General features: G+C 37.6%; 2 protein-coding genes and 1 pseudogene across 6 annotated transcripts; 2 read left to right on the top strand and 1 right to left on the bottom strand.

The window, feature by feature from the left end:
• The first annotated feature begins 24,284 nt into the window (after positions 1-24,284).
• Positions 24,285-139,012, top strand: FBXO25 (F-box protein 25). 3 transcript variants are annotated; one of them, XM_036752631.1, is made up of 11 exons: positions 24,323-24,422; positions 35,441-35,581; positions 82,773-82,876; positions 84,320-84,369; positions 89,988-90,080; positions 109,723-109,816; positions 110,841-111,025; positions 120,864-121,046; positions 127,188-127,331; positions 136,538-136,564; positions 137,970-139,012. In XM_036752631.1, exons 2-11 carry the CDS (start codon positions 35,448-35,450, stop codon positions 138,057-138,059), a joined length of 1,104 nt encoding a protein of 367 aa, XP_036608526.1. In that variant the 5' UTR covers positions 24,323-24,422; positions 35,441-35,447; the 3' UTR covers positions 138,060-139,012. The 3 variants fall into 3 exon arrangements, with proteins under 3 accessions (XP_036608527.1, XP_036608526.1, XP_036608528.1); XM_036752632.1 differs by lacking the exon at positions 136,538-136,564 and having other exon boundaries at positions 24,285-24,422; positions 137,970-139,011; XM_036752633.1 differs by lacking the exons at positions 24,323-24,422; positions 35,441-35,581; positions 84,320-84,369; positions 136,538-136,564 and having other exon boundaries at positions 82,790-82,876.
• A 14,247-nt stretch (positions 139,013-153,259) lies between these two features.
• On the top strand, positions 153,260-155,230 carry LOC118842443 (annotated as a pseudogene).
• Positions 155,231-169,718: 14,488 nt separating this feature from the next.
• LOC118844749 (testis development related protein) lies at positions 169,719-234,656 on the bottom strand. Of its 3 annotated transcripts, XM_036752725.1 has the most exons (7): positions 234,330-234,559; positions 233,547-233,775; positions 199,673-199,732; positions 175,121-175,224; positions 172,502-172,812; positions 170,211-170,265; positions 169,776-170,103 (listed from the first exon to the last, which is right to left on the bottom strand). In XM_036752725.1, exons 2-6 carry the CDS (start codon positions 233,667-233,669, stop codon positions 170,252-170,254), a joined length of 612 nt encoding a protein of 203 aa, XP_036608620.1. In that variant the 5' UTR covers positions 233,670-233,775; positions 234,330-234,559; the 3' UTR covers positions 169,776-170,103; positions 170,211-170,251. The 3 variants fall into 3 exon arrangements, with proteins under 3 accessions (XP_036608617.1, XP_036608620.1, XP_036608619.1); XM_036752724.1 differs by having other exon boundaries at positions 169,776-170,265; XM_036752722.1 differs by having other exon boundaries at positions 169,719-172,812; positions 234,330-234,656.
• Positions 234,657-288,358: the final 53,702 nt, after the last annotated feature.

The raw sequence follows: 288,358 nt of genomic DNA on the forward strand, positions 1-288,358 counted from the left end.
CTTGCTCTTGCTACATGACCTGCTCACCTCCTTTACTAATCATATATTTCCTTGATATCTTTCCTACTACTTCTTTTACATAAGCCATCACTGTTAATATATGATATTCCACTTACACCCACATAGATTTTCCATTGTCCTCTGAGTCACTTGCAAATTTGAGTCTAGGGATATTGCAATGTTCTTTGATGCACAGCAATACGGTGTCACCTGGGGAATGATGTTGAAAAGATAAGTTTTTGTTTCAGGCAGCAGCTTAAGTGCTGTGAAATTTCTCAGAGTCCAGCTGTCTCTCTTCTCCTACTCAGTTCTAGGCCCCAGTGCATTGTTCTGTCTGTAATGCCTGCCCAAGAAAGAGGTGCTAATGGCACTGAACTTATTAAACAAAACAAAAAAAAAGTATTCACAAATTAATGTCCTGTTGAAGTAGGGGTTAAGGTTAAACAACCAACCAGCCACTACAGTCTGACACCAGTGTCCCCATCAGAGGTAGTCAGGTAGTCCAGAAACAGAGGTCATAAGCTAGGGTGGCAAAGCCATCAGTCAATCACCAAGCATTTGGTAAGCATTTATTATGTTCCAGGTACTGTGCTAGGTGCTGTAGTTACCAATAGTCTCTGTCCTCAAGGAGCCCTCAGATAAGTGTGCATGCATGTGGAGAGAGAGAGGGATGGGGGTGGGGGTGGGGGGTGGAATAAAGACAGAGAGAGGAGAGAAAGAGGGAGGGGAGAGAGAGAGGGAGAGAGGGAGAGAAAGAGAGAGAGAGAGAGAGAGAGAGAATTAAGAGGTGGGAAGGGAAAGGCATTAGCATTAGCAGCAGGGAGGATCAGCAAAGGCTTTATGTAGAAGGTGGTATTTGAGTTGATCTTTGAAGTAAAGAAGGGATTCTAAAGGTTAGAAATAAAGAAGGATAACATTTCATGGATGTAAACAGAAACATATCTGGTATTCAGAGCTGAAAGGAACCTTAGTTTGACCCATTCATTTTATAGCAGAAGTCTAGAAAAGAGAAAGGACTTTCCCACTTCAACACAGGCAGTAATCAGGAGAGCTGGGATTTGAATATGTTTTCTCACACTATTATCTTGAGTGCTTTCCAACACCATGCTGTCTAGGGAAAGGAGATTTCTACACAGTGGCATATGATTCTTCAGTTTCCTTTTAAAGGCAAATATGCCTGCCAAGCTCTTGTAAAGTGAATAAGGGACTATCTTATACAATATAAAATGCTAATCTGGGCCATTAAGAACCATTTTGAATATAAACTAGACTTCAGTGTTACCAAATAAATAAAAATCATTAAAATTTTGCTGAACTAATTTGATTTCTAGTTAAATCCTGCAATTCTAATGTTCCCTTAGACCTACCCCTGCTTATGTCATTTATCTTCATGATTTTGCTTATTTAATCTCTTTCATTGCTCTTCTGATTTTCTATTCTTTAAGCACTACTCAGTAGTTTTGATGATTAGGGCATTATAATATAGTTAGAGATCTGGAAAAGGTAGTCTTCCTTCATTCCTATTTTTTTCCATTATTTCTTTTGAGATGCTTGACCTTTTATTCCTCCAAATGAATTTTATTATTTTGTTTGGTTCTATAAAGTAACCCTTAGTAGTTTGATTGCTATAGCACAATCTTTGTAAATTTATTTAGATAGTATCATAACTTTGTGACATTAATTTTGACCAACCATGATCAATGAATATTTTTCCACCTATTTAATTTTTATTCTTGTAAAGTGTTTTGCAATTGTGTTTACACAAGTTTTGATTATATCTTGGTAAAAAAAAAATAGAACTTCCTCTAAACCAGGTATTCATGATCTGGAGTCCATGAACTTGGATTATGAAGCTCTGTGTGTGTCTGTGTGTGTGTGTGTTATGTTGAGAACCACATTATAGTATAATTCCTTTTCTTTGTAATCCTATGCATTTCATTTTATGCATTTAAAAGTATTATTCTGAAAGGGTCCATATGCTTCACTAATCTGCCAAAGGTGCCCCTAATGCAATAAAATTAAGCTCTACATCATAGGTTCCCAAAGTGTGCCATACCGCCCCCTGAGGGGCACTGGAACTGGGAGGGAGTAGTAGTAGCCTTGGGTGCAATTGTGGGGCATTGAATAAAAATAAGGGGGGTGGTGGTGGAAGTGATGGGGTGCTGGGTTGCTTGTGCTTGGACCCTAATTCTAACAGCCTCTGATGAGGTGCCCATGCCTGGACCCCAGTTCTAAAATCACATCTCTCCCTAGCTTCAAAGCATTGGCCCTAGCAGTCCCTCTCCAGTTCAAGGGCAGCATGCCTTAGCAAAACACTTATCTCTCCTCCCGATACTGTGGCCAGATGCACCTATAGAATTTATTAGTTTGGACTCCCTGTGTACGTGTTAATTGGCTGTGCACTGGGACATAACAATATTTACTACTTACTGACCTTCCTGATATGTATCCTAGATATAGTCAAATGTATACTCCCTTACATTCATCTTGTCTAACAAGACATTTGATGGAAGCAACCTGGATATCTTCAGCCAGCCCTGACCGATGGTTGACTTAGTGACATTTCATAGTCAAAACCACACCCCCAGGTAGCTCCCTCCTTTGGCTATTTCCCAGTGAACTCTGGGTAAGATACCTACACAGTAGATACAAAAAGTGCATGTTCCTTAACCACTCCCTAATCCCACCCCAAAACACCAAATTGACAGGTTTCACCCCTAAATCTCTTATAAAAACTTTCCTGCACCTGTATAAGGTTGCAGGTTCCCTAAGAACTCTTGCCCTCTGTAAAGTGTAATAAATCTTTGCCACCTTGACTTAAAGAATGTTTGAGATTGTGAATTCATTCCAGAGAGCCCCAACCCTCTTCAGTACTCCGGAGACCTTAAGCAGTTAGCGTCTGTAAAGGTGCTCCACTCTCAGGATCCCTTCCTAAGTGGTTAGAGTCCCTAAGGATGGGTAAAACCAATTTGATTCCTGAATCCCTGGGTTTTTCCCCCTTAACAGAATCATAAAAGAAGAAATTTTTGAAAAAAAACATTCATACATGTTTCATCTGTTTTGTAACAGACTTAAAGTCATAGTGATTACATTATTTTCCAAATAAAAACACAAAATGCAAGTTATAACCAATCAGTGGTCAAGTGTGCCCACAGGTCTTAACAAACAAGTATTAGCAAGTGGGTGTGTCAAGCATTGTTGAGAAATCCAGCATGCATTGGCAGGAATATGTGCCTGTAATGACTTGTTTACAATGTAATACTATATGGTTACATGATGCAATACCGTGTCACCAAAATTTCAATGCAGGAAAAAACTCACAAATTTACAATAAATTATTAAATTTAGGATGCATCGTTTTTTAAAAATTTTTTTATTTGTTTTTAAATGATACAAATAAAAAAACGTTAAAGGGTTAAAGAAAGTAGATTTCCAGGGGGCACTGAGTATTTTTTTTAAAGGGGGGTGGTAGGCCAAATAAGTTTGGGAACTTCTGCTCTAAATGTTGTTTTGCCCTTGAATCAGCTTATCCAGACTTAAATAGCCTATCTCTCTGCACCCGAGGCTAACCACAAGAGGGACAATGGTCATTCTCCTAATAGAATGAACAGCATGCCTCCAGTTTCTGCATCTGAAAGAACAGGCTGTTGGCTCATGCTACTTTTGCAGCAAATATTTGATGTAAAACCCTACTCTGTTTTCCTGTTTGTCAGATGCTCGTTACTTCTGATTAGAAATACCACAACATATGCAATGGTAGAAAGTGATAAAGATGACCAGCTCACTGACTTCCTTTTTCTAGCATTAGCAAGATTTTTGTGAGGCATTTCACTTTTTGTGTTAACTGTCTTGGGTTTTGTTTGTCTGTTGACCTCATGGGATCACTGTTGCAATCCACTCTAATAAAGTACACTTTGTCAGTGAATCACAGAGTGCCATAGTTGAAAGGGATCTCAGATGCCAGAATCTAGTTTGACCTATTCCTAAAAAAGAATTTTCTTCAGAGCAGTGATGTCATACTCAAATAGAAATGGGGCCAAGGATTCAAATATAAGGATCCCTATAAAGCCACATATTGACAGTTTTAAAATGTGATGTTATCTATATTATTTTTGTATTTATTTTGTTAAATATTTTCCAATTACATGTTAATCTGGGCCTGTAGGTCATATGTTTGACACCACTGCTCTACAACATACCTGGCAAGTAAGTGTTCATCTGGCCTTTACTTGAAGACTTCTATTGAGGAAGAGCCCACTCCTTCCTGAAGCAGCCCAATTCACTTTTAGACAGCTTTAATGGTTAGGAAGTTTTTCATTTGTGTGGACCTAAATCTGTCCTCTGTTGCTTCTACCCATCACTCCTCTTTCACAAACAGCCCATCAATACATAGAGACAGCTATTGTGTCCCTTCTCTGTCTTCACTGCACTAAACATCCCCAATTTCTTTATCTGATCCTTGTGTGTCATAGTCTTTAGCTGTCACACCATCAGAGCCTCCACCTTTGGTTTGTTAATATATTTCCCAAAGTGAAGTACCCAATATACATGATGACTATAACTATGTAACAAAGACCAAATTAAATAGGAAAAAAACAAACAAAATCCCAAACTCATTTTAGGTGAAATATGTTGCACATTACTATTAACTCATTAAAGTTAAAGCAAACATTCTTCCTTCTTTTAATAATTAGTAAACTACCAAAGCATAAGATTATATATACTATTTTCAGGAAATATACTTTGCATGTGGTTTGTGTCTGAGTTTTGAGGGGTGTGTCTGCTGTGTAAAAACAAAATTTATCAATAGAAAGTTAATCCTCAACTGCAAGTATGGTCTGACAAGGTGTAATGGTTCACTTTCAGATTCAAGGGGGAGAGAAAGAAAATTTAATGCTCAGGAAGCTTACCTAATTTATTGAGAGGTGACAGCCGGTTCCTCTCATGTGTTCCTGTAAGTCTTTTTCCTTCAGCAACCTGAAGTGTGATTGGCCTCTTCCATCTTCTCTCTTGAAGCAGAAGCCAATTGTATGCTAAGCTCAAATTAGACTCTGGCTTGGAGAGTCCTGGGGTACTCTTGCTTTAAGAGATCCAGAAGGGTCTGTGGAATTAGCTGTGGAAGAAATTATTATTTCAGAGAGGATTCTGGGAAGATGGCCGAGTAGGTCAGAAAATTTCAAGTTCTCAAGATTTTCCTCCACAAAAGGAGATAAAACAGTGCCTCCAGGAGAATATAGAGCCGAGAAAACAACTAAGAGAAGGGGCAGAACATGGGTCCTCTTGTGACAATCTGAGACCACCTAAAGAAAAATCCCAGGACTAGATTTCCTCCCTGTGAAGAGTAAACACCTGCAGACTAGGGTCTGCTTCAACAACAAGCAGCAAGCTGCTTAAACAATAAGCTGCAAGCCCTGGGGTTAGCTGGGTTGGGAGGCTGCCTAGGCCCCAGCCACAGGAACTTTTACCCTCAGGACAATGAGGGCAATTGGGCATCTGACCTGGGAAAGATCTAGGGAACCTCTGCTGACAAGGAACTCCAGACCCAGCTGTGCTGCAGGGAGCGGCGGGATGAGAAGGAACCAGTACATGCCTGGCAAGTATAGAAGCAGTAGAGCAAGGAAGCTGCTGACTATGGGCACTTACAGGAGGCTGGAGGTCTTGGTTTGAGTTCAAGGTCAGAGGGGAGAACTGAAGGGGATCAGAGACCAGAGGCACCATCCCCCATGCCCCCAAGACTAGAGGTGATTATAAAAAACAAATTATTAAAAGAAAATGCACAAGCAAAGGAGAAAGAGTCCAATCATGGAGAGTTACTATGGGGATAGAGAAGACCAGGGTTCATCTTCAGAGGAGGATATTGAATCAAGGAAAACTTCCACCCCAAAAAGTAATGTCAAATGGTCACCTGTCCAAAACAAAAATTCATTGAAGAACTTTAAAAAGGCTTTAAAAATCAAATGAGAGAGATTGAGGAAAAATTAAAAAGAAAAATAAGAATAATACAAGAAAAACAAGAAGATGATGACAGGAAAGTCAACCAGTTAGAAAAGGAGATCCAGAATCTTAAGGAAGAAAATGACTCCTTGAAAATTAGTATTGGGCATGGGGAAGCCAGCAAAGTTATAAGAGATGAAGAAATAAACAAAATATAAAGAATGAAAAATAGAGAGAAATTATTATGTCTCCCTCATATTGTGATACTTGAGGAAAGCCTGACCCTAACAGTCTCTTTGTTCTCTGAGTAAGCTCAGAGATGTCTCTATCTTATGTCAACAAACCCAGATGGAGCATTCCTTGGTCTGTCCATGGCCATTAAGGGTGAAAACCTTGGCCCCAGACATTATCTTGAATTATGTGACTTTTCCTCTTAATATTTTAGGGGCATATACCATGTTATGGAATGTTAATGGCAAATTAAACACCGAGATCCTGGGTTGTAATTTCAATTGACACTTTGACAGCTATCTAATTTGTTGTATTTACAATCTATTCCATTAAGGAAGTTCCTCTTCTTGTATCATGGTTAAACATACATGGGGGTCATAAAAAGTGAGGTAACACAGGTTTGCCAGGTTTGTATAAATGTGATCCTTTGAGCCCCGAGCAGAGCCGTTCTGATTTGGGCTGCTTATGCCCCGGGACGGACGCCGGCTAATAAATTCTCCATTTAAAACTTATACTCTGTGGCGTGTCTTACTCGTTCTCGGTACAACAATATTAATAATCAATTATTGAATTACGACCATGATTTTTTTCAGAAGCCTGTAGGTCGTTCAGTGTCTGAAGGGCATTGCTGATAATCATATTGAATAACTTTCTCCTCAATCTTGCTCAAACCATATCCAACCTTACAAGGAATTTAATCTAAGGTGGGAAAGCCCGCTGTGTTCTACACAGGTATGGGTGGGGATAAATTCTTTGATTTCATTGCCCAAGGCTGGCCAATTTAGCAGTGAATGAAATAATCAAAGTTACATTCCCCTAGAATTGGTCCACCTCTCATTGTAATATCCATTCTCTCTCATTAATTGTTACTAATCAGAGTTGATTGTTACCCTCAGGAACACCCATTCTTCCAAGGGGATGTAAAACGTGGGCCCACCACCTTGATTGGTCTTTGGCATTCCAGAATGTCACTACCCCATTTCATTGTTAATATGGTAGCATTATTAATAAAATGATTAATTACCCAGATGTCCCTAAAACATTTTAAATGTCACAGCTAAAAAGAGAAGCTCTCTCCCCTCTCCAACTCTGTTCAGTCCTGCCCCTCAGGGCATTCATTTCCACCAATAAGGAGAGTGTCCTGTACCAAGGGGCTTTGAAACAGGAGTTGCATTCATATAAAAGCAAAGATAGAAAAAAAAACCCACCTATGGTCTTCTGTTGTCACCCTCAAATAGATTTCACACTGAGCTATTTTGTCTTTTATATTCCAGAGGATTTTTTCTTCTTTAAACAAGACTATTCAAGGGTGGTATTGTTATTATTGATATTGGGTTTTTTTAGAAGTATACTGATCCAAGGGAATGAATTCTCATTAATCTATACAAAAATTGAGATTAAGACAGATGAGATGGATACTCAGGTTGTTATAACTGCTTTTGTTTAGTGGTTATAGCTATAAATTCATCGGTTACTCTGGTTATTTCTGCCAATGTCTTCCCACCCCAGTCTTCCACTGAGAAAAGGTCTTAATGTGACCCAGTCTATTTTGCCAGAGGCAGAGGGACGAATCACCTCAGTCTGGAACTTATGCCTCTCAAAACACAGCCTATAGTACTTTTGATTTTGGGGGGCAGTGAAGTCACTCTCTTGGCAGATAAAAGCAGAGGGAGGACCAGTAGCATTGAATATTAAGAAAATATATTTATGTGAGAAAAAATCTGAGAGCCAAAGGGGGAAGCATGATGTCCAGCTTTTGGACAAATAACACGGAGAAACAAAAGTGATGGTTTCATGGTAATAATTTATAAACCACCTGGACAGAAGGAAGAAATAGATCACAAACCTGGAATGGAAGGATGATATTAGTGATAGGGGAGTACAATCATCTAGAAATCTGCTGGGGGTCAGTCTTTGCCAAAAGAATATTCTTGTCTTAATGCTGATTTCATCCTTCAAAAAGTGAGGAAACCAATGAAAGGAGCTTCTTTTTTAGACCCGATTCTGAAATAGTTATACTGATTACTGCTTTGTAATACTGCTTAAAGACTGGCAATGCTCCCTTCAGTCATAGTTTTTCCCATTATTTCTTTCTAGACCTTTTGTTCCTTCAAATGAACTTTGTTATCATTTTGTCTATTTCTATAGAGTATCTGCTTAGAAATTTGATTGGCATTGTACTATATCTGTAAATTAATTTAGGTAGTATCATGTTTGTTAAATTGACTCAGCCCAACCATAAGCTCCAATTCATAAGCTCTCTATTCATCTCCATTTACATCTATTTTATAGTACTATGTATAAAATCTCCTATTGTGTCTTGATCAGTTAATTCAGATATTTTATTTCATATAATTTTGTAGTTATTTTGAATGAAATGTCTTTTACTGTTATTTCTTCCTGGCTTTTGGTAGTACTGTTTAGAAAAGCTGATGGTTTTTGTGTATTTATTTTGTATTCTGATGTTTTTTTCTATCAGGTCATAAATCATAAATGACAAGCACCATGCCATGTGCTGGGGATACAAAGGCAAAAGTAAAATAATCCCAGTCCTCAAGGAGTTTACATTCTAATCAGGAGACAAGTACCTATGTAGTCAAACCATCCAATGGATCAGTGATTTTCATTGATATGGGAGTTCCCTCCAACCACAGAGATCAGAAATCATCATCCAGAGGTTCCCAAATTTATTTGGTCTACTGCCCCCTTTTCAAAAGAAGAAATTACTCAGTGCCCCCCTAGGATTAGGTTAAATTAACCCTTAATTTTTATTCAATGCCCCCAATTGCACCCAAGGCTTCTACTACAAAGCTCCTCTTCTTTCTGTTCAACTATATACCTGACTCACTGTTCATTTGTACTGTCTTCACAGCTATACATACTGACTGACAAGTTCTAGCAGTTGTTTATCCAAGTACATGTTATATTTTGGGTAACAGAGTTTTTGAAGGATAAATCCCAAGTATTCATTTTTAGGAATAGGAATTTATTCAATATGCCATTTATAGCCTTGTACCATAACCGGCCTTCACCCGAGGGGTCTTTTGAGTCACATATACTGTTTAAATATAGGTAGGATTTGAAAGTGGACAGTGAAATAATACTAACTGGTGCTGTTATTATCCCCATTTTACAGTTGAGGAAACTGAGGCAAATAGAAGTCATACAGCTAATATGTCTGAGGATAGATTTGAACTCAAGTCATCTTGACTCCAGACCCAGTGCTCTATTCGTTGCACTGCCTAGCTGCCATGGATTGCTATTGATATGTTCTTCCTCTGAACCCTATGAAATACATTCCCCTAAGATCTTGGTTTCATGCTAGGCTATGTCCAGTTTTCGTCACCTCTTTCACAAAGTTTAATAGGGAGTGTTCACTTCCCCATCACATTTCCCATGATTCCCCCACCCACCCACTCAGCAAACAGTTTCTCCTTGCTAGTGAGAATCAGATCCAATAGAGAAGTTCCTTTTATTACTCTACCCTTTGAAGCTTGAAGTACATTTAGGGCAAAATAAGGAATTATCAGCTACTCTGCTTTGAGGAGAAGGGGGTGGGGGGAGATAGGGGAAAAGAAAGGGACAGAAGGCAAGAAGGAAAGGGAGAGAAGGAAGGAATGAAGGAGAGAAAGAGACAGGGGGGAGCTCTAGCAGTTATGAAGTTAACTGACATTTCTTATCCCTACTCTGTCATGCCCCCATACTGGCCCTTCCCAAGGTACTAATTTATTTCTTCTTTCTGACTATATGCTCTGTAGTATATTCTGATAACAAGATCACTTCTGTTTCTAAATCTATCAGTCTTTCCCAAATACTTTCCACTATGCTACTAGGTGGTGCAGTGAGTAGAGCACTGGCCCTGGAGTCAGGAGGACCTGAGTTCAAATCTGACCTCAGACACTTGACACTTCTACTAGCTGTGTGACCTTGGGCAAGTCACTTAACCCCAATTGCCCTGCCAAAAAGCAAAAAAAAAAAAAAAAAGAATAGTATGAGATAATTTATCAAAAGCTTTTCTAAAATGTAGCTAAACATTCACAGCAGTAACTTAATCTATCGGTTTAGTAATCCTGTCAAAAAAGACATGAGATTAGTCTGGTATGACTTGTTCTTGATGAAGACATACTGCATCTTTGTAAACACTGCTTCCTTTTCTAAATGTTTGCCACCTAGCTCCTTAATGATCAATTTGAGAATTTTCTAAGGAATTGAAGTCAAGCTTGCTGGTCTGTAACTTGCAGACTTTATTCTCTTCCTATCTTTCAAAAATAGGGGTGTGAGGTAAATAAAATGTGAAGACTTCACAGGGAAGATATGTATAAACATATATATATATACATATATACATATGTATATATGTATATATATATGTATATATATATATATATATACATACTAAGAAATGTTTAAAAATCAAGAAATAGGGAAGTGGAAAAATTCTAAGGCCGTGAGAGTTTGATGGCTCGGCCTCCGGAAAAGTTTACCCTGAAATTTTTTGTTCTTTCTTCTGGTTCTGGTTTAAAGATTTGCTCAGTAAGAACAGGGTCATAATGACCTGTTTTTCTCTACCATGAAGAATGGAGAGGGTCTCCCCCTCCCCTTATCCCATTCTCCTTCTTTAGATTTATAGATGTCACCTCAGTTGTAATCATTAACTAAGGGAATGGGAATTGGAGTTTCTGTGCCTCAATTTCCCAGTTCTTTGTCTAGCTTTTATGCTCAGATTGTAAGCCCACCTCCCAGCCAATGGTGAGAAGGGTAGGAATTCTCGTGTTAGGTATAATTATGGGTGCTTTGCTCCTTGTAAAGTGCCTCCCTTGCTGGATTTGTTCTAGCAGGAGATGCCCAATTCTCGAGAATTGAATAAAATTTATTTCTGTTCCCATCCTGAGATGGCTCCTTATTAACTTTTAATTGGTGAGGGTCTTTCATCCCACACAGGGGGAAAATTGGCCTTTCTCTAATACTGTGGTACCTCTCCCATTTTACACATTCCTTCAAATATTATTCAAAGTGGCTTCCAATCACACCTGCCAGTTCTTTCATTACCAAAGGATATTGTATTTCATCTTAGCCAAGTGATCGAATTCATCAAGGCAACTTGGTCTCTCTTGCTACCGCCTTACTTATGGATTTCCTCTTAGACATATTTATTCTATTATTTCCAGTACAAAGGTCATTTTCTGAGAGAGACAGGGGAGGGAGGTGGAGAAAGAAAGAGAGAGAGAGAGAGATAATTGAAAAACTGAATGGCTATATCTTCTTTTTTGTTGCCAATAATCATCATCTCATCCATTCAAAATAGCTATATTATATATATATATACATATATATATATATATATACACACACATACACATATATGTATATATACATACGTTTGTATATACATATATAAATGTATATATATTTCAATATGTCTTTTGTAAAAAATCATCTTGACTTTAACTTCTCTTACCAGCCTTTGCTTATTCTAGGCTTTAGCACTCTGGATGCTATTTTTATAGGATTATGCCATGCTCTTAAATTAATTATTTGGTGTCTGGCCTTGTACATGTCATCTTATGTGCATTTCCTTTTTGAATCTAAGTTAACTGGTGAGTTACCTGTGCATCAACATTGGTCATTTCAGACAAATTCCATGTTTTCATTTCATTAGTTTTCCCATGGGCTTTCAGAGTTTCATTCTTTTATTAAAATTCTGAACTTAAGAAATAAAACAAGCATTTCAATAACATAGGAAAGCTAAGAAAACATAGGAAAAAAAAAGATGATTTTATGTGAAATTGTAAATCTATTATGTACAACCTGCTACTGAATCAACAAACATTAGACCCTGGGGGCAGCACCTTTGGGAAGCAGACTAGACCTTAAGAATTTTCATCTCACAAACTTTCATCTAACAAACAGTGTGGAGTGGGGGAAGGTGGAAGGACATCTCCCCCTCCCCCTTTTCCAGATGCCAAGCCTAGTGGTGCTGATAAGATGTGATCCCAGGCTATAGCTGTGGGTGAGGAGTCAGCACACACCTGATTAGTGCAGTGCTACAGAGAGCAAGAGTATTTTGAGAATACAATGGCTAGGAGTGGAGAGGAATACCTGAGGTTGCCCCCCCACACACACCCCTGGACAGATTTCAGAAAATAACAGTGAAAAGGACCTGAGGCCTGAGGAACCATTACCATTAACTCAAGATTAAAACCTGATTATGATAATAATCTGCTAAAAATAATATTTAAAGATAAAAAAAGAGTAAGTAAAGAAAAAAAGAATCTGACCGTAGATAGCTATTATGGTATAAAAGGAGATCTGGGTCCATATTCAATGGAAGATAGTGAGGTTAAAAAAAGCCACTCCTACCCTAAAGAATAATGTCAAATGATCACAAGCCCAAAAAGAGTTCTTCGAAGAATTTAAAAAGGAATTCATAAATCAAATAAGAAAGATCAAGGAAAAATTAGAGGGGAAAAAGCAATCTAAGAAAATTATGAAAAGAAAGATAACCAATTGGAAAAAAAGATCCAAAATCTAAAGGAAGAAAATAATTCCTTGAAAACTAGAATTGGGCAAGAGGAATCAAATGATGCTATAATGCACCAAGAAATAATGAAACTAGAAAAAATAGAAGAGAATCTGAAACATCTCATTAAAAAAAAAACAACTGATCTGGTGAATAGATCAAGGAGAGACAATATAACAATTGTTGGACTATCTGAAAGTTATTATAAAAAAAGAATATTGATATATTACAAGAAATTATTAAGGAAAATTGCCCTGAAGTTTTAGAACAAGAGGGTAAAGTAGAAATAGAAAAAAAATCTACCATTCACCACCTAAAAGAGATCCCAGGAGGAAAACTTGCAGGAATCATATAGTTAAGTTTCAAAACTCCCAGATTAAGGAGAAAATATTGCAAGGAACAAGAAAAAAATTTTAATACTAAAGAAATACAATCATGATTTCATAAGACCTAGCAGCTTCTACACTAAAAGACCGTAGGTCTTGGAACATTATATTTTGAAGAGCAAAGGAGCTGGCATTGTGTCCAAGAATAACTTGTCTGGCAAAGTTGAGTATAATCCTGAATGAAAAAAAAAATGGGTATTTGAAGAACTAAAAGACTTTCAAGTATTTATGACAAAAAGACCAGAATTCAGTGGAAAGTCCAATATAACAGATCCAGAAGAAATATAAGGAAAACATTAAAGACTAATGTCAGACAGGAGGCACAGGAGACACTGGAGTGAGAGCTCTTCTAGCAGGTGTTCTAGCAGGTTCACTCTTGATCCAGGCAAACAGGAAGATAGGATCAAAGACATAATAAGGTGTTAAATAAGCTTATTTTATTCTAGTCTTCTCAAGAGGGTTGCTGGTAATGGGTGCACCAACTCCTACAGCATCTCCTAATTATTCTTCTCGCAGGAGCTGGCAAGAATATAGTAGGAGCTACAACTCCTACAAGTCCCCAAAGTCTCAGTCAGGGTGAGTTGAGACTAATACATATTAACAAATCCCTCCAAGCCTTGATGAGGGCTTATCGAGGCATGCACAATATTCCAGCTTTTGTATTCCCCCCTCAAGCCTCAATGGGAGCAGGTTGAGGCAAACACACATGCACATTCCCCTTGGGCATTCCTATTCCCCACTTACTGACCAATGCCTACTTGATTTATAGGGTAACAGACAAAGAAGGCAATTTGCCAGCAATAGCCTCACAGCTTTATGTTATCTCATCGTTATATCTCACTGTGCAGTCTCAGTGGATATTTACAATTTTATGCACAAATGTTTTTATTTATCATTGTTATTTTTATTTATTTATTTATTTATCATTTATATTATTTATCATTATATAACGCTGCACAAGCATGGTGGAGAGGAACTAGATGATTGTTATGGCCGTAGATCCTGGAAACTAGTACCTATGATCCGAGAAACTATCATCTAAAAAAGAATAACAAAAATCCACCTTATACGCACCAAAATCTACCTTACATACACTTTACATACAACTAATTATAAGGGACTCATCAAGGTCAAACTATTTTTTACACATGAAAATGTTATCAGTCTTCTTAAGACTGTCATTATTACTAGGGTAGTTTGAAAGAGGTTGGGGCTAAGTTGTGTACAATGAGGTAATTCTAAAACATAAAATTGGGTAGGAAAAGATTAAAAAAGAGAGAGAAATTATCTCATAAAATGGGACATAAAAGGAAGAACAGTTACAGAGGAAGCAGGTGGGGGTGGAGGACTGGTATTGTTGGACCCTTACTCTTATGTAATCTGGGCTAAAGAGGGAACAACATATTACATGTAAAAGGGTATTAACAGTTTTCTAAACTTATAAAGAAATAAGAGGATTAGGGGACCAGATAAGAAAGGTACTTTAAGAAGGGAGTATAGATTAAGATTTAGGAAGGTGGGGAAGAGGATAAGGGAAGGATTCTTAGAGGTGTGAATAGAAAAAGAAATAAAAGGGCAAGGGGAGAGGTTAAGATAATGGGGATAGTGTAAAAAGAGAGGTTGAGAAGGACAATAGTGAATAAAAATAAGAGGGAAATTCACAAATAGTAATTATAACTTTGAATGTGAATGACATGAACTCATCTAGAAATGAATAACAGAATAGATTAAAAATCAGAATCTGACAATATGTTATTTACAAGAAACATGTAAAAATGAAAGATACACACAGAGTCAATGGAGGGTTGAAGTAGAATTTATTATGCTTCAGCTAATGCAAAAAAGGCAGAGGTAGCAATCATGATCTCAGACAAAGTTAAGGCTCAGATAGATTTAATTAAAAGAGATAAATAGGCTAGCTACATTTTGATAAGGGGTACTATAGACAATGAAGCAATATCAATACTGAACCTATATGTACCCCATACTAAAGCATCTAAATTCTTAAAAGTTAAATGAACTATAGGTGGAGATAGATAGTAGTACTATAATTGTGGGGGACTTTAATCTTCCCCTCTCAGAACTAGATAAATCTAATCATAAAATAAATAAGAAAGAAATCAAGGAAGTGAATAGACTTTTAGATAAGCTAGATATGATAGATATCTGGAGAGAATTGAGTGAGAATAGAAAGGAATATATCTTTTTCTCAGCAGTTTGTGTTACCTTTACAAAGATTAACCATATATTAGGACATAAAAATCTTACAGTTAAAAGCAGAAAAATCAAAAGTATCCTTTTCAGATAACAGTGCAATAAGTTATTTTTAATGAGGGACGATGGAAAACTAGATTAAAAACTAATTGGAGATTAAACAACCTAATCTTAAAGAATGAATGGGTTGAAGAACAAACCATGGAAACAATTTCATTAAAGAGAATGACAATGATGAGACAACATATTAAAACCTATGGGATACAGCAGAAGCAGTAATCAAGGGAAAAATTATATCTCTAAATGCTTACATCAATAAAATAGAGAAAGAGGAGACAAATGAATAGGGTATACAATTTTAAAAAGCTAGAAAAAGAACAAACTAAAAATCCCCAATTAAACACTAAATTAGAAATCCTAAAAATTGAAGGTAAGATTAATAAAATTGAATGTAAAAAACCATGGAATTAATAAATAAAATTGAGTGTTGGTTTTATGGGAAAAAATAAAGTAGATAAACCATTGGTTAAGTTGATTTTAAAAAAGAGAGAAGAAAATCAAATCACCAATATTAAAAATTAAAAGGGTGAATATACCACTAACAAAGATGAAATTAAAACAATTATATGGAGTTATTTTGCCCAATTATATTCCAGGAAATTTAACAATTTAAGTGAAATGGAAGAATATATTGCCTAAATTAGCAGAAGAGAAAATAAAATATCTAAATAGACTTATTTTAGAAAAAGAAATTGAAAAGGCCATAAATGATCTTCCTAAGGGAAAAGAAAACACCAGTACTAGATGGATTTACAAGTGAATCCTATCAAACATTTAGAGATCAATTAATTTCTACATTAAATAAATTACTTGGAATAGGCAAAGAAGGGATCCTATTAAACCCCTTTTATGAAACAAATATACTTATACTTAAACCAGGAATAGAAAAAAAAACAAAGAAAATTATAGACCAGTTTTATTAATGAATGTGTATGCAAAAATCCTAAGTAAAATACTAGCTAAAAGATAACAACAATGTATTTATTATAAAGGTTATGCATTATGACCAAGTGGGACTTATAACCAAGAATGTAGAGATGATTTCACATAAGAAAATCTATGAACATAATTGATTATATCAATAATAAAAGTTTTAAAAATATGATTATTTCAATAGATGTAAAAAGAGCTTTTGATAAAGTACAACAATCATTTCTATAAAAAAAACACTTGAAAGTATAGGTATAAATGGATTTTTCCTTAAATTGATAAAAAGTATTTACCTAAAACCATCAGCAAACATTATTTCTAATGGGAATAAGCTAGAAGTTATCCCAGAAAGATCCAGTGTGAAACAAGCTATAAAGCTTTTCCCCCTTAACTCTCTTCTTTCTAATTCTAACTGAAGTTTTTTTGATGATGCAAAATTTTACATAATCAAAATTGTTCCTTTTTTATTTTATGGTCACTTCCACTTCTTATTTAGTTAAGAATCCTCCCTTGCCAGCCTTTGTTGTGAAAGGTATCATTTTACCTTTTTTCCAAAATTTTTTAAAAATGATTTGACCTTTTGGATCATGGATCCATTTGGAACTCATTGTGGCATATGAAGTGAGATGTTTATCTAGGACTACTTTTTGCCAGACTACTTTCCAGTTTTCTTAGTAGTTTTTGCTATCTAGGGAGTCTCTAAGAAGTACTCTATGCTGCTCTGTTCAATTGCTTTTAGGTCTCTTTTTTTCCTAATCAGTTCTATTCATTGATTTTTCTATTTCTTAAATCAGTGGTTTGATAGTACTTATATTTTAGTCAGTATTTATCTTAAAATAACCAGTAAATTTTTAAATAACTTTGATGATGCCTGCTGAATAGGATGGTATAGCATACATAGCATATTATATTATACTATGCTATAGTACAGTAAAGCATAGCATACCAATGTTGGGTCACTTTCACTCTGACTTTTTGTCTTTACAATTATCTTGTAATTCTTATCCTTTTGTCCTTCCAGATGAATTTGGTTATCATATTGTCTAGTTCTATATAGTAGTACTTAATAGTTTGATTGGTATGGAATTAAATCTATAATTAGTTGAAGGAGTATTATCATTTTTTATTATATGGGTACTGCCCAACCATCAACACTTAAAATCTCTCCAATTATCTGTCTTCCTTTATTTCTGTAAAAAATTTCATAGCTGTGATCATAAAAGTTCTAAATGTGACTTGATAGTTTAGGTCTCAGATATTTTGTGTGCATTTTACCACTTTTGAATAAAAATTTTTTTTCTACCTCTTACTATTGGAATTTGTTTTCAATAGTTAGAAATGCCGATAATTCCTCTGGATTTATTTTGATACTTTACTGACATTATTTCAAAATAATTTTGTTTGAAATTCTATGTTTCTCTAAGTATACCATTATATCATCTGAATATAGTGATAATTTTGTTATTTTCTTTGCCTATGTTTATTTTATGAATTTTCACACATTTTTTCACACCTCGAGATCATGTTGCAAGAGTTAACTGGTTGAAGGAACTAGGGATATCCTGAAGACATGGTATGGAGCAGTGAGGTCAAACTCAAAGAGAAACAGATAGCTGCAAGCCACATGTTGACTTAGAAAACCACAAATTAACATCATCTATATTGTCTTATATTTTTATTTATTTTGTCAAATATTTCCCATTTTAATCTGATTCTTGCCCCACTCAGGAATTTTGCAGGCAGAGTTTGATACCTCTAGACTGTGGGGGACAACATTCTCTAAGTATTCAAAGGGCTTCATGTGGAAAAGGGGTTACACTTGTTCTTTTTGTCTCTAGGAATAAGAACAATGGGAATTAGTTGCAGAGAGGCAGATTTTGTCTGGGTATAAAGTCATAGGATCATAGATTTAGAACTGGAGGGGAACATAGAGGCCATCAAGTCCAACTCCCTTGTTTTACAGATGAAAAAAATGAGACGTGGAAAGGTTAAGTAACTCACCCACGGCCACATTGATAATAAGTAGCCCAGGTGGGATTCAAACCAGACTTCTAACTCCAAATCCTGTACTCTTTCCACAGAGGCATACTTTCCCCTGGTAAAAAAAAAATACAATTAGAGCTGTCCAAAAGTGGTATGTATTTCCTTCCTCCTCAACCCTTTTCCCCTTATTTTTTTTAGTCTGGACCTGTGATTTCATTGGTGTAGGGAGGACCTGATGAGGAAACTTTCTCTGTAATTGTTCTGTAATTGATGCAGTCTTAGACTTGCCTGGGGCACTGAGGTGATAAGTGACTTGCCCATAGTCACACAACCGGTCCATATGAGCAGCAGGACTTGAACCTAGTTCTTTCTGACCCTAAGGCCAGATATCTACTATGCCATGGTGTCTTTTACTGGAGATACTTTAGGAGAATTCTTTCTTAGACTCAGGTTGGATTGTGTGACTTCAGAAGTCCCATGGAATTCTGAGATTCTGTGACTGTGATTTTGTGAACTTGCAAACAACTTTCTTGGACTTTTTATTCAGACAATGAGTAGGCACTAAGCTGCGATAGCACCTTGGGGGCAAATATAGACCAGTATCTACCTCAAGGTTATGGGAATATGGAAGATGTGGGAAACAAGAGCCTCTGCAATGACCAGGAAGATAGGAGAGCCTCCACTGTGGCAGAAAAGACAGACAAATACAAGTATCTGCCTGGTAAGCATACTATGATTATATGGCACGCATTGCAATAGGGGCAGAGTAGAGATAGGAAGTTTAACTAGCATAAATCAGTTATCACAAGGAGATGTAGAAGAAAGCACACATGATGATGAAATCACAGATCCTTGGAAGCATTGAAGTTATTCAGGTGAAGACTAATTTGAGAAGTCAGTATGTAACTGGATAAAGAATTGACTGGAGCTCTACTCTTCAGTGTGTTTTTGCCATTGTGGGTGAATGAAAGCAGGACCTTCAGAAATAACAGCATCATATGATAGACAGGTACCCAGTGGGCGACTTTTTAAAATTTTGTATTTTTCCTCAACTACATTAAAAACCATTTTTAACATTCTTTTTCTTTTTAAAAAAAATTCTCTCCCTCCCTCTCTCTCCTCATTGATTAAGGTAAGCAATTTGATATAGGTTATACATGTGTAGTCATGCAAAACACATTTCCATGTTAGTCGTGTCATGAAGGAAACCAAGAAAAGTAAACAAAGTAAAAGAAAGTATGCTTTGATCTGCATTTGGAATCTATCAGTTATTTCTCTGGAGATGGATAGTATTTTTCATCATAAGTCCTTCAGAATTGTCTTGGATCATTGTGTTAGCTAAGTCATTTATAGTTCATCATCATATAATATTTCTGTTACCATATATAATGTTCTCCTGGTTCTGCTCATTTTACTTTGCATCAGTTCATATAAGTCTTTCCAGGTTTTTCTGAGAGCATTTCCTTTTTAAAAAATTCATATATATAATATATATATATATTTATCTTTTTTCCCCAATTATATGTTAAAATAATTTTTAACATTTTTTTAAGTTTTGAATTCCAAATTCTATCTCTCCTTCGCTCCCCTCCCCGCTCCCTGAGATGATAAGCAATTAGATATGGGTTATACATATGCAATCATGTAAAACATTTCCATACTAGTCATTTTGTAAAAGAAGACTTGAATAAAAGAAAAAGAATGAAAGAAAGTGAAATATAGCACGCTTCAGTCTGTATTCAAATAGTATCATTTCTTTCTTTAGAGGTGGATAGTATGCTTTATCACTGGTCTTTTGAGATTGTCTTGGATCACTGTATTGCTGAAAATAGCTGTCATTCGCAATTCTTCATCATGCAATATTGCTGTTACTGTGTACAATATCCTGGTTCTGTTCACTTACCTTTGCATTACTTCATGTAAGTCTTTCTAGGTTTTTCTAAAAGCATCCTGCTTGTCATTTCTTACCTGTTCATCATTTCTTATAGCACAATACTATTCCATCACAATCATACACAACAACTTGTTCAGCTATTCCCCAGTTGATGGACATCCCCACCATTTCCAATTCTTTGCCACCACTAAAAGAATTGCCATAAATATTTTTGTACACACAGGGCCTTTTTTTTTTTATCTCTTTGGGATATAGAGCTGGTAGTGCTATTGCTTAGTCAAAGGATATACGTGCTTTTTTATAGCCCTTTGTACATAGTTCCAAATTGCTCTACGGAATGGTTGAATCTGTATACAACTTCACCAAAGATGCATTAGTGTCTCACATCCTCTCCAACTTTTGTCATTTTCCTTTTCCCAGCGGGAGACTGTTACCAGGAACATGAATAATAACTAATGGTGTGTGGATATATAGAAAGAGCAGTGAATAAAGGCCTAGGGTCAAGTTCTGGCACTTCCCTTCATTGACTCTTTGGCTTATAAAATGAAGGAATTGTGTATTATTAGGGAGGCATTGTGGTACTATGGAAAGAGCATTGGATTTGACATCAAAGGACCTATGTTTGAATGTTAGTTTTGCAACTTTGTCCATTGACATAAAATACCTCAAATATATTTGCAGCGGCATCATTTCTCCCTTCCTCTTCTTCCTACTGAGCCATTTTTTTTCTGCAAATGTCCTTCCATTTGCCTTCAGCTTTAATAAAATGATATTAATAGATAGCACTTGTATATTGCAGAGGTTTACAGAGTCCTTCAAAACTTCCTTGTTTGATGTTTTTAAATGCATAAAAATAAATATACAGGATTATAAAGAAAATCAATTGTTACTACAGTTATAAAAATACTCCATGTTAAGAAACCCAATAGATTAACCCCTTCATTTTTACAATAGTGCCCCTATTTTATAGTTAAGAAAACTTAGATTCCAACGGGGAAGTACCTTGTCCAAGGTCACATAGTTTATATCTGAGCCTAAGGTGGAATTCAGGTTTCCCAGCGTTAGTTCAAGTTTTCCCTCCAGTTCCTACACTGCCTCTAATTTCCTCTGAAAGGAGGAAGGGGAGTGTGCTTTAATGGAACTTCAACAGTTTTTTCTCAATCCTCATTCTCCTTGACCTCTTTGTAGTTTTTGACACTGTTGATTACCCTTTTCTCTTTGACACCTTATTTTCTCTAGGTTTTTGAGGAACCACTCTCTCCCATTCTTCTGTATATTTGACCACTCCTTCTCAGTCTCCTTTGCTGGATCGTCTTTCAATTCATGCTAAGTGTAGGTGTTCCATGTGGTGCTGCCCTGGACCATCTTTTCATCTCCCTCTATATTATTTCACTTAGTGATCTCAACTGATCCTATGGATTCAATTAGAATCTCTATGCAAATGATTCTCATATCTACCTATCCTGTTGTAACCTCTCTGCTAATGTCCAATCTCGCCATCTCCAACTGCCTTTCACACATCTTGAACTAGATATCTAATAGACATCTTAAATTCAAACATGTCCAAAACTAATCTCATACCCTCTCCCTTTCCTAACTTCTCTGTTACTATTGAGTGTGAGCCAATACCTCAGTCTCTTAAACCAGGTATCATCCATAATTCTTCATTTTATTTCACTACCATATTCAATCTATTGCCAAGGCCTGTAGATTTCCGCTTTGCAATATCTCTGGAATATATTCCTGTAAACTGAGGCAGATGCTTTCTTGAGGGAATTTAGCTCTCTTTCCCCCAAAGGGGAAGACACCTGGAGAACCCAAAGGCCAGTTCTAGAGATTTGAAACCCCCTTTGCCCTAAAGAGAAGAAAACCAGAGGAAGATGATGCCTGTGAAATTAAGGGTTTTTATTAAGCAGGGAAGAAAAAAAATATGCACATGGTAGGGTTAGGGTTAGAGGCAGATACATTTAACAGAACATCAGGTAATGGATGGGAAAAGTTTATATACCTTTTAAACAAAGGAAGGTGAGGAATTTGGAGGGAAAGTGGGCTTAGAAAGGAATGAGTCAGTGAGCCCTATCCCCCAGGGAAGGGGGAGTAAGGAATTCCAGGTGTCAGAGCTATGGCCTTTTGATACACAAATCAGAAGGCATCCTTGGTGATAAGTGGCCTATAGTTCAAGGCTTGATGAGACGTCTCCAAAAATAGGATATTTCGAAAGCCTCCTAATCAAAGTTAGGGTCTCTGAGATAAGGTTGTCACCAAAAACCACAAAACAGGATATGTCCATAGTCTTATAACCTGCAGTTAGGAAGGTCTTTGGAGATAGGGATGTTTCTTGAAGGTCCATTAACCACCAAATGGCTCAGGATTTGCTTCAAAGCTGGTGGTATAGGCTTTATTGGCTTCAGAGCTGCTGATTTTCTGCATGTCTAGCTGTGTTTAATCTTGGTCACCACAAAGGATTATTGGTATGTCTAGCCAATACAGCCAGTCCTCATACAGTTCTTATGATTATTTGGATAATTGGGGTGGGGGGGGGGAGGCTCAAGTAAATCAAGGTATCCATTTTCACATTCTCTTCTCTCTTCTGACACTGCCATCACCCTCCCCTCACATCTCACAACCGAACTATTGCAATAGCCTGCTGGTGGGTGTGCTTGACTCAAGTCTTTCTTCACTCAGATTTGTGACAGTTAAAAAGAGACATAATTTCCGGGTAATAAATCATTGCATTAATCATGCAATAATTAATAAAAGGGCTCACATGATACTCTCAAATGCCAAAGACCACCTCATGAAACCCACCCAATGTTTATAGGCTGTAGGAAGAATGGGTGTTCCTGAGAGTGACAATCAACTCTGATTGGTTAACAAGTAACAAAAGAAAATGAATATGATAATGAAAGTTGGACCCATTCTAATGAGGGGCTGGGGGATGTGACTTTGGTCAAGTCATTTACTTCCAAACATACCCCCAGCCTTGGGCAATCTAATCAAAGAATTTATTCGTACTCAAACCTGAGTAGAGCACAATGGGCTTCCCCACCTGGATGGGATCTGAACAAAACTTTGTTTGGCATTCAAAACGTTTCATAACCTAGCCCCCTTTTACCTGTTTAGTCTTCTAATACCTTACTCCGGGCTTCATACAATGATGCTGGCCTCCTGGATGTTTCTTGAACAAGACCCTTTATCTCTTGGCTCTGGTCATTTCCTTTGGCTGTCCCCTATGCCTGGAATGCTCTTCCTCTTCATCTCTATCTAATACCTTTCCTGGCTTCCTTTAAGTCCCAAATAAAATCTCATAGTCTCCTGGAAGCCTTTCCTCTTAATTCTAATGCCTTCCTTCTTTTAATTATTTCTTATTTATCCTATATGTAGCTTGTTTGTACATATTTGTTTGTTCGGCTCCCATTTGATGGTGAACTTCTTGAGGGCAGGGACTGTCTTTTGCCTCTTTTTTTTACCCATAGCCAAGCACATAATACAGTGTCTCACATTGACTGAACAAGGGCTGGATGTAGGGTTAGAGAACCTGAGTTCAAATCCAGATGCTGATATTTTTTAGCTTTGTGACTCTGGGCAAGTGCTTTCCTATATGAGTTTCAATTTCTTCCTCTGTAAAAATGAAGGGGTTAGCCTACTGGGTTCTTAACCTGGAGACTGACATTTCTGACAACTATCTTGGTAATTAATTATTTCAATATAATTGAATTCCCTTGTTGTCATGCATATTTTATCTCAAGTAATTAAGAACATTATTCTGATGAAGGATCCATAAGCTTCACTAGGTTACCAAAGGAATCCATGACACAAAAATACTTAAGAACCTCGGGCCTATATAATCTCTAAAGTCCTGTTTAGCCCTGACAGCCTAAGACTAATGTGAAGTACCTTGAACTCTATGGCTCCGCCCATCCCGTCTTAGCCCCGCCCACTCTCGTCTCAGTCCTCTGAGCAGAGCTTTTCACTACTCCAGGTCTACAGAATTTTAAGTGGGTGGGGCGAGAGAGGGGTGGAGCAGAAGCTTGGAGGCCCCTAAGGAGCGTGCGCAAACTGTGGAACAGAAGGGCATCGCGGACTCTACTGCCCAGGGTAGCAACATAGACACGCGGAGACCGCACCAGCCAATCAGCTCGCGGGAAGGGGGTGGGGCCTCCCCCCTTTGGCGTTCGGAGAAGAACATTTGGTGACTTCCGGCAATAACCAAGCGCTGCTCTCCTGGGCTGCAGAGCGAAGCACTTCACGGGATCGGGGTAGGAGCCAGGTAAGTGGGAGGACACCCCAGGACAGGCTCCCCTCTGCCCTCGGGCCTCCCCCGACTCCTTCAAGGCCCGCTCTCCCTCCTGCCATGTCCCCCTCGCCCCCCGCCCCCACCTCTGTGATCCTTCCGTCTCCCCCAGCCGGGCTCTCCATCTCCCCGTCTCCTCCTTTTGTGCTCCCCCGCTCCCTTTCCCGTGTTCTCCTTCCTCGCTGTCCCACCCGCCCCTTCATTTGATTCTTTTGCACTCCTACCCCTGCTCCTTGCTTCCCCTCCTCCGCAATCCCCTTCCCATCCTTTTCTGTGTCTGCTTCCATCTTCCCTTCCCTATCCCTTCCCTTCCTGCTCTCATTGGTGCCTATCCCCCCACTGCTTCTGCTAACCTCCCTTCCCCTGCATCCATTTCCCATCCTCCGTCCTTTCTTTGTCTCCCCTTCTCCTTTTCCTTCCTCCTCTCCTGGGCTTATTTAACACATCTTTTCCCTGTCATTTGTGCTCCTTGGCCTCCTCCTCCTCCATCCTGTGCTCACCCCTCTCCTGGCCGCCTCTCCTTGTTTTACCCTTCCTCTTGTCCTCGTTTGGCCTGCCTTAGCTGTCTACCTTACACCTTTACTGCTGTCTTCTTTGTTGCTTCTTCTCCGTAGCATCCTTCAAGTGCCAGCTAAAAATCCCACTTTTGCAATAACCCTTTTCCGTGTTGGTAATGCTAATAATCTGCCCTCAGAGATTATTTCTAGTTTATCCCGTATACATTTGTTTGAATGTAGTGTTTGCATGTTGTCTCCCGCGTTGGATTATAAGCATCTTGAGGGCAGGGACTGGATTTTGCCTTTCTCTGTATCCCAGTGCTTAGCACAGTGCCTTGTACATTGTAGGTGTTTAAATGCTTCTTGTCTTGATTGGACTCTCCGCTTTCGTGTATTCCCTCAACTCCTTATTAAATGGAATCTTATAACTTGGGTAACCTTTTTTCCTTATCCTTGATGATTGTCTTCTTCCTACTGTTACACTGTAATTCCAAACACCTTTCTCCATCAGATGCAGCCTCTTTTCTCCATCCTATTAAAACGCAATCACGAGTCACACAAAGATGTTGAATCTACATAAGATCGTAAAAAAGTGTCTGATCAGTCTTCTTTACACTATACCATGCTTCTCCCATTTGTAAAGACTACCAACCAACATGAGGCTTTCTTCCTGGCCAAAACACCTTGTCCTTCCTCCCTTTTTGAGTAGTTCTAAAACAAACCCTAAACAAACAAAAAAAAAAACCCGTTCATCTCCAGACATCATATTTATATTTATTTTCCTTTGGATTCTCTCTATTTTCAAGCAGTATCACTGATCATTTCCTCTGTTTTCTTTAACTTTATTCTTAACACTCTGCCCTAGATTCAATACTAAAAAAAAAAAAAATTATTCATTCTCTATTTCTTTCCTTAATAATACTCAGCCTTGATGTAAACAATCTGGGAATAGATGATCCTAAATTATTTGTATTAATTTATAGAAGAAAGAATTTGAGTGGGTATCTGTGATGAAGAAATATCCTATGTGATATGGATTCAGCCTTTTAGGAATGAGGCATGGTGTGACCTTGGACAAATCGCTTAACCTCCCTGGGCCCCAGTTTCCTCATCTGACAAAGGAGAGAGTTGAACTACATGGCTTCTGATGTTCTTTCCATCTCTAGATCTATGATCCTATGTTCCATTCAATCTCATTAGAAGACTATGAAGACTGTACCTTTGAAATATATAGTGAGAAATAATAAACACTCAAACATATATCCTTCAGTCTTGGAGATCCATTAACTATCCATAAAAACAACCTTGCCATTATAATCAGTTGTTAATGTTGTTTGTTATGCTGTTAAACTTAAACTATTTATAGCTCATACCTTGCACTTAGAGTTTTTATTATCTTGAAGACCAATTTAATAACTAGCTTAATGATTTTCAAAGAGTGTTTTAGTTGCTTACCTTCCACCTAACTGAGAAAGAGATGGCAAGACATTATAAAGGGTTCAGAAAGCTTTTTTTTTTGAGGATTAAAGTTACATTTTGTTTGAATCATGTTTTCTTTATCTTACTGTAAAAGACATTTCAATGTCAGCTTAATGTAGCTGAATCAGTAGACGGATTTAAATCCTGCCTCCAGTACTTTAAAATTGTGTAACTTTGAGGAAGTCACTTTCAGACTTACTTTTACTTTTTCTCATCTGTAAAATGAAAATAACAATATTTGTGCTATTGGATTGTTTTGAGGAAAGTGCTTTGTAAACCTTCAAGTATTACATAAATGCCAGTTATTATTTGTATTGTTTATAACTTTAGATCTTAAAGTAACATAGTACCATGATAATGTGGATTTTAAATTCTATTATGATTCTAATTGATTTGAAGAAAGCAAGTGAGAAGGAACATGGCTGTCCTATGATTGAAGGATCAGCTGTTTCTTTGCTACTCTTGCTTCTGAAATGGACAGGTTTTTCTACCTATACTAGAGCTCATCACTTTTACTTAGTACAATACCAGCTGTGGTTTTCCTCCTAGTGATATGAAAGCTCATCTCCACATTTAACCTGACATCATTTGTGATGAAATATGCAGTAGCCTCATTACAAGTAACTGTACAAGCTATTACATGAAAAGGCAGCTAGATAATTTACCCAGCAACTAGATACTTAAACATATAATATTCTCCAGCTATGATTTCTACATCTGCCACACCAAAGTTTGTCCAGTTGCCTCAAAGGGTGTTGTGAGACAAAATTGATTTTAATTCAATACATTTTCAGGTGCCAGGTAATGAAATTCTCATATTCTCAATTCTAAAAAAGGTTTTTAATCATTATGCCATAGTGCTTTGCCCATGGTAGGCACTTTATAAATATTTGTTATATTGGATTGTGAATATTCCAGTTTTGTTCCTAATACTTAGGCAGTTGAGCACAATGTCAGATCAATACCTTTTTCTCTTGAAGGAGCCAGCTTTTTAGTTAAGGGCTTAAAGTAAAATGAGGTTTTTATTCATGTATTATTTTTCCCTTAAGTCTGTCTCTTCTCCTAACTTTCTTCTTTCTTCCAGTCACCCAAAACTTTAGAATAATCATTCACTCTTTATTTTCTATTACTTTTGACATCCAAGTGTGTGTTCTTCTGCTGCCTCACCTCAGCCCTCTGTGTGCCAGGGGGCCCAGCAGATTGGATTCTTTGGGAAGCCCTTCCCAACCTTCTTGCTAATACTTCCTTCCCCTTTCTCTTTATTATTGAGATGCTTAGGCTGCTCACTCACCCCATCCTCATCCCTACCAGAAAGAACTCAGAGTCTAATCTACTGTGACCTTTGGACCCATTCTTCCCGTTCTACTAGTTGTGGACAGGGCCCTACCCTCACCACATGGGCATGTCGTAATTTCTCATACTAATTGAGCAGGAAGTCACCAACTCACAATGAACTCGTGGACCTTACTCTCTACCTACCTTTCCATTTTGCCCTAAAGTGCATCAGGTCTTTACATTTGTACTGCATTTGAACTCTCATATATTGTCTCCTTCAGTTAGGGTATGAATTCCTTTAGAGCAGGAGACAAATTTGAGGAAGGGGCCAGTCATAAAACTCATTGCCTCAAATGTCAATATAAATAAATATCCCATTGTCATAGGCAAAGAGGCAGATGTGCCCTCATAAGTATCATGGATTTGATGGGATGAAAATGTGACTAGACAATGACACTGCACAGGTATACTAAAAGATACAGGATAGGTAAAAGGTGGTGGGGGCATTGTTCATTAAGAAAGTATACTCCATGTGAGGAAATCCAGGACCCAGGGGAAGAGATGAATGACAGAGACGATTTGGGTCAAGGTCTATGTTTCAGAGAAACAGAAGTAATTTTGTCTTTGCAATATAATATATACTGATGGAATCCTACTAGAGCTGCCCTGAGCCCCGATGTTCTAACTTCCTTATGGGTCCCACTGAACAGCAGGAATATCCTGATTTGACCACGCAGTCCAACTTTAACCACATCACAGGCCCCTAAACTCTAAACCACTGCCCCCAGACTTAATATAGCCTCTGCTTCTAGCTAGCCATTGCCCCCAGACTCAATCCCCTAGCCAGCCCCTGCCCCCAGATCCAGTTCACGTATTTCCCACAGAAACAGGTATGTCCATGCACTCGACCTCAACCACATCACAAGACCACAATAGTTGCCCAATCAGAAGGCAGTACCACCAGGATGTAGAGCAGGATGCTTGACCACCAAACCATAGAATAGGCCCACGCTAAGATAACGCCTGCATAGTGATAGTAGAAAACTAACCTAGAGTGAACTCATGATATAGAGAAGCTTATGATAGTATCATTATTATACATACATACCCCGCCATGGGTTTTTCTGTATGCATTATGGGTAACCACATTCACAGTTCCACTAAGGCTAGGACCCCTCCCCTATACCTAATCCTTTAACAAACCCCTCCTGCCTTTTTAATATTAACCATATTCCTATACTTTATGTAAATTTTGATTGTGTAATCGGCATCATATTCTCTATAAAATTGTCTGTTTTGCCTTACTGAAGTTGCTAATTCCTCAAAGGAACTTAACTACTCAACTGAGTGCGAAACCTCAGAACCATAATAAATCTTTCTAACTGGCTTGGAGTTGGCCTGAGTCTTTGAAATTCTTTAGAGACATCCCACCGCAAGTCAATCTGACCGCCATCACATACTACCTAGATAGAGAGGAAATATGTGTATCAGATTTATGTTATGTGACCTCAATTAGGCCCTCATTGCTACTAGGCAGTCCTTCTATTCCTCCCTAAACAACTCAGTCTCACACTCATCTAAACTAAACCTTTTTGTTCCTCCTCAAACCTTCTATGACTTCCCCTTCCCCTTCACCTCTCAGTTGAGAATCTTGCCTCATACTTTACTGAAAAAAATTGAGGCCATTTACTCCTTTTTTCACCTCTTCATCTCACATCCCTTAGATGCCTCCTGCTATTATCTCTTCCTTCACCCGGTCTTGCATGAAGTGGCCCTCCATGGTAAGCTCTCCATACACAAGTGATTTCATTCCATCCCAACCCTTCCAGTAGATTGGCTCCTCTATTATCTGGACTCTCACTTATCTTCTATCCCTCCCTTTCTGCTGACTGTTTCCCTACTGCCTACAAACATGCCCATGTCTCCCCCTGCTAACTATTATGCCATATCTGTTCTGCCTCTTTTAACTCAACTCCTTAAAAAGACTGTCTACAATAGGTGCCTCCACTTCCTCTCCTTCTACTCTCTTCTTAACTCTACAGTCAAGTTTCCAGACTCCTCATTCAATTGAAACAGCCCTCCAAAGTTACTAGTGTTCTCTTAATTGCCAAATCCAATGGCGTTGTCTCAGTTCTCATCCTCCTTGACATCTAGCCATTGACACAGTTGATCATTCTCATTTCCTTGATACTCTCTTTTTTGGGCTTTGAGGAGACTACTGTCTCCTGGTTCTCCTCCAACTTACCTGACTGATTCTTCTCTGTCCCCTTTTCTGGTCTTCATCCAGGTCATGCCCACTAACTTCAAGTATCCCACAGGCATCTGTCCTGGGCTGCTTCTTTTCTTCCTCTATACTTGGTGATCACATCAGCTCTCCTGAATTCAACTATCTCTGTCCTGATGATTCTTAAATCTACTTATCCATCCTTAACATCTTTGCTGACTTTCAGTCTTGCATCTCCAAATGCCTATTAGACATCTTGAACTAGATATCATGTGGACATCATAAACTCAGCATGTCTGAAACTTTACCACTGAAACACTCCCCACTTCCAAACTTCACTATTGCTCTCAAGAGTACCATCATCCTAGTTACCCAGACTGTCATCTTTGACTCCTCACTTTCTTACCTCCCATATCCAATCTGTTGCTAAGCCCTGTTGATTTTACCTTTGCAACATTTCTCAAATACTTCCTCTTCTCTCCTTTGATACCATCACAACCCTAGTGCAGGCCCTCATTAGGTTATGCCCAGACAGTTGCAATAGTCTCCTGGTTGGTTGCCTGCCTCAGTTCTTTCCCCACTCCAGTCAGTCCTCCATTCAGCCACCAGAATGATCTTCCTAAAGCGCAGATCCAACAGTGTCACCCCTCCATTCAGTAAACTACAGTGGCTCCCTGTTTCCTCCAGGATCTAGTACAAAATCTCTTTGCACTCAGAGTTCTTCATATCTAGCCCCCACCTAACTTTCCAATCTCCTTATGCCTTAGTGCGCTGCACCACCTCCAATTCCCCCCCTCCCCACATACCCACCGGCCTCCTTGCTATTCTTCCAAAAAAAATTTACATTTCTTAGTTGCAGGCATTTTTTCTAAATGTGCCCCATTCCTGAATAGTCTCCCTCTTCTTCCCTGCCTTGTGGCTCCTCTGGATTCCTTTAAATCCCTCGGTCTGCAGAAAGTCTTTCTTAATGCCTCATAGTTTTAGAGCCTTCCCTCAATTTATTATTTCCTATTTATTCTGTATATAGCTTGTTTCTATATAATTGTTTGCATATTGTTTCCCCTAATAGATTACGAGCTTCTTGAGGGCAGGGACTGTCTTTTGCCTTTCTTTGAGTCCCCAGTGGTAGCACAATATCTGATACGTAGTAGTCACTTAATAAATGCTTATGGACCGACTGACTAAATGAAGAGTTTTGGAAATATCACAATCCTCGTACAAAGGCAAGCTCTAATAGCGATGGGAGTCTTCACCTATCCAAACATTCTGCCAGAACTGTCTCTTATAAAAGCAGAGCCTTAGTGATGATTTCATCCTTCAAAAGGTGGAGGAACCAAGAAGAGGAAATTCTCTTCTGAATCTCATTCTCATTAACCTGAAGGTTGCTGGGATAGAAAAATCAGAGTCCTAAGCCTAAAGTGAGCATTTCCTCACATTTTTTGATAGTGAAAGAGAGATAGAGAAGGAAGAGAAATCTGGGCATTTTCTGACATGCATTATAATTTTTGAGAAAGAAAATTTCCAGGGGTTCATAAGAAAGAAAGGTAGGGTTCTATGGAATAAAAGACCTATTCTGAAGACCCAGAGAAAAACAATTACAACAAAGTGTAAAAGTGAGATTTATCTGAAGAGGCCAATGTGGATTCACAAGGAACTTACTAAAAAAAAAGGCGGATTTTAAAAAGAAAGGTACAGAATAGAGAAGGTACAAGGTCAAATACCAGAGGATAATAACAGTGATAATAGCTAACATTTATATAGCATGAATGGAAATTCCTTGCCCAAGGTCACATAGCTAGTAAGGGTCTGAGGCCAAATTTGAACCCTGATTTTTCTGACTCCAGGCTCAGCACTCTATCCACTGGGCTACCTGTCAATATAAAAGCATGGCATAACCGTGTAAAAATAGTGCCAGAAGTGCTGTAGTTTAGAATGAGTCATGTCTGGTGATGGAAATGAAGGACAACAAAATGTTTTGGTTGGGTTTTTGGCTTCTGGGGTTTTTTGGGGGTTGGGGAGGAGGTTGTTACTGTTATTTTAAAACTATGTCAGAGGGAAAAGAGGCTCAAGAGTGATAACTGAAAAGAAAAAGGTGCCTATTTCTTTGGTTCTTTAAGTAGAATGACCTTTGCACTGTAATTGGCATGATAAAAGTGACTAACAGGGAGCTGATACCCAAGATATGGAAGAAGATAATAAGAGAACACATAGTGATCTTTGATGAATTAAAGTCACTTGGTGAAATAAATGGCAGATGTGATTTCTGAGCCACTGTCAGGGATACTTGAAAGATCTTGGAAGATGAAAGGAGTACTGTAAGGTTGGAGAAAAAGCAAATGTTTTCCTGGTTTCCAAAAATGTAAAGGGAGTAGTAGAGCTTGATTTGGATCCCTGCAAACACTCTGGAGTAGATTATTGAATGGATGGTTGGCAAACATCTAGAAAGGGAAGTGGTGATTACAGAGATTCAGCATGGCTTCATTAAGAATAGAGCATGCCAAGCTAATTATATTACCTCTTTGGGCAAGATTACCAAACTGGGAGGTATGGGTAGTGTATGGGCATAGTTTACCTAGATTTTAGCATAGCTTTTGATAAAATATCTCATGCTATTCTTGTGGAGAATTTGGAGAGAGGAGGGTTAGGGGATAACCTAATCTAGTGGATTCAGAGCTGGCTAGATGGCTAAATTAATAGGATAGTTTTGTTAACGATTCAGATTCAGTGTCAAAGTGGCAGGTCTCTGGTGGAATACCCCCAGGAATTCTGCTCTCAGCTCTGCGCTGTTTAACATTTTTGTCATTGAATTGGACAAAGGTATAGATCATATGCTCACCAGTTTTGCAAATGACACAAAGTTCTGATATTCAGGTAGCTAAAACTACCAGTTAATAGAATCAGAATCCAAAAAAGACAGCACTAAGTTCAGTCTAGTAAAATGAAACTCAATAAGGATAAATATAAGGATTTATACTGGGGTACCAAAAAGCCAACTTTGTACAAGATGGGAGAAGTATGGTTAGCTTTTGTTCTACAACCAGCTAAAGATTTTAATGGACCACAAGCTCAATATGAGTCAGCAAATATAGCAGCTCCCCAAGAGCTAACTCAGTCTTGGACTAGATTAAGAAAGACATAGCTTCCAGAATTAGGGAGGTGATAGTCTTACTCTACTCTGCCCTCTTCAGACTTCTTCTGAAGTACTATGGTCAGTTCTAGGTTCCATAATTTAAGAAGGATGTTGCTGAACCACTGAGTGCCCAGAGGAAGGTATTCAGGATAATTATAGACCTAGAGTCACTGTCATATGAGGATCATTTGAAGGAAATAGAAATGTTTTGTCTGGAGAAGAGAAGACTCAAGGAGGTCATGAGATCTGTCTTCAGGATATCAGGGATTGTCATGTGGAAGAACAGTTAAGATTTGTTCTATTTGACTGAGAGGGCAAGAACCAGGGGTGATGGGTGGAAGTTGAAAAGAGGCAAATTTCAGCTGGATGTAAACACCTTCCTAACAATTAAAGCTAGAATAGATTGCCTGGATAGGTGATGGATTTACCTTCCTTATTGGTTTTCAAGCACAAGTAAAGTAACCCATTTGTTGAAATGTTATAGTGGAGTTTGCTTTCTTATGTGGATTGGATGAGATGGTCACTGAGGTCCCTTCCAATTCTCAAATTCTGGTCTATGCAGATATTTTCCTCTCTTATACTTTGAGTTGTTGAAACTTAACAAGCATTAAGAAAAGAACTCAAAGTCTCTACCTTCAGAGACTTGACTTTATAATGGGTGTGGGAGGTGGAAGAAGATGAGTTGGTGTGCTGATAAATGTTAACAACCCTATGGGGGAAAATGCATGACACTTGTAAATTTAATCTGAATTATTAATACTTTCTTAAGTTTAGACAACAAATGATAACAGATAGTGACAATAAAAACAATAATGAACAGTAATGTAAACAGCAACAATAAATTAAGCCCTGATTTGCACTATTTGATGATTTCCAAGGTGTAAATACTCAATAAAAATTTAACAATCAATAGACTCTTGTGACCTCTTTGAGCTGTACTCTATAAAATACATACAGCACACATAGGGTAGGTAAAAGCCAACCCAAGAGAAGGTTTTTTTTATTTGTCTTATGTATTTAATATTTTTAGTTTTCAACATTGATTTCCACAAGATTTTGATTTACAAATTTTCTCCCCATTTCTACCCTCCCCCCCGCAACCCAAGATGGCATGTATTCTGATTGCCCCTTTCCCCAGTCTGCCCTCCCTTCTATCACCCCGCTTCCCCCCCTTATGTCTTTTCCCCTTACTTTCTTGTAGGGCAGGATAGATTTCCATACCCCATTGCCTGTATACTTTATTTTCCAGTTGCATGTAAAAACGATTTTTTTAAACATTTGTTTTTAGAACTTTGAGTTCCAAATTCCCTCCCTTCTTCCCTCCCCACCCACCCTCCTTAAGGAGGAGGAGGTTTTAGCAGTTGAAGGGCATGCTTGTGAAAAATTTTAAACCCCAAAGAGAGTTTATATTTGATTCAAGAGGTAATAGGGAGCCCCTGAATTCTATTGAGTAGAGTAATAGTCTGGTCAGACTTGCACTTTAGCAGCTGTGTGGAGGAGGTATTGGAGTGGTAAGAGACTTTAAGGAAGGAAATCAGTTAGAAGGCTGTTAAAATATGGAATTATGCCCAAAGAGTTATAAAACTGTATAACCTTTGACCTGATGACACCACTATTAGGTCCGTTTCCCTGATCAGGGAAAGAGGAAAAGAACTATATGTTCTAAAATATTTATAGCAACCCTGTTGTGATGGCAAAGAACTGGAAGTTGAGGGGATCCCCATCAATTTGGGGAATGACTGAACAAGTTGTGGTATATGATTGTTGTGGAATACTACTGTGCTGTAAGAAATGACGAGCTGGTTGATTTTAGAAGAACATGGGAAGATGCACATGAAATAATGAAGAGGGAAATGAGCAGAACCATGAGAACATTGTATATAGTACAGCAATATTGTTCAAAGAATAATTGTAAACAACCAAGTTATTCTGAGTATTATAAATACTCAAATCAACTACAGTGGACCTATGAAGGAAGATGCTATCCACCTCCAGAGAAAGAGCTGATAAATAGATGTATGCATGGTATGGTTTTACATATATTTATAAATATTACATACATTTATAAATATAAATATATATACAATTTACATATGTATAAATTTATAAATGTCAAATGGTGGCCTTCTCTAGTTCAGGGTGGGGAGGGAGACAGTTTGGAACTTAAATTGCAACAAAATAAAAAATAAAAATAAAAACATGAAAAAAGGGGGAAAAAAGAAGGCTACTGAAGCAGTACAAGGAGAGAGCTAAGCTAACATCATTCTACCAGCTCTGGTTTCTAGTGCTCATAATATGTTATAGAAAAAGGGTTAATGTAACTGTTGTAAATGTGAAGAGATTTTTAAAATTCTAAGTATTTTATTATATAAATGAAACATTTTTATAGGAAAAATATGCCATTTTTGGGTCAAGACTGGAGATCTCCTGGATGGAGTTGGATTAAAACAGAAGATGGCTGGAAAAGATGTGAATCCTGCAGTCAGGAACTTGAAAGAGAGAACAATCAATGTAACATCAATCATGGCATGTAAGTTAGAGCTTTTTACTTATTTATACTTTAACATAATATATTTTAATTTTAATGGCAGATGCATGAAATATGCATTTTGACTTTGTTAAAACATCTTTCTGATGAAGATACTCAGTGACTTTAAACGTGGGATTATACTTTGTACTATATAATTTACATTTTATAGGTTTCAAGGAGAATAAATTAATATGTATGTTGAACTTGCCATACAGTACTTCCTTGCTTTTTGAGATTAATCACATAAATATTGGTGTTCATTTATTTAAAAAGCAAATTATTGAAGTAAGGCTTTGGTGACTTTGTAGGGCCTGGGGTTTCATCAGAGTGGGTATTATACCCATCAATAAAGATTATAGCCACTCTTTTATGCCTTCTTATTCAATATAATTCCTATCCTTGTGGTTTTTTTTTTCATTAATTCTCCGTGAAAGATCTTCTCGAAGCGCTGGAGGACCAGTGTAGTACTCTGGCTGGCATTCTATCTCTCATTGTTGAAAAATGATTGTGCTGCTTACTTTTCTGGTTATCCATGTCCTAACTGTTGTTTTTCACGTTATGTCTCTTGTTCTGCTTTTTGGTAACACCTTGAAATCATAGTTATACCTCAAATCTGGATTACTTAAAATTCATTCTACTGAGATTCTGATTTCATGTTTCACAAGCATCTTGCATTCCCAGGGAGAATATTCATACAAGATAAGAGCTTTCTGTGGTGTTGGTGGTTTGAGGTGTTATTTTCCAAATGTTATTTGGCCTAATCTCTCCTCCTTTGGGGGCAGCTGGGTGACTCAGTGGATAGCGTTCCAGGCCTAGAGTCAGGAATACTCGTCTTCCTGATTTCAAATCCGGTCTCATTCACTTACTAGTTGCGTGACCCTGGGTAAGTCACTTAAGTCTTTTTGCCTCAGTTCCTCATCTGTAAAATGAGCTAGAGAAGGAAATGGCAAACCACTCCAGTATGTTTGTCATGAAAACCCCGAATGGAGTCACGAAGAGTCAGACACAACGGAAACAACTCAACAACAGCAACCCCTCCTTTAATTCTGCATTCAGCTTGATTTTTCCTTCTGTAGCTTCCATCCAGTACAAACAAAATGATGGAGTTCTCACTCCCCAGAGATGGTAAGAGCATTGAACACCTGGTCAGAAAGAGATTACAGGGGACTCCTGTGTGGGCGCTGGGCATAGGACTGGGCACCATTTGGCAACTCCATTACATATTCCCCACCCCCAGGTCATGATTACAGAGTGGAGAGGAGCACTTGTGGTCCCAAGGGAGCAGGGGCCTTAGTTCCAGGTTACAATTCCAGGGCAGAGAGGAGTGTTAGTGATTGCAGTTGCAAGAGAATTGTAGCCCTTCCTGGACAAGGACCGGAGAATAAACCAGTGACGACACCTCTCTACAGACCACACTACTTCAGAAGCATCAAAAACTTAAAGACTCCTGGAACTAGCTGGGAAAAACAGCAGCGTGAAAAAACCTGAAGAACAGCAAAGCTGAAGGTGAAGAGAGTTGTTTCAGTTGAGACATGATGTCTGAATCCAGAGTATTAGTGAGTGAAAAGTAAGTGGGAGGAAAGTAGAGGCAATCCAAGCATAAAGTGGTTTTTTTCTAGCAATTTGACCATGAAAAGGAATCACATAGAAATGCAAAACCAAATGCTATGAAATATATTCACGTATTTCTGTCTTTCTCTTCTGAAATGACACAATTAACTGACCATCAGAAGTCAATGGTTTTTATGACTTGCTTTTCTTTAAGTTAGTTGTTGCAATGGAAAGAGTGATGTCTGAGAGTCAGGAGATTGGGTTCAACTTGTAACTCTGGTATTTTTGTGACCTTGACCCATTTGGCCTTAATTGCATTATTGATAAAATAGAGAGATGATACTTCTGTTACCTATCACTCAAGGTTCTTGTAGGTAAAGGGCTTAGTGAACTATATAACACTATATAAGTAGAAGTTGGTATTATTATTACTGATCTTACACGCTGATCTTGTTTGGTGACTCATCAAGCCAATCCACATACTCCTGCCACTCATCAGCTTATAACTTTGGGCAAGTCTCTAAAGTTTTCTGAGCTCACTTTCCTTGTCTCCAAAAAATATCAGTCCATAGGGTTGGACTGGGTTATCTCTAACGTCTCTTTCAGTACTAAACTCTATGAAATATGAATGATGAGTATGTTGCATAATAAAAAGTCACATTTCTATACCATGTAAAAAGGAATCCAATATAATACTATGAGGTTGATATTATTAGTATTACATCTTCATTTTTTAGATAAAGAAACAGGCCAATTGAACCAGGCAATCAGTCAGTCATTCAGTAAACATTTATTAAGTGCCTTCTATGTACTAGGCTCTGTGCACTAGGGTTACAAAAAGATACCCTCAAGGAGCTTACAATCTAATGAAAAAAAAAAACAAGCAAGTGTGTGTATATGTGTGTGTGTGTGTGTGAATATATACACACATACATATAAATACACACATATACACACACATATATGCACACATGTAGTGTGTACATGTGTACGTGTGTAAAAGTAATCTACATATAGGATAAATGGAAGTAAATAAGAGAGGGAAGGCAGCTGAATTAAGAGGGATTTTAGTTGAGACTTGAAGGCAGGGAAGGCATTATGTAGAAATGAGCAGGGTAGAATTCCAGGCATTAGGGACAGCCAGAGAAAATGCCGAGAGCCAAGAACAGTGTCTTGTTCCTTTAACCAAAAGGCCAGTGTCACTGGATCAGAGAGCAGTAAGGTGAAAGAAGACTGTAAAGGTGAGAGGGAACTTGGTGGTGAAGGGCTTTGAATAGTAAACAGGATTTTTTTATTTGATCCCGGAGGATAGGAAGCTAGTGGAGTTTATTGAGTGTTGAGTATCACAGTCATACCTGCACTTTAGGAATTGAAGACTGAGTGGAAGCTGAATTGGAGTGGGAAAAGAGTTCAGTCAGTCAATCAAACATTTATTTAGCAAGAAAGAAACAAAAACAAAACAAAAAAAAGTGATGGATTAGCTTGAGAGGTTGCCTGTCTAGGTGCTTCTCATGGCACATTTGTGAAATTGAATTGAATTAGGCAGTTTGAATTTTTGATTCACCTTGTTTTTCCCCTCTTTGATTTGGACTCTGTACTAGACATTCTTCATGATGGTGATTAGCCTCCTACAAGTGTGTCTTCCTGTTTCATTCCTTGATTAATGTTAATAGCCAAAGTATGGTCAACCAATTTATCACTGTAGTTACCTTTTTTGTGTGTGATTTTAACATTCGCATGGGAGCTGTCTTGTTGGAAGGGTACCTTTAAAACAGCATTTAGCTCCATAATGATTCAAATATATACATTTTATAGTCAGATAACGAATTCAATGGAATGTTGTATTCTCTACAACTTTTTCATCAGCATTGTGATTGTGAAGATGTGGGATTCTACAGGATATTGAGAAAACCTGCCTCTTTCTCACAGCTTCAGCAGAGATATCCTCAGTGTATATATGCATTGATTACTGTCAGAAATATTTATAGAGTTGGTGAAGTAGGCATATAGCTCATTAATTATTTATTCTCTTATTATATTATGTTAATTGTACAATATTCTCTCAGTTGCCCTTTGTGATAAAAATGTCAGATGCTTTCTATGCCTTTTGAGTCTTTCCCCTGTTTTACAGACTGTGAGAACCTATCTCAGTACTAATTGGCCTCTAGTTCAGAAATCCTCTGTATACTTGTTCTAGTGCAGCTCCTTTCCACATCTTTGTTTTCTTCAGTGCCAACCCTCCTTCCTCATGTGGCACATTGGGATCTCCATGTTAGAACCCAGATGTGGTGTCTCCACTCTTCTCAGTGGTGAAAAGAATTTCTTATAAAAAATCCTTACAGACCTCCATTTTTCATGTTTGTTGTTCTTTTAGTTTTATCCTTAAATGCCCTCTTAATGACTTTGCTTATTAATTTTGTCCCTTACCAACCTTCTTTAAACTTGTCTTTCCCTCCATTGCTTCAAACATTTCAGTATCTCCTACATAAGATTTTTCAAATATGTTTGCCACCTTGTCTTTGTATTTGGCCTCAAATGCTCATGGACAAAATGACTTAGTTGTGTCTTATGCCAAAATTGTTGTAAACCCATTTTCCCACTTCACTTTCTTCTACTATTTTGTGAGACACGTAATTACAGTCCTTTATTTTTATTTTTCGACATTCACTTTTACAAGATTTTGAGTTACACATTTTTTTCTCCCTTCCTTCCTTCCTTCCTCCCCAAGACAGCATGCAATCTGATATAGGCTATACATGTACAATCATATCAAACGTATTTTCACATTAGTCACATTGTGAAAGAAGAATTAGAACAAAAGGGAAAAACCATGAGAAAGAAAATAAAAGAAAATAATGTGCTTCGATCTGTATTCAGACTCCATAGCTCTTTCTCTAGATGTGGATAGCATTTTCCATCATGAGTCTTCTGGAATTTTCTTGATCATTGTATTGCTGAGAAGAGCTAAGTCTATCAGAATTGGTCATTGAACATTGCTGCTGTTACTGTGTGCAGTGTTCTCCTGGTTCAGCCCTCTTCTTTCAAAAGCCAGTTCATGTAACTCTTTCCAGGTTTTCTGAAATCTGCTTGCTCATCAGCTCTTATTACACAATAGAATTCCATTACATTCATATACCATTACTTGTTCAACCATTCCCCAATTGATGGGCATCCCCTCAATTTCCAATTCTTTGCCACCATAAAAAGAGCTGCTATAAATATTTTTGTACATGTGGGTCCTTTTCCCTTTTTTATGATCTCTTTGGGATACAGATACAGGTTGGTATTACTAGTATTACATCTTCATTTTTTAGATAAAGAAACAGGCCAAGTGAACCAGGCAATCAGTCAGTCATTCATACAAACATTTATTAAGTGCCTTTTGTGTACCAGGCTCTGTATTAATTATGGTGTGCTAAGAATCATAGATCTTTTTATATTACGTATGAATATTAATTTGACTGTTGGTACTCTGCATATGAGATCCTTGGCCAATGAATGATCTAAGGAACTGAACCACGGCAATAACAGCATTCTTGCTATGAAGAAAGCCAGAAAATATAAAATTTCAATAAAGCTTTCTTGCTTTGAAGAACACAAGAAATATGAAGTTGCAATAAAATAGAAGAATAACTCAGTTTTATTTGAAGGCATTGGCTTCATCATCTTCCAAAAGGTGAATAAGAATGGCACATGTGGTCAACTTACCTCAACGTTCATGATTAGGATAACCCAAAAGACCACCATGAAGATAATTGCAGCTTATGCACTAACATCTGTTAGAAAGAATGAAGCAGAGAATTCTTAGCAAGATCATCCAGACCAAATTAATTTATACTTTGATACTTTGTAACTTAAATACAAAGAGGAGAAGGAAAGTGAAAAATATTGAAAATATGATTCAGTGTTAAGAATTTAAAGAAGCTTGTTTATAGCTAGGCTGAGCCAATATTTTAAAGAGACAGTACTACCTAAATTCCCTGGGAATAATAGTACTTGATTACCTATCTCACAAGTGTGTTGTGAAGGTCAGATAAAATTGTGCATTTAAATCAATTTGTAAACTGTAATATTCTGTACAAATGCCAGCTTTTTGTTGTTGTTGCTGCTGCTGCTGTTGCTGTTATTATATAAGCTTAGCACTTTAGAGATCCATGGTTTCATCAGTGTGGGCAGTCCTTCCACTCTATGTCAATGACATAGATGATTTATAAGTCAATCTTGATGAGCTTCTGTAATTATTTTGGTCTAGATCTGTGATTTCATTAGCATAGGTAAATCTGCTATGGCAACTCCCCCAGCAAATGCAAATTGGCAACTTGTATGTGATGTACATACAGTCCGTTATAACAAGTATGTATCACAGATAAGAAAAGTGCTTTTTCAAACTGTAGAGTTACAGAAGTGCATTGTTACCAAAAACTCACACAGTTTACTTGGCATTTCCAGCCCCTTCAGCGTGCCTGGGTCTTTCTGACCTTCAAACCAGTCCCCTATGCCACATTCTCTACTGCTATCATAACCTAAGATAATAGGGCCTTCCAACTCAAAAATCAAAGCAAATTATATAATCTTTTTAAAGTTAAAAACTTAGAACAAATTATATCACTTTTAACACATGGCGGGGGGCGGCTAGTAAAGATTTTGTTACACATGTCTAGAAAATGTCAGGTTTCTAAATTGTCCTCACTGTACCTGCCCAGTGCCCTCATAACAGTTACAGAGATTGTACCAGGATTTTAAATATCTATGTGTATATGTACACACACGCACACACACACACACACACACACACACATACACACTCACACATATGTTTGATGAAGTGCTTTAGTACTTGAGAGGAGATGTTACAACTAATTATACCCTGGTCTATTTTTCATATGATTTACTAGTTATTCGTGTATTCTTTCACCTCTACCGAAAACCCACAGCACGTATTTTGAGTGGCTGTGACTTTATGTATAACATACTTGTATATTTTCCACATTTACTTAAGAAAAAAGTACAGAAGAAAGGTTTATATGATTAAAAAAATTTTTTCTCTCCCCCCTTCCCAGCCTTTTTCTCCTTTGAAATAACAACTGAAATTAGGGGATCTAAGTGGAATAAAACTTGGAGTTAAATTAATAGTTCTTTGTGACACTGGGTCAGGAGAGGAGAGGAGGGAGGTTTCTACTCCTACTCGGCTACTCTTCCTTTTCCCTTTCTCCTTGCCTCTTTCTTCCTTTTGTAAAGGAAAGGACAGGGTAGGAGGAAACAAAGTTCTCAACTTTTTAATATAATTTCAGCCCTGTGAAAAGAGGTCATCATTGAGCAGGAGCTTAGTTTATAGGGGCTGCCTGATCCTTCTTTCCTTGGAATTAAAAGTAACTCAAACTCCAAACCTAAAATTTGAAAAGGAAAACAATCCTAATTGTAAGCAGTACTTTTTGGTCCACTCAAAAAATCTCCTCGCCATCTTATCTCTTTGCAAACTTGCAAATCCTGTCAAGGCATTTCTGAAAGTATTGGATGCAGACATGATTTAATTTCTACTTAATGTCCTGTTTCGTTTTTGCAAAGAATGGTGAAAATAGCCAAAATTAGTGAAGGCTGCCGCAGTTGACTGTAGATAAAGACCCACATGCACAAACAATTCTTTGAGGCCTCTTTTTATATTTTAGAGTAGAAATATCAGTAAAAGGAAAGGAGGACTTATTCTAGTAAATAAAGTGTAAGTTACTTCTTTCCACATTGCTGGTCTAGTAGCACCTAACTAGTACTTAGTTATCAAGGTTTTAGAGGTTTACTTTAAGGTTTTTTTCCAACAGCTTTCACTTTGATAAAATTAATCCTAATCAGTAAATATATATAACCATTTTATGCATGGTTCTAAATTAATATTTAATGCTATTCCTGTATTGGAGCTATCTAAAGTCCTTTGCTACTGAAGAGTAAAGAAAAGGGACCTCATCATAGGATTTGTGAGAGTGGAGGCAGTGAGGCCCCCGTGAAACACTTTTTTATGTTTGGGATGTTCTCCCTCTTCACATCTATCTTTTTGGTCTCCAAGCTCCTTTCAAGGCAGCTCAAGTGCTACCTCCTACACAGTGCCTTTCCTAATTATCCAGTTGTCAACATGCCTGTCTGTCCCCAAAATTTCTTTTGAGGACAGTAAGTTTTTTTGTTTTTGCTTTTTAATTACTATCACCAGTACCCCCAGTACCTAGCACTGTACCTGGTACATAATAAGCACTTAATGCTTTTTGAAATGAGTTGAATGGAGAGTGATGATGGACCTAGGTGAATTATAAGGTAAATAAATTTGAGAATCCTTATGGAATGAATAATAGTATTCTGTAAATCATCTATAATGTAGCAACAGAAGCCTTTTGAAGTAGACATGAAAGTTTTTTTTTTAAATGTGGGACAGAGTTTATTTATTCCGACAAAACTCACAAAGAACTTACATTCATAAACAGTAAAGACAACTCTCCTTCTGTCACTGATGAGTTTCTCCCTCCCAAACATCTACGCACTCTTCCACACGTAATATCATTCCAAGGGGAAAAACTTGGTATAGTAAGAAAGTCATGAGTCCCATTGGTGAGTCCCACTCCCTGGGGGTCTATACGGTTGCCTTGGCTTGTCTGCCTTGAGTTGAAAGGAAAGTACTGGAGTTACTAGAGATTTGATTGCCTTCTCTAGACCTGAATAATCCATATACCTCATGGAACCAATGAAAAGTTAGATCTGGGTTTGCCCTCTCTACATCACTGCTCTGACACTTACTGTGCCTCAGTTCTGTCTCCTCCTTGGTCAAGAAATTTCTCTACTTTGTCTAAGAGATGCTTTGTTAGTCTACCATTATCACCGAGATTGAATTCCTGCAGTTCCCAGCTTGGTCCAACAACTTTCTACCACTGCCTCTGTCCACTGCCATCTTTGGGATCACATGGATCCCTGAATTGCAAGGTTCTCTGATATACCTGGACAAATAGTCTCTGACTTCACATTCTTTCCTTGGGGTATGGTAGGAGAGGGGCTAAGTCTCTGCACAGGCTTCCATTCAGCGAAGTGTCTGCCTCCTAACTCTTGTCCTTTTACCTCCAGTTTCCAGTAAAAAGTCAAGCCCCAAGGTTGTAACTCAGATATCAGAATTAATTGTTAATCAGACATGAAAGTTTTTTATCCCTCAAACAGAGATAAATTTGGGGCACAGAACTTGAGATTAAATCACATAGTGAGAAATACAACCCACATTTCTTTGGTTTACCTGACAGGTGTAGGGAACCTGCAGCCTCAAGGGCACATGTGGCTTTCCAGGTCCTTGGGTTTGGTCTTTTGACTGAGTCCCAAGTTTTACAGAACAAATCCTTTTATTAAGGGGATTTGTTCTGTGAAGTTTGGATTCAGTCAAAGGGCCACACTTGAGGAGGGAACACGTGTGGCCTTAAGGCTACAGGTTCCCCACCCCAGATTTACCATTTGCTTCAAATTTTGCCCTATAAAGGAAATTTTAAAAATATTTATTTCTAATAGAAGGAAGTTATAACTTGAAAAGCCCTTGGTGATTGTCTATACCAATTCTCTTTCTATGTGTTTTCAATTTTGTGTCGTACCTTTTCTTTTTATTACTTGATATGCCAACATTTAAAATGGATTCTTAATCTGAAAAAATGTTAGTAACCATCCTTGTAACAACTTTTCTTTTTCGAAAGTGGTTTTCCTCTCCTTTTTCTTATTTCATTGCATTGATTAGGCTAATGGTATCCAATAAGCCTTTGCAGCTTGTTTATAATTTGGGAAACTCGTTCTTATAATGATCATTGATCATATGGTCTTGAATTCAGTTGTGAGGGAGAACTCTGTATACATAGCACTTATGCATGAAGAATCAAGGAAAGTAACCTGATGTTGCTGTTCTCTGGAAAGAGTATCTCAGAAATGTTGGCATCATGGTTAAGATAAAATCATTTGCTGACATCAATAGTTGTTTTTTTTTTTCTTCCTATGGAGCATGGTCAATATACATGGTGGAAGGCGAACTTATTCAGCAATCTAATGAAGCTTTCTTGAATACTCTGTTATTTTTTCACCCTCAAAAATATTTACATTTTCCTTTCCTTTTCCCACAGAATCATTTGACTAAACTTAAAAACAATTTTTTTAAACTAGCTACATCCAGAGAAAAACCTGTGGAGTCTGAATGCAGACTGAGGCAAACTATTTGCTCTCTCTTTTTTTTAATTTTCTTTTTTGGTTTTGTTTCTTCTCTCTCATGAGTCATTCCATTGGTCATAAATCTTCTTTGCAACTTGACTATTGTGTAAATAAGTTTAATGCGAAGGTTTATATAGAATCTATATCAGACTGCATGCCTTCTTGGGGGGGGAGGGGAGAGGGGAAGGAAGGGAAGAAAATTTGAAACTCAAAAACATGTAGAACTAAATGTTGTAAACTAAAAATAAAAAATCTAATTTAAAAAAAAATTTTTTTAGTCTTTGTTAATTGATTTCTCTGTAGTACCTTGGCCTTTTTAATTTGTCCAAGTTTGTAATCAGTCACTTCAACTAAAGTCCCATTAAAAGTCAGCATTATTATTTTTGTCTTTTAACCAAAATTCTACTCCATTTCTTCATTTTGTTGCAAATGTGAATATGAACTTTTTAGAGACTTTGGTGATGAAATACTAACCTTAAATACTACTAAGCTAGAAAGGTATGGTGTATGCTTCTAGTGGTAGACATTGTATTTGTAGTTAGAGAATTGGACTAGCTCATCACCAGTGAGTTGACAACTAGGTAATGCATATTTTTTTGGCCATAGCATTTCATTGAGCTAGGAAACATGGAAATATCTTGGTTTTTTTATATGCATTTTTATGCTGGTTCCAAAAATACAAACAGACCTTACCCCTAAACTCCATATAGAAGAATTGTGACCTGCCTGCATAAGTAGGGGGAATACATGTTCTGATTTAAAATGACAGATCCTTGGAATTCAAAAATATTTATTTGTACATTTAGCCAAAAATGTTTGTTTTAGATTTGACCTCATCATATTTCAAATATATATCTAGAATAGGAATTCAGTTAACTTGAGAAATAGTTGGTAAAAAACAAATCACTTCTTCACAACATTTTTTTAGTAAATTACTACTTTTACTTCCCTTGAGTATGAGCTGATGTTTTTATATGCCGCATACCTCAGCTTGTTAATGCATGTAAATCTCATCAACTTCTATATATCTTATTAATACAACACTCCTCTCCCAATTCAGATTTTCTTATCACTACTTGTTTTCCTTCAGGAAACACTATGCTTTCTTCCTGCTGCTGCTTGTCCCTAAAGAGAAAAAGCAAACAGACAAAACTTACTTTTTCTTTTAGTATTTCAAGGATACTATTTTCTTTGTTTTTTCCCCCGTCATGATAGTGGAGACAGGGAAAGCTCTGAAGTATACTTGGACAACAGTTATTAGCCTAGTTTTGGACCAGTTCTCTTTAGTGGCTCTCATCTTTATCAGCCTGACTAACTGAAGCAAAACTCCTGTTTGTTCCACACAGGTAAATTAGACTAAAAAACCCTGTCCTCCGACCTCACTACACAGTTTACAACATGGAGAACAGAAAGACAGGACGTACCTACTAAGATAATGGGGAAGTAACAAATTCATATGAATGGGAAGGGATCCCCTTAGGATAAAAAGTCGTATATGACCAATCTAGCAGATGAATTGCAATCAATAAATCAATAAGCATTTATTAAGCATCTGTGTACTATGACTGTACTCTATGCTTGTAGTAGCAACCACACTAGCATAGAGGGTGGGCTGCTGGCACAGGTTCTTGATCTGCTTTTCTAAAGGAAAGATAGTTTCAAAGGGGTTACTAATCTTTAATTCAACAGAGCAGCAACAAGCAGAGAGACGTAGAGAAATTAGCAGAGACTGATGAGTGATCCAATAGAGTGGCTCCAACTGTTTTAGTAATCTTGCTACACCTTGCTGCACTTGCTACACAAGTAATCTTGCTAGGTGCCTTGCCAGACTGGGGGAGCCCCAGCATCTGGGGGAGGGAACCCTCCTTAACAAACAGCTACCCAGAGTCCCTAATCCAGGAAATCAGAAATCTCTCTTCAGTGAGAGAGACCCCAAGGCAAAATACCAGTCTCCCTGAATATATACACTTTTGACAGATAGGCTCAGAGCCAAAAGGTGTGAAAACCTACATAATACAGCACCTACTTGACTTGGTGCCATCAGGTGCAAAAGCCTATGTGACTCAGCACCTGACAGGCAAGGCAAAATGCCTGAGAACAGGAGATTGTTATGGCCATAGATCCTAGAAAACTAAACTCCACTGTAAGCATACGCTTACAGTGCTGCTAGGTGGCATAGTGGATAGTGCTGTGAGCCAGGAATCAGGAAGAGGAGTTCAAATCTGGTCTCCCACACTTACTAGCTGTGTAACCCTGGGCAAATGACTTAACCTCTGTTTGCCTCAGTTTCCTCAACTGTAAAATGAGGATAATAATAGCACGTCCCTCCCAAGGCTATTTTGAGGATCAAATGAGATAATAATTGTAAAGGGTTTAGAACAGTGCCTGGCACATAGTAAGTGCTTTATAAATGTCAGCCATGCTGCTGCTGCTGCTAGGCACTGGAGATAGAGACAGAAGTGAAACAAATAGTCCCTTCAAAGAGTTTACATTCTATCAAAGAGACAAGGTGGACAACATTCATATATGTCAGTCACATAGAGTTCTTGCCCTGTAATCACTGTTCAAAATCTATTTTGTTACTTGAAAATTTCTTGGTCTTTTATATATGTTTTGATGATGAGTTTTAACAATACAAATAGAATGTCTCTCACCTACTCTTGTTGAGTGACACTTGAATTTTGAAATAAATTACACATTATGAAGTAATGATAAAGTGTGGTTTGGTTGAAAGAGGTGGAGGGATAGGAAAGGACAGGGAAATGAGAAGTCACTAGTTGGCTTGTTTGTTACAGTCTGTGTGAAGTCCCAGCTTGCATTTTGCCTCACAGACATATTCATTCCTATTGAGTTATACAGTGAAACTCAGTATGTAGCAAACTATCTTTCAGTTGCTTGCTAGGTGGCATTTGTTAAACATATTCTAATTTTTAAAGTGTTTTTTGTTCTTTGTAGACGTTGGCATGCGTTAATTCTTAGGATGGCTTAAAAATGTGTCAGTCACTTGAATAGTTTGTGTTATATATTCAGTGAGCTAACTTTTAAATCTCAGAGACGAAACTTTATTCCTAGTTAAGAAAGCATATGAACTTTATTGTGACTATAAAAGAGGTGCACAAAATATGACTTAGGTGTCTTACTTGTGCTGTAACGTTTATGTTAGTGTTACTAGCTAGTTGAAAACATGGATCTCATCACAAGCCATTTATGATTCCTAGGATTTAGGGAGAATAAACAAATATATCAAGGATTCTCACCCAGCCTAAATATACTGTATAATATCCAAATATGCTATCAGAGTATGACCTGTATTACATAATGAAAAGCACTACCCGTATTTTTAAAATTTAAACTGGGATCAAGATGAACTCGATTCCAGTTGCATTACTGAGGTTTGGCATGACAAGGCAGAGGGAAAGAAAAGTAGTAACCTCCATTTGAGGTAATTGTTTTGTCTTCAGCATCATTTATAACTCAAGCAGACCTAAAAAAACTTTGTTTCTAATCCTAATTTATTCAACAGTCAAGCAGAGCTTTTAGCTTCTGGGGTAAAATGGCAAAGTCTCTTGCAATAAAATATATCCAAAACATGAAACTCCTCTCAAGAAGCATTAAGTATAAGAAGTATTCTTCGCATATCCATAGGCATCTGGAAGTGATTGCTCTGTTGCTAGGATTACATTTTGAGCATATCAATTACTAATACTTTATTTGTGAGCAAACATCAGAAAAAAAATACATTAGCAACAACAAAAAAACCCAAAACATCATAGGCCTCAAAGAAAGATCTGATTCCAGGAAACAAAAATGTAAGCCCACTGCTGGTTAGACTAGAAAAAAGTTTTCTTGACACCATATTATGCATTAGGCTTGGTTTAATGAAAAATTTAGTCAAGATGATGTATTGAAATGTTTCAGGTTTTCTTTTTCTGAAAAAAATAACTTTCCAAGTCTGAGTGGGGCTAAAATTAAAGGAATATTTATGTATCCTCAAAAGAAGTGATAAAAGATGAACCTGTTAGAAAGCAGGTGAATGAGGAAGATGCTACATGAATGAAAATCATTATAAAAGTGAACAAAAAGTTTTTTGGGAAAAACTGCAAGTCAGAAAACCACCAAGAAATTGCCATTGATCTTCTTCAAGCCAGTGAAATTATGGGATAGAAGATGTCACTCAAAATCCATTTCTTGGATTCCCATTTGGATTTCTTCCCAGAAAAACCCATGTGCCTATCAGTATGAGGAATGCATCCATCAAGAAATTTCCACAATGGAGAAGCCATATCAGGACAAGTGGAATCAAAACATACTGGCTGAGGAGAGATATTGGATATTGAGAAGGGATATTTCATTGGTGAAACACAACAGGAAATCAGCAGCAGCTATATTTTAGGTTAGTTAAATGAACACCACTTTATTTAATAAAAACAGTTTTTAGAATATAAAAACTGGTTCTTGTGAAAAGAATAGGTGACAAAATCCAAGGCCTAGTTGAAATCAATACTCTAGAAATACTATAAAGTTTGTCTTTTTATAGATTTGTGATAGGAAAAAAATATTTTGTTGTTGGGGGGAGTAGAGTAATGTGAAGGAGAGCCAATGGGAAGTGAGAGTGATCTAAAAAAAAAAAAGGATCAGTGAAACATTTGTTTTTAAAATGAGAGGAAGATATACAGGAGAGGGCCTGGTCAGTTTACTGTCATTGATTAATCACTAGCCGATATAGCCAGAGACCATTTACTTCCAGTGGGCTCACAATTTTTTAAAAATAGCAAATAGCTGTGAATATGTATTATATCTTTTTTCGTAGCATCCTCTAAATGTGTAAGTGTACTTGTGATGTATCCTTATTCAGATATTTAATTATACATATACACACTCACATATATATGCATATATATAAATATACATGTACACATAAATTTAGATTAATCTCACCTTGTGTTCTTGTAGAGTAACTTCAAATGTGAATATTCATTTAATAAAGTATAGAGGAAATAGAAACTTCTTTCTGCAGTCTATTATCTTATATTTCTGAGTATAAATGGGCTGTTGCCCTAGTAAAAGTAAAAAGTATTTTAACTTGTAAATTGCCTGTTGACAAAGGCAAGTTGATGCCTCAAGTTGTTGTTAGTTTGATCTGATTTTTACTATAGGCTGGGGCAGAAAAAGTTTCTTGGGAACATATTTTTGTGGTTATGATAGGAATCGTTAGGAAAATACATGATACACAAATATAGCACGATTTCCTCTTGTTGCAGTTTCATGGTGTGTCATGGTGACACCATCTCAAAGAATTCAGAATCGTACCACCTCTAATCCAAGTATAGGCAGTTATTGACAATTGCTGCCCCTGAGAAGTAGGCTAAGGTCCAAGAGGAACCAGCAACTTCAGAGAAAGCAAGATGGATTTTTGTAGGGTAAAGATGCAATTACATAACAGAAATTATGAGTATTAAAAAGGCAGGAGGGATTTTTTAAGGAATTAGGTAATGGGGAAGGATCCTTTCTGTGGTGCAGTGGTCAAACATCCTGGTTCTGCTGCCCTCTGATTGGCTAGCTATTGTGCCTCTCTGGTCAAGATTGTGATCCTGTCTTGGGCTAAATGGATGATGTGATTGTGGTTGAGTACAGGAGCACACCTGTTCAAATATGTGAATTGGATGCAGGGGCAGTGGCTAGCTAGAGGCAGTGGCTGTATTAAGTCTGGGGGCCTGTGGTGTGGTTGAAGTCAGATTGTGTGGTTAAATTAAGGTCATACTTGCTGTTCAGTGGGGCCCACAAGGAAGTTAGATATTGGGGCTGGGGGCAGCTTTATTAGAATTCCAATCACTCTGATTCACCAAACATTTATTAAGTGTGCCTACTTTTTCCAAGGTTAGATAAGCTAGAAAGTATTAGAATAATTTAACTTTTAAAGATGTTTTAATTCAAAAGGATTTAATTTTTTAAAAATTATTTAATGATTTCACAACCTCTTAAGATAATTAGTGACACTTGAGGTACCATGAAACCAGGATTGCAAAATAGCTTTTGTGATGACCAAATGATCTTTTTAATCCTCTGTTTACTTAATGCTTGAAATAATTCAAAATTATGCTAATTGGGATTTTAAAAGAAATGCTTTACAATAATTGCTCTTTATGTTTATTAAACCAAACAATACAAAGTAGCTACCCTGGTTTGTAGGTAGGATACCTGTTCACTATCACCACTGCTTATTGTGACTGTCTTTGTGATGCTTAGAATTTCATCCACTGTCTAAATGCCTCTATTAAATAGCAGTAATGGTAAGACTACATTCCAAGCATTTTCATTTGAAAAGATACTGCACCAAAACCAAAAAAGAAAAAAAAAGGAAGAAAATGGATTCAGAGAGATGATACAATGACAGTACCAGGGGTTTTCAGTTACATTGAATTTTATAATGATTGTTGGGTAACTGTAGGTGAATTACCAATAAATGAGTCAGAGAATCTCAAAGATCAGTGAAGGTTCTGGAGGCCTCAGATTCTCCTGTTTAATATCTTTACTCATTGAAACAGTTACTGAAGCTATGCCACCACAATAGAGTAATTGTTTTGTGTTGTTCCATATTCAAAATCAAAATCATATTCATATCCTCCCAAAATCTATGGCTGCAGTTATTTGGACTACTTCTAATTGATTAACTTACTTTGATTTTGAAAGGTCAGTTTAATATAATGGAAAGTTATATATATGCCTGCATCCATCAGTATCAGAAACAGATTTGGTCCTAGCTACTAGTGAATTAAGACTAAGTGGCTAGCCTTATAGGTTGGTAAGACTATTTCCTGAATTATCAGTAATATGATATAACTATGTAAGTAGTACGTCTAGAATCTTTAATGGTCACTTACAAGCAAGCAAGCAAGAAGATGCTTAAAATTTGAGTTCCTCGTGGGTTTGCATGTAGTTTCAAATAAACTATATGTAAGAAATCAATAAAAATTTTAAATTAATATTAAATACGTAATAAAGGTTAATAGGAACAATGGTAACTTGTTATCCTTCATATGTGAAAATTTAGTTAACTCCCTGACAACAAGGCATGAATTGTACCTTTGTACTTTTTCTAGTAGTGCTAATAGATTGAACTGGGCCATCTGTCATTTATTACTTGGTTCTTTGGGGACCACTACCATTCATTTTTTAGTATAATATCCAAGCTTTTCCGAATTCCTTCTATGACCATGGGACTGATTTATTTGTACCATATTACTTTGTCATTGATAATTATGACAGATGTGAATTAAAACCTAGGTTATTTTCACATCTAGTATTTCCTTGTTTTATTTTTAAATTTCATAACTTTCATGTACAAGAAACAGGGTTCTTTAAAAAATAAGCACATTTCCCTCAATTTCCCAGAAGAAAATCTAATTCATAAAACTGGATACATAGATGAGGCAATCTGGTGTAGTAGGTACCATGCTGGACTTAGAGCATAGAAGACCTGATTTGCATCCCACCTCAGACATTTAACTAGGTGGAACAGCCTGAGAAAGTTGATGAACTTTTTTGAGCTTCCCTTTCCTTATCTGTAAAATAGATTGCAAGGATCAAATGAGATGGGTATAAAGCGCCATACAAACCTTTTACATGCCATATAAATATTAGTTATTACTACTATACTTGTGTGTATACATTTGTGCACATATGTGTATATAGATTGTGTGTTTACATTTGTATATGTATGTTATACATACACACACACACACACACACACACACACACACACACTTTGTATAGCTAAAGTTCAGAGTTTGCTTATGGCATTTTTTTTTCTGGCTTCTCTTGCTGTTAACTTTAAAAAACCTGTCCAGAACAAAAACAATTCCAAAGACATTAATTGGTAATATTGTGGACCTAATGTTGGAACCCATTGGAACCTATCCTAATGGAACCCGTTGTTGCCTATCCGACATTAGCATGATAAATATAAGAATGTTTTGGAATGTAATCTCCACTATATATGTTTACGATTGAAAGCAACATTTTGAAATTTAGTCAAAATGTATGTGTTTGATTTTGTACAAAAACATATCCTTAGGCCATTTTTTCTTGTCTCAACTTGTAAAGACAGTGTTCTTGAGATAGTAACCTTTTTAGAAATTAATATTGATATTTTTAACTGAGAGAAATATTAAGGGAAAAGAGAATAGGAATAATAGTTTAATAGTTTTAAGATATTAAAATTCACATATTTTGCCTTTTTACTCCCAAAAGTGGGTTAATTAATAATAATTAGATTTTTCTTGAGTCAAGATCTGATTGTCTGTTTTGACTCTATAACCACAGGTTCACTCATTTGTTAACAAATTTATATATATGTGCCAAGCACTGTGTTCAGGATACAAAGAAAGACCAAGACAGTATCTGCTCTCATGGACCTTGCATCCTAACAAGGGAGACAACATAAATGTAAATTTTTAAGAAATATAAGTATGTAGAGTGTCAACTTAGAAAATTTTATTTTTGTTTTTTAAAGGCAAACATTTATTGAATACTTAATCACAAAGTACATTTTATTCATTAAACTTACGAAAGAAAGGAAAACAAGCTTAATTTTTGAAATTTATAGTTACACTTAAAAATTCAAACTGAAAAAAATTAGACAAAATACCAAAATTATATGATTCTTCTGTGTACATTGAATGAAAGAAAATTAAGGTGGTAACCCTCAGAGTCTGGGGGAATCATTCTGGATCCAGAATGTTTTGTATTCTTGAAGTAATACCACTTTTATAATTATTTTGTTTTATTTGGAGGGGGGAAGGGGTGTGTGTGTGTGTGTGTGTGTTATTTGAAAATGTATGCCACATGATCATTAGCTTTTCAGTGCACATGAGTGCCTATGCACCAGGGGGCAGTGTTGCTTCTGTTGCCTGAGAGTTTTAGGATGAGAACAGTTTTTTTTTAAGCTGTTTAATAACATTGAAATGGGTTTAAGCTATCATCATTCTCATCTTCACACAAAATAGGTTTTGACATGTAGATCTATTTCAATAATCTAAAACACAGTTGACATTTTCTCATTTTTTCTTGGCACATTCATTCTTCTAGTTTGTCTTCTAAAGCCACCTTTGGTATTCTATCATTATGCATTCATTTTGATAGCATTTTCTATCAAAATAGGACTTTATTTCAGACTTTTCTCACCCTTGCCCCATTCCGACTGATCTACATGTATAAATTCTCTCATCTCTATTTCTCCAGACTTCTGGGTATTTTTTTGTCCTTTAAAACAATTAAAAAATGTTACTTTTGACAGTATAATTATAATTTAGTATGTAGTCATTTACTTGATAAAACTTCCTTTCAACTATATCATTTATTCTCTTATACTTTAGCACAGGAAACTTTATCAGTTTAATAGAAAAGTCTTGTATTTCCTTGTCATCAACCTTGGTAGAAGTTCTCAAACTGATTCAGAGTTCCCAAACTTATGCTTGTGTGTCAGGCACTGTTCTAAGTACTTTACAGATATCCCATCTGATCCTCACAACAGCCCTGTGAGGTGAGTGCTGTTAATATCTCCATTTTAAAATTGAGAGAATTGAGACAGATGGAGGTTAATTGACTTGCCCAGGGCCACACAGCTAGTAAGTATCTAAGGCTGGATTTGAAATCATGCCTTCCTCATTCCAGGCCCAGCACTCTTGTGCCACCCAGCTTCTCTGACCCATACATTAGTGGTACTTTCAGATACATCTGTACTTATTTGGCATGTCATGAATAATTGGAGACTAAGAAGGTGCAATCAAACATAGGAAAGGGCAGAAACCTAGAAGGAAGGAAATTTTAAGGAGGAGAGGTGATCAATTGTACCAAATGCAGCAGAGAGGTCAAAGAGTCAAAGGACTGATAAGAGGCAACTACATTGGCCAATTAGCAGATCTCAGTCTATTAACATTTATCCAGTAACCTCTTGAGAGTTTAGTGGTAAGGTCAGAAGCCAGATTGCCAAGAATTAAGAAGAGAGTGAGATGAACGAAATCACCACGGTTTGAGGATAAAGGAACCAGGAGACAAGAAGAGAGTGTAGATTAGAGAGAGGGGCTGTGACGGTGTAGGCCAGGATGCATGTAGAAAGGCTATCCTTATTGAGAAGAGGCACTTCATCAGTTACTGGAGTAAAAGAAGATAGAGAAATGATACCAAGGAGATGAAAAAGGATTGTCTGGTGAGGGGAAGAGGGAGTTCTTATAAAGAGCCTTAATTTGGGGGGAGAAACCCTATCACCCTTATCCCATTTAAATTAAGTGATGAAATACTATGCTCTCAATACTTTAACAAAGTAAGAACGCATCTCAATTGAACCCATTCAAATAAAGGCATTCTAACTAGAAGTGTGAAAGGGTCATTTGATCATTTTATATATTTCTGACAAGGCATTGGATATATTTCAGTGGTACTGCCAGAAAACCTGCTCCATTTAGCTGAGAAAACTTGGTAAAACTTGTAGGGTATGTTTTAAACAAGGGGTTTAATTTAGAACCTGAGAGATTAAAGCAATTGGGAGCTAGGAGACAGTAGTCCTGCAAAGTCCCTGAAGAAGACCTGCGTGGTAGTGATGGGGAACAGCATCTGTGAGCCCCCTTGAACTCTCCCTGAATCTTCCCACTAGATGGCCTGAGGCCATAAACCTTTCATTATCCTAGGCCCAAATCTGTACTCTCAACCTAGCCTAGCCCTCCATTGTCTGGCTAGTTTCCACCCTTGATCCTTTCAAAGTGTCTAGACCCCAATCTGTTACCCTTAAACTAGCCTAGCCCTACATTGTCTGTTATCTCCAGGTAGCTTTCAGCTACTTCCCACCCTTAATCCCATTCTCTTGGTTCCTGGAATCTGACCTCACCCCAGTCCCATCAAGCTCCTCCTTAGACTCCTCCTCCAGACCCTCCCTAAAACCCTGCACAGGACCACCCTAGATCCTTCCCGCAGTCTTTGTGTATATAAGTTTCATCTTGCCTCCATCAATGGGCTCAGATTCAATCTACCTCAGATTGAATCTGGCCCACTTGTGAAAACGAGCATCACAAATGGTGAGATTTCTAAAGACTTGACCCAATATGGTGAACCTTTAGTAAACTGTTTTTTTTCTCTTTGAGAAGGCTTGAGTCAAATTCATTTGAGCAGGACTCAGCATGTTGGTATTTTGGGGTCTCAGGCACCCCAAAAACATGTTCCCCAACCTAATCAGTAGAGGAAGGGGATTGTGGGGAGGATAGCCCCTTGACTTTCCTTTCTAAATGCTAAGTCTGGATGAGTGTTGATAACTAGATGGTCATCAGATAATCAGGGCTGGAAGCACACTTGTGGGGGCTCATAAGGAAAGACAAATCTCAAACCTTCAGGGATACACTTGGAATCCTGAGTAGGAGATGTAGCTGAAGCTCTGAATGTGATAGTGGGGATAGCTGCCTTAGAGCATATGCTACAAAAATATGAGCAGTGGCATCAACTGAGAGGGAGGGAGAAAAGTGCTGTTGGAGGCTTGAAGAGAAAATAAAAAGTTTCAAGAACCTTTGTGCCAGAGTGAGATAGAGAATCAACTAAGAAGGAGTATAAGAATTACTTTGCTGTGGTCAAGGGCTAGTCAAGATTTTAAATAACAAATTCGTAGTGGATCCATTCCCCATGGCTGAGGGCCTTTCTCTAGCTCCCTTTAGGAGCATATGAGGAAGGGCAGAAAAGGCAAATTGTGGAGGTAATCCAGGGTTGGAGTCCTCTTGTCAAGCAGAAATAGGACAAGATAGCTAGAGACTGGAGAATAGAAGAAAGGGAAATAAGCATTTATATAATACCTGCTTTGTGCCAGGCACTGTGCTAAATACTTTACAAATATTATCTCATTTGATTCTCACAACAACACTGCAAGGTGGGTGCTATTTTTATCCCCATTTTACAGTTGAGGAAATTGAGGCAAACAAAGGTTAAGTGACTTCCCAGGGTCACACAGCTAGTAAATATTAGAGGCCAAATTTGAATTCAGTTCTTCCTGACTCAAGGCCAGCCCTTTATCTACTGCCCCACCAGCAGTGGATATCTAATACATATTTAATATAAAAATGACTCTTCAAAAACATGGTGACCTGTCCATGAGACTGTCTTATAAATATATTCCAGGTTCTCCAGAAAGATTAAAATTTCCATATTTTAGAGATACCTATGCCAGCAGCTAGGTGGCTCAATAGAGCACTGGGCCTAGAGTCAGGAAGACCTGAGTTCAGATGTGGCCTTACTAGCTGTGTGTCCCTGGGCAAGTCACTTAACCTCTCTTTGCTTTCATCCACTGGAGAAGGAAATGGCAAACCATTCCACTGTCTTTGCCAAGAAAACCTCACAGACAGCATGGTCCACGGGGTCATGAAGTGTTGGACATGACTGAACAACTGAACAACAACATACTCTGAAAACAGTAGAGAAGTTCTATTGGAGATAAGAGATTTATGTATTCAGGAGAGTACAAATTAAGAAGCATGGAAAATGTAATTTAAACTTAAATTATCTGTGTATGTAGCACAAAGAATAGCAGTTTTAAAATCAGTTTTGCTATTTACTACTAACTGTGTGACCATAGGCAAGTCAGGTAATCTCAAACTCTCAGTATCCTCAACTCTAGAATGAGGTAATTGAACAAGAATCTAGATGATCTCTAAGATCCCATCCAGTTCTAAAAATCCTAAATCTTTGATTTTAAGATAGCCCTGAGCTTTCCATTGAAAACAGTGAGTTCTAAATAGAACTCCTGAGTTAATTTCAGTTTACTCTCGTGAGTTAAAGTTCTGGGTTGCCATTGATTTTTTTCAGAAAAAATAAGATTCTTATTAGTATAAAATATGGTGAAAGAATGGACCTCTGAAGTCTGCATTTCTCTGACATTACCATATTCTACAATATTGGTAAATGAGAACTTTGGCTTCTTCTTGATGCGCTGTAAGATCAAATAGGGAGTCAAGGAAACTGAATGAGTCAAGAAGTCAGTAGATAGGGAGAGACTGGAAATTAAAATATCATGCTTCCTCCCTCTGGCCGTTGGATTTCTTTACGTGAGTATGCCTTGTACATAATGTTATCCATACATACCTTTTTGAGGATCCTGGTTTTATTTTGTTTGGTTTTGCCTTTTTTTTTTTTTGGAGGGTGGGGAAGATTAAAAAAGTTAACTGGGACAAGACCCTTTGCCTAAATGGAGTTTATAGTGCAATAGAGGGAAATACAGAATAAAATATAAATGCATAACAGGTACAAAGAAAGCTTCTCTGAGGTCTAAGTAGGGAAAGATAAATACTGAATATAAGAAGAGTGGGAGAGGAAAGAAATCAGAGCAATCTTCATAGAGGAACACATATACACTAAAATGAGTGGTAGTTGAAATTTATAGTTGATTTCTAAGATCTTAAGAATTCTAACCATTGCAATAATCAACCATGATTCTAAAGGACTGATAAAGAAACATGCCATTTACCTAGTAACAGGTGGTGGACCCAAGATGCAGAATAAGACAACATTTTCAGACATGGCAAGAGTAGGAATTTGTTTTGTTTGACAATGCTTTTTGCTACAAGGACTTAATTTTTTTCCATTGGTGAGAGGAAGAGGGGAAGGAATGGATAGGGTAGCAAAAAAAAAAAAGGAAAGATAGTCATTGTGGCACAGAAAAACAGGTCAGAAAGAATCACAGAGAAGTAAGATAGCTTTGAAAATAACATGTTGAATTATATATTATATATATAATTTATATTACATATATATGTAATATATGAAATTTGTTTTATATATACATATTTAAAAGAAAAGCAAGCTGTACATAAAAGATCTACAATCTGCTTCTAGTATACTTTGCTTGGAAATGCCCATTTTATTTAGTGCTTGTTATAAGTTTAGAATAAACTAAACTGTGTGCAAAACAATTGTACTTGAGAGGATAATTTAATGAGTTTCCATCTTTATATATGGAGGAAGTATTGATTAGATAAGAAGGGTTGTAGGAAGGTGCTTGGTAGTCAACATGGCTTTCAAAGATTTTACTAGAGTAGGAGGGAAATAAGCACCTGCTTGCTATATGCCAGGCACCATGCTAAGCATTTTTATGAATACTATCTCATTTGATCTTCACAACAATCCTGTGAGATGAGTGTTACTACAGTCTACATTTTACATCTGAAGAAGCTGAGGTAAACAAAGGTTACATGACTTGTCCAGGGTCACACAGCTAGTAAGTGTCTAAGACCAGATTTGAATTTAGGTCTTCCTCACTCTTGGCCAGTATATCCACTATATTACCCAGCTGTCGAATAACAAGGGATTTGCCACTTTTGGTTACATAGTTTACTTTTTCTGAATTTAGTTAAACTAGTCTTAAGAAATGCAGTTTTCTACCTCTTCTGAAACTTGAATTACACTTCCATTACTTTCAATAACCCAGGGTCACTATCACATCACAGTAAGGTATAGGAGTAGGATATTAGTGAAAGATAATATGTGACATTTATATATGTGTGTGTGTGTGTGTGTGTGTGTGTGTGTGTGTGTGTGTGTGTATGTGTATATAAATAATTATTGCTTAGTTAGGGATTTACGAGCACTGTTTTTTTAAATCATTACAGCCCTGTTAAGGTAGGTAGAACAGGTATTGTTATCCCATTTTACAGATGAGGTAATAGACTCAGTGAGGTTGGGACTTGTCCCAAAGTCGTACAACCAAAGAAATGGAAAGAACTGGGTTTCAAAGCCAGTTCTTGTGACTGACTACACATCCAGGACTCTAACATTACAGCTACCACTGTATAGATATACAAATGGTTGTACAGACATACGAATAAATAGCAAATAGATTTTTAAAAATAATTTAAAATTTTTTAAAATTATATATGGATTATTACTACATGTGTTTTTGTTTCTGGAAGTCATTATTGGAAGAAGAAAAACAGTATAGCGTCTAAAATTTTACCTAAGCAAAACAGTTTGAAGGAAATGTCAGACTATCTGCCCAAGAATTATTTATTTGACTTTTTTCAATTAAAACTATAATTGTGTGTATTCATTTTTTTAAATGTAATTTTTCAGGGAAGTCATCAGATACTATATTTACACTAGTCTTATGTGTGTCCCTGAAACTTCCCCTATTTGAACTCCTATAAAATTAGTGTCATATGTATACTTTCCTAGACTCTTGGCCCTGAGTGTGACAGATTACCAATTTGGGACAATTGAAGAAAATGGATAATGGAAATAATTGACTCTATACAACTGGTTTTATTATTTGACAAAATGAAAACCTTCTTGGTATATATAAAAAAAAGAAATAACCCTTTTTGTGGGCTCTGGAAAAAACATTAAAGAGACAGAAAGTTGGATGACATTATGTGTTTTATGCGTTTTAGTCTTTTAGCAATTGCATTAATTCTTGTATAATTCTACTTAAACAGTAAGTAAAAAAGAACATACTGTTATATGGGTAATACATGATAATGCAGTATAGCAACGACTAAAGAATTAGAGGAAGTTTATGAGGGAATTGAACTATAGGTCCCTTCTGCCTTTAAGTATATGGTCATATGATCAAACGGGTGCTACTGCATTATGTTTTAAACATTGCCAGGTGAGTAAATCATTGCAGTAACACTAATATACTGCATCAAAACACTTGAGCAGTCAGCACAGCAGTAAATCTTGGGATAAAGTGAGGAAGTTTATCTTGAAGATTATATACTTGAAATCCTTTATTTAAATTAATTTTTGAATTAATTTTTGAATTAATTAAATTTTGAACACAAAAAAAAAAAACTTTTCAGGTATTTTAGACTTAGTAATTAATTGGTCACCAAATTCTGTAAGATAAGAACTTGGATGAAGAGGCAAATGAAAAATTCGACCTAGACCAGTTTTCAGTAATCCTAACTGATAATGAAGTGTCCATGAAAGTGAGTGCAAAAATTCTGTAGCATTGCCTGTGATTGGTCATGCATAGAATGTTGTTCTGTAGCAATGAGTAAAGAACAGAAGTTTGCGGTTGTCTGGGGTAGAATGGCAATAATGCAGTCTGCCAGCATGATTACGTAATAAATGAGGAACTCCTCTCAAAAGATCAAAAATGACAGATATATTAAAAGCAGATTACCATGCAGAAAAAATACTGAGTGGATCATAAAGCAAAGATAATAATAGATAGATTGACTGCCTGGTGTGTAGACCATAACCTTCTGTGCTACAGTTGGCTAATTGGAGGATGGAAAACTCAGTGGGATGTACCCAGTGATTTCCCTATTTGGGCAGAAATGGAAATGGCAATTCAAGATGATCAATTTTGCTATTCATTGGCTTTGCTTCAAGTCAGGCAATGAAGGGTTTGAAGGTAAATTAATTAAGGACCTTTATAAAGTAAAGTTTAGTGCCAGCAGTGTTCTAGGCTGGTCTGATCAACAGCACATTCAATAAAGTATTTATCCTCCTGTGCAGTATAAGTTAGGTTAAGAGTCATACCTAAAACTGGAATGCCACCGCATGTATGAATTAACATGAGAAATTGGAAAACATTTAGAATAAGGTTAGATTTAGAAATATGAAGTTTCTACTGGATCACTTGCTTAGGGGAAAGATCAGCGGAGACCAGATTAGTATTGAGGGAAGAACTGAAGAAACCCAAGAACTGTAAAACAACTTTGTATTCATCTGCCTGTTATTGATCTCTCTCTTTCTCCTTTCTCTCTCTCTCTCTGTCTCTCGAAAGGCGATCATTTATTCTTTGGCCTAAGTTTTTTCTCTTATCAAAAATCCAGGAGCAACTTAAATATTAATATTTCCTTGTTTTATTACTGCCATTCCCAAACCTGGTTTACCCTACTATTTTTCTAAACCACTGTTTCTTACTTTTTTTGTTCACTTGTTTTTCAGTTGTGCCTGACTTTTTGTAATCCCATTTGGGGTTTTCTTGGCAAAGATAGTGGATTGGCTTGCCATTTTCTTTTCCAGCTCATTTAACAGATGAAGAAACTGAGGCAAACAGGGTTAAGTGACTTGCTCAGGGTCACACAGCTAGTCTGAGGCTAGATTGGAAACTCAGGAACATAAAGTCTTCTTGATTCCAGGCTTGACACTATATCCACTGTGCCACCTAACTGCCCCACCTCTTACTTTTTTAAACCCTTTTCTCATGGACTTCTGAAACCGGCTTTCTCTGTGTGTGACACTTTGAGGAATGATTTTATTTGCTTTTTGGTTTTTATTTCATCTAGCTAAAGTCAGCTATCTGGTGGTCATCAACCATAATTTTATATTTTTATGAAACTTCTCTGTAGAAGAAGGAGCAAACTGCCTACAGGATACTGGCAGAAACACCACATAGAGTAGCAGAGACAAAATTTCAGAGGCAAGAAAATCCGAAAAAGAAACCAGCAGTAAAACTGATGGACTCATATGTTTGTGCACTGATAAACAGTGTATGGGTAACCAGCAAGAACTAGATGTTCCAAAACAAGGAGGCACTTTTGACTTCATTGGTACCACTGAGGCTTAGATGATAGGACTTGAGATGGGAATATGGTTCCTTATTGTCAAGAAACAGAGTAGGCTATAAAGGTGAGGTCGAGTGTCTAGCACTTATATTAAGGTATTCTCATATTAGAAAATCTAGAGTTGTGGGTAGCATTTGGATGAAAATCAATGGAGGCAGAAACAGAAGCAATATTATCATAGAAGTATAACCATGGACCACTTGAACAGAAAGAAAAGATAGATGTGTTCAGGAAATAGATCACAAACCTGGCACAGAGGCATAATTTAAGTAGTTGTGAGGATCAAATGAGATATGTAAAGTGCTTTGCAAACCTTAAAATGCTATATACATGCTAGCTATTATTATTATTGTTATTATGGATCTGCCATTACTGTAGTTAGATATTTGTTGGAGTTTAATCTCTGTCCCCTATGCCAAATGTACCCCTACCTCATCTTGACCTCATAGAATCTCTGGCTGCCTTAAAAGATTCAGCTCAAATGCTACTGTCCATAGGATTTTCTCCCTGGTCCCTCAGGCTGATTGTGCCTTCCCTTATAAGGCTTCCTTATATCTCCGTAGTATGTGTCTTGTGTATACCTATTTATGTACTTTCTCCTGTGTTATTGTGAGCTCTTTCAGGGCAGGAACCGTTTTCATATTTTTCTTGGTATTCCCAGCACTTAGTACAATGCCCGACATATAGTTAACGTGCTTACTTAAGTGCTTGTTGATTGATTGATTGCTAATACAGAATAGCAGGAAATATCTTCACTTATTTTCATATCATGCTTCAAAAGGTAGAAGAAGCAATGAAGATTAACAAGGAGGATTGCCATTCTGGATATGATTCCTACCAACAAGACCTGGTTACTGATTTAGAAATGATTTGTGATAGAGGATGAGAGGATGAGAGGAAGCACAGACATAGTGTTACCTCCACCTTAAATTTAGTAATATTGGATTTCAAACGTTTTAGACGGAGTCTCGTAATCAAAAATTCCTTAGGAAACTTTGGTCCAAGAGGAATGAGAACCTCTAAAGAATGAAATGCTTTAAAGAATTGTGATGATGAAAAAGAGAATTATCTAAAGAAACCAATATGGTTTCTCTCCCCGCTCTCACAAACACTGTAAGCTTATTGAAGGCAGAGACTGTTCTGTGTTTAATAAAGGGGCTTTTTTAATGAATGAATGAATCTTAGATTTTTTTTCACATTTCAATTTATTTTAGTTTTCAACATTCACTACCACAAGATTTTGAGCTCCAAATTTTCTCCCCATCTCTCCCTTCCCTTCCACCCTATGACTGCATCCATTCTGATTATTCCTTCCCCCAGTCTGCCCTCTCTTCTATCACCCTTCTCCCTTCTCTTATCCCCTTCCCCTTCTATTTTCCTGTAGGGTAAGCTAGATTTCTATACCCCATTGCCTGTGTATCTTATTTCCCAGTTGCATTTAAAAGCAATTTTTAACATTCATTTTTTAAAACTTTGAGTTACAAATTCTTCCTCCCTCCCCACTCACCATCATTGAGAGAGCAAGCAATGCAATATAGGTTGTACATGTGTAGTCATGCAAAACACTTCCATAATAGGCATGTTGTGAAAGACTATATTTCCCTCCATCCTAACCTGCCCCCTATTTATTCTGTTCTCTCCTTTGACCCTTTCCCTCCTCAAAAGTGTTTGCTTCTGACTACCCCCTCCCCCAGTCTGCCTTTCCTTCTATAACCCCACTCCCCCTTATTCTCTTCCTTCTTACTTTCCTATAGGCTGAGATAGATTTCCATACCTAAAGCCAAATCTGATGAGAGTAAGGTTCACTCATTCCCTCTCACTTGCCTCCTGTTCCCCTCCACTGTAAAAGCTTTTTCTTGCCTCTTTTATGTGAGATAATTTACCCCATTCTACCTCTCCCTTTTTCCTTCTCCCAGTATTCCTCTCTCACCCCTTAATTTTATTTTTTAGATACTATCCCTTAATATTCAACTCACTCTGTGTCCTCTGTCTATATATATATTCCCTCCAACTACCCCAATAATGAGAAAGGTCTCATGAGTTACAAGTGTCGTCTTTCCATGTAGGAATGCAAACAGTTCAACTTTAATAAGTCCCTTGTGATTTCCCTTTCCTGTTTACTTTTCCATGCTCCTCTTGATTCTTGTATTTGAAAGTCAGATTTTCTGTTCTGCTCTGGCCTTTTCACCAAGAATGCTTGGAAGTCCTCTATTTCATTGAATGTCCATTTTTCCCCCTGAAGGATCATACTCAGTTTTGCCGGGTTGGTGATTCTTGGTTTTAATCCTAGCTCTTTTGACCTCTGGAATATCATATTCCAAGCCCTCCAATTCCTTAATGTAGAAGCTGTTAAATCTTGTATTATCCTGATTGTGTTTCCACAGTACTTGAATTGTTTCTTTCTGGCTGTTTGCAATATTTTTCCTTGACCTGGGAACTCTGGAACTTGGCTATAATATTCCTGGGAGTTTTCCTTTTGGTATCTCTTTGAGGAGGTGATCAGTGAATTCTTTCCATTTCTGTTTTCCCCTCTGGTTCTAGAATATCAGGGCAGTTTTCCTTGAAAATTTCTTAAAAGATGATGTCTAGGCTTTTTTGTTTATCATGGATTTCTGGTAGTCCAGTAATTTTTAAATTATCTCTCCTGGATCTGTTTTCCAGGTCAGTTATTTTTCCAATGAGATATTTCACATTGTCTTCTATTTTTCATTCTTTTGGTTTTGTTCTACAGTTTCTTGATTTCTCATAGAGTCATTAGCTTCTATTTGTTCCATTCTAATTTTTAAGGAATTATTTTCTTCAGTGAGCTTTTGGACCTCCTTTTCCATTTAGTCAATTCTGCTTTTTTAGGCATTCTTCTCATTGGCTTTTTGGACCTCTTTTGCCATTTGGTCTCGTCTGTTTTTTAAGGGTTATTTTCTTCAGTATTTTTTTGAGTCTCCTTTAAGGAAGCTGTTGACTCATTTTTCATGATTTTCTTGCATCACTCTCATTTCTCTTCCCAATTTTTTCTTTACTTCTCTTACTCGATTTTCAAAATCCTTTTCGAGCTCTTCCTTGGCCTGAGACAAATTCATATTTTTCTTGGAAGCTTTGGATGTAGGAGCTTTGACTTTGTTGTCTTCTTCTGAGTGTATGTTTTGATCTTGTCACCAAAATAAGATTCTATAGTCTGATTTTTTTTTCCCCCGCTGTTTCCTCATTTTCCAAGCTAATTACTTGACTTTTAAACTCTTTGTTAAATTAGGTGTGTAGAAAGCATACTGTCCCAAGCTTCAGGGGTTTTGTGCAGCTGTTTTCAGAGATACTTCTAGGGACCTGTAAGTAGGTGTTCGCTCCTTTCTTGGCCTGTACACTGTTCAGTGAGTGACAATAAGCACTCTTCTCTGCCCTGAAACTGTGAGGAGGGTTCTCTCTCCACTGTTGCCACAAGCTCTACTATGCCAGTGTTCCTTCTCACCCTAGGACTGCCACCCATAACTGCGACCCAGATCCAGGTATGGGCAAAGCAACAGAATCCTGTCTTAGTGCCCACAAAGAGATCACTGTAATCTCCTTCTGATCAGTTGTTTCATCTCTTGCCTTCTGTGGGGTGACAGCTCTGGAAGCAGCCACTGCTGCTGCTGCTGCTGCCACCGCTGCCGCCACTACCCCCACTGCCACCACTACCCCAAGTCTGTGCTGGGGCCGGGCTGGTCTGTGCTCCCCTCTCCACGAACGTCCAACAGACCTTTCCCATTGACCTTCTAAGTTGTCTTTGGCATTTGTGGGTTGGGAAGTCTGGAAACCACCTTAGCTGCCAGTGATTCAATCCCCTGAGGTTTGCTGTGGGTTTATGGGAGACCCATTCTGTATTGTGGCAGCCCACTGTGGACTGCACTCCTCTCCCAGCCCAGTGCAGCGGACCTTTCCCACTGACTATCCAGGTTGTCTTGGGATGGAAATTTGTTTCACTCTTTTTTTTTGTGGGTTCTGTTGCTCTAGAATTTGTTTAGAGTCAATTTTTACAGGTATTTGGAGAGGTTTGGGGGAGAGCTCAAGTGAATTCCTGCTTTTACTCCTAATCTTAGGTCTTTAAAAAAAAAACAATATAAAAGATGTGAACAAGAGCAGATGGTGAAGGATATGTACTAAAACCTGCCAAGTCCTTTAAGAATAGTGTCAGGAAGCCAGAAGCTCAGAATGAGCTTTAGCAAGGGAGCTAATGACAACAAAAAGTCTCCTCTCCCTCCTCTCTCCCCCTAGGGAAGAATAGGACTGATTGAGTTGAATGGATGACAGAGAAAAGATAGAACTGCTTAGCTTTTATTTTGCTTCTGTTTCCTCTGCCAAGGAGAATAGTCATTGCACCAGAAAGGATAGAACAGAAATGACTCAGAGAGAGCTGGACCTGAAGATAGGTAGGGAGATTATAACATTAGCACCTAGTGCCCTTAATGCCAAGGGTTTTTTTGTTATGTTATGGACCCCTTTGGCACCTTGGTGAAATCAGTAAACCCCTTCTCAGAATAGTGTTTTTAAACATGTAAAATAAAATGCATAGGATTACAAAGGAAACAAGTTATATAGAAGTACAGTTATTGGAATTTTTTTTATGTTAACAGACTCGAAGTTAAGATCTCGTCTTCTTGAGTTTTAGATGGCAGGTTCAAACAATCTGCATCCCAGAGTACTGAAAGTATGTCTTACCTACTGAGAACTCTTAGCCATCCTGAATGATGTTTGAAAGAGAGGCACTGCAGCATTATAGAGTAGCAGATGTTTTCTTGATTTCTAAAAAGGAAGAAGAAGGCTAGGTATAGAGTGGCGCATGCCTATTATCCCAACTACCAGGGACACTGAGTCCGGTCTCTCGAGCTTGGGAGTTGTGAACTTCCAGGGGCTATACTGATCAGGTGTACACTCTAAGTTTGGTATTTATGATAAACTTTCACCAGGTTGCTTAAGGAGAAGCAGACTTAAACCAAGTGAGGAATAGAGCAGATTAAAGATCTTGTGCTTATCAGCAGTTTTATTGACCACATGTAGCCCCTGCACTTCCAACCTGGGCAAGATAGAGAGACCCAATCTTTTTTTTTTTTAAGGGGGAGAGGAATAGAAGGGAAAGAGGGTAGAATTTTTGAACTACAAGATCAGTGAGCTTGACTTCAGTTCCTGACAAAATTCTGAAATGTGTTATGGAAGGGATGGTTAGTAAACACGTAGAAAAGGAAGTTATGATCATAAACAGAGAGCATGGTTTCATTAAAAAACGGTCGTCCAAGTCTAACCTCATTTCCTTTTTTTGAGTGGGTTATCAGACTGGTAGATGAGGGAGATGCAGGTATAGTTACCTAGTTCTTAACAACACAGTTGAAAGAACTTTTCATGTTACATTTGCAAATGAAATGGAGAGATGTAAGGAAGTTAATCACTCATTTAAGTAGATTTGGAACTCATTGTCCCTTTGAAGAGAATTCACTAGTGAACTGACTGCCTTGGCAGAGTGCTATCTTGACGTTTTTGTCAGTTACGTGCATCATGACATAGATAGCATAATTAACAAGTTTGAGGCAACACAAAACTAGGAGGAATGACTAATATGTTAGATGACAGTGTCAGGATATAAAAACAATCCACAAGCATTTATTAAATACCTGCTGAATGACAGGCTCTGTGCTAGGCATTAGGAATACAAAGACAAAAATGAAAATAGTCTCTGCCCTTGGGGAGCATATATAATATCTAAAAAGAAGGGTGAAATTGTAATCAAAATCAAATAAGACAAAATTGAAAAGAGATACATCTAAAGTCTTATACTTTGGTTTTTTGAAAATCTGTTTCTTAAATACAAGTTTGGGGGAGCATGGCTAAACAGTACCTTCTGAAAAAGTTTTAGGGGTTTTTCTGGACTGTGAATACAATACGAATTAATAGTATTATAGGATAACCAAAAAAAATTAACATGAGCATAGGCTGCATTAAGATATATTAGGTGTGACTCAGGTGATAGTCTGTCTGCCTCTGCTCTATCCTGGTCAGACTATACTGGAATGTTGTGTTCAATTCAGGGCAACACATTTTGGGAAAGACATCAATAAGCTGGAGAGTATCTAGAAAACAGAGACTAGTGTGATCAGGGGTCTGGAGATGAAGATAGCCATGAAAAGAGAAGGTTTATAGGGAGGAACTTGCTCATTGGTCTGTGTTTTGCAGATGTCTTCAAGTATTTATTTGACTTGACAGTTGCATAGGAAAGGGAGGGATTAGACTTGTTCATCTTGGCCACAGAGAGCAGAAGTAGAAGCAAGGAGTACAAGTTGCAAAAAGGCAGGATTCAGGCATAATGTAAGGGAGTAGTTTGTTATCCAAAAGCAGTATCAGCAGTCTCAGGGGGTAGTGAGTTCCCCTGCATTGGAAGCATTCAGGTCAAGACTGAATGACCACTTTTGTGTGCGACATTATAGAATGAATTTTTTTTTTCAAGTACAGGTTTAGTTGCTTTTCAGTGCTGAGACTGTGATTTTAAGTATATTAATATGGTTGTTGACATTTAATTACTAGAACATAGAATCATACTTTTTTAGGGCTGAAAGGAATCTTAGAAACAATCAAGAAGTATGATTGGCAAAGGGGTTTTATACTTTTTATTTACACTTTTATAAAAGTGTAATTTTACACAGAATTTTTAAATGAAATTGGGTTTTATACTTTTATATACTTTATATACTTTTACACTTTTATAAAAGTGTAATTTTACACAGAATTTTTAAATGAAAGGGGTTTTATACTTTTTATTTACACTTTTATAAAAGTGTAATTTTACACAGAATTTTTAAATGAAATTGGGTCATCAGTGGTCAAGAAAAAAAGTATCTGAAGCGGCAGAGGAGAAACTTGCCGCTTGTCAAGGTTTAAGAAGAGTGCTATCCAGAGAAGGAAGGGGACAACTACCTGTATAATTAAAGCTGGAAAATAAATTGAGGCACTTCCTGAAGAGAAGGAATCTGAAAACTCTGAAGAGGGAGCAGCTGCTTGACTCCCAAGGAGAGATGAAGTAGAGCTTTATCAGATGAGGAATCATCCAATAAAAATCAGCAAAAGTGGAAAAAAGTCTTTTTGTTTGTTTAGCAATATTATTATAAGAAAAAGGAGGATCACAGAAGGGATAGGACTTTTGTTTGGCCTGGATGGAACAATAATAATTCATGATAGAGAAAAAGGAAACCTAATTAATTCATATTTTGCTTCTGTTTTCTTTGCAGGAAGAATTACTTTTGTGCTGGGAATGACAGATTAGTAAGAAAATAATAAAGCACACTGAGTTGTCCTTGACTAATTTAAGTCAACAGACCCAAATGAACTTTATCTTCTGGAACTGAAATAAGTGTCATATGTGACTTCTCAGCAGGGCACTGTGAGTGATATGTTAAAGAGTATAGAAAACACAAGAGAAACCACAAGATTGAGAAATGTAAATATTGTCCTAATTAAAAAAAAAAAAAAACAAACAGGAGGCAGTCCACAAACTTACATAGGGCCTGACCTTGATTTCTGAGAAAATTCTAGAATGGATTATTAAAGATATTTTTGGCAAATGTCTAAAAAAAGAATCAATGAATACAAATGAATACAAACACAATGAATACAAATACAAAGAGCTAGCGTGGTTTCATCAAGAACAGGTCTGCCAGACTCAACTTACTTCCTTTCTTGGCTGTTATTAAACTAGAATATCAGGAGACTTTTACCTAGATTGTGCGGAGCATTTGATAAAGTATCATATATTTTACTTTTGTATCTTTTAGAAAGATGTAAATTAGAAGATAGTACAATTAGATGTATCCAGAACTGATTGAATGGCTGAATTTAGAGAGTGTTAATGTTTTTGTGTCAGCTTGACAGGATGTCTCCAATGGAGTGCCCATGTGTTGTAGAACATTTTTATCAATCCAATCAACATAGCCAAGCGATGGATGAGACAGCTCAAAAGGATAGCCAGCATCAGGATCCAAAAGAATCATAACAAGCTAGACCATTGGGCTGAATGTTTTGCCCCAGAGAGGGGATGAGAATATGTTTCCTTCCCATATTTGCAGAGGTGGGAGCCTTTGGATGTGAACATTTAACTCAGTTGATTTCTTAATTGATTTTACTGAAATGCTTTTCCCTCCTTTTTAAACTTTGTTATAGTGGACAGTTCTTTGAGTGAGGGGAGGTAAAGGATATGTTTAGAAATGAAGATAATGTAAAAAATATATTTTATTAAAAGTTGGACTGAAATAAGAAATTCAGTAGTGATACATCTTATACTGGCATTCAATAAATTAACTTCACATATTCAAGTCTGGAGAGGAATAATTAAACAGCCACTTAGCTAAAGAAGATGACTATTTTAGTAAATTTTAGATTCAATATGATCTAACAGTATGATGTGTCAGACTTAAAAAAAAAAGCTAATATGATGTTGAGCTGCATTAAGAGGAGCATAGCTAAAGGGCGGAGCCAAGATGGCAGCTAGAAAGAAGGGACTTGCGTGAGCTCCCCCCAGGTCCCTCCAAAAACCTACAAAAATGTCTCTGAACAAATTCTAGAGCTGCAGAACCCACGGAATAGCAGAGGGAAGCAGAACTCCAGCCCAAGACAGCCAGGATGGTCGCTGGGTAAGGTCTGTCGGGCAGGGAGCTGGGAGTGGAGGAGAGCAGAGCCCAGCATGGGCGGCAGCAGGACCAACCAGACCGGCAGCCAGCCAGAACAGGCCCTAGCACCCTGAATCAGTGAGCTGTGTCAGTTACCAGACTTCTCAATCCACAAACACCAAAGACAACAGAGGTTAGTGGGAGAAGGTGCAGGGAGTGAAAGGAGTTACCCATTAGGCCACTGCCCTTGGCTGGGGGTGGTGCAGCTCTGAGGACAGAACTACAGCTGCACTTGCTTCCTGCCCCAGGCCCACCTGGTGGGAGGAATTAAGTGGCAGATCAGAGCAGGAGTGCAGAGCCTGCTTAAGATCTGAGTCCCAGTCTGGGTTTGCGGTTCTTGCGGGAGGAGAAGCACTGGTGTGACAGAGCTTGCTGTGTAGAAATGGCTCTGAAAACAACAGAGCAACCCCTGAAGCTTGGGACAAAGTACTCTCTACTCTACAAGCAGTCATACCCTGACGAAAAACTCAAGGGTCAAGTAGTTGTCTGGGAACATGGCCAGGCAGTAAAAATGCACTCAGATTCAGTCTCAGACTTTAGAATCTTTCTTTGATGACAAGACCAAAACATACAGCCAGAAGAAGTCAACAAAGTCAAAGAGCCTACATCAAAAGCCTCCAAGAAAAACATGAACTGGCCTCAGGCAATGGAAGAGCTCAACAAGGATTTGGAAAAACAAGTTAGAGAAGTAGAGGAAAACTTGGGAAGAGAAATGAGACTGATGCAAGAAAACCAAAGGAGACCCCCCCCCCCAAAATACTGAAGAAAATAACACCTTAAAAATAGACTAACTCAAATGGCAAAAGAGCTCTAAAAAGCCAATGAGGAGAAGAATGCCTTGAAAGGCAGAATTAGCAAAATGGAAGAGGAGGTCCAAAAAACCACTGAAGAAAATACTACCTTAAAAATTAGATTGGAGCAAGTAGAAGCTTGTGACTTTAGGAGAAATCAAGATATTATAAAACAGAACCAAAGGAATGAAAAAGTGGAAGACAATGTGAAATATCTCATTGGAAAAACCACTGACCTGGAAAATAGATCCAAGAGAGATAATTTAAAAATGATTGGACTACCTGAAAGCCATGATCAAAAAAAAGAGCCTAGATATCATCTTTCAAGAAATTATCAAGGAGAGCTGCCCTGATATTCTAGAGCCAGAGGGTAAAATAGAAATTGAAAGAATCTACCAATCCCCTCCTGAAAAAGTTCCGAAAAAGAAAACTCCTAGGAATATTGTCGCCAAATTCCAGAGTTCCCAGATCAAGGAGAAAATATTGTAAGCAGCCAGAAAGAAACAATTTGAGGAAACCCAATCCTCAAATTGTTTCTTTCTGGCTGCTTGCAGTATTTTCTCTGATTGTGGAAACACAATCAGAATAACACAAGATCTAGCAGTTTCTACATTAAGGGATCGAAGGGCTTGGAATATGATATTCCGAAGGTCAATGGAGCTCGGATTAAAACCAAGAATCACCTACCCAGAAAAACTGAGTATCATGCTCCATGGATTTTCAATAAAATAGAGGACTTGCAAGCTTTCTCACTGAAAAGACCAGAGCTGAATAGAAAATTTGACTTTCAAACACGAGAATCAAGAGAAGCATGAAAAGGTAATCAAGAAAGAGAAATCATAAGGGACTTACTAAAGTTGAACTGTTTTGTTTACATTCCTACATGGAGAGATGATGTGTATAATTCATGAGACCTCAGTATTAGGGTAGCTGAAGGGAATATACATATATATATACACATGCATATGTATGCGTATGTGTGTATATAGATAGATAGACAGATAGAGGGCACAGGGTGAGTTGAATATGAAGGGATGATATCTAAAAAAAATAAAATCAAATTAAGGGATGAGAGAGGGAGAAAGGGAGAGATAGAATGGGGTAAATTGTCTCATAAAAGTGGCAAGAAAAAGCAGTTCTGTTGGAAGGGAAGAGGGGGCAGGTAAAGGGGAATGAGTGAATCTTGCTCTCCTTGGATTTGAGCTGAGGAGGGAATAACATACACACTCAATTGGGTATCTTACCCCACAGGAAAGAAGGAGGAAGGGGATAAAAAAAGTGGGAACGTTAGAAGGGAGGGCAGATGGGGGAGGAGGTAATCAAAAGCAAACACTTTTGAAAAGGGACAGGTTCAAGGGAGAAAATTGAATAAAGGGGGATAGGATAGGAAGGAGCAAACATAAGTATTGTGGAAGGGTTTTACATAATGATACACATGTGGCCTATGTTGAATTGCTTGCCTTCTTAGGGAGGGTGGGTGGGGAGGGAAGAGGGGAGACAATTTGGAACTCAAAGTTTTAAAAGCAGATGTTCAAAAAAACAAAAGTTTTTACCTGCAACTAGGAAGTAAGATATACAGGTAATGGGGCATAAAATCTATCTTGCCATACAAGAAAGTAAGGGAAAAGGGGATGGCGGGGAGTGGGGTGACAGAAGGGAGGGTTGACTGGGGAATGGAGCAATCAGAATATATGCCATCTTGGAGTAGTGGGAGGGTCGAACTGGGGAGAAAATTTGTAATTCAAACTCTTGTGAAAATTAATGCTGAAAACTAAAAATACTAAATAAATAAATAACAAGAGAGAAAAAAGGGGGAGCATAGCTTCCAGTATAAGGAGGGAATTTTCCTGGTGTGCTCCTCTCTTGTTAAACCTCATATTTTGTTTAGTTCTGAGTGTCATATTTTGGGGATGACATTGATAAACTAGAGAGACTTCAGAGAAAGGCAACCAAGATGAGGAAGGGCCTTGAGTTCATACCATATGAGAATTACTTGAAGATTTTGGAGATGTTCAAACTAGAGGAAAAAAAGTCATGCTAATTATGATCAGTTGTTTGAAGAACTATCACATGTGGAAGAAGGATTGGATGTGTTTTGTTTGGCCCTAGAGGAAAAAACCAAAAGCAACAGGTGGAAGTGACAGAGACAAATTGAAGTGTGATGTAGAGAAAAAAATTTCCTAATAATTCAAGCTGCCCCAAAATCACCTTTGTTTGGAAGATAGTGGGTTCTTCCTCATTAGAGGTTTCAAAGAGACTGAATGATCTTTTTTTATATATGTGAGGATTCTTCTTAGTTATAGGTGGGACTAGATGTTTGCTGAATTCCTTTTCTAACTCCTTTATTATGTCAATCTTTCATAATGCCTGTCTAATAGGTTAATAATTTTGGCTTCAACATTTCTATTTATTGTGCATTATTTCAGTTTAAAATTATGGAAGTATTCTAAAGGTGAATCAATGTTCCCAGGAAGTAGTTTAAAATTTTTTTTTTATTGACAACTTATACAGTGACCCTTCCTGCCCTTAATTTTGTATCACCAGGAGGAATGAGAAATATCTCGTTGAGAAGTTTTATGTATGACTATACGTGTTGCCAGGTGAATTATATACTCATAGATTGAAAACTGAAGGATAATTAAATCCAGCCTGTCATTTTACAGAAGAGGAAACAGACTCAAAGAGCCTAAGTTTCTTGTTATGATTCACACTAAATTGCCGAGCTAATATTTGAACCCAGAGCCTAAATCCAGCACTTCCAATGCAATATTTGCCAAGGGGCGGTGGTGGTGGTGGTGGTAGAACTTTCCTTCAAATTTTTTCCCTTTGCTTTTCCCCCCCCCCCCCCCCCCACACCAAGGCTTTTGTGTGGATAGTGGCATTGCAATGGGAAAACCTTTCATCTCGGTGAAACCAGGTTTCCTCGATTTTTAAGGCAACCTAATACAAAGGATGGAAGCTCTCTTAGTTCTTTTTCACTGATGTATATATCTTTCAGCGAATTATTTAACTCTTTGGTTATCCATTTGAAAAACTAGGGTGATATACTTTTGTTATAGAATCATAGTTCTTCTTTGATAGGCAGGTACATGAAGAATTCTTTTCTTAAAACCATAAAGTACTTTGGAAAATGTTGCTATGTACCCTGGTGCAGGCCCTCATCACCTGATACCTGGACTATTGCAAGAGACTGTTGGTTGATCTCCCCACATGAAGTCTCTCCCCACTTCAGTCTGTCTTCCACTCAACTGTTAAAATGATCTTTCTGAAGTCCATGTTTGACCTGACCATCCCCCCATCCTCTCTGTCTCCCCAGTAAACTCCAGTGGCTCCTCGTTGCTGCGGGCATCAGATATAAAATTTTCTGTTTGGTTTTCAAAGCCCTTAATAACCTGTCTTCTTTCCAGTCTTCTTATACTCCTAACCCCAGGGTACTCTGCGATCCAGTGACTCTGATCTCCTTGTTGTTTATCACACACACACACACACACACACACACACACACACACTCTCTCTCTCTCTCTCTCTCTCTCTCTCTCTCTCTCTCTCTCTCTCTCTCTCTATCTCTCTATCTCTATCTCTATCTCTCAACTCTGGTCATTTTCACTGCCTGTCCCTGCTACCTAGAATGCTCTTCCTCCCAATCTCCACCTCTTGGCTTCTCTGGCTTCCTTCAGGTTTCAGCTAAAATCCCACCTTCTACTGGAAGCCTTTCTCATTCCCCCCTAATGCTGGTGCCTTTCCCTTTGCTGATTATCTCCAATTTATCCTATATTTACCATGTTTATACATAGTAGTTTGCCTATTGTTTGCCCCACTAGACTGTGAGTTTCTTGAGAAGAGGGACTGTCTTCTGCCTTTCTTTGTATACCCCAATGTATAATACCTGGCATATAGTAGGCACTTAGTAAAATTTTATTGATTGTCCTCTCTTTTAAAGAATATATAATCAACAAGTGAAATGTGAATCATTTTTTATCAGTGATTTAATATTAGGATACCAGTTATAATTTAAGTAAATAACATTGTAACCATGGATAATATTTAGGGCATATTTTTGGCCTTTAAAGTAAATTACTGTGTGAACCTAAGTTTCTGTGCCTTGGGATCGTAGAATTATAGGTTTAAAGCTGGAAGAGGCCTCAGAGCCCATCTAGTCAAATGACTTCATTATAGATGAAGAAAGTTAGCCCAGAGAGGTTAAATGTCTTACCTTTATCTGATTGCTTCTATTTAGAGTTGATTTGAAGATTCTTTCATGTTTTCAGCCTCTTTTTTTTTCATTGCAAATAATTACTTTTGATAGGAGCATGCTGCACTGTTGGATGAGTTTGTTCAAATGTGTCTGTAAGAGGATTCCTGTAGTTTTAATTACATTTTAGGCAGTTTGCCTAAAAGAGAGTGACTAAAGTGCTATTGGCACACTTAACTTTTGATGGGGATAATTTAAAATTCTGGTGGCATAATGTGTCAGACAAATTGTAGATTTATGGAGACCTTGCACTTGAAAATTTATCTGTTTTCTACACTTAAAACTTGTCACATCATGTAAGTACCGTTTTATAAAAAATTATTTACCTATCAGGGTGAGTGATGATTAGATTATCATGCTGGTAAAAGCAGGTCATGAAGTTTTCCTCTAAGATATGAGTACATTGTACAGTTTTTTGGAAGCATGAGGTAAACTACTTTGATTTGGGGAAATATGATATGTGTTTAGTATGAAGATTTGTACAGCATTAAATAATACTAAACTAATATACTATTTTGCCTTAGGAATGCTATTTTTATAAATATTTGTAGTTCTCATTTCCTTTAAGTTTTTGATGTTTTAACTTTTAAGAATTCTTTCATAGAATTGTTCCATCTTTAGATGGTATTGGCAGAGATTAGGCAAAGTAAGTTGAATTAAAAGACCCTTCTACTTCTTAATTTTTTTGTTTTTGGTAAAACCAAACTTTGTCATGGCTTGTTTCCCCCTCTTGACTTTCTTACATCTTTCAATAGCACGGTCATATGCCCAGTCACCTGCGCTTGAGACCATAGAATCATGCTTGAATTCTACTATTCCCTACTTGATCACATCCAATTTTTCATCAGATTCTGTTCATCAGATTCATCAGATCTTTTTTGCATAACATATCTTGAGTACATCTGAGAGAAATGGTTATTAATAATTAATGATTTGGGGAGATTCTTTTCTCTGTCCTCATTTCAAGACCTTAGTCCCTGGAGGTCAGCTAAACTCCTCTATCTGATGCAACCCAAATTTACCAGGAATTTGTAGTCTTACATGAATTCCCTGCAATTGAGCTTGGGTGGAGATAGATTCTTTTGTCTTAATTGCCCAGGACTGGGAGTGGTCTGAGTATAGAGATAGCCTCTCTGTCCTAAGGTGACACGATATCACTCTTAACTCCCCCTTGGAGTAAGTTCATTTCTCTGTAAAGTCCACCCCTCATTAAACTATTGACTAAATAGAGTTGATTGCTATTTGATGGAGCACCTCTTGTCTAAAGGCATATAAACCTAAAAAAGTAGCCATGCTGCCCCTTTGATGGGAAATGAGGATAAGGAGACTTTTTGTCAATAATCTGCTGGCTCTGATTGATAAAATTGATTATAATTTACCTCAAAACTTCATCTCTCAATTATTTTATTTGCCACACATATCTCCTCTTCTCCCTTGCTCCTGACAATGTATTACCCTGTAGTCCCTCATGTGAACTATTGTAACACTTCTCGTTTAAAAATCTTTACTGATTCCCCATTTTGTACCAAATTAAGTTCACTTATAATAAATATTTAATAGTGTTTTTTTCCTGCACATTACTCTCACTTCTCCAGGACTGTGCTCTTTCCCAAACTGAGTCCTTTTTGTGTAACAAAGTAGTTAAAATAAACAAAACAAATCAACTCTTTGGTGGTGTCTGAGAGCTTAGTCATCATTCCACGGTTGAAGTCTACCACCTCTCTCCTGAGAGTGGTAAGTCGTACTTTACCATCCATCCTCAAAAATCAGTTAGTTTGAACAGAGTTCTTAAATCTTCCAATATTTTTTTCTTTTATATGTCTATCGTACTCCTGGTTCTACTTACTTTGCTTTGCATCTGTTCATGCACGTCTTTCCAAATTTCTCTGAAACTTGTTTCTTATTGCATATTAATATTCTATTACATTTATGTACCCCAATTTATTTAGTTATTCCTGACCCATTCTCCCTCTATCTCTTTGCTACTACAAAAAGTGATGCTACAAATATTTTTGTAATGATAGAACATTTCCTTTTGACTTTAATTTTCTTGGAGAGTATGTTTAGTAGTGAGTTCACTACATCAAAGGGTACTTATAGTTTAGTGACTTCTCTAGTCAAATTGGTTTTCAGTATCTCAACCAACATGTATTAATGTCTGCCCTGACATTTACCATTTTATTTTGTAAGATAAAACTCCAAAGCAGTTTAAATTTTTTTTCTTATTAAATGATTTGTGATTTTCTTTCATATGGTTGTTGATAAGCTTATATCTTCTATTGAAGTTTTCATTGAAAATTGCCTGTTCATATCCTTTGATGATTTATCAATTGGGGAATGGTTTTGTGTGTGTGTGTGTGTGTGTGTGTGTGCGCGCACACACATAATATATTACACACATATGTATATAACTGCAAGGCAATAAACACAACATCAGTGATAATTGTGAATATGCCTATGTAGTTCTCTATCACAAAGTATGAGAGACTCTCCATGTAGAAGGGAGAAAAAGTAAAACATTTATTCAGAGACCAAATAACCATATCCTGTAACCAAACAATCTGCTCCCACAACCAGTGAGCCCACTTTATCATAAGAGCAAGGAACTTAAAACACAATATCACAACATGGAGCTTCACCATCCCAAAATCTCTCTGACCCCTGCTGGGGCCTTCCCAAAAACTCACAGTACAGCTATCACAGGTTGACTTTCTTTACATCAGCTCTAACTATCACTACCAGCCACTAATAGCCATAATGGCTCTCTTAGCATTTCCTGTGACACAACTTCATTTTCCTCTCAGCAGCTCCTCCCACCACATGTGACTTAGGCTTCCTGTGACATAAGCAGGTTACATGGCCTATTAATGGGTAGGAAAGATGGTCCAATCTAAATTGCTATTACAATGTACATATATATTTGTGTGTGTGTACATATATGTGTGTATATGTATATATATACACACACACATATATATGTAATAGGGTTGTGTATATATATAATTTATATATAGGGGTGTGAACAAGGATAATGAGGATATACATGTTCACATATTTATATGTGTGTATATCTATATAATATATATTGATTTGTATCTATCTTATGTAGCTTAGATTTTTACCTTTATTGGTGATATTGGCTGTGAAGATTTTTTTAAAGTTCTGACATCAGCCTGACATTTTAGAAGTGCTGTGATTTAATCCTAAATGTTACCAGACTTATCTTCATGTACCCTGTATTCTAATTGAAATATGTATTACTCCCCATGTACATCCCGTGCTTTCCTCCTATGTACGTTCACTAATAATATTCTCACTTCGTAGAATGACACTCCATTCTCCCTTTTCTGTTTATCTAAAGTCGATATATCCTTCAAGGTCTTGTCCTATTGCCATATCTTCCATAAATCCTTTCCTTTTTTCCCTTATGAAGAATTTCCTTCTCCTCTGAATGTGATTGGTAGGGCTTTTGTTTTTTATTTCTTTTAGGAACCTGCCACATTCCATTTTGTGAATGATTATTTGGAAACAACATCTCCCATACCAGACTCTTAAGTTCCATTAAAGCAGTAACCCTGTCTTTTTCATCTTTTATAACCCAACGTTTTTTGTTTGTTTTGATTTGTGCCCTCAAAGGCCAGTCTGGTTCCTGCTCTGCTGAATGGGTCCATGTACTCTGAACTTTTTAAGGGAACCCAAGGAGGTCATAGGCCATGCTGTATTTGGGGAATCCTTAAGAAGCTGAAGCCAACACAAGGAACTGGGTCCTTATGCTCTTTAGAAGCTCAGGGCAGCTAGTTGAGCCACCCTTGGGATTTTATGGAACCAAAATCCTTCTTACCTCCAGAAAAGACAATCAGAGACTCTTATGGGGTCTTCACAACTGGAATAGCATCTTACATTTGCATAGTTAGCACCAGTTATAGTTTGCAAAACACTTTTGCTATATGTAAGGCTGTGTCAGAAGCCGCTGGACCCTGAACAGTTAGCAGGTTGGGCATACATTTTGGTATTTTCTCCCTTGAATTCTCTTATATATTGGACTTAATCTGGGCATCAAAAAAAATAGAATTGAATGCATTTCATTTATATCCTTGCTTCTGCCCATCTTACATCACCATAGTATCTTTTAGGCATATGACATCTGTCTTCTGTGCATTCCCTCTTGCTCCTTTATTTATAGGGTAACAAACATATCTGTCTTCATTTTCATTTACATTACAAGGCTTATTGTCTGACACTTTGGGAACAGTAAATATGACTCTTTACTTGATACAGTTAGGTTTTAGTTAGGAAGGCTTCCAAATCCAAAAGCTGCTCGATTCAATATTTGGATAGTTTGACAGAAGATAGTTTAAGATTGAATATTATTAGATTTAACCTGGATCAACACATCATTGTGAATTGGAATTATTTAGTGTTTGCTGTTGAATGCTAGATTTATTTGTGTAAGGCTTTTTTTTTTCCAAATGCACTTTTGCTTGTCTTGTTGATTTACAGCTATTGCTAGTTCTGCTTAAGTCTGTGCTGACAATGATAAATAGATTCATTTGGCAAACTCAGCTGTTTTTATTAAAAGTGAATGTTGTTGAGTAGAAAAGGGCTTGTATACAATTTTCTTGTCAAAGAATGATGATGGGGAAATAAAGCGATGTTACTTCCTTCTTGTTGAGCATCAGTTCCACATACCTTGAGCTATTCTTAGCTTATCTTCAGAAGGCTCTTACTTTCAAACCAAAGACAATTTTAGTTATTAGTGTATGTTGGGAAAAGTGTATTTTGCCTGTCTTTATTTTTTGTAAGTCTAGGACTGATACATTTTTTTCCACAAGCTTGGGAAGTAAAAACTTCAGTTTAAAAAAATACATGAATGAATGAAATACATGAATGACTTTTGATTTTTTTTCTTTTCCCAAATAAAAATGTAATTTAAAAAAAAAATCACAAAATCTGAGTGACTGTATTTAATGTATGAATATCCAAAGTTTTCCTATGTGGTTTTTCTTGTTTTAGTTTAGTAAGCCATGTAAAATGTATATTTGGTTAATGCTTAAGAAAATATTACATTGCTCTAATAATTTAGTAAACATTTATTGAATACTTACTGTGTTTGATATGCCATATTTAGAATGGTAGCTGTATCAAGAATATTTATTAGACATTCAAGCAGAAAGTAGGCAAGTCATTTAAAAAGCTTTTTAAAAATAAATGCTTTCATCTAGAAAATGTACCCATTAGTGGTTCATGAACCCCAGGGGGGTTCACAACATGGTCAAAGGAGGATCGTACTAAAAATTGTTAAATGGTGCTTTAAGCAGGAAATAATTGCAGAATATTATGAGTATTAAATTAAATTACCCAAAGGGTTCACAAACTTGATGTTGTTGTTATTGAAGGGATTCATGGAACAAAAAACATTGGTAACTACTATTCTGGAATATAATTGTGTTTATAATTATTTGTAAACTCTATCAGTGTCTGAAATGACTTCAGCCTAATATGCCAAAATCCTCCTGAATATCTTATAGAATGTTATTCTGTTTCTGGAATCATTGTTTGGAATAAGTCATCTCATGGCCTCCATTTTTGGAGAAAGCAGGGTAAAATTTCAGATTTCCACAAATCAAAGTCACTACCCAAACAATTTCAATGTAATCTATTCTATAAATTCTTATTTTATTTTTAGAATAAAAATAGACAATTTTGATACTCAGTCTCATCAATGCATCAATTTGGGTGTGTCTTCCATTATAGGTCACATCTCATTTATATCTTCTCATCCTGTGTATTTCTTGTTCAAATCAACCCATAAATCCTACAAAGAAGATACCCCATTGTATTAGAAGCTTTCTGTGGGTCTTTCAGCATTTCACCTGGAACTTTCTTTATTACCACAAACCCTTACATCGTTTTTCCAATAAAAATTTCCATGATAATAGCTTTTATGCCACTTTATGTGCCCAAATCATACTTGAAAATGTTACAGCTTATACCTGCCTACCAAATATGTCCTTGTGTCTTCAGAATAAAAGTATGAATGGATTTTTTTCTTGGTCTCCTGAATTCTAAGCTCAATTTTTATTGATTCCATATTATAGTACTGTGTGGTAGAGGAAAAAGTGAATGAAGAGTTTACTAGATATTTTTAATGAAATATATTTGTTCTTTCAGTATTGTAAATAGTGAGGATGAAGATATATTCAACCCTGGAGAATGTGAATTTGCAGCCAAAAAAAGGAAAAAGGATCACTTTAGGAAAAGCACAAATACTCAAGGTAAGATAATTTTCCATAACATAGTTTTACACATATATGTATATGGTTGTGTAGGTGTGGTTCATTGAATCACTTAATAACTTTGGCACCTATTAGATAGATAGGTTTTTGTTTTACTTTGGTTTTGGTCAGGACCTGTGATTTTATTGGTGTTAGGGAACATGTGGCATAGAAATTCCTACCCAGGCAGCAGCTCATCTGTAACTTAAATATATATAGTCTTAGAGAGAAACTTGGGGCCCTATGAAGTTAAGTGACTTGCCCACAATCACATAGTTAATAATTGTCAGAGACAGAACTCGAACCCATGTCTACAAGGCTGAGACCATATTTACCCAATATGCCACATGGTATCTGTATACATATAGCTCTTTAATGTCCCAGTTTTCAGGTTGGGGCAGAGGGGAAGCTTCAGACTTCTGGAATGTAAAAAGAGTAGCAAACAATAACATGCTGTCTGAGTGGTTGGCATAGCTATCACAAAAACCTAATCATTTTGTTCCTGTAATGGGAACTCAGGCCTTCATTTGAAGCCAGTTAACTTAAACCAGTTACTTTATGTTGTGTATAATTCTAACCATTTTAGTTAACTTGTTTCCTAACCTGAAGCAGTTTAGTTGAGCAGTGGAGGTGGAGAATGAGGATAGCAAGAATTAACAGAGGATCAACCACCAACATTGAGAGGAGAGATATTTAAAAAATAGAGAAAAAAATTGTAAAAGCACAGTAGTCTGATGCCTATATTGAGACAGTTTTAGTAGCCTCTGAAGGAATCACTGCGTTCTAGAACAGTGTGTTAATTGATTTGTGATGGTGACCCCTCAGTTCACCAAAAAGAAATTAAATTGTGCTTGTTTAAGAAGGCAGAAAATTTTAGAAAGATTTTGGTCCGAAACAGTCAAAATTGAGTTTCGGTGCTTTAAAGCAAATTCCCTCATATAGAATACCACATTTTCTGATGAAGAAGCATTTGTTTTCATTTTGGTGGGGGGGTCATTGGTAAGGAAAAATCCTAATTATGAACTGGAAACCAATATAAATAACAATACTTCAATTGTTTCTTTAAAAAATAAATTAAGGAATTAGTAAAAAAAATATTTTAAGTTAGAATTTTTGTATATTTTAATTGCTTCTTTTCCATAACCTACATCTGATATCTCTAGCTTCACTGATACTACTTCTTTTTTGATTCTTCTAAAGTCACAATACTTCATTGGTATTTGCCCTAAAGGGATTCATTTTTTCCCAAAGAAATAAGTTTTAAAGAACTTGCAAGGCTCTGAAATATCCAATAAAGGTAATTTCCCTTCAGCTGAGTAAATTGATGTGGTTATTATCATTTAAATTTAACAGTTCTATTCAAAATGAATACTATGGAAAAACTTTTTTAGAAAAACATAAAAACAATTCATTGAATTTTTTAAAAGTTAATTTTTATTTCAGGTTTTTATCGTGAAAAGTGGATTTATGTACATAAAGAAAGCACCAGAGAAGTAAGTTTTTTATCATATGTAGAATGAAAGCTTTTTAATTTACATACTGAAGTAATGATCCTAGTTGTCAATGAGTTTTGGTGAGCATACTTAAAATTGAAAGTTTTGCTTTCATTTAATTTAACAAATATTTTTGAACATTCTACATGCAAGACACTTTGCTAAACAATACAGAAAATAGGGTAATTATACACAGTGTGCTGTCAAGATGCTTACAATTTAATGGGAGAGTTAGAGTGAAGATACCAGTATATAAATTACAAAGTAACAAAATATAAAATACTCCAGAAATTAAAAGGAAGAAGGAAACAAACCCTACAGTGGAATCCACAAAAATTTTATGGAGGGATAACATTTGAGCTGGAATTTAATAGGTGAGTTCATTTAACATCAGTCAGTGAGTCTGCCAGCATTTATTGAGCATCTGCTACATGCCAATCACTGTGCTCAGTACTGGAGAGACAAAGGCAAAAATGAAAGACACTTCATTCTTAAGGAGCTTATTTCTATCACGGAAACAATAATGCACATACAAGTATATACAAAATACACACACGCTATAAGTAGCTGGGAGAGATCAGAGGAAGCCTCACATAGGAATGAAGCTTATTGTCTGTGTCACCTTGGGCAAGTCCCTTTACCTCCTTCAGCCTTGATTTCTTCATCTGAGTGTGAGAGCTTGGACTAGGTGGGCTCTGCAGTCTCTTCATACTCTAGAACTATTATCCAGGGATGCTTGCATCAGATTTTGAGCAGAGATGTTGATTGTGAGAAGCCGGTATCCAGTCTTAAAAGGTCACTTCAAGTATAGTAGGTTAAAACTTTTCCTTTCTTTAACAAGTCAAGCTTGGAATTTTCACAGTGCCTCATCTCTTAGAGAACTTAAGCATTTATTGTGTGCTTAACTGTGTGCAAAACGTTGTATAGGTTAGTTTGTACTTTAGACCAAGGAACAAGTGTATTCTTTCAGCATACTTTGTAGCAATCAGGGAAAATAACTCCAGAATTAAGTGTTCATCATGTACTAATTCTGCCAAGCTAAGTTAAGTGAGAGCTTCTAGGAATGTTTACGGAAGAATTTTTCAGTTGAAAAGATACCAACACCCCCAAAAAGCTTTTAAAGACTAGATTATAAAAAATGCAGCTCATTTAACTGATTTGGTAGCATTAGAAATATTTTAAAATACTTTTAAAAATTAGAAGATATGGCTCCCTCTGTCCTTGAAACTTCCTTCATAAGAATTTTTTTAAAGATTCCCCTATTTGATTTGCAGAAATACAGAGAATTAGAAATAAACATATTAAAGTCTATTACATTTCATATTATTTGTCAACATAATGAATTCTGCAAATCTTGGTAGGGCAAAGATTTAGAATATGCCTCTGAGCTGTGTTCCATTTCAATTGGCAATAGAGGATTTTGCCCCTCAGTTCACAGTTGCACTTTGGTACTGAACCTGTCCTTGGGAGGCTTGCATGGGAGTAGCCTGTCTCTTTACTGTACTACTGACACCTAGAAGGAGAGAAGAAAAAAGAAAACACCCTTCTCTTCTTGTCTCTATTTCTGAAACTAGCTTTTCTGAGATTATTTTGAGAATTTTCAGCCTCTGTGTCCATAATCTCTAGCAACTATATTCCTTTCCCTTCTAACTTGAAAATGTTTTACCTATTTAAAGCATTGTATGTCTTAAATATTGGATTTAAGTTGTGATAGATGAACTATGCAATTTGACATGCAAATTAGTATAGAGGATATCTGATTTATGTTGCCCTCAGAAAGAGGTAAAGAGAGAATCTTACAATAAGGACAGTGTTTAGGAAGATGAAGAGAGAATCTTACAATAAGTATTCCAGTAGAGAACAGTAATATTTACAATGTGTCTCTGGATTAAGAGTTATATTTTGAAAGGAGACACATGAAAGAATTCATGTGGCTTTTTGTGTAGCATGAACATCAAAATAAGGATAAGGTGAGGGTTGAGTGAAATATTTTGGGTAAAGATGACAGTAGTATTAAAAGGAAATTTCCCTAAGTAGTATACCATGAGGATTCTATTCTATATGTATGAAAAAGTAGCTGTTAAAAATTTTGTTTATCTGAAGAAAAAATATCTAAGTTTAAAACACAACTATGTTAATTTATTCCTAATTGAGTAATTTTTTTCTGTTGACTCAGTTATCTGTTAAGATTCCATTTACCTGTTAGATTAATATCTGTCTTGTCTTTTAACCCAGACCTACAAATAGCTGCTGATGTACTATCATTCTGAAACTGTCTTGCTTGTCATTTCTTGTAGTACAATAGTATTCCACCATAATTATATACCACAACTTGTTCAGTCATTCCCCAGCTGACGGGCATCCTTTTGATTTCCAGTTTTTTGCCACCACCATTTACTCACAAAATGATAAGAGGCAGGCTGCAAAGTTTTCTCTCAATTGGTTATTCCTACTGCTACCCAGCCTCTTGTAGTAGTGGCCTTCCTACCTCCTTTCTTTGACAAGCCGAACTTGAAATTTTCATGATGCCTAGCAGAATGTAAGCATTTATTGTGCGCTTAACTGTGAAAAACTTTTGCTCACTTTGTTAGTCTGACCTATAAAGTCATTTCATCCTGCCATGCTTCCACTGGGTTTGGGCTTTTTTTTTTCCTCTTCGGCCTCAAAAAATGGGGCAAAATGCCATTTTCTTATAAAGTGATTTTTATGCACACATTTAAAAAAAAAACATCCACAGGCACCTGGAAAATAGTACTGTTATAACTATAGCCAAACCTAGTATCCCTTTATCAGCTGATTTCAGATAAGCTGAAATTTGGTTTCAGAGTGAAAGCTATAGCCCACTTGCAGTTTTCCCATTAAGACCAGCCATTTTTCTTCCTAAATTGGAAACTATATGCAGGTACCAGTTCAAATTTAGGTTTACTTGGTGAATAAGGAATCAGGGAAAATGGTTATTACAGACTTGAATACATCTTTCCAAGCCATGGTAGAACCTGAGAATATCACCCTTCTTGTAGTATAGGACATATAGCTAGCTGTCCATGCCATGATGTGATAGCTGCTGCATATGCCTCATTTTAGGCAGAGCCAAGACTGTGGGAAGGACACTAGCCCTTAGCCACTTTCAATTTCCTTTTTCCACAGTTATAATTACGTGTTCCATATTTCTTATTACATCATTTTATTTAATTATTATTGTTCTATTAATCATACTTGACCATTTAAAAATCTACTTCATATTGATTAAATCATATTCCTGTCATAGTATGTACTCACATTGAAGTATGTTAATCTAAGTAATAGACAAGAAGCATCTTCTTCCATTTTGGTTTGGCTTCTTTCTTTTTTCTCCTCTTTAGCCTTTAGAACTGTGTATATACTTTCTAACTCTAGTGGCCCTTTAGGGGCCAGGGAATACCTTTTCCCCAGACTGGTCATAATAGCTGTGATTATAGTCCTGGCAAGTGCAAAAGTGACATGACCCTTAAGTTCTTATCATAAGACCCATGTTTAGGCTGTAGTCCTACCTTTGCAGTTTCCTGATTAGGAAGGAGTTTTATCAAACCCAGGGTTTCATGTGACTGACTCTCAAAGGAGGATATCTGTACCTTTTTTGAAAGAACCCTGAAGGCCACGCCAATGCTGCTTAGCTTGAAGTACAGCCTCTTTAGAACCTACAACTGTGAAAGGAAGGAGGATGAGATAAAAGCTCTGTTTTCTGCCTTCTCTATCTTACCACTGTTAAAAGAGGAATAAGGGATAAAGAACAAAGAGGGCTGTCCACTTGCCAACTTCTTTGTGGCTATTGATTCCACAGCTGAGTGACCATGCTAGGTATCAGTCAATGAAAAAGCAATCATGAAGTGCCTGCTATGCTCCAGGTACTGTCCTAGGCATTGAGGATCTGAAGGCAGAAATGGAATTGTCCCTGCCTTCAAGGGCTTTACACTATTTTGAGGAAGACGGTCATCTGAAGTATGTAGCTATTCAATTCTTATAAGTATTCAAACGCCTGTGATGTTATTGGTATGGCTCTTCCTTCCACTAATGTGGATTACAGCTCTTCTATAACTTAGTAGTCTTTAGGACTTACTATCACTGAAAAACTCACTTCCTGGGAGCCAATTTGTTTATGAGTCCCTCCAAACTTAGCTAGATTGGTTCATTCAGTCTGTTACCAAGTCTGTACTTGGAGCTCTTCTAGCCTGATAGGACCTGCTAGAGCATTTTGGCATTTTGCATCTGCTGTGGGAGTGTAATACCAATAACACCAGCACATAGGAGGGCTGCTAGCACAGTTTCTTTTTTTTTGGGGGGGGGGACAGTTGGGGTTAAGTGACTTGCCCAAGGTCACACAGCTAGTAAGTGTCAAATATCTGAGGCTGGATTTGAACTCAGGTCCTCCTGACCCCAGGGCCCATGCTCTACTCACTGCACCACCTAGCTGCCCCTAACACAGTTTCTTTGATCTGCTTTTCTAAAGAAAAGCAACTTCAAAGGGGTCAACAGTCTTACTGTAATCAAACGTGTGTGTGTGTGTGTGTGTGTGTGTGTGTGTGTGTGTGTGTATCATTCACTCAGTTCAGGAGAAAAGTCAGCACCCTGAACTTAAGAGAAAATACAAACAGAAATTACAAGCAGAAATTATATAAACAGAGCAAATACAAACAGCAAAGACCAACAGACAGGGCTTCCAACTGGCTGAACATAGCAACACATACATAGTTACCAGAGAGAGAAGCACCAACATCTGGGTTTTTCAAAGCCGGGATGGGGGTGGGGTGCTCCTTAACAGCTACCCAGAGTCTCATCTGGCTACATCACACAAACACTCTTTCCATGAGTGAGCCCCAAAGCAAAATGCTAACCTCAGAGTATGTATATACTTCTTCAGGGTCAGAGGGCATCACAACCCTCCGCTCCGTGACCCAGGCCCATGCAACTCAGGCTTCCATGTGACTTAAGCAGGTCACATGGGCCTATTTATCAATGAATGGGAAAGATCTTCCCATTAAGCAAAAATACATTAACAATATACCCATGGAGAATTCCAGTCATTACCTGTTGTTGTTGTCATCATGATCTTTGTTTTATTGGGAAAAATACTAGAATGATTTGTCCTTTTCTTCTCCGATTCATTTTACAGATGAGGAAATTGAGGAAAACAGGGTTAAGTGACATGCCCAGGGTCACACAGTTACTGTCTGAGATCAGATTTGATTTATATTCAGGGAGATAAGTCTTCTTGACTTCAGTCCTGGTACTCTATCAACTATACCACCTAACTGCCCCAGTAATATACTCTAAAATACACATAATTTTTTTGTTTTTGGATTTCCTCTGTTCTCTTCTGTCTATAATGATAATAAAAATAAGATGTTGCTTGTATTTCAATAAACTATTTTGAAAATTTGCTCTAGTATTTAATTATTTTAGATGGCTAACTGGCTAAAATAATGTAAAATTGTTATTCTCTGTTTTCTTCGAAGTCTTGATTAGGTTTCCAGAATGTTTTAATATTTTTTACTAATCCATCAATGGTTTGTTTTTAGACTTATATTTCACTGTGTACTTATTGTCTCTTAAATTATTTTTTGTTGTTGTTGTTTTTAAAGAGGCATGGCTATTGTACCTTGGGAGAAGCCTTTAACCGCTTAGACTTTTCAAGTGCAATTCAAGATATCCGAAGGTTCAACTACGTTGTCAAAGTAAGGACTTGGAGCTTAAAAATCTGTATTACTATCATACATAACTAATCTACCTGTGCTTTGGACATTTGGTATCTTGCATGTTTAATATGAGTAATTTGGTTTTTTATACGTGGAAAAGTTTGTCTGGATTGCTTTGTGGAGAAAACAGAGTCCTGGAAAAAATAAGCTAGCCCATGGTAGAATTGTTCAATTGAAAGGAACGTCAAAAAAGTTTAAACTTTTCTCTTGCTTTTTTGTAGGATTATAATTCAGCTCCCTCCATCAAAAAAATAGCCATCTTATAGAGTGAAACCTAGATCCTAGTTCTGCAGAAATGCCATGTTTCTGAACATTGATCTTTGTATATAGATAGTCTTCTGTGTACTATGCCATGCCAAGCCATGCCATGCCATGCCAAGCCAGTGACTTGGATGCATTGTTGGGTACTCCTGAGTAAAAGATAAAATTTCTTCTATAGTGAATTTTTGCTGATGTTCTAAAATACAGGTTAATGACTTTTGCAGGAAGAAAATTTTTTTTAAGGGACTAATTGATAAGCTGGAAGGCATATATTTTTCATGAAATGAAATAGCATCTTAGAAGAATGTCATTTTATAATAGAAAAGATAAAATAAAAGAGCCTGAGATATATATTCATATTTATTGATTCCTTTTTGTGTGTGAGTAATTATCTCTGTTCTCATGGATAAGACCTGGTGTGGCCTCAAAGCCACATGTAGCCCTCTGGGTTCCAAATTTCATAGAACGGATCCCCTTAATAAAAAGATTTGTTCTGTAAAACTTGGACTCAGTCAAAAGGCAACACCAAAGGACCTAGAAGACCACATGTGGCCTCAAGGCCACAGGTTCTCCACCCCTGGATGAGACTATCCCTGTATTGCAGGCCCTCCTGTTTTCCTTTAGGACAAAGTGCAACCAGATATTTATGAAAGTTATTCTATGTTCTTAATGATAAAATATCACTTTGAAAAGTATTTTGACTTTTTTTTTTCATTTTGGGGTTTTTTTTTTGAAGGGGGGAAGGTAGGGCAATTGGGGTTAAGTGACTTGTCCAAGGTCACACAGCTAGTAAGTGTGTCAAATGTCTGAGGCCGGATTTGAACTTAGATCCTCCTGACTCTAGGGCCATTGCTCTACTCACTGTGCCACCTAGCTGCCCCTATTTTGACTCTTAAAACACTGAAAAAGATTACTAGAGGGAAAAAATGCGATCTGTAAATAGTGTTAGAGAACAAGATATTCTTAGCTGTATAGGATGTTTCTTATACAGTTCTATTTAGAACTATAAGTCTGCTTCATGACATTTTCCTGATCCTTTCGTGCTGTATGATTCAGTTATTTCTACTACTTTAGTTCTGATTAGGCAGAAGTCACTACTGTTTTCTGAAGCAATCTGTATTCTGAAGTATTACGCATGTTTCTAATTTACTTGGACAGGATATGTACTTTGGCTGTCCTTTTCATAGATGATAAAACTGAGATATCTCAGGTTAAGTGACTTGTCCAGCAGCACAACTGAGTAGTCCAGCAAGCAAGTCTCAGTTGTTGGTTTTTTTTAAATCAAAAATTTTTCTACATAAGGGCTGAATGAAAAAAATAATTAATATTTTATAATAGATAGTCGTGTGTTCTAATCTTCACAAGGGGTTTTGAATTTTGCAAGTGGAAAGAAAGCTAGAGATAGACTAGAACTGCATGGGAGAGAAGCCAGGGCAAGCAAGAACTTTGAAGGATGTTTGCCTTTTTGTTTTTTCTCAAGGAGAGATCCTTGTTCTCTTTTAGTCCTCTGCAGAGTGACACAAAATTTTGGACTTTGTATGAAGGGAGAGGCCATAGATAGACTTAGGGTGCTTATGTATTTGTCTACATTATTGCCTAGAGCAGGTGGAAATTTATTTGGAACATATCCATTTTTAGACCTCTTCAACATTGTAGGAGGCAAACACAATTTTTACTAACAGCCATCTTTATTATCTTCAGTTACAAGAGAAAATGTGTGTTGTTTTTCTATTCTTTTGCAGTAACTTTTGTAATAGTAGCATTTATAGTAACTCTTTTCACTATTTCACTTTACTGTCATAGCTATAACAAATTATCAAATTATCTGTATGCTCAGTAAGTACTGTTTATAGTATTGGATTATTTTCATTAACTTAGAGGTATTGTTATTAACTTAGAAAAAGAGCTTTATGATGTCTAGAAATGAATATTTTTGCATTTTTTCTAATGGGTTCAAGAATTTCTCTTTTTAAGAATGTGTATAAAAATGTTTCAATTAAGCTTTTCAGATAACATTTTATATAGGAATCCCTAGTTGTGCCAAAATTACCATTATCAAATTCTGGAGGTTGTCCAGGTACATTAAATTTCTTTGAATGTAATAATATGAGATTTCAAAGTCCAATTATAGATTGTTTCAGTAATCAAATGAAAAGTCATTTTAGTTGGCAGTCTTAGTCTTTGGCTTTTACTGAGGAACAGAGTTTTATAAATTAAACTTTATATGCCTCAGTTCAGCTTTTAAGATGTTAAGATAATTAAAATATTTTGTTTTGTTTTGTTTTTTGTCAAAAATATTTGAGGCAATTTATCCCACATAATGGGGCAGCCAGGTGGCACAGTGGATAGGGTGCTAGGCCTCAGGTGAGGAAGACTCATTTTCCTGAGTTCAAATCTGGCCTCAGACATTTACTAGCTTTATGCAGTGGTGGGAGTCAGCTGGTTCACACTGGTTCAGCAGAACCGGTACCTAATTTTACTTTGAGTTTGGAGAACTGGTTGTTAGTGGGGAAGCCTCAGCTTGGTTCCATGGAGAATTGGTTGTTAATTTATTTGAATCCCACCACTGGCTTTATGACCCTGGACAAGTTGCTTACCTCTGTTTTCCTCAGTTTCTTCATCTGTAAAATGAAATGGAGAAGGAAATGGCAAACCACTCCAGTATCTTTGCCAAGGAGAACCCAAATGAGGTCCCAAAAAGTCAGACATGAATGAAATGACTGAAGAGCAACAAACCACATAATGCTTTATTTGCCTTTATAATTAAGCTTTATTTTTAAAGATTATATATTTCTCCAAAGTTCTTTTTAAGAGGAATGAATAACTAATGATTCATGTAGTTTTGAGAACCATTAATTCAATACCCCTGTCATGGCATAACCTCTTATGTATGCAACTGCTTGCTGAGAATGTGAGAATTAGTGTATTGAAACCTATACATTTCAGCTAATGAATGGGTCAGCTTAGGATTGTGATACAATTAGTGAATAAACTATCAGGTTCTTCACTGTGTTCCTTTTGCACCTAATGAATTTTTCTTTAGCTTAACAGCAGCCCTTGAATATCTTTAATCATTGTCACAATATACAGCATTTGGAAAATGTATGTTTAAAATGTTGTGTTCATTATTTTAATAAATGATCATAATTTACCCTTTTAAAAATGTCTTAGTGCATTTTAGAAAAGAGTGACAGAATATCTTAAAATTCTGTACTAATTTCTTCTTGGATTTATAAAATACCTTATACTTCATTTCTTAATAACTTGGTTGTTAGAAATAACACCATCTTTTAAAAACACCATTAAAGACAATGTGTTTCTGTTTTAATGACTCATTCACATTGTTAATATAGCTTCAGTAAATCATTATGTTGGGTTGTTTAAAAAAAATGACAAATAATTCGTTGAACTGTTGAAGTTCACCTATATCCAAAGGCTCAATAAAAATAAATAGTTTGGTGGGCATTTTTCTTTTTTTGCTACATTGGCAAACTATAGGAAGCTAGTCATTTCTTTCCTACTGATTACATTCAATTAGTGTTTCATTATGTGTGTTGAGAAACTTCCCCATTAAAAAAAAACAAAAAAGAAAGAAAAGAAAGATTCTCCTCCTCAGATGCATTCTGTTTTCAATTCCTAGGGAATTACTAACTTCTAGTACTTTCTGGTCCATAGTTAGCTTTATTTGCTTTCCCTTTCCCATCTTTAGAATAAACTAAGTTCACTTTTCTTTGGAATTTTTTTTTATAATCTTCCACTATAAGGGAAACTAGCATATAAAGATACATTATTTTTGAGGAGCATTTTAAAATTTATAATTAAGACAGTTATCGAAAGACACAAAATTGTTAGGTGCCTTGAGATTTTTTCATCATAAAGAGAACTGAATCACATATTGCAGATCAAAACAACTATAAGCTGAAATTTTAAAGGGTCTTTTTAGTTAAACAGTTTCCCCAGGTTTGGAGACAGACTAAAGATAAGCATGGCTTGGTTATTGCTCAATAGATGACCTTTTTTATTGAAGGTAATATGCTTTAACACTGCTAAAAAACATTTGTTTCCTCCAAACCCTTATTTGAAAATGTTTTCCATTCAGAATAGTATACATATAAATCCTTAAAACCTCCACAAAAAAGGCAAAGATATCTAACAGCTACTTCTTCTGTGCACTCCTATATGATATAATGATAGTAACAAAAGATAATTTATCCAGTTTCTATGCAAAAGGTGAGTCAATTTAAGGGGGAAAGTGCTCATAACTATGTGCCAACAGTTAATTTCTTTTTGTAGTTTCTATATCCTGCTTGAGCCAAGACATGAGCATAATGTCTTTCACACGTAAGTGGTTAGCTGTAGAAGTGCCAAACTGTTTAACCCATAACTTTTTGTAATCTTACAGCAAACGGGCAATTACTAAACCATAGTTATGTACCACTAGCAATCAGATTTTGTCACACGCCCCACCTTACAGAACAATTGTGAAGCCAGAAGAAGGTGGAAAAAGTTCTGAGTGTATTCTCCCTCTACCCCTTTTTCCCAGGCTCTCTCAAAACCTAAGTATTTTTGTCCAAGACAGAAGTGAGGTCTCCCTTTCTTGATGTCCAGGGAGCATGGATTTGACTTAATTTTTGCATATAAGACTTTTTCACATTATTTCCCTTGAAAAAATCAGCACAATTTAATATACATTTACCGAGCACCCACTACATGCAAGATTTTTAGCACAAATAAAGAAAAAAGGTTCTGTTGTAAGAAGAGAGTGGACAGATAAAAGGCACAAAGATTAATAGAAGGTATATTGAGGATGAAGAACATTCTGAACCAGGGGCATCAGGAAAGGCTTGTTGGTGGAGATGGCATCTCTGACAAGCCTTGAAAGAAAATAGTGATTTTCAAGGTGGAGATGAAGTGAATGGTAGGTGCAAATGCACCACATTTTCAGTTATGTGCCATGTTAACCTCCAGAAAGTGAAGCAGTGAATAGGTGAAGTGTCTGAGCAGTTTGGGAGTTGGGGCCAGGGAGAACAGAAACAGATCTGTTGCCAAGGAAGGGAAACAAGGAAAACAAGGTAGCCAGAAGGGAACAGATGGGAGAAAAAAATTCCTACCTAGAACAACACAACAGTTTGGGGATGGATTGGGTAGAAGAATCAATTCAGTAAACAGTTACTTCTAATTCTTCTTACCTTTGTAAATTATTAAGCAGTTTACTTTGCAAGATGCTAGTTATACAGAAAAAAGCAGAGCACTCTTTGCCTTCTGGGAGCTTATATTCATGGGATTTAATAAAAGGGTAAGCCAAGCCATATATATATGTGTATATATATATATATACTTTAACATCTTCTTTGGGCTTCACTGTAGCAGCACAATATTGATGGTAATACTTAACGGGATCTGTGATCTTATTGATGTTGGTATCACCTCCAATAGTGCAGATAGCAACCCATCCAAACCCTCCATCCTGTGTTACTTTTGTCCATATCCTCCTGTAAATCCACCCAGTGTACTAGATTCCTTACTCTAGAATCTAGACCTTTGTTTAGAAAGTAATCTCCTTGAGGTTAGGGATTATTTCATTTTTGTGTCCCAAGCACTAAATACCTAACTTGGCACATAGCAAATGCTTAATAATTGGTTCCACATCTCCCTTTCATTAAATGAAACGTTCCTGAATGATTCTCAGTACCCTTTGTCCCCTTTTCACCCATTCTGTCATTAGTACTGCAGAATCAGGACAGAGGACAATTTTGTGTTTTTCTTTGTTTGATGATATGCCATGGCTAAAGGATTGGATCTGATCGACTAGTGATAAGTCTCTTTGTCAAGACTGTCCTTGAAGCCTTTCTAGCATAATATAAATTTACTTGGCTTGTGTTCTGTTGGCATAGCCTTAAAGAACCCAAGTTTACCTTCACACTATGATATAACTTTTGTGACAGTTTTGATGCTAATAATACTGATGATAGGTAGTGATTTATGTAGTGATAAGATTACAGGGTGCTTTCTTCCCAACCCCATAAGATAGTGTAAAGATCACCTTGTCATTAAAATTAAGTTAAATTATATTCAGTATTTCTGTTTCCTAAGGCACAAATATATTTGATATGTTTCAGGAAACTTCAAGATAGTTGAAATAAAAAACATTTTGACAATATAATTTCCTTTATGACAAAGTAATATAAATATTTATAAAACTTGTCAAATGATCATCCACTCCTGACATTTCCTGTCCTACTCAAGGAATAAATTACTTATGTAACTAGATATAATTCATGTCTTCACTTGACCTGCATAGCCAAGTTAACAAATATGTTTCTCCATTTATAAATATCATTTATAAATATTTGTACCTGGGGCTATCTACAGTGAATTAGTTTATCCCTCTAGGTTCCTGGATACTCTCTCTTTGACCTTGAATATAAGTTATTTCACTGCTTTTTCCAGGTTCCCCCATGACCTGTCTGACTTTTTAGTCTTCTTTTCAGAACCATTCATTTCCTGCCTTGTAAGCATAAGTATCCCCCAAAGGTTATCTCCTTGATCCTTATTTCCTCCCTTTCTGGCTGGACATTTTTAGAAATCATTTTATAAATATGATTCCTTTCATACATTATTTTTAAGATCTATTATGAATTATTTCCTAATTTAGAAAAGTATATAGATTTCTATTTTATTCATGAGCAAAACATTCATTTTCTAGTCATTTAGTTTCCCCTAGTTTCCCCTCTTATCCCTCACCTCCCCCATTTTGGGGACCTGTATCATCGGGAAGAAAAGTTTCTCCCCTCCTCCATTGCATGCAAGTGATTTTTAACAAAAACAAAGCCTGCAGAACACTCCTGTGAACCAAGAAAGGTTTTTAGGATGGGTCTTGGGACAGACTGTATCTTCCCAAGGATCAGTCTAATTTGGGAAAGACTTCTCAGCACTGGCTGCTACAATTCATGAAATCATTAACTGAGGCTTAGAGAGGTTGTAGTCTGTATTTATTTCTTGGTAACCATTCCAATATTTAATAACCTTTATTGGTAGAAAGTTCTTTCTATTTCCTAAATTATTTCTGCTGCATTAAATTATTTCTTATTCTCTCTGAAGCATAGAGAGTAGTTGGTTCCTATCTTCCTTGATATTTATGGGAATTTGGAGCCTTATTTTCCATAGGATCAGTAAATTCTGCCCCTTTTACTAGGATTTACTAGCTTTTAAAATTCATATTTGAGGATAACCATTTCTACCCTCTTCCAAGTTTTCCCTGAACTTTTTAAATTGGGAAGTTTTGAATTAAAAGGAACCTTTCTTCATTATTATATTCATCATTCTAACTTGATAGGCTGACTTCAGTAGGGTTGAAAAGAGTTGACTTCATAGTTCTAATATACTGTAGGAAAATAAAAATCAAGCAAGTAAAACATAGATTGATGATTATGTTGGATAGATATTATATACATGTACAGTATGTGGGTACATATATATACACACACATATATTTATGGACATATACACATATGTGTGTGATAGTAACATTCCATAGGGATCACAAAATTGAAAGCATTGATTTATGAAAAACTATAAATATGATAAGAACCTACACGGTCTGTTGTTAATATTAGACCTGATTAATTTTTCATTAAACCTATTTTCTGATTTCCTGTAAATCCTGACCGTGTGGGTCAATGCCTATTTTCAAGATTTTATTAATGATTCTATGGGAATTTTGTTACTGAACAGCATAGTAGCTCTTTTATAATGTAGCACTACCTTTTATGCAATTTCTTTTACCCATGTGTCAACATTACATCTACTTAAACTCACAGTTGTATTTGAAGTTGGCAAACTTTAAAAGTTCACAAATTCAAATTCAGATCGAGTTTCTCTTAGACTACAAAAGAGACAAACTATTTCTGAAGCTACAGACTTCTTTTTGAGAGGAATTAAATACATAGTAGATGGTAAGATATGATTATATAAAGAATAGCTTCTCATTTTTACTGCCATTACTTCAGAGGGGATACCATAATTACCTAAAATACCTAGAATTAATGGCAAGCTCCTCTCAAAAAAAGAAGTTTCCATCTTTGGGAAGAGATGGCATTTTTTGTGACCTACCAGAAATGGAAACAGTATGAGTCTGGATTTGAATTAGCTTTTGAGCTGAACCATTTCTTCTACCTTCTTCGTGAATTCTTATTTTTAGAGTATCCATTAGAAATATAAAACTGCCTTGGGCTCTCTCACCAGATAAATTAGCAATTCATCTTTCTGGTGGCAGCAGAAACCATTTTTTAAAACACTAGGCTGCTTAAGCAATTAGCGATTTTTATTTTTGGTAAAAGAACAACTGGTTGCTATATTGAGGCATATTATATAATTAACTAATAACTAACGAGTATAGGGCCTTTGATGATAGGGTATTATAGATGTTCAGAAAATACAAAAAAATTAAATATTTATTAGTAATAAGAAAAAATATATTTTAAATTATCAGTTGAATTTTGTTAGTCCATCATAATGCTAGCTTTTGTTGGCATATCTCCTTATAAACAGAGAACTTATATCTTCCAGGATGTGGTAAGGGCAATACCACCCCTTCCACTCATCCAGTTTCACAGCCCTAGACTCAGCCTTGGCTCTTCTCTCTCCTTCACTCCCCATTTCTAATCAGATACCAGATATTGTCAATTCACAGTGTCACCCCTATTTTTCACCATCTTATCACTCAAAAGGCCACCAACCTAGTTCAGGCCATCACTTCTCACCTGAACTATTGGCCTCTTTGCGCTTAGTCTCTCTGATTCCAGGCTTTCTCATCTCCACTCCATCTTCACACATCTGCCAGTCTTATTCCCAAAGCACAGGTCAAACCATGTGATTCTTTCAAAAATCTTAAGTGGCTTAACTTCTCAAATACTTAAATAACTGTTTTAGAAAAAATAATTGAACAAGCCATAAATGAGCTCCCTGAGAAAAAGTCCCCAGGATCACGTGGATTTATAGGCAAGTTCTACCAAACACTGAAGGAACAATTAATTCCTGTACTGTATAAACTATTTGAAAAAACTAGGTAAAGAAAGACTCCTATCAAATTCTTCCTATGAAACAAATATGCTCTTAAAACCTAAACCAAAAAGAGCAGAATCAGAGAAAATTATAGACCAATTTCCCTAGTGAATATTGATGCTAATAAAATTGACACTCTAAGTGAAATGGATGAATATTTACAAAAATATAAATTTCCCAAATTGACAGAAGAGGAAATAACCCTATCTTAGAAAGAGAAATTGAACAAGTCATAAATGAGTTCTCCAAGGAAAAATCCCCAGGACCAGATGGATTTACAGGTGAATTCCACCAAACTCTTAAAGAACAATTCCAATACTATATAAAGTATTTGAAAAAAAAATAGATAAAGGAGTCCTACCAGATTCCTTCTATGATATAAATATGGTTTTGTTACCTAAACCAGGGAGAGCAAAAACTGAGAAAGAAAACTATAGACTAGCTTCCCTAATGAATTTGATGCAAAAATTGTAAATAAAATACTAGCAAGATTACAGCAGCATATCACAAAGATCATACTACACTATGACCAGGTGGGATTTATACTGGGAATTCAGAGGTAGTTCAGTATTAGGAAAATTCAAAGCATAATTGACCAAATCAATAACAAAAACAAAACAAAAAACACAAATCATATTATTATACCAAGAGATGTAGAAAAAGCTTTTGACAAAATATATCATCCATTCCTATTAAAAGCATAGGAGCTTTTCTTAAAATTCTAAATTGTATTTATCTAAAACTAAGAGCAAGCTTTAGCTGAAATGGAGATAAATATAAGCCTTTTTTTCAGTAAGATCAGGGTTAAAGCAAAGATGTCTATTATCACCATTATTCTTCGGTATTTGGAAGGCTTGCTACAGCAAGAAGACAAGAAAAAAATTTAAGGAATAAGAATAGGCAGTGAGGAAACAAAACATTACTTTTTGCAGATGATATGATAGTATAACTTTAGCAAAGTTGCAGGATATAAAATAAACCCACATAAATCATCAGCACTTCTGTGTATTACCAACAAAACCCAACATTAAGAGAAAAAGAAATTCAATTTAGAATAACTACAGACAGCATAAAATACTTGGGAGTCTACCTGCCAAGATACAGAGGAACTATATAAACACAATCACAAAACACTTCCCTCACAAATAAAGACAGATCTAAACAATTAGAGAGCTATTAATTGCTCATGGGTAGGCTAAGCCAATATAATAAAAATGACACTAACACCTAAATCAGTTTATTTACCCGGTACCATAACAAACTTCCAAAGAATTATTTTCTAGAACTAAAAAAAAAAAATTAACATAAGTTCATCCGGAGGAACAAAAGGTCAAGAGAATCAATGAAAAAAAAATGAAGGAAGGTGGCCTAGCAGTACCAGATCTTAAGCTGTACTACAAAGTAATAATCATCAAAACAGTCTGGTATTGGATAAGAAATAGAGTGGTCGATCAGTGGAATAGATTAGGTCCACAATATGCAGAAGTAAATGACCACGGCAGACTAAACACAAAGATCCAAGCTTTTGGGCCAGGAACTCACTATTTGAGAAAAGCTGCTGAGAAACCTGGAAAGCAGTCTGACAAAAACTAAGCATAGACCAACATCTAACACTGTATAGCAAGATAGGTTCAAAATGGTTACTTGATTTGGACTTAAAGTAATATCATAAGCAAATTAGGGAAGAGCTCATGACCAAATAATAGATGCAGAGGATCACGGGATAATTAAAAAGTTTCACAAACAAAACCAGTGCAGCCAAAATTAGAAGGAAAGCAGAAAACTGGAGGGAAATGTTTACAGGAATTTTCTTTTGGTAAAGATCTCATTTCTCAAATATATAGGGAACTGAACCAAATTTATAAAATAAAAGCCGTTCTCCATTTGATAAATGGTCAAAGGATATGAACAGAAAATTTTCAGATTAAACTTATCAGTAGTCATGTAACAAGCTCTGTCACTAATAATTAGACATACAAATTAAAACATTTCTGAGCTACCACCTCATACCCATCGGATTGGCTAATATGACAAAAATGGAAAATGATGAATGCTAGACAGGACGTGGAAGAATAGATACACTAATGCCCTATTGGTGGAATTGTGAAATCATTCTGGAGAATGCTTTGGAACTGTGCCTAAAAGGCTATAATCCTTTCACTCAGCAATGCTATGACCAGGTTTGAATTCCAAAGAGACTGAAAGAAAAGGAAAAGGACCTGTATGTACAGAAATATTTATAACAGCTCTCTTTGTGGTGGCAAAGAAATGGAAATTCAGAGGATGCCATCAATTGGGGAACAGCTAAACAAGTTTTGGTTTCAGATGAACTTGGGAAGACAAAATATTAACTTTTCAACTTGGTATTTGAAATGTTGAGGTTTAGGGATGCTTCAGACTCCAAAATACTGACATGCCAGGTCCTGCCTGAATGAATTCGATCTAAGCCTTCTTTCAGCCAAAGAAAAACAAAGGAACTAGCAACTTCAGAGAAAGCAAGATAGATTTTTATAGGGTAAAGATGCAATTACATAATAGAAATTATGAACATTAAAAAGCAGGAGGGATTTGTTAAGGGATTAGGTAATAGGAGAGGGGTCCCAGCCACAGTGGAACTGCACATGCAATTTACCCACAGTGCGTACAGAAAAACTCATTTAGGAGGATGTATGTATATATATAATAAGTTCATCTAAAGGACAGCTTTTGCTGTTACTGTGCAGGCGCCTACTTAGGGAAAGTCCTTTCTATTGTTTTGGGGTCCACATCCTGCTTGGGCATCCTGGTGGTGCTGCTTTCCGAATGGCTGAGTATTGTAGTCCTGTCTGAGACTAGATGGATGTGGTTGTGGTTGAGTACATGCACACACCTGCTGTTTCTGTGGGAAACATGAGGAAGGGGTCTGGGGCAGTGGCTAGCTAGAGGCAGTGGCTAGGATCCTATCACATGGACATGCCTGCTGTTCTATGAGAAATATGAGTTTATGGACACACCTGTTGTTCAAGTGAGCAGTGAGGAATATATGAAGAAGTTAGGATATTGAGTCAAGGCAGGGGGGTGGGGGTGGGGTACAGTGCCTAGGTAGAAGGCAGTGGGCCTGCTATTAAGTGGGGCCTATAAGGAAGTTAGAAAATTGGGGCTGGGGGCAGCTTTACTAGGATTCTATCAACTTCATCCTTCAAATGTAAATAAATCAATGAGGGGAACTATTCTAGACCACTGATTTTTACTCACCAACAAGAACTCATAAGAACAGGATTGGAAGGCAGAAGTGTGACAAAAGCCATAAATATGTGAGGGAGAGGAAGAGAAAGGGCATAGTCTGATGTTTACTATAGATCTTTACAGAGCAGGTTACAAATGATTCTCTGGCAATTTCTCTGACTGTCTCTCTTGCCAGGAACACTATCCCTCCTCTGCTCTGCCCACTGATCTCCTTGGCCGTTAAGTCCCAACTAAAATACTGTCTTTTACTGGAAGCCTTCTTCAACCTCTCTCAATTCTGTTGCCTTCTTTCTGTTAATTATTTACTAGTTTTTCTGTATCACTTGCTTTGTATATATTTTTGCATGTTTTGTCTCCCAGTAGATTGTAAGCTACTTGAGGGCAAGAACTATCATTTGCCTCTTTTTGTGTCCCCACCACTTAGCAGAATGCCTGGAATAATGTAGGTGCTTGTTAGATGTTTATCGATTAATTCTTCAGGGAAAGATAGATAGAAAAGGTGAGTGAGCTTAAGCTCTTTAAGGGAACCAGTGGAAATTATCAAGCATGAGAAATTCAAAGTACTTTTGGTAGCTAACTCCAACCTCATAGGGAGGCTTAATTCAGTACTTACTTCTGTATTCCAGAAGGAAAATGAAAAAAGGTTTCATATCACAGGAACATCTGTTGTCAGAGTAGTGGGCCAGGAGTTTTTAGCATATTCAATAACATAACAAGTACACCTAGGGCCAACTGGTAGAGTAAGCTTCCCTTCCAAAGAGCAATCAATAGCAAGCAATATTCACTTTATCTCAAAGCAGGAGGAAAGATGGCTTTTTGACTTTACAAAAGGAAGATGTAGCAATGATTCAATTGCAGAAGCTGATGTGAACTATTAGCCAATTGGAGACAAGCAGTCACCAACTTGTCTGTCAAATGGCCTAATATAACAAACCTTCTGAATTGAATAAGTGAGATTTTGCTTCTCTGCCAAGAAAAATAATCTTTGGCCAGGACGACAGAACAGAAATGGATGGTAAAGTGCTAATCTGCCAGATCAGTAAGGGAAACAATAAGAGAGCACCTTTGATGAGCTCTGATCTCGAGGCCCAAATGAACTGCAAAAATACTAGTTTATTTGATTGCTGAACCAGCGCCTGTGAGAGATCATCAGAGAAGAGGCAACTGTGTCTCCATTTTCAAACAGGAGAAAAGAGCAGACTGCAAACTACAGAGCAGTGGAGTTGATTTTAATTTCTGGCAAAATTCTAGTATGTATTATTGAAGAGATGATCACTGAACAGTTCTAAAAGAGATAGCAAACAAACCTGAGTTCTAGAGAGAGATCTAGAGAACAGAGATCTTGAGGATACTCCGGGTATGGCACTGGCTCTAGAGTCAGAGAACCTAGTTTCAAATCCCATTATTATTTACCCTTGTTGGGCCTCGGTTTCCTCAAATGTATAATGAGGGATTTGGCCTTTGCACTCCATTCCAGCTCTAGATCTCTGATCCCTCTAAGTACTTAAAAGGAGTGATGCAATTGGAGGGGCGTTCAGGGACCCCTCAAGAACTGGAATATTGGACAAGGTCATCTGGAATGAATTCACAGACCCAAGCATTCTTTAAGTCAAATTGGCAAAGGTTTATTTTTATGCTTTTAAGTGGGCAAAAGTTCTTAAGGAACCTGTGACCTTAGAGAGGTATAATTAAAGTTTATATAGAATAAACTATAGTAAAACATGTGCCAAATATGCTAACAAGGGGATGTGGGGTGGGATTAGGGAGTGGTTAAGGAATGGTCAGTTAATAAAGGAACATGCACTTTTTGTATCTACTGTGCAAGTGTTTTATCCAGAGTTCATCAGGAAAGCTCAAGGGGTGGCCACAGGAAGGTGTGGTTTTTAGGTCAGCTACATCACTAAGTTAACTAGAGGTCAGGGTCTACTGAGGATCACCCAGTGAGCCACCAATCAGTATCTTGTTTGACAAGATAGATGTCTAAAGTCTAGGATATACATAATGAGGAGCCCGAATGCATATGAGGTAGGGAGTTGGTAAAGATAGTCCACTGGGTACTGAATATCTTTATGAGTTAGTACAAAGCTAGTTCAAACTAATAATTCCTACAAGTGCAGTTTGTTGCTATACCAGGGAGAGGGATAAGTTTTCCTGGGACCCATTCATGAGTAATTATTAGGCATCGTGTTCTTAGGCTGGGGAGAAATTGCCAGGGATAGTGTTTTGAGACTAGGAGATCTTGGAATTGGGGTCCAAGCACAGACACCCAAGCACCCCATCAAGATTGTTATCTGTTCTGCTTGGCCCTATTGAGGTTTAGAGGTGCTAGGAACCCAAAATAGTGATTAGGGTCTCCTACCCAAATAAATTCGACCCAAGCTTTCTTTCAGTCAAAGACAATGTTTATTAAAACAGGGGTGAGAGTGAGTGTAATTCTTAAAATCTGCCAGACTTTTAAGGAATCTGAGCATTTGTGATGGTCATATGGACAAGTGGGCCAGATTGATTCTGAATGCTTTAATGGATGCAAAATGAATCTTATACAGAAAATACAGATATACAGAAAACTGTGGGAACAGAGAAGGGGTTTAGATGGAATTAAGGGAGTGGAGGTCTAGGGCGGGGTCAGGTGCAGACAATGAAAGGGCAGTTAATTAACTGGGAAGGGCCAATTGCACCAGGCGGAACACCAGGAACCTGGGCCACCAGTGAAAGTCCAGGGCTTTTCCTTTTTGAGGTTCAGATCCCAAAGGCTCAGCCTTTCCCTTTTAGGAGTTCAGATCCCACCCCCATCATCCCCATGATGTAAAGCTAGGAGCAGTGGGCAGATTTAGACTTGTTGAAAAGAAAAAAAAATTAACAATGATTAGTGCTATTCAAAAATTAAATAGGCTCCCTCATGTGGTGTTAAGGCTGTACCTCACTAAAATCCTTCCAACAAAATTCCAATCCTGGATGACGATTCGCCTAATTATGTTTGTCATAAGAGTCTCTCAGGTACATTTTGGAGTAGTTGTACTTCCAGATCCCTTGTGTATGGGTCAGAGACCACTACTCACATTAAAAATAGACAGAGACTGTTCTGGAGAAAAGGCAAAAAGGAATTTTATTGGTTTCTCATGAGAAAGGATGCCACCCAAGTGGGGGTACTTTAATTATGTTTTACATTTATTCTGCCTGAATAAATGGCTATGTCCCCTGAACAGAGTACAGGAGGGCACAAAGGACTCAGATGGATGCCAGTCCTTTTGAATCTCCCTCCAGGCTCTTCATTGGCCAAGAGGTTAATGACTAACCCCACAGGTTGATGGATTTATGTCCTTGTTTCACAAGCTTGTTTATTCTTCTCCAATTATACTCAGTCTAGAAGAATGAGATTCTTCAGGAGTTAAATCTTTTACATATGATAAGTTCATACACTAATTTTAACTCTTGCTTAGGCCATGGAATGACTACAGATTCACAGTAGGCCTTCTAAAAATCACACAAGAGATTTTTCAAGACATTTCTAGAGGTATTTCCCCTTCTTTAAAAAGACAGTTTAAAATTTTATCCTGATGTTCAGAAGAATAATCACTAAACTTTTATGAAGAAAATTAGTGGAAAGTTTTAAAATGATAGAAATCTCTTCTTCCTTAAAGCAAAAATAAACCTTTAAACATTGGAATTCATTAAACTGAGTTGGTGCAAAAGTCCCTAAGTAACACAAATTCCAAAGTACTATCAAGAAACTAAATTCCTAGTTATTACAGAATCCCTAAATATCACAAGGTTCCTTAGTCAAAAAGGTGTTTGGAATGGAGAGTGATAGGGTAAGATCTCTGGGAACCCCCTTGAACTCTCCTTGAATCTTCCCACTAGATCTGGCCTTCCCCTGAGGCCATAAGCCTTAGATTATCTAGGCCCAAATCTCTACCTGGCCTAGCCCTCTTTTATCCATCCAGCTCCTTCCCACCCTTGATCCCATTAAAATCCCATTCTCTTGTTTCCTGGAGTCTTGACCTCTAATCACCCCAGTGCCATCAAGATCCTCCTTAGACTCCTCCTCAAGACCCTCCCTAAACCCCTCTCATCTTCCTACACACCGATTCTTTATTCCAAGTTAAAATACTTTTAATGGACTAGGAGTCCAGGATCTCATCCCTAGGTGAATTACTTTGGACCTGGCCTAGAGGCCCTTCTAAGAAGAAAGGAGCTAGTTCTTTTTAGATATGATAATTTTCAGGGGGGTGTATTGGGAATCAGGATGGGCTCTTAGCACTTATTCAAGCACGTGCCCTTGAAGAGTTTGGCCTTTGTTTCCTTGATTAAATTAGGAGTTTTTGGTGACCTCCTTGCCTCAAGGGAAAGCCTAGTTTACATGGGTTTGAGTGACATGTTTGTGACATCAGAGGCTTTTAGACCATGTGGGTTTAAGTCGAATTCTTGTGACGATTTTAGGTCACATGGGCGAGTCGCATGTATGACTCACCTTTGACCCTGAACAAGATATATAAAACCAGGGGTTGGCTTTCCTTTTTCGGAGCTCTGAGCTGCAGCAGTAGTGATGTGTGACTCTGAGGCAGCCGTTGAACTCAGATGTTGGTAACTACAAATTCTATTTGGTCTGTTGGTAATTTGATTGTATTTGTGCTGAAGTTCAGGGTGCTGGCTTTTTCCCCTGAACTAAGTGAATGATATTTGTATTCTGGATTAGAGTAAGCTTGTTAACCCCTTAATGTTGCTTTCCTTAGTAAAGCAGATCAAAAGGACCTGGGCTTTTGCAGCGTTCTGTGTGCTGGTTGTTGTTGGTTTTACACCCCCACAGCAGCTGCTAGCCGGATTGTTGAAACAGGGGGCTAGCTTAATTTCCTACCCCTAGCCACTAGCTTCAAATCATAATTTTATACAATCTCTGTGGACACAAAATTCAATCATGCCTTGCGCAGGCAAAGCTTATTTTATAATCATACAAATCAATCTCTTTACTATAAAACCTTGGATTACTAACCAATCAGCCTTATTTTCCAATCAGGCTACAAGTTTCTTTCAGCCCCAGCTCCTGATTGACCCACCCACAGTCTTCCAATGTGGGCTGGGGTAGGGGTGGCTAAGAGCTCAAAGCCACATGGATTTAGTCACTCAAATTCCCTTATCTCCAGTTTCTATCTCTTTCTTTCCCAGTCTTTACTGAAACATTTTACCCTCTATATTCTCACTCCAATTTCAGTTTCTTTCCTAATCTTGACCCAAACTACCTCAAACATTTCAAATAAATGAAAACAAAATATTATACTCACCAAGCTTCTTCTCCAGCTGAAAAGTTAAATGTCTAACACTTTAGTCACATTCTAAACAGAACACTGAATCCCCAAAGCATTCATCCCACCATCATAAAGAAGATCCCCTTTATTTCTGCAGTTTTAAAACACTTTGCTTGATGTGAGATACATTGAGTTAATGCAAACATAGAGACTTTTTAAAAACATTTAGGACCTAATCAAACTTTAATTCAGAGCTCCCAGCCCTCTTCCATCAGCCTTCCTCTGGGAGGGCTGCTTTGGCTCTGATTCGTTATCAGTTCTAAAACCTAGTCTGGTATTCCAATTTGACCAAAGCTCTCAACAGCGCAGTGAACATTTGTGTTCTTGTCACTCTATTTTGGCGCCAAATCTGCTGGCTAATCTCTCATTCTCTATGATAAGGACATCCTGAACCCTAGTAGCATTTTGTGCCTCAGCCCCTGACATTTTTCTCTCAACCCCCTGTCACCATGGTCAGGCTCCACCTGGGCTGGGTTGAAATGCACTCTTGGCCTATTTGGCCTCCTGTTGCTCCTAGCCACATTAATGGAAAAATTCTCATTTGAGTCAGTAGACTCTTGAGCAACAACTCATTCTCCTGCTGTCTGAGATTCCCCATCTTGCCGTGGCATAGGAATACCCCCATTTCTTTCACTTAATCTTTCACATACTAGCCGGTAGGCTGATAATACCATCCAGCTTCACTTAGATTGTGATGCCCTTGACTCAATCCTAACCACTTGTAAACATCTTTCCAAATCCCTAGGATCTCCTCTCTGTAGCCTTGGGTCCCAGTTTTCATAGAGTCCAGCCCCTTTAGTCCATTCCCTTGCTAGGCAGGAATAAAATGGATCCTCCAACCCTGGGATATTCATCTCTTCCTCTGAAGTCCTTCTGCTTCTAAATGGCTCCTTAATTGCTACCCAGAGTCTCCACACCAACACCATTCCGATGAGTGAGAGCCCCCAGTTTGATATTGTGGAAAGAACCTTCCAAAACCAATACGACCATTTCATAATAGTGGCAGCAAGCCAAGCCATATTTGTGCTCCCCCCAGTGCTAGGGCCCTCCTATAAGAAGATTACTCCCAAGCCCCTGCTCAGCACCCTTCGGCCTGGAAGCTCAACTCTCTGCCCTGCTCTCAGTCCTCAGTTTCTCCAGGCTCTGCTGCTTCTTCAGCTTCTTCTGTTCTGGCTTCTGCTGGTTCTGCTCCTGCTGCTGCTCCTCCTTCCGCTTCCAACACGTCTGCTTCTCCAAGCCCTGTTCTCTCTTTTTATACAGTCCTTAGCCATCTTCCATTTAACTAGAACGTCATCTGATTGACTAGAATTTAGGCACATATCATTGGCTCTGGTCTTAGCAACTCCCCTTAGGGCCCTGAGGGCTTCACGCCCACATTGGCATAGCAGCTAGTAAATAGGGGTTTGGGGCCTAAAGGAGCAAAGATCGAATCAGACTGTCCTTTGTTGGTCCCACCTGAAGCCTGTTCAATCTTTTCACTTACTGATTGACTTTACAACTATTCAGAAACACTCCTTCCCCAAAGCTTTTTATTGTCCCCACTGGCCAGAGGTAAACATTAATATATACCAGGCAACTTTCTCATAGATTATACAGAACACCTTTTAAGATGTGAGTCTGAGCCTTTCATAAATATTAAATATTTTGGAAGCCTGGCATTTAAATGTTACAGCAACATATTAGCATGTTGTAAATACACAATTCATTGTTTTATAATTTGTGTTTCTTTACTGAATAGCTTTACATCCTATTTTCTTTTTCTTTTAAAGCTCTTGCAGCTAATTGCGAAATCCCAGTTAACTTCATTAAGTGGAGCAGCACAAAAAAATTACTTTAACATTTTGGACAAAATCGTTCAAAAGGGTAAGAATGATTGGTGTGTTGTTGTTTGGGATCATGATAAAAAAACTTTTTCTGTGATATAATTTTGTTTTTTGTGTATATATTGCTTATATCAGTTGTTAAAGTAAGAGTTGTATTAGACAGAAATTTTACATAAATCTTTTCATTCTAAATGTTTCATGTTTTTCCGTTTGTGGCATTTGTATCAAGCATGCAAAGTATTCTGATAATCAGAAAGGTGGCTTATTCCTTAAATTTTGGAGATGTTTTACGTCCTTCAGATAGCGCCTTACTAATGCCCTAATAAGGAAAAATAATCAGCTCTGTCAGTTTTTCAATTTACACATTAGAAAATCCAGAGATTTGTTTGTTTAGGTAACAGATACTTATGAGATTAATTAGCAGTCATTAATAAGTGAAGGTGAATTGCCTTTCAGAGGTTTGTTTTAAATTCTCTGTACATATATAAGTGTGTCCATGTAAATATCTATTGGAAAGTGTACATAGTGGGGCACCTAGATGGCTCAGTGGATAGAGCACTGAGCATGGAATCAGGAAGGCCTGGGTTCAAATATGACTTCAGACACTTACTAGTGACCCTGGACAGGTCACTTAATCTTGGTTTGCCTTAATCCAGCGGAGAAAAAAATGATAAACTCCTCCAGTATGTTTGCCATGGGGTAATGAAGAGCCGGACACGAATTGAATGACTGAACAAGTATACATATGCAGAAATCTATGATTAAAAGTATACATGACACTTAAACATTACATTTTTTTACGCTGATAATGTTAAAGACACTTAAATAGTATACTGAAATATATTGCCTTTTAAAAAAATTGTGAAAATTCCCCCTAAACTACCCTACCTTTCCCTCAAAAAAAAAAAAATTACTACTAGGCAGTCTTGATACCTATCATATTTTATTCCCATGTAATGTTATCTTGAAAGCAGTGCCTCTTCAAAATTGTGGTAAAATTTGAAAAATTTTAAATTGATGATTAACTCCAGCACCAACACTTACACTGTCTTTATTTTTTCCAGTTCTGGATGACCAGCAAAATCCTCGCCTCATCAAAGATCTTCTTCAGGATCTGAGTTCTACACTTTGTATTCTTATTAGGGGAGTAGGAAAATCTGTTTTGATTGGAAATATCAATATTTGGATTTGCAGGTTAGAAACCATCCTTACCTGGCAACAACAGCTGCAGAACCTTCAGATGAACAAGGTATGTATATGTACGTTTTTTCTTTACTGTACAATATATACTTGATTATAGAAGTAATTTACAGAATGCTTTATAAACACTTAAAGAGCCACCATGGTACAGCAAGAAGGCTGCTGTGTTAGAAATCAAAAGACCTAGGTTCAAACTCCACTCATCTTTACTGCCTGGGAGATCTGAGGCAGGTCACCTTTTTAAAATGAGAGGGTTGAACTGCATGGTGTCTGAGGTGTACTTCTAGATCAAAATCCATGATCTTTGGTCCTATGATTCTATACTTTATGTATTTAATTTGCTCTAACGTTACAGCCACAGAGTCCATATTATTAATGCCAAAAATCAGTCAATGACAGTTGTAGATTTTGAACAAAACTTGTTTTGCTCTTACCACCTATAGATTTTAAGATGAATTAGGGTTGGGAGAAACCTTAAATATTTCACTAGTTCTTACTAGAAATATAGCAGGAATTATAATCATCCCATAATGGGTCTGAATCCTTAGGTAATTAGGAGGTAAATTAATTTAGATAACTTTTTCAGACTTTTCAGAAAGCACAATGTACAAACAGCAATCCTTTATTATTTAGTTTGTAGACCATCTAGCCCTTAAGTTCTTTTTTTCTCCCTCCTATCTGAGAGTGAATTCAGATCCATTGTATTTATTGCTTCTAAGCAATTATGCTAACTAGTTTTCTGAAGCAGAATTGGCAAATAGATAATTTTGATGTTCTATCCCTTTCTCTTCAATTACCATGAATTTATTTAGTACCTACTGACCTCTGAAATCCTTCCATCTCTGAGATTCTGTGATTCTGAAAAGCTCCCTGGACTATTGTGGCCCTTTGCTTTTGTGTGGCATCCTGCCCACAGGCAGGCTAGCTTGCCTACCAGCTTAACTGATGTGCTTCTGCATTTTACTGTCCAGGTACATTCTTTTCCTAAGGCTCCATCATTCTCCCTACTGCTTTCAAAAACATTAAACATTTTTTCCTCTTCACATTCTGGAAGGAATTCACATCCTAACCAAGAATCTCCCCTGTAACATCCCTGATGAGGAGCCATTTAGCCTCCTGTGGTGGAGGACTCACTATATCCTGAGGTAGTATGTTGCCCTTTTGGCCAATTCTAATAACTAGGAAGTTTTTTTGTTATATCAAGTCTAAATCATCCTTTTTAATATTGGCCTTTGGGAACCAAGCAAAACAAGTGTGACCTCTATCTTCTGTGATTGGCAGCAAATACTTGGAAGAAATTTCTTGTGTTCTCTCTCCTTGCCCCCAAGCTGTCTATTCTTACATTAAATTCTTTCACTTGATCCCCATATGGTTTGGCTTCTAGTCCTCACATCGTCATGATTATTCTTCTCTGCATTTCTTCTAACTTAACAATTTCCTTCCTAGGAACGTAAGAGTATAGACTTGAAGCTGGGAGGAACCACAGAAGCCTTGTAATCCTCCCTCGTTTTAATGATTAAGAAATTTAAGACTAAGGTTAAACAGGTAGTTAGTGGTAGAGCCATGATTTGTGTCTAAGTCCTGACTTCAAAATCAGCGTTCTGTCCATCACACCCCACTGTCTACATAAAATGTATTCAGAATCCAAATATTCTGATCATGAAAAAATACAGTCGAGATTATCACCTTCCTCATTCTAGATACCATTCTTAGAATTAACATAGACTAAGTTGGTGATAGGGTTTTTTTAATTTGTTTGTTTGCCATGTCTTACTGCTGACTTAATATCTCTGGAACATGAACTACTGCTTAGGAGTACTGACCTCATCCTGTACTCTATCAGTTGATTTTTTGGAACCAGAATTACAGAATTTCAGAGTTGAATGAGACCTAGTCAATCCCATGCCCAAAGGAAATCCACATTATAACGTAGCCAGTGTACTATGTTTAACCTCTCTTTGAAGACATCCATTCTGGAATAGCTCTGTTAGAAAAATTTTTCTTTTTTTAACATCAAACCTAAATTTGCCTTTTTTAAATTTCCACCCATTGTTCCTGGTTTTGCCATCTGGGGACAAAGAGGCAAGTCTGATGCCTTCTCCATATGATAGTCCTTGTACTTCAGTGTTTGTATCATATCCTCATGAACCTTTGCTTCCTTGGGCTAAAAATGGCATCCTTAATTATTAATCAATTCTCATATTGAATGAGCTCAAAGATTTCCACTTTCCTGGTTTCCCTACTCTAGATACTCCTCAGTTTATCAGTGTCCTCCCTGAACAACAATACTCCAGAAGTAGTCTGCCCAGAGTAGTGCCCTGAGGGACTGTCACCTCCTTTTTCCTGGAATTAAGGCCTTTTTTTTTTTATTGAGGCCTTTCTTACTGGAGCTCAAAATCAAATAAACATTTTGGGTTGTCATATCATACTGTTGACATAATAAACTCACAAACCACTAAAATCTTTAGATCTTTTTTCAGACAAACTGCCATCTTGTAGTTCTGAGGCTGTTTGCTTTAACCTAAGCCTAAGACTTCCCCTGGATATCATCTTACTGGATTCTGACTATTACATACAGTTTCTTAACTATCCCTTCTAGCTTTGTGTCATTTGAAAATTTTATAAACATGCCGTGAATACTTCTTTATCCAGGTCCTTGATAAAAATGGCAGGCAGCACAGGGCCAGTTTCCTGGGGAACTACCCTGGAAACTTTCTTCCAAATTGTTATTAAACCATTAATGACTATTCTTTGAGTCTAGCTGTTTATCAGGTGCTAGAGGCAGTTAAATATACCATCATCTAGGCCATATTTCTCCTTTTTTTTTTCCCACAGGAATTGCACGAAATATTTTAATCACTTTGCTAAAGGAAAATCTTTAGTATTCCTCAAGTACCCTATTTTCAGATAAGGAAAATAAGGTCACCTCTTTCTCTTCTTTCACCATTGATCAGTCAGAAACCTTCTCCTTCCCTCTTTGTGGTCCCAACGTCTTTTCTTTAGGATTCCAGCCACAATCCAAGAGGAAGAATATGCCTTATACCAAGCTCCTACAATCTCTGTTTGCCTCAGGGCTGCAAATAGTTGCGATGTGGGCAAATGCATAAGAAAACACATATGCCACTCCCCCAATTTGAATATAAAAAGTTTTGCTTGCATGAATTGGTAAATTCATTACCAGGAAAAGACAAGAATAATCAGGAAAAGAATACATCTTTATCTCAGTCTCTGAAGTGACTTTGTGAAGTGGCCAGGGAAAAGATGTTCATATATTAAATTCATAATGATGCCGGCTATCATCTTAAATAAGCAATTGTTTGTTTAAGCAAAAACTGAAGGTTGGAACTCAAAGAAGCAAATTTGACCTCATAGTTGTCATTAAGACTTGGAAGGGATTAAGCCCATAACTAAAATCTGGCTCTGAATACCTTTCTCAGAAGAAATAGGATGGGAAGAAAGAGGTGGAAAGTGATGTAGCATTGTATATTAAGATATATTCATATGAGAAAACCCATACACTAAAGAAGGGAAGCTTGATGGAGAGTATTTATATGAATATCAGTGGAGGGAAAAACAGAAGCAATTTTATTATCCAAGCAGTGATACTTCAGAGACCTGAACAGAAAGAGGAAATGGATAAGGAGTTTTAGAAATAGATCATAAGGCTGATTCAGAGGCATAGTTATGGAGAGAGACTTCAATTATCTAATCTTTTCCTAGAGCTCACTTTCTGCCAACAAAACAGAGAATTAAGCAAAACTTATATATACTAGCAAAACTTATGCCCTGATATAAATATGCTGACTGTGTCTAGGGAAAAGAGGAAAAACTAAGAACAGAGGTGCTGTGGTTTTCCCAGGCATTTTCCAGATGAATGAAATGTTCTTGTCCAGGCCCATAGATTCTTATATCCACTGTCCGCTACTACATGAAGGCTAGTGGTCATAGATTTAGCTTGGGGGATAACAACTTCTTGACTTTCCTTAATGATAATCTCATCCATCCAAAGGTGGAAGAGCCAACAAAAGAGAATTCAATTTTGAATCTGATTCTCACCACCAGGGAAAAACTGTTTGTTACAGTGAAAATGCTGGGAATCTCGAGGAAAGTGATCATTTCCTGCTATAATTTGTGATAGAAGAAAAATAGCCAGGCATAGTTTGACATGCACTAGATTTTAAAGAGCAGGTTGCAAACATTTCAGAGGATGAATAAATAGGAGGCCATGAACTAAAATTCTTTGGGTAAAGGTTGACCAGGAGGTAAATGGGAGTTGACTGAAGAGATCAATGTGATTGCACAGGGCTCCCACCAATACACCCACACCCACCCACATATGTATGTGTGTGTGTATGTAGATACATATCTATAGCTATCTGTATGCACACAGAAAGATAAATAAATGTATATATGTTGTGCATATGATGGAATCAAGGTCAGGTGACGGGGAGAGAATATAAAAGCTTTCCATGCTATGATTAAAAATTGAGCTGAGAGCACTAAAGCTCAGAATGAATCAAGATTGTAACATGGCGCTGAGAGCCAAAAAAAAAAAGGTTTATTTATTTTGATATTTTTTAAGTTACATTGGGGAAAAGATGAAGACAGCTTGGAGTGAATAGGAAAAGGATAACTCAAAAGAGAGAGGAAACATAAGAGCTTATAAGGTTCTTGCCTTTTTTTATGCTAAGAAAATTGATAACTAGACTGGAAATGAAAGAATAGCCAAAAGGGGAATAGCCAACAGGGAACTGGTACCTAGGATGGATAAGGACATAGTAAGGGAGCATCTAGCTACTCTTCATGAATATGTTGACTGGCCCAGATGACCCACATTATTGGGAACTGCAAGAACTGGCAAATGTTATTGCTGTCATGATATTTGAAAGATCAAGAATAGGAAAGGTTACAAAGGACTGAAAAAAAGGCTAATTTTGCCATGATTAAAAAAAATAGAGAATGGAATTTTCAAACTATAGACCAATGAACTTGACTTTGAATTCTGGGAAAATTCTAAAACACCATTAAAGAGGTGGTTAATGAATATTTAGAAAAGAAAGTCTGATTTCAAAAAGTCAGCATCATGTCTTCCTCAAAAATAGGTCATGCCAAACTAGTTTTATTTCCCTTTTTGATGGCATTACTAAACTAGTCAATAAGAGCACTGTGTAGCAAAGCATTTGACAAAGTATCTCAGTGTTATTCTTGGGTTAAAGATAGAGAGATGTGGATTAAACTAAAGTACAGTTGATAATTCAAAATCGATTGAGTCACTGTTAAAGGTTCAATTTTAGTTTGGCAGGATGTCTTCAGTGTAGTGCTATAAGAAATTAATACTTGGCTCTGTACTGTTTTACATTTTCAGCAATTTATTTTATCAGTGATTTGGATAAAGGCATAGATGGCGTGCTCATCTGATTTGCAGATGACACAAAGGTAACGCACTGGATGACAGTCAAGATCCAAAAAGGTGTTGATAGGCTCAAACATTAAGCCAAATCTAATGAGATAAAATTCAGTAGGGATAAATGTAGTCTTACTGGATTGAGGAAGTCAACTTTAGAAGTACAAGATGGTTAGATAACAACTTAAAAAAAGATTTAGAGGCTTCAAAAAAAGTTCATTTGATGTTGGGCTGCATTAAAAGAACCTTAGCCTACAGGAATAAGGAGGTGATAGTCTCTCTGTACCCTGCTGTGGTCATACCACACCAAGAATATAGTTTTCTACCTGGTTGTCCAAAAGTGAAATAAGCTCCCTTTGGTAATAGCAGATTCCCTTTTGATGAAGATTGTGAAGCTGAAGGCAGATGGCCACTTATTGGCTATGGCATTCCCTTTCATCTATTTTTTGTACTAGATAGCCACTGAGGTCATAGGATCATAGTTCTGGAGTTAGAAGGGACCTCAGAGGTCATCTAGCCCAACTTGCTTATTATCCAGTGAAGAATCTAAGGCCCAGAGAAGTAAATAAGCATCAGCAGTAGGTAGCAAAGCTGGGATTCAAACGCATGGCATTTAGCTCCAAATCCAGCATTCTTTCTACTTCACACCCCCTAGCCTCTAAGTTGCTCTTATCATGTCCTCTTCAAGTTAATTTCTTCTGATAGACTCCTTTTAAAAAATCCTATTATTTATATGGCATGGAGGGTGAATTTCTTAATGTCTTTATGATTGCTCTCTCCAGTGCTCATTTTGGATTTTTTTTTCCTGGTTCATTATTATTGACAGTAAGAAAGAAAGTGGATAGAAGCATATCTGGCCTTGGCATGTCTACTTTGCTTTATCACAAAGCCTGTCATTTCTGTACCCATTACCACCACTTTCCATGTTCTTTTTTATTCTCATATGATTTTATGAGTTACTCTGAGGATTTTTACTTCCCCTATGAATGCTAGTTGAAACCAGTGATAAAAGCTCATTCACAGTGTCAAATGATTCAGCTGCATTATGTAGCTTCTAAAGTAAGCCAACCCAAATTAGCCTGAGACTACTTAATATAATAAGTCATGGTCTTTCAACCTGCTAGTCTAATGCTGAATTGGTGCCTTATGTTTATTCATAGCCAATTTTAAGGTGATATCAGAAGTTAGAGAGTGGAATAATAATGGCCAAGGGCTTCCACAGATCATTGATAGTCTGAAGTGCAGGACCATTTCTTGAAATTAAATTCAGCTTGGCCTCAGAGAATCTGGTTGCTTATTTCCAACTCCTAATACTTTTTTTCTTTAACTTTCATGCATTATTCTAACAAAAGAGATCTTGGTAACCTTACAAAAAATTTTTCTCAAATTTTAATCTACCAGAAATACATAGAATATAATTATAGATTGGTAAGTTTCTAAAAGCAGCAGCAACCTCCTTCCCAATTATCTTAATTAAACATTGCTTCCATCTGACAATTCTGTGAGACCTGGTCCTACCAATTCACCTCCTTGAAGCAAAATTTAGTTTGTCAGCTTGGGACATCTACTGCTTCTTAGTATGCATTTTTTAAGCCATAATTGAGCCATTACTAGATTAACCATTTAAAAAATCTTTTTTTGACGGTAATATACTCTACCTCTAACCAGCTACCATTTTTTTCTTTAAAATTTTTCCGAAAACATTAATTTTGAGAAGTTCATTACTTCTCTAGTGGTAGCATTGTAAAAGTAAAAAGTAGCTGCATACCTTCATGGCTCTGAAATTTAATCACTTTTTAAAATTGATCTCTTACATATCTACCCTATTTCTGTCAGTCACTGTAGTAATCTTTATTCTTAATCCATAAAGCAGCCATCTAACATTGTTCTGACTGACTGACCATCACACACAGTTGCTCTTTGAAGACAAGGAGTGCTTGCCTTCTCAAATTAGCAATCTGGTAGTTAGTTCTGAGACCTCAGAGGAGAAGAATACCCAAAGCTCCCTTAAGTCCTTTGGGAAGTAGGTAAGGCATAAATACTGAATAAATAAAGAAAAAAAGTTCCCTAACAGCGATCAGGTCTTCAGTGTGGCTCAGACAGCTTCATTTTGCTTTGGAGATGTCTTTGTTCTTCTTGGTAGATGAAAGGTTTCAAAATCCTTTAAAAAGAAGTTCTGGTACTTTATTGTATTTAGAAAATCCAGGATGGCAGCTGTGTGGATAGTTAGTGGTTTGATTAGAACCCTGTAGTTCCTCCAAATATTTGAAGTGATTGCTGTGAAAAGATCCATGTGTATACCCTGACACATAGAAAACTCACTCATTAGATTAACTGTGCCTATTTGTCTGCTAGTTAAGCATTGTTTTGTGAAGTTGAGTAGTATCATTCTATAAAAGTGTGAAGCTGCAAACCCCAAAATACTGTGATTTTTTTTCCCCAAGGATAGAATTAGTATGCTCCCACTTACCAGTTCTGTGATGCTTTGTGAATCTTATGCTGCAATCAAAAATACATTACTGATTTTTATTTTGAAGGACATCCATTTAAATGCCTGTTTGATTTTTATCATCACAATAACTTGAGATAGGTGGAGCCATTATTATCACTATGTGACTTATTGGTTATGAAGCTAGCTATTGGCAAAGGTAGGACAGGAACCCTTTTCTCTCTACTTAACCATATGTTCTTTCCACCTGGCTTCCCAGCCTGCCTTAAGAAAGTTTCTCATTTCAGCAACCAAGTTTTTGTGATAGAAATTCTCTTCTTTTAGTGTAGGGAAGAAGGAAGCACCTCTTTAAAATTATGTTTAATTCTGGTACTGGTGGAAAAGGCTATTAGGTGGGGATAATTTTACATGCACATTATCTTTTGTGTGTACATTCTGCCTTATGCATGCTGCTGCTACTAAACAGTAAGTATAAAGTTGCTAGCTACATCCCTGAATAAAACATGCTTAGATGTTTCCATCACTATAGTCAGAAGATAACCCATGTATCTTCTGAATAACCCATATAATCACTTCATATTTATATAAGCTATGCAATTCAAACTTTTCAGATTTTATAAATTCACTAATTCACCAAATACTTACTGGGCAATTAAAAACTGCAAGGCAAGCACTGATAATTATACATTTATAAAGTACGCATATTGTTTTGAAAATAGGTGCCAATGTTAATAGCTTTTATATTGCTCTGTTTTTAGAATATTGTTGTGTGTTTCATTATTTTCTCAGCATACCTTCTAATTATTCTACTAGCTGTAACTTTTTTAGGGGTCAGGGGAAAGAAAACCAAGGGGTCAATAACCAAGCAAACTGTGCCTTCCACTCACTTGAGCTGGCTTGGCTAGGCCCAGAAGTCAAGCCCTTGGGGCTATGCCATAGTCCAGAGAGCTCCCCAACTTATTTTTTCTTAGGTCAAATCTTAGGGTATAGATAAATATTTGTCAGCAGTATTCACTGACTGATTCTTATGTAAAATTGTCCCAAGCCTATAGGAGTTCTCAAGTGAAACAAAAGAGATAGCCCCATCTTAATAATTGGAACTTGGGGGGGAAAGCATCCATGTATTAAAAAGCACCATAAAAAAGTACAGAATACTAATGCAAACACTACTTAAAGAAGGACACAGGAAGTAGTATTCTTTTTACATTCCTACATTTGCCCTGTAGTAAGTGTAGTAGTAACTAAAAGTTCTTTAGTTTAGGTCTGGTATTATTGGACCCATGGGATGACCCTAGACAACTTGAGCACCTGAGTTAACCCTGGAATTAAATGCAGCCTTCCTGTAGACTTCCTTATAAAGGAACAGCTCAGCTCTTCTAGTTTACATAATCACATTACCTTTCTGATAGTTTTCATTTTTGTTCTAGAAGTTGTAAATATAGGTATTTTCTTTTAATGGCTGTGAGGTGTTAAGATTCTCTGTTTTATACTTTCTAAATTCCTAGACAAGCTCACATCCAGAGAAATACTATGGTGGCTAGGGACAGGAAGCATTTGGTACATTTCTTCACTAGACTTTAGTAGAATTCTTCCCAAATGAGAACAGTTTCATAGCTACACATAGAATCATGGCTACATGGCGTGTGTGTGTGTGTGTGTGTATTTTAGAATCTGAAAGAGCTCAAGTCTCCTAAACCCAATCCAGTGTTCTTTCTTGACTGACCGACCAAGCAGGCTGCTCAATAAAATATTGGCATTTTCATTTATCAGTCTCTGACTGATTTATGCTGACTGCAACAGTTCCTTAGATGAGTGTGGGCATCTTCTCAGTTCTTGTATCATAGTAATTTCCACCACCTAACTTCCACACCCATGCCTTGTTTGAAGTGACCATTGTTTCATATACAATTGTAGTGTATTAGCCAGTTCAGGGCAATGATAATATTTTTCTCTTGAAATCATAAGTTTAAATGTAAATTAAGTGTGTGTCTTTTATTGCTTTTTTCAATGAAATGCTACCCTGTTTTTTTTCAGCAAGTAAATAATGGCCTTACACTTAGTGATCTTCCTCTGCACATGCTGAATAATATATTATATAGATTCTCGGATGGATGGGATATCATTACTTTGGGCCAAGTGACCCCAACATTATACATGCTCAGTGAAGACAGGCAATTATGGAAGAAACTTTGCCAATACCATTTTGCTGAAAAACAGGTAAGATGTATATGGTGGTGTAGAAATGTGTTTCTCTGCCTCTTGAAAAGATCATATGTAAATATACTCACTCATTCAATTATGCTCCACAAAGCATTCATATTACTACTATTTCAGCAAAACTAGCTAGTGACATTCAAAAGCAGAGTGAACTGCTTCATGAGGTAGCGGCATTTCTTCTGATGGAAATCTTCAAGCAAAGATAGGATGTTGTGGAAGGAATTCTTGTTCAGGTAAAGTTTCAACTTGATGGCCTCAGAGGTCCCTTCCATATCTGAGATGCTGCTTATGATTGTCACATGTTGTCTGCTCCAAGTACATTTTGTAGACTGTGGAGAAGTATTGTTTGATATGTGACAGAAAAAAAGTAATTCCAGAGAATAACACAATCAAGTGGTGTGCTGTGCATCCTCTTCTCATTTCTATTTTGGTGAAGGACTGTGGAATCAAGTGTTGAATTTTTTTCCTTCATTGTTAGTTTCCTTTTTCCTTAACTGATGTGAGCATGTGGATACCCTATTCTTCATCCGTCAGTATTTTTCTCTCAGCTCTTTGCCCTTCCTACATGTCCTTTCATCTTTCAAGAGGACTTCTTTGTATCCAATTATTGGCCATAAAGATCTTATCATATTTAGGCTCTTAATGTGAGAATAAGAACTAACTCGTGTCAGACGGACTTTATGTGGAATTTATCTAATATCAGCATTTAAAATTACTGAGGAATTAAAGTTACTTAAGTCATGTACATCATAGTTATATGTCTAGTTCTCAGCATGGTATAGCTTTGAAATTTATTACAGATTAAAAAGCAATTTGATAAGTGAATAGTAAAGAAAGAAGATTTAAGTTCTAAAGGTGAAAGGAACATGAGAATTTGTTGGGCGTGAAAGGACCCAGGAGAATGAGGTGAGAGAAGATTGGGAGTAAAAAAAAGAAAAGTGAGGGGAGGTGTCTTATGAGATAAAAACCAAATCCTAGAAATTCCTGCTTCCTCTCATACATGGACATTGAAACACTTGGAAAGCAGGCTTTTTCTTCTCAAGCATATTCACTCTCCAGTTATGGACATTACATAGTCCCATTTTGTGAAGTATATTTGGGGGGCACTTGCCCTAGTTCCTCTACATTGTAATATATATACATATATGCATTCTTATTCTCTTAGGTTTTTTCAGTCACTGTTATTGATAAAGACTCTCCACTTCATTGTTAATGGATTTTCCCAAGTGAAAAAATACATTGCATTTGTATGAATCCAGATTCCAGAGCATTATAGGAACAACCTTTCAAGGCTTTTGTGAAGTTCTTACACTTTTTTGCTGTAGTTATCACTAAAGTAACTTACATGAGTCACTTAGCTTTTTAACACTTAGATTAGTTGGTTTTTATATAGCACTTAGCACTTGGAGATATATGACATTTATGTACAGATTTTCTCAGACCAAGAAGTATAAAAAACACATCATTGTCAGCTGTCTATAGATTTATAGGTCTACATGGTATATGGGTTATAACAATATGAATATGAGATACATGAATAGCATTTAGAAATTAATTAATGTAAACCTCATGGGTTGAGAAATATTTCAGAATCTGTGTAGCTGGGGTGAATTGAATATAACAATTTTCACTTGAATCTCATTATTCTAAATCCTATACAAACATGCATACATATATATATATATATATTTCCATACAGACATATACATATGCCTATCTACATATAAAACATAAAAAGTAAAAATCTTACCGGAAATTATAGGGTTAAAAAGAACACCATGCATTTGTTTTCAAATTTGTTTTCAAATTCCCAATGTGAAATTAATGGAAGAAAAAAAAATAAAAACCAAGTATTTGTTTGAACTTTTTAGGAATACATCTTAAGTAGTTTTTAAAAGATAATATTAGCCAGATGCATCAGTAATTGTCTGATGATCACTTTTGAAACTCATCTACCTATTCACCTCAGTATAATTTATGACATTTAAATTGGGGGAAAATAATTTGTACCATAAATTTCCGGGGTAAACTGAACGAAACATTTCTACTAAGGTAATATAGGCATAAGATCCACCGTGGAGGATTCAGAAATGAGGAATTTCCTAATGGAATTGATGAATGGGTAACAAAGGGAGGCTGCAGATCCTTTATAAAAATAGATGTGTCTGGGATTTTTTAGGTGTAATTCTAGTTGATATTTAAGTAGTTGTTGATTTAATTTAATTTGAAGAAAGCATAAGTTTAATGACTATATAATTACAAATGTACCATCAACTTACATTTTATGTGTTCTGTTTCCAAGTTTTCGTCTGTTCATTTATTCATACAACTCATATTTATTCAGTACCCACTTTGTGCAAGGCACTATCTCCCAAATTCATAATAGATAATAAAATTGTCATCAGAGTACAACTAACATTATTCACATTTCTTCTTGTTCTAAGAATTGAAGCACATTTTCAAAGGTCATTAGAAAAAAGTGTTTGGGAGAAAATAATAATCCCTTTTTATTAGAAAACTGAATTACTCAATACTTCCAAAGATCTCTGATTTCGTTAGTGTGGGTGTTCCTTCCATCAGCATCAGATTGGGAGCAGTACTTCACTGGTTCGCTCTTTCATGAGTTGCTGTGGACAGAAATATTCATCTCTTGGTGGCCAAACCTTTCTAACTTGCTAGGCTGGGACTGAGAGCTCAGTATAAGGTTTTAATGGAGGAATGAACACAAGTTATAATTAAAGATTATGCCTTTTGGAAATTCGATGTATACTGGATCATCTGAACAGACTCAGTTTGACTGGAAAAAGGAAAAATAGCACTCCAGGAAGGGTAAAGCTGCTCACAGAGCCGGCTCATACATCCAAGCCAAACCTGGATAAACTGCCTCCTTTTGATTTATACTGAACATCAAAATTAGGACTCTTGGAAGAATTTCACAGACCTTTCTGAATATGAAGTTTGGGCTGTTTTGATGCTAACAAAAAAATTCTACTTAAATCCCATGGATTCAATTATCATCTCTCTGCAGATGATACTCAGATCTGTTTATTCAACCATACCCTCACTTCCTAACTTCCAGTTTCACATCTCCAACTGCCTGTTGGACATCTTGAACTGAATGTCTATAGATACCTTAAACTCATTGTGTCCAAAACTGAAGTCATCTTTCCCTCAAAACTAATCCCTCTTCCTAATTTCCCTGTTACTGAAGAGAGGGTATTACCATTCTTCCAATCACAAAAGCTCCAAACTTAGGTGTCATCCTAAAGTTTTTACTTTCACTCCCATTATCCAATCGGTTGCCAAGTCCTATAGAATCTACTTTCATATCATCTCTCATTTACGCCCCTTACTCTCCTCTGACTTTGCCACCACCCTGGTGCAGGCCCTTGTTACCTACTGCTGCACTATTGTAATAGCCTTCTGGTGGTTCTTTCTGCTTCCTCTCTTCCCTTTTCTGTCCATTTCCCATTTAGTTGTCAAAGAGATCTTCCTAAAGCACAGGTCTGACTGTGTCACCCCCTCTAGTCAATCAACCCCAATGGATCTCAGTTACCTCGTATCAAATATAAAATACTTTGATTTTTCAAGCCCTTCATAATTTAGACCTTTTCTACCTTTCTAGTCTTCTTATACCTTACTCTTCTCTACTGTTCTATGACTCAGTGCCACTACTTTTTTTTGCTGTTCCTAGCACTGGATATTCTGCATTTTCACTGGCTGCCCTTAATGCCTGAAATGTTCCCTCTCCTCATCTCTGCCTCCTGGCTTCCTTCAAGTCTCAGCTAAAAATCCCACCTTTTGAAAGAAGCATTTACCAGCTTTCCTTAATACTAGAGCCTTCCCTCTGAGATTATCTCTAATTTACCCTTATATATCTTATTTGCATATAATCAGTTTACATGTTGTCTCCCCCTCTTCCTCAATTAGCTTATGAGTTTTTTGAGGGCAGGATCTTTTTGCTTTTCTTTGAATCCCCAGTGCTTACATAGTGTCTGGAATATAGTAGGTGCTTAATAAATGCTTGTTGATTTGACTTAAAAATCTGTTGCGTTTTGTTAGATTTTAGAGCAATTTAGCCAGCATGACAGAAATGAACCAAAACAAAATTCCAAAGGAAGCATTTCTTTTATTGCACTCACCACTAGAATAGTAACCATTGTAGTACAAAATCATTTAAATGTACAATCTTTTGTTTACTTACTCATCTAATATTTCTTGAGCATGGAGTTTGTGCAAGTCACTTCATCCTGAAATTGTTATCTGAAATACCCATGTAATAGATCCTCTGGTAATGGTTTAAAAGATTGTAGGTTTTATGACTCATTGTTTAGCATCGATATTTAAAAATTCTCATACATTGTAGAAAGTACATTGCTCCTACTTAGTTGTCTTGGCATTGTATCTGTTTAGCAACAGATACATCTGGTCCTACAGCATATAAGGTAAAAAGAAAAGGCAGTCAGTTAGAAATCACTTATTAGACAATTACTATGTGCCAAGTACTAAGCTAAGCATTGAGGATACAAAGAAAGGCCAAAAAAATATGTCTCTGCCTTCAAGGAGCTCACATTCTGATAGGGAAAGCAATATACAAACCATATATATATACAAGACGAATTTAGAGTAAATGGGGACCAAGGAGGGAGTAACCTCAGAGGAGAACCGTTAAGTACTGTCAACCAGACCAGAACTGGTCTCCAACCTGTGGGTACCAAGAGCCAAACAAAGCAGGCTAGAGACAGGAGAATCAGGAATCAAACAAGTTTAATTTCAGAGTGAGGGAAATGGCTTGCAAGCAAGGACACATATGCCAGAGCCCCACCTCTAGTGGGGGTGGGGGGTGGGGGCAAGACAGTGTGGGGATATCTAGTTGTTTGTCGTTCGTTCTCAAAGAGGACACTGACATCAGGAAGGTGATACCACGACTTGCAAGTGAATTGCATTTAAGTGAGGGAAGGCTGTACAAAGTCACCAGCCTCACTATCTCAATACTTTTACCGATGGCTGCTCAGTGAGCTTGTAGCCCTGACAGTGAGGGGTAAAAGTTTGATTCATAGCAGGGCTTCATGACCGGAACATGAGTACTACAGGTGCTTGTCCAAGCTTAGAGACCACCTGATGCTCATGTGAAACAATTCTGGGATTTTGTTAGGGCGAAGATCATCCAGAGGGTGAGCGCAAAGGATTGTTGCTATGCTAAGCTCAGAGCACGGCTTGATGGCTAGGCCTTAACTCTGGAAAACAGAGCGACTTCTAATATCTTGACAGGATAAGGGAAGGAGAAAGTCCTCTTGAAGAAGGTGACATTTGAGTTGAGTCTCGAAAAATGCCAGGAGGCAGACCTAAGGAGGGAGAGTATTTTAGGCATGGGCAATAAGAAGGAATGGAGTGAAAAAACGAGTATCCTGTGTGAAGAATACCATTTAAAGCCAGTGTTGCTAGATCATGAGAAGTGTAAAGTCTAATAAAAATGGAAAGGTAAAACAAAATGACCATTTTGATCAAAATATAGGCCAAACCCTTAAAATTAGATTGTCTTGAAAGGAAATAACTATATAGTTATACACTGAAAAATAACATCAATTATAGGCCAAACTCAGGCCTTCTGTAACTCAGAATTTTGTGGGAGTGTGGTTTATCAAACTGGTGCAGCAAATACACTTCCAAATGCCATTTTCTATCACTGGGGAAAAAAATGAGTGACCTTGAATCAAAACACAGGAGAACTGTGAGCATCCATTCACAATGACCAGTTTGGGTTTTTGTTTTAAAAATTTTATACCTCTAAAGCTAGAGAATCTATTATCAGTTTGTTTTAACAAGTAGCACTTTGAAGAGATCAACAGCTAACATTTGATTTTTTTAAAATTATGAATGAACGTTTCTTTTAAGGGGAGAAGAAATGAGAATCTTATAGATAATTGGGGATATAGATAACTCTGCTCAAAACTTGAAAAATATGAATTCTTAAGCATGCAAAGGGTCCTAATCTAGAGTTAATATTTTATCCAAATGAATTTCTTTTTTTAAAAAGCACTTTCATTTACATTTTATGTAGTTTTTTTTAAAAGAAATAATTTTTCTTAATGCTATAATTTGAAAATTATCTTGATTCCAAAAAATTGCTTTTCCTTCTAGTTCTGTAGACATTTGATACTCTCTGAAAAAGGTCACATTGAATGGAAGCTGATGTACTTTGCACTCCAGAAATGTTATCCCATCAAGGAGCAATATGGAGACACTTTGCATTTTTGCAGGCACTGCAGCATTCTTTTTTGGAAGGTAAGTTTTTAAAATATACTGGGATTCAAGGTGTTAGAATTTAAAATTAGAAATTAAAACAAATTGTTAACTATTCCCATATATTTCTAAGGATAAAACATAGCTCATACTTTTAACTTTATAGCAATTATAACTACCCAGAAAAAATAAATGAGCTGCCTTTTACGCAGGGAGTTGCCCATCACTAGAAGTGTTTGAAGTAGGGGTTGTCAGGGACACTGGAGAGCTGATTCTGGAATGGAGTGGGAGGGTATGCTAGCTGACAGAGAGGAGCTAGAGCCAACTCACACCTGCTGACTAACTGATCATTAAAGTGATTTACTCCTCAGAAAGCAACAGATGCTACAAATCAGGGTTGGATTTGTTGTTTTGTTGATTGTCTAATCTTGAGAAAGTAATGGAGGGAATATTAATAATTCGGATTAAACTTCGAAGTGTGTCATGCATACTTTTTTTTAGGAGAGCAAGTTACTAAACATTTACCAGCACAGCCTGGTGCTAGGTGACCAATAAGGGCATCCAACTCTTAAGATTCTGTGTTTCTGTGTAATTATTATTAAAATGTATTTGGATATTAAAATCCAACTTTGATTAGAAATTAAATGAAATGAGTTAAATTAGATAATTTTTTTCTCATAAGTAGACTACTTGTAATATGTAATAGACATATTTGAAGAGTTTTGTTGTTTAACTGCTTTTCCTGTGCTGCTTCAGGCTATGACTGCATTTCCTGCAGAACCATCAAAGTGAAGTTTTCTTTCCCTTCCCCTCTTAGCAGTCTGGTTGGAACAGGTACCTCACCCAACTGTAGTCAGGAATTGTTATCTTGAGCCAATAAGCAGTCACTCACAAAGAACTCTAGAATTTCACTGCTCAGCTCTTAATGTATTCATGCTGAGCCTAGTCCCAAGGATCTGTGTCTACCCCTGGAAAATGCCAGGGTTTGGAAGGATGACCATGAGAGTGCAGCAGATATATGAAGAACTTTTTGACTAATGTAAGCTAAGACCTGAACTGGGTATCAGTCCTGTATAACAGATAATGAGGTTTTTCACATCATGGGGTTATTAATTTTATATAATCACTCATGATAGTAACAATGCATTTTTCTAGTTCTTATAAACTTTTTCTTTCCCTTAAATTGGTTTCATAAGCAATATAGTTTTTTTTAAAAAAATCTTAAATTTAGAAAATAACGAGTATATTATGAAAGAAATCTTAGCAATATTGATTTTACAGTCACAAGCACAGGAATATTTGGTTACATGTTTGTATGACTGAAGGTTAACAAGAAGCCTAACTCTTGAAAAGATGATTTAGGGCTAGTTTTTTCAGTGGCTCCTGCTATCTCTCAGAAAATATAAAAAAAAGTAGGCATTGAAATCATTCTTCCTCATTTTTTCATTATTTCTTTTGCTGTTCACTAACCAGAAAAAAAAATGTGCTTTTAAAAAGTATATTATTTATTCAATAATAAGTTTCTCCATGCTGTTTCTTTCTATTCTGATCAACAGCATAGTAATAGATGACCATTATTTGGCTCTTTAGAATGCATTTTTAGAACTTGAATTTGAATCTGGATGTATCTAGTATTCAAGGAATTCACTCTAAACAAAACAATGAATCTGTAAAGGGAAGACCCAAGTTGGAGGAACTGTGAACCCCTTGTGAGTTCACCATGCTAACCCTGGCTTTCATCAGTTCCTCCCTCCTTTCCAGCATTACCTCTCCTACTGATGCAAAGAATGAAGCTGACCTCCACTGCTCTGTTCCCCTCTTTAATGTTGTATTTGTCTGCTTCACAACTGCCTTTGAGTTAGGAGCAAATCTTATTTCTTCAATTTCTGAATATCTTTGATAGGTGACAGATTGAATTTGCTTTCTTTTTGTTATTTGGAAACTTCTCTTTCATTTGCTCCAAGGTGGTTTGTAATGAGAAATAAGTTGTGAGAAGAGATAATTTAAGTGAGTTTTGAAACTGGATTTTTAATTTCAGATTATAATTGTCATGGCGTTACAGCTATAATTTTTTTTGGTCCGTTGGTGGCTGCAATGGATAATGAAATAATGTCCAGTACTTCTTAAATCTCATCATCAGTGGCTTTGTTTTGTTTTTACCAGACTTGTGATTTCATTGGTATAGAGAACTCCTAGTAAATAAACTCCCTCCACCAGTGCTGATCAATGCAACTCCTCTACAATTTAAAGTCTCAGAAAGTTAGCTGAGGCACTGAAAGGTTAAGTGGGACATGGCACAGAAAACACAGGAAATCTGTCAGAGGTGGGATCTAAACCCAGGACTGCCTGATAACAAACATCCTATAGAACTATTGGCCTTCGCATATATAACTTTAAAATAGGATTCTTTTTTCTTCCTAGCTTCCTTTCCTAATTATTTTTTTGCTTCCAAAAGAGGGGGGCGGGGAAGCATGAAAGATTATAATAGCCAAGATGGTAAGATCAGTATTGAGAATATTGTCTTTTTTTTTTATCTAATGAAATAGTTTTTGAAGACGTACAGATGTGGGGAATATTTTCTCTTAGTTTCCCGAGATGGGAAGTTTTTTCTCTTTAGTTTCAGTATACCTATGCATATTATCTTTAATTATAAGTTTTCTGTAACATAAGAAATATATTCTGCTGGGAAGAGAGAAAATGAAAATCTAAGAAGTATTGTGGTTTAGTGTCAGAAAAGACCTAAGTTCTAGTCACACTTCTGCAAACGACCAGCCTATGTAACTGTAGACAAAAATCCCTTCCCCTCTCTGAGTCTCAAATTCCTCATATATAAAATAAGGGGATTAGACTAGATAATCTCTAAAGCTACATATCTGAAGCTCTACCAATATATTTTATTTATGCACAAAGTTTCAGGTCACACATAGCCTTTCATTGGACAACAAAAAAATATAAAAAAGTACATGGCATAAATTGGTAAAGATGAAAAATACTCTGTGTTGAAAGGGATGATGAAAGATTGTCACACTGATGCATTATTGGTGGAACTATGAATTAATATTACCATTCTGGAAAGCAGTTTGGAATTATACCGATAAAATGGTGAAAATGTCTATACTCTTTGACCCAAGAATTCTACTACTGCACTCTATACCCCAAAGAGGCCACTAATTAAAAAAAAAGTCCTATAACCACTTGTACCACCTACCTCATGGGGGTTATTGTGAGGAAAATGCTTTGTAAAAACCATATGGCATTCTAAAAATATGGATAGTTTTTTAAGCAAATTGAAAATATAAAAAATCAGATTTACAGAAAAGATAAATTAGGATATATCATTTCCTATAGAACTTGACCAGCAGCTGAATATATATCTTAGACAGGCAGTAACAGACAATTGGACAGATGGCCAATGAGTTGAGCCTAGGAGTTGAATAGGAGGAAGAGAAAGTACTGGATTGCCTTAGGGATATTGCAAAGCTTTTTTAAACAATTCCAAGGTTCCCATGGAAACAAAGGCCCATCTTTTTAATACCAACATTCTACCAGTGTTGCTGTATGACAGTGAGACATGAAGTACAAGTCTCTGAAGAACTTTTCAAAAACACTGGAAGGCAGATGCTTATTGTAAGCTGCCTGCAACATGCAAACTTCGAGAACAGAAGGAAAAAATGTCACCAAGGATTTGAACGACAGGAAGAAAAGATGGTTGATCATGTGTCAAGGGCAGGGTGACAAGTAGATAGCCATAATGCCCTACTAGTACCCTTAGTATTAGGAGAAATTAGGGAGGGACACTAGCATGATGGACAGACTTTCTGTAGATAAATTATGGGCTGTAATTTCCATATAAATTAGATTCCATGAAGTCAGCCCTTCCAGGACATAACATTAGCAAAGAATTTATTATATAAATTCTAAAGCAAGCCTAAAATAAAGTAAATATGTATTTTTAATACTAAGATACTTTTTCACTATCTTATTCAAGGGGCTATAGAGCACACTTCTGCATAGATAATTCTTTTGAGTAATAGCAGTCATTGAAGCGATACCTTTTTTTACAAAGGAATAGATCCCAAGGATGATCAGCTCTCTTCTGTTGTTGTTCAGTCATTTCAGTCATGTCTGACTTTTCGTGACCCCATTTGGGGTTTTGTTGGCAAAGATAGTGACTTGCCATTTTCTTCTCTTATTTATGTATGAGAAAGCTTAGGCAAACAGGGTTAAATGACTTGCCTAGGATCACACAACTAATAAGTGTCTGAGGCCACATTTGAACTCAGGAGGATGAGTTTTCCTGACTCAAGGGCCAGTACTCTATCCGCTATACCACCTAGAAGCTCTCTGCTTAGAGTCACTAGTCGTTATGCTGCATCTCTCTAATCAAATGAGATAATATTTGTAAAGGGCTTAATACAGCCCCTGACACATAGTAGGCATTGTATAAAAAATCTTATTCCCTTTCCCGTATATTTCTCTAAGCAGTATACCACATCTTTCCAAGTGATACTTCCTTACAAAAGAAATGTTTAGTTATTAATCTATATTATAAGGCAGAAATTTGATCTTTGTACAATTAATAGATCTTTTCTCTAGCTTAGTTTCCAAAGATTTTCTTCCAGTTTACTTTATACAACTTAGTCATTTTCTTTGACATCCCAATAAATATTTTTCTCTTTCCAGAAAACTAAATATGGCGTTGAGAGGCATTGGGTTTAGATTAACTGAAAGCATTATCAGAGCTCTCAGAATTGGTAAGGAGTTGGCACCATTATTATCAGGCCATTTCTATCTTGTCCCAGTTTGTAAATTTAGATTTTTGAGGTAAGCAGCTACTATGAATCTTCTCTGCTTGTCCCCAAGTTACCTCCCATCTGGACGCCCTTAATTACACTAAGGATAGGGTCTTTCTTTATTTTCCTATATCAGCAAATCTCCTAAGGAAAAAAAATCCAGCATATTAGATTTCTACCATCTTTTCTTTCTGGAAGAACCCAAATTGTCTTATTCAGAGGTTAATCCATTCATCATGCCTACATGTACAGTTCTTAATGGGAAGGTTTACCAACTATAGGTTATAATTCAGGAATCTCAGTGAAAGGTCCTCAAATCCAGCTTTCCCTATATAGCATACCATAGATTTTGAGCTGGAAGAGACCTCTGTTAGCCACTTAGACCAATCTTCTCATTTTACAGGAGGAAGAAACAAGACCCAGGGAAGTTAAGTGACTTGCCCAAGATCACGCATATACTAAACCTCAGAGGATTTAAAGTCAGATCCTCTGACTTCAAAGCCAGTGTTCTTTCTGCTGTACCATGTTGCCTTTCATATCATGGACATGCAGATCTGTTAGTTCTATAGACTGCATATGATAAACGGCAGTGGCAAAGTGCAAGAAGCCTTGCAAAATGGATTTTTATTCCTGCTGTATCTCTGATCTACCTACCAAAGCTGTAATTAGTGAGATAATAAGAATAAAATAATAGTATCCAACATTTTTATAGAACTGTGAGGTTGAAGAAAAAGCGTTATACATATCTTATTTAATCCTCATACCATTCCCTTGCAATAGGTACTAATATTATCCTCATTTTATATATAAGAAAACTGAGGCTGAGAGAAGGAACTTTTGAATGATCTCTGACCTGCCCAGCTAGGGTCACACAGCTAGGAAGCGTCTAAGATGGGATTCAAACCTAGGGCTTCCTGACTCCAAGTCAAACACTCATCTGTGGCACCCAACTGTCTCTGATAATAATCAGGTCTTTGACCCAAGGATCTTAAATTTAGATCTAACAGCTCTTCTACTCCTTTAGCAGAGAGAAACAACTGTGCTCAGCACTTTGTTAGCAAAAATAATTAGTTAAAATGGGAAGCCACCAGAGGATGATGCTTCTCCACACCCCATCTCCAACAATAAATGTTCAAGTGAGCTTTTGCCCATCTCTGGCTTGTTCTACACCCTTAGTGGTTACCTCCTCAGAATCAGCTTCTTAAGTGTTCTGGGGTTTGTGCCCACTGGAGTCAAGGTCTCCAATTTCCCCTGACACGGGAGAGTGTCCCTAGGCTCTCTCCCACCATGGGGCCTTGTGTTTCCTCCCCAAAGTCTCCACCTTCCCCATTGCCTTTGAAGGATGCTTTTCATGGTGCCATTTCCAGGTGCTGCCATTGCTAGGACTGGTTTTATAACCTGATCACTCTTTCTCAGGTCCAGTTTTCTCTTTTCAACCTACTACTTGTGGATCCATTGCAAAATCCAGCTATCTGAGATGGGTCAAGGCAGAGAGCTTGCAAAGCTAGAACTAGATCCTTTTGTATATTCCAGTTTGGCCTTTGAGTACTAATACCCCTGATGGTTATCTGAATTTCGTTCTGCAATGTCAATAAGTAACAATGTACTCCTCCAGATCATAGTAAAACTGTAGGTGAACTCTGGGAGGGGGTACTGTGGTCTCAGAATTTATAGGGATGAAGTAGGTGAGTTAAGGAGTGAGGCAGTTAGTGGAAAAGGGGTCATTCAGTCTCTGCATGAAAACTTCCAATGAGAGGAAATCAACAATCTCCCAAAACTTTTGGAAAGTTTCCTTGCAGCTACCCTCCTGAGGAAGGTAGCATGTGAAGCCAGTCGCCGTTGTTGATCAGAGGACACCACTGTAGCCACTGCCAGTACTAAGTCTATTCAAAACTCCTAGTGCAGTAGAACAATCTGCCTTCAGCTCAGAGCTTACAGTAGATTAGTCTCTCCAAAGTCAGGAAGAGAAAGCTATATTGCCAGGAATACAAGTCCCAGGATTCACAGTTAAGCTCTGCATCCCTCATTCACTGCCTGCCAAAACGTTTGTTGCCTCAGAAGCTCAGTTTACACTGAGTTTGGGGGAAGTCAGTAGTTTGATAAAGAAAAAAATCTTTTTATCAGTTAAAAAGGCAATTTCGTATATGTGTGTATTACAACAAATTGGGAAAAAATTCCTGGTGACCAAATATTCTTCAGTTCAACAAAGTTTCATCAGAGCAGAAATAAGGGAGGGATGCTAATCATCTCATAGGTATAACGACCCACAACTTTGCATTGCTTATTTGGCTTTTTGCTTCATTTACTGCCTTTTTAAGCAGTATTGGAAAGAGTCTTAGTAAAAACTTAAAGTAATTGGACAAGTTCCGAAATGATTAATGGAGAGAAATGGTGAGAAATTAAAATGATCTAGCCTGGAAAAGATATAGAGCTGTAAGAACACAATGCATTTCAAGTATTCTGAATACATAGTAAGAGATACATTTTTTTTAAACAAACAGGATATTGAAAAACTCAGATTTGTAAAAGGTGATCTGAGGGTGTGGAGACTCATTTTGCAGAAGAGTTGGGATTTTTAAAAATTGCTTCAAATAGAAATTTCCCATGTCACTTTAAAAAAATTTTTGATTTTACACAACTAGATAATAGATTTGGAACTGAAGGGGACCTCAGAGGCCAACTAGTCCAATCCCCTCAGTTTTCTGACAAGGAAACTGAGGCCAAAGTGATTAAGTAACCTAAATCCTTTGACCACAAATCTAGTACTTTCCACTATACCACCTTGCTCCATCCTTATAGAAAGAGGGATAAGGTATGACACATTTATTTGGTCAGTAATAACACGGTCATAGACTAAAGCCGTCCTATACTGCACTTCTCGTGAGAAGGGGCTCTGTACAGGAGAAGGACTGAGTGGGCACACAACTATGGAAGTGGTTTACAGGTCATGCTTCACTGCTTCCCTTCATTAAATAATTGAGTTGACTGACTGGAAAGTAGTAACTATCTGCCACCCTTCTCTAATGATAAACAAGAAGAAAATGGATTTTATTTGTCATAGTCATGCTGTAACTTGAACCAGCTAAAAGCTCGCTGTTGACCAAGCTGAACTGCTTTGCTGCATAAATTAGTGGTTTAGTTTTATAAAGTTCATCTTATCTGCAGCCATCTTAGGCAAGAACAGTTCTTTTATAATAGGGTAAAGTACAGTCATTCTGCACTCAAGATTTGAAGACCATTAGATATGAGGTTTTAAGTTCTGCCCCACCCTTTTCCCCCTAAATTCATATTCACCTGTTTATTTGAGGAGGTGTATAGTATATTACAAGTACCTCTGCCCAAGCACGGGGTTACTGGGACAGAATATTGTATACATTGTCAGATGTAGTCACTGTATTAGATCTTTTGGTTTCACTGGGGTTGAGGCAGGGGAGTGGGGGGTGAGGGGAGAGTCACAAGGAGTGTTCAATCTGGAGGAGGTATTTTTAAAAATAAGTAACTCAGCGCAACTACCTCCTGTTTTATGTATCTGTGGTTAGGTGGGTGTATGACTTCTCTTGTTTTGATTTTTGACTCATGGTTACCTAGGGAATGAAAATTGTTAAAAATAATTCAGTGAAATTAGTAATGGTCAGAACTTTTTTTTTACACTGAAGCTAGTGAAATAGCCTGCTTTTTTATCATTGCATGGATTATCTTTCAGGGCCAGATTACTTGCCAGTTTGCTTCCCAATATTTTTGACAAGTAGATAAAAAGAAAGGTTGCATATATGCACTCAGTAATTTATATACTCAAGAATAAATCATCCGCAATAAGAATATGGTAGGTAAATCTAAAAATGGCCTATAGTGTTAAGTATTTCAGATGTTTATTACACTAGGATATACAACCTGTGTTATATATGTACACTATAGGGTTCAACTCATGAAGGAAACAGAAATGATGATCTTATATTTAAAAGATTAATTGCTACTTGTTAAGGCATGTCTAATTAATATAGCAAAATGTTTCCTAAAAAATTATTGTGATTTGAGGCATATAAAGGAGAAGTATTCTATTTCCCTGTGTCCTTTTCTAGGGATATTTTTGAAGTTTACTTTACCTAGCTGCTACATTGATAATTTATTCCTTTGAGAGTTCTGAAAGGAGGAGGATGCCTTTTTCATTGTCCATGGTGGTTTCTTCAAGTCAATGAATTTTTGAGATAGTTCTCGTTGTCTTGTGCATACTTTATTTTTGCTAAGGTTTTGTATGCCAAGATTTCAGTTCTTTAGTTTGGCAGTTTGGAATGAAAGAGAAAGAGTAGGTTTTTTGTGGTGAAATAGAACTTTCTTTTTACCAATAATGTGTTCCAAACCTAAATACTTAAATTCTGTCTGACCCTTTCCCAAACTTAACTTTTCCTTTTTTACTTTACTGCATTCTCTCCTGCTTCTTTCTTCATGATCTTCAAGGACTACCATCTTGCTTTGTTATTTAAGGTACTTTCATGTTTTACCGTATACACTGTGTCTGTTTGTTTGGAATAAACAAAACTAGGAGTAATATTCCATCTTGTGTCATTGTGGCCTGTTCTGTTGCAATCTGTGCCTGTCTCTGTCCTAACTCAGAGTTTTTCATACTTTGTATTGTATGTATATGTGAATAGCTTATTAAGCATTTGTTATTTAAGTTCAAAGGTCAATAAACAATTGCAGCTAGATCTACTTTATGTAATGGGACATGAAAATAGCACTACACTAATAATCAAATGCTTTTAATTGAAAGGATTTTAAGTCCAATCTAATTAAAGTTCAGTCATGAAGGGCAATGTAGAATAATTAATATGTGTTTCTAATTCAGATAACAAATAAATATACAATACACCGTATTTCTCAGAAACTTTGCTAGTAAATCATTGTTTTGAAAATATGAAAGAATTGCATGTGGCTTGTGTATTCTTTATTTCTCCCTATGCCTTACTTCTCTCTCCTAGCATTTAGACATTCTTTATAAAGTTTTTAAGACTTTTTCTTGTATCATGTTTTTTATTATGTGAAACAGATACCACTTATAACAGAAGCCATCAGTTGTAGTTCTAGATTGCCTGTGTCATGCACATTGCCCATTTTACCCTGCGTGAGCTATTACTGCCCAACTAAGCTACTCCAACTCTCCCCCACCCCTCCAAGCAGTACCACAGAGTTGTGTAACCTCTTTCTTCCAGGATTCTAAGTGGGGCATCATGCCTTTCTTGTATCAACTTCCATATCAAAGCACCTAGGATGGTGCCGAAAGTATAGTTTAGTGGCAGATATTGTAAAGTGCTTTTCTGTGCCCCTAAAAAAGTGAACTTGTATTCTTAGCAGACAGAAGAAAAATCTAAGAGCAAGAATCAATCAAGGAAAATAGTGCATCAGGAATAAGAGAGACAGGAAGGGGGATCAGTGCTAGAGTAAAAGGAAGAAGGAAGTAAGAATGGGAGGAAATCAGATCGTCTCAACTAGAGCTGCAGACAGCTCTAAGGTTTTAATACAGGAGAATATTCTTAGGCAGCAAAATGAAATCTTTTTGTTGACACATATCATTTTAACCTTAAGAATATGATCCTTTTCTCAGGGACACTCTCTAAAAGTGAAGTATATTTCTTATTCTTGACTAACTTAAATAGTAATCCCCAGAGGAAATCCCTCAACTGGAAACTGTCATTGCTGTAATTGCCTGAACAATGCTAATAATAAATAATCAAACTTTCATAAACACATCCTCAAAATAATGTCAAATGCCCTCGTACATTTCAGCAGATAATTGAGCTTTAAAGAGAGAACTCCGCACTTTAGGATATTACTTCGATTTTTGCCAGCCTATTGATGTAACCTCTGCCTCCTATCCTCTCACCTTCTGCAGGATTCAGGACACCCCTGTACAGCTAACAATCCTGACAGCTGCTTCATGCCAGTATCACCCCAGCACTTCATTGATCTCTTCAAATTTTAAATGCAGCCCTTGCACTTTGCCTCTTTGTTTTCGAAAATGATGTGTGTGGTATGCTTTATTTGCAAGAACTAATGGTAAACGTGCAGTGTGATTAAAAAGGGATTGGGGGGGTGGGTCATCCCATGCAGCCTGGGTTTGCAGGAATGAATATTAAACCATTTTTAAAGTACATGATCTAAAGAGAATTACGTACTTGATCTAAAGAAAATGTACGTACTTTTGCATATTGTAATATTTATTTGACTAATGGGATGGGGTGATTAAGGAAAGAGGGACTCACACAACATGGATTAGTTCCTTTTTAAAAAAAAGTTTTGTACACATTAAATTTTGCACATTTATAAATATAATTCAACTAAAATCTTTTGGACTTTGAGAGTCAAGCCATTTCCTAATAAACACTAATGGCCAAGTACATGCAAATTTTAAGTTAAGGTTTTCCTGTTTTGTGGTAAAGGATCAAACTGACCCCTGTGTATATACATTATGCAGAATATTTATTTTTCTTAAAGTGTATTTTAGTAACTGCATTGGATGTGTCCAAACCAGTTATTATTGATGTGTAACTAATCTAGGGAAACAGTAGCCATATTCTTTTGATTTGTATTTGTTGAAAGGGATAACAGTTGTGCAAAAATGATGTCTAAGCTAGGGAAAATTATAACCTTTGACTGTATTGTCTTCAGGGCACTGAATGGCCCAAGCTACTGGAAAGACTTTAGTACCTCTTACTTGCTAAAGCACTTACTTATTTACAAAACCACCAATTTTTTTTAGAAACTTTTTTTGTATCCTAAGAAGAAATACAGAAATAAATCCAATGCTGAAGAAATTCAGGAGTTAAGCATTTGTCCAGAAATTGAGTTATGTACAGCCCAAAACATATTCAAAAATATTGCTTGTTTTGAAATTAATTTTGTAGACAAATGTAATAAATCATGACTATCTGTTGATTTCTTTTTGTCATTCTTTTAAACTTTAATGAAAAAAAAAACTAAAATCATGGTCTCTGATCTTAGAGATCCAACTTATCTGACTCCCTGCCTGATACATAAATACTTCTTTACAAGTTCTCCCACACATAGTGAACCAGACTATGCATTAATGTCTCCAGGAAGGGAGGAAACTCACTACTTCAGAAGGCATCTCATACCTATTTCTCCTAGGTGACACAGTGCACATAGATCACTGTATCAGAAATCAGGAAGACTTGAATTCAAATCCAGCCTCAAGAGCAAGTCACAACCTCCGCTTCAGTTTCTTCATCATAAAAAGGATAATAATAGCACCTACCTCCCAGGGTTGTTAGAATAAAATGAGATTTTCATAAAGTGCTTTGCGAACATTAAAATTCTATAGAAATACTACTATTTGGAATTGCCTCTGGTGCCGCATTAATGAAAGAAAAAGAATTTATTAGGCACTTACTAGGTGGTTATGCTGTTTTTGTTAAGTCGTTTCAGTTGTATCTGATTCTTTGTGACCCCATTTTGGGTTTTCTTGACAAAGATGACTTAAGTAGTGTGCCATTTTCTTCTCCAGCTCATTTACAAATGAAGAAACTGAGGCAAACAGGGTTAAGTGACTTGCCCGGCATCACACAGCTAGTAATTATCTGAGGCTAGATTTGAATTCAGGAAGATGAAATCTTTCTGACTCCAGGCCTGGCACTTTATCCACTGTACCACCTAGCTGCCCTATATGCATATATATGTATATGCATGTGTACATAGATATGTATGTATGTATATATGTATGTGTATGCATATGTATAAATATAAAAATGCAAGCATTCTCTGCCTTCTAAGAGTTTGCATTCTGATGAAGGAAGACAATACATAGGAATGATTATTGAACTTATGGGAGCTGGTAAGATCAACAAGAAAGAGAGTATCCAGGAAGAAAAAAAGAGGACTCAGGACGAAACTTTGAGGAATAGCCAAATTTGGCTGTGTGATCTGGATGAAGATCAAGCAAAGGAGACTGGGAAGGACTTGTCAGACAAATAGAAATGGAAGAGAACATGTCACAAAAAATCTAAAGAGGAAAAAGTATCCAGAAGAAGAGGGTGATCATTAATGTCAGAGGCAGCAGAAAGGTCAAGAAAGATGAGGATTGAGGAATGATCATTAGATTTGTGAGAGAACTTTGGAAAGAACAATTTCATTTGAATGATGATGTTGGAAGTCAGCTTACAGCAAGAGGAGAAAAAGTGAGGGAAAGGTTTCTCAAGAAGAAGGGAAAAATGATAGAGATCAAAGGAGGGTTGTTTTTTAATGGTGGGGTAGAGGGCATGGGTAGGCTGGTAAAGTAACATGAAAGCAACCAACAGATTAGAAGAAACTGAAAATTAGTGACAGTGGGTATGATAGTAGGGGCAATCTGCTGGATACAATGGGGATGGAATGGGATCAAGGGTGGTGATTTACCTTGATAAGAAGGGTCGCTTCTTGATGTGAGACAGATGAAAGAGAAGAGTGGAGGAAAACTTCTAGGTAATGGGAGAGAGAAAGAGAAAAAAGGGAGCTCTTGGTGAATAACTATTTTTTTTTCCATGAAGCTGTCCACTGAAAGGAGGGGAAGATGTCACTGGGGCTTGAAGAGAGAGGATAATGTTCAGGACAGTATATTGATGAGTATAATAGCAAGCTGATTAGGGACTCAATTAACATTCATTAACTACCTATTATGTGTGTGATGCTGTGCTAAGTACTAGAGATAGAAATTTGAAAAATGCCCTCAAGGAGCTTACAGTCTTATGGGGGGAGACAACACACAAAAGGAAGGTGAAAAGCTGGAAGGGGAGGAGGAGAGAAGTACCTTATGGGGGTCATGATGGAGGCATGCAAAGGAGCACACATGGGTTGACAAAGAAATGGCTGGCATGAGTACCTTCCTTAAAAGGAGATTTGAGGAGGTATGAAAAGGACTGCCTTGCTGCGGTGATGCAACATAAAGTTGTGTTGCCACTCAGTTTCTTGTGCTCCATTCACATGAACAAAGACAGAGTAATGAGTCTGAGGTTTGGCAAGGTGTTATTGGTAATAGGGCATGGAAACAATTCAAGGAAGGAAGGAAATAAGAGCTTATTAAGCACCTACTACGTGCCAGGCACTGTGCTATGTGCTCTACTCTCATTTGATCCACATAGTGAGGACAGTGTAGATTTAAACTGGTTCACCAAGCCATGATGACCTTGTAACCAATACAGGAGTGATGTCCTGGGAAAGAACATAGGTGGGAGGTTATAGGAGGAGTCATAAGGCATAGGGAAAGTAATGTGAAGAGATTATGATCAGATAATGAAATACTGGAGTTCATGAACTGGATGTAGAACGTGTGTGTGTTATGGCAAGATCAAAATTATGACAATCTCTGGGTCATTAGAATTGACTAGATTTATGAATTGCGTAATTAGGGTATGAAAGGAGTATCACCATGTACAATGAAATCCCCTAATATGAGGTCAAGGGTTGTAGTGGAAAAGACTTGACTCAGGTTCTATTCAATCGGAAAAGATAAAGAAGGACCACCAGTATCTAGATGGACTGATAGAGGCAAACAGTGTTTACCTCAAAAAAGCAGAAATGATGGTAATAGAGGGAGAGCCTGGAAGTGGAAATGAGGAGCAAGGAGTGTTCCCACTCCAGACTATGCAAAGTGAATGTGAGGAGGGAGATGAGTGAAAGTGCAACCATAACTAGAAAGGGTGGCCAGGGATGCAAAGTCATTAGGAAAGGCCCATGTCTTAAGGTGTCTTAGATGACAGGAGTGAGAAAGGAAGAGGTTTAAAATGAAAGCAAGTTTATTAGTGACAAAGTACACATAGCAGAGAACACAGCGGAAAGGGCAAGTAGATCTGGAGTATCGCATTCAAGGGGTAGAGTTGAAGAGGATGGGAGTAAAGGAGCAGCCATTTGGGGATGGGGAATAAGATTTGTACTTCAGCAGCTAGAATCACTGGGATGGGGAGAGTAAGAGAGGGTGAGAATAATGCTAACCATTGGATAATGAGTCTAGGTAGAGTATCTATGGTTAGGGAGGTTCATTAAAGGAAGTAGGTAATTATGCTATTCAAGCTCCCATCTTGAGATCCAATCTCATAGGAGTTCAGTTTTCTGGTAGGAAGGGAGTGGAAGTAATGGCCTGAGTGAAGACAGCATATCTAGAGATGTCTGGGTAATGCTATGGAGGTCCAGAGCCAAGCAGGGTAAGGCCAAAGTTGACCTATCAAAACCCAGGTAAGTTCCAAAGGCAGAGACCTCTGATCTGGTAAGAAGTGATGGTGATGACCCCAGTGGAAACAGCATGGCTGGCAATGTCCATGTCCATCACTGGAGGTCTTCAGGCAAAGTCTGGTTTGTAGATGTTATAGCCAACCTTTAGAATCTTTTTACATATTCTCCCCCATGCATTCTATCATATAGCTATACTGGCCTACATGATATCATTAACAACATAATATCCTGTGTCTATGCCTTTTCACTGACTCATCCCCTTTCCTGTAATGCCCTGACTCCTCACCTTTGTCTCTTCACTTCCCTGGCTTCTTTCAAAACTGTTTGAATCACACCTACAAAAGGTCTTTCCAGGTCCCCCTCACCTGCTAGTACCTTCCACTCTAAGATACCTTCCACCTACCATGTATATATCTTGTATACAATTATTACTTCTTTGCAAATGATTCTCAGATCTATTAATCCAGCCTTAACCTCTCTCCTGACCTAGTTTTACTTCTCCAACTACCTATTAAACATCTTGAACTGGGTGTCTCAGATGTCCAAAGTTGAACTCAATATTTTTCTCCCAACTCCTAACCTTCCCCTCTTCCTTACTTAAAGGACACTGCCATCCTCCCAGTCATCCAGGATCACAGGAAGGAGGTGTCATACTCAACTCCTCACTCTCACCTGCTGTATCCAATATAATGCCAAGTCCTGTCAGTTTTACCTTCATAACATTTCTTGCATGTGCCTTCTGCTCTCCTCTGACACTGCCACCACCCTGGTTCAGACCTTCATTGCCTCAAGCTGTCAAAATGATCTTTCTAAAGTGCAGGTCTGTGTCATTCCCTTATTCAGTCAATTCCAGTGACTCCCTATCATCTCCAAGATAAATATAAATTTTTTTCAAGCCCTTCCTAACCTGGCCTCTTCCTGTCCTCCCAATCTTCTTACACTTTATTCCCCCACCCCCTTTTACTCTACAATCCAGTGACACTGGTTTCCTCGCTGTTGCTCCTTGGAAAAACACTCCATCTCCTGGCCTGTGCATTTTCACTGTCTGTCCCTCATGCCTGGGATGTTCTCCCTCCTTTTCTCTGTTCCTGGCTTCTTTCAAGTCTTCACTAAAATCCCACCTTCTCAAAGGCTTCCCCATACCCCTTAATGCTCCTGCCTTCCGTCTGAGATCACCTCCAATTTGTCCTATGCATTTCTTATTGTTATCTCCCTCACTAGACTCATTTTCTTGAGGGCAGTGACTATATTTGCCTTTCTTTGTATTCCCAGTGCTTAGCACTGTACCTGGAAATAGTAAGCACTTAATAAATGTTTGGTGGCTTTACTTATTTGCATGTCATTCCTCATCTTGAGGGACCTAGGTTATTCAGGAATTGGATAATGTATACTACTGATGCCTGGTTATAAATATACCCATTTTGGATGAATGTCACCCAGCAAGAGCAAACCTTGCCTACAGAATTGTTGTAAAGAATGGCTTTGTAAATCTCGAAGTGATGCATTAATGTGAAATCTAATTTAAACTTCCTGCCATTCTTACAGTACCTCTCTTCAATCTTCATAGCCTTCTCTAGCCCTTTTCCCCATAACCATTTGCTCCCCTTCCTTCTCACAAGTCTTACACACCACCTCTTTGCTACTGCACTTAACTGCTTCCTCTCCTACCCACCCATGAAGTCTTAATAGGACTGAAATAGAAAGGACTGTAATTATAGATCATCTAATCCAAAACCACCATTTATGCACGTGGAAACTTGAAGCCTGGAGAGAGGAGAAATGACTTGTCCAAGGTCATGTAGGTAGTAAGCGGCAGGGCCAGAATTAGAACTCAGATCCTCTGACCTCAACCCCAGTGGTCTTTCCTTTGTACCACACTGCTTCATACTGGCTCTGAGCGCTTGAAAAATAACTCTTCCTTTCCATCTTCCTTTGGGATCAACAAATCAGAAACAAGTAAACAGCCATATCCCACTGACAAAGTCTGGTAGAGTAAATAATGTAGTACTGGACTTGAAGTCAGAAAGACCTGAGTTTGAATTCTGCCTCAGATATTTACTAGCTGTGTGACCCTAGACAAAATGCTTCCCCTCTCTGTGCTTCATAGGACTTATCAATGAACCCATGCATGGCTGCAGCCTACATTGATGGGGGGAGGGTTCCCTATACTGCAAAAATATCCATTAAGTCAAAAGCTACAAAATTGTCCCAACCACAAACCAAATGATGAGGAGCTTGAAATTCTCCAGCAAACAATTTCCACACAAATCAACTCGATCATGATGGGAAGTCATAACATAGACATAATTTTAGCATAGAATAGTGCCAGTGTGTATAAAATAGATATATGAGAGTTTTGTTTCAACAATCCGGCTAGCAGCTTCTGTGGGGGTGTAATATCCACCCACAGCCAGCACCCAGAAAGCTGCCAACAGCACAGGTTCTTTTGATCTGCTTAACTAAGGAAAGCAAGGTGAAGGGGTTGACAAGCTTACTTTAATTCAGCATACAAATATCATTCACTTAGTTCACACTGAACTTCAGAGCAAATTACAAACAAATTACAAACATCAACAGACAGACCCAATACAATTCATAGTTACCAACATCTAGGTTCAGCCCGGGAGCTCAGAACAAGGGCTGGCCCAGAGTCACACTTGCCACCACTGCTGCAGGAATGAGCTGTTGGTGTTGGTGTGTTGGTAAGCAAAATGGCCTTTGTTTTCTTTGAGTAATTCAGTGTATTTCACTGAGCCTTACTAGGTGCTAAGCCCCAGGCCCAAACCCCTATTAGGTGTGGAACCTATGTGGGTGTGGATTGGTGACTGGGGTGGGGCCCAAGGTGGAGCTGGCTAAGGAGAGGTGCTAACTCCAGAGCCATGCCCATCTTGGGTCTTACCTGTGTGGATGTGAACCTCCCAGCGTCCTTAGGGGACCAATCACCAGAGCCTAAGTTCTGGTCATTCAGATGATGCTTGATGACATCAAAAACTCTATAAGTGGAGAGAACACAGCTTGGAGATTGAGACTTGTTAGAGCCAGAGACAACTACAGCCGAAGCTGAAGATAAAGCCGAAGCCAAAGGAGCTGAAGAGGCAGGAGCTGCTGGTAGCAGGGCTGACCCACATGTGGACCCAGGAGTGATGAGCAAGGACTTGAGACCAGTGGGTAATCTTCTTACCGAAGGGGGGAAGCACGAATATGATTTGGTTTAATGCCATCAAGTTTTTCTGTAGCCTCTGAGTTACTCTTGTGAGGTGGACTTACTGGGCCTGGAAGCTTTTGACCAAGATATCAAAATGGGGACACTGGTTCATGAGTCTGCCACTTTGGAGCTTGAATAAATGCTTCAATTCTTCTGCCTTCTATTTAGAGAATTCCTTATATCCTGTGGTTCTGAACCATTCAGACATATATATGATTATCTTTGAAATCATAAATTCTGCCTTTATAATACAAGTATGTGATACAGTAAAATGTTGTTACAAAAATAATTTGCTCTTCTGAAAGTTCTGGTACCCAAAGAGCCCAAGTATAAGATTCTATAGATTTTTTTTATAAATGTATATATATAAAACACATGTACATACCTATAATTTTGCTTATATTCTTTGTATTTGCAGTGCATAGTACAATAAATTATACATAGTAGGGACCGATTAAATGGTTCTTGCAAAGGATGTGGTCCTTGGCTGATGGAAAGAATGTTGGGTGGGGAACTGAGATCTGGGTTCAAAACCTACTTCTGCCACTTACTCGCTCAGCCTCAGTTTTCTCATGTATCAAATGAGGCAGCCGAACTGGATGATTCTAAAGGTTCTTCCAACTCTGATATTCTAACACTGGGCCTTAGTTTCCTCATCTGTAAACACAAGTATCAGACTAGATTACCTTTAAAGTCCCTTCCACTCTAGATCTATGATCCTATAAAATGTTAAATGATAACATTCCGTTGTTTCTAGAATGACCATTTAACTGGGCAACAAATTAAAAATCTAAGATTAAGTCAGATAAAAATGAGAAAAGATTTAACTAACATAGCCAAGCATCAGATATGGCAGCTTGAAATAACACAGATCAGGTCAAAGGATTTGCAAATATGTATCTCCAAAAATAGCAATTTTTGTTTGACCTCAAGACTGCTGGACTTTCAGAGGCTAGCTTCCAGTAGCTTAGTTTTCAATAGATTCTGTGATTTTCTTTTATATGCTTCTGAGTGTTGAGCTTTTAGGGGCTTATACAACATAAAATTCTTGGCATCTCCTGATTGCTCATGGCCAAAATCCTAAAGTGGTCTCCAGGGAGATGATTGTTTAGCAACTGGGTTTCAAAACTACCACTTTTTAAAAGAGAAAACCTAAATAAAGCAGAAAGGTTTTTCCTCCTCCATGTTTGTTATAATTTCCTGCAAATACAGTTAAATTAACTCAAATCTGCTATTTAAAGAGCCTATATGAATATTTTCCTAAAAATTCCACATGTGACAGGACTAGTCCATAATACAGAGCATAAAGCTAGAGATTTAGAACCTCGGGGTTTGGTCCCTGACTGCTGCTTGCTCACTGTAAAACCTGGGGCAGGTCACTTATTTATTTATAAAACAAAAGCACTAAAGAAATGGACTAAATGATCTCTAAGGTCATTCCCAGCTCTAACACTGTATGAATGTGTTATTTGACTATAAATGAAATTACATAATATTCATAAACATTAACTGAAGCAAATCCAAAGTGTTTCATGCGTCAACTGTTTTTTTCAAAGGGGTGAAATATTGCCTGTCCCTAGTTTTGTCTTTATTTCTCAGTTTCTACAACAGACGCTTATTGAGCTGCTACTCTGTAGGACTGGGGCTACAAAGATGAAAAATAACCTAGTCACCACTAGTGATATGCAGACCAATTCAGTGCATTTCAATTTGACTTTTTTTTTGTTAAAGCTAAGTGATATTTCTCTTGTTTATATTTTCTTTTCTTTTTTTTTTTAATATCATGGTCATTTCCAGATATCCCCCACTGCCACCTTTGGGATTGATGCCTCCACTGCAAAAACAAATGAGTTAAACAAAAACACTATATGCAGTGTTTGGAGGCAGCTACGTGGTGCAGTGGATAGAGTCCTGGGTCTGGAGTCAGAAAGACACATCTTTGTGAGTTCAAATTCACTCTCAGACACTTGCTAGCTGTGTGACCCTACCCAAGTCACTTAACCCTGTTTGCCTCAGTTCTTCATCTGTGAAATGAGCTGGAGAAGCCAATGGCAAAGCACTTCAGTATCTCTGCCATATAGGGTCACAAGAGTCAGACACTACGGAACAACAACAAAAATGTTGTGTTCTTCCCCCTTAGTCACTTAACTATCTGTCTTCAAAGATGATAGGATCATTGATTTAGAGATGGGAGGGACCCCAGATTAAGTGACTTGCCCAGTCTCATGACTACTAAATGTCTGAGGTGGGATTTGAACACAGACTTCCTGATTCTAAACCTAATGCTCTACTCACTAAACTAATCCCATCCCTTCATTTTAGAGATTAAGGAACTGAGGTCTTGGAAGAAAAGAATGTATCCTTTTCTGTTCTCTGAGACCACTATTATTTTTAGTTATTACAATTAATCAACTCCTCAAGAGTTCATCTTCCTTTTGGTGTAGTTTCCCTTTCCGTTTTTGTAGTCATCATGTATAGTATTCTGGTTCTGCTTACTTCCCTCTGTATCAGTCCATACAAATCTTCTCATTTAACAAAAACAATTATGAAGCACCCAACGTATATTGCACAAAAAGTGTAATGTAAGGTGACATATGATGGCAACAAATGAGCCAAAAGGGATCTAGAAAAATTTAACAAAGGCAACATTTTTACGTGGGAAAGATCAGAGAAGGCTTCATGGAAGAGATGACACCAAAGCTGGTCCTTAAAGGAAGAGGCAGATTTTTACCAGGAGGTAATCAGGGGAAAAGTATGTTCCAGGCATGATGGATGACTTGCACACAAGTGCAAAGGCCATGAGATGGAGAGCTGAATTTCAGTTAAAAGCCCTCGCTTGAGTTATAGAAATGCAACTTTACAATTTAGATGTGCAATTTAAAAGATGCCAGTTTCAAAGTTTCTAAGAAAGCTGAGAGCTTTGGAGGATTTAATGATTTGAATGGCATGATTTATAATAGTGCTACACATTATCAAATTAGGACACATAATGCAGTTCATCCTCAGTGGATTTAAAGAAAAAGCAAAATAACCACTTAGATATAATCTATAGCAGAAATTCTTGTTCAATATGGGTAGTACTAGGTGGTCTCTGATGGCCCTCCTAAACTCTGAGATTCTATGAGTAAGGCAGAATGTTTAGGTAATCTGTTAATCAGTTTATTATCTCATTAGGGTTCTTAGCATAGTAAGCCTTCAGAGGCAACTGCCATGAGTTTATCTCTTGTGAATATTCTTATTTTGGAGAGGTTTGAGACATTGTTAGTCCTCAAACTTGTTGAGAGTATGATCTCTGGATCCAGATAGAGGTGGTAGTTAGATCTTGGTCAGTGTATATCCAGTAAAGAGCTTCCAGAAGGAATTGGACAACAGTACCAAATGCCAAAGAGATTTGTACCAGGAAAAGACCGCTGATTAAGAGGTCACTGGTAACCTTTGGAGGCACTTTTAGTCAAATGGTTGGAACAAAAGCCTGAATGAAAAAGGTTAAGGGATTCATAGATGGTGAGAAGTTGGAAACCAAAAGCAGAGAAATTGTTGAAGTTTAGGGGTCAAGAGGAGAGAAAAGTTGAGAATTTAAAGAAACAGGAATTTGGGGAATAGGGATTTGTTTTTAGGATAGTGAAGACCTGGCTATGTCTGTTGGCAAAAGAGAAGAAACTAGCAGATACTGACTGACTGAAGATGTAAAGGAGAGAAGGAGGATGACAGATGATCCAAGAAAAGCCAAGGGCACAGATTGAGAAATTTGCCTTGTCAAAGAAGAAGGACTCTTCAGAGAAGAGAAGAAGATGAAAGATAGGCAGAGACTTTGAGATGAATGGATGGGAAACTGAGGAACAGTTGGACAGTTATCTTTATAAAGCAGAAGAAAAAGAAAGGTAATCTGAGAGTGAGAGGGTGGAGTAAACTTGGGAACTTGAGAAGAGTGAAAAGAGTTTGAGAGAGACAACTGAAGCTATGTGTTAAGGAGTCAATAAGAGACAAATAAATGCATTATCCAGCAGCCGGGAGGCTCAGTCTCGAGTGAGTTGTGTAAAGGATTCGATTGGAACTTAACATGTGACTTTAGCTCACCAGTCCTTTATCAAGAATGGAGGAAGTAGAGATCAGGAAGGACATAGCAAGGTGAAAATGCTGGATGGTAAAAAGGAATTCAAGGGTGTTGGCAAATATTTTGTGGAAGGTTCATCACCCTTCATATTGAAGTTGAAAAGGAAGATAGCAAAGGATGGACTGAAAGGGGAGATTCTGATCTAGGTGCTCTCTGGTCTTTTAGGACAAGCGTTCTGGAAGTATTTAAGTTATTTCAATCATGCGAGTGAGGGGAGTGTGCAATGATCTGAATGCGAAACTTTCAAAGAAAAGAAGAAGCGGCAGAGAGATGATGATAGAACAGTGCACTAGAAGCAGTAGTGGGGAAGGAGCATGTTGACTCCTCATGTCAGCTACCCCTGAAGAAGAGGTCACAGGAAGAGAAGGAAATAGTCTCCAATGGAGGATGTTGCAAGGGATATGGTGTCTTTAGGAGATCATCAGGTTTCAATTAGTGTTTCTTCTTTTCCTTGCTCTTTAATATTTGCTCTACTCACTATATCGCTCATTTCCAATTAACAAGTGCACTCCTTTAAAACTTTTACATTATAACGATTAAAGACTTGAATAATTTGGTTGTTTTTCTAAGCCTCCTCCAAGAACTGGCCTCCTTAGGCAGGTGTTTTACATGAGATTATCACCCCAATTATATAGTTAGAATATCTCATGGCTTTCATGACTAACATCCTATTGCCATACGAGGCTTAGCTCAATTTATCATCCTTAACCAGTGACAGCTGCAAATTTCTTTGTTTAATTAATTTACTTTAAACAATATTTTCAAAAATAATGAGATTTCATCTCTGTGCATCTTGTCATGTAGCTAATTAAAAGGACACATTTTTTAGTAATGATCAAAAAATGCTTTGAGATGGTCTGTTTTGTTTGTGTCTATCTAGACTCATTGCTGTTATCTCTTCTTCAGTTACCAAAGTAATGAGAAGACGGTGGTGGAGATTACAATTCACACAGACATTCACAGGGTTTGCCAACACAGGTTGTTAATGTCATGATGGAAATTCTAAGGATAATAAACTAAGAAGTTCTTCTGAGTACTTAAACAATTAAAGTGTGTGAAACTGCTATTGTTTTTGTTTGGTGACTGGTGACTGACCTGCGACTCAACCCAAAAAACTGGTTGTTCCAGAGAGAAAAGAAAACTCTCACTTGCGTTTTAAGTTGCTGTCCTCCTTCTCATGAAGTATACCAGGAAGGGTTACTGAGAAAGGAATTATTGGGGAATTAGCTAAAGTATCCTCGCATTGCTTTGCCAAAATGGGCTGTTGGCACCTTTAAGAGTAATTAACTCAGTAGGGACTCAGCTTTGGGACAGCTGGTGAACACCAGCGGTAGAGGCCTAAAAGGGTCATAAGATTGGCTTCCCCTGTACTTTTTTTAAAAACTGAGAAGCAAATAAAAATATGCTGAAGAACCAAATTAATTATAAAGATCAGCTGCCACTTAAAAAATTTCTTTTAGTTTAACTTCTTTTAACAGCATTTCTTCTACTACCGGTTCTTTCTCCATTTCTAAATAGCCACATCTGTTGCTTCCCTCAGGAATGGGAATCTGCTTTAAGGGAAAAAGACTAGTAAGAGTGCTGACTGTAAAGCTGTCCAATACTCTGTTTGAGTCAGCCTCAGGGATACAGAACAGAGACTTCTACCACCATGCTACTGATTGATTCAAAGACATTTCAACAGCAATAGATGCCCTTAGAAAGTTACAAATTTTGGTTTTTTTAAGTTAAAAGCTTCAGTGGGTTTATGATGGAAGCTCACTATTTCTCATTTAAGAATGAAGTAAAGCAATGATTGAGGTAAAGAACCAAGGTTAGTAACTTGTTGCCAAAATTAAGACTTCTCTAATGTCCTCTCTTCAATAAAATTCATATGGATCCCAGATGAAAACTGATTTACATATCTTCTAAGATTAAAGGATCCTCCCTCATTTTGTTTTTTTCATATTGTGGTCAAACCTCTGGAAGTCAAGGGATGGAACAGATACAAAATGAAACATGTCTGTGCTCCAAGAAGCCCAGTTTTAAAGATATTCTCAGGCCTCAGTAGAGAAAGCCCAGACCAAGATCAGCACTCCCTGGCCCAAACCATCAACCCCACTTCAGTCTGGACCACAAAGCAGCCGGGGTGGGGTGGGGTGGGGGGGCCCTTTTGGAGAAGATTCCCAGCATCCCTACCACCACCAACCCCAAATGCAAACTAGGTTGAAGCAGCAAGATGCAAAGACAGCAAGACTAGAGATGGTGCATGCCAGGAAGGTCAAACAACCTCCTCTTAGACACACATGAGCTGACCCAAGCCAGATCCCTATGCCCAAAAGACCCAGGAATCCAGTGATCAAAAGTTCCCAAGCCCTGTTTCCAGCAAGGGGCCTTATGGCCATTTAGTGATGCAACCTGGTAATTGCCTCTGCAGATGTGGTAGCCCCTAACTCTTCAGCAGCCACATCTACCGAAAACCCAGAAAATAAAGTTCTTGACACCAAAATTCTTGGCACTGCAACTGGTTCAAGATCAGAAACAAATAATTTTCTCAATGGAAATTAGGCTAAAGAAGATGTATTTACCTGCTGTTGCACCCTAAGGCCCACTGGGTCTTTCTATCTGACTTGCAGTTGAAATCTTCTAAATGCGTTTTCTCCATTAAAATGTAAATTTCTTCAAAGCAGGGACTGCCTTTTTTTTTTTTCTATTCGTATCCTCCAATACTTAGAACATTGATTTACACATAATGTTTAATAAATATTTTTACATTCATTCATTAACTCATATTCTAAGTGGGGGAAAAAAAAACCTTCATATTGTAGAAAGAATATCTGTTCAAAGTCCTAGCTCTGCCACTGACTGGCCACGTGACTTTGGACAAATCACCTCACATTCCCTGGTCTCACTTTCCTCATCCATGGTCTGAATGTTCTCTTAAGCAATTTTTAGTATTTCTGCCTCCTTGCCGCACATTACCCACTCTTCAACGCTACCTCTTCCAAGTAGCCCTTCTTTAGCTGGAATTCTCTGGCTGGATGTCACTCATTATCATGACATCATTAAATCTGGAGCTTTAGGAGTCTCCTCTATTAGCCTGTGAACTTCTTGAGAGCAGAGACCTGTTTTGTTCTATTTTTCTTTTTATCCCTAGCATTTAGCACAGTGCCTGGCACATAGCAGGTGCTTAATAAATACTAGCTGACTACTATTTTTTTTCTATCTTGGAATTTTGTCCTAGTATTTCTTGTCTCATGGAGTCACTGATCTCTATCTGGCTTGAATTAAGTTTCAAGAATCTAATACATGAATGAGGTTTTGGATCTCCTAAGCTATTTTCCTTCCAATTCTTCCCTCCCGAGATCTCATTTCTCTTTCTATTCTTTCCTGTAGAGTACTTTATTCATTTGTATGATCGAATTTTCACTTTTGCTTTATTTCCATCAGGAATTTTAGTAGAACTTATAGTGACTCTGCAATTTTCTTTGAGGCTTCGTTTGTAAATGATGGAGTTTTTTTCCTCTTCTGTATTCGTGTCCTGAGAATCTCTAAACAGTAGTTCCTAATTGTTGGTGTTTTCTTCTGCTTACTCACATTCCAGCCTTAATTCCCAAGTTGTGACTACGTATCAAGACTAGACTCTTAAGAATTACTGGAAGTAATGGGGAAGCCTCATTTGCTCCTTATTTTTATCATCAGAGGTCTGGGTAATGAGCCACAGCCAGCACATTGTGCCAATGTAGTCTGTCAAGGACAGTCTGATCCAGGGTATGTCCTGATCATTGATCAGGTTCTAGGTACCCTTGGGTAGACCCTAGCCTGGGCTCCCAGCTTTCTGCCTCGAAACTTCATGTTCTAACTTCCTCAGTCCCGGAGCTAGAGGCTTTTATGAGCTACGCTCTTGGCCTTTTCTGTTTGAACTCTTCCCCTAGTACTCACAGGCTTCCAGCTATCTCTTCGTGTGGACTTTGGCTGGCAAAATGCACTTAGTGCAATCTCCTTGGATTTCTTGATAGTTACTCAATCTGCTGCTCTTTTCATCCTTCCTGAAGTAGTTATGGGGAGAACTAGGCTATTCTCTTCCTACTCGTTCTACCATCTTAAACAGAATTCCTGCCCCTGGGTTTTCATGGAGTTTCAATTAGGTGAATTCTCAGGCCACTTAAGCATCTTTAAAATCTCTCTCTCTCAAATAAATTTCTTAACATGTCCTAACACGTGGCATGATGCAAGGGCATATTTCAGTAGTCCATCTCTATCTGGCAACTCCTATAGTTCTCGAACAATTCAGATAATAATAATAACAAACAGTGACCATTGATGCAGTGCTCATTATATGCCCGGTGCTGTGCTAAGCACTTTACAAACGTGACCTCATTTGATCCTCACAACAACTCTGGGAGGTAGGTGCTCTTATTATCCCCATTTTACAGATGAGGAAACAGAGGCAAACAGAGGTTAACTGACTTGCTCAAGGCCATACAGCTGGTAAATATCTCAGGCTGGATTTAAACTGAGGTCTTCCTGACTCCAGGCCTGGCATTCTATCCACTGTACCACCTACCTACTTGTTCTGAGAATTAACTGAGCCATTTTACATTTTGTTACCTCTTAGCTTTTTTTTCTCATTTTGACTGCACTTTCCTTTTAGCTTTGTTCCAACTGATTGTTTCATTGCAAACTTTATTGCTCCTTGAAATGCTTGACTTCTCCCACCAACAGTCACTATAATATCTCTAATAGTCACTTAAATTTTCTCTTTAAGAGCTATAACTTTTTCCTTGGAAAAATATATTCTTAAAAGCTTCAGGATTACCTTTCTCGTTCAGCCAGCCAAGATACCAAAAGGGAAAAAGGCCAAGGGGAAGAAGGTGGCTCTGGCTCCTGCTGCAGTAAAGAAGCAGGCGGCCAAGAAAGTGGTCAATCCTCTGTTTGAGAAGCAGCCCAAGAACTTTGGCAATGGTCAGGACATCCAGCCCAAAAGGGACCTTACTCAATTTGTGAAATGGCCTCGGTACATCAGACTGCAGCGTCAAAGGTCTATCCTTTGTAAGTGTTTGAAAGTCCCACCAGCAATTAACCAGTTCACCCAGGTTTTGGATCATCAGACAGCTACTCAAACGCTGAAAATGGCTCACAAGTACAGACCCCAGACAAAGCAAAATAAGAACTAAAGGCTTCTGGCTCCGGCTGAACAAAAGGCTGCAGACAAAAGAGATGTCCCCACTAAGACACCACCTGTCCTGAGAGCAGGTGTTACTACCTTGGTAGAAAACAAGAAAGCACAGTTGGTAGTGATTGCACATCACATGGACCCCATTGAGCTAGTGGTCTTCCTACCTGCCTTGTGCTGAAAAATGAGGGTTCCTTACTGTATTATCAAAGGTTAAGCCTGACTGGGTTGCTTAGTTCACAGAAAAACCTGCACAAGCATTGCCTTCACACAGGTTAATCCTGAAGATAAGGGAGCCCTGTCTAAGCTGGCAGAAGCCATCAAAACCAATTACAAGGACAGATATGATGAGATCCGTCATCACTGGGGTGGCAATATTCTGGGTCCAAAATCAGTGTGGCTCATATTGCTGAGCTGGAAGAGGCAAAAGCTAAGGAACTTGCAACCAAATTGGGTTAAATGTATATAATTTTTCCCTACATAAAAATTTAAACAAAATGGAAAAAAAAAGCTTCAGGATTAAAAACACAACAAAAAAGAGCAATGAAACTCATGTGTGGCACAAAATCCAGAACTTAACACACAAGTCTAAATGGGGAAACCAGATCAATCCAGTTTCATCTGGTCAAGGTCAGCTATTCTATCTAGTGTCAACAGGAGCACACATATGTGACCATTGTTTTCACAAAATCAAACTAATTAGTCTCTATATTTTCACCTCACTAATCAATGATTCATATAACTGCCAAGTTCCTAATGCATAGATGCGATATCACATTCTTATTCAAAAACTTTAAATGGCTTCCAAATAAAAACTCATTAAGTAAAGCGGCATTTAAGACTTTCCACATTGTGGCTCTAACCAAACTTTCCAGCCTTACTTCTCATCATTTCCCTTAATATGCTATATTTTGCAGTCAAACTAGACTACCGACTATTCTCTGATCTTGTCCTGCTTTTCTTTGCCACAATGCCATCACAAAGCTCATCCATGGAATGCACTTCTAGCTCATCTCTACTTTTCAGAATCTTTCCCTTCCTTCAAAGCTCAAATCAGTTGTCATTTCCTCTGTTAAACCTTCCCTGATTCCTCAACCAAGAAGTCTCTTCCTCTTCAAATTTTCCTACTACACTTTTGTCTGGCAGTCTTCTTTGACCCCTAAGGCCCAACTTTGTATCACATTTATAGACACATATTATTCCTTTGCAGAAGAATGTAAGCTCCTTGAAGACAGGAACTGTCATTTTAAAAGTTTGTATCCCAAAAGTTTGTATCTCAACAACGCCCTGCACAGAATAGTCGCTTAACAAATGTTTGCTGAATGAAATGGTACCCAAAACCTACATCTAGCATTGGTCTCTGCATTCTGCCCAAACTGCTACACCTGGTAATCTGGCAGTGAGTCCCCAACTAGTAGTAGGAATGACAACCTACTGTCACATGTGCTAACCAAAGGTTAGCCCATATCCTTGGTATTTGCTATGCATGAAGTGGGAGTTAATTTTTGGCAAACTTAAGGAAGAAAATAACAGCAGCTGGTATTTATGTATGTTGTAAAAAATGTTCACATTGACACTCATTCAGCATTCAGTTTCATATTCCCCATACAAAGAGTTGTCCTCACAACAGCCACATGAAGTGGGTGATTTAAACATTGTTATGCCCATTTTACAGATTTTTAAAAATGGGCTAGAAAAGAGTACATCTTGTCAATAATCACACAGCTAGAGTGTCAGAACAGAGATTTGAAACAATGGCTTCTGAGTCCAAGTCTAACACTCTTTCCACTGCACTACACTAACCACAACCAATGAGGTTAAAATAGCTGGTATTTATATCACACATTAAATTGTGCAAAGTGCCTTCACGCATAACCTCATTTGGAGCTCACAATATCCCTCTAATATTCTAAGTAGTGAGAAAAGGGTTTGGCTGTTAGTAGCCCATCACAGCAGAACTGAAAAAAGTGAGGGGAAGATGCTGAAATGGAGTGGTCTTGGAAGGTGACAATTTTTGTCTGCTTTACAACAAAGGCCAGTTTGATCTATAATGCCTAGAAAGTTAAAGCTAGAAGAACTGGATCCATCCCTCCAAAGCCATACCCCACATGGCTGCGTCAGAGGCACAGTTCATTGTCTGATTTTCACCAACCAGATTTTGATTCATTTAATAGATCCCAGAGAGGTTCAATGGGATTAAAATGCATAAACATTATTCCAGTCACTAATTCCTTTTGTGAAAAGTCTCAGTAAACAATTTTAAGACCATTTTATTCAGCTTAAAATGTTGCTTTTTTGAATTCCCTTTCCCTCCTCCCCCACTGGAGATTCTTTGACAAAGTTCAGTTGAATTCTTGGGTAGAACTGCTTCTACTGGGGTTTCCTACTACAGGAAAACTGAATATATGGTTAAAAAATAGTTTGCTTCCTCAAAGGAAGTAAACTGATTTGTTTTGCTTTTTTTTCTCTCTATCACAATTGTGCCAAGTCATTGTCTAGGATTAAAAAGGTTCACCAGTTCCAGAAGTCAATTGACCTTAACCCTAGTGGAATGGAGCTGGACGGAAATAGAAAGGATGAGGAAGTGGGAAGGACTACCACCGTTGAGACAACAGGAAATAAGTGAGAAAACAAGTTTTACATAAACAAACGTTCTAAAATCAAGACCAAAAAGGAAAGAATGCCAAATAATATTTGTTGTATGTTATTTTCCTATTTTCTTTCTTCTATGACCCAGAAAACTTTCCAGTGGGTGGGTATAAACTCCATCTTTAAGTGACAGTTTAGCATGAATGAGATTGCACTGGGCTTTTGTCATATTACTGAATTTGTTTTGCTTTTGGAAGACCCAATTCAGTCCAAATAGTCAAACAATAATAACTACAATTACATAACACTTGAAGGTTTAAAAACGTTTTCCTTATCATCTCATGAGGTAGTGCAAATATTCTCATGTTCAGTTTTACAGAAACATAGAATAAATGAGAACCTTACTTTAAAGAAAGTGAGGTTGACTTGCATAGTGTTCTATACAGCTATTATGGGTCAGAGACAGGATTTGAACCCAAGTCCCTTCTGATTCCAAGTGTAGGAAGCTTTCCACTGCATCATACTGATATAAGAATAATTTTTGATTCCCAAAGAATCAGAGAAAGAGGAAATTTATAGTGACCGCTTTTTGTAGTGGCAAAAAACTAGATAATAAAGGAGTGCTCACAAATGGGGAATGGTTGAAAGAATGGTGACGCATGAATGGAATGGAATACTGTTGTGTTATAAATGGGAGAGTTTTTAAAGGAAACTGGGAAGACTTGTATGAACTGATGCCAAGTAAAGTGAACAAAACCAGGAGAACAATTCACACAATAATAATAATATGGTAAAGACAAACAATTTTGAAACACTGAAGAACTCTGTTGAACTTATAATGATCAACCATGACTCCATGAGCCATGTCAACCACCTACAAAAAGAGAGACCAACTGACTCAAGATACAGAATTAAACATTTATTTTTGGACATGGCCAAGGCAGGAATTTGTTTTGCTTGACTGCATGCATTTGTCATAAAGGTTTTTTTTTTTCAAAAACAAAATTGTGGAATTTGGGGGGATTGTGGAAGAAAAAAAAGGATGTTAATTGAAAAAAAAGCAAAATAAAATTACATTTTTAAAAAGGATACACTTTGAATACTTTGTGTTAAGAGAAACACTAAGAACAAATTTAGGGAAGGACTTCAAAAGCAATCATTTATTCATGTCTTAAACAATCATCCTGATCCCTCCTACCTAACTAGGTGAACGGTACTAAATTTCTTACCATCTCAAATGAGAAGGAACATCATGTAAAATAAAATAGATAAACTCCAATGGATCTGTAATTTCATTGATAGGGAATTTCCCCTCCATCCATGTCTGTCCATTCTGTGAGATTCATGTCTCTTTCGTAGGATGTTAAATTGAGAGTGAGAAGGAACTTTAGAGGCCATCTAATCCAACTGCCTTATTTTACATATAAGGAAATTGAGGCTTAGACAGATCAAGTATAAGATACAGAATTTCAAACCAGTTCTTCCTATGCTCTGAGTCTGATACCCTTTTTGTGATGTCACACTGTTGTTCAGTCATTTCAGTTGTGTCCAACTCTTCGTGATTCCATTTGGGGTTTTCTCAGCAAAGATACTGGAGTGGTTTGCCATTTCCTTCTCCAGCTCATTTTACAGATGAGCAAACTGAGGCAAACAGAGTTAAGGATCACAGAGTTAAGACCTATGGCTGTATTTGAGCTCACTGACTCCAGGCCCAGCATTCTATTCACTGTGCCACTTAGCTGCCACACTATTTGTAAAATAATACCACACAGAAATGGTTAATAAACTTAAAGCTTATAAACTGAATACAATTCATGTTATATAATTATATTATGTAGATAATATCATGTTATGTAATTATCATGTTATACAGATAATACACAGCTTGGTTTTTTTCCCCTTTTTTTCATTCTGTTTACAGCTCACACACACATTTCTCTTCCTAGCTTTGGTTAGGATTATCAGTGTCCAAGTGATATTATACATCAGAATGTTGTGAGGCTAGAATTAATCTGCCAAAGTTTAGCTGATGAGAATTGTTGGGATTACTGCGTCTATTGTGGTTACTCATGTTTGTAATGTTATGGAATAGGGAGATCTTCCCCATGTATTAATAAGCCTATGTGACCTGCTTTGAGCTCTGGCCCAGCTCACAGCTGTGATACATCCTGAGTCACAGAACCCATGGGGAGAGGGAGACTTGCTTGTAGGAAGACTTTCACACCTTTTGGTACTAAGTTGATTAGGCACTGAGTCAGGAGGGTTATGATGCCTTCTGACTGTGAGAAGTGTATATATACTGAGTTGGTATTATTATGCTTTGGGGGCTTGCTTATGAGAAGGACTTTGTGATTCCCTGGTCGAGACTCTGAGTAGCTGTATGTTCAGAACCCCCAACTGCTCAGACGTAAAGGCTCTCTCGATCCAGTGGCATATGTAAAGTGTATAGCAATATTGCTTTGATCAGGCAGTCAGAGCCCTGTCTATTGGTCTTTGTTTGTATTTTCTCTGACATTCAGGGGGCTTTTTCCCCAACTAGTGAATGTAATTAAATAAGATTGTTCACCCCTTTAAAGTTGCTTTCCTTTAAAAGTAGATTAAATGACCTGTGCTAGCAGGCCATCCTGGATATGCTAGGGTGCTTGCTGTTACAATGTTGTGGACAGAACTGCAGTTTTATCCGTATTTCTCACATGACCTACAAGAGACCCAAATTGCTGGGCAAGCCTCGTATGATAACTATTGGATCTTCCAAAAAATGAATCACTTAACAAGTCACCTCATAGACATTTAGAGGCAGCATGATGTTTAATACTAGTTTTGTTTTTTTGTTTTTTAACTAAAGAGCACTTAAATTTGAAGTACAAGATCAAACCTTATCTCTGCCATTAACTAGCTGTGTATCCTGGAGGTCTCTAGCCAGTATCTACCAGAATTCTTAATTAGCTGGTAGGTATGTATTGAGTGAACTTCAAAGGAGGAGAGGTTACTGAGTGATGCAGTAGAGGTTGAGCTTTGAAATGGCAATGGGGATCATGAAGTATTCCAACTCCCCAAAATCAACCAGTTTGTTGAGAGGTAGGGAATGAGTGAAATTTCAATCAGTGCCAGAAAGGCCAGCCAAGGAGCTTGTCATTGGGAGGGAACCAGGCCTCAATGAAAGCCAGAGAAGAGGAGTGGGAAAGGAAAAGATTTATTATGAAAGCAAATTACTAAGAATTCCAATAGAGTATGTACAGTGAAAGGGCCAAGTAGTTTCAGAGTTTAGCACTCAGGAGGTTAGGATGAGGAAAATGGGAATAAGGGAGGGGACGATGGGAGGAGAATGGGTTTGAATGACAGGGGGTTCAGAATGACTGGGATGGGGAAATTTTCAGTTTGTCTGAGGTACCTTAGCTCAAAAAGGCCAAGGTCTCCCACTGGGTGTAGTGCCATCATCAGTCATCCTGACCTATGTCTTGTCACTGGACTTGGATGACTGGAAGAAAGAGTGAGGCTGATGACTTTGCACAACTCTGCCTCACTCAAATCCAATCCACTTGCAAGTCAAGACATCACCCTCCCAATGTCATTGGTTCTCTTCAAGAACGAAGGATGCACAACAACAGGGAGAGTAATACAAAAGTGGCAAAATAAAAAGGACAGAGTCACTGGATTTTATATGTACAGGAGTAAAACATAAAAAGACTGGAGAGACAGAAAGAGGCCGGGATATAAAGAGCTTTAAAAATCAATCAGAGGATTATTTTTTAAATTCTGGAGATAATAGGAAACTACTGGAATTTATTAAATGGTTTGGTAGACCTGCACTTCAGAAAGATCAATATGACAAGTGAGTATGGACTAGATGGGGAAAAATCTGAGGCAAGACCACCAACCACTACGTTACTACAATTACCTAGTAGAGGAAGGAAAGAAACAAGCACTTATTAAGTCTACTATGTTCCAGGCACTCTGCTAAGTGCTTTACAAATATTATCTCATTTGATCCTCACAACCACCTTGGGAGGTAGGTGCTATTACATCAATTTTACAGTTGAAGAAACTGAGAGGTTAAGTGAATGTCCAGCGTCACACAGCTGATATTGTCTGAGAGTAGATTTGAACTCAAGTCTTCCTGACTCTCGGTCCAGTGCTCTGAGGACATGCATCAGAGTGGTGGCAATGTTAGAAGACAGAAAAGGCATGGTGTATATGTACACGAGAGAGACTGCAGAGGCACAATCGACAGGACTTGGGCAACTGATTGGATATAGGGGCTTAGAATGAGAAGTCAGTGGTGACATCTAAGTTAAAGGCCTGAGTGACTAGGAAGATGATGGTGCCCTCAACAGTAATACAGAAGTTAGGAAGAGGTGGGGCAGGAAAAAGATAGTGAGTTCAGTTTTGGACATGCTGAATTTAAGATATCTACAAGATGGATCCAGACGTCCAGTTAGAGATGCCCCAGTAGGCAGGTGGATGTAAGACCCGAGGTCAGGAAAGAGGTTAGGGCTAAGAATCATCTGAATGAAGATCATAACAACCTTGTGGGGACACTCCAGATGCAGCAAAGGAGACTAAGAAGGATCAGACAGAATCAGTTCAGCAAAATTAACCAACACATTCAAAAAGTCTGTCACTATAAGGTGTCATATACCAAAGTCCACCAAATCTGTAACAAATTGCAGGGAAGTGCTTTCTTCTTATTATATCCTTTCTTTGAGGCCAAGTTTGGTCTTCATTACTTTCACAGTATTTAGTTTTAATTGTTTTGCTGTCAGTATTCTATTGACATGTTGTAATCATTGTGCTTGTTATTTTCCTGGTTTTACTTACCTTCCCATGCTCTTCTGTATTAATTATATTCATTGTTTCTTACATCATAGCAATGTTCCATTACATTCACACACTACAACTTGTCTAACCATTTCCCAATCAATGAATGTCGACTTTGTTTTCACTTCTTTGCAGATACAAAAAAGTGCTACTATGAATATTTTGGTATATACAGAGCCTCTCTTTTTTGTTATTAACCTTCCTGTCAGTTATACCAACCAGGAGACTATCTAGTCAAAGGGTATGGACATTTTAATCTCTTTTTCCATGTAATTCCAAATTGCTTTTCAAAATTGTTGGATCAATTCACAGCTCAACCAAGAGTGTATTAATCTCTTTTCACACCTCTTCCAATATCAAGTATTTGTATTTTTTGTCAATTCCCCAGGCGCGAAGTAAAATCTCAAGAGTTGTTTCAACTTGCATTTCTATCTTTAGTGATTTGGAGCATTAAACAGTACTTCTAATTTCTTCTAACAAATAGTACAAAAAATCTTTTAGCTCTAGAGCAACATAATTGAATATGCTTCATTATTTTCAAAAAGTTTCTATGCTTCATTACATATGAATATATGCTTCATTATTTTCAAAAAGCCCTCCTGTCCTAGGTGATAGGGCCAACTTGTAAATAATAATTGTTAGTAATTAATTATTCAATCATTTTGATCAATGTAGCTAACCAAGCAAAAATGAATTGTCTCATATGCCACTTCAGGAGAGTTTGCAATGTAAATTCATTTTTCTTTCTTTGGGGGGTTCTACTTAAAGGACGGTATCATAGCTGAATTTCCTATTTATGTTTAGATATCTTAGTTGTATTTTTGTGTGTGTGTGTAAGGAACAAAAAAGAAGTCAATTTGAATGGACCACAGAGTTTGGGAAAGGAAATAATGAAAAATGTCAAACAATAAAACAACACACTTTTGCAGGTCCACAATGTAGTGATGATGAAAAAAGAAGAGCGCACTGCTGTGATGATTAAAAAATTCCAAGAGACATAGATTCTGGGTAATCTAATCATTTTATTAATAAGGCCAGCCCATTTATTAATAAAAGGATGGTCATTTGGCTGTCTCTCTTAAGACCAAAAGCAATCATGGCAGCTGGCTCACAATTTATGTACCCTTCAAAAAGCAGCTAAGTCCTCATACTGGGAATCAAACCTGATTGGTTAACAATTAGTGAGAAAATGGATATTACAATGAGAAGCTGGCCTATATTACAATGAAGGTCTGGGGTATGTAACTTGGGTCACCGAAATCCTGGTCAAAGAGACATCAATTTCCATATTACCTATCTGACAAAAGGGAGAATCAACACTTCCCCAGACCTGTAGGAGCAAACGCAATGAGCATAAATACACCCATTAGCCCAAACTTAGAATTTCTTTTACTGTCAGATTAGATCTTAGCCTGCATAAATCTTCCACATGGGTTAGTTTCTGGATAAGGCTGTAGAAAAGGAGGGAAACTTTGGTCCTAATACAGTAATTAGTTATTAAATATAAGAGAGAAATAAGTTCTCACACTGCCTACCTAAACTGCCTACTAGGACACATTTTCCATTAGCTAAGATAACTCGACAATTTCCACAGATAAGCTAGGGTTGCTTCTTGCTAGCCGAAGAAAAAAAAAGCTATAAATGTTTAATACTATGAAATTGCTAAATAAATTAATTAAACTAATACAGTTAAAGGAGGTAAACCATGGGTTGATAAGAACTGAGCCTCTTTCAATGGGGTTTCAATAACTTGGTAGAGAATGATAACATGATAAAGTTTGGTTTGATATTGGTTCTGTTTTCAGTGGAGTAGAGGAAGGTGCAAGAGGGTGCTGATAAACCTGATAAGAAACTGGACATAAATAAGTTAACCCTCTTTCATGGTCATTAAAACTAAACAAGGCACTTAATGATACTTAAGAAAACAATACAGTTTTAAGCAAAGACTTGGGCAAATTTGTGCAGTTAAAAGCCAATAAACTCCTTATACCAGCTTACTAGTCTCATCTTTTAAGAGGCAGCCTTTTCAAATGCAGGTTAGAGGCTTTCACCTTATGGTTCTGTGTTCATATTTCTAAGTTTTTACTTTCCCCTTAAGTCACATTAAAAAGTTTAAGAACAGAGTGTGCATTCTGTTATTGAGGTCAGTTTTCTTCCATGAAGAAATAGTACACCTATGTGTGCTTAAATAAGGTAAATAAGCTACTGACTGGAGTGTTCTACCTAATATCTGATTCTACCTTCCCTTATGTAGGGTGCGAGAAGCTTCTTATGGTTAGCAGTGAAATCTGTTAGATCACATGCTCATTACTAATAAAGAGGGGTCTAGGGTTATAAATGTTATTCTCCTTATTATGAAAAAAAAGTTAAGCATTTGGGGGAGAATCATCTTTGTTTAGGACATCTATTCTTGTTTCTGTTCTTATAATATTCAGAACATTTATGTAAACATGCCTTAAAGAACTCTAAGCTTTAAAGCACTATAAAGTACTTTACCTAAATTCTTATTTGATGCTCACAACAACCCTGTGCAGATACCACCAGATAAGGGCCATGGTCAAGTAGTGTAAAGAATACTGGATAAAGGGGACCATGTTCAAGTTCCAATTCTCCCACTACCTTTGGGACCTTGGGCAATTAACTTCTTTTCTTTAGGCTTATCAGCAAAATGACGTTTTTGGTTAGACCTTTGAAGTCTCTCTTCTGGCTTTAAGTCTATGATCCTGTAAGTCCCATTCTGAAATGAGGAGATTGAGGTACAGAGAGGTATTGAAATTTACATTACTCAGCTGGTAATATAGCCAGTGTAAAGTTATTCATTATCTTCACCATATTAATGCTTCCAATTTATACTTAGAATCAAAATGAGGGGACCAGACTAGATTATTTCTACAGATCTTCCAGTAATGGGTCAATATATTCTAGTTAATGAATAAAAAAATTAGAATAAAAAAATGAAAAAAATAAAGGCTAGGAATATAAATGGAAAAGCAGTCCCTGTTCTCAAGGAGCTCATATCTTAATAAGGAGACAAAAGTTCCAGCTGCCAAGCCAGACAGAAAATCCACATAATCCATAGAATATAGCAGCAAAGCAGATACTAATGCATCTTTCTTTAATGTCATTTCAACCAATAAATTACTATCCATTTCTGAGGTTGAACTATTTGACAATGCCAAGGCCTTTGGCGCTCTTCAGTCATTGCCAGGTCACATGAGCACAAGGACTGGTTTTCTAAATGATGACTACAAAGGTAATGTGGTGGGGCACTGCCTTTCAAAGGGGCTCTTAGGTCCAGGGTCCTGGGCTGTCTCCACTGTGGTCTTATGGAAGGTGATAATTTGACTGACCTGGTACATGATGCCTCCTATCTCTCTGAGGTGTATTGCTATTTCAGGTGTTTGCCTGCTCTTTGAGCTATGGACAAATGGTGGGAAAGACTAGGCCCTGCTCCACAATAATTGCCCCCTAATTATAGCTGCAGGAGGCAGACTGGAAGTAGAGCCAATAGACTGGGAGTACTGATATCCCTGGGGCTTTGGGGCCTTAACTGCTTAGATTTTTTTTGGTTAGGTTTTTTTTTTTTTGGAGTGGAGAAGGGAAGGCAACTGGGGTTAAGTGACTTGCCCAAGGTCACAGAGCTAGCAAGTGTGTCAAGTGTCCGAGGCCACATTTGAACTCAGGTCCTCCTGACTCCAGGGCTGGTGCTCTACTCATTGTGCTACCTAGCTGCCCCAAAAGATAGATCTTACTAAAGCCATAGTCACCTGTTTTATTTTCCTCTTCTTTTTTTTAATCAAGTGGCTCTGAATTGATATTCACAAATACAGTATTTTCACTGTCAAGTCTTCATCAGCCAATTACCTTAAAGGCTATCTTTATACACCTTCTCATTAGCTATAATTCTAGTACTAGTTCTCCGCTAATTTCAAATCGGCAGTACATAATTATATATGTATATAGCAAAATATAGCATACACATATATGTATCTTATATGTAAATATATGAAATACAGTTTTTAAATATGAAAATTCTTTCCACTACCAGAGAATAATGACTGAAATGGAATTTCCAGTTTCACATACAAAAGCCTAATTTCCTAATTTTGGATCCCACTGTATGTATGTGATTGATTCACTCTTGTATCCAGCACTTAGTTTTAACATTAAAGATAAATCCCTGGGCCTATTTCCTTATCTTTAAAATGTTGGAGCTTGACTAGATGGCTCCTGAGGTACCTTCCAATCCTAATTCTTTGATTCTTGAAAACAATCCTGAGGCCAACGAGGAACCACTCCGTAAGCTTATCAAAGCTTTGGGGGCAATAATCATAAGGCATCTAAAAGAAAAGCAGTCCAAAGGATTTAAAGACCTAGCTTCTAGGGGTGGGGAGGAGGGTCTTTGAACTTGGGTATTTAAAAAGAAAAAGTACATCCTTATTTTTGCTAAACTTTGTTTCTTTGTAATCTTTTAGTCTTTGTCTTTTACTTTATGCATTTAAAAACATTCTGAGAAGGGGTCCAAAGTTTTTACTAGACAAAGATTTAGAACCTCTGCAAAGGAAGTAATTCTCTTTAAAACTTTGTTTTAAACAAAAGCAAATCAATTCATTTAAAGCTCCATAGGCCAATTTAGTAAACAAATTTACTATGTACATAATACTAATTTATAATATTTATATTATAAAATAATTAAGTCCACTAGGTCTACATAATTCAGTACTTCCATTCTTTTCCTTCTCTTTTTATATCACGCTGTTAACAAGGTATAGGTAGAGTTCAGGACAGCTTCTTTCAGCTGGGTACAGCTTGGATTACAGCAGGGAGCATCATTTTAATCTAAAAATATCTGTTGTTGCTGTTTAGTCATTTTTTCAGTCATGCCCAACTCTTCGTGACCCCATTTTTGGGGGTTTTCTTGGCAAAGATACTGGAGCAGTTTGCCATTTCCTTCTCCAGCTCATTTTACAGATAAGGAAAGTGAAGCAAACAGGATTAAGTAACTTACCCAGGGCCACACAGCTAGTGAGTGTCTGAGGCTAGACTTGAACTCAGAAAGAAGAGTCTTCCTGAGTCAAGGCCTGGCACTGTTTATCTACTGTGTCATCTAGCTGCCCAATTTAAAATATAAAGAGAGCTAAAAAAACCAAACCAATTTGTATGACTTTTCTTAAGTATTAAGAATGGGCTGATAGATGGTCTTTAAGAACCAAAATGAGTTAATGAACAACAGGAAGTTTGATAATAAATCTAATCAATAATCAATCTGTCTCCTACCTGAAGCTTTCTTCAATCTAGTCCTTACCTGTTTCATTTATGAAATATATGTGTCTAATCAGAAGTGACTCCCAGACAACTGTCAAACTACATTTAACTAAGAATGATTAAATCTGTCAACATTTGATTAGTTACTTGCTAAGTTTGTGAATACCTCCCCACCCCCCCATTTTAGGTAGGCTTTTACTCAGTAGTGCAGGTAAATGACACAAAAGATTAAAGAGGGGGAAGGGAAAGGGAATAATCATCTTTATATAGTGCCTACTGTGTATCAAGAACTGTGCCTAAGTGCTTTACAAATATTATTGCCCTTTATAAACAGAGCTCCTGCCAGCTCTCCTCTTTGACTTCTCCTCTGAAACATTTTCATCATTCAAAGTTCATAGATCACAACCTTAGAGTTTATCTACTTCAAGTCTCTCCCTTAGAGATGAGAAAATTTAAGGCCTTAAAGAAACTGGAGGTTGCCCACTATCATATAGGTATAAAGAATCAGATCTAAGACTGAATCCTCAGTTTTCTAACTCTTAAGTCAAGGTTTCTGTTCACTATTCCACACTGATTTTCATTGGCTCTAAACAAGATTATGCTCTGTGCTTCTCCTTGTTGTCACTTCTCCATCCAGGATCCTGTGATAATAGCTGAGATGGTCCAGCAAAGGCACATGGGTAAGAGAGATTGTGGAAGCAGAATGTCCAGACTTAAAAGCAACATGGCACAACAGTAAGAGAACTCCTTTATTCTTCGTGGTAAATCCTGGTTTGATTTCTGGCTTTGACATATCTTAATTAAGTGACCCCGGACAATTAAACTTCTCTCTGAACTTCCATTCCTTCAGCTTTAAAACAAGAGTAGCTCCAACAACTACCTACCCCTCAAGGCTGATGATTGTTATTGGTGAATTTGATTAAATATGTGGAGTTAGGGAGAAAAGAGAGGAAAAGATGACTTGGAGATTTCCAGCCTAGGTCATTAAGAAAATTGTGGTATTATCTCAGAATTAGGGAAGCTGGAAAGAGGGATATATTTAGAGGCAGATGAGGATAAGTAACTGAAAAATTTGGAAGACGTGTGGACAGTCCTGGTTTCAAAACCAGGCTTTGCCATTTGATTTCGTATGTGAACATAGGCTAGTCATGTGCTCTCTTTGAGCCTCAGTTTTTACATCTGAAAAATGATGGAGTTTGACCAAATGGCCTCCAAGGTCTCTTCCCAGGTCAAATTTCTGATCTAAGACCCTATGTCTGACTACTATTCCATCTTTATCAAAGCTGGAGCCAAGAAGATGATGGTTTATTGAATACTAAGTAACTGATGGAGAAATCAAGGCAACCTGTATCAATCACAACCCACAATACAGTAGCCCTACTTGAACACCTGACACCCACTTGTGTCACTGTTCAGACAATCTGTACATGAGAAGCTCTTCCCCCACATTTGAATAGGCTTAAGGTGGGGCCCCAGGTGGGGGACTAAGGGAGTGGGGCCAGCTAAGAAGGTCTGATTAGATCTTTGCTCCTAAGTCTGCCCAAACCCCTAATTACTAGGTGCTAAGCTGATGTGGGTGTGAAGCTCCCAGGGTCCCAAGGGGAGGTGCTAAGACCAGAGCAAATCATAGGAGCTTAAGTTCTGGTTGCTCAGACGATGCTTGATGACGCCTGAAACTGTATAAAAGGAGAGAACCCAGCTTGGAGATTGAGACTTGTCGAAGCCAGCGGCAGCACCAGCACCAGCACCAGCCACAGCCGAAGCTCAAGCCAAAGCCAAAGGAACTGAAGAAGCAGGCGTTGCTGGTAGCAGGGCTGACCCTTGCCCAGACCTGAGAGTGCTGAGCAAGGGCTTGAGGCCAGGGGATAATCTTCTTACCGGAGAGGGGAAGCACGAATATGATTTTGTTTAATGTCATCATGTTTTTCTGTAACCTCCTGGTTACTCTTGTGAGGAGGACTTATTGGGCCTGGAAGCTTTTGGCCAGGATATTGAAATGGGGACACTGGTTCGTGGGTCTGCTACTTTGTAGCTTGAATAAATGTTTTAATTCTTCTGCCTTCTACTTAGAGAATTCCTTATATCCTGCGGCTCTGAACCATTCAGGCATATACATGATTTTCTTTGAAATCATGAACTCCGCCTTCATAATATAGTCACATATCAAGAGAAGTATTTTAGAGGCAGATCCCATCTACTGATCATTGTGACAATTTTGATATACCTAAAAGAAAATGCTACTCAAGAAAATTTAAAAATTAAAAATCATAATACTCCAGTTTAAATTATTTTTTTATTTATGTGAAAATTCTACAAGTATTATTTGCATTTGAAAACGAGGCTAAAAAAAGTCAAGTCACTATGTGACTTATTACAGTCATCTGACACATCAACTTAAGTAAAAGCTAATAATCATGCAAACTGACAATGGGGGAAAAGATTTAAGTAAAAATGTTTTTGTATAACCTCAAAATTCATCCTTAAATCTATCTTTTATGAAGTATGACTGATTTCTCATCAAAATCAAACAAAGCATCAAGGAGTTAAATTCTATCCCTGTTGCATGCATCCAGTATTCCTGATCATATTCAGGATATATCAACATTTAAAACCCAAACTAAGGCCTCAATATTTTCTGGTTAAGAGATTTAATGAAATGCCTATGAAAAGAACAAAAGAAAAACTCACTTTAGTGAAAATTTCTTCAAAAGAAATTATGCTACAAAATATAATAAATAATTATATTAAAATCACATATTCATTTTACCTTAAAATCAGACACAATTTTAATTAAGCATTAATTTCACTTTAATGTGTTTCATCTGCAGGAAAGAAAAATTCAGATAAGTTATACAACAAATTCTAATCCAAACATAGTTTTAACTTCAGAATAACTCAGATTATGGGAAGTATTTTATAATTAAATAGGGCTATTTCTCCAGCTGTGCATCACAAATACTTTAAAAGGTGAAAGAAATACAGGCACTTGACAATAAACTATGCAAGGCATAGTGATCATTATTGGTCATGGTATAACAGAACTCCCAATAAGAGGAAAAAAGTAATGACATTTCCTGACCTGTCTCCTCAGCTAAAGGGTTGTCATAAGGTCTTCAATTGATTTGTTTCTATTGTCTTGTGTCAGCATTAGCTCAAGACATGTCAAAAACAGTGCTTCTGATCTTAAGCTTTTTTTTAATGAACTATGAAATGGTTCCACGAATTATGAAATACATCCTTATGTAATTTTAGCAAACACTACTACAAAGACACTGGAGACAAAAACCAAATATCAACTTATTTACCTGAGGCAAATTATTTTTCTTCTTCAACAAGGCTAAGTAGCATAGTATTAACAAAGCTTTCTATTATATTATGAAGGAAAAAACCTAATTAAAATTATTTCACGTATATTTTTAAAATACAGCATCCTTCTGACTATTCTTGCCAAAGAAAATCTTTTTTCCTAAAACATTGTATTTTTAGAATTCTTCATATACTTAGTAGTTTTACGATTAGGCATGTTCAGATTTTCCATAGAGATATTAATTGGAAAGTCCATTTAAACTGAGCTGCGCAGAAGTACAATTGCCTTATACGGTTTTCAGGGGATGGAGACAGCATAATGTTGGTAAATTGCATGTTCTGAAGCATATACCTCCTCCTGAAAAAACCCCAAGAAAAAACTATTCTTTACCAATAAAAGTTATGACTTTTTTTCTCCTCAAACATGTTGGTGATTCAGATAAAAGAGCTATCTAAGCATCCCTGGTGAAGTGGCATATTGTCATAGACATCCGACATGAGCACAGTTAAAGACAACAATAGAAGTTTAGAGATTTAAACATTTTTTACTTCAGGAAATAACTTCGTAGTTGATAACAATGGATCAGCCATAAATTATTTTTCTGCTAAAAATAGGCATTTTTTTTACAAGATGTAACTAACACCCATTACATTAAGAATATAATTTTTAAAATTAAACCCAAATCTGTGGTTATAATAGAAAAAGAGGCACTTTCAGTTTTATATCATTTGAAATCTATAATAAACAGAAGTATAACAATTTAATTCCCAAACTAAAACGAAAGAGTACTAAGACATGTAGTTAGCACACATTACATCATTCCTTAGTTACCCTGACAACATAAAAGCACAGTGACTTTTAAAAAATAAATAATTTAAAAATAAGATCAATATTTAAAAGTCAAGAAGGAGAACTAAGGAAAAATAAAACCAAAACAAAACCAAAATTGTTGCTATTCATGTGCAAATAAGAAGCTATTTCTCCACAGGCATCGAATGAATATAATTTTTTTATTTGACATTTTGCACTCAATTATAACCCTTTACTTTCCTACGTAATTGTTTAACCAAGTTTTTTATGCAAATTTTGATTTTCTGCTAAATTAAGTAACTTTTAGACTAACTTTTGGAAGACTTATTGACTCTCTGCAAATTTCTAGCAATGGAAGAAAATTGTACAACTGCTATAGTCTCATATTTCATACAACATACAAACAGAAGCAGAATGACTAATTAAAAAAAAACAAGGAAAGAAGATTCTCAGACAAAAAACGTAGGAATTATAACTATGGCATGAAGAGTTCTGTGGCAAATTACAAATCAACACTGGCTTTTTTAATGGAAGTCATCCAAAATTAACAATCTGTAGCTTCAGAAGTCTTGGGATCCCAAGGGCCTACAAGTTTCTGGATAAGGCAGTCAAATTCAAAACCAGTCTATACATTCACAAAGGAAATACAGTATTTTTGGTTATCTCAACAATCTGAAATACTGGAAAAATTGAAATATGAAAAATAGGCACAAAAGAGGTTTTCTTTTTAAATGAAGAAAACAGATGAATCATCTGTTGATATACTAATTAAAAGTAACAGAATAAATATTTATAAGAATCTGAACAAAACTAAGCATACAGGTGCAATATTGAGCAAATTTTGGTTTGATTATACATAGACATCAAGAAACATTTCCATTTATAAAGTATTTCAAATTGCCATTACTATTCTAATTCTTCCCAGTTATCAGTAAGATTACCTTTGCTTTGCCGTCTAATGCTGACCAATTTTCCGGCTGACTTGATACTCCACCTGGAACTGTTTCCTGAGCTAGTCAAGTTGGTGTATTTAGTGGAACCTTTAGTCTCATCTTCCCAACCTGGCCAGGAGAGATGGTCCCTAGAAGAGTCACCTACATCAGTAGCTGGATCTTCAAGAGTAATCTGGGGTGGCTCCCATCCCTCGATCTCATCTGGTTTCTTAGATTGCATATTCTGTTTTAACACCAAACTGTCCCAAAATCCAGATTTCTTTTCAGTCTTCACATCTTCTTTTATTCTTAAGTTAGTTCTGAGGTAAATGAAAATGTTAAATATTGAATAACTTTCTCCAAAAGACATTTTGATATTTGTATGCATCCAATTAAACCAATTCTTTTTTTTTGTTTGTTTTTTTGGCAGGGCAATTGGGGTTAAGTGACTTGCCCAAGGTCACACAGCTAGTACATGTGTCAAGTGTCTGAGGCCAATTTGAACTCAGGTCCTCCTGACTCCAGGGCTGGTGCTCTACTCACTGTGCTACCTAGCTGCCCCTAAACCAATTCTTTAAAAAAAAATTTAGGCATATAAAATATCAGGTAGTTTTTAATTGGGGGACCTACTAAAATCATTCTGAAAGCAGTCTTCAAAACTTTAAATTTACAAAATTAACATTTCCAAGCAATCTAAAATCAATAACAAAAATTAAGGTTATTGAGATTTATCAAAGGATTAGTTACCAAAAAATGAACTGGGGATGGAGAAAGTAATAACAACTCATGAAGAAAGATTTTTATCTACTAAGGTGTTAAGGGATTCACAACCTGGATAGTTAGAAGGAGTGTCATATATCTGGCATTTTCCTTATTAATGAAATTAGAGATTTCCTCCTACAACTCTTGTAAAAAAATTTTATAGTGGAAGCCCAATCAAATTTACAAGCAAAGAAAAGAGCTTTAGTTCTTTATTGTGAGGCAACTATGACTGCTAAAATAAAGGTAATGAACCAAAGGCAAATTTTAGGAGGAGAAATGGGAGCTAAGTTAAAAATAATAAACTGTATACCAGAGGCGTCAGACATACAACCTGTTGTGGATGGCACTTATGGCCCTAATCAGATTAAAATGTAATTAGAAAATATTTAATAAAATAAATAAGAATGCAATAGAACATAGATAATATTGTGTTCTTCTGATCCAACATGTGGAGCACAAGGATCCTTACGTATAGTTTAGTGGCCTCTGTTTCTATTTGAGTTTGAAAGCACCACTGTATAAATTCACCTTAAGGAACTCAGAAATCTGAGTCAGACACCACTTAACTTCATTTAACAGTCTCCATAAAAAACATTAAGGGCAAGGAATAATGCAAGGATCAGCTTTACACAATATTATAGTGCAAACTGATAAAAATGTATTAATTTCAAAACACTATTTAAGGTATAACTACAAAAATATAGGTTACAATCAAGAGGTGGTTATTCAATTTACAGAAAGGAATTGCAACTTAATGCCTTTAGCTAGGATTCTCCTCATAGGCAAGTGGTTTTATTTTCTTTAAATGCCTAAAATTCAGGAAAGCATCTATACCTAGAATTGGAAAAGGGTTCCATGACATGAATAGATTGAAAGAAAGCTTTAAAAATTACCTAGTTTATCATCTTGCCCATTAAGAGGACTTACTGAAACCAGCTCATCCAGAAAAAAATGTTGTTTAGGTAAAGTGAAAGGTCATAATAATCATTAGAATAAAGAAAATTACTTCCAGTCAATTCATCTTTTAAAAATGTACATACTGCTATTGCCAATGTAATAATCTATAATAAAAATAATTTATATGTACATGTTAATGTATATATTTGTAAAACCACTAAGACTTAATAGTGCCTAATTTCTAACATAGTTTGTTTTATCTTCTAAAGCTCTTTTTATGTTTGAGTATCACTGAAGTTGCTTAAAGGCTAATTAATTAGTTCAAGTTAAAATTCAAGTTTAATAGCTAACTTCAAGATGTAATTTTCAGTAAAAACAACAACAAAAAAGGGCCAAAATCTCAAAATGATCTCAAACTGAATGCAGTGTTTGTTTAAAATATACAGAAACCAAGATTTTAAAAATAGTTCAATTGGTTAATTTATAGGAATAGAACTAAAGAAATTCTGAAAGGTTTACAAGTATAACAAATAACTGTAACATCATAAATATAGCTAATTTGTTGACTATGCACAGTTCCTTAAAAGTAAAACTATTACCACTCGTCTCAAGGGTTAGTAGGTAGCATAGTGGACACAGCACTGGGCTTAGAATCAGGCAGGCTCATCTTGATGAGTTCAAATCTGGCCTCAAGACACCTTCTAGCTGTGTAACCCTATCCAAGTCATTTAACCCTATTTGCCCTCAGCTCCTCATCTGTAAAATGAGCTGGAGAAGTGGTCATGAAGAGTCAAACATGACTCAAATGACCAAACAACAAAAATTTCCCAAAATGCTTAAAAATTAAGACAGATACATTTTAATTAATTAAACTAGACACAATAAATCATTTTCTTTATTCATTCAAGTCTGTTTCCCTGCCTTATTCTTACAATGTTAATTTTTTGTTTACAATCTTTTACTACTTACCCTTTAAACTTTGGAGATTTGCATTTTTCTAGTAGTTGCTGTTCATCATCTTTATTAAACATTGAGGTCACTTCTTTCCAACCTCGGAAACTGGCTCCCTGAACCTAGTAAAAGATTTTTAAAAACCCAAAAATCCTATAATATGAAATAGCAAGAGAGCAGGTCAAAATCTTACAAATGCTTTTTTATCTTTTCCTAAGTTTTACAGCATTATATTGACCACTAAAGTCCTAGTCTTATGCCTCATCATGACACAGAGTTCTGATGGGATATGCCTATAGAAGACAGGATCTGGTAAGCTAAAAACATTTTTTAATGAGTCCAAAGGCAGACAATTTCTATTGACTGACCAGAAGGCTACGAGCTTTTGAACTGGGGAGATGGAGGCTATAGCAACTCATGAAAAACTCATGGAGGAGGAGGCAGAACCAAGATGGCACCATTAAGGTAGCAACCCAGTCTGATTCTTTCAACATTCCCTTCCAAACAACTTTCAAATAACACCTAAAATTGAATTTTGGAGCAACAGGGCCAGCAGAAGCTCTGGGTGAGACATTTTTCTAGCTGAAGACAACTTAGGAAGCAAGCACTTGGGTGGGGGCTTAGCCTGGAGCACACACGGTGAGACAACATCAGTTGTGGGCCTTGGTGGTGGCTGCCATAGTGGCAACAACAGCTTCCAGGGCTCACAGCTCAGAGACAGTAAGGCAGGGGTGTGTGAAACAACTGGTCAGAAAGATTACAAAGGACCCCAAACTAGCACTGGGCGCAGGACACGGATGTATTGCACATACGCAGTTCCAAGGTCAAGAGGAGTGTAAGCACTTGAGGGAGCACGGGAGCAGAGGCCCTAGTCATAGTTTCAAGGCAGAGGGGAGCACTAGTACGAGTAGCTGCAGAGGAGCAGCGAACTTTCCTGGGTGAGCCCAGAGAACAGGCCAGGAAAACAGTGACCATACCTCTCCGCAGATCACACCAAACTCTGAAAGCACCAAAAAACTTACAGATCCCCAGAAATAACTCTGAAAACAGCAGCACAAAAACTCTCAAGTTTGGAACAGTACCCCACTCCCACCCCAGAAACAAAGCCCAACTTTAACATAAAGTTAAAAAGTCAAGAAACAGGCTGGAAAAATGAACAAACAAACAACAAAAAAAGGACCTAACTATAAAAAGCTATGGTGACAGGGAAAACCAAAACACAATCTCACAGAAAGACAACAATATGAAGACAGCTACAAGCAAAGCCTCAAAGGAAAAAAATGCAAATTGGACACAAAATCAATAAATTCCTGGGAGAACTAAAGAAAGCAATTAGAGTGGCAGGAGAAATTGAGAAGAAATGAGAGTGGTGCAAGAAAATTATGAAAAGGAGAGTCAACAACTTGGTAAGCAGTACAAAATTACTGAAGAAAATAACACCTTAAAAAGCAGAACTGGTGAAATGATAAAATAGGGACAAAAATTCACTGAGGAAAAGAACTCCTTAAAAAGCAAAATAGGCCAAATGGAAAAGGGAATACAAAAACTTTACTTCTTCAGTGAACTCCTTAAAAATCAGACTTGGACAAAATGGAAAAAGAAGTACAAAAGCTCACTGGACAAAATAATTCCTTAAAAATTAGAACTGGGCAAGTGAAAGCTAATGATTGCATGAGACATCAAGAAACAATAAAACAGTCAAAGAATGGAAAAAAAATGTGAAATATCTCACTGAAAAACAACTAATCTGGAAAACAGATCACGGAAAGAAAATTTAAGAATTATTGGACTGTCTGAAAGCCATGATCAAAAAGAGAACATAGAAATCATATTTCAAGAAATTATTAAAAAACTGCCCAGATAGCTTAGAACCAGAAGGTAAAATAGAAATGGAAAGAATCACCTCTCAATAGACATCCTAAAATGAAAAATTCCAGGAGTTTTATAGCCAAATTCCAGAGTTCCCAGGTTAAGGAGAAAATATGGCAAATAGCCAGAAAGAAACCATTCAGACACCATAAACCACAGTAAGAATCCACAGAAAATTAATAACTTCCATGTTAAAAAAGGGAAGGGGATGGAATATAATATTCCAAAAGCTAAAGTAACTAGGATTAATCCTAATCTAAAATTATCCATGAATAATTTATCCAGCAAAACTGAGGATAACCCTTCAGAAGAAAAAAAAAATGGGAATTTAATACAACAGAGGAATTATAAGCATTCCTGATGAAAAGAATAGAGCTGAATAGAAAATGACAAACACATGACTCAAGAGAAGTATAACAAGTTAACTTTGTAAAGAGACTTTGTAAGGTTAAGCTGTTTACATTCCTATATGGGAAGATGATACATATGACTCCTAAGAACTTTTTCATTATGAGGGCAGTTAGAAGGAGTCTACATAGACAAAGGCATGAAAGTGAGAAGATTATGTTGAGATGATCTTAAAAAAATGAAGGGGTGAGAAAGAGAGATACACTGGGAGAAGGGGGAAGGGAGGAGAAAATTATCTCACATAAAAAAAGGCATGCAAGGAAAAGCTTTTACATTGGAGGGGAAAATTGAGAGAGATGGCTGAGCAACAGTGAACCTCACTCTTACTGAAATTGGTTCAAAGATGGAAGAACATATATACATAATCATGTGGGTATAAAAGTATCTTACCCAACAGGGAAGCAGGAGGGAAAGAAGATAAGAAAAGGTAGAGGATGGGGGTAGAAACGATGAAAGAGAGAGAGCAGATAAAAAAAAAACTGTAGGTCAGAAGCAAAATAGACTTTAGAGAAGGGACATGGTAAAAAGAGAGAAAAAAGGATAAACAGAAAAAATAGGATGCAGAGAACTATATACTTAGTAAACATAACTTAATATGAATGATGAAATCACCCACAAAACTGAAGCAGACAGCAGAATAGAGATAATTAAGTAATATCCATGAGAAACATGTGCCCCAAATAGCAGAGAAGTCAAATTCTTAAAGGAAAAGGGAAATGAGTTACAGGAAAAAACAGTAAAACTTTACTAGTGGGGAACCTCAACTTTCCTTCTTAGACGTAGATAAATTGAACCACAAAACAAGAAAAGAAGTTTGAGTAGAATTTTAGAAAACTTAGATGTGATAGACCTCTAGAGAAAACTGAATGGGAATAGGGAGGAGTATACATTTTTTTTCTCAGGTGGATATGGAATACTCACAAAAAACTGACCATGTATGTATTAGGGCAGAAAAGCATAAATATCAAATGCTCTCTCTGTGGGGCATAATGCAATAAAAATTACATCTAATGAAGGGCCTTGGAAGCATGGGCTAAAAATTAATTGGAAGCTAAATAATCTAATCTTAAAAATGAGTGGGTCAAAGAACAAATCATAGAAACAATAACTTCATTAATGAAAAGAGGACAACAATTATACAAAATACCAAAATTTGTGGGATGAAGTCAAACTCAACTCAGGGGAAATTTTATCTCTACACTCTTATATCAACAAAAAAAAAAGAAGAGAAAGAGAAAAAAAGGGCAAACTGAACATGCAATTAAAAAAACTAGAAAAAGAATAAATTTAAAAGCTCCAACTAAAAACTAAAAATAGGAATCCTGAAAATCAAAGGAGAGATGAATAAAATTGAAAGTTAAAAAAACCCTTGAACTAATAAATAAAACTACAAGCTGCTATTATGAGGGGGAAAACATTAGAGAGATCATTGGTTAATTTGATTTTTTAAAAAAAAAATCAAATTGCCCGTATCGAAAATATAGATGAGAAGATGGCGGCTGGTAAGCACGGACTAGAGTGAGCTCCGTACCCGAGTCCCTCCAAAAACCTATAAAAAATGGCTCTGAACCAATTCTAGAACGGCAGAACCCACAGAACAGCAGAGGGAAGCAGGGCTCCAGCCCAGGACAGCCTGGATGGTCTCTGGGTGAGGTCTATTCCACACGGAGCTGGGAGGTGGGAGCTGGAAACGGAGTGGAACACAGCCCAGCCTGAGCGGCGTGGACGATCCAGACCAGAAGCCAGGCGGAGGGGGCCCTAGCGCCCTGAATATGTGAGCTGCGGCAGTTACCAGACCCCCTCGACCCACAAACACCAAAGACTGCAGAGAAGGTTAGTGGGAAAAGCTGCAGGAGTGGAAGGAGTTCATGGTTCGGCTTCCAGCCCCGGGGGCAGCTACAGCTGTTGTTACTTCTGGCTCCAGGCCCACCTGGTGGGAGGAATTAAGTGGCAGATCAGAGCAGGAGTGCAACAGCCTGCTGAAGATCTAAGCCCAGTCTGGACTGGGGGTCCTTGGGGAAGGAGGAGTGCGGCTCTGACAGAGCTGGCACCTCCTCCCCAAACGTGGAACATAGAACTCGTTAGTCTATAAGCAGTCATACCCCACTGAAAAACTCAAGGGTCAAGTTAGTTGGTTGGGAATATGGCCAGGCAGCGAAAGCGCGCAAAGATTCAGTCTCAGACTTTGGATTCTTTCTTTGGTGACAAAGAAGACAACAAAGTCATAGAGCCTACAACAAAAGCCTCCAAGAAAAACATGAACTGGCCCCAGGCCATGGAAGAACTCAAAAAGGATTTGGAAAAGCAAGTTAGAGAAGTAGAGGAAAAATTGGGAAGAGAAATGAGAAGGATGCAAGAAAACCATGAAAAACAAGTCAATGACTTGCTAAAGGAGACCCAAAAAAATACTGAAAAATACAATGAAGAAAACAACACCTTAAAAAACAGACTAACTCAAATGGCAAAAGAGCTCCAAAAAGCCAATGAGGAGAAGAATGCCTTGAAAGGCAGAATTAGCCAAATGGAAAAGGAGGTCCAAAAGACCACTGAAGAAAACACTACTTCAAAAATTAGATTGGAGCAAGTGGAAGCTAGTGACTTTATGAGAAATCAGGATATTATAAAACAGAACCAGAGGAATGAAAAAATGGAAGACAATGTGAAATATCTCCTTGGAAAAACCACTGACCTGGAAAATAGATCCAGGAGAGATAATTTAAAAATTATTGGACTACCTGAAAGCCATGATCAAAAAAAGAGCCTAGATACCATCTTTCAGGAAATTATCAAGGAGAACTGCCCTGATATTCTAGAGCCACAGGGCAAAATAGAAATTGAAAGAATCCATCGATCGCCTCCTCAAATAGATCCCAAAAAGAAATCTCCTAGGAATATTGTTGCCAAATTCCAGAGCTCCCAGATCAAGGAGAAAATACTGCAAGCAGCCAGAAAGAAACAATTTGAGTATTGTGGAAGCCCAATCAGAATAACCCAAGATCTGGCAGCTTCTACATTAAGAGATCGAAGGGCTTGGAATGCGATATTCCGGAGGTCAATGGAGCTAGGATTAAAACCTAGAATCACCTACCCAGCAAAACTGAGTATCATGTTCCAAGGCAAAATATGGATTTTCAATAAAATAGAGGACTTTCAAGCTTTCTCAGTGAAAAGACCAGAACTGAATAGAAAATTTGACTTTCAAACACAAGAATCAAGAGAAGCATGAAAAGGTAATCAAGAAACGGAAATTGCAAGGGACTTACTAAAGTTGAACTGTTTTGTTTACATTCCTACATGGAAAGATGATGAGTATGATTCATGAGACCTCAGTATTAGGGTAGTTGAAGGGAATATCCATATATATGTATATGTATATGTATATATATGTTTATGTATATATATAAGTGAATGTGTATGTATGTATATTTCTATGTGTATATGTATGTATGTGTATATATATATATGTGTTTATATATATATATATATATATATATATATGTAAAAGAGAGAGAGCAGACACAGGGTGAGTTGAAGATGAAGGGAAGATATCTAAAAGAAATAAAATGAAATTAAGGGATGAGAGAGTAACATACTGAGAGAGGGAGATAGGGAGAGATAGAATGGGGTGGATTATCTCACATAAAGGTGGCAAGAGGAAGCAGTTCTATGGGAGGAGGGGAGAGGGCAGGTGAGGGGGGAATGAGTGAACCTTGCTCTCATCAGATTAGGCCTGAGGGGAATACCATACATACTCAGTTGGGTATCTTACCCCACAGGAAAGAAAAGGGAGGAAGATAAAAAAAAAAAGGCAGGGGGATGATGGAGGGGAGGGCAGATGGGGGTGGAGGTAATCAAAACAAACACTTTGGAAAGGGGACAGGGTCAAGGGAGAAAATTCAATAAAGCGGGATGGGTTGGGAAGGAGCAAAATGTAGTTAGCCTTTCACAACATGAGTATTGTGGAAGGGTTATACATAATAATACATGTGTGGCCTAGGTTGAATTGCTCAACTTCTTAGGGAGGGTGGGTGGGAACGGAAGAGGGAAGAGAATTTGGAACTCAAAGTTTTAAAATCAGATGTTCAAAAACAAAAAAAATTTTTGTATGCAACTAAAAAATAAGATACACAGGCAATGGGGCGTAGAAATTTATCTTGCCCTACAAGAAAGGAAGGGAAAAGGGGATGAGAGGGGAGGGGGGTGATAGAGGGGAGGGCTGACTGGGGAACAGGGCAACCAGAATATAAGCCATCTTGGAGTGGGGGGGAGGGTAGAAATGGGGAGAAAATTTGTAATTCAAACTGTTGTGAAAATCAATGCTGAAAACCAAATATGTTAAATAAATAAATTGCATCTAAAAAAAAAAAAAAAAGATCTCAAAACATAGAGACCTAGAAGAGGAGATCAAAATTATATGGGAACAGGATGAATTACATATCATCCCTGTTTTCTGATTGCTATCAGTTATGCTGAATATGCTTATAGGGAGCTTACAGAGGATGAGTTTATACTAAATCAATAAACATTTATTAAGCACCTAAAAAAAAAAAAAAAAAAAAGAAAATATAGATGAATGTCCCATCCATGAAATGGAAATAAAGAAATAATTTTGCCCAATTACATGCCAATAAAATTTAACAGTCTAAATGAAATAGTTGAATATTTACAAAAACATACTGCTCAGATTAACAGAAGAGGAAATAGAGTACTTAAATAACCCTATCTTAGAAAACCAAATTGAACAGGCCATAAATGAGGTCCCTAAGAAAAAATGCCAGCTCCAGATGGATTTTACAAGAGAATTTTACCAAAGATTTAAAAAACAATTAAATCCAATACCATATAAACTATTTGGAAAAAACAGGAAAGGAAAGAGTCCTGGCAAATTCCTTTTATGATACAAATATGGTTTTGATACTCAAACCAGGATGAGCAAAAAAGGTAGAACAAAAAACAAAATTTAAAAAACCTATAAATCAATTTCTCTAATCAACATTGGTACAAAAATTTTCAGTAACAAGAAAATTATAGTATCCTATCACAAAAATGATACACTATGACTAGTTAAGATTTATACCATGAATGTAGGGCTGATTCAGTATGTGGAAAACTATCAGCATAACTGACTATATCAATAACAAAAACCACAAAAGTTATATGATATGAATAGATACAGAAAAAGCTTTTCACAAAATACAACATGCATTCCTATTAAAAACAACAGAAAGCACAGGAATAAATGAAGCTTTCCTTAAAATGATAAATAGTATCTATCTAAATCCATCAGCACAAACAATGGAGATGAGCCAGAAGCCCTCCTATAATAAAATCAGGGTTCATGAAGCAAGGATGTCCATTATTACAACTATTATTCAATACTATACTAGAAATGCTAGCCATAATAAGACAAGAAAAAGAAACTGAAGGAACTAAAATAGGCAATAAGGAAACAAAACTATCCCTTTTTAGAGATGGTATGAAGGTATACTTAGAGAATCCTAGAGAAGCAACTAAAAAACTAGTTGGAATTAACAACTTTAGTTAGCAAAATTGCAGGATATAAAATAAACCTACAAAAATCATCTCGTGTGTGTGTGTGCGTGTGTGTAAAACCAACAGTCTAGGAGGAAGATAAAGATAAATTCCCTTTAAAATAACTGGATTGTACAAAATAAATGGAGGCATTTCTATCTGCCAAGACATACACAGGAACCAGATGAACACAATTACAAAACACTTTTCACACAAATAAAGACAAATCTCAACAACTGGAGAAATATTAATTGCTTATGAGTAGGCCAAGCCAATATAATAAAAATGGCAATTCTACCTAAATTAATTTACTTTTAAAATTTAAATTAATTTACTTATTCAGTGCCATAACGATCAAAGTACCAAAAAATTATCTTACAGAGCTAGAAATAAACCATAACAAAATTCATCTGGAAGAACAAAAGGTCAAGAATATCAACAAAAGAAAGAAAAGAAAATCAACAAAAATGAAGGAAGGTGGTCTAGCAGTACCAGATTTCAAACTATATCACAAAGTGAGAATCATCAAAACAATCTGAGTATTAACTAAGAAATGGAATGGCAGATCAGTGTAATAGATTAGGTACATAATATGCAGCAGGAAATGATCAGTGTTTGACATAAATTCAAAGATCAAAGCTTTGGGGGCAAACAGTTTGGTAGAATAAACTGACATCTCACAGTATATACCAAGATAGTTAAAATGGGTATATGGTTTAGACATAAAGGGTGGTAACATAAGCAGATTAGGAGAGTGTGGAAAATTTTACCTGTCAGATCTACGGATAAGGAAAGACTTTATGATCAAAGAAGAGAAAGAGAAGATCATGGGAAACATAATGAATAGATTTAATTACATGAAATTAAAAAGGTTTTGCACAACAAATCCAATGCAGTCAAAATGAGAAGGAAAACAGAAAACAAAAAAGGAATTTTTACAGCATTTCTCTAATACAGGCCTCATTTCTTAAATATATAGGGATAAAATTTATAAAAAGAGCCATTCCTCAAATGACAAATGATCAAAGAGTAAATAATGGAGAAATGGTCAAAACAGGCAGTTTTCAATAGAAAAAAATGCTCTGAAGTACCACCTCATACTTATCATATTAGCTTAAATGACAGAAAAGGAAAATGACAAATGCTGGAGTGAATGTGGAAAAGCAGGGACACTAATGTACTATTGGTGGAATTATAAACTAATCCAACTCTTCTGGAGAACAATTTGGAACAATGCCCAAAGGGTTATAAAACTTTGCGTACCCTTTAACCTAGTAATAGAATTACTAAGTCTGTATCCCAATGATATTAAAAAAAAAAAAGGAAAAGGACTATATGTACAAAAATATTTGTAGCAGCTCTTTCTGTGGTGGCAAAGAACTTAGAAATTGAGGGACGCCCATCAATTGGGGAATGGATGAATAAGTTGTGGTATATGATTGTAATGAAATACTATCGCACTTATAAGAAATGATGAGCAGAATGGGAAAACTTTTAATTGAAGCAAAGTGAAATGAGCAGAAGTAGGAGAACATTGTACACAGTAACAGAAAAATGATACAACAATCAACTATGAAAGACTTAATTACTCTGATCAATACAATAATCCACGACAATTCTTAAGAACTTACAATGAAAAATGCTACTCACATTCAAAGGGAGAATTGATGAAAGCCAAGCGCAGATTGAAGCATAATGTTCTCTTTTCTTTTTCCATTTTTCTTCCTTTTTTTCAACATGGCTAATATGGAAATGTTTTGCATGATTTTGCATGTATAATTGACATCAGGCAGGAGGGAGAGAATTTAGAACTCAAAATGTTTTTTAAAATGATAATTAAAAATAAAGAATAAATGTGTTTTTGAAAAACTAAGGCATGGAAGAAATGTGACAATATTTAATTATGAGTGTAAAGTGTGACTTTTAAAAAATGATTAAAAAAAAAAGGAGGATACAACAATTAGAATTAGAGCCTAGGTTCAATGTTGTGTAATCTCCTAGGCTGTTAAGTATTATAAGGAAAAGCACATGTTGTATTCAGTCCTTTGCACACAGTAGGGGCTCAATTATTTGGTGATTTGTTATTAGCTCTTTAGACTGTCAACTCCTTGGGGGAAGGCGTTATGTCTTATTTCATTTTTGTCTCCCAACTTATTTAACGTAGTGGCAGTGTCACAGTGTTTAAAAAGTGTTTGTTTAATTGAATTAAATTTGATGCTATTAAATCTGTTAAGATAAAACACATCCTGATTACTATTCTTTCTGAAGAGTTCTTGCAAAATCAAACAGTCGCAACAAGGTGAGACTTCACAAATAGGCTTTAATCAACATGAAGATTTGAATGATAACCATACCTGTACTTCAGAATTTGTTTAGGGGAAATTTTTTTTCTAAGTAGCACTTGAAATCCTCAAACAATTCTGCCCATAGAGTGCATAGTAGTATCATCTTCACTTTTATGCAACATTTTATACTCAAACTATAAAGAAAATTATAATGCTAAGAACTGTTTGGGATTCTGAAGTATGACATATCTCATGGTATGTATTAAGGTCTGGGTGTACAAAACTACATAAACTTGCCATTCAACACAAGAATGACTAATATTTTATGAATTTATATGTTAGAAGTAATTACTTTACCCTTTGGTCTTACAGACATCATTACTGTCCCATGAGTGATGTTATCAAAAAGAAGTGGCCACCTCACACAAGGGCCTTATCACAAGGCATAACAAATTAAAGGAGAGGAATTCCAGACTTTGGTCAATTTTTCAAATACCTGAAAGGAAGACAGCAGTGCACAACATTGTATCACATGGCTAACTATTTGTCTTTATACTTGTGCTCATTCATTCATTCATTCATTCAAAAAGCCTAAAGGCCTACTATGTGCTGTTACTTGGTGCTGGGAATACACTCCTAATTTTAAGGTGAACAACATGAACACAGGTAAGTATATAGAAAATATATACAAAATAAATACGGACAAAATATAATGGGAAGGGGATTGGATAATTAAATGGAAGTATCAAAAATCATCTTACAGGAGATGGCACTTCAGCTAAACTTTGACAGTATTCTACACGGTGTAGATGAAAGGGAATTACAATCCAAACACGGAAGACATGCAATGCACAGGCATAGAAGGAAGAAATGAAATGGAATATATAGAGGAAAATCTCCTCAAAAAGTAGCTTACATTCAATCAAGGAGACAACACTTACATCTTTAAATATATATAAAATAAACACAAGTGTGGAGGGTTTTTGCTGGGGGAATAAAGGCTCCATGTGTAGTGCATTTGAGTTGAGTTTTAAAGGAAATGGAATTCTAAGAGGCAGAAGTAATGCATCCCAGGCATGGTAGAGAACAAAGGCAAGTGGATGCAAGAGATGGGTGTATAGTGTATGAAGACTAGGAAGAAGGTTAGCTTGGTTAGACCAAAGAAGACATGGGAAGGGTAGCAAAATATAATAAGGTTGGAAAGGTATGTTGCAGCCAGGTTGTAAAAGATTTCAAAAACCAAAAAAAGTGAACTTCGTATTTGATCCTAAAGGTAAAAGGGAGACACTTCTTGAGTGTGACAGTGTTTTGGTGAAACCTTCAATTTAAGAAAATCACTTTGGCAGCTTTGTGGAAAATTCATTAGAGAGAGAGAAACTTGAGGCGTTAAAGTCATTATAAAGTTACTGCAATAGTCCAGGTGAAGGATGAGAAGGGTGTTGACCTCCTTCCTCTTCCTCTCCCTCTCCTCTCCAAAGGAAGGTAAATTTTGATGGCCAAAAGCTTAGTTAACTTGGGGTTTACTGGTTAGATTTCTTTCTCAAAGACCAAACCTTAAACCCAGTTCACTCTGGTGGCCATAGATTGGACAACAATAGTTCCCTGCCCAAGCACCACTTCATGGCTATTTTGGGGGCCCTCCAGGCTCAGAGTGAATGCAAAAATTAACTGTTTATCTTTTGGCCAGCAACTCTGGAGGGTCTTCCCCTCCCAGTTTGATTTTTTTTTTTAAAGAGACCATTAACAGCATCGCCTCACTCAAAGTGAGAACCTGAAAAGATCTTAGCCTAAAAGTGCCAGGGTCTCACGGCATCCTGGGCCATCTCCAGTCATCCTGATGAATATGTGGCCGCTGGACCCAGATGACTTTGGAAGAGAAAATGAGGCTAGTGACCTTGATAGCCTTCCCTCACTGAAATCAAAGTCAACTGTAAGTCATGTCATCATCTCCCTGATGTCATGGTCCTCCTTCGAGAATGAAGGACAAACACAACCACCACCACCAAAGTTTAAGACAGTTTCTAAGAAATTAACAGTTCCTGAGTTCAGTAGTTCCTCTCTCAGGAAAGAATGAAGATTTCAGTCAGTAAGCTGGTAAATAAACATTTATTAAAATTTTTAAAATTCTTTACAGCAGGAGGAAGGGAGGTGAATCTAACAGGCTATCTGAATGATTTGTATTTTTCTACTTGCTCATGGGTGCTTTTCATCTGATGCATTTGGTATGGTATGTGACAATAAAAAGGCTGCCTCTTACATGATACCCATATTATACATTGACTACATATGCTGGAGACAGAGAGCCTGTTACCAACATCTGAGGAAACCTAAGTTTTATTCAAATTTCTACTAAGTTTTACTCTGGAGGCAAAGGGAGAAAATGTCTCTGGGTCAGGTTATCAGGATCAAACGCAGCCTGTGTGAGACCAGAAGTCTAGACATGAAGGGAATATGGGACATAGGAGACATTAGAAATGATCTGACAACCTCTAGAAATGTTCTATTATTTCCTTTAGAATAAAAAATGTTAACCAATATATCAATACATCTGTTATTGTACTTTGTTGACCTGCTTTCTCCCCCTACTTCCTTTTTTCCCTTTATTACAAAGGATAGCTCTCTGGGAGAGTTTTGGGGGAGAATACGATGGGAAATGGAAGTGATATAAAAATTAATTATATCAGTATCTTGTATTTTTGAATAAGATACTTCATCTCTCATCTCTGAACATTTTCACTGGCTAGCCTCTGCCTGAAATGCTTTGCTTCCTCATTTTTGCTTCCTGTTCTCAGTTAAAGTCTCAGCTAAAATCTCACCTTCCACAGGATGCTTTCTCTGTTATTTCCAATTTATCCTATATCTATCTATTTATAGATATAGACATAGCATTTATACATACTTATTTGTGCATGCTGTCTCTCCCATTAGACTATTTGTTTGTTTGTTGAGGCATTAAGGGTTAAGCGACTCGCCCAGGTTCACAAACCTAGTAAGTGTCTGAGGCCAAATTTGAACTCAGGTCCTCCTGACTCCAGGACCAGTGCTCTAGTCACTGTGCTACCTAGCTGCCCCCTTTTCCCATTAGATTGTGAGCAATTTGAGAGAAGGGACTATCTTTTACTTTTATGTGTAGGCCTAGCACTTAGTACACTGCCTGATTATACATAGTGTTTAATAAACATTTACTGACAAAGAGGCAAAAAAATAATTAAAATATTAAATGATACAGAAGCATAAAAACCCACAGAGATAAATTTGAAATATTTCATATAAAATTAATTCATTTTATTCTAAAAATTATGTGCCTATGTAAGGAGTTTTATCTTCTTATACTTCTCCAGATACCTGCAGATTATGGAAATGGAAATGGAACATGGCAAGTAAAGGCTCCCTCCCTTCACAGAGATGAGAATAGGCAGATAAGGGTGGGAGAAAGTGAGAAGAAAGGAAGGAAATGACTGGAATTTTTTAATCTAAGCCCCTCATTTGACAGATGAACACAAGTCCAAGAAAGTTATTTCACTTGCTGTAAAGCAATTTTACTAATTGTGCCTAAGGTCATACGCCTAGTTACTAGCAGAGGTCAGACTTATACCAAAATCTTTAGCTTTCAATACAGTGCACTTTCAACCATACCAGACATCCTTCCCATTCAGCGTTCACTATTCACTATTCAAAAGAGCTAGGGAGAAATGAGAACTCTATCTCTGGTTATAGTCTGAACAAATTTAAGCACAACAGGAAGGTATATAGGATAGGTTAGCTAGGGCTAGGATGATCTGAATTTTCAATTTAGTTCATCTAGCATTTAAGAACCTGTTTGCTAGATCCTGGGCCAGATACTGAGGATACAAAGATGAAATTGAAATAGTCTGTCCTCAAAACAAGATCATATTCTCACATTCTATTGCAAGTAAACAACATATACACGGATGAGTAAATGCAAAGTAATTTCATGATGCAGGAACCACTATATATTCAGGAAATTAGGAAAGCTACTTTTAAAAGAGCTAATATTTGAGCTGACTGGGAAGAACACTGCTGACACATACAAAGGCATGGAGGTGAGAGACAATGTTCTGTATGGGAAATAGCCAACATGACAATTTGGCTAAAGTATATAAAAAGTTACACGAGATCATTCTCATGGAAAGAGGTAGTTAAAAGGATTTAAATGCCAAAGTAGTTTGAATTTTATCTGAAAAGAAAGGAGACACTGAAGCTTCTTGAGGAAGGGAGTAACATGGTCAGACCCATGCTTTGAGAATAACACTTTGGACTGCATTTGAAATGGGAGAGACTAGAGGCAAGGAGACAAATTAGGAAAATTCATCTGAAAGCCGGTTTTAGGTGATGCTGAAAGAAATCCAAACAATAAAAGCTCACAATCATTTATTACTTTGACTTTTCTCACTTAAGCTGAGATATAAAGATATTAGCAAATTCTTAATTAGCGTAATGTTCTGAATTTACATTATTAACTCAGAGTATTGGTTTACTTGAAGAGCAAATGTGTTTACCGCCAAGAAATGCCACCAAAGGTTTAGATTCTTCAATTTTGCAAGTAAGTATGAATTGTACTGCATTAATATTTACCAAAAGGGCAGCCAATGTCAACAAATATTTTTACAAAATGATAGCTCTGGGTTATTAGGCCAAATCCTTCATAAGAGAATTACAAAAATATTCCCAAATAATGAATTTGCTAAGAGCTATTACACAAGTGTAAATTTTAACACTATGATTACTTACACACACAATCTTTCAGGGTTTTAAAAATAATAAGGCTAGCAAAATTTCCATTTGGCATGCAAAACAGATCATTCTCCTCTCTTATTCTAAGTCTGTAGGGTATAGCATCCTGAAATTTTGTCCATAATATTCCAAAGATATTTAAAGACAGATAATTTGTCATGTCTATCCCTCCCCAAACATTTTCCCCAAGCTCTAATAACTTACTGTCCAAGTTAGTTTTCTTCCAGGACTTTTTTTGCAAATAATTGTATGTAATAGTTGAAATTATTAGAGTATTTGAAGATACAATAACGTCTAAAGTTCCTGTAACATCTATTTAAAGCATCTCACTTCTCTGGGATATCAAAAAGTGTCTCCAAGGCAGCGCAATACAAAAATTACGACTTCAAATTTATAAGGCAAATCTACTTCCTAGTATAAGACCAAAGATGAGGTATATTTATTTTCAAAGAAATGAAGGGCACAGCCAAGATGGCAGTGATAAGAAGCAATGCAGTGAAATCTTCTCCACAAACATTTCTTACCAGATCTACAGAAGGCATGAATCCTGATAAAGAAATGAAGCAAAAATCACAGTGAGGGGGTGGGGGGAGGGCAGAGCCAAGATGGCAGCTGGAAAGCAGGGACCTGCGTGAGCTGCCTGCCAGGTCCCTCCAAAAACCCATAAAAATGGCTCTGAACCAATTCTAGAACTGCAGAACCCACAAAATAGCAGAAAGAAGCAGGGATCCAGCCCAGAACAGCCCGGATGGTCACCGGATGAGGTCTATCATGCACGGAGCTGGGAGTGGAGCTGAGCAGAGCCCAGCATGGGCGGCGGCAGGACCAACCAGACCTGGAGCCAGGCGGAACAGGCCCTAGCGCCCTGAATCAGAGAGCTGTGGCAGTTACCAGACTGCTCAACCCACAAACACCAAAGACAACAGAGAAGGTTAGTGGGAAAAACTGCTGGGACAGGGTGATAGAGTTCGCGGTTCGGCCACCACCCCAGGGGCGGCGGGGGTAGTGCAGCTACAGTACTATAGGTGCAGTTGCTTCCAGCCCCAAGCCCACCTGGTGGGAGGAATTAAGTGGCAGATCACAGCAGGAGTACCAAGCCTGCTGAAGATCTGAGTCAGGTCCAGGCTGGTGGTTCTTGGGGAAGGAGGGAGTGCTGGTGTGGCAGAGTTGGCTGTATAGAAATAGCTCTGAAATCAACAGCGCATCCCCTCAAGCTTGGAACAAAGTACTCTTTACTCTACAAGCAGTCATACCCCAACGAAAAACTCAAGGGTCAAGTAAGTTGGCTGGGAACATGGCCAGGCAGCGAAAACGCACCCAGATGCAGTCTCAGACTTTGGAATCTTTTTTGGTGACAAAGAAGACCAAAACATACAGCCAGAAGAAGTCAACAAAGTCAAAGAGCCTACAACAAAAGCCTCCAAGAAAAACATGAACTGGTCTCAGGTCATGGAAGAGCTCAAAAAGGATTTGGAAAAGCAAGTAGAGAAGTAGAGGAAAAATTGGGAAGAGAAATGAGAGTGATGCAAGAAAACCATGAAAAACAAGTCAATGACTTGCTAAAGGAGACCCAAAAAAATACTGAAAAATATAATGAAGAAAACAACACCTTAAAAAATAGACTAACTCAAATGGCAAAAGAGCTCCAAAAAGCCAATGAGGAGAAGAATGCCTTGAAAGGCAGAATTGGCTGAATGGAAAAGGAGGTCCAAAAGACCACTGAAGAAAATACTACCTTAAAAATTAGATTGGAGCAAGTGGAAGCTAGTGACTTTATGAGAAATCAAGATATTATAAAACAGAACGAAAGGAATGAAAAAGTGGAAGACAATGTCAAATATCTCATTGGCAAAACCACTGACCTGGAAAATAGATCCAGGAGAGAGAATTTAAAAATGATTGGACTACCTGAAAGCCACGATCAAAAAAGAGCCCAGATATCATCTTTCAAGAAATTATCAAAGAGAACTGCCCTGATATTCTAGAGCCAGAGGGTAAAATAGAAATTGAAAGAATCCATTGACCGCCTCCTTAAAAAGATCCCAAAAAGAAAACTCCTAGGAATATTATCACCAAATTCCAGAACTCCCAGGTCAAGGAGAAAATACTGCAAGCAGCCAGAAAGAAACAATTTGAGTATTGTGGAAAAACAATCAGGATAACAAAGGATCTAGCAGCTTCCACATTAAGGGATTGAAGGGCTTGGAATATGATATTCTGGAGGTCAATGGAGCTAGGATTAAAATCAAGAATCACCTACCCAGCAAAACTGAGTATCATGCTCCAAGGCAAAATATGGACTTTTAATGAAATAGAGGACTTTCAAGCTTTCTTGAAAAAAAGACCAGAGCTGAATAGAAAATTTGACTTTCAAACACAAGAAATCAAGAGAAGCATGAAAAGGTAAAAAAGAAAGAGAAATCATAAGGGACTTACTAAAGTTGAACTGTTTTGTTTACATTCCTACATGGAAAGATGATGTGTATGATTCATAAGACCTCAGTATCAGAGTAGCAGAAAGGTATATGTATATATATACATGTATGTGTATGTATGTATATATGTAGGTGTGTGTACATACATACATATATATATAGAGAGAGAGGGGGGGGCACAGGGTGAGTTGAATATGAAGGGATGATATGTAAAAAAATAAAATCAAATTAAGGGATGAGAGAGGAATATATTGAGAGAGGGAGAAAGGGAGAGATAGAATGGGGTAAATTATCTCGCATAAAAGTGGCAAGAAAAAGTGGCTCTGTAGGACGGGAGGAGGGGGCAGGTGAGGAGGAATGAGTAAATCTTGCTCTCATCGGCTCTGACCTGAGGAGGGAATACCATACATACTCAATTGGGTATCACACCCCACAGGAAAGAGGGAGGAAGAAGATAAAAAGGGAGGATTATAGAAGGGAGGGCAGACAGGGGGAGGAGGTAATCAAAAACAAACACTTTCGAAAAGGGACAGGGTCAAGGCAGAAAATTCAATAAAGGGGGATAGGTTAGGAAGGAGCAAAACATAGTTAGTCTTTCACAACATGAGTACTGTGGAAGGGTTTTACATAATGATACGCATGTGGCCTATGTTGAATTGCTCGCCTTCTTGGGGAGGGTGCGTGGGAAGGGAAGAGGGGAGAGAATTTGGAACTCAAAGTTTTAAAAACAGATGTTCAAAAACAATAAAAAAAAAGTTTTTGCATACAACTAGGAAATCAGATACACAGGCAATGGGGCGTACAAATTTATCTTGCCCTACAAGAGAAGAAGGGAAAGGGGGATGGGAGGGGAGTGGGGTGACAGAAGGGAGGGCTGACTGGGGAACAGGGCAACCAGAATATATGCCATCTTGGAGTGGGTGGGAGGGTAGAAATGGGGAGAAAATTTGTAATTCAAACTTTGTGAAAATCAATGCTGAAAATTAAATGTTAAATAAATTAAATTAAAAAAAATATCACAGTGAATCCTTTGGACACTGGAAATGGGGTCAAACCAGGAGGATGCTATACAAGCTGTACTTCAGCTCCCATGGAATGGCTGTACACCAGGGAAAGACCCATATTGGGGTGCCCCCTGACCCACAATGGGGCACTGATAGGGAAAAATGCCAAATGATCATTTTGTTGCCCACTATCAAACAAGGATAAACTGCTTAACATTACTATATAGGGAGATGATACATGTGTCCCCTCTATCATTATCACGTCTATTATAGAGGGAATCCAATTAGACAAGGCCTAAGAGTGGTTCTGTTATATCTTGATGATCTTAAGGAAAAAATAAAAAGAGAGAATAAAAGGAACATAGTGGGGGGCATGAAAAGAGGAAAGGGAAAGGAAGGTTAGGGGAAAATTAACTCACACAGAGTGTACAAGCAGACATCTATACAAGAAGAAGACAGTGGGGGAGGCATGGCTGACACTTGAACCTTACTTTCATCTGAACTGGTCAAAATATGGAAGAAAATGAAAACACACAGCTGGGTACAGAAATATGTTTCATTCAACAGTGAAATATGTGGGAAATGGGAGAAGGGGAGCTAGCAGAAGAATAGATTAAGGGAAGGATGAGTCCTAAACAAAATAAATTCTAAAGATGTATTAAAATATTTGTAACTCTTTTTGAGATGGCAAAGAATGGGAATCTGAAGTGGTGCCCATAAATCCGGGAATGAATGAACAAATTATGGTATATAACTATGGTGGAATGCTATTGTATTAACTCTTATCAGAATAATGACAAACCAGGATTCCAGAGGACTAATGATAAAACATGCTACCCACCTCCTGATACAGAGCTGAAGGACTTGGAATACAGAATGAGACAAATTTTTTTTATGACATAGCCAAAGTGGAAATTTATTTTAATTGCCTATACAGGGTAATGGGTATTGTTTTTCTTGTATTCTTAATGGTGGAGTGGGGAAGAGGGAGAGGTGAGAAGGCTGATCTTAGCTGATTAAGACAAAATATTAAAAAAAGAGAAGAAAACTTCGGAACTCTGCTCAACATAATAACCAAGCAAAATTGCTGAGAAGTAATGATGAAAAATACTACTTGCCCCCTGACAGAGGTGTGACAGATTTGGCTCGGAATTCAGAGCACAGATTGAGATGTATTCTTTTTAGATATGGCCAATGAGAAATTTTGTTTTGCTTTAATATGTACGTGTTCTGTTTTGCTTGCTTTCTCAGAGCTGGTGGGGCGGGGGGAGGGAGAGGAGAAAAGAACTTAAGAGAGAAACAGGGTTGATCTTTGAAAACAAAATGATAGAGCTTAAATGCAAGAATGTAATGGATGTTGCATAGTTCAAAGAGTTAGTAAAATTCAAAAGAAGATAAGAGATTAATGTTCCTGAACCCGCGTACATAGCAGTATTCCTCCACTCTGGAAAGTTCAACTCCCTTGGAGCCCTTTAATTCAATCTCAATTATATATATATATATATGAGATAAAAATATTGGAGAGATGATAAAGACCCTGAATAATCTATAAGAAAGTAACAGAGAAATGCCAGTCAGATCAATGGATGCCACACAGAAGTATTTATATTCTAAACTTTACCTCTGGATACATTGACTTTTATGCAATAATATGAAACTAGTTTATAAAATGAAAGAGGAGCTGTTAGGTTTTTTTCTAACAGCTGTCTGAATTTATCTCTTTGTATGAGCCTTAATCTTAATTATTAAATGATTTTTGCAATTCAGATGTGGTACATTCAAATCCCAGTTCTTTTGTTTATTCCATGTGACCTTCAGGCAAATCACTTCACTTTTCTGCACCTCAGTTTCCTCTTCTGTAAAATGATGGGGTTGGATCTGATAACCTCTAAGGTCCCTTCTAGCTCTAAATATTTGATCCTAACCTTGTAAAATAGAAAAATGGGAACAGAGAGTAACATCAACTTCTCACTAAATTTATAAGGGCAACAAAAGCTACCTGGCAGATGGCATGTACTGCTGATTATATCAAGGTTGATCAAAGTAATGCAAGGGCCTTTATATGCTTTCCTGCCCTGTTCCTCCTTCTGATAAAAACACTACTATTACTGTGGAATAAAGCTATCTTGAAATTCCAGAAGCACACAGTGAACCAATATATAATATAATGGACTTAGCCATTTACTTAATTAGACTTAGAACTGGAACAAAGTTGGGAACCATAGCAACTTCCACCTTGCTTCTTCATTATCCTTAAATACTAACATACAGTAAAACCAGTGCTCTAAATTGTAATACTGGCATCATGCACTAAGTTCTGCAAAGATTGCTTACATTTAGGTTGAAGAACAGTTTGTGCCATAAGTCAATTTTAAAAATTTAACATCCTGTACAGATTTTTTTTCCCCATGAAAAAAACTCAGGATTTAGGAAACTTCAAATGACCTTCAAATTAGTTGGAAAAGGATAATAAGAACGTTACATGAAATCACTTTGAAAATATAAATACTAACACATTAATACACATAAAATTCATGAAAACCAAAGTAAAAACATCTTTGTGTATGCACAGAAGTACATTATACCTCAGATATTTGTTCATTATAATTTTCATTAATATCTAATCACTTTATTAATTATACACTAGGTATTTTTTTTCTTTTAAATACTACTAGTTGACCTAATTACAATTACTTTAATTATTCACACTATGGAAAGTGTGAATAATTAAATCAAAACTAACTTATATCATACAATACAGGTTTGATTTAATAATCCAATAATTTACTTTAGGTACCCACAATAGCTTCTTAAAGTCAAATCTTTCTAGCAAGGCAAGTAGAAATAACTTTGTACTTCAAAGCCTACAAACAATGTTTCCACGGCTAAGCACTTCCTAGCTGTGTGATTGTAGGCAAATCACTTACCTTTTCTATGCCTCCATTTCCTCATAAGGATAACTATTCTTATAACACCTATCCCAGATGCAGTAATGAAAGCACTTAGCAAACTTTAAGAGCTTATATAAATAAATGTACAATTAATATTACTCATTTTACTTAAGAATCCATTAGCTCCCCTACGACTATGTCCAAGCCCAAATCTGTACCCTCCCTCACTCCATCCCACCACAAATACCCTCAAGCTGACTACAGAGCATTGCTGTGAGCACTTTAGAGATTTGTTTAAATGTTTTCATTTCAAAGGTCCTAAAATCAGCAAAGTAAGGAGAAATAATTGTTAATAAGGCAAGTGGCTGGGGCTAACACTGAAAAGAAGATTCAGGAAAATAGAGTGAAATTTAAAAAAAATAATACAGAAGCGCAGATGATGGTTTAAAAAAAAGTTCCTCTTTTGATTAAAAGAGGAAAGAGGTAAATTAGAGAACAGAAACATTAAGCGCGCTCATCCAGGATCATTTTATAGTTTTCTAAAATAAAGAATACAAAATTTCTATCGATGATGACCGCAATAAACAAGCTTTCAGTTTTACAGTTTTGTACTTAGCATTCTTAAAAACAAAGAAAAAATTTTATTTTGGACAAAAAATATCTCACAAGTTCACAGCGAAGGAAAAGGAAAAAAAAGTATAGTTTTCAAAGAAAGACATGTGGAACTTAACAGAACAGCTTATTATTCTGAGTAAAAGAAAAGTCTTTCAAGTGAATCCTGACAAACTTCAGGAATCTCTCTGAATCACTAATTACTGTATCATATTTCAGATAAGGACTACAACAAACATCAAAATTTTCTGTACATTTCTACCATTCCTAGCTAAGACTCACTTTCAAACTAGAAGTCAGAGGATATCTTAATTTTCTATTCCTTATTTTAAAGCAAAGAAAAATCACATCATATTAGTAAGTAAGATTAAAAAAAAAAGTCAAACCATATCCTATGATTTATAATAGCGGGAAAAATTCTACATGTAGAATTCCTCTAATGCTAAAAAGAAAAAAAAATGATAATATAATTATGAAATTTCAAAAGTGAAAAAATTTATGACTAGTATATGACAATCTCTAAAAATATGATTAATCCCTTTCTATTCTGAATTTGTTATAACTCACTGCAAAAAATATTTCAAGAGGGGCAACTAAGTGGTGTACTGCATACAGCACTGACCCTGGAGTCAGAGGACCCAGACACTTACTACTAGCTAAGTAATCCTGAACAAGTCATTTAACTTGATTGCCTCCTCCCAAAAAAACAAAGGGGAAAAAAATTAAGAACTAAGTAAATACACATTTTCTTAGCAAAACATTCATTGGTAAAGTTTTAAAGATGTTCCATATTCATATATATTATAAATATATCCATATATTTATACCTTCCATTTACTTGCTAACACCTCATATTTAAGGAATGTTTTCATTTGTACATAAAAGGTAAAAAAAAAAAATCCTACCTTTTATATTAACTTATGTTTTTTTTTAATTTTTTTAAAAAGCTTCGATTCAATATAACATCATGGATTTTTTTTAAGTCCAAGGTCATAATTTACTGAACACAGACAGGAGAAAATTTATAAAGGAGAAAAGCTGAAAGAGGCTGAATATTAACTTAATAGAAGTAAAATAATTTAAAATTGTAAGGATGAGGGTCCATTGTCCAATACCTATTATTTTCTATTCCTCCCAAATATTTTTTGATAACCCTAGACATTCAATTTAAAGGCTAAAATAGTTATAGGAATTAAAAAAAATTGTAAGGCTTTCTCCTTTGGAAAGCACTGCTGTGTAATTTGACTAGCATCACCTATTATATTTCTACTGCACTAACAGTCAAAATGGTGGAATTTTAAGAAATATATATATTCTTAGAAATCCTCTAATCCTAATCTGAGAATACCTTGTTTCCTTCCAAATCTAGCTCCAGAAACCCCGTAAGATTTTCCTGATCATCTAATGCTAATGCCCACTAGCATCCACATGATTACCTTGTTATTTATTGTGCATAATTTTATATGTACATGTCTCCCCAATTGAATGGAAGCTCTTAAGGCAAAGACTGTCATTTTAAGTCTTTGTAACCCCATCAACTACTTTGCAAAATGCCTGACACATAGCAGATACTCAAATACTTCAACAAACATCTATTAAGTATCTACTATGTACTAATTCTACTAGGTGCTGGGTATACAAAATATAAAACAATCTCTATGAAGCTTACATTCTGATGAATAAGACAGAGTACATATATAAATTTATATAGCCTCAGTATTAAACGAGTAATTATAGAAGAAAAGGAGGCCCAAGGAATTAGGTGATCCAGATTTTATGACTAGCTCTCCCAATCCACATTTTAAAACTTGGTTTTCCCACTAACTAGACCTTAAGACAAGTTACTTGACTGGGACATTTTATTCTTACGTAAAATAAAGGGGACTGGACTGTATTATTTTAAGGTCCCTTTTAGCTATAAACCCTATGGAGCCCAGAGGCTCTGCTACTACTAAAAAATTATTCTATTCTAAGGTCTTTATTAAAATTGTAATAACTACATAATAATATATCATTCTTAGATGATGCTTTAAAGACTGCAAAATGCTTTCCTTATAACAACCCTATAACAAAGTATAAGTATTATTACCTCCAATTTACAGAGTAAGAGACAGAAGCTGACAAGGTTTCACTGACTTTCCTGGAGACATGGTGCCAGTAAGCATCTAAGCTGAGATTTGAATCTCTGTCTTGTGTTCAACACGAGGACTCTGCACTAAACCATATTGTCTCTCCCTAAACCAAATTGCTGCCACATTTTCTTGTCTGCTCTGGCAAACATTTACTGACAGATAATGGGCTACATATAAAGACAATGTAAAAGAAAGCAAACTATTACTTTAGAACAAGAAAGTACTTCAGATATTATTAAAGCAATATTGAACAATGAAGTGAAGAATTGAGACAATTTTCAACTAACTCAAGTCTTGAGAACCACTTCTGCTTTACCTTCAGGCAAAATTTATTTCATTTTTGTTTTAATTGCTCAGGAATTGCTGCAATTTCCCACTTTACTCTGCATGTGTAAACATAACAAAAACAGAAAAATGCTGTTAGGGAATTGTCTAGAAGTGAGTAGGAATTTTTGCTTGAACTAGAGCAAATTATTCACTTCTTAAATAGAAAAAATAAGATATTAAGTACATTTACCTGTTACTATAAACATCAGAATCAATTTGTCTCAGTATGAGACTGAACTCCTCTCAAAGCATAATTAAAAATACAGACCTATACAAGAAACATCAGATGAAAAGGGTAAGCAAATATTGCAAATACCTACCTTCGTGGCAAGTTGAGACACTGAGGAGGTAATTTCATCTTGAAGTAACTGGTCCTTGTTCTTAAGAAAAACAAATATTTTAAAAGTCAAAAAACTGAATAGGAAATAAATCCTTCATCAACTAAAATATTAAATAAAAACATTTATTAAATCTAAACTTAATGATGGGTTCCATCACAACAATTCCATGGGAAATTTTATTTCTGTGGTAGAAATTTGTTTTAATCATGACATTACTAAAAAGCTTAGAACACAGATGTCATAATCTTATAAATCTTTACCCCGGGCTAACTAGTAGGCAATGGATGTCGAATTACACAAATTACATAAACATATACAACTTTTCCATACTTTACAAGATTTAACATCCTTGTATTTTAATACTAGCAATCCTTAACTTAAAAAAAATAAGGTAGTACAATGGTCTGAGAGTCAGAATACTTGCCTACCTGAGTTACCCACGGATATGAATTCCCCCTAAGAATGTGTAACACCAATGCAATACCCATAGCAGCTGCTATGAATATGCAGAAGTTTTTCCAGGGTAGATTTGCAAATATAATAAACTCTCTTCCTTTAAGACAAAACCAAAATGTTTATTCAGATACTAGAAAGCAAAATTTACCGTGGTAACAAAAAAGTGTACACATCACCAATCCAGAGAGCACCGACATCCCAAGTGTTCCCTCCGTTAGGTCTCCCCACAAACATGCTCCCCTAGGAAAATTCCTCCCCTATGCCCATTCAAGCTAGCTTCTCTCCCAGCTCTGCCTCACTTTCCTACTTCCTGCTCCTCCCACCACAGGCTCCATGTGATTTAGGCTCCATCACAACAGTCAGCTGGGCCAGAGCCCAAAGCAGGTCACATATGTCTATTAATGGGTGGGAAAGACCTTCCCATTCCATTAACATTACAGAATGTCAGCTCCTGACATCCACAGCAGACAAAAGGGGAAGTCCACAATCAGGGATACACCTCAATACAATACTCAATGTAGTATCAAGAAAACTAGATTTTAGTCCTACCTCCAATTCTAACTGATTGTGTGACCGTAATCTCTCAATCATTCTGTGCCCTAGTTTCCTCATCTACAAAATAAGGAGGCTGTACTCTTTAATATGTATAAGAAAGGAGAGGCACAACTGGAGAGCAGTTATTCTGAAGATTTAGGGGTTAGCAGAATGCAAATTCAGTAAGGGTCGGCAGCATGATGTGGCAACCGACAAAACTAATACAATTTGGAGCTATATTAAGTCATCACTTCCAGGGGCAGGGAGGTAATATTCCCATTGTACTCCGGCTTTATCAGACTTCATTTGAATTACTATGTTCAGTTCTGGACGCCACAGATTTAATAAGGATATTGATACGGTAAAGAATGTAATAGAAAAAGGCATCCAAGATGGTAAAAGGCCTTGCACCCACATTAAATAAGAATTGGTTGAAGGAACTGGGTATGCTGAACTTGATTAACAGAAGACCCAGGACTGCCTTCAAATCTTTCAAGGGCAGTAATACAGAGAAAGGATTGTAATTTTTCTATTTGGCCCTGAAGGGCAAAACAAAGGAGAGTGGCTAGAAATTACAAGAGGTAAACTTAGGCTTGCAGTCAGGAAAAACCTGTAACAATTAGAACTAATGAAAAGTAAAACTGGTTGTGGTGGTGAGGTGGTGGGCTTCTCACACCTTGTAGATCTTCGAGCAAAGGCTTAATGACAACATTTCAGGTATATTACGGAGGGAATTCCTTTGGTGTATGGGCTGAACTCCATGGCTACTGAAATCCCTTCCAAGTGTCAAATTCTGTGATTCCAAGACTTGATGGTTTGTAAAGTCCCCTCAGGAATTAACATCTGATGGTACTACAGTTATTTAGTAATTCCTAGGCCTGGGAATAAACATATAGGAATTCACAAAATCAACTAACAAATGACAAGTGAGTGTCTAACCAACAACAACTAAATAGTTGTTGATGAAGACTACAGGGAAGTCCAAATGGCAGCCTGTAGAGATTTTTCCCGTTATTAACTAGCAGAAATTTATATTCCTCCCTTTACTTCTAATAAAAGAGAAAATGTACATCATAGTAAATTATTCATTTTAATTCCTCATCTGCAAATGAATGTGTTGGACCAAATGACTAATGTTCTTTTGAGTGCCAATTTATGATCTATGAATTAACAACAGTGCCTTCAATCTGTTCATGACAGACAATCACACATTGTGCATGGCATAAGAAGTATCCTGACCTTACAAACTATCAAATTATGGAATCACAGAATTTTGATACTCAGAAGGGATTTCAGTAGCCATGGAGGTCAGCCCACAGAACTGAGGCAACATGGGGGTTCCACAAAGTAGAAGAGCTGACAGTAGCACTTCACTCCTTCACCTGTTTCTAGTATAATGCAATATACTTCAGTTTAATATATTCAGTTAAATGTATTTATACATTATATTATATGGTTTTAACAAAATGGACAAATAGTTTAAAAAGATTTCCCACAAAGACAGCATGAGTTGAAGATAATTCTATTAGTGTGAGCACTAAGAACAAGAAAGTGGTAGAGCTGACACTTTTCCTATTCCTGGTATAAGGTCTTCATCAACCATGACTATGAAGTAAAAACAATTATGGCTAACAAAGATTGTGACCTGAAATGTACCAGTCAACTTCAAGTACCCTGAGAAACAACTCAACAAAAATGAAAAAGAGTGCCAAAGGAAGAAAAGATTCAATAAAACTGGAGACAAAACAAGCCTGTCTATCCAGGCCAGGACTGCATAAGGCAAAAACCAGAATCCTACTGTTCATTTTTAGGACCCTTAAGAGGGACTGAATCAAAGGAGATTGTGGGTCCTGACATGGAGTCACACAACAGGGGTCAAAACTAATTCTCAGTAGGTGACTTCATAAGGACGTGGAGGGGCCAAGGAACCTGGCTCCAACTTGAGACCCTCTAGGAAGTGTAAAATCAATGCAATCTCTGGTTTGGGAGACCTGAAAGTAGCATGATCTCAAGTCAGGGCCAGTCTCCAAGGGACAAAGGCAACTGTGAAAGGAGACAAAAGGACTAAGGCTCCTGGGCAGCCTATGCCTGGAGGACCTCCAGGAGGCCTGAAGCTAAAAAGATTAATGATTAGAAGGAAAAAAGTTAACTTAGTGAGAGATGAGAGATAGATACCAGGAAGACGCCTGTGCTTATGTCAGGCCAAGATCAAACATAGGTAGAAGCAAGGGATTAAGAGGGCAGAGAAGGGGACAAAGACCAAATCATCCCATTGTACCAAGGCATATACCTAGTTACCCCATCCAAATAGCTAGGAAAGGGCAGAATCTGGCTTTTGCCACAAAGTCCCAAATTAGAAACTAGGCTGAGACACAAGTAAAAAGATAAAAAGTTCTAATACAATGAAGAAATAATGTGGGTTAAGAGAAGTCTAAAAGGTGAACTCAGACGGAGAGTAACTCACTGCACAGTTAAGTACAAACAGAACCTCTGCAGAAAAAAAAAGAATGGATTAGCCAAAATGACTCCAAGAATGGATGAAACACCTAAAGGAAGAAATAAAGCTCCTCAAATAGTGAATACCTTAAAAAATAGAATAGTGGAAACAAATCTCAATGATTCAATGAAACATCAAAAAATATTAGAATAAAGTCAAATGACTGGAAAATTATAAGAACATGTAAGGTATCCACTATAAAAACTTACCTGGAAAAGAGGATGAGAAATAATTTAAGAATCACCAGGATTCCCTGAGCTGTATGATCAAACGAAATACATGGATACCATATTTCAAAAGAAATAAAACTGTCTAGAACTATTAGAAACCCAGAGAGCAAAGTGAAAATTTTAAAAATCTACTGATTACTTCTTGAAAGAAACCTCAAACTGAAAGCACCCAGAAAAGTCATTACCCCAAATTTTCAGAGCTTCCAGGCCAAAGTAAAATATTCCAAGCAGCTATGGAATTCAAACACCAAGGAACAACAGGCAAGATCACACAAGACTATATTTTAACTATAACAAAAGAGGGTAAAGTTTGGAATAGTTGAAAATGTAAGGAAATTAAAAGTTTACAAGTAGAGCTGAATATAATTCTCCAGGGAAAAAATGGACCCATAATAAAATGGAAGACTTTGAAACACTCTTAACGAAAAAGCTGGAGCCAGGTAAAATCAATCGATTAACAAGGATTTATTAAGCACCATGTTCCAGGGAATGTACTAGGCATTGGAAATACAAAGTAAAAGGCATTCCCTACCCTCAAGGAGTATATATGGGGAAGACATAAATAACTACTTACATAGAAGATAAATGCAGAGTAGTTTGAAGGTAACCTGAAAGGAGAAGAATCATTAGCAGTTGGGGATGGGAGGGAGGTGGGAGGAATAGAGAGAGAACACAAAAGGTCTGTGAAAGAAGATGGCATTTGAGCTGAATATTGGAAGAAGCCTGAAAAACTAAGAGGCAGTAATGAAGAAGCAGATCACTCCAAGCCTGGTGGAGAGTTAGAGAAAAGGCACTGAGGTGGCAGAGGGAGTGTCCTGTTCAAAGAACGTAAATAGGCCAGTGTAGCTGGATTGTAGAGTGTATGCAGGGAAGTAAGGTATAAAACTGGAAATGTAGGAAATGGTCAAGTTATGAAAGATTTAAAGGACAGAGAAGTTTATATCTAATCCTGGAGGTAAGATATGAAAGCTATTGGAGCTTATTAGTCAAGTGGGGTAATATGGGCAGAGCTATACTTTAGAAAATTTACCTTGGCAGCCGAATGCAAGATGGATTAGACTTTGGAAGAAACTTGAAGCAGAGGGACCAGGTGAAGTGCTAAGAGTTTGAACTAGCTAGACTTAAGGCCATGAGTAGAAAGAAGTGAACGTATTGAGAGATATTGAGGTAGATATTCATTTGGAGATAGATGAGGTGAGAGTAGGGAGTTAAAGATGAAATACAGATCACAGGCCTGGGTGACTGGGGGAAGGTGGTACCCTCAATAGCAATAAGGGCACAACGAATGAGAAGAAATGGGAAGGGGGAATACAGGAAATATAAATTCTGCTTTAGACAATTTGAGCTTGAGATGCTTTAGAACATCCAGTTCAACACGTCCAGGAGGAAATCAGAGATGGATGATTATAACTCAGCAGAGATACTAGAGCTGGATACATTTATATCTGGAAATTATCTACAGAGAGAGAATTCCTGAATCCATGAGAACTAGTAAGATTAGCAAGTGAGATCATATACAATGAAAAGTGAAGGAGGCCAGGACAGAAACTTGGTGGACACCTACAATGAGTGTACATGACATAGATTAAGAATCAGCAAAAGAGACTAAGAAGGAATGCTTGGACAGAGGGGAGGATAAGGAGAAAGTAATGCCACAAAAACCTAGGGAAGAGACAAAGGTCAAGAGTGTCACAGGCTACAGAGGTCAAGGAAGATGAGGACTAAGAAAAGTCCATTAGATTTAGCAATTATTAATTTTAAAGAGGATGCTTTCTGTTAAATTATAAGGTCAGAAGTCAGATGGCAGAAGGTTTAGAACAGAATAAGAGGGGTAGAAACACCAGCTTTAGTTGCTTTCTCAAGAAGTTCAGCAACCAAGGAGAGGTGAGATACATAAAAATAGTGGAGATGTTCCAGCCAAGTGAGGGTTTTTTGAGGATGGAGAGAGACATGGGCACAGTATTTGAAATGCAATCACAGGAGACAAAAAAAAAAAAAACCCCAAAAAAGCCAGAAAGATAAAGACAGTTGAACAAGCTGTTCAACTTGTTAGTTCTGAAGAAACTAAATGATTATCAAATACTTTTCTACTAGACAAATGTCCTTTCAGAAATCTCACTCTTTTCAGGGGTCACAGAGGTAATGAACTCAAGGACTGGGTGTGGCTTTGTTGTGTTCTTTGGTATCTTTTTCAATCAATCAATAAACACTTTTTATTAAGCACCTACTATATGCCAGGTACTTACAGTTATGACCTACTAAAACCAAGTATCAAAATACAAGTAAGCTGAACTTGAAGTGTTAAATGAAGATTTTGGGGGGGGGCAGGCAGGGCAATTGGGGTTAAGTGACTTGCCCAAGGTCACACAGCTAGTACAAGTGTCAAGTGTCTGAGGCCGCATTTGAACTCAGGTCCTCCTGACTCCAGGGCCGGTGGGCTCTGCTCACTGCGCCACCTAGCTGCCCCATGAAGATTTTTTTTTTAAATAATGAAGCATACTTAATCACACTGTTCTCACCAAAAACATTTATTTTGGTGAATGTAAACACACTACTAAAAATTATTTCATCTTCATCTCATTATTTAAAAACACATGTGTGCATTTTATAATATATGTATTAAGCATAGTAGCGCATTATGTAATATACAAATAAACATACATTAGAGGTACATGACAAAAAAAATATTTATTAATGGGGCACAATCTAATCAATGAACCTAAAATTGTTTTATTGTTCTCTTGTGCTTAGAAACACTAGAAAAGAAATTTAGTTTACACTAGAAAAGAAATTTAGTTTCAAACCTAAATGCAGAGTTCTCCAAATTGGTGGAAATAGGTGGCTGCTTTAAAGAAAATTGGCTCGATATCCAATCTCGATGGAATGCATATCTAAAAAACTAAAGATGAAATACTCAGAGTCCTTCAAGTTATTTAACACACACACAAAAAAAGGAAGAGTTGGGAAGACTCTGGTTTCTTTACTAGCATAAAGGTTTTCATAACTATGTGGGAGAAAGGAATGCACTTATTTTTCAAGGCCACCAGAAACTTCTGAAAATATAGTATTAGTGGGCAAGGATACAAAGTATCATTTTAAATAAGTTCAGTTTCTGAGGAGAAAAAAAAGCATTCTGCAAATACTAGCATTCGAGGAGTGGGGGGTGGGGCGTGGGGGGGCAGGACATTAAATTGTAACCAAATCTAAATAATTTTGAGCTTTATCAGGCTGTAGGAGAAGGTCCCTAAAGATTATTTATGTTTAGGTTAAAGTTACATCTTCCTTACCACAATGCCCTCCTCTACACTCCAACTTGTAGTAAAATTTCAAATATGGTATATATAACTCTACTGATAAGTACTATAAGTTTGAGAATTTTATGTTTGTACAAAATGACAAAATTATTGTGGTAGAACATTTTTCTACTAACTCACATATTAATATTCATAGATTATTCTTAAAAAAGCTAAGATGAGAAAAAAAATCACATTTCTTTAAAAGAAGCCCAGATTGCAGAGTTTTGCACCATTCTGACAGAATTGGTAAGATGAAGGGCAGAGACTATTTAGTTTTTGATCTTGTGTCCTCATTATCTACTTAGCATAATGTCTGCATGTGGTATGCATTTAATAAGTACTTGCTGTTTGACTGACAACTTGTAAGAATTAACATCTCTTTAACTGGACTATTTCCATGTATTTTTTCAAGGTTCTTTTATAACCACCTTACTTACCACCTTATATCTTTGTTTTCAGAAATTAGTTTACAGGGACATTATAGATAAATAAAGGTGAAATGAAAATCTTCAGTCAAGATACGGAGTACAGAGGGAGAGCATTGATTCTGGAGTGATAGGACCCAGGTTAAAATTCTCTCTCTTTATGATGTTTATAAGCTGTCTGACCCGTGGCAAGTCATCTTACCTCCAAGCCTCGTTTCCTCATCTGTAAAATGAAGGGGCTAAACAAGACAGCCACTGAGATTCTTTCCAATAGTAAAGCTATGATCCTATGACATTACATAGGTTTTCAAAGTACTATACTATTTTATAGAAAATTCTCACTCTAAGTAAATATCTTTTTAAATGCAGGAGCAACATTAGTAATACTGACATTCTGGGCAAGGGGTAATATAAATAAAGTTAAAAGCATTTATTATCCTTTGTTCCATATTCAGTTGACTAAAATTTCAATAAGCCAGAGAGTTTTAAATAGTACTTGGCAAATATAAAGCAGCAAAAACTAAATCAGGTGGAACTTCACAAGGAAAAAATAGCTAATAGACCCAAGAGCACAGAGAGAACAGTACAGGAAGTGTGGCCTTGGCTGGCAAGGAAAAAAAGATGAAAGAACTTTTAATTTTTTATGAACACTGAAACTTTCTCCCACAAGCAGTCTATCACTAAATAGCTATGTAACCCTGGGAAAATTACTTCATTTCTTTGAGTCTCAGTTTCATCATCTATAAAGTAAGGGAACTGGATAACCAAGATTCTTTCCTCCTCTATGATTCATGACTATTCTAAACTTATACAGATAGGGAAAGCATTATGTCTATATAATTTTATGATGAATAGGGGGAAAGGATTTGTCTTTAAAGTTATTAATTAAATTAACTAAGGCTCTTTTTAAACTCACTGACTAAATGAATTGGGTCCTCTATTTTATCAGCTTTAATAATTTATTTGATAATAATAAGAAAAAGAATTTTATCTGCAGTTCAGTCTTTCTCTTGTAATTACATGATAGCAAATAAACTTTTCAACTACACATATATATCATCTATAACTTTTGATAGGTTTCAAAGAAATAAAGTTCAATCCACCACCCTGATGATGGCACATAGTGTTTACAACATTTGCCAAGAACATCCTGCCACTTACTCATTCTGGTTTTTAACAGGCATCACTTTGGAGTATTGAGTAGGGGCCACAGTTGAAAAAGCCATTAGCTTTATCTTCCCTATTTCTTAATCTAGACATTACTCAATGTTCAATAGGATAAAGCTTCTGTTCTTTAAATAACAACCTGGGGGGAAAAGTTAATTTTCAGTATACATTAGAGTCAGGGATGCCAAGAAGGAAGATTACTAAAACTAATCTGTTCGTGGCTTACATTTATTTCCAGATCTTGATTTTAAAATTCAAATAATTTCACTGTTGTCTTTTTAAAAAAGAAACCTTCTACTTGAAGCATCTTTAAAAATTATACTTTTTTATTCATCCCATTTAAAATTTGGTTTTGATGCAACTTAACAAACTAATGAGTTTTCATTGTTTGGTATAATGTTTCAGGATTTAGCACACAGTATAATTTTCCTTTAAAAAGTTATTCAGTTGGCACAAATTAACTCTCCTTTGAACACACTATTTTTGGTATCTAGGTAATAGAAATAAAAAACTTATTAAAAAAATTCCTATTCTTAGTAAAAGTACCTAAAAGTAAGTTGGCCATAATATTCCTTAGGAACACACAAATGTTCTTTTGTTTAAGCAAGCTTGTAAAGTGATAAAAAGGATTAATTTAACAAGTGCATTAAATGTTCCTTATAAATCCACGCATACCTCCCTCTGCAATTTTAAGTACTAAATCAGATTTTTTAAAATTGAGTTTCATTACGCAGACACTCCTATAATACCTAGATAACCAAGGGAAGGAAGCAGGTTAGAGATGACAAAAAAAAATACCATGACTTTTGGGAAAGCATTTTTATCTTGAGTCTCAAGAACTTCCAAGTAAATTCAAGTTTCTCAATACATCATCCTTCCTTGGTTATTGTTAAGTTAGAATTTCATTATTGTATATAGTTTAAAATATCTAGGGCTAACATTTTGGAAGCAATATGGAATCACTCAAGTAGGTCACTGATAAAAAGTCTTCATGTACACCAAAATATTTATAATATCACTTTTTTGTGGTAGCCAAGCAAGCAAGTAATAAACATTTGTTAAGCTCCTGCCATGTGCCAGGTACTGTGCTAAGCACTGAGGATACAAAAAGATGCAAAAGACGGTTCCCTGTCCTTAAAGAGCTTACAATCTAACATATAACATATATACCATATGTAATATACTTTGACAAGCCATATTACAGGATAAATAGAAAATAATTAATAGAGGGAAGGCATTAGAATTAAGAGGAGTTGCAAAAGGCTTCCTGTAAAAGATGAGATTTTAGTTGGTACTTAAAGGAAGCCAAGGAAACCAGTTGGCAGAACTGAACAGAAAAAACACAAGAACAAGGGATAGCCAGAGAAAATACCTGAGCATGGAGATAACAGCAAGGAGCCAGAGTCACTGGACAGAAGATTGCAGGGCAGGGAATAAGAGATGTAAGAAGACTAAAAAGGTAGGAGGGGGGTAGGTTATGAAGGGCTTTGAATATCAAAATGAGCACTTTGTGTTTGATTCTGGAAGCAATATGGATCCAATGAAGTTTACTGAGAAGTGCAGTGATATGGTTGAATTTGTGCTTTAGGAAAGTCACTTTGGTAGCTGAATGGAGGATGGATGGGAGCAGGGAAATACTTAAGACAGGCCAACCCACTAGCAGGCTACTGCAATAATCAAGATGTGAAGCGATGACAGACAGAACTGGAGCGGTGGCAGTGTTAGAGGACAGAAGGAGAAATTTAAGAAAGGTGTTGCAAAGGTGCAATCAATAGGCCTTAGCAACAGATTGGATATGGGGGAGTAAGAGATAGTGAGGAATTGAGGATAAATCCTAGGTAGTTAGCCTGTCTGACTGGAAAGACTGTGCTGTCCTCTGATGTAGGATGTCTACCGGACATTCAGTATGAGATGTCTGTAAAGCAGCCAAACCCTGGAAATAAAGTTAATGTCCCTTCACCTGGGGAATGACTAAACAACTTGTGATATATGAATGAAATGTAATATTGTAATGTAAGAAATATGAATAGAAGACTTAGATGAACCAATCTATGTGAAAAAAGTAGTGCCAAGAAAATAATATACATATTAACTACAATGAATAAAAGAATAACAATCACTAAACAATGAAAATGAATGTTGCAAAATTACAAAGGACAAGCATGGTCCCAAAGACCACACGTTTATATGAGAAGAAAAAATTCTCACTCCTTTGCAAAAATGGGAGGTCCATTAATGGGGGGCATTAAATATAAACTAAAAGTTTTCTTCAATGTAATAAGTTTTTTTTTTCTGAGTTCAAATCTATTTTATTTTTATTTTTTTTGTCTTTGAATTCCATATTTTATTATTTAATGTTTTTTTAGGTTTCAGCATTGATTTCCACAAGGTTTAGAGTTACAAATTTTCTCCCCATTTCTACCCTCCCCCCCACTCCAAGATGGCATATTCTGATTGCCCCATTCCCCAGGCAGCCCTCCCTTCTGTCACCCCACTCCCCTCCCCCATCCGCCTTCCCCTTACTTTCCTGTAGGGCAAGATAGATTTGTATGCCCCATTGCCTGTGTATCTTATTTCCTAGCTGCATGCAAAAAGAACTTTTTTTTTTGAGCATCTGCTTTTAAAACTTTGAGTTCCAAATTTTCTCCCCTGTTCTCTTCCCACCCACCCTCCCTAAGAAGGCAAGAAATTCAACATAGATCACACATGTATCATTATGCAAAACACTTCCATAAGTCATGTTGAGAAAGACTAACTGTATTTCCGTCCATCCTATCCTGTCCCCCTTTATTCAATTTTCTCCCTTGACCTTGTCCCTTTTCAAAAGTGTTTGCTTTTGATTACCTCCTCCCCCATCTGCCCTCCCATCTATCATCCCTGCTTTTTTATCCCCTTCCCCCTTCTTTCCTGTGGGGTAACATACCCAATTGATTGTGTATGTTATTCCCTCCTCAAATCAAATCCAATAACAGCAAGAGTCACTCATTCCCCCTCATCTGCCCCGTCTCCCTTTCCCACAGAACTGCTTTTACTTGCCACTTTTATGTGAGATAATTTACCCCATTCTATCTCTCCCTTTCTCCCTCTCTCAATATATTCCTTTCTCATCCCTTAATTTGATAGCATCCCTTCATAATCAACTCACCCTGTTGTGTGTGTGTGTGTGTGTATGTATACGTACACACATACATATGTATGTATATTCCCTTCAGCTACACTAATACTGAGGTCTCATGAATTACACACATCATCTTTCCATGTAGGAATGTAAACAAAACAGTTCAACTTTAGTAAGTCCCTTATGATTTCTTTCTTGTTTACCTTTTCATGCTTCTCTTGATTCTTATTTGAAAGTCAAATTTTTTATTTAGCTCTGGTCTTTTCTTTAAGAAAGCCTGAAAGTCCTCTATTTTAAGGAAAATCCATATTTTGCCTTGGAGCATGATACTCAGTTTTGCTGGGTAGGTGATTCTTGATTTTAATCCTAGCTCCATTGACCTCCAGAATATCATATTCCAAGCCCTTCAGTCCCTTAATGTGGAAGCTGCTAGATCCTTTGTTATCCTGATTGTGTTTCCACAATACTCAAATTGTTTCTTTCTGGCTGCTTGCAGTATTTTCTCCTTGATCTGGGAGCTCTGGAATTTGGAGACAATATTCCTAGAGGTTTTCTTTTTGGGATCCTTTTGAGGAAGCGATCATTGGATTCTTTCAATTTCTATTTTACCCTCTGGCTCTAGAATATCAGGGCAGTTCTCCTTGATAATTTCTTCAAAGATGATGTCTAGGCTCTTTTTTTGATCATGGCTTTCAGGTAGTCCAATCATTTTTAAATTATCTCTCCTGGATCTATTTTCCAGGTCAGTGGTTTTTCCAATGAGATATTTCACATTGTCATCCACTTTTTCATTCCTTCAGTTCTGTTTTATAATATCTTGTTTTCTCATAAAGTCACTAGCTTCCACTTGCTCCAATCTAATTTTTTTTAGTTTATTTAATTTAATATATTTAGTTTTCAGCATTGATTTTCACAAGAGTTTGAATTACAAATTTTCTTCCCATTTCTACCCTCCTGCCCACTCCAAGATGGCATATATTCTGGTTGCCCCATTCCCCAGTCAGCCCTCCCTTGTCATCCCACTCCCCTCCCATTCCCTTTTCCCTTCCTTTCTTGTAGGGCAAGATCAATTTGTATGCCCCATTGCCTGTGTATATTATTTTCTAGTTGCATGCAAAAACTTTTTTTTTTTGTTTTTGAACCTGTGTTTTTAAAAAGTCCCAAATTCTCTCCCCTCTTCCCTTCCCACCCACCCTCCCTAAGGCGGCAAGCAATTCAACATATGCCACATGCGTATCATTATGTAAAACCCTTCCACAATACTCATGTTGTGAAAGACTAACTATATTTTGCTCCTTCCTAACCTATCCCCCTTTATCCAATTTTCTCCCTTGACCCTGTCCCTTTTCAAAAGTATTTGTTTTTGATTACCTCCTCCCCCATCTGTCCTCCCTTCTATCATCCCCCCTTTCTTATCTTCTTCTTCCTTCTTTCCTGTGGGGTAAGGTATCCAAATGAGTGTGTATGGTATTCCCTCCTCAGGTCAAATCTGATGAGAGCAAGATTCACTCATGCCCCCTCACCTGCCTTCTTTTCCCTTCCTACAGAACTGCTTTTTCTTGCCACTTTTATGTGAGATAATTTACCCCATTCTATCTCTCCCTTTCTCCCTCTCTCAATATATTCCTCTCTCATCCCTTAATTTGATTTTATTTCTTTTAGATATCATCCCTTCATCTTCTACTCACCCTGTGCCCTCTCTCTCTCTCTCTCTCTCTCTCTCTATGTGTGTGTGTGTATATATATATATATATATATATATATATATATATATGTATATATATTCACTTCAGCTACCCTAATACTGAGGTCTCATGAATCATACACATCATCTTTCCATGTAGAAATGTAAACAAAACAGTTCAACTTTAGTTAAGTCCCTTGCGATTTCTTTTTCTTGTTCTTTTTCTTGATTACCTTTTCATGCTTCTCTTGATTCTTGTGTTTGAAAGTCAAATTTTCTATTCAGCTCTGGTCTTTTCACCGAGAAAGCTCGAAAGTCCTCTATTTTATTGAAAGTCCATATTTTGCCTTGAAGCATGATACTCAGTTTTGCTGGGTAGGTGATTCTTGGTTTTAACCCTAGCTCCACTGACCTCCGGAATATCATATTCCAAGCCCTTCAGTCCCTTAATGTGGAAGCTGCTAGATCTTGGATTATTCTGATTATTTTTCTACAATACTCAAGTTGTTTCTTTCTGGCTGCTTGCAATATTTTCTCCTTGATCTGGGAGCTCTGGAATTTGGCCAATGTTCCTAGGAGATTTCTTTTCAGGATCTATTTGAGGAAGCAATGTGTGGATTCTTTCAATTTCTATTTTGCCCTGTGGCTCTAGAATATCAGGGCAGCTCTCCTTGATAAAATTTCTTGAAAGATAATATCTAGGCTCTTTTTTTGATCATGGCTTTCAGGTAGTCCAATAATTTTTAAACTATCTTTCCTGGATCTACTTTCCAGGTCAGTGGTTTTTCTAATGAGATATTTTACATTGTCTTCCACTTTTTCATTCCTTTGTTTCTGTTTTATAATATCTTGATTTCTCATAAAGTCACTAGCTTCCACTTGCTCCAATCTAATTTTTAAGGTAGTATTTTCTTCAGTGGTCTTTTGGACCTCCTTTTCCATTCAGCCAATTCTGCCTTTCAAGGCATTCTTCTCCTCATTGGCTTTTTGGAGCTCTTTTGCCATTTGAGTTAGTCTATTTTTTAAGGTGTTGTTTTCTTCAGTATATTTTTCAGTATTTTTTGGGTCTCCTTTAGCAAGTCATTCACTTGTTTTTCATGGTTTTCTTACATCCTTTTCATTTCTCTTCCCAATTTTTCCTCTACTTCTCTAACTTGCTTTTCCAAATCCTTTTTGAGCTCTTCCATGGCCTGAGACCAGTTCATGTTTTTCTTGGAGGCTATTGTTGTAGGCTCTTTGACTTTGTTGACTTCTTCTGGCTGTATGTTTTGGTCTTCTTTGTCACCAAAAAAGATTCCAAAGTCTGAGACTGCATCTAGGTGCGTTTTCGCTGCCTGGCCATGTTCCCAACCAACTTACTTGACCCTTGAGTTTTTCGTCAGGGTATGACTGCTTGTAAAGAGTACTTTGTTCCAGGCTTGAGGGGATGTGCTGTTGTTTTCAGAGCTATTATAGCCAGCTCTGCCACACCAGCACTCCCTCCTTCCCCAAGAACCCCCAACCTGGACTGGACTCAGATCTTCAGCAGGCTCTGCACTGTGCTGTGATCCGCCACTTAATTTCTCCCATTAGGTGGGCCTGGGGCCAGAAGCAACTGCAGCTGTAGTTCTGTAGCTGCACTACCCCCGCCGCCCCCAGGGTGGTGGCCAAACCACGAACTCTATCACCCTGTCCCAACAGCTTTTCCCACTAACCTTCTCTGTTGTCTTTGGTGTTTGTGGGTTGAGAAGTCTGGCCCACAGCTCACTGATTCAGGGCACTAGGGCCTGCTCCACCCAGCTCCTGGTCTGGTTGGTCCTGCTGCCGCCCAGGCTGGGTTCTGTTCTGCTCCCAGTTCCGAGCGCGATAGACCTCACCCAGCAACCATCCAGGCTGTCCTGGGCTGGATCCCTGCTTCCCTCTGCTATTTTGTGGGTTCTGCAGTTCTATAATTGGTTTAGAGTCATTTTTTATAGGTTTTTGGAGGGACTTGACGAGCTCATGCTAGTCCCTGCTTTCCAGCCGCCATCTTGGCTCCACCCCCCAAACCCAATCTAATTTTTAAGGTAGTTATTTTCTTCAGTGGTTTTTTTTTGGACCTCCTTTTCCATTTGGCTAATTATGCCTTTCAAGGCATTCTTCTTCTCATTGGCTTTTTGGAGCTCTTTTGCCATTTCAGTTAGTTTATTTTTTAAGGTGTTATTTTCTTCAATATTTTTTTGGGGTCTCCTTTAGCAAGTCATTGACTTGTCTTTCATGATTTTCTTGCATCACTCTCATTTCTCTTCCCAATTTTTCCTCTACTTTTCTTACTTGCTTTTCCAAATCCTTTTTGAGCACTTCCACGGCCTGAGACCAATTCATATATTTCTTGGAGGCTTCTGTTGTAGGCTCTTTGACTTTGTTGACTTCCAGTTGTATGTTTTGATCTTCTTTGTCACCAAAAAAGATTCCAAAGTCTGAGTCCGAATCTGAGACTGTTTTCGCTGCCTGTTCACGTTCCCAGCCAACTAACTGACCTTGAGCTTTTTGTCAGGGTATGACTGCTTGTAGAGTAGAGGGTACTTTGTCCCAAGCTTGAGGGGCTGCACTGCTGTTTTCAGAGCTACTTCTACACAGCAAGCTCTGCCACACCAGTGTTCCTTGTCCCCCAAGAACCACCAACCAGGACAGAGACCCAGATCCAGGCAGGGCAAAGCAGCCTTTGCACTCCTGCTCTAATCTGCTGCTTAATTCCTCCCACTGGTTGGGCCTGGGGCCAGTAGCAACTGCAGCTGGAGCTCTGGAAGCAACCTCAGAGCTGCACTACCTCCACTGTCCCCGGGGCAGTGGCTGACAGGGAATTCCTTTCACTCTGTCCCAGCAGTTTTTCCCACTAACCTGCTCTATTGTCTTTGGTATTTGTGGGCTGAGAAGTCTGGTACCTGCCACAGCTCACTGATTCAGGGCTCTACAGCCTGGTCTGCCCGACTGCCTGTCTGATTGGTCCTGGCCTGGCCCACGCTGAGCTCTGCTCAGCTCTGCTCCCAGCTCAGTGCGATAGACCTTACTCAGCAACCATCTAAGCTTTCCTGGGCTGGCACCCTGCTTCCCTCTGCTATTTCATGGGTTCTACAGCTCTAGAATCTGTTCAGAGTCATTTTTAATAGGTGTTTGGAGGGACCTGGGGGAGAGCTTAAGCAACTCCCTGCTTTTGAGCTGCCATCTTGGCTCTGCCCTCTGCCCCACCCCCGTTCTATTATTAATTAGGTATATACAAGTGGGCAGATGGTTTAACCTCTCTAGACTAGGCCTCAGTTTCTCCTATGTACTATGAGGTGATTGGGCCAAACTATCTAAAATTCCTTCAAGTTATAAATTTAGATGTTTTACAAGCCTTACATAATGGTTAAAAGAAATTAGTTCTTTTTCTGGCACTCTACTCTTTTCTTATATATTTTACAACATAATTATAAAAGTTTCTTGGGTTTTGATAACCAAAAATTGAAACTTAAAAGATATGGGAATACTGTTTCTCACAGAAACATCAAACAATAAAAGTATTTTTACAATGAGACTTGTATTAAAATGACTAAATAAAAAGTCTCTATTAAGGAAGGGAGCTGAAAATGTGAGTCTAGTACTACCTCAGCATTAAAACACCAACCAGACAAACAATTCCTTCTATTCTCTCCCTTCGTGAGTACATCAACTCCCATGCATGATTCTGGAGACAACTCTAAAATCTAGATACAATATTGATTTTTCTTTCAAGCTACAGGAATGCACATCTCCAAAGAACTAAGGACTAAAAGGATTGGAAGTTATGGTGAGGACAAAGAACAGGATTTAGTGATGTAAGACAGGAAAACTAGAATGATCACAAATTATGATCAGATAAAGATATTTCAGAGTTTATGTAAATGAATGTGGAACACTTGCTGGTGATGACAAATAAAGAGTATGACCATCTCTGTATAACTGGCCGGATGAAGGAGTAGGTTATGGGAAATGAATAAATTGAAGAATTGGAAGGTGAAAATGTTTGAGGGAATAACAACATGTATATTGAAGTCCCCTAGGGTAGGAACAGGGGAATAGAGAAAGTCTTTGAGACATGCACTAAAATGACTGAAGGAAGAAAAATGTCCTGGAGGTGTACAGATAACAGAATCTTGAATGTTTAATAAATATGAACTGAATGAATCCCAGAGAAGAAGCTACTGAGTGATGGTGGTAGAGGGAGAATCTTAAAGTGGTAATGGGGAGCAAGGAATGTTCCAACTACAGGAGTGAAAAGGCATAGACCAAACTGCTGACTAGGGTAGCCAGGAAAGTTGTATCATCAGAAGGGAACTAGGATCTTCCACCACAAAATGTTTACCTTGAATTTATTTTGTATATTTAATTATGCATTTGTTATCCTCTCCAAAACAACAAAAGCTCTTTAAGGGAAAGATGGTTTCATTTTTGTCTTTGCATCCTTAGTACCTACCACATAGTTAAGTGCTTAAAAAACATTTGTCGATTGATTGACTATAGATTTTCATCTGCCCTCCACGTAACTTGGAATTTTTTCTTTAGTCACATAATAGACCCATCCTCTCACAAAAACAAAAGGTCTCTTCATGCTCAAAGAGGCCTAGGTAGAAAGACATGAAAAGAAATTCAAGGATTAACCTACCCTCTACAGGATCTATATTTTGGCACAAAAACAGTACAGAAGTAGTTAAAAATTAAGATTTCCCTTTCTTAAATAGTGGGTCTTCACACATACACTGGAGAATTGATATAAGCTGGGGGTGCAGAAATGTCAAAGTCACAAAACTTAAAGTGGTAAAGCAAGACATATGAGAAGAGAGACTATCATATAATTACTTTTCAATTCTAAAGAGTTCATTGTAATGGTAGGCTTGGATATTTGAATTATAGAATTTAGAACAGAATATATACAACATAGATCTGAAGAGTCTTCAGAATCCATCTCGTCCAATCTGTACCCAAATGAGAATCCCCATTAAAATGTACCTGAAAAGTTGTCAACCATCCTTTGCTTGAAAGTGATGCAACATTGAGGAAGAATCCACCATCCTCCTTAGTCAACTGTTCCATTTTCTGATAACTCTAAGTGTTAGGAAATGCTTTCTTACATCAAACCCACATTCGGTTCTTTTTAATTTCTACTCATTATTTCTTTTGTTCTCTAAAGTCAAAGAGATAAAGTTTAATCCCTACCCTGAGTTTTCTCTTCTCCAGTGTAAAGAGCTCCAGTTCCTTCAGCTGGTCATTATATGTGATCTCATGACCCTTCACCATTTTGGCTACCCTTCTTGGGACATTCTAGTCTTACTTGTGGTGTAGTGGACAGTGTGTTAGTCCTGGAGTCAAGAAGATTTGAATTCAAATTCAACCTCAGACATTTACTAGCTGTGTAACTCTGGGAAAATCGCTTAGCCTCAGCTTCAGTTTCCTCATCTGTAAAACGGGGATAACAACACCTCCAGAGTTGCTGTGAGAATAAAATGAAATATCTATAAACCACTCTGCAAAGTTTAAAGTAATGTACGATGCTATGTCATGGTAGTAGTACAAACAGCAGAAACAGCAGTATTTCCAGTGTTCTTCCTAATCTGTGGCATTCAGAAATGAACACTACAATTGAGATATGGTCTACCAGGCAGAGAACCTGTAACTTCGAGGCCACACGTAGTCTTCTAGGTCCTTGGGTGCAGCTTTTTGACTGGCTCCAAATTTTACAGAACCAATCCTTTTATTAAGGGGATTTGTTCTGTGAAGTTTGGATTCAGTCAAAGGGCCACACTTGAAGAGGGGCTACGTGTGGCCTCAAGGCTGCAGGTTCCCCACCCCTGGGCCAGAGCAGAATACAGTGGGACTATCACTTCATGACACTATGCTTCTCTTAATGTAGTCTAAAGGTGCAATATCAGAGTTGAGTCATATTATGCTTGCAATCCACTAAAACCTTTCGGTCTTTTTTTAAATCAACTGTAGTCTAGCTACAACCTCCACTATCTTGTACTCATGAAACTAATATGTAGAACCAAAGTACTTCCAATCATTCCAGAACTAGATGCCCTGACAAGCACATGCTTGTACTCAATAAATACTTGTTAATACAAAGTAGTAGCAGTGGCTATATCACTTAGGCTCTTGAACTAGTTAGGTTCTTATGACAGAGTGTCTGATGAAAGCCAGGAAGGGACATACTCAGTAGCTTCCAGGTGCCTGGTCCCTTTCATGAACGCTGCTCTGATCTCCTTTTTCCCCCCCTTTTCTTTGGCAGCTAGATGCTACAATGGAGGTAGCACAAGGCTGGGAGACAGAAAGATTCAAGTTCATATGCTTTCTTAGACATTTACTAACTGTGGCTCTGGGCAAGTCATTTAACCTCTCTGGACCTCAGGTTCTTTATCTATAAAATGGGAGACGTAGCAGTGTGTTGGATTTGATGACCTCTACGGTCCCTTCCACCTCTAAATCTACAGTTCTGTCATCCATCCCTCCACATTACACTTCTTCCTATTCTCTCTTCAGTCTGTCTTCCTTCCTATCACAGACATTATATACATGGAACATTTTCCATTATTGCTGTGGAATAAGAGGCAGGGATCTTCCGATTAATTCTATTTTCCAAGAACTGTTTATTAGTTCAAATGCAGCAAACAGGTATGAAGGGAAAAGGGCACAGAAAAGAAATATAAGAAATCAAAGATTGAGACAAAAAAAAGCTGAATGAAGGTACATGAGACAAAAAGAAAGAAAGAGAGTACAGAACATGTAAGGAAAGGAGGGCATCAGGGCCAAATGATTTAGTTGGGTTTTTCTGGTTCTGCTACCAATAACTACTGTATGTACACCATCTAAGTTCAGGTCAGCATAGACTACTAGAATAGTGCTCTAAATGAGCTCTCTGACTTCAATGTCCCCCAATTTAATCTATATACCAATGCCAGAATAATATTCCTAACACATAACTCTGGTCAGGTCATATCACTGATTAAAAATCTTCCAAGTGGATACCTACTGTCTGCTCCTAGTCTGGACTCATTGATTGAGAACCATCCATAATCTGACCCCAACCTACCTAAATCTACATCATTCTCTTTCACTAACTCTGCTGCTCCAAACAAACTTGTAATTTTCCAAATCAGCCTGCCCTTTCCTGCTTCCTTGACTTTAAAGAAAGTACCCTTCCCTCTCCCCCTTTAATAAAATTTTTCAAGGTCTACCTCAGATGCTAAGTTATATTTCCTTCCTCAGAGCTCTCACAGCACTTATCATAATTCCTATATACTTATGTTCTGATTTAAGCTATTTATCCATTTCCCCAACAAGACAGCAATATTCTTTATGAATTTTACTCATTTCCCCCAGCAAGTCTGAAGTCGAAACAATGAAGAATTTGTACTAGATAATTTCTATGGCTCTTTTCCAGCTCTAAATCCTGCTATAGATTAATGATATAATCAATTTTCTTAGACTAATGAATAGGAACCAATTGAATGGCAAAGGCAGTCAAATGCTACGTGTTCAATGAAAGTTAAGAGCACTGAAGTGACCATGGAAAGATCAAGCAGATCACAGATTTGGAGCTGGAAATATCATTGAGTTCACCAAGTCTAATGCTTTCATTTTACAAATGTGGAAACTGAGACCCACAGAGATCAAGTGACTTGCCCAGGATTACAAAGCTGGTAATTGGAGTAGGATTCAAACCCAGGACTATCCAACTCCAAGTCAAGCACTATCCACTATACCACGGTGGATGAAGAATGGATATAATCTGTATTAAAAAAAAAGTAACAATACCCACATCCAGAGAAAGAATTAGGGAGTCTGAATGCAGACTGAGGCAAACTTTTTGCTCTCTTTTTTTTTCTTTTTCCTTCTTTTTTGGTTTCGTTTCTCCTTTCTCATGATTCATTCCATTGGTTATAATTCTTCATTACAACTGGATTATTATGTAAATAAGTTCAACCTGAAGGTATATGTAGAACCTACATTAGATTACACGCCACCTGGGGGGTGGGGGGAGGAGTGGGTGGGAGAGAAAATTTGGAACCCCAAAACTTGTGGAACTGAGTGTTGTAAACTAAAAATAAAAAATAAATGTATTAAAATATAAAGTAACAAAATTCTAGGCAAGGGTAAAGGCATGAAAAAATTGAACTGACATTAAGTACCTACTATATGCGTACAACACTGTAATATATTTAGTGCTAGGCAGCAGGAATGGTACAAAGTTTACATAAGATTGAGTACCTGGGAGTGCATAGGGGACTAACTGGATAAGGAAAGAAAGACAGACTGTAACCAGAGTGCAAGAATTTGAATGTTAGGCAACGTGAAAGTTTCTAAGCAGGTAAGCAACACAACCAAAGCAGCATTTTAGGAGCATTATGTGGAGGCTCCACATAGCTGCAAATTGATTTTCCTAAAGTTCAGGCCTGCTTTCCTACTCAATAAACTCCAGTACAGTAGCTCCTTATTGCCTTTAGATCAAGAGCATATTTTTATGTCCTTTATAATCTGGTTCCAACCTACCTTTCTAGTCTTATATATTCCTCCCCTTCATATACCCTGCAGTCTAGCCAAATTGGTTCTTCACAGAGTACTCCATTTACTGTCTCCATCCCTTTGCACTGGCTATTATTCCCCATGCTTACAATGCACTTCTTCCTCACTTGTGCTCTAGGAATCCCTCATTTCCTGCAAAGCTCAGTCAAGTGTTGGCTACATAAAGCCTTTTCTGATTCTCACATCAGTGATAAAATTACCTTGTGTTTATTTTATTTATACTAATCTTCCCAATAGAATGTATGCTCCTCAAAGACAGGAACTCTTTTCATTTGCTACATTCTATAATTCTATATATGCCTCTTTCCCCACTCTCTTATCTATACCACTTATCAAGTAAAAAGGAATTGTGAGACAATGAGATTCTGTCTTGTTCCCCCAACTAAAATTCTAGGAAAAGGTGAGAAAGTAAAATATTTGATTAAAAAACTTCCAGTGAATATGCTTTCTACAAACATTATTTAAAAATACTAAAGAATATGTCACTTAATGTAGTTCCCCCCACCTTCTTTCTCCAGAGGAAGAAGTGGCCCTTTTCCATGCAAAGACTACCTAACCCCTTTGACCCATATGACCTTGAATCAGCCTTTTTAGAACCTTGCTCCAAATAGGACTAAGCACAGGTCTCCCTATCAAAAAAAAAAAAAAGGAGGGGGGGAAGGCTTGAGAGATGAGAGGGAGCAAATGAGGGATGGCTGGGTCCTAGTATGTGCTATGTTCCAAGCCATCCCTCTGACTATGGCCACAAAGGACAGGGGTATCTGAGGGTGGGGAGCATACTATTCCTGAAGTTCTCATCAATTTAGCCCCAGAGCAGTGATTGAGAAAACTCTATCCAAGGCACCAGGGCCCTTATCCAAATGGAAAGTATTCTATTACCTCCCCCTTCATATACTGTATTCTATAAAAATCATTCCAAATTTTTATTTCTACATATAACCTTTCTTCTGAGGCTACATTTTCAAAGGCCTGATGGACATCTCCAACTAGATCACCAAGATATACTACAGGCACCTCAAATTCACTATGTCTAAAGACAAACATCATCTTTAGCCTTAAACTCAGTTCCTCCTTTTAATTACTCTATCTCTATCAGTGGCACCACCATTCTCCAAGTCATTCAAGCATTCCCTTATCTCACCTCTGACGTCTAGACAGTTGCCAAGCCCTATAGATTCTATCTCCAAAATGTCTCAACTGTTACCTTTTTTCCATTCCCAATGTCACCACAAAAATTCAGGCCCTTACTACTCCCTATCAGCACTATTCCAGCTCCAGGCTAGTCCTTTCCCTCTCTATTTCATTCTACACCCTATTGCCAACTTAATCTTCTTAATGCAGAATTCTGATCATGTCATTCCACTACTAAAAAAATTTCAATGGCTCCCCATTTGAATGAAGTATGAAAACCTTGGCCTGGCATTCAAAACCATATATATATATACATACATATACATACACACACACACACACACACACACACACATATATCTCAAGAAGTATTTATTAAGCAACTACTAGGCCCTACGCTATGCAATGGAGATACATATAAAATAAATAAAACAATCTCTACTAGCCAGGAACTTACATTCTGACAGGGAAAATAAGTACATAGAGAAATATAAATAAAATATGCATAAAGACAGTAAGTACAAAGTAATTTGAGAGGGAGAACATGTAAGTTGCTTCTTAAAGGGAGAGAGGGTTCAATAAAGCAGAGGTGGCAAGGGAACACATTCTAGGCATGAGAACAATCAAAGCAAAAGCACAAGAAAGGGAGTGTTGTACATGAGTCACAGAGGTCATTTTGTCTGGAATGCAGAATGAGTACTGGGAAATAATATGCAATGAGCCTGGAAACCAGTTGGCACTTAATAAATGTTTGTTGACTGACTGGAAAGTTATTTTAGCACAAGTTTGTAGGGGTCTTTAAAAGCTAAACACAAGAGTTTCTATTTTATCCTAGAGGCAATAAGAAGCCTTTGGAATTTACTAAGTAAGGGAATGACACGGTCAGATTTGCACTTAAGGAGAATCACTTTGACTGCAGTGTGGAGAATGGAGTGGAATGGGGAGAGAACGAAGTAGGGAGACCCATGTGAGAAGCCACTGCAATAACCACAGAGAAAGGAGATATAAGGGCCTGAAGTCAGATGGTAACAGTATGAGTAGAGATGGGATGTGATGTGAGAGATGTGCCAAGAAAAACAGCAAGCTTCAGCAACTGACTGTTGTGGGGTGAGAGAGTAAGAGGTCCAGAATAGAGACAAAGTTATGAACCCAGGAGACTAAAAAATGGTAGCTGCCTTTGACAAGACATAGGAAAGTTTGGAAGAGGAAGAGGGTTTGAGGGTAAAGTTCTGCTTGGGATATAAGTCTGAATTGTCCAATAAGCAATTGGGAGTGAAGCTTGAAGGGGAAATTGGGGTAAGAGATATCTATCTATTGATATATAGAAAGATGTGTATGTTATCTAGATATACATATTTCTATGTTGACAGGGAGATATATAGATTTATAGATGTGAGTCATCAGAATGGAGTTGACATTAACCATAGGAGTTGGTAAGAGAGTATAGAGAACAGTAAGAGGACTTCACTCACATTTAAGGGACTTAAACTAGAAAATGAACCAGCAAAGGAAACTGAGGAGCAAGTAGAACTAGGTGAGAGTATTGTTATAAAAACTCAGAGTAGAAAGAGTTATTGAAGAGATGTTGGTAAAGAGCAGATAAGTCAAGAAGGATGAGAACTCAAAAAAAAATCATCAAATTTTGCAGTTAAGAGATCACAGGTAACTTTGAAGAGAGCAGTTCCAGTTAAGTGATGAGATTAAAAGCCAGACTGCAAAGGACTAAGAAATAAGGGAGAAAAGAGGATTTGGAGTTAGTTTCTTCTAGGAATATGGCTGAGAGATGCAGAGAAGATAAGATTTAATGAGTGTTTTTGCTAAGGATGAAGGAGATTAGAACATATTTGAAGTCCATAAAGAACTAGTAGATGGGGATAAGGAGACAGAGCTGAGGAAAACAGAGGAGAGAGGAAGGATGGTTAAGATTTCAATCTACTAAAGACTACAGGAGGGGATGGGATCAGGGGCCTTACAGAGATTAGCCTTGGCAAGAAAAGAGGCTATCTTATTGTCAGGGGCTAGGGGAAAGGAGGAGAGTCAGTGACAATGTCAGAGTTTTGAGATTAAAAATAAGAGGAAGTTTACTTCAAATAACCTCAATTTTCCTCAAGAAAGCAAGATCCTCAACTAAGAGAGGAGTCAAACAAAGTATGAATCAAAATTTAGAAAGATTTTTCTGGGAAATAAAATAGGAAATAGGAAGGAATAAAAGGTTTGAATTGCTGCAGTCACAGTCCAGTTGAAGATGGGTAACACGAATTTATAATGTACCCCGTCAGAACTTGTGTGACTTCCTCGAACTCCTTTTAGGGGCATAAATAGGAGCAGGGGACATAGATGATGGGAGTAATCCAGGACTGAGGTTTGGTGAGTGGTGACAGGACACCACTAAGGATTCAAAGGGAGCTAGGGATTCAAAAGCAGCAGATGGTATAGAACTGAATTGGCTAACTATAGAATAAACACTAATGAGGGGAGGAAGTGAAGTCAGAGCAAAGGTAATAGCTCAAGAAAGTAATATGGGTAGAGAGAATGGCAGTTGCAATGAGTGAAAAAAAAGGTTTAGAAAGCATAGAGAAAAAAGGAATGATATGAGATTACAATCCAAAAGAGAAATGTAAGAATTCTGAATTAGAGAAATGAAACACGCTTTTGGGTAATGGTAAGATTCAGTATGTGACAATCCCTATGGGGTGGAATGGAGTAAATGTCACGGGATTTAAAGAAAATGAAGAATTGGAAGGTTTAAGAGTTAGAGGGAGAATCAACAGGAATGATGAAACCCCATAGTATAAGGTCAGAAATTGAGGAGAGGAAGATGAGTCAGATGCTAAAATCCTAGAGAAAAAAGGATGACCTTGGAACTCATATACAACAACCACTCTGAGAAGAGGAGAGACAGAGATATAGTATGGTCAGGAGCAAACAAGGTATCAATGAAGGTAAACAGACAGAAGGAAGGTGAAAGAAAGGTCTAGGACACGGACACTTGTTTACTCTTTTTTTTTTTTACATGTACAAAGTATAAAACAGTTCTTCAACTATGATTCCAAAAATTTCTGCTCACATCATTCTCTTCACCTAGAATATCTTTCCCTCCATCTCCACCTATTGAAAGTCAATTCAAGAAACACTTAATGAGCATTTTCCAATGTGCCAGGCATTGTACTAAGTGCTGGTAATAGAAATACAAGCAAAAGAAAGCCAGTCCCTGCCCTCAGGACCGTTACATTTTAATAAGGGAAGACAATATATGAAAAAGAAACAACGGGCGTGGGGGGAGGGGGGTGGGATCCAAAGAATGAAGAATGGACCTGAGAGAGGAATGAAGGAATGAACATGGCTAGCCTACACACTTTCCTTAAAATGGAGGTTCCACGAAGAACTGACCAATCAAATAAAGAGGCCTCAGTGATCTTCCAGGGTGAGAAGCTTGCTGTGTATTGATGGAAAAAGAAGTTCAGAAAGTCAAAAGCAGAGCTCAGAAATCCTACTTATCCCTTTAAGTTCAATTCAAATGATGCCTCACCCATGAAGCCTTCTTTGTTGCTTCCAAACAGAAATGCTCTTTCCCTCCTATGATTCATACAACATTTTGTACCTTATCTCTCTTATGTACTTATATACTAATTTTTACTATGTAAAGTTATTTATGTAGTTTTTAGTTTACTAGGTTGTAAGTTCCTTGAAGGACCTCATTTTGTCATCTATAAGACACTCCGTCTACCACAGTAATTTAATAAAGGTTTGTTGGATTTTAATAATTATTTATCTGGGCCTACTATATATGGCTCAATGTTATAAGGACTATGAAGAATAAAGGAAAAGTATAAATTATGGTAACTGCCCTTAAGAAACTTATAATATTGCTGACATTAACAAGGTAAACTAGCTCATGATGTTCCCTTAAATCTACCAAAAAAAGAAAGAAAAAAAGAGGCCCTATGTCTTCATGAAGGATCTTTTCTTGCAGTTTCTTATGTAAAAGAATCCCAAGTATTCATAATAAAGAAAAGAAGATGGATAAGAAGGGGAAAAAGCATAATCTATATTATTCAATAGCTCATCTCCACATCTAACCTAAATAAAACTTCAATTCAATGCACAATATTCCTATGAAAAATCACAGCATACAGAAAGTTTAAGTTGGCAACCCCATGGACATGCGGTTTCCATTAGTAAGAGAAGTAGTTTTTATTGAGTTCTTTGCAAGTTCAATGTCTAATAGGTTTTGAGGTTAGTCCAGTTAGTTTGGAGTTAGTTATGTATAATAGCTAAGTTTTGTTCATCTTGTGAATGATATATACATCCTCTGAATGCTGGGTAAGTAAAATTTATATTAAACTATTTAAGAATTTTTATCTATAATAACATAACATCCAAAATTTCAGAGCACCCTTAGCAGAATTTGTGGCAAAACTGTTTGCTATTTGCTTTTCACAAACCACTAATCTAGATGTTGATCCCCTTAAGGCAACTGAGGAGAAAAAGTAATTCGTCTATATCCCAAGACAAACCTGGAGATCTCAATGAATCTCACATTAGGATGCATGAATATTATACACACATACATACACATACATGTACAATACACAGACATAGGAGCATGTCCCCTTTTCCAATTGAGATGCTCATCCTTCTTCCTCCCCAATTAGTAAGAATGTGCAAAATAGGGGCAGCTAAGTGATGTAGTGGAAAGAACACTGTCCCTAGAGTCAGGAAGACTTGAGTTCAAATCCAGCCTCAGATACTTACTAGCTGTGTGACCCCGGTCAAGTCACTTAACCCAACACCTACCAAAAAAAAAAAAAAAAAGAAAGATAAACATTTTAGGGGCAGCTAGGTGGCCCAGTGAATAGAGTATGGGCCCTGAAGTCAGGAGGACCTGAGTTCAAATCCAGCCTCAGACACTTGACACTTACTAGCTGGGACAAGTCACTTAACCCCAATTCCCTTGCCTTCAAAGTGCAAAATATATGTAATCAGAGATGTAGCTCCCTTCTCCTCTGTAGTCTCTAGAACCCATAGGAAAAAGTAACACAGAATTATATTGGATGTTAATATGTAAAATTCTCAAAATTGACAGTGGAGTATCTGTTAGGGATAGGTACCTCATGTAATAAAACCTCACTAGTTCATACTAATTGGGATAAGACCAAGCTACACTGCAGAGTACTTCTGAAGTAATTCATTTTTAAAAAAATTTTAAGGCCACAGAGTAACAGTTTAAAAAGTATTTATTTCCTCATGAAAGTCTTGCCAGATAAGCTTCACTTTCTACATAACTGATAATTAGTAGCCATTTATACAAATAATAAAGTTATTTAAATTCTCTAAAATAGTTTATTCGCCAAATTTTAGGGCTAGAAGGGACCTTAGATTGGGCAGCTAGTTGGAACAATGAATGGATAGAGTGAGGGGCCCAAAATCAGGAAGCCTCATCTTCTTGCGTTCAAATCTGGCCTCAGACACTTACTAGCTGTGTGACACTGGACAACTCATTAACCTGTTTGCCTCAGTTTCCTCATCTGTAAAGTGAGCTGGAGAAGAAAACAGCAAATCATTACAGTATCATTGCCAAGAAACCCCCAAACAGTTGAACATGACTGAAAATGACTGAACAACAACAACAGGGACCTTGGAAATCACCCAGTCTAAAACTCATTCTACAGACGAGAACACTGAAGTTAAGTGAAGCCACATAGCTAAAGTACGGAAGCTAGGACTAAAACACAGGTATTAGTTCAAATAGCATATACTCTAGAATCTTTTTTACAAGATTGATTTTGTTAATAAACCTATCCTTCCTCACAGTATCAAAGTAAATTTCATCCCATCTGAGACTATAATGTAACAGATTCTGAATTACAGAGCTTTTACTCTCCTGTGGTTTTCTTCTGTGCTGATTAATAAATACATGAAATATCACCTTTCCTCTTCCAATACCTTCAGGGCATATCTGACAGTCTTTTTAAAAAGTGCTTTGCATTTTAATATGACAATTTTTATAAAATGTCACTCTAAAAATTAACTTTAAATACTCACAAGCATAAGCTAAATTGATATTGATCATGTCACTGTATTGCTTTCTTCAGGATCAGAATATAATAAAAAAATCAAAGGGCAATGAACCAAATTACAAGATCTAGAAGCCTACTAAAGTGTTCTGAAACTGATTCCTTTTAATTTATATATGCTGTTTCCCAACCCTCAATCCCTTCGCCACCATATTATCATAGTATCTTAGCAGTTCCTATTAAACAACAATTTAAAACTTTTAAAGCTTCACATTTCACGCTCATATCTGTTCAACACTAAACCACTTTCTTGCTTTATAAAATAAATAACCAAGTAAATGATGCCATCCTTGAAAAATCAATTCAAAGAATTAAGGACAAAATACATTTCATTTCAAACTAAATGCACTTCTTGCATAGAAATATGTTTAGTTTCTCACCAATTAGACTACTTAGTGGGAAAAGGAGAGTTACAACAAAGAACTCTTTGAAAATTAAGTAGAAATAGTAAGTTATCAGTTTTAGTAAGATACTGAAGAACCTGTCATACTGTAACAAATTATTTTAGTCCCGCTTATGTATAATTCTTTATCAAACTTAAAATAAATTTTTGTGGGCAGAGGTTTCATGTTTGATTTGCAATGCATTGTTAAGTTCAATACTTAAAGAATTTGGTGTTGTGATAAAGATTCAGACTTTTGGAAGAGTTGGCAATACTAAATTTAGTCTATGACTAACCTATCAGAATTAGTAGATAATTTTCCTCCTCATCTCTGTCAGCATAAGAAACATGAAAAGTTTTCCCCATAGCTACCTTGTAGGTACTTTTAATATGACCCAGATATTTCAAATTATTTAAATGAAATCTTAACATTTTAATAATACAGAGAATACTGACAAGCCCTATTAAAAATTAAAGAATCTTTAAGATGCTGGGAGAAATAGGAAGACAATATGAATTATGATAAAGCTTAGGATTTTCCATTTTGTATTTGGTCATTTCAAACATGTCCAACTCTTTGTGACACCATTTAGGGTTTTCTTGGCAAAGAGACTGGCATGGTTTGCCATTTCCTTCTCCAGCTCATTTTACAGATATGGAACTAAGACAAATAGGGTTAAGTGACTTGCCCAGGGTCAATCAACTACTAAGTGTCTGAGGCTAGATCTGAACCCAGGAATCCACTGTGCCACCTAGCTGCCCTAGGATTTTCCATAATTTATTCAAAATTAAATAGCGATTTTTTTTTGTCCTTGAAAAATACAAGTATAAAACTTCAGGAGACTAAAGTACCAGTTACCTCCAGAATTTGAGACTGACTTGCCCAAGGTCATACAGGTAATAAACCTTAAGAGGCAGGATTTTAATCCAGGTCCTCCCTCCTGACCTCCAGGATTATATTTCCTATTGTCTAATGGACATATCTAACTTATCCTCTGCTCTTTTCCTTCTATGTATTTTTAAAATTTAGTTATTTTTAGTTTTCAACATTCACATCCATAACATGAGTTCTGTATTTTCTCCCCCTCCCGAAGACGGCATGCAATCTGATTTTATATTATTTCATTTGGTGATTTCATTGGCTCACAATGATCCAACTGTCATCTCTATGCAAATTCCCAGACCTACTACCAACAATAAACTCTTTCCTGACCTCTCACATCTCACAGGCTCACATCTCAAACATTTCAAACAGGATATACTGTAGATACCTCAAACTCAACATATCCAAAACTGAACTTTTATCAGCCCCTCCATCCCTGCCCCCGCAACAAACCCTTGTCTCTTACTAACTTTTTTATTACTATCAAAGGAACCCCACCCCCCACCCAAGTCCCTTCTCTTCTCTGACACTTGCAACCACCCCCAGTGCAGGATCCCATCACCTCAAGCCTGAACTATTCCAACAGCCTTTTGGTTGTTCTCCATATCTTAAGTCTTTCCCCATACCAGTCCACTCTCTACTCAGCTGTCAAACTGATCTTCTTAAAACATGGGTCTGAGCATATCACCTCATTATTCAATCAATGCCAATGGCTCCCCATTGCCTCCAAGATCAAATGCAAAATCTTCTGTTCAGCTTTTCAAATCCTTCATAAGCTTGCACCTTCCTAACTTTTCAGTCTTCTTACACCTTATTCCCCCACAAAATTTGGCCTCCTTGCTGTTCCTCCTAGAACAAGACATTACATCTCACCACTGTGTACTTTCACTCAATGTCCCTCATGCTTAGAATTCTCTCCTTCCTCATCTCTGTCTTCAGATTCCTTCAGTCCCAGGTAAATCCCACGTTCTACGAGAAGCCTTTTAGAATTCACCTTAATGCTAGTGCCTAGCCTCTACAATTATCTCCAACATAGCCTGTCTATATCCTTGCATGTTGTCTCCACCATTGGATTGTAAACTCTTTGACCAAAGGGACTATTCTTTGCCTTTTTTCTATCCCCAGGGCTTAGCCCAATGGTTGGGACATGTTAGGCACAAATGTTTGTTGATTTGACTCTGACTCCAGAGCCAATGTTCTTCAACTACTAACTCTTTATGAATCTTAAAAAAAAAAAAGCATAAAATCTCACTGGATATTTAATCTAGTTAGCCATATATAAAATAGAAGGAATTAATGGAGGAGAAAAAGTGGAAAGTATCTATAAGAAAACAGTTTAGGGATGATTCTAAATTTTAACATCACTGTCTTTCTGGCTTTCAGTATACATGTATATATTTTTCCCCTCATATAATCAAAGGCTTATTTAAAAAAATGTTTGTAAACTAAATATTTATTAACATTTAAAATTTACCAAAATCTGTATTTCAATAACTTGTTATTCAATAAACATGTGATTATGGTTTTCTATAAGTCAAACCTGTCTGTAACTATTACACCAATTAAGCATAAATACAGTATAACAACTAAAACAAAATTTAAGATGAAAATGTTCTCTCAACATCTTTTTTAAAGAAATTCATACCAGAGAGTACAATAAATTTGTCTTGGAAAGCGTAATAAATAATGACAAAGTGGCCATTCACATTTATATATGGCCTTATAAAGTGCTTCTCTTAGCTACTCTGAAGATGAGTACACTTTGAAAATACTAAAAGAACATACGGTTAAGGACACAAAGCATAAACTATTAATATCCTCTACTTTTCTTCCCCAATTTTTAATAGATGCTACTTACAAAGTAAACATTATCTAAACCCTGTTAATTCATACTATTGAAAATCAATTGGCTTATATAATGGTTCTTGCCTGTGGTTCTGATACTCTGACCACTCCAAACTGCCCAAATTAAAGAGGGAAAAATTTGAAACTATGTCTATTTTAGGATTAGATGTCTGCCTGATTATGTTCAGAGCTTAAATATACTGAAAGGAAAAGTAAAAAACATGTAAGGTTTAGAAAAAGATAACTTGAGTAAAGCATTGGTATTCAGGAAATATTAAAAAAGTCAGAAGAATGCCTCTAGCACTTTAGGTAGATTCTTTAAGAACAATTTGTGGAAGAACAAGGACAACAAATGTACAGGATGAGAATATTTATGTATTGATTTTGATCTGCCCTGGAAGGATATTGATAAGACCACTGATTTTGATCTACCCTGAAAGGATAGTTCAGAAAAAAAAAAACTTTTTGATAAGAGTTATATTTCTAACTCTGCTACTTCTAATGAGCTGTTAGCATTTCTCTCCATGCTTAAAAAAAAATACTCCTTATTAAGCTTTTTTTCCTGTAGATTATTTTGTTTTGTTCTGGCTTTTTTGGTCCAAACCTGGACCAGTGTGATTTCACTAGAACAGAGAACTCCAAATAAGGAAACTCCCCCAACCAATGCAGACCTGAAACAGTCGGGCAACGTCTTAAGAGGACTGCCTAGGGCACTGGGAGGCTATGAGTCTAGCCCGGGGTCAAACAGGCACTTATGTGTCAGAAAGAGGACTTGCCCTAGTAGTCCAGACTCTGAGGCTGGCTCTCTAATCACTATGCCAGGATTCCTCTCGTCCTATAGCTTAACTGCATTATATTCAATAGGATCATAGGATTTGGATCTGGAAGGAAACTTAAGGGGATCAACTGCTCAAAACCCTTCATTTTATAGATAAGAGAATTACATTAATATAGACTTCCCTGGCAGTGGGGGTGGGTTGGGGCATAACAATTTATTAGAGGGAGACAAAGTATTCATTAAGCGCTTAAGTGAAAACATTATTTAATGTAGTTACAGTGCCTATGCGGTATGCGGAGCAGCAGTATTAGCAGGAACTACAAAGTCATGGGGCAGAGGGCTGTCAGGTTTTAAGCTAAATCCTTCTCTTCCCCCCAGCCCCCATACAACCACGTGATAAGCCCTGAAGAGGCAGGTCTCAAACTTAGGAAATTCAAAACCCTTAATTTTTACAGATGAGGAAACTGAGGTCTAAGGTGGTGAAAAGTGACACGTCCAAGGTCAGGCAAATAAACTCCTAGGATTAAGAACTAAGAGTATGTAGTCGCACAACTTGGTTCGGACCCAGGACAAGTCCAAGTGCGGTGCTCTGGACCGGGTAAAAACTGGGTGTTGCAGACACCGCATTAACTCCTACGTAAAGAGCCAGCCCCGCGGGTGCTGGGGTGGGGGTGGGGGGGCACGGTGAGTGCCCGGCAATGCGGCTGGCCCCACACCCCCTTTCGCCCTCCTCTGCCCCGAGCAGACCAGCCCCCGAAGGCTGAGGGGCTCCGTCGCTCCCCGCCCCCACGTACCTGGGAGGAGGAGGCGGCGGCCGCGGCGGCCGGAGGCGGCGGCAGCGCTTTGCCCTCTCCTCGGCTCTCCTCTTCCTCGGGAGAATCATCCAGAAGCACTTTGCTCTTGCTCAGTTTCCACATGCTACAGCAGGGTTGGGGGCGTTCTCTTCCCCACCCCTCTTTAAACTTGCTGGATTTCGGTCGGGGTGACTGGTTGAGGATCTGTAATTTTTTTTCGGGTTTATTTCTGTCCCAAGACAAGGAGAAAAAAAAAATAGAAACTTAAGTTGTGAAAACTAAAGGGGGTCAAGGGGCGGGGACGGGAGGGGGCGGCGCCCCCCGGTCTCCCCCCTCACACTACGCCATCCTACCGTTACTTCTCCGGTCAGCCCCGGCCAACTCGAACCCTGACTTGGGTCGGCCCCCACCCCGGCAAGCTCCCCTCAGCTTGGGAGGGGTGCACCCGCACATCGCGGGGTGGTGTTTTGGGGGTGCGCTCCTCTTCCCTCCCCCCACAATACCCCTCAGTCCCGAGGCTGTCTCTGTCCCGTCTCCCTCAGAATTTTCCTCTCACCCACAGGCCCGACCCCAACTTTGCCCTCCACACGCCTGCGGCCGCCTCCGCGCTCTCCCTCAGTCTAGCCTCCCCCGCCCACCCAAGGCCGCCGGGGTCCCCTCCGTCCTGTCCCCGCCGCCCTCCACCACCACCCCCCTCCCGAGGCCGCCTCAGCTTCCGTCTCCCCTTGGCCCCAGGGCCGCCTCAGTGGCTTCCCCTTCGCCCCCCGGGAGCCGCCGTCTCACCAGTGAGGGGCCCCCACCCCCGGCCAGAGCCCAGAGCTGGAGCAGAAGCCGGAGCCACTGGAGCCTCTGCCGCCGGCCGGGGGGCTCGGCCATGTTAGTTTCGAGCGAGCTGCAGCGCGCCGGGTGCCGGGGGAGGGGAAGGGAGGGAAAGGGAGGGAGCGAGGGAGGGGGGAGGGGGCAGGAGAGGAGAGGAGCCGCTTCCCAAGGAGAGACGGGCTTTCCGGTTACCAAGGCAACCGTGCCCCGGCCTAGACCAAGAGCGGAGAAGAGGCACAGCGGCTGGCCACTGAGAGGGCGAGCTGCTCGCTCTTCGCGCATACTCAGTGTGAGTTTCTCCCTCTCTTCTTAGGAGGTTCGGTGGTGCAGTGGCGAGAGCGCAGGCTTTGGGAGGAGGTGGCCAGAGTTCGAATTTGTATCTGCCCGCGTGAGACCTTGGACAAGTCCCAAGGACTGCAAAACCCTGAGTTCTCTTCCAGCCGCGAACCTATCCTGTCTCCTCTGTAGGGGAGAATTGGGAAGAGCAGGCAAGCAGGGGATAATGAGATTACAAGATATATTGCAGGAGAGGACCTTGAGAGGTCAACAAACCCCTTCTTTTACAGAGTAGATACTGAAACGTTTGCCCAGGTTTCACATGACTGGTCCCTGTCATAGTCTGGACTCATACCCAGGTACCCAGACTCTTAATTCCACCACTGAAATATAAAATCCTCAAGGGCATGGCCGTATTTTTGCTTTTCTTTGTATCTCCAGGGCTTAGCACAGTGCCTGGCAAGTAGGAAAAGCTTAATGAATGTTTACTGAGTAACCCCAAATCCACTCTTTGCACACCAAACAGGAAAATACCTTGTAAAAGGGTTAAGGTGAAGTAACGGAGGGGCCAGGATGATAGTGAAAAATGTCCTGGGGCAGTTAAGATGTGTTCACAGCTAGAAGAGAAAGTTCTATAACAACGATCTTAGAATTATCTTCTGTAGTAGGAGGTCTCCAGTGAGTTTTCTTTTATACGGGGGAGTTGTGTCATTTTATACTTAGGTGGATAACAAAGTTTAAGGGCAAAGGAACTTGCCCTAAACTTGGTCCTCTATGTAATTTCATTTGTCAAAACCATAAGTAATAAAGCACCCTGTACAGATATTATACCCATATAATAGGTGGGTAAAATGGTCTAGGTGACTGCCAGTCTTTTACTTGTATGTACCCTATAGGTAAAGGGGTGAGGCTGGTATGGCAAATGGCTTGGATTTCTAGTGTCCTAAATGCATGCTTTTGGATGGAAGAAAGCAATGGACCAAACCAAGCATTCACCTGTGTCATACCAAATAGACACTCCACTTTTACATGTTTGCCCCCTGTTTTTACATTTATTGCAAGGCACTGTGAAAATGAAAAACTACAAGAATAATGTAGGAAATACGGGAATATTACAAGAATAATCTAACAGCATTGTGCAAGGTGGTTTATTCAGGAGGCAGGGAGGTGCTTCAGAAAAAATTATTGTTACAATTTCAGCCTGAGATGGTGGCAATGGGCCTGGAAAGAATGTGAAACATTACAAAGGAAGAATTTACAGCAATTGGTAATTGAATATGGAAATTAAGGGAGGGGAAATAAGATGCCTCCCCATCAGAGACTGGGAGAATGCTAGTACCTTTGCCAGAAATGGAGAGGTCTGTAGGTGGAGCTAGTTTGGTGGGGGAGTGGGAAGAAGAGGTGTAGAAGAGGCTGAGTTGAATTTTAGGCATATTCATTTTGAAGTGAAGCTGAATAGGCAAATGGAAATGTGCCACAAGACCTTTGGAGAGGGGGGATTTGAATTTAGGAGACAAGTCATTTTAGGGATATAGACCCAGAGTCATTCACTTGGCAATAACAGAGACTGGGGTCTGGTTCTATTAACTCTCAGTATTTTAAAAAATTACTGGTGACAGAGACAATTTCAGATACTTCAGCTTCTACTTCAAAATTCAAAAGCAATACCAGTAGTAAGTCTATAAGAAAAATTGCTTACTGTATGCTGTTTTAATTGTAGGTGAGGAGAGAAGGGATAACTGCTCTGCCAAAGTATAGAGGAGTTCTTGGAATATTTTGCCCTCTCATCAGATATCAACTGCCCTTTAAATTGACCTCCCCAATCCCACTTCAAACATACCAACAATTTAAACAAAAGACATTTAAACTCCTAACCGCCATTCCTCCCCATCCCCCATCATAAAGTAACAAACCAAATTTCAGGAGTTTGGAGGGGAAAAGGGCACGTTCATGGCACCTCCTTCTTTCTCCTACTGTGTTCAAAGTTCTTACTTGCTGCCAAAACAATCTTCCTAAAACACAGCTTTGACCATGTCACCAGTTCACTCGCTCAAAAGCCTTCAGTCGCCTCTGAAGATTGCCTGCACCACAGGGGTTTTTAACCTGGGGTCCACAGAGGCTGGATAGATTTCAAGGGGACCATTAACTTAGATAGGACATAAACATTACATCTTTATTTTCACTAACCTCTAACACAGGAGTTTTTAACTTTTTTGGGGTATCATTGACCCCTCTTGACAGTCTGGGGAAGCCAATGGATCTATTCTCAGGATAATGTTTTTAAATGCATAAAATAGCATGCATAGTATGACAAAACCAATTATATTAAAATAGTTATCAAAATATTTTAAAAAATCGTGAGCTAGCGCTTTCCCCTTGAACTTGTCTCAAATTTGTTGCCTTTGTCTTGTTTGTACATAGTTGTTTACTTGTCTCCCCCATTAGACTGTGAGCTCCTTGAGCTGTGAATGTTTTTACCTTTCTTTGTATCCCCATCCTTTGCCACAGTTCCTAGCATATAATAGGTGCTTAATAGATATTTGTTGACATAACTCGATTTGACTACACGTTAAGAACCCCTGCTTCTAATTGAAAGATGACATTTCCTTCTATTACCGATGTAGACAACAAAGCATTATTCTGTGAATGAGTCCATAGGCTTCTCCAGATTGCTAAAAGGATCCATAACACACAAAAAGGCTAAGATCCCTTGCTGTAGGGTAAAATACAGACTGCTTAGCCAAGCATTTAAAGCCCCCCACAATCTGGCCCCAACCTATCTTTGCAGTCTTATTTTATACTACTCCCTTTCACATTCTCTAATTTCAACTAAACTGGACTATCTTTTTCCCCCAGACTTAACATTCCACCTGCCACCTGTGCATTGACAAACTGTCTTCATGTTCTTGGAATTCACTCTTGCTCCATCCCCTCTCAGAATCCTATTCTTCTTTTAAGGTTCAAGTCAGGTACCACTTCCTCCATGAAACCTTTCTCTCTCCCTTCTCAAAGTATTTACTCATATGTCTATATATTGTGTCCTCCCTTCCCAGTAAAAAGGTCTGCTCCTTGACAGCAAAACTGTCTCTTTTGGCAGAATGCCCCTCACAAACAAGGCAGCGTACTAAATGTTGAATTGAACTTAATTGCTAATTTAAGTCTGTAGTGCTGAGTTTTTTTTTTAACTTGGTTTGCGCCTAGTTCCAAAGAACAAGGATGAAGTTTCTGGCTATGTTCACTACATAGCTAAGTTCTAGAATAACAGAATAATCAGACTATCCCCTGAAACTGTCAAGGATTTTTTTTTTAACCCAGGTACCTGCATTCACAATTGCTTAGCTATGAATCATCATTCACTGATAACAATGATCAAAATGACATTTTTCATTATGTCTTTGAATCTTGAGCACCTGGAATACAGTCTCTTCAACATAGTAGGTTTTTAATACATGTTTGTTGGATTGGATTAACTCTCTCCCATTGTTTATCCAGAATAGTAGATAAGCACAGAACCAGGATACAGAAGACCCAAATCTTAGTCCTGTCTGCTTATAACTGACAGTGTGACTTTGGGGAAGTTACTTCATATCTCTGAGCCTTGGCTTCTCTTCTGAAAATTAAGGGTTTAGACTAAATATTTCTAAGTTTCTTCAAGTTCTAATCTTCTGGACCTTGACCACTGTACCACATTGCTTCTTGCTATCTGTCGTTCTATTACAAAGAAAGATTGCCCACTGTATGCCTGTATGTTTATTTTAAAACTACTGAACTATATTCCCATTAGGTTTTTTTTTTTCCAATACCCTCAAGGATCACAATGGCTACCTTGTGAGGCTGTGGCTTCCTCAAAATTGAAAGAGTAAAATCAAGAGTATTGTAGTAGGGATCCTGCTTGAGGTGGGAATTTGGACTAAATCATATCCAAGTTCCAGATCCTTTGAACTCCAGGATTTAATGAGTCCTCTGTAGTATTCCATTACTACATTAGGAGTCAGGAAACCTAGATTCTCATACTACTTCTGCCACTAATTAGGTGTGCAGCCATAGTCAAGTCCCTTCCCATCTCTGAGACTCAGTCTTTACATGAGGAAGTCGAATTAGATTTCTCAGGCCCTTTCCAGTTCTAACATTCTATAAACATCTAACTTCAGTATCCTGCCATTTCTGGCACTGTACCTCCTCATTCTCATTTCAATTTCTAACACCAGTGATCTTATTCCCTTTTTCTTTCTCTTCTGATCTTCTCAGATTCAAAGACACTTTGAATCTTTATTTTTAAATTCTTAGGTGGCTCTAGCAAAAGTTCCCACCTACCCCCAGAAGAATTAGGGGTAGAAATATCTATCATATTCTTCATAGCTATCATATCTTCTTCCTATCAGCCAACTACAATCAAATGAAACAACCTAATCTGAATCTTGGACTCTTCACAAACCAATAGAATGCATCCCCAAAGTAGAGGTGCACATTCCCAAAAGCCCCAAGCAGAATTGTCAACAACTTCTGCTGCTCAATCATTCAGACTTATTAATGCCACATTCTATTAGGCTGTACCATCAGGCAAGAGTGTACTTTACTATCATATGTCAGAAACAACTCCTATTTCCCAAGAATTAAAAACATACCTTACTTGGTGGATCCAAGAAACTGAGTTCCACTTGCAGAAGTACAGGTACACATCCACACTGCAAGGATGTAGTCTTGGTAATTCTCAGTTTATTCACTACAGACTCATAATATGTTTGTATCCTGTCCTCACTACAAGCCTCTCAAAATAAGCACACCCTAAACCCCAAAACATTTATGAAAGCCAGATGCCGTAAAACAAAGGCTATTGAACAAAGACAAAATGCAAACAAACACATTACCCACACAAAGACATTTCAAGAAATATGCCCAAACAACTTCCAACAAAGCATACACCAAACTAATACTTTTCATTCAAGCAGGTGGCTTACAAGCTCTGTCACTGAATACCGTTACTGTATTATTAGAGTGTCACAATTGTTGTTTCATACTGTACTAGAAAACATTTTAGATTAAGCATTAAGTATCAATACCTTGGCAGGAAATAGATAAAATCATCCTGATAGGAGAAAAAAAATTGTCATAGATTTTTTTTAAGTCAATTTTGTTACTTTCAAGGAAAGACAAAGTTAAAGAGATTAAGTATCTGCTCTCAGTAACTTGAGTCAGGAGTCAGGCACAGAACCAGATCCAGTTGTTTGAAGGGCATTGATAGCTAAAAGCAGTCAACAGGAGAGAAGCGAGAAAAGCCTGGTAGGAAAACAACTGACTTTTCAGTGAATCTAGGATTTAACTTTACTGTACACGAAGGTTATTTGTGCTATCAATGAGGCTTAATGTGTTAATTCATTCATAGAGTCATCAGTCAGTCAGTGAGCATTTATTAAGTGTCTACTTTGTGTCAGTCACTGTGCTAAGCACTGGGAATACAAAAAAAGGCAAAAGTTTGCCCTCAAAGAGCTCACAATCTAATGGGAGAAACAGCGTGCAATCAAATATGTACAAACAAGCTATATAGAGGATAAACAGAAAAATAGTTAACAAAAAGAAGGAACTGGAATTAAGAGGGATAGGGAAAATGACAGAGCTGGACTTGCCAAAAATAAAAAAGTTTGTACAAATAAACTTAATACATTATATTCAGAAGAAAAGATATAGGTCAGAAATAATTGTATTACATATTTTAATAGAAAGTATATATCAATATCTTGTAGGAAATTGACAATGAATAAAATCATGAGCCACTCACCATAGTGGTCAAAAGTTATTAACAAATAGTTTTCAAAAAAAGATATGCAGACTACCAATTACCACTTGAAAAAAATGTTCAAAATTACATAGATTTGTAGTTGGAAGAGACATGCAAAGTAATCTAGTCTAGCTGCTACTTTTAGAGATGAAGAAACTGAGGCCCAGGCATTGAAGTTACTTACCCAGGTTGTACGAGTAGTAATTGTCAAAGGCGGAATTTGAATCCTAGTTTTTTCCAACTCCTAAGCCAGTGTTTTTTCTACCATATTATATTGCCTCTCTGAACAATCGCATACCCATAAAATTATAAAATGTGATTTAAAATGGGAAAATTCAACGTTTCAAGGACCATGAGAAGTCAGGCTAATTCACTGCTGGTGGTAGAGGTTTGAATTGATTCAATGGATGTAGAAAATAATTTTCAGTTATGTAAGAAAAGTTGCTAAGTTATTCATATACTTTGATTCATTGATCCGGCCTGTGGGGTAGTGCGCCAGTAAGGTTGCTGACAGTAAGAAAAGATTGATATGTACAAAGATCTTCGTGATGGTATTATTTATGATAGCAAAAAACTAGAAACAAAGTATATGCTAAGTGATTTGTGAATGATTGAATGTTTATTGGTATTATAGACATAAGTGAAGCTATAGGAATTCAGGGCAAAGGTTGTCAGCTCCAAAGTTATTAAGACCTCCTTGAGGTTTGTTGAAGATCCAGGATAATTTCAAGGTCCTGACACTAACTACCATGGTACTGATCAGAGCGGAAAAAGAATTTAGTCAACCCCCCTAAATAGCAAGTGGCCGTAGGGAAATTCCTGCCGAGAAGCAGTGAAGGTTTTAGAAGAGGAAGATCTTGACTTGAGAGGCTCTTTTCTATGTTGGCCATTGTTCCTGAAGGCCTAAATAACAAAAGAGTTGAAATATGTTGAACAGCTGAAGTCATAGGCAGTGTTACAAATTAGTGATAACAATCCCTTTGAGGAAGAAGCCCCAGTAGCGAACAGGCCAAGCAGATGGCAAGAGTTCAGTAGGAAAGAAGAAACCCAGCATCAAATAGCAAGGGCAGCTTTATGATGAAGGAGCAACAGGTAACTTTGGAAACAGAAAAGTACACCAGCTTCAGGGGTAGAGTGAAGCACCATTGAAACAAATCCATTTATTGCATGATAGACTGGTAACAGGCAGTCCAGATAGGACTCAACCTTAGGATTGTAAATTGTCTTGGGAATGTTGCTTCTCCCACCAGGGGGATGGAAATATATGGGATATTGTACTCTTTTATATGTAGGGGAAATTTTCCCTGTTTGTTTAGCAATTCTGTCCTAAAAAAAAATCCTTGGATATAATCTAGAAAATTAACTAGATGGATACTTGAGCTATATTTTCATAATTATGATTACCCAAAATATTATTCCCTGAACCTAGAGAATAGCAAATTACAGTCTTAACTATACATTCAAAAGTGTCTCTTGTGTCATAACAAAATGTATCAATATTTTTTAAACACAAACCAAAAAATCTAAAATAATGTCCATATTCCCAGACTTCTTTAAGGAGAAATAATAGCTATGACCATAGCTTATGTCACAACTAAAGCTCCTTCTTTCAGTGCTTGGCACTGTACTGAGAATACTAGGTACTAAGTATTCGTTGAATGACAGATGTTTCTTAAATAGTTGATATATGAGTTAGGATAGTCACACTCATTAAAACTTCTTCCCAAATAACCTCTATGTCTAACCATTAGAAAATGACTAAATAAATTATGGGATAGTAATATGGTAGAATCTTATGGTGCTATGAAAATATACATATGAGAATTTACATTGGATTACATGCTATCTTGGGGGAGAGGGGGAAGGAGAGGGAGAGAAAAAAACTTATGGAACTGCTGTAAACTGAAAATAAAAAATAAATTTATTAAATAAAAAATAATATACATATGGGTCATACAAGGAAATTTGGAAAGAGCTATATGAAGTGAAGCAAAGTGAGATTAGCAACATTAGAACTGAGTAATGACTATTCAAATACTCAGATGGAACTGTGAATTCATTCATTTGGATGTCATCTCTAATACAACCCATTCATATCGACCTATCCTGTGCAAATGCCCATGTACTTTCATAAATTCAACACAGATGGTCTACCAAACCTTCTGGAGTTTTCATCTCTTTCTCCCAATATTAAGAAAATAATAGCGGAGCACTCAAGTTGGCTACCTGCCATTCCTCATCCTTACCACATGACCAAATCATCTCCATCTTCTATTATACCTTTTTGTAACAACATCTTTTAAATCTATTCTTCTAGGTTTCTAGTTTGATTAATGTTGCACTTATCCACATCTAACATAATGGAATCACGAGATTTTATGGCAACAAATTTTCCCTCTTTGTGATATTCTTTTTCATTTATTCAGAGAATATTGTGTACCATGTTGCACAGCCATACGACAACATTGGTAGAGCATTAGTATTTAAAAATTGAGCCTTTGTTTCTGAGAGAAGTTTGAGGTCATTAAGGGAACATTTAAATTTCCTAAAGGCAATCCCATCTGCTTTCCTTCTCTTTAATTCTGGGCCCAAATTGTACTCTATACAGTAGGCCCTCAATATACAAAATGATGATAAAAATCTATAAATTACGCATCCAAATGATTGTCATAATCTGAGCAACAAATATTCTTCATCCACTTGGTTATTTCTGTGTGGACAGTCAGGCTGAACTCTTTTAAGTGGTTTGGACTCTCATCTGGGGCCTCTAAAGTATATCAGGGCTGATAACAGCCAAGACAACATCATTTGCAAACAGAAGCATCTGGAAGACCTCACTACCCACAAAGAATCCATGAATCGCTCGGACTTCATGCTGATTCTCCTCTAAAACAGTGACGAGCACTTTTGGCAAGCATACATCCCTCCATCTTATGCTTTTGCCTGATGTTAAAGAGAATCATAGTGATCAGGAAGGACTAGCACTTCTTGTGTGAGAGACGCCAAGTCCTTTTCAGGGCTGCTCATCCACCATTGTTATCCATCTGTCACTCAACTCACCAGAAGCTCCAAGCTGTAGCATACATAATGGCCACACCCCAGTAAAACGTCTCTCTGCAAACAGGATAAACCAGGTCAAGGGTAACTGACAAACCTCAAACCCATAGGTAAGTTAGGGGAATGTCTACCCCAAGCATGTGAAGACTTCCCTAGGCAGAATGAGTGGATGAGAATCATTTGTTCCAGTGACCATGAAGGTGGCTGAAGCAGGTACTGCGGAGCACTAAGAACTTAGTCAGACATTGAAGACAGCAAGATCATCCACTGCATCCTGGGCCATTGCCAGCTGTCTTGACTTTTGCCTTGCCACTGGACTTCAATGACCGTGGAAGAAAGAATGAGGCCGACGACTCTGCATAACTCTACCTCACTTAAATCCAATTCATACACTAGTTAAGACATCATCTCACGAAGTCATTGGGCCTCTTCAAAAATGAGGGATGAACAACAAGAGGGTCATATTGTCATTTCTTTCAAGAAATCGTGAATGATTTTGATATATGTGTGGATGGAACAGACCTTGTTGGAAAAGAGCCTTTCAAGAGTTATTTTGTTCTACTAGGTGCTTTTTCATAATAAAAAACCAATAAGCATAATAACTTCTTGTATTCTCTGCATTCTTTATTCAGTTTTAACGTGATAAAGATGTGGAAATATCAGATTGAGCAGTTAATAAGACAGATATTTTTTGAAGAATCTCTTAAAGAAAGAAAGAAAAAGGCCAAGGAAAAAAAATTTTTTAATGTAGCGGAATATCACTTATGAAAACCTATCTATCTCCTCCTAATAGTCTCATCCTTAAGAATGAGTTCAATATAGGTGTAGATTATTCTCATAAAATATTTTACATAGATTAAAATATAGAATGGTAGTGTTGATGTTTTCTCACTCGCCTTTTTGAGGGTCTTAATAAGGTCCAATTTTTTCCCCCACACTTTAGTATATTCCTTTCTTTCAAATATTTTGTGCATTGATCCCTCAGTGTCACCCTCAGCATAGATTTGCCCCACATACAATTTAATCTAGCTACTTTTGCCATCCTTGTATTTTCTACAAAGTGTCATTTCTACCTTCTCTATAATTATCAGTTTTAATTTGTCAGGATTGAGTTGTTTCAGCAGTAGAATAAAAATAATTTTTGAAGGTGTGCGCTGCATTTGCCTATCATGGGAACACAAAATTTTGATCCACAAAGTCACTTGCAGACCATTTTGTCCAACTGTCTCAATATTTTGCAGCATTTTACTCAAACACGATCTTTGTGAACATCTGGCTCTAAACACAGACCAACCCAAGTATACACACACACACACACACACACACACACACACACACACACAGAAGGGAGGAAGGGAGGATAAGAGAAAGAGAGAACGAGAGAGAGAGAAAGAGAGAGAGAGAGAGAGAGAGAGAGAGAGAGAGAGAAAGTAAGTAGTAAAGTTGCCTTGGCCAACACTATTTTCAAACTATTGCAAACTATTATTGCTATCTTAAAGATTCCCTATAGCTCAAAAATATTATCTCCTCATGTTAACCTGCTTAGTCAGCAGAAGGATTTGAAGAGTTAAGAATTAAGCAATTCAATTCACCAAACACTGATTAAGCAAAGTTTTGTGGTAGGGCCTACTGCGAGGATAAATGAAAGCTAAACAGTATCCGCCCCACCGGAGCTTACATTTTACCAGTGGAATATAACATCTATTTAGTTAAGTAAATACAATTAACTTGAGAAGAAAGCACTAACAACATCAGGGGTAGCATGGTGAGGGAATGCTTCATCGAGGTGGAACTTGAGCTAAGTCTCTAGGAAGACAGGAGTTGAATTCCAGGCATGGAGGAAGGATAGTCTATCTGAAGGTAAAGACATGAGACCTAGAATGTTAAATTTAGGAAATTTAGGGAATATTCACAATCTGGTTTTGCTAGAACATAGAAAATAGTATGTGACAGAAAGTAGTGTGGAATAAAGTCAGAAAGATAGGTTGGCACCATCTTGGGGAGGTCCTTGAATGCCAAGATGAAGAGTTTGCAAAGGGGAAAGATTCATTTTTCCAATAGAGCAATCCACATAGCCGTGGAATATATTACCTTCTTAAGATGCCAAGAATATTTTTAATTAGGGAAAATATGAGGACCCAAGATAAAATTTCCTTCAGTAGAAAACTTGTGACCTTCCTTTTTTCACAGTGACAAATTTCTCCTTACAAAATAGAAATGCCAACAATATTGCATGCCTGAACATTTGAGCTATAGCAGGAAGTCAGATGCTTCAGTGACTTCTCCTGAGTCTGACACGGAAAGGCTTTGAGTTAAACAATTTGAGGAAATTTAGGTATTCCGCCAACAATGGTACTGGTCATTCATAGTATTTTTTTTTTCGTTTTTCCGTTTTCTTTTGAAGACTGTGGCAGCTTTAATAATGAATTTCCTGCCTTTGGTTGACTTGTCAGAACAATTTTTACTCATGCTGTTAAAGGAATTTTCTTGTAAGATTTGCTAACCTCTTTCACTTAATAAAATAATCAAGGTATCTTCTCTTGATATGACTCTAAAATGATGCATTTAAATGACAATCGGGGAAAGTTGGCTTTCTTATGAAATACAACAAATGTCTTACCTTTACTTCTTTCCTCTCACGCTACCACCAGCCTAGTTCAGTCCCTTTTCCTAGACCATTACATTGGCCTCCTAATTCGTTTTCCTACTTCCATTTTCTCCTTCTCCTATCCATCTTTCATATGATTGCCAAATCAATATTCCTGAAGTGTAAGTCTAACCATGTCACACTCCTGCTCAAGAAATTTTTATCACTACCATTTGCTTCAGTGATAAAATAAAATCCCCACTTCATAATCTGGCTCCAACTCATATTTCCAGATTCATGTATAAGAGAGATTAGACTTTGTTCATACTGAGGGGGCAGATTTAAGAGCAATGGAGAGAAGTTCCAAAGAGGCAAATTTGGCCTTGAGGTCAGAAAATAAACTTCCTAAAATTAGAGTTATATATAAATGGAATAGACTGGCTCTGTAGTTGTTGGGTTTCCCCTCAAAGGATATTATTAGACAGAGGCTATACGACCATTTGTGGGAGATGTTGGAATGGTACTTCTTTTTCAGATATGGATTGGATTAGTTAATCCCTAGTATTCCTTCTAACTATATTGCTCTATGATCTTTGCATAAGACGTCCACTGTGCTTGATTACTCTCCCTCTTGGAAGCCCAAGTCCCCCCATTCAAGGTTCACTTCAAGGTTCATCTCCTCTGTGAGACCTGTCCTGGTTTTCCCAATTGTTTTAGCTTCCTCCCCCCAAACCTAAAGTTTTTGTATAGATCTCTCTACCTCTCTCAGTGTGTGTGTGTGTGTGTGTGTGTGTGTGTGTGTGTGTGTGTGTGTATGTGTGTTATCCCTTAGAGCATATGCAATACTCCCTGAATATTCCCTGCTGGTTCTAATACAGTGGGTAGAACTTTGGAGAGCCATCTGGCCAGGAGTGATTGAAGGACTAGTACCGATGAGGAGTTTTCTGATTAGCTTCAGAACCTGAAGGACTGCTGATCGAGCCAGAACTTAGCTTGCATACAAAAGAATTGATAAGCCTTTCCTAGTGAAGGCCTATCCAGGAATATCCATGTGACCAATGTGACCAGGAGATCTATCAGAACAATCCAAATTGCTACCAACTACCAGATTCTGGGAAACAGTGACAGCAGTAGTGGAATCCAATGAGAAGACTACACAGCAGCCCTGAGGAGTGACCTCCTTGATCCAGTACAGCAAAGGAGCAACTTTTCCACTGGTTTCCTCATACCCATAAGCAAAGTTTGGGACTTCTTGAAGGAGAAAAAGTCTCCCAGGGCCAGAACCCCTCCCCCTTATGTACGTGCATGTATGTGTGTGTGTGTATGTGTGTATGTATGTATTTGTGTGTGTGTGCATGTGTGTGTGCTGGGGGAGAACGTTTTGTAGCAACCACTTTAAGTTTGAATCTGCACTCCTCAGGGTCCAAGTGGGTGTGTGGAGGGGAATACCTCCTCACTTGGGGAATAATATTGTCCTTAGGTGGTTGCTATACCTTCTCAGTAAATATCCTCTCATAAAAGTTAAGAATGTTATTGGTTAATTGATATTAGGGAAGTTTTTAAACTCTTCAAATACTACTGAGGAGAAAACATCAGATGGGGCTTCTGCTAGTACAGGAAGCTACAATCTTCAGGGTTACTTTGCTTCTAGAACCTAGAACCTTGAGGATCTCAGTAGCCAGCCACCGTCCGAAGATTTAACTTGCCAGTTTGAGTAGGGGTTGGGAAAGTGAGACAAGAAATAGCACCATATATGTACATATACACATAAGTATATAGTTTTTGTAATGAGTAATCTGTGTACACATTGTTTCTCCACTAAAGAATGGTTCATTGAAGATAGATACCTGTTCCATTTTTCTCTTTGTATCTCCACCATACAGCTAGATATATAGTAAGTAGGGGTTTCACAAATGCTGGTTGAATTGAAATCTCAAGGCTCTCCCCAAGTCTGAACCATATCATGGGACTTCAGCGGATGAAGTGCTGGGCCTGACATCAGAAAGATCTTAGTTCAAATCAGGCCTCAGATACTTACTAGCTCTGTGACCCAGGGCAAGTCACTTAACCCCATTTGCCTTCATTTCCTCATCTGTAAAATGAAGTGGAGAGGGAAATGGCAAACAACTCCAGTATCTTTGCAAAAAACCAACAAACAAATGAGGTCACAAAGAGTTAGATACAACTGAAACAACTGAACAAAAAATACCTTATGACCTTTAACCCCAGTCTTCATCTCCGTTGTGCTATCCATTTCCTCTACCCCTCAGTTCTTTCCCAGCACATTATCTTTACAGTACAACCTCTTACTTTCTCTTTCTTAACCCCCCAGTAAACTAACTCATTTCTGCATACTGAATCCCTTTCTCCTTGTTCTATCACCAGTTGTGCCTTGCAAAATGCCAAACCTAGATTATCCCCATCATCTTTTTCTTTCACTCCTATTCACCCATAGCTGAACAAACCTCGAGTAAATCGTGATACTGCTGATTCAGTCCAATACAAATTTATGTCATCTCATCTAAATTGAACCCTAACTTCAGTAAGGCAAACATTACATTCCTCTCTAATTGATTTTCTATCCCACACTGGTTGTTCCAAGCCTTCTTGTATCTCCTCAAGCCTCCTTGGGGATACCCCTCCTCTCACCCCTCAGATAAGAACTTTCCCTCATACTTCACCAAAAAATTTGAGACCATTAAAAAGTCTCCCCCATCCCTCCCCCATCTTAAATTATTCTGACATCTTGCCCTAATATCCCCTCCTTCATGCTGGTCTCAGGTGAAGATAAAACCTTTCTGTTTATCAAAGCCACGACTTCTACATACACCTTTGTCCCAATTTCTTCCCAACTTCTCCATCATACTCCCTCCTCTATCACCTCCACTCTCTCACTAATATCCAACCTCTCCCTATATATTTGCTCCTTCTCCATTGCCTATAAACATACCCAGTTCTCCTCATTCTTAAAAAAAAACAAACCCTCACTTGATCTGATCATCCCATTAGCTATGAACCTATATCTCCCTCTACTTCATGGCTAAATTTCTTGAGAAAGTCTAATATATTTGACTTCCACTCTTGTCACTCTCCTCTGATTTTTTTACTCCATCATTCAATTGAAACTTCCCCTTCTTACCAATAATCTCTTAATTGCCAAATCAAATGGATTTTTTCTCAATCTTCATCCTCCCTGACCTCCCTGCACTATTGGGCTCTATTGATCATCTGCTCTTTTTGAATCCTCTCCCCTCTCTGGGTTTTCATGACACTCTTTTCTGCTAGTTTTCCCCTTACCTGTCTGATCATTCTCCAGTCTCTTTCTCTTTTTTTTTGTTGGTTCTTTATCCGTGTCATGACCATTAACCTTGGGTGTCCCCTAAAAGTCTGTCATAGGCCCCCTTCTCTTTTCTCTGCAACACTCACTCTTGGTGATTTTATCTTCAAGGGTTTAAATTGTCAGCTCTATACAGATAATTCTCAGATCTAGTCTTCTGAATTATAGCATTCATATTCATGCATCTCCAATTGTTTCTTGAACATCTTGAACTGGATAGCTCATAGGCAATTAAACTCAACATGTCCAAAACAGAACTCTTTATCAAACCTTTCCCTTGCTGAACTTTTCTGTTATTGTCAAGGGCACCATTATCCTTCCAGTCACCCAAGTATAATTCTTCATTCACAATTACGCTACATATCCAGTCATTTCTACTTTCATGAAATTTCTCTCTCTCTCTCTCTGGGTGTGTGTGTGTGTGTGTGTGTTTCCTTCTTTATACTTTGTCTCTTCCATTAGAGTGTGTACTCCTTGAGGGCAGAGACTATTTTTGCCTTTCTTTATATCTCTAGCCTTTAGCTCGGTGCCTGGCATATAGTAAGCCCTTAATAAATGCCTATTGGTCTAGTTTGAAGATAAAATGCAAACATGGCTAATTGAAATACACAATATAGTATGATTAAAAGTACATTAGCAAGTTATAAAACAAAATGTTTTGTGAGATCTGATCAGAAAGGTCATTCCTTACCCAGGGGGATTATGGAACACTTCATGGAAAAGTTTGTATTTGAGCTGGATTTGAATGGATGGTTAGGAATTCTACTGGGCAAGAAGGGGAGGGAGAGTATTTTAGGGTTAAGGGAAGGGAGGGAACAAAGGCACAGAGGTGGGAAATTTCAGGGAATGTTGGGGGTGAGGGGAGAAAGTACACCAGTTTGCAACATAAAAGCTGTGGAGGGGAATAATGAAACTCAAAAGGTTAAGAGGTATAAGCTTAGAGAGAACTTTTAAAGCTAAGCTAGAAAATCTAATTCTTTTCTTTCTTTTGATTATATTTCATTTTTCTCCCCAATTACAAGTAAAATCAGTTTTTAACATTCATTTATTCTCTCTCTCCCTCCTCCTTGAGATGGGAACAGAGGCTGCTTTTAGAATAGGAGGTTGTAAGGTATTGTCACCCTTCTTGCTAATTTCCTAGTGTGGCCCAAGAGGTAAGCTAGTTAATGTATTGAGGAATTCCAGCTTACTATTAAGGTTCTAATCAGAGATGTAGGCTGGAGCCAGAATAAAGCCATAGATGGTTATTCAGGAACAATGTGAACTAGATTGGAGAAGTAGCGTGAGTTCTGTGACCTTAGGCAATTTACTTAGCTCCTCTGAAAAATGAGAGGTTCTTGATTTACTAGTCCTTTTCAATTCATCTCACTTAAAGGGGGATAGATCTTCCCTAGAGTGTAGGCTGTTAAATCTATCGAGGTTAGTCAGAAAAAAGCCTCACAGAATGGGTAGTTTGTACTGAACCACACCAGACCAAGTGGAAGGAAGAAGTGATGGGTGAGCGGGGGACAGTTAGGACATGGAAGCCCAGGTGCTGAGGTAGAAATCTCCCTCATTTTGACCTTTGGGCACTAGAAGCAAAGAGTAGGTTAGACATCAATTCTTCCATTAGCAGGGTGAGGTCATAGATAGCATGCTAAAAGGGACTTTGGAGCTGGGATTTCAATCTGGATACTGACCCCAAGTCATCCCTGACCACTACACTGCACTGATTTCAGCTATATAACCCTGTAATATCAATTAAGTTGGGTGTCTTTGATTGAGTCTTATTAGGTGCTAAGCTCCAGGCCCAAACCCCTATCTATTAGGTGCTAAGCCTATGTGGGCATGAAGCCCTCAGGGTCGTAAGGGGAGTTGCTAAGACCAGAGCCAATAGTAAGAGCTTAAGTTCTGGTTGCTCAGATGATGTTTGATGATGGCTAAACAGTGCATAAAAAGAGAGAACAGAGCAATTTGCTTAGGGATCTCATTCTTGAAGGTGTGTTGATGTGGAGACTCTGGGCAACTGTAGTTAAGAGCCCTCCAGCTTGTAAACCCAGACGTTTGGACTTTGTTAAACCCTGGAAACTATGCATTGAGATATGAATCAGACGAGGTCTGTCTGTTGATGTTTGTAATTTGTTTGTATTTGCTCTAATGTTCAGAGTGCTAGCTTTTTCCCCTGAACTAAGTGAATGATATTTGTATGTTGGATTAAAGTAAGATTGTTAACCCCTTAACATTGCTTTCCTTAGTAAAGCAGATCAAAAGAACCTGGGCTTGCAGCATTCTTGTTGTTGAACTTGTGTTGGTTTTTCACCCCCACAGCAGGTGCTAGCCAGATTATTGCAACAAACCCTTAGTATATCACTTAACTTCTCTCAACCTCAGGTAACTCATTTGTAAAACGGGGATAATAATAGCACCTGACAGGATTGCTAGGAGGGTCAAATGAAATATATCTCTAAAGCTTCCAACCTTATGGTACCATATACACCATATACACTGGATTGCGGGCAGCTAAGTGGCACAGTGGGTAGAGCACCAGGCCTGGAGTAAGGAAGACCTGAGTTCAAATGTGACCTCTGACACTTACTAGAGGTGTTGATGAGGTTTAGACTGTGGACCCCCTTGAACTCCCCTTGAATCTTCCCACTAGATGAGGTGTTTGCCCGAGGCCATAAGCCTTTTATTATTGCTAGGCCCAAATCTCTAGGCCAGGTTACTCTAACCTAGGCTAGTCCTCCATTGTCGGGCTAGTTTCCACCCTTATCTCGTCAAAGTGTCTATGCCCAAATCTGTTACCCTTAAACTAGCCTAGCCCTACGTGGTCTGTTATCTCCAGGTAGCCTTCAGCTACTTCCCACCCTTAATCCATTCTCTGGGTTTCTGGAGTCTGACCTCATCCCAGTCCCATCAAGCTCCTTCTTAGACTCCCCCTCAAGACCTGTCCTAAACCCCTCTTCCCATCACCCTATGTCCACCCTAGATCCCTCCTACAATCTTTGTGTATATAAGTTTCATCTTGCCTCCATGAAGGTGCTCAGATTCAATCTAGCTCAGTAGGTTGAATTTGGCCCGGTTGTGAAAATAAGCATCACAAATGGTGAGATTTCTTAAGACAACCCAATATGGCAAATCCTTAATAAACTTTGTTTTTCCTTGGCTGGGAAGGCTTGAGTTGAATTCATTCAGCAGGACTTAGCATGTGGGTATTTTGGGCATTGGGTATTTCAAGCACCCTTCAACCCCAAACTTCATCAATGGGACTCTTTCAGGGATATTTGCCCTACTAGAAAAATGGAACTATCTTGGTCAAATGAGGAAATCTGGTAACCTCAGACTCATCTAAGGGAGATACTATGGTATAGTGAAGATCTCTACCCTGGAAGTTAAAAAGAACAAGGCTTGATTCTTGGCTCTACTTTGTGAACCTGAGCAAGTCAGTTGGATAATAGCGACACATCAGGGCCTGCCCAAATGAATTTGATCCAAGCCTTCTTTCAGCCAAAGTAAAACAACATTTATTGAAGATTCCCCCATATTGGTTAGACTTATGGAATCTGAGCATTAGTATTGCTAAGGCCTGTGGGACAGATTGAATCTTGAGCCTTTGTAATGCTAGTGTAAGCAGGCTAGATAGAACCTGAACTAGATTGAATTTGAGCACTTCCATGGAAACAAGGTGGATCTTATACATACAGAAAAACTGAGGGAGGAATCCAGTGGCAGCCAAATATTCTGGGGCACCTGGAAGAAGGGGGAGGAGGGTCCTGGGATGGTCTTGATGGGAGTGGTCAGTAGCCTGGGGTGACTAGAAGTCAGGTCGGAACCAAGAGGATGGGATCTTAATAGGATCAAGGGTGGGAAGTAGCCAGAGGCAACAAAGTGAACCATGTTTCTTTTCTTGGTAGAGAGATGGTGGACCATGGGGGCAAAATAAGCCATTTGTTTTCAGATGCAAACAATGTGGTTATTGGTTTTGCTTCTCAGCATAAGGTCCAGTTCTATGAAGATAGGAGTCATGGGAAAGCGAGAGGAATGTTAAAAATAAAAACAAAAAAACATTTATGTTTAAGAACATTTGCATACAAAGCATGTCTTCAAGGAGTTGATGTATAAGATGAATATTTATTGTTATAGATGTGGGCATTGAAATAGAAAGAAATTAGCCCTAAAATCAGTTGGGTAGAAATAAAACAAAAAACACAATCAAATAATTAAAATATAAGTCAAAATCATTAACTACACAGTCACAAGATGCCTGCCATGTTATCACCATATTTGAAAGTGTGGGCCAAACTTCAAAAAAAAATTTACAGACTAGTAAAGATTTTTATGGGCTGACCGATTTTTGGAATTTATCTTCAAAGCAGCACTTTAGTAAAGTGTTATGAATAACTATAAGAAACATACATTCAGCCAAAAATAAAGTTTGACATGTTATATAACAACTTCTAAAGCCCTCGTCCCATCAGCATCTAGCTGCATGTTGTGGGGTATAAATGCTGAAATCATGTATTAGTATGGTAGGAAGATCCCTGAAGCTAGTCAGTGACCCTGAATTCATCTCTTATTTGCTCAATGACCCTGTTTCTGAGTCTGTAAAATGTAGATAATTCTCTTTAAGACTCAACTCAGTTTCTACCTCCTCTATGGAGCCTATCTTGATCTTCCCAGTTAGTTCTCTTTCCCTTCTTAAATGTTTCTAGATTATTGATCTCTTCTTTGCCATGCTCAGTCTCTACCCTCTGTATGTGTGATTTCTCTCCAGGAAAATGAAAGCTTCTTGAGGGCAGAGAGAGTTTCAGTTTTATCCTCGTGTCTCCTCCCCTGGTCTAGTGCCTCACATATAGTAGGCACTTAACAAATGTTCGTTGAATTTTAACCACATACTTCACAGGTAGTTATGAGAAAAAATACCTTACAATCTTCTAAAAAAAAAAACAACCCTAAAGATTGGTGAGTTATTACAGTTAAACCAAGAATGTTCATAAATGTCCATTGAATACCCAAAGATACTATAGAGGACCAGTCAGTCAATAAACCTTTTTTTAAGCACTTACTATGTGCCAGACCCTGTGCAAAGGCAAAAAAAAAAAAAAGGGGGGGGGGAGGGTCTCTGCTTTCATTTTAACTGCAGAGACAATGAACAAATCACTGTGGAATGTGTATATTATAAACGGAAGGCACTCTTAGGGACAAGAGACTGAGAGGTTGGGGGCAAAGATAGTAGGGACCAGAAAAAGTTGCCTGCAAAGACTGGAATATGCACTGAATCTTAAAGGGAGTCAGGGGCAGAGGTGGGGAGGGAGAACAATCCAGGCATTGGGGTCAACTGGTGAAAATGGGGAGCTGAAATGCTATTTGTGTGAGGGGAAATAGGCCAGTGTGGATTGTTCCCAGAGTACCTGGAAGGGAGTAAAGTGTAAGAAGACTAGAAAAGTAGGAAAAAGCCAGGTTATGAGGGACTTTAAATGCCAAATAGAGGGTTTTATATTTGGTCTTGAAGTCATGGTGAGCCAGTAGAATTTATTGAGATGGGAGTGGGGAGCAGAATGGAGCAGGTTACATGGTCAGACCCACTTTAGGAAAATTACTTTGGCAGCTGAGTGAACGATAGTTTGGATTGAACCAGGGAAAGATAAAGCAGAAAAGACGATATTTATCTGTTAGCAGCATGACTGTTAGTTTCAACTAATCAAGTATACTACTATTTAAGGAGGCAGGAAGTCTGATATAGTGACAGAAACACTTGGATTGGGAATTTGTAGACCTGAGTTTGAAACCTAGCTCTGTTTCTGTGTTGGACAAAACCCTTTTCCTCTTTGGACCTCAGTTTCCTGTGAAGTGGGATTGGATCTTTAAAATGTTTGTATGCTGTGACAGTGGCTGCACGGGCCACGGGTTTGCTTGTCCATCAGGCTCCATACTGTGACTTGTATACATTGCACAAGGACTGCTTGCAGATGCTTTGTACCAAATCTCCACAATGTGGAAATGTTTAAAGTTTGCTTACAAACACCTGAAATGAAAGGTTTTTCAGGGAAATGCTGATATAACCCTAATTATAATGGTGTGAATTTGCCAATGTGATGAAGCTGCAGCTGGCCTGGTGGTGGGAAGGATGAGCTGTGAATCAGGCTCCCAGAGAGAGACCCTTCCTTTGCTCTCTTTGATGTGAAATCACAAAAGTGGCTATGTTCTAACATAATTACAGTACTTAAAGAAAAGTGTAAAATCAAGTCTATTTGCAGTGTACAGCCGTTACTCTAAATATTCCCTTGGTGAATATAAAAATCCCCGTGTACATTTATTAAAAAACCAACTGGAATACAGCTGTAGATCAAACACTTGGCCCTCCTGTTGTTTTTTAAGAACTTAAGTTCTTTCACCTCAAAAAACTTTGGGTCACCTGTAGTTCTTACTCTTCTGATTATGTTAAAAATTACTGTTAAAAAGATAGGTTTTTGAAATAGTGAATTTAGCTTTAGATCATGGAAAGCATGGATTGGTTTCCCAAATGCTGATCTTTTTCTCCATCTCAATTCTGGGCCCAATTTATTGTCCAGAGCAAAACAGTGACTATCCCAGATATACATTTTGATGGACTTAATGGGCTACCCATCCAATTGGATGTCACAATTTGGGCATTTTGCTCAGATTTTAGAACCATAATTTTATAAAAATTGACTATTTTTGCGATCTTATAATTTTATATTTTTATTGAATATTGTAGAATGTAATTTTTATTGAATGTCATCAATTACTGATTCCTTCTGTTAATTTACTTTCATTCTTAGCAAATTGTCATTTTATGTTTCTATTCCAAATGAATATCAATGCAATGTTCTACTTTTATTTAAAATGAGTTAGCTCTCATGTATATCCAGACAAAATTATTTATATGAGAGAAATACAGGTATTTAATTCATACATACATAATAATAATACATGCATAGTAATACATATTTATTAAGTGCCTTCAATGTGGACAGCAAGCACTATGTTAGGAGCTGAGGATAAAAAGATGAAAAGAAAATAGCCTCTGTCTTCAAGGAGCTTATATTCTACTGGGACCCATAGATGATAGATAGATAGATAGATAGATAGATAGATAGATAGGCAGATAGAACATGTATGTGTGTGTGTATACACACAAATAATAATTTTCAAGGAAAGAAGCTAATAAAGGTGGCTAGGTAGAATAGTGGATAGAGGTCTGGATCTGGAATCAGAAAGACCTTAGTTCTAATCCAAACTCAAGACACTAGCTATGTGACCCTGGGCAAGTCACTTAACCTGCCTGTCTCAGTTTCTTCATCTGTAAAATGGGGATAGTAAAAATGCAATTACTTCCCAGTGTTGTGGTGATGATAGATGAGTTGTTATTTGTAAAGAGCTTTGCAAATCTTAAAGTGCTATATAAATGCCAGCTATCATCATCATCATTAGAAAAAGACTTACTTTTCTTCAGAGATGTATTCTTTTCCGGGGCAGCTTAGCAGTACAATGGAAAGAATACAGAGTTGGGGCTCAGGAACACCTGAATTCAAATCCAGCCTCACACTACTTACGTGTCATTTAATTCTACCTCAGTTTCCTCATCTGTAAAATGGGGACAATAATAGCAGATCCACCAAAATATTTACCTAGCACTTTTTGTGTAGCAAAGAATTGGAAACAAAATAGATGCCCATCAATTGGGGAATGGCTAAACAAATTGTGGTAAATGAATATAATGGAATATTACTGTGCTGTAAGAAATGATATGTGTGATGAACACCAAGGGGCATGGAAAGATCTACATGAACCGATACAGAATGAAGTAAGCAGAGCTAAGAAAGCAATGTCCACAATGCCTACAACAATGTAAATGGAAACTACACTCCAAAAAAATCAAAAGCGAATATAACAAAGTTATAAAGATCAAGCATGACTTGCACGAAGAGATACCAGAGGACACCCCGAACCCAACCCTTCATGGAAGCAGGAAGTCCACAGGTGTTACAAATTGCACATTTTTGGACTTTTTCAATGCATTGTTAAGTTGTGCTGATTTTTTTTTCTCTCAAATGGCTCTCTGGGAAGGAAAGGAGGTAGAATAATGGGGATAACTATGGTGATATAAGAAACAGAAGGATCAGCAACTTTAAAAAAAATTACACAAGCTGTTCCTTGAATAACAGATGTAAGATGGTGAAAGTACTTGAGATCCTTCCATATGACACAATATAGCATAGTGGAAAAAGTGTTTGATTTGGAGTCTTCAGACCCATGCTCATATCTTGCCTGGCTGTTTACTGCCTATGTAACAAATACAAAGTTACTTATTCATTTTGGTCTGCAGCTCCCTCATCTTCGTAGAATGAGGAGGTTAAACTATATAGTATTTAAGGTCCTTTCCAGCTTTAAAAATCTACAATTCTATAAGGATCAGTAAAAGGAACCACGGATGTTTAGCCTGGAGGTGAAGAAAAGATTTTGAAAGAACAAGATGACTCTTTTTAAGTACTTGAAATGCTAGTGGAAAAGAGGTGATAAACCCAGAGACTCCACCTTCTGAGATAAAAACTCACTATTTGGCAAAAACTGCTGGGAAAACTGGAAAATAGCATGGCAGAAACTGGGCGTAGTCCAATGTCTCACATCATATGCAAAAATAAAGTCAAAATGCGTTCACGATTTAGATATAAGGGCTAATACTATAAGCAATCTGGGAAAGCAAGGAATAGTTTACCTGTCAGATTTATGGAGAAGGGAAGAATTTATGATTAAACAAGAGTTAGAGAGCATTATGAAATGCAAAATGGATAATTTTGATTACATTAAATTGAAAAGTTTTTGCATAAACAAAGCCAATGCAACAAAGATTAGGAGGGAAGCAGAAAATTGGGAAAGAATTTTTACAATCAGAGTCTCCGATAAAGGCCTCATTTCTAAAATGCGGAGAACTGAGTCAAATTTATAAGAATACAAGTAATTCCCCAATTGATAAATGGTCAAAGAATATGAACAGGCAGTTTTCAAAGGAAGAAATTAACGATATCCATAGTCATATGAAAAAATGCTCTAAATCACTATTGGTTAGAGAAATACAAATCAAAACAACTCTTAGGTACTACATCTTACCTGTGAGATGGGCGAAGATGACAAAATAGGAAAATCATAAATGCTGGAGACGATGTGGGAAAATTGGAACACTAATGTATTGTTGGTGGAGTTGTAAACTGATCCAACCATTCTGGAGAGCAATTTGGAACTATGTCCAAAAGGCTATAAAAATGTGCATACTCTTTGACCCAGCAATACCACTTCTAGGGCTGTACCCCAAAGAGATCATACAAGTGGAAAAAGGACCCGTATGTTCAAAAATATTTATAGCAGCTCTTTTTGTGGTGGCAAAGAATTGGAAATCAAGGGGATGCCCATCAATTGGGGAATGGCTAAACAAGTTGTAGTATATGAATGTAATGGAATACTATAGTTCTATAAGAAATGAGGAGCAGATGGACTTCATAATAACCTGGAAAGACTTATCTGCTTTGATGCTGAGTGAGGGGAGAAGAACCAGGAGAATATTATACATGATTACAGACACACGGTATCTCTGACAACTAATTCGATAGACTTGGCTCTTCCCAGCAGTGCAAAGTTCTAAGACAACTCCAAAAGACTCATGATGGAAAAAGCAATTCACATCCAGAGAAAGAATTACAGAGTCTGAATGCAAATTGAAGCAAACTGTTTGCTTTCTTTTTGTTTTTTTTTGTTTTGTTTTTGTTTCTGTTTTGTTTCTCCTTTCTCGTGGTTCATTTCATTGGTTATAGTTCTTCTTTACAACTTGACTATTGTGAAAATATGCTTAGTGTGAAGGTATATGTAGAACCTATATCAGATTGCATGCTGTCTTGGGTGGGGAGGGGCAAGGAGAGGGAGGGGGAGAAAATTTGAAACTTAAAAACTTGAGGAACTGAATGTTATAAACTAAAATTAAATTAATTAATCAATAATAATAATAATAATAATAAAAGAGAGGTAGGATTTTAACGGTTTGTCCCCTGCAGAAGTAGGAGCAGTTCATAGAAATACTCAAGATGAAAATTTAGACCATGTTAGGGAACACTGATTAGCAATTAAAGCTATCTGAGACTGAAGCGGAAATCCTCTGGAGGTACTCTGACAAAAGTTTGATGACCACTTGTCGGGGATAACAATAGTGCAATCAATTAATAACAAACATTTGTTCAAAATGTACTACATGCCTGTCACTGGGGTGAGGAAAACAATTCCTTCCCTAAAGGAGCTTATACCTATTGAGGGAAATTCTATGCACCCATAAGACACACAAAAATAAATTAAAAGTACTAGTGGGAGAGAGAATATTAGGAGCTGGGAGACTTAGAAAAGGCCCTAAGTTGGAGGTGACATGAGCTGAATAAAGCTAGTGAGTCTAAGAAGCAGAAGTGAAGAGGAAGTCTAGGGGAAATGAGACGTCCTGTGTAAGAAACAGCAGATTGGCCAGGTTGGCTTAATAGTAGAGTGCACAAAGAGCAGTAATATGTAATACACTTGGAAAGGTAATCTGGAGCCGGATTATGGGGAGCTTTACATGTCCAAACTTTGAGGAAGGTGGTGGAGGGGCAAAAGAGCTTTCTGAGTGGGGGAGTAATTTAGACCAGGGTTTAGGAACATCACTGTGGCAGTTCAGGTGATTGGCCTAGATGACTTCACCCTCCTTTTCAATTCTGAGATTCAATGATAATCTCTTATCTGTGTAGATAAAAGAGTTCCTGGTGGAAAATGCAAACCCTCAGAGTGCATCAAAATAGATGTGATTCTCTTCTGGGCTAAGGATAAGACCTCGTTATCTAAATGAGGAGTAATTTTCTTACCCCAACACCTATCATTGGAGAAACTTTGATTCTAAGGCTCTGGAGACAGAATTGAATATAGAAAGAAATGGCTAAATGTAGAGATTTGTTTCCTTAAGGAAAGAGTACTTTAGATAACATGCTGGTAAATGCAGTCTGAGTAGAAAGGTAAAGATTCTTAGAAACAGAAAAAGGACGAAGATGCATGGGCTAAAGGTTAATAGTCCAATGACCAACTGTTCCTCTTTACAGGATTTATGTTTTTCATTTAGGAGCAGGGACATTTTTCTTTTCAACACACACATGTTTCTCTTCTATCTCGATAGGTAAATTCCATCTCCAGAGAGCTGACATGTTGTTGTGGTCATTGTTGTTTTACTTTCCCCTCTTAACCCTGTTAAAATGAATGAAATCTTTTCTTAGAGTCTTATTACAAACTATTTTAAGGCATTATTTCATCAGCTTTACTTTTAGAAGTTAGGTCCCAATAAGTGACTTTTAAACTACTTTCCAGGGTTCAGATTTTATCCAAACATTATATCAGACTTAATGCCTAGCACACAAATTTGTACATGGTAGGCATGTTTAATAAATTTTTGTCGACTTGGATTGAATAGAGTGATTTAGGAATATTCGTTCCTTTCATCCTATAATTACAACCAACAAAAATTATTATTCAGATCCCAACATATATATGGGTGCTCTAAGACTTGCAAAGCATTTCACATGCTATGTCAGTTGCTGCCTCATTGATTTGCACATCGTGTGAACTTTCATTTTAAAATTTTTAATTTTTTTCAATTGCATGTAAAACGGTTTTTACATTTTTTAAAAAAAAATTTGAGTTCCAAATCCTCTCTCTCTCTTTCTCTGTCCCCTTCCCTCTGATTGAGAAGGCAGGCAATTTGATATAGTTCATATATGTGCAGTCATGCAAAACATTTTCATATTAGTCATGTTATAAAAGAAAACACAAATCCAAACTTTAAAAAAAAAACCAAGAAAAATAAAGTAAAAAAAAAGTATGCTTTGTTCTGCATTCAGACTCCATCAGTTCTTTCTCTGGAGGTAGACAGCATTTTGTCATTCTGAATTTTCTTGGGTCATTGTTTTGCTGAGAATAGGTAAGTCATTTGCAATTGATCATCATACAATATTGCTGTTAATGTGTACAATGTTCTCCTGGTTTTGCTCACTTCACTTTGCATCAGTTCGTGTAAGTCTTTGTTTCAACAATCCGGCTAGCAGCTATTGTGGGGGTGAAAGCCCAACAACAAAAATGCTACCAGCACGCTGAAATACACAGGTTCTTTTGATCTGCTTAACTAAGGAAAGCTACGTTAAGGGGTTTGACAAGCTTACTTTAATTCAGCATACAAATATCATTCACTTAGTTCAGTGGAAAAGACCAGCACACTGAACTTCAGAGCAAAATACAAACAAAGTACAAATATCAACAGACAGACCTTGTCTGATTCAAATCCCAAAACGTAGTTACCAAAGTCTCAGCATCCAAGTTACGAGCTGGAGGGCTCTTAGCTACAGCTGCCCGGAGTCTCCACCTCAGTACCACCACGAGTGAGAGCCCCCAAACAAATTACAAACAGACAGACCCAATACAATTTGTAGTCACCAACATCTAGGTTCAGCCCAGGAGCTCAGAACAAGGGCTGGCCCAGAGTCATGCATGCCACCACTGCTGTGGGAAAGAGCTCCAAAGAATAGAAAGCTTTTATATCTTTTTCAGCATCAGGGGTGAGTCACACATGCGACTCACCCACGTGACCTAAAATTATCACAAAGAGGCAACTTAAACCCACGTGGTCTAAGAGCCTCTGATGTCCCAAACCTATCACTCAAACTCATTTGTAAACTAGGCCCTCCCCTGAGTTAGCCCCACCTTGGGCCCCACCTTAGTTACCAATCCACACCCCCATAGGTTTTACACCTAATAGGGGTTTGGGCCTGGAGCTTAGCACCTAGTAAGGCTCAATGAAATACGCTGAATTACTCAAAGGAAACAAACCAAACTTTTCAAGGGCACTTGTTGAACTAAGTGCTAAGAGCCCATTTTGCTTACCAACACAGTCTTTCCGGGTTTTTCTGAAAGCATCCTGCTTATCATTTCTTAAAGCACAATAGTATTCCATCACAATCATATACCATAACTTATCAGCCACTCCCCAATTTATGGGCATTCCCTCAATTTTCAATTCTTTGTCACCACAAAAAAAAAGATGATGTTACAAATATTTTTATAAGTAGATGTCTTTTTCCTTTTTCTTTGATCTCTTTGGGATACAGACCTAGTGATGATATTGCTAGGTCAAAGGGTATGCACAGTTTTATAGCCTTTTGGGCATAGTACCAAATTACTCTCCAGAATAGTTGGATCAGTTCAAAATTCCACCAATAGTACTTTAGTGTCCCAATTTTCCCATATCCCCCAACATTTGTCGTTTTCCTTTTTTGTTATATTAGTCAATTTGAAAGGTGTCAGGTGGTACCTCGGAGTTGTTTCAACTTGTATTTCTCTAATCAGTAATCATTTAGAGCGGCTTTTCATATAACTATAGATAGCTTTGATTTCTTAATTTGAAAACTACCTTTTCATATCCTTTGACCATTTATCAGTTGGGGAAACACTTGTATTCTTATAAATTTGATTCAGTTCTCGATATATTTGAGAAATGAGGCCTTTATTGTAGAAACTTGCTGTGAAATTCCACCCTTTCCCACCCTCCCAATTTTCTGTTTTCCTTCTAATTTTGGCTGCATTGGTTTTGTGTAAAACCTTTTTTAATTTAATGTAACCAGAATTATCCATTTCATATCTTGTAATGTTCTTTTTATCTTGTTTGATCATAAAGTGTTCTCTTATCCATAGATATGACAGGTAAACTATCCCACGCTCCCTTAAATCTTGTACTCCACTCTGCAATCTGCTTCTATTTTATGGGTGAGTTCATCCCATTCACACTCACAGTTATGATTACTAACTATGTATTTCCCTCCATCTTATTCTCCCCCCCCCACCATTTATCTTTCTCTCTCTCCTTTCATATGGTCCCTCCTCAAAAGTGTTTTGTTTCTGAGCACTGCTTCCACCAATCTACCCTCCTTTCTCTTAACCATCCCTTCTACTTTACCTTCCCCTCTTACTTCCCTGTAGGTTACAATAGATTTCTATACCAAACTGAATATGTATGTTATTATTCTCTCTTTGAGCCAGTTTTGATGAAAGTAAGGTTCAGGTGTTGCCTGCCATCCACCCTCATCTTCTCCTCCATTATAAAAACTCTTTTGCACCTCTTTTATGAGATAATTTACCCCATTTTATTTTTCCCTTCCCCCTTCTCCCAGTGCATCCCTCTTTTTCACTCCTTATTTTTTTTTTGTGGGGGGGGGAAGGATATAATTCCATTATAGTTAACTAATATGCATGTCCTCTATGTATACTGCCTTCTAACCTTCTAACTGCCCTAATAAAGATGAAGTTCTGAGGCAAGCAATTTGATACACATGTGCAGTCATGCAAAACATATTTCCATATTAATCATGTTGTGAAAGAAAACACAGACCTACCCCCCCCCCCAAAAAAAAAACCAAGAAAAATAAAGTTTTAAGAAAAGTATACTTTGATCTGCATTCAGACTGCATTCATTCTTTCTCTGGAGATAGATAGCATTTTTCATTGTTTTGCAGAGAATAGATAAGTCATTCATAGTTGATCATGATAAAATCTTAGAAGTTACAAGTATCATCTTCTCATGTAGGAATGTGAACAGTTTAATCTTCTTGAATCCCTTGTGGTTTCTCTTTCCTGTTTACCTTTTTATGCTTCTCTTGAGTCTTGTATTTGAAAGTCAGATTTTCTTTTCACCTCTGGTCTTTTCATCAGGAATGCTTAAAAGCCCTCTATTTCATTGAAAATCCATTTTTTCCCCTGAAGTATTATACTCGGTTTTGCTGGGTAGGTGATTCTTGGTTGTAATCCTAGCTCCTTTGCCCTCTAAAACATCATTTTCCAAACCCTCTTATCCTTTAATGTAGAAACTGCTAAATCTTGTCTTGTCCTGACTGTGGCTCTACATTATTTGAATTGTTCTTTCTGGCTGCTTAAAATATTTTCTCCTCGACCGAGTACCTCTATAATTTAGCTATAATATTCTTAGGATTCTTTCCCTTTTTATTTTACCCGATGGTTCTAGGATATCAGGGCAGTTTTCCTTGATAATTTCTTGAAATATGATGTCCAGGCTCTCTTTTTGATTATAGTTTTCAGGTAGTCCAATAATTCTTAAATAATCTCTCCTCACTCTATTTTCCAGGTCAGTTGTTTTTTCAATGGGATACTTCATATTTTCTTTCATTTTTTTATTCTTTTGATTTTGTTTTATTGTTTCATGATGTCTTGTGGAGTCATTAGCTTTACCCTGCCCAAGTCTGATTTTTAAAGAACCACTTATTTCTCAGGGGGCTGAAATATGATATTCTGGAGGTCAAAGGAGCTAGTATTAATACCAAGAATCACCTACCCAACGCAAACTGAGTACAATCAGTGAGGGGGGAAAATTGATATTCAATGATGTAGAGGAATTTAATGCATTCTTGAGAAGCCAGAGCTAAATAGAAAAATTGACTTTCAAATACAAGACTCAAGAGAAGCATGAAAAGGTAAACAGGAAAGAGAAATCATAAGGGACTTATTAAAGTTGAACTGTTTACATTCCTACATGGAAAGATGATATTTATAATTCATGAGACTTTTCTCATTATTAGGGTAGTTGGAGGGAATATATATAGACAAAGGGCACAGGGTAAGTTGAACATGAAGGGATGATATCTAAAAAATAAAATCAAGGGTGACAGAAGAATGTACTGGGAGGAGGAGAAAGAGAGAGGAAGGATAAATTATCTCACATAAAAGGGGCAAGAAAAAGCTTTTATAGTGGAGGAAGAGAGGGGGCAGGTGGGAGGGAATGACTGAACCTTACTCTCATCAGATTTGGCTTAAAGAGAGAATAACATACACATTCAGTCAGGTATGGAAATCTATCTTATCCTACAGGAAAATAGGAAGGAAGAGGATAAGGGGAGGGGGGGCAATAGAAGGGAGGGCAGACTGGTTGAGGGGGTAATCCAAAGCAAACACTTTTGAGGAGGGAAAAGGGCAAAGGAGAGAATATAATAAACAGGGAATGGGATAAGATGGAGTAAAATATAGTTAATTTTTTACAACATGCCTATTATGCAAGTGTTTTGCATGACTACACATGTACAACCTACACTGAATTGCTTGCCCTCTCAGAACAGAAATGGGTTGCCTCGATAAAGAGAAAGGCCACATCTTTATCTGAGACCAGCATGAAGGAGGAGATGTCTGAATGGTGTGAGATGAGAAAGAGTGGAGAAGGGGAAGTTCTTGGTGAGTACTCTCAATTTTTTTTGGTGAAGTATTGAGGGAAGGTCCTCAGCTGAGAGGATGGGAGAGGGGATATCACTGGAGGTTTGAGGAGACTCAAGGAGATTTGGAACAGCCACTGTGGAATAGGAAATCTATTAGAGAGGAATAGAACGTCTTACTTCAATGAGGGCCCAGTTGAGATAACATAACAAATTTGTAATGGACCAAGGCAGCACAGTTTCATGATTTACTCCAGCTCTGTCTAGCAGGGGGTGAATAGGAGCAAAGGAAGCAGATGGTGGGAGTAATTCATGTTTGGGGTTTGACGAGGAAGGATCAGCAATTGGATAAGGACATAAGGGAATTAAAGGTAGAGGATAGTGTAGAGTTGAGTTGGCCAAGAAAGCAAAGGGAGGAGAGTGTAGTCAGTGTAGGTGTGATGGCCTAGAAAAAAAAATGAGAATTGGAGGGAATAGATGTCACAGTGAGGATGAAGACTAGGGCATAGGGAAACATGGAATGACAAAAGATCATGATTGGGTTAAGGAATTTTGGAGTTCATAAACCTGAAAGTGGAACACTTGTAGGTGATTACAAGGTCAAGGCTATAGCCATCTCTATATATAGCTGAGGTAGAGTGGAGGAGTAGGTCATAGGAACTGAGTAAGTTGAGAAACTAGGAAGTTAGGCTATTTGAGAGGAGATCAATATGTATGTTGAATGCCACTAACATGAGGGGATGAGATGAGGAGGAGAGAAATACTGTGAGTCAGATTCTAAACTCATTGAAGAAGGGGGACAAATATCCGGCAGTGTAGGGAGGATGATTTATAGATCATGATCTGGATTGGGATTTATAGATTATGATCCAGATTGGGTGACATATTTAGATAACATAAACCTCAAAGGAAGAGAGATTTAGTGAAGGTGCTTTAGGGAGGGTCTGGAAGTAGCAATGGAGGATAAGGAGTATTCCAACTCTTCCACCACAACCTATGAATTAAATGTTATGAAAAAAAATACAACCAGTATAATGGAGAGGGCAGCAAGGAAATTAGTGTTGTTAGGAGGAGACTGTTTCAGTCAGCCAAAATATAGGAGTGATAAAGAAAGAAGTTTAAGATGAAAGGAAGTTTGTTCATTATGGAGCAGGCATTCCAGAGACCACAGTAGAAGGGTCAAGCAGATCTGGAGTGGGATGCTGGGGGGAGGGGGGAGTAATGTGGTTGAGGTTGATAGGTATAAGAAAGTCAAGCACAGAGAACCAAGTTTGTACATTGGCAGCCAGGAATTTAGAATCACAGGGATGAGTATAAGGTATTAAGAGTATGCTAACTACTGGGCGATAAGTTCAGAGAGAATATCAGTGAAGAAGATAGGAGATTAGACTGTTCCAGGTCCACCTTTGAGATTTATCCTTGCAGATGGAGATGGTGTATTTGTGACACCTAAAGAGGCCAACCTCAGAGCAGGCAGAAACAAGTGGAGGGAGGTATGGGAGCTGAGTCAGGAGAGGTACCTTGATTGTCTTGGAGGAGGTCTTGAGGATCAGAAGAGGCCTTGTCTTCGGTGTGCCTGAGATGGTCCAGAAACAGGGCTCCACTGTGGTAAGAAGTAGACATAACCCCACTCTACTCCCCCTCCAGGTGAAGGCCAGGGAAGGAATAGGGGTTCCTCGTAACTTTCCTATCCCCACTCAGGGCCCAAGGGGCAAAGGTGGCAGATGTTTCCCTAGCTCAAAGACTTGATGCTGGAAAAAGCAGGCAGGGCTACTGGGAGGGTGGCAGTCTTTTTCACTGGGGCCTGTAGCTACAAACAAGGGCAATTTGCCTCTTCAGAGGCATGGAGTTGGAAGATGGCATGTCTAATTCAGGCAACAGCCAGTAGGCCAGTTTGGCTACTATGGAGAATACTCTAACAGGGTTAATATGAGGGATAAGAAGAAGGGGGCAGATCATAGAGGTCTTTAAATGCTAGGCTAAGAAGTTTGCATTTTATCCTAGAGGCAAAGTGGAATCACTGATGATTTCAAGCCCCATTATTAAAACATGCTTCAAGCAGATTTATTCAGTTCAATTCTATAGACCCATTGATTTATTTTCTGCCACAATGTTAACATCATTTTAAAACTAGGAAATACTAATCATGCTTTAGAGATTCCTTAGAGGACTGAAACGTTGCCTACCAATATATCAGTAATAAGAAGGCTAAACTTAATGCTCTCAAACAGACTATATTAAAAGTGCTAGCTGGAAAATAAGAAATCTCAGTGTCTCACTTGATTGGTGACAAGAGGATGGGAAAATTAATTAAAAGTAAATTAAACACACTCTTGAAATTGGTAATGTATGGCTTTGAAAGAGACATGGATCTTGGTCTTTGCTGAAATAAAATGATAAAGGTAAGGTTATAAGGTGCACAACAAATTCTAAAACTCTGAAGTCCTTGCCATTTTTAATCAAAAAAATGATAAACCTTTTGGAGAGTGTGCCCTTCAGACTCCCACGCAGGTCATTCTCAAAGAGGCAAATCATTTTTACTCCTGACCTGTTTCCTCATCTGTAAATTGATGGAAGTTGAGCTACCTGACTTCTAAAGTTCTAGTCAATTGAATGTCTTTAGTCAACACTTACAGACACTCAACTGAATAAAGAATGTGAGACCAGACCAATGTGAGGCTGGGGAGAGGGGTGGCTTATAGCCACCCAGAATCTGCTCAGTATCTCCAGTGGGGTATTAGAGTGGTTAAGGCCCTTGAAACTAGCTCCTGGCTATGTGGAGTAGATGGTAAGCATGGACCAGAGCTTGGGAGGAAGTGGAAGCAATGAGAGGTTTGTGAGATCTATGTCAGGTGTGCTCAAAATGCTCTGGTCTTGAAGAACTATGTATGCTCTATACCATGATAAGTGATTGGGACAGTAATGATAAGCAGCCAGTAAATAGACTTGGTCTCCTACCATATATCTGAATAGGTATTTTCTGGTTCCCAAGGATTCTCTCCTCAATTTAAAAAAATAAAATAAAAAGGCAATGGTGGAAGGAAGAAACAAGCTGAAACACAGCCCAGGACATGAGCTATGAGTGTGAGTGAGTCAGTAACAAAATCCGGTTCAGAACCTCCCTAATAAATCTGCTTCTGATCAGGCCCTTGTCTGGAAAATGCCTAGAAAACCAGGTTGAAGGTCTTCCTGGAAATTTAAATACGCTTGGCAGTAGTTGTGGGGTAGGGGTAGGTTGTGTGGTAGTTAGGGATAGCAAACTGAATCAATCACCCAAGAACTTTTCCAAGTAAATACAGAACACTCTGTTACTCTGTCGTTAATTTCTGAATACTAAAGATCACAGAGACAAAGCTTTTAGGATGACTCAGAATTAGAAAGGAAACTATAGACTCATTTTGGAACTATATGGACCAATATCTCCGGAAGGCAAACAACTCTTAAGTTAAAAAACAGGATTGTAATCCAGGAAAACTCCTAAATTTGGTATATACTTGAATGGTACAACAGAGACTATGTGAGTCCCTGCATGGATGGCTCAGTGATGTATGCCAACTTTTTTTAATGTTGCAGGATTTTAATAAGTGATTTTGGAGAATAATGTGGAGAACAGTAAAACCTCAGTAATTCAGACTGATTGAATGCCTATCAAAATTAATTAGTTTGAATTAGTCAGTAAGTATATGATGATGATGATGATGATGATGATGATGATGTTAACTAACATTCACATAGGGCTTTAAGACTTGTAAAGTACTTTGAAACGTCATTTTATCCTTACAACATCTTTGGGAGGTAGGTGCTATCATTACCCCCATTACCCCCCACTTTACAGATGAGAAAATTGAGGCAGAGAGTATTTAAGTAACTTGTCCAGATTGACACAACTGGTAAATAGTCTGATGCTGGACTTGAACCCATGTTTTCTTGACCCAAGTTCATTGCTCTATCCACTATACCACGAGCTGCTCTGTCCCCTCACTGAACTTAAGCAGCGGTGGTAGCTACAGGGACATAACAGCAAGAATACATACATGCCTAGGTGAGCCTGAGTCCCTAGCAGTTTTCCTGCTTTGTAAGCATAGGCCAGACATCAGCAATCCTGAAAAACCCTAGTGAGTTGAAGAGTTTCTGACTTAAGTGCTAGCTGCTAAAAACATAAGTGCTATTGTGACTTCCACAATAACACCACTTCTGAAGAGAAAAGCACTTCTGCCAGGAGAATCCTATAGCTGAAGGATGAAAACTAAACTCATTCCCAGCAGGCCAGGAGAGCCAGACTGCAAATTGTTTAGGAAATAAAGATCTAAAGTAAAACTGAAATACGTACATTGAAGTCTCACAAAGTTGTCTTTCTCTCCTGGGAGAAAATAAAAGTAAGACTGGTTATTGTTTTATCTTTTCTGTATAATGGGATAACATGCATCTCTGAGTATTTGGAGTTTTAACTCTTTTCTGTGGTGGAAGAAATAAACATCTGTCCTATACCTGATACCCATATTATCAACTGAATACTTTTTCTTGAAGGGACCTTGTTGTATACTTTTTGGGAAGACCCAAGATATGAGTGATACCTAAGAATATCTTTAAGAATAATATTTTAAAGATTTTCCCCAGAGTTAGTCCAGCGTGGAGGCAATGAGCCAGTGAGTGCAAGAAAAAAAAATTGATCCCCTCCTTTGAGGATAAGATGAACCTCCCCTACTCTCCCCATGAACATGGTTAATATGAGTCCAGAACCAGAGCCCTTTGTGGGATGGGAAACCTGGGCCACAGGTCACAAAAACATAATTTTATTATTTTCTTCACAAAGTCCTACTCTGGTGCCTCATCATGGTCTTCTAAGATATGGATGATTAAAAAAAAAAAAGAAGAAGAAGGTTTGGTCATGTGGCAAGAGGAAGATATAACTGATTCCCAGTCTGTGTGTACCACTGATACCTTTGCAATGTTCAGAGATATTGAAGAAGGGCCCCAGAACATTGGGTGGACCCACTGTGGGTAATGGTGGTAAATCCATGAGAAGACATGAACAAGAATTGCACAGTTGGACAGGTGGGAAGGAGTTACAGTCTGCATCAGTGGAAAGAACGCATTGATGGAATCTAGTCTAACAAAATGTTGGCAGGTAGAGAGTTCCTTAAGGGACCTGCTTAGTCAAATAGATCAGAATCATTTGTAGCTGGCATGTCAAAATTGTTTTATCAGAATAGATGCTTTCTCCCTGATGGCAGATTGCAACACCAGAGAGCTGGAAAAGACCTTAGAAATCATCTAGTCCAGCTCCTCCATTTTACAGATGAGGAAACTGAGGCTCAGAGAATAGTGACTCAAGGTCATATAGCAAGTAAGTGCCAAAGTCAGGATGCAAACTGGTCTTCTAACTGCAAATACAGGATTCCCTCCATTATACTACAAAAGCTTCTGCTTTGGAGTGCCATCTGTCTAAGTGAATTCACCTGATGACATAGAGTACCCTGGGGAAAGGGGGATGTTTTATACTTGTATCAGGAAAATGGTCTTTTTAGGTGTCTGGCTGAAAGAATGTGAACAACCTTCTGGTGATGAGCCTCTGTAAACTCTAGGATGGTCCACAGAGAGCCAAAACTACCTGTTGTTACATAATATTAAAAGCCTTTCCAGATTGGCAGAGCCTACAAGAGTTTATCCTTCATTCACATAGTCTTTTAGAACCCAGGTTTGCCTCTATTCCATCATAAATCCATATTTATACATTTAGAAGTAAATGAGTACATTTCAGGTGCTTAAAACTTGCTACTTCCCTCCAGTAGTTTCACATTCCTTCTGAAATTTTCTCTCTATGAGTTTTCTTAACAAATCCTATCTTTTAGCTGGTATAAAGATCAACCCAAATAAGAAGCATGGGCTCTGAATTAATGAAATCTGAAAGGAGAAGTTTTTACTGTACCATCGTTTAGCTCTATTCAGGCTTGGACTAGGCTAACATTTTTCTCTCGCTTTTCAGTATTTGGAAGGTAAATTACGCTTCCTTGACCCTTGTCATATTCTGACCTCTCCAGTCCCAGCTAAGTTTTCAACAATGGATTCTTTTGACTCTCACAGAAGGAATTAAGGAATTACCAAATAGTTCATGGAATGCAACTTATTTGCTTTTTGTGGATAGTAAAAGGAAGTAGACACATTTTTACCTTGAGTAGAAATAAAATAGAACAAGGAACACCTTTAATACAACTATTCTTGATAAAAGTACAAAACTGCCTTCTGCCCTTGTGATGTACTCTATGCTGTTATGTGAATTTACTTAAATAGCTATAACTCTGAAATAGAAGCATTTGTGATTTAATGGAGGGAATACTGGATCTATATTTAGAAGACTTTATTATGAAACCAAACTGCCATTTATTAGCTGTATTACTTTGGGTAAGTCACTTCTCTCTAGGCCTCAGTTTCCTCTCTGTAAAATAAAGGAGTCGGACAAGGTGATTTCTAAGGTCTTTTCTAGCTCTGGCTCCGATAATCCTACTATTTCCAAATATAGATGTGTACCTATGGTGTACATCTTTACCATGAGAATTTGTTGGGCAGTTCAACAATAGATTATCATTACCACAAAGATCTATAGCTACAACTACCTTACTGTAGCTGATCCTTATAATTTAATAGTTATACTGTGTTAGAATGTATAATAATGCAGTGACTGTGTTCTTGAAAGACAATCTCAAATGTGGCCTCAGACACTTGACACACTTACTAGCTGTGTGACCTTGGGCAAGTCACTTAACCCCAATTGCCCTGCCTTCCCCCCTCCAAAAACAAATAAAAAAAGACAGTTCAATTGGAGTCTTTAAACTTCCAGTAGGAAAGTAAAAAGTTATTAGGAGCCACACTAAAAGTGAAGGTAGAGCACAAACCACTTTGCAGTATGGCTTTACTTACTGTTGTCAAATGTTCACCAGGAAACTGGCATGAAGTGATACCTAGCAAAGGGAGTCCTTGTGCCAAACTGGGAAACAAGGTGGTGCAGAGGAAAGAGTGTTAGATTTGGAATCCAAAGCCTAGGTTTGAATTCTGGCTCCATCACTACCTTTATGACCTTGGGCAAGTCATTTCACTTTTCTAGGCTTTACTTTCTGCATCTATGGTGTAAAATGATAGACTACGTGAATTCTAAGGTCCTTTGATAGCTCTAAATCTGTTATTGATGACCAAACTCAACTCAGAAGCTAGCCTGATTCTGAGGCTGCCCGAGAGAGTGCTTGGGACTATCCCTGGGGTATAAGCCTTTTCCTTTGAGTCCAAATGACTGTAACATAGTAATCGGAACAATTGTAGAAGATGAGACGGTTTTGGTGAAAAGATGAGGCAAGTTTAGCGTTAGCCATCTTAACATTGAGTCTGTGGTGATGAGAAATGGATGGTGGGGCAGCAGCAATCATCCAATCAGCAAGGATTCGTTGAGTGGTTCATAGATGCTCAACACCGCACTACTAAGCATATGACATGATTATTTCCTTAAAGCTAGGAAGACTGGGTCCAAGTCCTGCTTCTGACACATACTGGTTATGATCTAGGCCACTCTCCAAGATTATAAGATGCATAAGAGATGCTGACTTGGATTGGTACAATACTTTCATCTGAAATTTCCCCAGATGAATGAAATCAAAGATCTAGTGCCTATACCTATTGCTTTCCCTTTGTGGCCTTCAAAAGCCTGATAATCTTCTTATGCTTTTCTCTTATGATATGAAGAGGAAGCAATGTTGCTGTTATAGAATAAAACTCCCCCTTTTTCTTATAATTTACTATATGAGTATGTGAATTTACTTTATATGAATTCATTTAAGTAAGTGTAACCTAAATAGAAGCTTTGGTGGTATAATATAATTATCCCCCAATAATCCCCCTCTAGCACCCCTCCTGAGAGCCATAATTCAATCAGACTTTTTCCATTGCAATGGGAAAGGGGGAGATATTGATGTACAGGAAAGTTGGTGTAGGACTGTGTTTTCCAGAATACCTGGCCTCAAAGTACGATCATACATTATAGAAGTTCCCAGGGATATGTTTCCCTTGAGACCATGTGCTAATCCCTGCAGCTGGGAACTGCAGATAGAGGAAAGAGGATGAGGCTTAGATAGAGCTTTTCTGCTTGGGTTGTTGACAACATTGAATTGAACAGTTTCTGAAACTTCAGTGATAGCATCAAGGAACTTGGAAATCTTGGAGTGTCCTTGAGGCTCCACAGGGCAAAGAAAGAAAACACATGGATCAAGGCTAAAAACTTGTTAGATTATAAACCCCATAGAGGTAGGGAACATGTCTTGACTAAATTAAATATCCCCTTTTGGCAAGCATAGCGCTAGACACATAGTAGGCACTTAAAAGATGTTTTCTGAATTCAAATTCATTTAATTTTATTGTCCCACAGAGAAAGCTAGTTGGCAAAGTGGGTAGAGTGCTAGGCCTGGAGTCAGGAGGCCTGAGTTCAAATTTAGTCTCACATACTTACCTATGACCCTAGGCAGGTCATTTAACCTCTGCCTGTCTGAACTTTAAAGTGGAGGTAATAATAGCATCCACCTTCTAGGGTTGTTGTAAAGATAAAGTGAGATAATATTTGTAAAGCATTTATCACAGGACCTGGCACAAAGTAGGCACTTAATAAATATTTCTTTCCTTCCTTCTTTCCTTGAATGCTGACTTAGGCTATTTAGCAGTTTATTGGTTTTCCTGATGCTTGCCAAATGAGAAAGGTAGTTATTCTCTTATTCACCAAGATGTGGCATAGGATGGGTTGTTCAACAAAAGATCCAGTATAGGGTTCTTCCTTCCCCCTCCCCTTTCCTTCCTTTTAGCTTAGGCAAATGGAAACTAGGGCTTGTGAAAACCTCAGGTGAACAACTATTGCATGACATAGATAGTACCTTTGCAACAAAGAGGCCACTCTCTGAATAATGGTGAATTCTGGGGCTACCCCAGAGGCTCATGATTTCAGTGTTAAAATGTAAATGTGAGGTTGCAAGTATTCTTTGATGTTTTAAAGTATAAAACCTTAAACTAAAGTATAAAACTTTCAAGTATAAAACCAGGAACTTTCTTATGAGTAAAATTCCTAAAATGATTCTCTGATATGTCACTCCTTTTCTTGATTCAGAACATGCACGGGTTGTCTGTAATTGTTTCCTATCTGCTTCCTGTGTGGTGAAGAAAACTTTTGATTGACTGCTGACCCAGGATGAGCATACATTCAAAAAGCACAAACCACCCAAATTATATTCTTTTCCATTAGAGCATTCAAGTGAGGAATGAAAAATACTGTGATCCTCCATGTAAGGGAATCTTAACCTCTCCTGATTGTCACGTGGCCTTAAAAACATAGCACTTTTATTTTTCTGTGTGTTATTTTTCTTCTTTCCTGCTCTTAGGTGAAGGAGTATTGGCCATAACATGACATTGTGAGTTTCAAAAGATTAGAAGAGCTACCTGAGGTCCAGCTGCTGATCCCAGGAAAGACCCAACTCTGAGGAAATTAGGAAGGAGAGCATTCTAGGCATGGGGAGAGTCAGTGAAAATCTCTAGAGTCAGGAGGAGTTTAAAGACACACAGCTAGTAAGTGGCAGACCTTGGATTTGAACATAGATCTCCATGACTCTTTGTAAGATCAGTAACAAAAATGGTTTCAGGTAGGGGTTCTTAACCTGTTTTTGCATCATGAACACCATATGTCTGGTGAAGCCTATTTACTCCTTCTCAGAATAGTATTTCTTAAAATAATATTTTATTCCCCCATCACATGTAAAAACAATTTTTAATATTCTTTTTTCCTCTAAGTTTTAAGTTCCAAATTCTATCCCACCCTCTCCTCCCCTCTCCCTGAGGCAGTAAGCAGTCTGTGCCATCATGAAAAACATTTCCATATTAGTCACTTTGTATAAGAAGAATCAAATAAAGCAAAAAAAAAGAAAGAAAGAAAGTGAAAAATAATATGATCCAGTCAGTATTCAGGCAACATCAGTTCTTTCTTTGGAGGCAGATAGCATTTTTCATCATGAGTCCGTTAGGATTGTCTTGGATCATTGTAACATTGCTGAGAATAGCTAAATCATTTGCAATTGCTTATTGTACAATCTGGCTATTATTGTGTGCAATGTTCTGGTTCTGCTCACTTTACTTTGTATCAGTTTGTGTAAGTCTTTCCAGGTTTTTCAGAGTAGTGATTTTTAAGGGTACAAATCAATCAATCAACAAGCATTTATTAAGCACCTACTCACTATGATCTGGGGATATAAAAAGAGGCAAAAGACAGTTCCTGCCCTTAAGGAGCTTATGATCTGAAGGGGGAGACACATGCAAACAAACTGTATGCAGGTTATAAAAAACAAATTATATACAGGATATATAGGGGGAAATGTAAGAGGGAAGGCAGTGGAATTGTGAGGGCATGGGGAAGGCGTCCTGTAGAAGGGGGATTTTAATGGGGCCTTAAAGGAAGCCAGGAAAATATATAGGATTATAAAGGAAAACAATTATATAGAAATGGTCATTTTTTTTTAAAGTTCTTGGAGCTCAGGTTAAAAACCTGGTCTAAAGGTTAGGGCCAGAATTGGAGGATGAGCTAGCCAGAACAATTGCTACCCTAAGGGTCAGGGCTCTGGTAAGCACTTAGTATGTTTGATGACTGGTTGGTCTATAACAAGGGGATTCTGACATTTTCATAAGGAGGAGTACCTTTCACTTTCCTTAAACCTTGGTGGAGTCCTGTATGAGGACAGTGAATGCCTAGGGAAGAGATAGGGGGTAATCATGTTGACAGTACATTTTCTGAGCACACTGGGGAGGGGGCAGTGCTGTTGACTGCGTCCTTAATTTTTTAAATCTCAGTAAATCTCAGAGAGGGGTATGTGATAGGGAGAGATGTACAAGCGGCGCCTAGCTTGATAAAGCTAACAGGTAGGGCAATGAGTTAATGGCAGAGACTTTGCTTAAGTCATTGAACCTGTCTGAGCCTCATTTTCCTCATCTATAAAATGAGGCACTAATGAAATTTGATTTTTCAACCTCAAGGTCATTCTAAGGATCAAATGATCTATGTAATGAATTGTAAAATGCCATTCAAATATAATAAATAATCTGCATGTATTTTTTGAACTCTTACTAAATGTCAGGCAGTGGTACAGGAGAGGCAGCATGGCATAGTGGATGGAGAGCTGACCTCGGGACTAGAAAGACCAAGGTTCAAGTCCCACCTTTGTTTGGTATTGGCTGTAAGACTGGGCAGGTCACTAACCCATAAGTACCTCAGAAAACTCTAAGACTATAAGTTACAGAGAAGGTGCTGACTGGAATTGACAGAAAATTTTTTCATTTGGGAGTCCCCTACGCTAATGAGAACCTATCCCAGTAAGGGAAACGTTCATTCTCTATGTCCTGTCCTAATGAGGCAAACACTGTGCTGGGTGCTGGGGATACAAAGCCAAAAAATAAGTAAGTCCCTGCCCTCAAGAAGTTATATTTTATTTAGCGAGATGGCGTGTCCATAATCAAGCATTATATAGATATGTGTGTGTATGTATATATAAATATACATATCTATATATGTATATATACACACACATAACATATTATGCGTATATGTATATATAAATATACATACATAATGTATACGTATATATGTGTGTATGCGTATTTTTATATATATATATGTATATGTATATATATATATGTATGTATGTATCTTCCCCCGCTTGTATTCATCCTTAGGCAAAAGGCTACCCTTGGCTGAAGGTATTCTTTGTATCCTCACTCCTGAAAGTATACTTACAGGCCCTTCTCAGTGTGCTTATCTTTAATAGTTAGCTAGTAAAAACAATTAATTCAAAGCAAAGGCATTTCTGAGATGGCATTATAAGACCAATAATAATCATAAAACTACATCTCCTTGTTCCCCACAAAACCTCAGGGCACACTCTTCCACAACTATGTGCAGAATCAGCAAGAAGAGTGCCCTGCCACCCAGGAACACCTACGTCCTAGGCAACTGACTCCTCTGACACTATGAATCCCCAGTGTTCTTTCCTTAGGTGCTGCACCTCTGCTTGGCCAGTCACACAGCTGCAGTTTTGGGTTTTGTTCTTCCCTACTGCCCAGTTCTCACCAGTCAGGGCTGACTCTACTCACAGGACTTACATACTTCAGGTTCCTTTCAAAACTATGACTAGGTGTAGCATTAAAGATTTTTTTTAAAAAATAGACTATTTTGACCATGTAAAATTAAAAAGAAACACTTTGGGATAAATAAAATCAATGAAGATAGAGTTAGAAGAGAAAGTGTAGTGTAGGAAAACATTTGCATGAAATATCATCAGCAGGAATCTCATTGAAAAATATATAGGGAAATAATTCAAATACATAGAATCAAGAACCATTTCTAATAGGTAAGTGGTCAAAGAGTATGAACAAACAGTTTTTGAAGGATGAATTGCAAACTATAAATGATCACATGAAAAACATGCCCCATATCACTCATAGTAAGAGAAATGCAATTTTAACTAGTTTTGACCATGAAAATTAGCAACAGTAACCAAAAAATGGGAACAATCCATGCTGGAGTTGCTGTGGGGAAACAGGAAAAGAAGCTGTGAATTGGTCCAACTCTTCTAGACATCAGTTTACAATTATGCAAGAAAAGTTACTAAACTGTCCATATCCTTTGACCCAGAAATCCCATGATTAGGTACACACACAGACACAGACACAGACACACACACAGACACACACACACACACACTGTAGAAATAGCAAAATATTCACAGTCTCACTCTTTGTGATAGCAAAGATGTGGAAACAAAATAGGTGCCCATTAATTGGTGGAATGAATGAAAAGACTATGTTATATGAATGTCATAAATATTATTGAAGACAGCCAGGCTCTGGATTAAGTCAGGAAAACCTGAGTTCAAATCCTGCCTCAGGTACTTACTAGCCGTGTGAGCCTGGGTACCCACTTAATCTTTCTGCCTCAGTTTCCTCACTTGTAAGATGGAATAATAGCACCTACTATGAGGTAAGATTTTTAAAGATGTTTTGCAAACATTTAAGCATTATACAAATGGTAGCACTTATTATTATCGTATAGGAGAAAAAATTAGGACTTTAGAGAAACATGGGAAGAAATATAAGAATGATGAAAATGAAATAAATAGAATAGAAAGAATAGCAGGTACAATGGGTAAAGCATTGTAAATGAAAAGATAAAAGGAGTAGAACTGAGTAACTAAGAAATCAATGACCTGTCCTAGAAAACAGATATTGAAACATAACTTCTTTCTCAAGTAGTGAGGCAGGAGACCTCTAGGCCAAAGGATTGTATACATTATCAGATTGGTCACTTCATCAAATGGCCTTGCTTAATTATTATTATTTTTTTGTCACAACAGTCTCACTCTGGAGAGAGTGGTTGAAACAGCTGAAATGGAAGGAGAAAAGGTCAATAAAACAAGTTTTTAAAAAAATTATCATCCAGAAGACATTAGAGACATATAGAGTCAATGTGAGCAGACTGTGACATATAACAAAAAAGAAGAAGAATCAGAGTATAGGATGTAATCAAAAAATAAATGCTCCAAGAAGAAACCAGGAAGATTATGTAGCACTCATGAGAGGTGACCAATGAATTGCTACCGGCCTCCACTGTATGCTCGTGACAGAAAAAGAAAGCAAAGAAAGACCAAAGCATTACTTTCTAAGACTTGACAAAATAAGAAAATTCATTTCATTGAGAATCTCAAGAGGAACAACTAATAAAGTAGGACTGAAGATGACCTCGAATGACCAGATCTCATACTTTATTGTAAGGTAGTAAGCATCAAAATTATCTATTCAGCAATTTCTTTGAGGAAATGTTCTTGAGTAGAGTTGTGACTAAGGAAAAACAACAGAGATCTCAAAGTGCCATATTTAGAGGACACCAAATTTGTAAGATACTGACAATAGTTGCAATGCTTCAGAAGTATAGAAATGTAAACTTGATACCTAGTAATAATTAATCGCAATAGGAAGCTACCAGAAGGTATGATGGAGTAGGCATCTCTCCTAACCTAACCTGCATCCACCTGTGGCATCCTGAGAAATGACCTTGCACTGGTGTCCTGGGGTCTCTGTCATCCCCACACGGTACTTACAGTATACTTGCATCTTTCCTTAAACTGAATATGGGTTTCATGTCATTTTCGATGGGTGTGGTTTTGGTGGTTCCCCCAGGTACAAATATTCGTAATTAATAGTTCTACTTGAGGCCATCCTGGCAATAAGAAAAATTTTTAACCTGTTGACAAAATATTTTCCTTGGGGACATATCTCTTAAATTATAATAGAAATCAATAGGACAATATGCTTTGCCTTACAAAAAAGTTGGCAGTAACATATCTCTTTTATTAACTAAGATAGACCTGTATTGCTGATATTGCTGAGGGAAACATCAAAGAGAGTGAAAGTCAAAGGCATCTAATTGACATCTGATGATTGAATTCAAGCTGAGCCTAAAAGTGGCTATCTGTAAGAGCATAAGACAATTCATGGAATTTTAGATATGAAAAAGACTATGGTGAAGACAGTGTGTCATAGTGAATAGAGTGTCTGACTTGGACTTAGGACTATTTGGGTTCAAATCCTGCTTCTGTCACTTACAAGTTGTATGACCTTGGGCACAATTTACTTAGCCTTTCTTAGTCTCAATTTTCTCGTCTTTAAAAAGGCAGTTGGACTCAATAGCCTGTAAGTTCTCTGCCATCTCTAAATCTCTGATTTTCTGGTCTTAGAGATCATCTAGTCCAACCCTCTCACTTTTCAGGCAATGATACTGTGAAAGAGGAAAGAGAAATGGATTGCCCAAGGTTAGAAAATCATAGAATAACAGATTTTCATACTTGGAAGGCTCTTCAATTCAACAAATACCTGAATAAGATTTTTTTTTCTACAATGTACCCAACAAATAGCCATCCAGCTGCTACTTCAAAACCTCTAATGATGGAAACTCTAGTACTTCCCATGGCAAACTATTCAATTTTTGGATCCCTCTATTAGTTTTGGGGCAACTAGGTGGTGAAGTGGATAGTACCGGCTCTGGAGTCAGGAGGATCTGAGTTAAAATCTGGCCTCAGACAATCACTAGTTGTGTGACCATGGGCATGTCATTGATCCCTGTTTGCCTCAATTTCCTCACCTGCAAAATGAGCTGGAGAAGCAAATGAAAAACCACTCCAATGTCTTTGTCAAGAAAACCCCAAATTTGGTCATGAAGAGTTAGGCATGACTAATCAAATTAAACAATAATAAAATTTATTTGGGCAGCTAGGTGGCACAGTGGGTAGAGCACTTACCCTGGAGTCTTCAGATCTGACCTCATATACTTACTAGCTATGTGACCCTGGCTAAGTCACTTAACCCTGTTTGCCTCAGATTCCTTATCTGTAAAATGAGCTGGAGAATGAATTGGCAAACTGCTTTAGTATCTTTGCCAAGAAAATCCCAAATGGGGTCATGGAGAGTCAGATGTAATTGAAATGACTGAATACAATGATTAGTAAGTTTTTCTTCATGCCAAGCTTAAATTTTCCTATTTTTCATGTGCACCTTTTATTTCCTGTTCTGCCATTTGAAGTCAGTCAGAACAGGTCAAATATGTCTTCCACATGACAACCTTCTATCATGTCTCACTCTGAGCCTTCTCTTTTCCAGGCTAAACATCTCGTTCCTTCAATAGATCACATGGTAAACTGACGATCGAGCCAGGACTAGAACCCAAGTCTCCTGGTTCCCAGTTCCACGTCTCTTCCTCTCTACTATGCCCTGGCCCTTGGCTCTTGTCTCCCATCCAGGAGCATAATGAACTATTACAGCAAGTGTCAAAAACACAAAGAAGTTTCAAGGGCACTTAAAATTTGGTGAGCGGTGAGTGGTAAGTACTGTTCATCAAATAGCTATAAAATCAGGAATTAAGAAATAAAATGAAATAAAATGCACAGCAGAGTAAGTTCAAAACCCCTGCTAAATCTTGGAAACGATTGTTCCATATCTGGCGTGGTTTCTAAATCCATCACATCCCTCTTAATTCGTTTTCATCACATTATCGATTATTGTTTTTCCCCTAAGTGTGCGCCCCAGGACAATTGGAAAAGGGAGTGAATTAGAGCATTTATCCTGAAAGGAACATGCAATCAGAGCAGCCTGGTGGCTCAAGGTTACCCTGCCAATAAAGTGACCTCAGATTGCTTCTGCTTTCTTTAGGGCAGATCCATTTACCCAGTTAGAGTAACAAGTAGCAGTTTTATTAGGGACTGCAATGGGCCTGGCTTATCTGGCAACGGCTAAGGCTCATGGGATGTCAGAGCTAAAAGGAACCTTAGAAATTATCTAGCGTAATCGCCTCATTTTGCACAGGAGGAAACTGAGGCCCAGAGGTCAACTGGCCTGCCCTCAGTTACACAGTGCTATGCTGGTTAGGAATGACTGTGTAGCCTATCATCTACTATATTAGCTTGGGGAGGGAGACATCAGTGGAGAGAGATGGACTGAAGAGTCGAGGGTGGTACATACTAACTGTGTAAGCCTGGACAAATCCACTGAACCTCTCTGGGACTCTGTTTCCTCCTCTGTAAAATGGGGAGGGGAGTGGGCTTACCGATCTTCAAGGTCCCTTCCAATTCTAAATCTTATATATTTATTTTCCCAAGTAATTTCCTCATGGCCCTTACAAGATTTGGGAAAACAATGAAATTTCTGTGTATGTGTCCCCAGCCCATCACTAGAAACTGTCAGTTCCATGAGGGGACCTATCTTTCATATATTCAGTACAGTGGCCTGCCCATTTCCAATAAAAATTTAATCACAATATAGTTTCCAGACAAATAGTCCTGTGCTTCTGTTAGGATAATGCTAGGCTGCCAACATACTCTCCTTAATGCTTTTAAGCACTGACTTTTAAATTTTTTTTTCTGGTGGGTCAGTCAGTCCACGCTCCATTCACCATTAAGAAAGTTTACCTTGGCTCTGATTTGCCAGCAACTGCTTTTGCTCTCTTAAACAGGCTTTCTAGGCACTGAAGGCACTTGTGTTTGATTGGATATGCTACTCTGACTTCTATTGGCTGTTACTGCTAATAAAAATTATGTCTGAGTACTTTAGGAGGTATGAGAGGATTTCACCAGGAAATAAAATGGGATCAGAGAACCTGCTAGATTTGGCATTAGAGGATCTGGCTTGATGGTGGGCAAGTCACTTCCTCTCTCTGTAGATTTCCTCCTCTGTAAAATGCCAGGATGGGACTAATGTTCCCTGAGGTTCCCTCCAGCTCTAGAACCTACTCTATGTGAAAAAGTCAAGTTTTTCTGGTAATGTAAAGAAACAGGCTCTTCCACAGAGCTTCATTGCAATATAGCTTATATCCTGAGGGCCTTATTAGTTAGTAATACTCCTTATTCCCTACTCCTTACTCTCTGACATCTTCTTAGCAGATTCTTTGCTGCCTAGACAAGAGACTATCTCCGGGAGGTTTTAATTCTTTTGTCTCTAGAAATCTGCTCTGCTTCTCCCCTTTCCTTTCTTTCCCCTTCATCCCCCACATCCCCCATACCAATTGACTTGTTACCAAGTGGGTATCTGCCCCTCGCCACAACCAACCCCATCCAAACACTTGAACCATGATCAAATCAATTCCGCCATTCTTCCTGGAAGGAGTATGTGGGTCTACTCCCAGTGGACCTACCCACCATTCCAGTAACTTTCTAGATCAAAAATCCCCTCCCTGGCTACCATTCTGCTATCTTTATTGTCTCATATGAGAAATGTAAGTGCCTTGAGGTCAGAGATGGTCTTTGCTTTTGTAATTGTACACCTTACACTCAGCACAGTGCTTGGTGTATGGAAACCCCTAAACAAATGCTTTTTTTCATACTATGATTTAGTGAACTGCAGATGGACCATACTTCTAATGATAACATTATTTTCAATTGGAAGCTTGGCATTTTACATTTCCAAAAACACTCAGTATAATGGGTCACAGATTCTTTTGCAGAATGTATAAGCAGTGAATGCTAGCATGACTTAAGTGGAAAATAATTCATTAACAAGCCAGGGTTTCTGGTCTTTCCCAAGTAAAATGGTGCATTTCCTTTACTAATTACTTGTATTTAGTATTCCAAAGCACTGTTTGGAAACCAAGCAGCTCATCCTTGTTATAGATGAGTCTGTGGCTAAAATTGCCAGTATATCTCTCCCCAGGCCCTTGTTTAAATCCAACAAGCAGCATTCAATGTATTAGTTCAGCCCTAGTAGAACAAAAGTCATAGCTATTACTGGGACTAAGGGGTATCTAGGAAGGGCAAGGGCACCAAGTAGACTATCAGATATAAAATATAGGCTCTCGGGAAGAGCATTTTTAAGGGGACTATTGCTGGAGTTGCTGGAGATAAAAATACTGTGTGGTTCCTCCATCACCCAGAAAACCCAAGGGCAAACTTGAAATTGGAAGAAAGCATCATCTAACTAACATTACATTGTGTTGTTACTAGATGACTTGAAGTCTTCCTGCCAGCAGATGATTGCTTTTAGCTTGTTTAAAGAAAACGAGGCAGAGCACCTAATGAAAACACTCCCCTTAATCAGTCACAGCCTCCTAATAACCTCCTGAAAAAGACTGAGCCTGAGATACTGGAGAGCATCTGTGCCATGAAAGGCACTGTTTTTTCCCAATGACCTTTCCCCATTTCATCTGCCCAACAATGCTGCTTTGTTGAAGTTCATAAGGAAACTTTTCAAGGTATCTTCCCAGCTGCACTGCCACAAAGAAGCTAAAGTTACCTCAGGTATGCTGCGTAATTATAAATTATATCAATATATCGAATTGTGGTTATTAAACCCAAAGGGAGGGGGGAATCCCCCCTATGAATAGTCTTCCATCTAATGAATGTTTTGTTTAAAAAAAATGAAACTCTAGCCTTTAATCAAGTTAAAGTTTATTTTCTCTGCCTACTACAGCATGGAGCCTTTTCTACAGCTCTTTTGGAAAGGTAAAAGTTCTAGCATACCTCATCATTGGACTACAGTAAAACTTCGTAGAATGAAAGTATTTTCTCCAGATGGAAGTTTCTTACCTTGGTTGAGGTTTTTGGATCACAGAGCCAGTCACTCTAATTTAGAGCCTTTAAGCTTAATTCTATTTTTTTTAGAAACTATATTTTCTATTCACCAAGGTGGGGGTGGAGGGTGGGGCTTGGGGGGAGAGAAGGTGTTTCTGTTTAACGTAGAGTCAGAAAGTCCATGTAATCCCTTGCTTAATTTCAAATCACTGAATTGTAGTAGGTTAACATCCATTTAGATTCTATACTTATAGCAAACTATAGAGATAACACATCTATCTGTAGGAGAGACCATATTTGTTGCAAGGACCCTACAATTTTTTAGATCCATAAACTCTTGATCTCCCATGCAAATGAATGGGAAAGATAAAAGTATAAGAATATTTACTAAGTTCTCCTCCTCCACTCTTGGCCTTTCTTATGTATATATGTCCAGCAAGGAGATCTCTTACACTGATTACTCACCTATATATGTATCCTAATTTGTCTCCTGAAATTCATTTCCATATTATCAACTTACTGCTGGGCATATTGGCCAGTATGGTCAGACTCAACATAACCCAAAGAGAAGTCATATTTTTCCTCAAACCCATCCCCCCCAAACATCACTATTTCTGTTGATGATACCCTCATCCTTCTATTCACTCATCTTCACACTTTTCCTGGACTTTCATTTCTACCTCAGACTAACCATCAATCAGTTGTTAAGTCTTCCTCACTTTACCTTTACAATATCTCTTCTACTTAACCCCTTTTCTCTATTCACACAACTTCTACCTTAGTCCAGATCCTAGTCTATACGATAGCCTATTATACCTTGAACAAGGATTCTTAACTTGTGTCATGGACCCCTTTGGTAGTCTGGTGAAGTCTATGCATCCTTTCTCAGAACAATGTTTTTGAGCAAATAAAATAAAATACATAGTATTGCCCCAAACTTCATTAATAATGAAATAAGGATATATACTTCCCTTCCATCTGAGTGTGTGGACCTGCTGATACAGTAGGTGGATTTTGGGTTAAGAACCTTTGACCTAGACTACAATAGCTTCTTGCCTGGTCTCTTTGCCCACTCTTCCCTCTCCAATCCAACTTCCACACAGCTGCCAGATCAATATTCCCCCCAAACAGAGATCTTACCCTACCCTTCCTCTAAAAATATCCAATGGAGCCATATTACCTCTAGCATAAAATACAAATTCTTCAGCCTGAAATTTAGAGCCCTCTTTCCATCTAGCTCTCACCTACCTTTCCAATTTTTTTTTTGCATAATTCTCCATTTATCTACTCTCTCTTTCATTTCAACTAGCCTACTGGCTCTTCCCCATACAGAACATGGCATCTCCTGGCTCTGTAACTTTATAAATGTGGTCCTCTGTATTTGGAATGAACTCCCAGTTTCATTTTTTTCAGAATCTCTAGTCTCTTTCCAAGTATGACTCAGGAACTAGCTTGTACAAGAAGTTTTTTTTTCCTCCTTCTTCCACCAGTTAGCAACATTCTTTTACCCTTAGAAGCCGTTTCCGATTACTTTTTGTGTGTTATTTATATTTGCCTACTTATATAATACTGTATTTTCTCAGCAGAACATAGGTTCCTTTAGGGCAGAAACTGGTTTTTTTTTTTTTAATTCGTATCCCCCAGCATTTAGCACAGTGCCTTACACATAGAAAAACTTAATGAATATTAACTGAGCTATATATGACTGTAACTTAACATTCCAACCTTATTTTCCCTATGCAAATCTTCCTTTCTGGCTAAGATTCCTTTCTGCCAGATTCTTCTTCATTACAGTTGTGGTTGAATTGCTATAAAATCAATGATGACAACTCTTAGAATCAACCCAGATACTCATATGGTTCCCTGAAAGTCTTTACAAATAAACATATGGTGGCCCAAGGTTAATATCCAGTTAGCAAGCTTATTTATTTAACTTTGAATCTTTCATAAAAACAAACAAAACAGGTTGTCTTGACTTAAATATTACTTAATTGTTTTAATAAGCACAGAGAGTAGAAATTACGGTAGCTGGTTAGAACTTTAGACAGCTGTGTTTTATGGGCCTGTGAAATTAACTAATTTTATGTGACATTTGGAAATCACTTTTATTTTACTGAAACTTTCATTGCATTGAGACATAATTTGGGGATTGCCAAAAGACATACAGTAGAAAAACATGGAGCTGAATCAGGAAAGATCAAGGGGTGTCCAAAGGCTAGAGATCTGAACTTAGTAATATACCCCCTACTTGGAAAAAAAGATTAGTTGATCTCCTGAGTTCAGAGTGGACTCAGCAAATAAATGAAAAGATTTAGAGATCTAAGCACCTTCCTTTTCCAGCTGGAAAAAACTTGAAAGTAACATAATACTGGTTGGAGATAGATTAAAAAACTAATAAGTAAAGCAAAATGATGACTTAAGGAGAGCATTCCCAATGTCATGATACTAATTTGGGTCCTCATTATATCCACCTAGAACATTATAATTAACTTCTATTCTAATGGACTCCTCACCTCCTGCCTCTCCTTGCTCCAAATGATCCCAGATACCAAATTAATCTCCCTAATACTAGGTGCATTGCTCAACAACCTTCAATGACTGGATCCACCACTTCCTTGCTGTGTGAACTGGGAAAGTCTATTCTCCGTACTTCAGTATCCTTACTTGTGAATGAGAAGGTTGGGTGAAAACATCTCTAAGGTTTCTTTCCAATCTAAATCCTGCAATCCCCATTGTCTGGTGCCTAAAACTCAAACTCCTTAGCCTAACATCCAAGGCACTCCTTCTAACTTTTTTCTCTTACTGCTCTTTTGTGGACTTTGTGCTACAGCTAAACTAGACAAGTCTCTGAGTCTTAGAAACAATCCTGAGTTAGACTTTTTCCTCCCCCATCCTTGAATATTGCTTCCAACCCCACCACCATCTCAATCACCTCCTGTTGAAATTCTACACATATCCTTTCTGATCCACCTCAAATGTTACTTCTTCCATAAAATTTTCTCTGATATACTGTTCCTTTCTCTCCTTTGCCCCCTCCCTATCACATGCCAGGAGTGATTTTTTTTCAGCTGATTTCATAGCTCTTCTTTTTAAAATTTTTAAAATTTATTTTATTTTTAATTTATATAATAAAACAAACATTTCCATAACAAAGTATAATAAAAAAAAGATGATTGCATGTGGAACTACAAATCTGTTATGTACAACTTGCTATTCCTTTTAATGTATAATAAAGTTATCATGTAATTTTTTTTCTTTTTTTCTCTTCTCCCCCCTCACCTGAGAGATGGCTACCATTAGACTCAAATATGTATATATGTATAAAATAATTCTATACATACTTTTATTTGTCAGTTCTTTCTTTGGATGCTGATAGCATCTTCCTTCGTGTGTCCTGTGTAGTTAATTTGGGTATTTACAATAGTCAAAAAGACTTATTCATTCAAAGTCATTCTTAAAACAGTATTGCTTTTACTGTAGACAACATTCTCTTGGTTCTGATCATTTCCCTCTTCATTATTTCATGCAAGTCTTATCTATGTTTTTCTAAGATCATTGAGCCCATCATTTCTTATAGCACAGTAGC

Source organism: Trichosurus vulpecula, chromosome 3 (assembly GCF_011100635.1).
Source record: "Trichosurus vulpecula isolate mTriVul1 chromosome 3, mTriVul1.pri, whole genome shotgun sequence".
Classification (NCBI taxonomy): domain Eukaryota; kingdom Metazoa; phylum Chordata; class Mammalia; order Diprotodontia; family Phalangeridae; genus Trichosurus; species Trichosurus vulpecula.

Bases quoted from the DNA above. Each gene is read 5' to 3' on its own strand.
- FBXO25 (XM_036752631.1), top strand. From the start codon at position 35,448: ATGCCATTTTTGGGTCAAGACTGGAGATCTCCTGGATGGAGTTGGATT. The intron at 35,582-82,772 runs GTAAGTTAGAGC...TTGTTCTTTCAG, and splicing joins TGTAACATCAATCATGGCAT to TATTGTAAATAGTGAGGATG. The intron at 121,047-127,187 runs GTAAGATGTATA...TTTTCCTTCTAG, and splicing joins ACCATTTTGCTGAAAAACAG to TTCTGTAGACATTTGATACT.
- LOC118844749 (XM_036752722.1), bottom strand. From the start codon at position 233,669: ATGTGGAAACTGAGCAAGAGCAAAGTGCTTCTGGATGATTCTCCCGAG. The intron at 199,733-233,546 runs GTACGTGGGGGC...GTTTTTCTTAAG, and splicing joins CCGCCGCCTCCTCCTCCCAG to AACAAGGACCAGTTACTTCA. The intron at 172,813-175,120 runs GTAAGTAGTAAA...CATTTACCTCAG, and splicing joins AAATCTCCAAAGTTTAAAGG to AACTAACTTAAGAATAAAAG.